This window comes from Thamnophis elegans, chromosome 5 (genome assembly GCF_009769535.1).
Source record: "Thamnophis elegans isolate rThaEle1 chromosome 5, rThaEle1.pri, whole genome shotgun sequence".
NCBI classification, from domain to species: domain Eukaryota; kingdom Metazoa; phylum Chordata; class Lepidosauria; order Squamata; family Colubridae; genus Thamnophis; species Thamnophis elegans.
Genome location: NC_045545.1, coordinates 63,186,312 through 63,470,633, shown reverse-complemented (window position 1 = coordinate 63,470,633; position 284,322 = coordinate 63,186,312). Strand labels below are relative to the sequence as shown.

The 284,322-nt window shown below is 39.0% G+C and overlaps 1 protein-coding gene across 1 annotated transcript; it reads left to right on the top strand.

The window, feature by feature from the left end:
• Positions 1-60,303: 60,303 nt before the first annotated feature.
• Positions 60,304-277,033, top strand: NAV1 (neuron navigator 1). The gene is given in 35 exon segments (XM_032218374.1): positions 60,304-61,154; positions 62,268-62,374; positions 160,279-160,381; positions 169,470-169,835; positions 224,205-224,343; positions 225,980-226,052; positions 226,055-226,102; positions 226,105-226,221; positions 226,224-226,274; positions 228,178-228,522; positions 228,525-228,668; positions 228,671-228,866; positions 231,059-231,514; positions 233,830-233,871; positions 235,100-235,248; positions 236,673-236,843; positions 237,968-238,020; positions 238,796-238,819; positions 238,935-239,012; positions 241,235-241,318; positions 248,675-248,786; positions 249,157-249,278; positions 254,767-254,963; positions 255,138-255,297; positions 256,801-256,963; positions 259,132-259,229; positions 259,382-259,477; positions 260,353-260,512; positions 261,103-261,338; positions 261,992-262,143; positions 263,128-263,199; positions 263,436-263,632; positions 264,275-264,393; positions 264,688-264,885; positions 266,724-277,033. Coding segments are annotated over 35 exon segments (5,754 nt in total). The 5' UTR covers positions 60,304-60,321; the 3' UTR covers positions 266,817-277,033.
• The last annotated feature ends 7,289 nt before the right edge of the window (positions 277,034-284,322 follow it).

Sequence of the window (284,322 nt, the reverse complement as noted above, 5' to 3'; positions counted from 1 at the left end):
ATGCCACCCAGTCACACCATCACAGCTGCAGGGCAAGGTGTCCTTGACTCTCTGAGAAAAGAATGTTACTTTGACTATATAGATCATTCATACTCCAGCTAACCCCCCCTCCCATTTTCCCACAGTAGAAAATGTGGCAGGCCTGAAGGCCCAATGTAAAAAGATGGCTTCCAGGTCTGGCAAGTCTTATGTTTGAACAGAAATGTAAGGCCGTCTTATTGGGTGGGATCCGATCATGTGGCCTTTCAGGCATTCTTAAACTAAATCCCTTGACCTTTAGCAATTATGCCTGGAATTGATGAACAATGCAGTTCAACCACTTTCGAAGACAACTGCATTCCTGTTTCTGATTTATGAAGTTGCTTCCCACTGGCTTTATTTCCTCATACAATTAACTACAAAACAGGGACCCAATGCCTTTCCCCTTGGTCAGGCAGGCCACAATCATCTAATGACCGTAGGATATTTTTGTAGCCCTGATTTATACCCCTGTCAACCCAGCTAAGCAAACCCCTCAAACTCCGCCTTTCCCAGTGCCTTACTTCCTTCCCTTTCAAATTTGTGATTGTTGCAATGAACATAAATTGCCACTAGGTGTCAGTGTACCTGAGCACTTTGCTCAGAGATGGTGCAATAGAGAAATGTCCAGCTACTTCTAGTGTTTCATTTTGGAAGAGGCTGAACCATCATGATGAATGACACGCATCTGGTTTAGATATCCTAACTGCCTCCTACCCACCACCCATACACACAGTGTTTGTGCACATTCCTATTTTTTCTTCATCTTTATTATTAAATTTATTTGGCAAAGGCAAGAAAATGTGTGTTTTTTTTCCTTTCCGCATTTTAATGTTATTGTAACCTTTAAAATCAGTATTATGGCTTCTTGACGATGACAATTCTAAGGACAATGAGCTATTCTGGATGGAAAAGGGGCAACATTTTAATTATTTTATTTATTCACTGATATCAGATTCCATTCAGGGAAAGGGCGCTCAGCATTTTCATTTTTTTTAGAATTATAATAATAATTATATTTATTTATATCATTCACATAATAAATGTGTATCTCACATCTTTGGTCAATGCACATCCCTTAGAAGTGGGGAACAGGCTGGTGTTAGTCCAAAAATTCCAATGAAGCCCAGTGAGAACAGAGATAAGTAAATAATTATTGTATTATTTATTTATATATTTTTATACAGCCATCTCACATGAAGCTGGGCAGCTGAAAACAACATGTTTGAAAAGCAGGAAACTTAAAAGACCAGCCTAGTAATATCCTAACTTCCTATTTGCAGACACAGATCATTAAAAAAGCATAAGACTCTTGGGATTCCCCTTAGTCAGTCCACTTACTATAAAATCCAACTTCTACAGTACTGAGGTGGTTGCCTTAGATGAGGGCCCTCTGAGTCTCTTTTTTCTGGCATAGATACAGGATCCTGCAATGCAGCAGGGAGCATTTCTACTAGATCACTGTGGAATAAAGGAAGTGTGAGCTGCTTATCACTAAGTGGGTGAAAGTTATTACTGAATTCTGATTTAATAGTGAGTACAGAATTTCCTTGAGAGCAATTAAAACTGCTAATGGATAGTGGGTCACACAAGGGCAGGAAAACATAAAAAGAAAATGCTGCCTTGTTTTTTTTTTTCATCCTCACGTCAAAGATTAAATTTATTAATAAATGCCATGCAGTGACTTGATGCTGATGTCTTTTTTTTCATAGCTATCCAGTGAGGTAAGAAAAGTAGTCAGCTTTCTCATGGACCAACAGAAATGCTGGATAACAGAATATACAGGATACCAGGACAAAGGGATCTCCAAAGATGCTTGATCTCGCTTCAATCTTTTCTTGCAAATACATGGTTTCCAAATTGCTAGGATTCTGCTGGCTTGAACTTGTAAGAAAAGTATGCAATTGAGCAGACTTAAAAAACACCAGATGAGGAAGACCGTTTGTTTCATGAAGTGTATGAAGAGGAGTTTTGAAGCAGAATATGGATTCTAAATTATCAACGTACAAGGCAACAATGATGGGTTCTCAGCAGAGGTGCGTTTCTACCGGTTTGCACCGGTTCAGGCGAACCGGTAGTGGTAATTTGGCCTTGGTCGCAGAACTGGCAGCGACCCAGGCTTGTTGAACAAAAGGGTTTTTTCCCCTTCTTTTTCATTTCTAAATTTATTTTACTTTATACTATTTGACTGTCCAAAACTCCTAAAAGTTGCAATATATAATGCCAACATTGACGTTTCATCTTTATGACAATACACTACAGTGTTTATGATCCAATCTCTATCTCACAACCTCAGATATTAAAAACTCTCAGAGATAGTTCTGTTTTTACTGTCCTATTAGAAGGGAGGGCATAATAGGTAGACTATTCAGGAGGGCTGGTTCATTAGTGAGGAGCACTGGCTTCTGATTACTCCCCTCCCAAACTCCCCTTGCAGGGGAGAACCTTCCCTATCCTTACTTGGAATGCATAGACCAGATGGGTGGTTTGAAACAGATGCTCCTGCAGCTATTTGGGTGCCAAACCATGTAGAGCCTTATAAGGCAAAACCAGCACTTTGAACTGAATATCCAGCCTATTGGTACTTAATGCAAAGCCCAGAGCAATAGTGTTACATGAAAAAAGTGACTCTCCACATACTCCCAAGAGATCTACTGCATTTTGCACCAACTGCAGCTTCCAAGTAGTTTTTAAACAGCATTGCAAATTTGTATGCAAGAGGTGACAAGAACATTAATGTTGCCAGAGCCTCTTTTTACTGGAAAGGCTGCAACTGGCATTTTCTCTGAGTATTTAAAATGAGGAAAATTGGGGGTCGGGGAAAAAAGAGTATTGAATTTTGTCTGAAAGGATTACTGGCCAAAAATTGGGATTACCCAATTGGGTACCCAGTTACCCAACATACTGAAACCATCTTCTTAATTTTCATAAACACAAGCCTTCACTCAGCCACTCCTTTCACATGAAATACTAATAAAAATCAGAGTGATATCCTGAAGTTGCTCATTTTGGTTTTTTTTTTAAAAAAATGGGTCCTTTTTGGTGAACGCAGTTGATTCTTCTAATAACATTGTCATCTTCAAAAATGGACTGGTGGCATGTCAATTCTGATGATGCTGGAGTCTGCCTAGTCAATTTAGCTTCAGTCCTGCTCTCAAGTGCCTTTTGATTCCCCTCTTCCTATATCATCTTTGACTACCGTATATACTCGAGTATAGGCCGACCCGAATATAAGCCGAGGCACCTAATTTTACCACAAAAACTGGAAAAGTTATTGACTCGAGTATAAGCCTAGGGTGGGAAATGCAGCAGCTACCGGTAAATTTCAAAAATAAAAATAGATACCAATAATGTTTTTGAATATTTATTTCAAAGAAAAACAGTAAACTAGCGGTGTATTCAATGAAATACTTCACTCACCTCATGATGCTGATGTCCCGCTGTGATGATGATGTCCCGTGCAGCCGCGGGAGCGATGTCCCGCCTCCTATGACACACGGCACAGTGATTCCTATCATTGGATCACTGTACCAGAGGAGGTGGGACATCGCTATGTGGCTGCTTGCCATAACAAGGAGGAGGTGGACATCGTTGCAGAGCGGCAGGAGGGGGAGGAAGGGGAATCGTAAGACAGCCCTGCATTACATTAGAACGTGAGGAGGGGGGATGGTGCGGTGCGCGCTGCGGGGCAAACTGACACAGAGGGAGGGGAAACTCACAGGGGCACTGGGCCATTCACGAGTGTCACCCAGCGGCATGGCCCCGCCCCTTTTTCTCCTCCATTTCGGGCAAATTTTTCACTGACTCGAGTATAAGCCGAGGCGGCTTTTTTCAGCCCAAAAAGTGGGCTGAAAAACTAGGCTTATACTCGAGTATATACAGTAATTTGGTATAGGTAATAACTCCACCACAATTTGTCTTTGGTCACTGAATTATGGCTACCCTTAATTCAAAAGCACACCAATTCAAGAGCTGACATATTACATTCCTTTAAAAATGGCCTATGGTATAAATCAAACGCTGGTAGCTTTGTTGGCAAAATAAGAGCTATATTACTGAGGCATGACATAGACAATCTACCAAGCTCTTTTTTATTATTTGCTTTATGCTCCTTATCTCTGTTATTTACAACTGCTCTTATTAGGGACATTTCTCTGACTGAAATCCTACCCGCTGAACAAGGATTTAGCTGGATGTAATCTTGTCCTGTTGTTTTCATCACCTATTGTTTTACTTTGGTCAAGAAAATCATCAAATTAGGATTTTAACTGTGAATGGTGTGCAGATTTGTATTGTGGGACTGAATTACAGTTTGTATTTAATCTCGAGAAATAAGTACATTGCAATTGCACCTTGTCTTGATTTCCAGACATGGATGGGATGATCAGTATGGAGATAAATGTGATTTAAACTTCTTGTACGAAAACCAAGAAGCAAGTATATTAGGAGCCATTGTGATGAAGTGGTTAGAACATAGTATTGCAGGCTAACTCTGCCCACTGCCAGGAGTTCAATCCTTCCAAGGTCAGTAAAATAAGGACCCAGATTGTTAGGGGCAATATGCTGACTCTGTAAACCACTTGGAGAAGGCTGTAAAGCATTATGAAGTGGTATATACCGTATCTTTAAATGCTATTGCTATACTCGGAGAAAATAAAAGCATTTCATACTGTAGGCAGCTTTCTTTCTTCAATCATTTGCCTCTAGTCAGATCTATTTTATACCTCCTTGGTCCACTTGATCTCAAGCCATTTTGTCCCTTCCAGATGTTCTGGACAATGTCTCTTTCCATCATTTTCTTGGGCTTAGCAGCAACTAAACAGAACAAATACCTGAGTCTGAATCCTTCTACATTAAAAATAATCCTATGATAAGGAAAGAGTAGTCTCCAAACAATATTGTTTCCATTTAAGTGTTGGGTGAGAGCCAGTTTGGTGTAGTGCTTAAGGCGGGGTTGTCGAACTCGCAGCCTGCGGGCTGGATGTGTCATGCACTGGCCATGCCCACGCCTGGTTTAGCAAAGGGGAAAAATCACGATACGTCACATGGACGACGTTTGACATCCTTGGCTTAAGGCATCAGGCTACAAACCAGGACACCATAAGTTTGAGTCCTGACTTAGGACCAAGCTGGCTTTGTGATCTTGGGCCGGTCATTTTGTCTCAGCCCTAGGAAGGAGGCAATGGCAAATTATTTCTGAAAAAAACATCTAAAGGAAATTAGGTTATAGGTTTAGGTTTATTACATTTATATGCCTCCCTATTCCCCGGAGGGACTCAGGGCGGCTAACAAACCCAAGGCAGGGAGTAATACAAAACAAAAAGCAACCAAGAAACAAGATACAGAGAGGGTTTAAAAACGATCAACAGTCACCCAATTTGAGCGGGGAAGGGAACTCGTCAACCCCAGGCCTGTCGGAACAGCCAGGTTTTAACGGCTTTATGGAAAGCCTGGAGGGTGGTGAGGGTCCGGATCTCCGCGGGGAGCTCATTCCAAAGGGCTGGAGCAGCCACAGAGAAGGCCCTCCTCCGGGTGGTCGACAACTGGCATTGGCCGGCAGATGGAATTCGGAGGCCAAGTCTGTGGGATCTGATAGGTCTTTGGGAGGTGATTGGCAGCAGGCGGTCTCTCAAGTACCCAGGTCCAATACCATGAAGGGCTTTATAAGTGACGACTAGCACCTTGAAGCGTATCCGGAGACCGATAGGCAGCCAGTGCAGCTCGCGGAGGATAGGTGTAACGTGGGTGTATCGGGGTGCACCCACAATCGCTCGCACGGCTGCGTTCTGGACAAGCTGAAGTCTCCGAATGCTCTTCAAGGGCTGCCCCATGTAGAGTGCATTGCAGTAGTCCAGTCTTGAGGTCACAAGGGCGTGAGTACTGTTGCGAGAGCCTCCCGGTTCAGGTAGGGACGCAATTGGTGCACCAGGCGAACCTGGGCAAATGCCCCCCTGGTCACAGCTGACAGATGATGTTCTAAAGTCAGCTGTGGGTCCAGGAGGACTCCCAAATTGCGAACCCTGTCTGAGGGGCGTAAAATTTCACCCCCCAGCCTGAGAGATGGAATACACAGCCAATTTTTGGGAGGGAAACACACCAGCCACTTGGTCTTGTCATGATTGAGTGCAAGCTTGTTTACCCCCATCCAGATCCTAACAGCCTCCAGGCACTGAAACATCACGTCAACCACTTCACTGAGTTGGCACGGGGCGGACAGATACAACTGTGTATCATCTGCATACTGATGGTATTTTATCCCGTGCCGCCGAATGATCTCACCCAACGGCTTCATGTAGATGTTAAACAGGAGGGGGGACAGGACCGAGCCCTGCGGTACCCCGTACTTAAGGGGCCTAGGGGTCGACCTCTGCCCTCCAACCAACACTGACTGCGACCTGTCCGAGAGGTAGGAGAACCACCGAAGAACGGTGCCTCCCACCCCCACCTCCCGCAACCGTCGCAGGAGGATACCATGGTCGATAGTATCGAAGGCCGCTGAGAGGTCAAGAAGCACTAGGACGGAGGCGTTGCAGGGACCTGTCTAGGCAGTATCTGACAATCAGCCGTATTGAATGGAATTTTTTAAAAAAGGTATGTTTTATCCTTCCACAGATGAATTTACATTAAATTAAAATGTTTTACCTGCATTAGATAAAGTGATTTGGGATAAATGAAGGAAAAATTTGAGACACCCGTTATATGAAATTGCCAGATGGCAAGCTAAAGTAAACTTGCTTTGCTTCAAAAGTTAGCACAATCCTTTACTATTATCATTGCAAAGAAAGAACTGAATTTTATTTATTTATTAGTTTGTCAAACATGTACAAGATAGCAGGTATAAGTATGAACATGGACATGAACGAAGGAAATGAATACAAATAAATGGGGACAGTAGGACAGGGACGGTAGGCACGCATGCAGGTAATTGACAGGTAATGTCTCTTGTAGAGAATGTGGCTTCAAAGAATAAAATTCTTTGAGGAGAAGGAGGAGCCTATGAATCGGGTCTGACAGTTTTACCTGTCAATTATTAATCCGACAGTCCAGCAAGTCCATCGTTCAGCGACGCTGGGGCGTTTTTGGAAGACCCAGACTCGCCTTTGTGAATTTTAGCTGGGAGTCGAGATCAGTTAAGCCCAGTTTCTTCAAAAATATATGCAGTCTTTTCTTTAAAAAGGCTTCTGAAAACCCAAGAAATTCCTTTCAGACCAGAAAACGAAGATAAGGGGAAGAGGTTCAACACTTCCCACGCTGGAGTTGAATTTGGAGGGTGTGTGTGTGGGGTGTGTGTGGCTAAGACCAGCTCCACAGCTGGACCTTTGAAACAAAGCTGCCCCTCCCCTCCCCCCTTTTCTCCGTCTCCTTCACTGAAATTTCCCAGAGCGATCTGGTTGTCCGGCTCCGTGCGCCGAGACACGCGGTTCTCCTCAAAGCAGGGAATCGCGCCGCAGCTTTTCCGTGCGCCACGCCCGTCTCTCTCTCTCTCTCTCTCTCTCTCTCTCTGGCGGAAGATTGGCATTGTTGCCCCCGAACTGGAAACAACCGAAAGCTTGGAGGAGAGGTGGCCCTGGCGGGCACGAGCGCACGCGCGGGCACACGCGCAAACGCTGGGTCGGTAGCCTCTGTTCCCAAAGATTCTGGATCGGCGCTTTCTGAACCCGGCTCTCCGACACGGTCGTGGGAAGGAAGGGGTTGGCCCCCGGCTTCTCTCCGCCCTCCCCTTCCACCCACCCACCCCCGGGAAAATCTGACACAAAGATAAACAGATTGCCTCTCTCCCGCCCGCCCGCCAGCCACAATTTGTGAGACTTTCTGGAGAAAGGGTGTGTGTGTGTGAGAGAGAGGGTGTGTGTGTTTGTGTATGTATGTGCGTTTGGGGGGAGCGGAGAAAGAAATCTGGAGAAGGGAGGAAGGGGGAAACCGTCCGCCAACGTTTGAGCGGCTGGGTGGGTGTCGCGTCACACTAGCCTGGCGTTCTCCCACCCACAACAGCGTCCAAGCCCGGCGTGTGCCGGCGGGGCCAATATGTCCACGTAACCGCCCTTCCCAGCCGGCACCCCGAGACCTGCACCTCGTGCAAGGAGGCGGCCACTTGGTGTCCCGGGGTGAACCGCGGAGCCGCACTTGCCAGCTTGCCAAGAACGGGAGAGGGAGGAGGAGGGAGGGAGGGAGCCCGCCTGCTTGCCTGCCCGTCGGACAAGGAAGAAGCCTGGCGGCGTCAGCAACTACTCCTCTCCAGCCCAGACCAGCCTTCGTGGGCAGCGCGGATTACCCCGCCAGGGAGAACTTCGGGGCAGAGGGCGACCGCGGCGCGGGCTACGGGACGCCCCTTCGAGACCGGCAGCAACGACGCGCAGAACCGCGGAAGAAGGGATGGCGGGCTGCGCGCAGACCGCCTAGCCGGGTGAGTGGCTGGGGGCTGCCCTGAGGGCCTGGGCGGGGGCTTCAGCGAGAGATGCTGCTCTCCACGCGGCGGCCCGGAGGGTGCGGCGGGAGGGGCAGCCATATGGTCCTTTCCGCCTGCCAAGCGGCGAAGGTTCAAGCGGGGCGCCCGGCCGGCGGCTTGCCGCCAAAGGCGAGTGTGACTCAGACGAAGGTCGGGGCGGCGGTGCTGGGAAGAGGCGGCCGGCCGAGAAGGCTCCCCTGCCCAGCCGGGCTGGCGGAGGCCGAGGCAAGCCGGCCTGCCCGGCCGCCCCTGCAGATAGAAAGCGCTGCTGAGGAAGAACCCAACTCGCTTCTTCGCTTCCGCCCGGCGCTCCCCGCCTGGATTCTCACCCCAAAGAGGAGTTGTGACCCCCGCGCCCATGGTGCTCAGCCAGTATGGCAAACTGGGCAATACCTAACGGAGTGTCTTTATCTGCCTCCTTTATACTTCAGGGCTGCAGAGAAGCATGCAGGGCTCTAGCAAGAGGGCTCCTCCTCCCCCCAGGCGTTTTTCTTATTGCCCTCCGCAGTTTTTCCCTTGGATTGCTGAGTGTGAGTCCGACTTTTCCCAGGGTGACCTACCCAGCCCAGAGAAAGTACGGGCCGATTCTTCTTCACGGCATATACTTATACACGCCCCTCATCTCAGGCAGTGTGGGAGAGTCAAAAGCTCCCCTTAGAGCAGCCTTGAGTCTCCTCATTACAAGCTTTCCCCTACAGTGCACAAAAGGAGAGTGGGTGGTTTCAATCAGCCAGTCTAGGGAAGAAAGATGCTGTTCTTGTGGCTGCTTCATATCTAGAATTGTGGCAGTCAGAAGTGTCACCAAGATCCAGTTATTCGGGAGCTGAATTGTTAGTCAGGCCAGCATTGTGCCCTTCTCTACCAATGTAATTCCTTTCTCCATTGTTGCTGTTGCCCATTGAAGACTCTGGCTGAGCAAAGAGGAGGAGGAGGAAGAGCATTGTAACTCCCAGGAAATGGCATTTGAAATTATCCCTTTCTTTTCCTGAAACAAAAAATATTGATTTAAGAGTTATAAATACTAAATCATAATTTGGTTGAGAGCACATAATGTCTTGGGTCCTTTCCCGGAAAAAGCCAAGCCGAATCATCCTTTCCTTAGAAATGAGGGTGTTTGTCTTCTGCAGCTGATTTCATTGTATGCCAAACATCTCTGGAGGTTTATATGTCTCAGGGAGCAGCGGTGCAGCCCCCTGGCCCAAAAGACAAGGGCAGGGAGAAGGGCTTAGCATGCAGGCTCCTTTTTCTCAATATCCAAACTTAAGTCTTCGCCAGTGCACTTGGAAGTCTTCTGAGAGCTTCTGAGCATGACACAAGGGTTAAGTCATTTCTGGTCATAGTGTGCCAGGAAATAGATCAAACTGATTCACAAGAACTAAAAGGATGGTTGGGGGGAAGGGAAGAAGGTATGTGATCATCAAAAGGCTTTCCAGTCTTTGAGGAAGCCGATAAATCCTAAGGAACATGCTTAGTGAACAATGAGCAGAATTCATCTGTTTGGAAAATCAAATGCCCTTTTGTTTTTCTTTTGCTGCCGTGTGTGCATCCAGGGCACTTTATTGCTAGTTCTGAACTCTGTTGCTTTACCAAACGTATTTGGTGTTTGTTGTTACGTACATAACAGACACATGCCAGGCTTATGATAAAAGACGCTTTGCCAACAGACTGAACAAGAGGCAGCCCAGACGCATAGCAGGCGCAGACAAAGAGAAGTAAAACAGCAGGGAGAAGAAAACAATGTGTGTCAAAGGACCACCCATAGAAATGGATAAAGAGTGGGTTTGAGAGGAAGTTGGCATACATTTTGATAACCCCACCTGCCAGACCAAAGACCAGATGCTCCATCTTTTATGATCCTTACAAACTGCTAGAGGACTTTGATTTGTGATGATTGAAAAGTCTCTTCTAATGTTTTTTACAAGACAGCTAGCATTTGTTCCTTAGACTCAGTTTGTGAACACTCCAAGGTGACTAATTTTTTGTAAGGGATCCCATGAATCTGGGAGAAGGTACAGTATCATTTTCTGGGATATGGGAAGAGGGGGGGGGGCGAAATCTGTCAGGATGAAACTCTGAAAAGTACATAGTACACAATAGCCTTGTTTAGGGAGGAGGAAGCCAAAAGTGACCACAATTTGGAACATACAAAGGTAGAATGTTTCTCCTTTCTGCTGCTAAGCCTGCTCACTTATTTTGCCACTTTTGTTTGATCCCAATGGATTTCTGTTACAGTTTCATCTCTTTGGTATCCAGGTTGAACATTCCAGGTGCCTTCCCTTAAGATAGAGAAGGAACTTGGGAAATCCTGTGAGCAGACGGGTTGAAGAAAGCTGTCTCAGATTACAATACAGGCAAAGGCAAGGAAGGTCAATATACTTCCATGTGATGCTCAGCCATGTCCCAAGATTGAAAGTCCATTTACACAGCCGTATTACCTATGAAGCGCTGGAGAAACTGATTGGAACAGCAGCTGGCCTTGTGCTGAAGCAGCTTCCCCACATTCCCAGCACATGACTTTGCTCACATCTGGTAATATTGCTGCTCCTGTGTGATTTGTGGAAGCTTTAGGATGGCAAAAGGTTTAAGTAAGTGCATCTGAAAGACACCAGACTGGGAAAGCTGAAACAGACTTTTAAATAGCAGGGCAAGGTTTTTGGATAAGGCTGTACAATCACCACGTCTTGGTTCCTGGAATTTTATAGATGTTCCAGATGACATCATCTTTCATTTGAAATCCTCTCTTGTTTTCTGTTTGCCTCCTCCTCCTTTTTCTTTTTTGCCTTAGTGGACACAAGGTTTGTTAAGGAGGAAAGTCCCCTCCCCATAAGCCCAGTTTATGATAATACTTGTCCTTCTGAAGGTGCCCCTTCAAAAAGATGAAGCAGTAAGAGCCTGTTGGATATTCCTGGGAGAAAGACCACTGTAATAAAGGCTCTCCCTGAACACTATTTTGACACAGGGTGTCAAAATCAAGGCCCGTGGGCCAGATCTGGCCCACGGGGTGCTTAGATCTGGCTCACAGGGCCACCCTGGAAACAGTGGACTGGGCTGCGGTGCCTCTGCCAGCGAAAACTGAGCTTGGGAGGGCTGCTCATGCTCCTCCTGAGCTCTGTGACGGCCTCCTGTAGCACTTTGCCAGCAAAAAATGGAGTGCAGTCCAGCCACACCCACCTGTGTCCCCCCCCAGGTCAAACACAACCCTAATGTGGCCTTTAGTGAAATCACGTTTGATACCCCTGACCTAGAATAAAAGTTCCTAGAAGTTAATGACATCTGTTAGCATTTTATCAGCATGATACGCCTTCTAGTCAATGTTGACTCCTAATGACTGCCTGCATTGGTCCCTGCACTTTCCTTGGTAACGTTTTTGGAAGTAGCTTGCCATGCCTTCTTCCTAAGGCCGAGAGACAATGATTGACCCAAGCTAATTTCCTGCTTAAGACAAGACTACAACTCAGTTTCCTGGTTTCTAGCCTAGTGCCTTAACTACCGCACTTCACAACACATTTTTTTCTTTAGCTTAGACCAAAGAAGATTAGAGAGAAATATGTAGAAATTGTCATGTATAAGATAGGATGCTCCTGTTATTTCTTGCTAGAGAAAGCGGGATTAGATTCAATGGCACTTAATTGCAAGAAAAAAAAATCTAAATGTTATGAGAACCCTTCTTGTGATTGGAGCTATGCTGATGCACTTTTATTCACTGAATTCTGTAAGCAGAATTTGGATGGACATGAGTCTGAGGGGCTGTGGGTCAGAGGTGGTATTCTGCCAGTTCGCACCAGTTCGGGCAAACCGGTAGTAGTGGTGGTGTGAAGGTCCGCCCACCCACCCAGATGTCATCACTTCTGCTCATGCACGGATGCTCCCGCTACTGAACCAGTAGTGAAGAAAAGAGGATACCATTACTGCTGTGGGTGTATCCTTCGTTACAAGTTTGAGCAAAAGGTAGATTATATTACATCCAAGGAAGCTTTATTCTAAAAGTCCCATGACAACAGCAGCAGGCCGGGACCCTCCCTTCAATTCCAAAATGCAGATCCTGATCAAAGGATACAGACAGGTAGGCTGGCCATCACTGCAACTGCCAGGGTTGAAGGATAGATAAGCAAAATATCTATTTGGGGAACTTGAACTTCTGGAGTGTTCCTCCTCCCAGCTCACATTTTCCTTTTCAATATGCTCTTCCTTTTCTCTTTCTCTCTCATCACAGCACACTGTTCTTGCATCCTCTGCCTCTTCTCTCTTACTCATTAGCAACCATTACTAACTGATACTGTAGAGGAGTATGAGAATAATATTGGGAGACAAGAAATGCCATAGCCGTAGATAAAGGAAACCTGAGTCCAAAGGTGGGATGCATTGGGTGGATATCTTTTCTTTCTCTCTTGCCTTTAATTTTCAAAAGAGATTGCTTGCTTCTCTGGTGAAGTCTGTGAAGGAGGGAAGGAGGGAGGAAGTAGTATCCTCTCTGCCATATGTCCTTTCAGGAAGGAAAAAAAGAGATGTCTATGGTTACTAATGCAAGAGTCCTCCAGGGTGCAGGGACTTGGAGCTTTGTCAAATAATCTGGCCAAAGAAATACTATCTAAATTAACCCACTCCAACTCTGTCTCCTCTACACTCATCTGGGTTCAATTTTTTTTTGTTTGCTTATTTTGCCATTCTTGTCATCATTTATTCTTCATTTTTATCTTTTATTGTATACTTATTTTGATGTTTTGATTTGTGAACTGCTTAGAATTGTTGAGAGTTGGGTGGCATATAAATTTAAGTAAGTAGGTTTTCCTTATTTCATCCTCAGCTCTATTAATGTTAATTATTTACGGGCTATGCAAATGTAAAAAACAGTTCCCCTCCCCTTTCTCACTGCCAAGTAGCAGCTTAAATGCATGTAAAATCTGCCACTCTTTGCTTTGGGAACAAAATCAGGAGACCTGTAGGGAGTGCAATTTGACACAATTTTGGAAGGTGTGGTACTGTCCCTTCTGGTGGTAACTAACATTAATCAAAGCCATTTTTTCTCCCGGCCTTTGTGCTTTTCATTAAGACACTGTTTCATGACTTCCTTTCATCCAACTTTCTTCTCCAGTTTCTGTTTTGACACCAACGTCTCTCTCCATTTCTTCAAACATAGAGGAGAAAGCAGAACTCTGCAACTTTATTTGGGCAAAAATTTTGCTGATTCATTTGTTTTGAAATGCCAGTTGAATGACCAGTGAATAATAAGGAATGCCAAAGCTGGCTTTTGCTCCTTACTTGCCACTTTTCTTGTATTTGTCACTTCCAATTGCTTCCCTTCTCATTCTCCTTGAAGACTGGTTGACCATCAGCTAGTCAGATTCAGTCCTCCCATTCTAGAGCACCTATCAGAAGGTCTACTTCTCTCCTCTTCAGAGCTATTTCTGCCATGGTATCTTCCCATATTTCTTTATTTCGTGGTGTTTCATCATGAGAGATGCCCAAAAGGTTGAGAAGAATTTGCAAATGAGCCAGACTAGAAAAGATAACCAGAAATCTAGAGGAGACCAACCTCATCTCTGCTGCAGTGCAATAGATATTCTCTTGCCTAGCTGATGATATGCTGAAAAGGGATATAAAGCAAAATCAGAAGATACAATCAATCACCATCTCTGTAATGGATTGGCATACTTACAAGTCAACACAACATCTTTTGGCAGCAATTCAAAACTGATCTAATAGAAGCAACATAGAGACTGAGTCACTTTAAGTGATTCTAGGATAGGTGGAGGACATAGATTCAATAGTAGAGAAAGTCCCCTTCCCTATGGATTGCGTCGTGCTTCATGGTATGCAATCCATGGGGCACAATTAGATGTATATTTTCACAAAATATTAAAGATGCTCCTTTGGGGTTTCTGTGCATGTGTATGGTAAATGTGATGTGGAACCATGCCAGGAAAAGAGTAGCTTCATATAGAAAAAACATTTCATAGATCCCCTCAATTAATTCACATGCTTCTTACTATCCCACCCATCCATTCATACACAATGCTTGCCATCCCATAGTCTATTGTGAACAGCAGGGCAAGAGAACAGAATTTTTATAGACGTTAGAAAAATAGAGAGCAGGGTGAGATAATTATAACCTGAAAGCCAAGTACATTTAAATGTGTGTGAGGAAATGCCCTTATACAAATCACTGCTCAAAGAGAACTCCCAGCAGTGCTCTTAAATGGAATGAAAAGTTCTACTCTTTGGCAAGATCATTTTCAGGCAAGACATTGATGGCATCTGTACAATCCTTGTGGGAACTTTCTCCATGGTCCTAAAGCCCTGTTTAGAAAACAGCTGAGCCTTGTGTACCTCTAGTTAAGTTTACATAGTATGCTCTAATGCAGGGGTGTCAAACTCAATTTCATTGAGGGTCACATCAGGGTGGTGTTTGTCCTCAGGGGGCCAGGGTGGGCGTGGCCAGCTTGACATCACTCATGTCAGGGGCGCCTGTGGTCACCTGAGCCCTCTGCCAGCAAAAATTTGCTCCTGAGCTCCATTTCCAGCTGCAAGGCCTCATGCAACCCTCTGCCAGCAAAAATGGAGCTTGTGAAGGCCATTTGTGGCCCTCGTGAGCTCTGTTTGGTTGCGACAGCCTCCTGCAACCCTCTGCCAGTGAAAACAAAGCTTGCGAGGGCTGCACACGGCATCAGAGGCATCACAGGCTAGTTCTTTGCTGTTTCCAGGGTGGATGGAAACAGGCCAGATCTAAGCAGATCTGTGGACCAGATTTAGCCCGCAGGCCTTGAGTTTGACACCCTGCTCTAATGTCTTGGGGGAGGGAGATTGTGAGACCCCTAATCTCTGGAAAAATTGTTGCTCTGCGGGCTGCTTTTCCTATGATAGGTTTAATAATGGAACTGGCTTGCATAAAGTGGGACGTGTTATGGAACTCCCAGTTGCAATGACTCTGATGAAGTCCTGGCTGGCATAGATGCTACAGGAGCTTTTTCCAGTCAAAAGGAGGGAGATGCAGGTAGCGGGACAAAACTTGCCAATTCAGCTCAAAGAAGAGAGTAGCTCTTTGCAGCACACTTGCATCTAACTATCGATTATGCAGGATGGCAGGGAAGTTCAGAAGCTAAGCAAGGCAATTTGGCCTGGCCTGCACATCATGGAAAAAGGTTTCTCTCTCTTTCGACTTGGCAAGAGTAAGGAATAGATTCCTGGAAGAGGATCCTGGAAAAAAAAACTACAGTTCCACAGATGATGGTTATTATTGGACTAGATCAGCACAAAAAGCCCTTTTAGCTTTCAGTTTTACTTAGACATCAGTTCTTAAGTGGTGGGTCAGAGTTCATTGAAAGACTTCTAGAAGGGCAAGGGAATTGTCAGCCAGGTCTGCCTTGAAGGGAAGGAAATGGACTTAAAAGAAATAAAGAATAAGTCTTGTTGGGGGAAATGTTTAACTGATGGTCCTTAACTGAGGCACAACAATATAAATGCATTTTCTCATCTAACCATCTTGTCTTATTCAGTGTATGTGTGTTTGTGTTTTGGAGAGGGAGAGAGAGCGCATGCATGCTCCGCATAAAATAACTTTCCACTTCAACTTTTCTCACTGTTTTCATATTTTGTTTCCACACAAAATGTATTTAGGAATTCATAACAATATTATTTGGCACAACATTTTTGATTAGCGGTAGCTGAAGCTCTTTTTCTGGAAGGACTCGAGATTAGGTTTTAAGGGAACATGCATATACAAAGTGAAGGATTTGAATATCTCAGATAATCTTTATAATGTTTTGCCTTCTGCTACCACATTCTATAACCAAACTGAATGCAGGTCTTTGTATTACTGGTAGGGGTGTGGTGGGCAAAAGAGGCAAGTGACAAAACTCTGCCTCTTACAAAAGGGTGGCATTTGTGTTGTGCTATGCAAACTACAAGATACTGAGACCTCGGTGCTTATTAGTGAATGCCTGTGTTTGGGATTAAGTTACATTAAAGGTTATTTTCTCCAGGATAAACCAAAGCACTTCTTTAGAACAATACTGCTTATCTAAAGATATTGAAACTTGCCAGGTAGATCTGATGGTTTCAAAAAGAGGGTTTCAAAGGATTTCGGTTTTGTCTTTTTGACAAGTAAATTTTGCAATCTGTATGACCGAGAGTGATGAGGCTTTAATAATCCTTGGGAGGATCTCTTAAATTCCTCGGGGGTGTGTGTGTGTCAAATTTAAGGCCCGTGGGCTGGATCCGGCCTGTGAGGCTGCCCAAGAAAGAGCAAAGGGCTGGCCCACAATGCCTCTCCCAGTGAAAATGAAGCTGGGGGGGGGACGACATACACCCCCTGAGCTCTGTTTTCGCTGGCAAAGGGCTAGCTAAAGAAACTAAAAACAAAATAAAAGGAGAAATGTTTCCTTTTTTGCCTTTGGGCATGCAAGAAGAGACGGTAAAGGAGAAAGGGAAAGAGGAAAAACAAAGAAAAAGAAAGGAAGATGGGAAGAAAGCAAGGAAGGAACAATAAGGAAAGAGGGGGAGGCAGAAGAAATGAGAATGAAGAGAGAAGGAAAAAGCAGAGAAGGAAGGAAGGTAGGGAGGAAGGAGATGAGAGTGTGGGAGGATCTGAGGGAAGTCCTGCCTTAGCACTTGGCCACCACAGGTGCCCCCCCACCCACCCCAAGTGAAGTTGAGCTTGCCACACCCTCTGGCCTCCCCCTTCCCCAAGGTCAAACATAACCCTGATGCAGCCCTCAATGAAATCCAGTTTGACACCCCTGCTTTAATCCATCAGTGGGTGGTAAGGTAAGCAGGAGACTTCTCAGTGGCTGATTGTAAGCTTTGGCCCTCCAATCAAGAGAGATCAAGGAATCCCTTTCTCTTCTGCTCTTTCACCAATAGGCAAACACATTTAAAAAAACAACAGATAGGCTGTTGGAAAATATCCTAGGGTACAGGATGGATACTCTTTGATTTAATTTTAATGATACTTTTGTTGCACTTTTAATAGTGCTTTTTAAAATGTGCCTTTTAAAAACATGTATTACTGATAGCTGATTTGCACTCCATTTGATGTTGTAATCAGCCAATAAATAATTTAAACTTTGAACTCTGAATAGTCCCTTGAATTGTGTTCAGGGCTCCATGTCTAGTTACACCAGGTCCAGTTTGGTTGGTCCTTTTGCAATGAATTCATGGGTGTGGGAGTGGAAACCTTTTAGTCTCTGCACAGCTTTCTTCGGGAACCTCTTCAATCAATCTCATCCAGAAAATCCCAGGGCAAAAACGTCACCTGGCTGCCCAAATGTTATCTGGCTCTTTCCCACTGTCGGAAAAGCCGAGCCCCGATGCAGGAGACAAATTTATAAATAGGCTGTTAGGATTCAGAATTTTTCCTGTTGAAAAAGCAACTGTTCCTGCTGTGGTGGACAGAACAGGAAAAAGGTGTTTCCTCTTGCTGAGGTCTGTGGCATGGCAGATGGGATGTCCTTTGGGACAAGACAAGTGAAGCAGTGGAGATGAGGTTTCAGCAGTGAAGTTAGTCCCATCTGCTTTGGGCTTAACCGCATGCTGCTCAGCCCTGAGGGAACAGGCAAAGCTTTTTATGCCCACAAGAAGTGATCATTCAGATGGGTCCTCTTCTGTCATCCCTTGGGCCAAACAAGACTTTTCTATCCCAGAAAGCTTCAGGAAGATTCTTGATGCTCATGTATCCTATTAGCCTAGTGCAGTGGTGGGATTCAAATTTTACTACCGGTTCAGTGGACATGGCTTTGTAGATATGGCTTTGTGGGCGTGGCAGGGGAAGGATCCTGCAAAATCCCCATTCCCACCCCACTCCTGGGGGAAGGTTACTGCAAAATCCCCATTCCGTCCCCACCCCATTAACCTGCTTTCCAGCTCCTTTCTCCTGTTCAGGATAACCAAAAAAGATCAGCTGGGAGGCAGCAAGGGCGGGGCCAGCCTATTTGCCGGTTCTCTGAACTACTCAAAATTTCCACTACCGCTTCTCCAGAAACTGTCAGAACTGGCTGAATACCACCTCTGGCCTAGTGGCTGCAGAGGAAAAAGAGCATGAACCTTGAGTCCTGCCAAGACGTTGTGAAGTCTCATAGATATTTCCCCTGCCTCCTCCTTGAATAGTCATCAGCTCAAAGAAGTTGGCTGTTTGATTTATAGATTAGACAAAGTTGACCGATTTCCTTATCGTGGTTTTTTAAGTATATATCTCCTATTTGGAGATATTGGAAAATTGGAGTAGAGCTGCTCAGAAAACATGGCGGAGAGTAGACAGAATAGACAACGTAAGTTGTGTAGAGGAAATGAATAGATTTCTCTCCAAACACCTGGAGCCAAGTCCTCCCTTGAAACTGAATGGTGAAAAGATTCAAGAAAGATAAAAGCAAGAGTTTTCTCCCCTCCATCTAGAAGGGTTCATACTTTTGGACGCCTTTACCCAAACATTGCAGCTGAAAGAATGAGGCTACCAAGATTGTTTCTTCTGTTTTCTCAGTTTGCCATCTGTGTTACCTACACATCATGGGTGTTTTTCTTGTGTTAACGTTTTGTCATGTTGTCTGAGTTAGGTAGCCATGTAAATAAATAAATAAATAAATAAATAAATAAATAAATAAATAAATAAATAAATAAATAAATAAATAAATAAATAAATAAATAAATAATAATAAAGGCGTGAATGTGCAAGATTTTATAAACCTGTTGAAATGGAAGTTCTGCTTTTCTCACATTTACAGAATACTGAAACTAAATGCCAATGTGTGGATTTATTAACAGCTATATTTTATGGCAGCCTTTTTTTTCTTTTGTAAAAACGTATCTTGTTTGGAGTGCGGAAAGCTTGCATGTTATTTTGACTTTGAATTGCATTTTGTTTGATATTCTTTTTTCTTGGTATGGAGACATAGTGCAATGGATAATTCAATGGGAAAGGCATTTAGTCAAGCTTAAAAACTGCTTACTCATTAAGTGTTGCCTGTCTGAAGTGAGTGAAAATACTTGCAAATGAGAAGCTTTAGGACTGAGCTGTTCTCTCTTTCCATCCATGTTCTTCTGTTTCTAATTTGTTACAGTTGTCAGAATTCCTGGAAACACATTTATTAGCTTATTTAAGTCGTTATAATCCAATAGTAATGTTTTGATTAGATTCACTATCTGGATCTTTCAGCAATCTATTCAATCTGCTATGCTAGATTTCTTTTGAGGATTAATTTGCATTTAACAGGATTATGCTGTAATGCTTTACTTAGCTACCTGGAAGTAAGCCCAATTAACTTAATGGACCTCTGAGAAGACAGGTTTAAGTGAAGATTGTTAGAGGGGATTATACATATCACACTTCCTGCCCCCCCCCCCCCCCAGTGTCTGGAAACCAACTTTACTAAACAGCTGTTTTTCTTACCTTACTTTGAATTGCATTTTGTTTGATTTTTTTTTTCTTGGTATGGAGACATAGTGCAATGGATAATTCAATGGGAATTATTACTTGTTGGACAATATTCAGGGGTGGGCTGCTGGGGGTTTTCAGGGGGTTGAGTCCTAACTAAGTCCTAGCTAAGATTCTGTGCAGTTCAGAGAACCCCCAAATCCCACTCCTGGCTGGCCCCGCCCACCCCTCCCCTCCCAGGAGTCCCCATGTGGCCTGTTTTGGATGCAGATAAGTGCAGGGTATGCACAGCGGCTCGAGGAGGGCAAAAAACGGGCCTACCGGAAGTTCGGAAAGGCTGGAAACAGGCCTGTTTCTGACCTCCAGAGCCTGGGGAAGCCGTTTTTGCCCTCCTGGAGGCTCGAGGAAAGCCTCCGGAGTGCAGGGAGGGCAAAACATCCCTGCCCCCCGTGGTGCAGGAGGCTGGCTAGGCCATGCCCACCCAGCAACTGGGCAGAGAACCCCTTGTTTAACTTTTTGAAGCCCACCCTGATATTTCTCAATATGAAACCTCCAGATTAGCAAGAATAGATATGCAGCCCTCCTACTTTAGCACCCGCATAGCCTGTTCTCATCTAGCACCGCATCTAGAAGGGAGCAATAAGGCCTGTATCAGTGGTGGGTTCCGGATTCCATTCCAACCGGTACGGTAGGAACGGCCCCGGCGTCACTCACATGGATGCGGATGCGCACACACGCACAGTGCGCGCATTTGTCGTACTTGCCTGTGATGCTTCCGCAAGCCTCCGTGACTCTCCAGCTGCTTGGTGGAGCATTGCGCAGGTGCCGTATGTGCCATGCAACTGCATGGAAGCGCCAAACGCTTAAAGCACAGGTAAGGAGCTCGGGCAGGCGGGTGGGCTCTCTGGAACACCGTACCAGAATGGTATCCTGTGCTCCGGGCAGGCTCCGGTACCCCCGTACCGGGCCATACTGCCTGCAACCCACCACTGCCCTGTATCCATCTTTAAGTTAAAATGCTGCATTGGGTTGAAACGGGAATCTAAGCCAAACAAATGAAGGACTTGATCAGAGCCGCTGCTTCCACTACCAACAAAAGAGGTCAGTGAATAAAGAAGGAACACACTGAGTTTCCAGTTGGACTACAAAATGAACTACAACTCCCAGCAGCTCCATTGATTATAGCAAACCGGGAAGGATTATGGGAATTTTGTAGAGCTCCAAAGAGCCGCCTTTTTCCATCATGTTGTTCTTCACAGGTCCATCTCCCATTTCCATTAACTCCAAGGTACATGCCGCATTATGTGGGGTTTATGGGAGTTGCAGTTCAACATATTTTGCACATTTGGCTGGAGAAATCTGGACTTTGATGTATCTTTGAACAGAAATGCTTGAAAAGGAAAGGCAGCAACCATCTCTTTGTATTTTTCCCCCGGGGTTCCCATGAATTGCCAGGAGAGGGAGCAAATGCCTCACAGTATTTCCTTCAAGCACAGCCTTCTTTTTTCTTTTCCCCTGATGAGTTAATTACAAGTCAGTTTAAAATCCTTTTTAGCCACTACTGTTAAATCAGCCTCTACCCTCAGCAGCCAGTAAATTAAATGAAATCAGATAATGGGGGAGGGGGGGTCTTCAAGTGATGGAGAACCCCTGAGACTCAGCAAATTAGGTGGATCAATAGATGCCACTGCAGAACCTGCATAATCACCCACACATACTATGTTGAAAAACAACACACATTCTTTAGGCCACGGGTGTCAAACTCACCGCATCACACTATCGTTTCGTGACTTTCCCCTTCATGGAGCTGGGGTGGGCGTGGCCTGCGCGTGACATATCTGACCCAGGGGCTGCCAGTTTGACCACCCTTGCTTTAGGTCAAACAGGCAAAATATTTAGGTAGTGTATAGTACTTAGGGAATTCTGGTGGTACAGTGGTTAGAATGCAATATTGTAGGCACATCATACCCACAGCCAGGAGTTCAATCCTGACCAGCTCAGGATTGATTCAGCCTTCCATCCTTCCAAGATTGGTAAAATGAGGACCCAGATTGTTGGAGGCAATATGTTGATTTTTAAACTGCTCAAAGCGTGCTAAAACACCCTGCCAAATGGTATATAAGTCTTAAGTGCTATTGCTATTAATACTCCTGGATTGTTCCTTAAGTTCCTAGATAGAACAAGGTTTAAAAATAAATGTGCTATAATATATATTAAAGTATTTGCTCAAACTTAGTTTTGTAAGACTTGCAGCTACTAAAGGAAATCAGTCACTAAATCTTATGGATGGGAGAGATCAACATTCTGCCATGATCCATATTTCACATCTTATGCTACGCGGGATGAAAACTTACCCAAGATCAAATTGCTTACTTCCTCTAAAATGTTAATCTAGCACTTGTTTAGTTATGGCTGGGTTCATGCTATGACAAATATGATTTGAAAATTAGAATACTAATCCAGCCAGAGTGATTAAATTTATGACCAATCTGTTGAATATATCCTGGTCAATGGATAATTGATAAATCATGGTTAACATGTGCAATTACATATTGGTGTATTGATTAAAGACACTGGGTTAGAAAGGAGAAGACCAAATTCCAAGTCTGTTAGCTGAGTAACTTTGAACTGCCCACTTTCTCTCAGCCCCAGGAAGAAAGTACAGTAATATTTCCAAAAATGTTGCCAAGAAAACTGAAGGGATTTGTCTAGGCAATTGCCAATAATCAAGATTCAAAGGCACCTAAAAAGGAAAAAGCAAAGGAGAACCAAAACTCTTCATTAAAATGAATTCATTTAAAGTTACATACTCAACTGGGACTTAGTTCTTTTTGAGTCATATAAGAGTGCAATAAATGTTTGGACCATATGTAGCTTATCCACCCAAAAGAATATATCAGACCTAGGGGAATCTACAATACAAGATATCTTACAGAGAGTTAGCAAATTAAATGAAGTATATGTCCTCTATATCACATACACTTAGCTATTCTGCCTTTCCTCAAAGAAATGCAAGGCAGTTATGTGGAAATATTTGACACCTGTGATAATAAAGCCCAGCTGTCTGGTTTATTTCACTGTATCTAAAACAAATGTCCCCACTGCATTTTAGAATGACAATAGCCCTTGATGTAATAACCATCACTGGAGGGCTTTATCTTAGGGTTGCTTGGAATCCAGATCCAAGCATAGTTTAATTTTTTAAAAAAACCCAGCTGGCACACAGGAAATTGGCAGTGAAGTCTGTCTACCCAATGTGACCCATGCTGGTTTAATCTTAAAATAGACTCTGCTTAAAAGATTGCAAGACAAATTTGTGTTCATCACAAGCCTTGGATTTGCACTGTACCCTTAGCTACGTCAAATAATGTCTGGAGATTCTCAGTCATCCAGGTCATAGTTGTTCCAAAGATACTTTTTCAAGAGGCAACTGAACTTTCTTGTTTTTCTTTGAAGACGTTTTGCTTCTCATCCAAGAAGCTTTTTCAGCTTGAATAGCTTCTTGGATGAGAAGTGAAACATCTTCAAAGAAACACAAGAAAGTTCAATTGTCACTTGAAAAAGCCTCTTTGGGAGTACACCAAATAAGTGCTTAATTGCTGAACTCAGATGTGAACATAAGCATGAGTAGTTCTAAATATGGTTAGTTGTCATTTACAGGCATAAACCAGCCTGCTTGGTTAGTTATGAGGAAATGTCATGAATTCTTTTTATGCATACCATGTGTACTGCAAAACATAAGACAGCCAACATAACAAACCAGTGCCTAGGCAACAGTCACAAGCACTCACAGGCTAGTACTGACTGCTCACTTCTCTTTTTCCTTACTCCTACTATATCTGCTACTACTCCTTGCAAATCATACTGCTGGAGAACAGTACCTTTATCTATTTTAGGTTGCTTTATTTCCCCCAATAACCATGCCCAGTGCCCCCTGTTGCCTCTCCACTCAGCTTTTATAACCAACAGTTGCTATGCTGCTTAGGGAGAGCCTTAAAGGGATGATGCAACAGCAGCACAGATGCTGGCCATTTTGTACACAGCCTATCCTCTCACAGAATACAAACCCAGAGAATGGGTTTACCGTATTTTTTGCAGTATGAAACGCTCCAAAGTATAATATGCATCTAGCTTTTGGGGTGGGAAACAAGAAAAAAAAATCTGCTTCTGCCTCCAAGCAATTTGCCTCCTTGCAGCAAGCAGCCCATTTCAGTTTCAGCACAGCCTGATTAGCACAAGCAGCTGATTGTCAGTTGGATTGGCCTGTTTCAAGCTGCAGGGATTGCCATAGCCTATTGCTGCCTCCAAGCACCCCATTTTTGGCCTCCACATCCCGTTTTTGGCTTCCATTTGCCCCATTTTTTGCTGTTCTGAGTGGCAGGGATCAGAATGGGTGGAAAATGGCGCACACAGAGGCTAAAAACTGGGCACACACAGGCCAAATGCAGATGCTGAAAACGGGCATGCAGAGGTGGCAATCCCTGCAGTCTTAAACAGCTGATGGTCAGGAGGCCAATCCAACCGACAATCAGCTGCTTGTGCTAATCAGGCTGTGCTGAAGCTGAAACCAAAACAGGGTGTTTGCTTTTTGCTGCAAGGAGGCAAATTGCTGGGAGGCAGAGGCCAAAGGGTGGGGGCAGCTGGGAGGCAGAGGCCAAAGGGTGGGGGCGGCAGGTGGGCAGAGCTACATTCAGTGTATAAGACGCACCCAAATTTTCATCCTCTTTTAGGAGGGAAAAAAGTGCGTCTTATATCCGAAAAATATGGTATATATTTTATTCAATTTAGCACCACCTAACTCCTGACCAATTTTGGGTGGTTCAGAGTACAGTAAGCAGAGAAAAGCAATGCCATTTTCAGTGTTTGTACATCTTTGCAAATGTATAAAAAGTAAATGAGGTTAGAGGGGAAAGGAGAGAATTAAGGCTTACGTCTCTGCACAGAATGCTAGGTAGTATCTTCAGTTGACTTTGGTCAAAAAGCTAAATAGAGTCAGGTCTGATCAGTACTTGTATAGGAAATTGGCAGGAAACCTCAAGACTGTAGGCTAGACAGGGAAGTAAACAAATTTGAAGAAGACAAACCACTTTCATATTATTGCTGAGAGTACATTACTATTTGACTGTCAATATTAAACCCAGACATTGGAACTGAATGAGATGGAAGTGCATTGAAGTACTTTTTTATAATTTTAATGCTTATGAATAAATTCATCCTTAAAGAATTTTTAAGTAGACTCATCTGTGGTTACTGTACAGTATCAGTAAAATCAATTGTTGGTTTTCTTTGTTTGCTTTCCTCCTTTGAATCATTAGTGCCCCAGTAGGTGGCAGCATCATTTTAGAACAAATCCTTCTTAGGACAATAGGTGCCTAAATGGTTCTGAACATTTTAAAGAAGCCTTGTATCCTTGTATCTGTTGACTGTTTAGGTTCTTTTGAGTCATATAATTTCATGCCTCGAGAACATGTTTTTGCAATATATGGATGTTATTTTGCTGTCAACATTGCAGGTATAAATTGGACTTTTTAAAGTTGTATATCATTTATGTTAAGTAAGTGACTGGGACAATATTTCTGGAAGTACAGTATGAGTTCTCAGAGCACAGTATGAGAGATTCTGAAGTTCTCCCAAAGGGTTTCTGTTCTGCTTGGTATATTAAAAAAGTTTTTAAGTTACACTGCCGCTCTAGATGAAGTCAGATGGGCCCTGCCCCTTCATAAACTATGTGTGGCTATCTAAGTGACAAAAAGTGTCACATTAGTTGGTAGACAATAAGTTTAGGTTTGATCTCATCCTTTCATACCTTACTTTACTGATGAAATCTGCAGTATATTTTTCCCTGGTCCATGATCTGGGCTATTGTACATTCAATTTTTTTAAGGCAATCTCTTAACTTGATTCCCTCCAGGTGAGTTGTATAACACTTCCCATGTTTGGTGGGAGGGTATAGACCAACATGATTTGAAGGGTGTCAGGTTCCATAAAGCTGACTTAAGAAAGGAGTGTCATGCTGTGTGGTTCGCTCTGATTGCACATAAATCATTGAACAAATTTTGACAAATGCCATCTTCATAAAATAGACTAAACCAGGTCATTTTAATGTTACAAAAAGCTCTCTAGCAGTGAGAATAGGATGACAGTGGGTCAATTACCAAGGAAGATACTGAGTTTACCTTTGCTAGATAAGTTGGGGACATTTTAATTAGAATTCCTGCCCTTAAACAGGGGGCTGGATCAATGACCCCAACGGCCAGTTATTTCACAGTTCTATGAGTGAAATACCATTTTATTTGTATCTTATTGGTGCAAATTGTGTTTAAGGTTCGGCGCTTCTAATCAAATGTGTACCGTAGATATTTGTTAGTTTCTTAGGTTGTCTGTGCTTTTTGTATTATTCAAGCTCAGAAAAGAAACTGAAGTTAATCCACTCACTCTGCTGACCTCCAAATACTGAGAGCAGAGACTACAGCAGTGCAAAAATGGAACTGTTTCAGCTACTCTGTTCTCTTTTTTCTTCTCCCTGTGGTTTACAGATTATAATGCCTGGTTTCAGATATACTAACCCAAAAGGGAACTTCCAACAGCTAATGAAATGTAGTAACCTGCTTTTCCTACTGATCGTGTCCATTATATCTACCTCAACATGTAGACAGTACATCAATATAATCTTTGGCCTTGAATAGTTCAAGAGACATTTCTAAATTACTAATAATACTGCTGGATAGATACAAAGAGTGCAACAGTGCTCAAGGCACAGGCTCCTCTGAGGTATGTACAGTATCACTTTAAGTTCTAGCAAATTCCTAGGTGGGTAATTTTGATGTTTATATGAATATTTCTGATGTTACGATCCCCATTATTTCTTGCTTAGAACATCCTTAAAAGTTTAAAACTCAATGAAGTATTAGGGGAAAAAAGCTAAGATAATTTAAATGGCCTTATTGACTTTAAAATTTTGTCTTTTCTTCTGAAACCAATCTGCAAGATTCCCATTGAGCCACCTTTTAGTTTCTGATCCTGTAAAATAAACAGGCATTTGTGATATGTTAAGAGTTTCCAAACAGAAATTGTTTTTATAGTTTTTCTTATGGTACAGAATCCACTACATTCCCAAACTATATTCCAGAACTAACTAATGTATTCACCAGTAGATGAGAAAGAAGCTGTTATCCTTCTCATTTCAAAAAAGAAATTTGTAAATGTAGATGGACTCCCGGAATTAAAGTTCTGTTGGTTGGGAATTGTGGGAGATTCATGATTGGAGAGGAATAAATTGGATAAGGCTAAAGACTTAGCTAGAAGGATTAAGATGTTATTGGTTATACTTCCATCTTCTCTCCTTGAACTTTCTATCACTTTTAAGAAAAGCTCAGATATAACATTAAGAGCATCCTAGTTAACATCAATATGATTCTGACGGGTCTTCATTAACCTTATTTTTCCTCATCAGCTACACTGCTCACAGCTAATTTGTAATGCAAGATTCCAAAGTGTCTATGGAAATTTGCAGTCATCCAGTCATGGTTGTCCCAAAGGTGCTTTTTGAAGAGGGAACTGGACTTTCTTGGGACTTTGTAGAAGACATTCTGTTTGTTATCCAAGACGCTTCTAAGACGTTTTGCTTCTTATCTAAGATGCTTCTTCAGCTCTGACTGCATGATGATTCCAGAGGGAGTGAAGGAATATAGAGATGTTTTTGGTGAAGCTATGGATGAGCTGTTAAGGAAGGAGAAATAGCAACTCAATCCTGAGAAAATAGAAAGGGTAAAAAGAAACTCAAAATAACTCCAACCTGATTTTATTTGGTGTAAGATGGGGCAGAGAGAAGCACAGATGAGCTTTTGATATTCTTTGGTTATACCTTACAACAATAAAGCAGCATTGCTGAAATGCTTGCAGTCTGTTTCCTTATTTGGCTTTCTTCAAATGGCTGACACTGTAGCATTAGCTCTGTTATATATCCTTAACTTCAAACAATTCCTGAAGATCTTGCACTTACCAGTAAGTTTCAGGGAAAAAGAGAGCACACAGATCTGCTTGTTAGATACATCTTCAGACCTGAAAACCCCTTGGTATGCTGTCATTCATTAAAGAAAGGTGTTTTGTGTATACCTCTTATTTCACAGAAGTTAATCCCAATTTCTTTGTCTCTATGTATTTATGCTTTGGGGTAATACACTCTTTTCCCAAAGTCCTTTCTTTTTCTACCTTCTTCCTTTATATTTTCACTGCAAATGAAATAAGGCTTATAATAGCCTATTGGGTTTGTTTTAGGTAAGGCTAGTTACTGATATTATTCAGTAAGTTCTAATATCTCTTTCCATCTCTTCAGAAGTGATGTGTTGCCTGCTCCCTGTGTCCCCATTAGGTTTTGTTTTCATTGCTCATTTCTGCTTGACAGCAATGTCATGCACTCTGCTACATTAGAAGTTGACCTGACATTTCTCTATCGTTTGCATTCAACAAAACCTTTATAATACAAGGTTCTTGAGGATATGTAGCTAAAATGAGAGTTAATCATTTAAGACAGGCAGAGATAGTATGAGTGTGCCTGGCTTGCCTTAAAAAAGATGCACATTGTTTGTCCTCTTACAGGCTGTGAAAAACTGACACTGCAGGTCTTCGCCCTTGATCCAATTAAGACTAAAGAAATGCCAACAGTAATTGTATTATAGTTAGAGTGGGAGTCTGTTTTGCTGCTTATTTATAGACTTGCATGTGGAATCCAGTGCTTATTCAAAATAAAATCTATTGTACTCAGTAGTCAAGCTTACACACACACATATATATGTAGAGAGAACATCCTTCCAGATTTGTCAGTTCTGGGACTTTGATCTGGACGATGTTTGGACTGGAGAAGGATTGCATGGGGATGAACTTCTTTAGTTAGGTGTTGTTCTAAAAGAGACTATTAAAATTAACTGATAAATATGAGCACTTCCCTGTTGTGGGGGAGTCAAGGCAGGGGGAATAATGTTTTTTTTTTTTTTTTGGTAGAACTCAATATAAGTAATAGCCTGATTTAACTACTATACTGATTAGTTTGGAATGCCTGTAGGAAGGATACATTCTCTTTGAGAACTGAATGCATTGCATTAGACTGATCCTTGAGATTTTGAAAAACAGATAAAAAAGCATTTGTGGTGCAGTTCATCCACTCAGCTTTGCAAAAACAGACGTTTAGCATTCAGTCACTGAATTCTGATTCATCTTTCCCTTTGTTCCTCTTTATCCATTCATTTCTTTGGGTTTTTGCAGAGGTTGACTTTGATTTTGTACAAACCATTTGTTGACCATAACATATGATGAAAGCAGAGGAACAATTCATTAATTCAGCCTTGGTTGGGGGTGATAAGAGTTGAAGTCTAATATATCTGGGGAACAACTTGTGGGTGAGGAGTGAACTGCTATTACTGAAAGCTGAAAAGCTAAATGGCAGAGACTCTAATCCAGCAAATCTGATTTCTGTTTGGTAAGGGTCATATATCTGAACCTGTTCTGTTCACAGGAAAACAGAATATGGATCACAAACATGGAATTCAGTTCAGAAATATTTATTCCAGTCCTACTCTCTCTGAAAAAAATAAAAATAAACTATGACATGTTTCCTGGGTGGCCTCTAGAGAAACAACTGGTGTCCTCCTTTTGTGATGTGCTTTGTCATATGGTATATGTAATCATAGGATTAAATAAGGAGAAACAATTCTGGTTGCTTAACTCACTATAATCACACAGCTCACATAGTTGGTTTGCCCTATAAATAATATGTTTTATAAAATTGAATTAATATGTAGACATTGTGTCAGACATGTTGCTGTCCCTCCCACATTAGCTGGTATGAGGGTCTTGATCTCTCTCTCTCTCTCTCTCTCTCTCTCTCTCTCTCTCTCACACACACACACACACACACACACACGGTGGGTTGCAAAAATTTTTACTATCAGTTCAGGTGCATGCATGTGCGATGCTTCTGCGCATGCAGAAGGTGGGCAGAACATTTCACCACCGCTACTACTGGTTCGCCCGATTTGGACCAAACTGGGAGAAACCCAACACACACACACACACACACACACACACACACACACACACACACGTAATATTGGGGAAAATGCAATTGATTAAGTTTTAAATGCAGTTTCTGCCTAATTGATGCCCACTAGATTTTTTTCTTTATATATAGTATTATTAATGTGTATCAAATTTCAAAACTTTCCTTACTGAGATGTTTTCCAGATGTACTGGGGCAAAACTTGCAGATTTCTTGGATCTTGGATAAAAATGATGGAAGACGCAATTCATCACTGCTGATTGAATTTGATTTCAAAAGCTTGCTTTCCAAGGGATGCCGTTAGAAATTAAATTTTAAAAATTAATGCAAGGTAAAATAACAAAAACAAACAGACATAGGATAAAATGGGCCATCAATATGTCTTTGGAAATGTCTTTGAACTCCGTTTTGTGCTGTAAATCTTACTTACAGAATAAGAAATGTTGAGATGTGGGATAGAAGGGGTATTAAAGAGATAGGGAAAGTAATAGCATGTTATATTCTAGGCAACATTTCCAATTATATAAAGTACAAAGAAAGGAAGACCAAAACGACTTGAAAAATGATGTAGGTAAACTAATAATTCATTTCTAACATGCTGATAACATCCTTCTAAGAGTTGGAACTATGCAGAAATTTTTGTGACATAACTGAGATGTTTTTAAACACATACAGTATTTTGATATTAATATGGCATGGTTTTTAAGTGAGTTTCAATTAGGAAACAGTCCTGTTGTACAAACTTGCAGAAAAATAAGATTAGATAAAAAAGTGAAAGAGCTTAATATATACAGGTATGGCCACAAACACATGATTGATGGAATAATATAATATAGCTACAATGCATCATCTTATCTGTGGTACAGTGGTGAGTTTCAAATTTTTTTAGAACCTCTTCTGTAGGTGTGGCCTGCTTTGTGGGAGTGGCATGCTGGCCATGTGACCGAGTGGGAGTGGCTTGCTGGCCATGTGATTGGGTGGGCATAGCCAACTTGTAAAATGTGGTGAAACTCACTTAACAATGCTCTCGCTTAGCAACCAAAATATTGGCTCAGAAACTCTGGCATTTGAAGCACGCAAGTCTTAAAGCTGTCAAGTTACAAGACGCTTGCATCCCTAACTCTTTAGAAAAAAAAACCCAGGGTGTTCAAACTTGACAGCTTTAAGACTTGTGGACTTCAACCCCCAGAATTCCTCCTTCAGTCATGTTGGCTCAGGAACTCTGGCATTGAAGTGTGCAAGTCTTAAAGCTGTCAAGTTACAAGACCCTTGCACCCCTAACCCTTTAGAAAAAAACCCCCAGGGGTGTTCAAACTTGACAGCTTTAAGACTTGTGGACTTCAATTCCCAGAATTCCTCCTCTCACACTTCATCTTGATGATGTGCGGGGGGAGGGAGCTGGAACCAATTCTAAACAACACTGTAGATTTGTGGAACCTCTTCTATAGAAGAGGTTAGAACTGGCAGGAACCCACCCCTGCTGTGGTATCATGTAAGGAAGTATATATGTATACATGTAAGCATGCAAGCAAACACTATGGATTAATGGCTTAAACAACTTTTTTTTCTTGTCAAGGCTTCAGAATAGAATAGCAGAGTTGGAAGGGACTTTGGAGGTCTTCTAGTCCAACCTCTGCTTAGGCATGAAACCCTACACCACTTCAGACAAATGGTTATCCAACATCTTTAAAACTTCCAGTGTTGGGGCATTCACAGCTTCTAGAGACAAGCTGTTCCACTAATTAATTGTTCTAACTGCCAGGAGATTCTCCTTAGTTTTAAGTTGCTTCTCTCCTTGATTAGTTTTCACCCATTGCTTCTTGTTCTACCCTCAGGTGCTTTGCAGAATAATTTGACTCCCTCTTCTTTGTGGCAACCCCTGAGATATTGGAACACTGCTATCATGTCTGTCCTAGTCCTTCTTTTCATTAAACTAGACATACCCAGTTCCTGCAACCGTTCTTCATATGTTTTAGCCTCCAGTCCTCTAATCATCATTGTTGCTCTTCTCTGGATTCTTTCTAAAGTCTCCACATCTTTTTTACATCGTGGTGACCAAAACTGGATGCAGTATTCCAAGTGTGGCTTTACCAAGGCATTATAAAGTGGTATTAACACTTCACGTGATCTTGATTCTCTCCCTCTATTTATGCAGCCTAGAATTGCGTTGGCTTTTTTGGCAGCTGCAGCACACAGCTGGCTCATATTTAAATGGTTGTGCACTAGGATTCCTAGATCCATTTCACAGTTACTACAATTGAGCAAGGTATCACAAATACTGTACCTGTGCATTTTGTTTTTCTTTCCTAAATGTAGAACCTTACTTTTTTCACCGTTGAATTTCATTTCACCCAATGTTCAAGTCTGTCAAGATCCTTCTGTATCTTTAGTCTATCATCTGGAGTGTTGGCTATTCCTGCCAGCTTGGTGTCATCTGCAAATTTGATGAATTCACCATCTATCCCACCATCCAAGTCATTTGATCAAGATGTTGAAGAGTATTTGACCTAAAATAAAGCCTTGGGGTACTCCACTGCATACCTCCCTCCATGTAGATGCAGTTCCATTGAGGACTACACATTGAGTTTTGTTGGTCAGCCAGTTACGAATCCATCTGGTGGTGAAGCTGTCTAATCTGATAGTAGGTCATGGTCTACTTTATCATGGTTTACTTTATGAAGTCCAAGTAAATTATATCGACAGTATTCATCTGGTCCACTGATTTTGTCACTATGTCAAAGAATGCAATAAGATTAGTCTGGCATGATGTGTTTTTGACAAACCGATGCTGAATTAGTTCATCATGTTGCATCTTGTTTGAGAGGACTGACAACAATCTGCAAGTTACAGTACTCCTATATTCTACAATCCATACATACTGTTTGCATTGTGTCATACCTTAGCTATCTTTCATGGACTCTAGAACATGAAAACTATTTCTCTACATAATAATACATTCAACATTTTGCAGTAAGAAATAAATATTTCCTGCATAAAATGAAATATATTAAATATTTCTGCAAAACTCAAGGAACATTTAGGATCAATGATTGCAAATGAGAAAATATATGGCATATATTTTTTGGTCTATTGGTTTTCAAGTTGAGTGAGATTTTGATGAGTACTTTGATGATATGTGTTTCAAATTTTGGAGGACTGTATAATGTGCTTGCCTGCACATTTGAATTAGTTTTGGTAGTTATTTGGCAGAAAAATAATTTAAGTTTAATTAATTAAATAACATGGTTGATTTAATGGCTAATGTTGAAAAATATGCCTTGCATTAATCTAACTTTGTGCTTGATAAAATATGAGGTTACTTCACATATCTCATTACAACATAATGACTGATTTTGAACTGGCAGAGATAGCATGTTGATAAGTTAGAAACTCATGCCCCCTTCTTTCAAAGAAGATCATTATTAAAAGACTCTTGATTCTACAAACATGGATTGAAATATTTCTTTATAATCACAAGTCTTTTCAATACACTAGATATTACTGCCCTGTACAAGTTTTAGTCTGCAGATCCCACAAATATTTTCCATTTGGCATATAAACTAAGGTTGATAAGTGCTAAAATTCAGAATATCTGAACTGAATTATCCCTGAATTACTCTTATGAGGTGGAGAGACAATAGCAACGATAGAATAATAGCTAAACCCTCCATAATCATGAAATTTAGAATTTTGGTTCCTCAGTCAGAGAGATTGAAGACTTCTGTAGTCCCCCCCCCCCCAATACTGTTTGTACAAATGGGGGTGGGGAAGAGTCATTTAATTGATTGGCTATTTGTTGCATATTGCTTAAGCAGGGATTGTTCCTTAAGATTGTGGTTTAGAGTATATGACATTGCCATTTTCCAGCAATATATCCATTTCTTGGATTTGGGGAATCTAGTCTGATGAAGAGTCTCAAGAAGTAGGAACTTGCACATACCTGGGTAGAATTATGAACAGATGATGATATTGCTCAGTTGTAATTTGTTTTTAAATTCAGACTTAGTATAGGAATAATCATGAATAGGGCTATAAAAACCTGTGAACATCCAGTACTAAACACCACTGAATGCTAAAAGATGATAGCATTTTGAAATCAGTCTTTAGTATCAATGTAAACCTAGTTTCCACCAATGGAAGTATATGAAATTTTGCTGTTTATGTATTTTCATATATGAAACACTATTTATAAAATCCAGTGGAAAAAACATACTTAAATACAGGTCTGCAGACTTCTGTGATCCTGCAAAGCCTTTATGTCGCATAGCAGTGTCTCTAGAGAGCTGTCCAACACCAAAGTCTCCTGAAGAGCAGATCACCTCTTTGGGGAAACAGGTGCTGCCTATTTGCTAGAGGTGGATGTTCTGGAGAAAATGGCATGTCTTGCCTTGCAGTTCCAGCTGATTCAGATTGGTGGCCCCAAGGCTTTGTTGGGCTTTCTTGCACAGCCACTTGAGTGGGGGAAGATTTCACTGTCACTTCTGGCAGTCATGAAGCTGAGTCTCTGCATCCCAGCTGAGGCTCAACTAAAATGCAGCAGAGCTTCAGTCACATCCCTTCCTGTGATCCTTCAAACTCTTAATAGGCAATTTGGATTCTAATGCCATTGCTGTTTAGAGATCTAACTTAGACTTCTTCCTCTACTCCTAATACGATGGACACCACCTTGGCTCTGCTTTTAATCCGTGATTTACATGTGTTTAATATCGTTCATCCTTTTGCTGGTTTATATCTTGCATTTCTGTTCCAAAGAAGGAAATGGAAGCTGTTGCTGAATAACTTGGGACTTCAGATAAGGAATTAAAACAGCCTCACCCAACTAATGCAGGCAGGTTGTTTGGGATAATCAACACCCAGAACAGAATGATCACATTGGCTAGGAATAATGAGAGTTGTATCCTAACACATCTGGAAAATAGCAGGTTGGAGACACCAAACTATTTTAATGCGATGCAATTAAAAATAAAGAAATGAAAACTTTAGAAAACCGGTTTTCCTGCTGATATTACACATACACTGATTGTTTACAGGGACTCTGATGCAACCTGGGATTTAAGAGGCATGTTCTCTTTGGAACATGATTATGCATGTACTGAGACTCTTGCTTTTGAAAAGGTCTTTGGACTCCACACTTTGAATTTCTGAAGAAACAGTGTTAACCGGAAGGGGAGGGGAGAACAGTCAACGTCTATTGGACTGAATGTCGTTTGACAAGGTTTAAGGAGTGCTTCAGCCTCATTCAGATGTTCCCAAGGGTCAACGTCCATAAACAGCCACCAAAGGCCGTCTCGGTGTTGCTGTGAGACACCAACAGCAGCTGTGTTTCCCTGCTAGCTGGTCCTAGCTTCCAGACATTCCCTGGGGAACGTCGACTTTGGACAGCAGTCGAGGCCAGTGTGTGAGTGAAGGAACCCACTGACTCGCAAATCCTCACACCACACCATACCCTGAGCGAGAGTGTGAGCTGGGGCAAGGGAAAAGGGAGAGGGGCGCCACTGTGGCTTGGCACACGAGAAGCGGGAAGGTAATCTTGGGGCGTCGTTCCCTTGGCCTTGATCCAGCGGGGGTAGTTGAAAGGGATCAGGGGTCGGATGGGGCTTGCTGCCTAGCTTTTCTCACCTGGGGGCCTTCCCTCCTCCAGATATAAAGTGGACTTCGGCTCCCCTAATCCACAGCCAGTAGGTGCTGGAAAGAGCCCACCAAAATGAGTTGCCTAAGAGTGGATGCAGATGCGATGTTTTCTGTGCTGAAATTAGACAGCCAAAAGTGCAAGACGAGCCAGGTCTGTGCTGTTCCAAATGAAAGTTTATGATGCCCCAGTTCAGTTGAGGGATTCCCTGGAGTATCACTAACATTGATTCTCCAAAATCTTTCCAACTGCTTTTGTCCAAATGTTTGTGTCTCTGTATTCACAGCTCCTAGAATTTCACCGCTTTCATGATCCTACATTTGTTTCTTGATATAGAACAGAACATGCTCTTCCAGCAGGGTTTTCTATTATTTATAGCATGCGTAAACTGTTATACAGTAGCAGAAGGTATATGAAAAGTTTCTAAGCAAGTCGTCACTATTTTCAATTAAACAACTTTAAAATGCGTATTGAGTTTATTTGCTGTGGAAAGTGATGGTTTGTTGCACCATCTAGACTAATTCTGGTTTTGCACAACAGGCTCAGCTGTAAACTACCCCAATGGTTATAAACTTAGTAACAAAGTTAGTTACTTAGTAACAAAGTTTATATTCTGGGTTCACACAACAGGCTCCATGTAGACTAAGTCATGTTTTGCTTACAAGCACAGAGTTAGATCTGTGCTTGTAAGCAAAACATCAGATCACCATTCTAGATTTAGTAATAGTTAATTTGCAAAGCCGAGTGAAATGGAGAAAACGATCCTAAAGTCAGTGTTTAGAGACAAATAAATTCAAGGATAACTTAATCTAGATATTGCTGAAAGATACTAATCCAGACTTTCCTGATCTGGTGTTCTTCAGATATATAGGAATACTTTTACTGAGTATATCTGAAGAACATCTGACTGATAAAATATTCTGAGATAAACTATTTCCTGTGCAAATTTAGTCTTGCCCCAGATACCACCTCTAGAAATTGTACTATTCTAATACCCTCCTAAATTATGCTGTCATTTTCAATCTCCTGAATGATTAGTGCAGTTAACCAGGACAGACATGTTAAGTGGGCCAATTTGGCTTATTTCTAAAACTTTACCAAACTCCATCTTCTGTTCAGTTTCTGGCTTGTTGAAAGTCTTCAACATTTCATATTTTTATTAAAAGATTTAATCATAATAGTAAAAGAACAGTGCAAGAAAAAAATAAAAAAACCATAAGAAAGCGACCTTCCATTGTCAAGAAAAATATAAACAATATCACTATCTTTATATCTCCTTTTAATTAACAAATATAAAACTCTTCATCTCATAATTTAACCATATGCAAATCCAATGAGTAATGTCTTCCCCAATCCAACTATCCACAAAAAGTCCAAAGAGAGTCCTAAAATAATATTAAAATTATAGAATTCATCAATCCAGATCTCAACTCTGAACCATAAGCAAATCCATTTAGAAAGCATAGTATAGTTTCAGTATCCATGTATCAAAAGGCTGAAATTTAACATGACAAAGATGGATATTATCTCCTTTTAGGAGAGCAAGCTCAGAGATATTCCTTACTTTAAATAGAAAGACAATTAGATATTAAGTCAATTTAGATGCTGTCACATTAAAATATATAAAGTAACTGTAAAGATTTAAACACTATATTACAGTAACTGTAAGCAAATCCAATACCACATCATTCCAGTGCAGATGTCAGCAAATACAAAATGAATCATACAAAGTAACAAATACCATTTAACACTGATCAAATAAACCAACTTTGTATTCCTTCTTCTTTAAAAAAATCTTGCTTTTTAATTTATTTAGATTATTATTAATTCTTGTCTCAAATTACTTCAAAACTTTAAGAAGCCTCTTTTGTAAGTCCAGCAAGAATAAATTATTCCAATTACTCTCTGGAAATGGCATTCTTATTTCCTTTTTAATTTTTAGAACCTCATCCAATTTGTTTTTGCATGTCAACTGATTAATTCTTATTCACATTCTCGAATTTTGTATGAGAGTGCAATTCCTCAGAGATGTCTCTGAATGCCATTATAAAGTTGCATATCTTGTTATTTCTTATTTTGTCTGTAATAGCAGAAATAATTTTTCTTTCCCACCAAAATAATTTATTATTTAGAATCAATTTAAAAATTGTAATATTCAAAATAAAATATTTCAACATTTTTAGAGGCCTTAATCTGTTTAAAAATTTATATAGCCAATACCTTGCTTGGTTTTTTGCTGTGTATTTTAAATTAGTAGAGCTATTTCAAATATATTAAGAATAGAAGACACTGACCTGGTGTTTCCAGCCTTGTCATTTTGAAGGCATATTGAAGTAGTTAATAGGTAATTTCTGAAAAGCAATTAGTAAGGGAAGTGTGAACTTAATGTTCTTTGAAGGCTCCAATTACAGCTGGAGCAAGCATGGCATATCATCTTGGCTCTTGGTTCTCCCACCCTTCAGAAACTGCTGCTTTGCAGTCTCCTCCTGAGAAGTGACCATATGGAGCACAGCTTGAGTGATCTCACAACCTCTCTTTGTCTAGAGAGAGTGTCAAAGGAGCTAATCTACTCATCCTTCCTTGTTCTTAGCCTCAATTGTTGGCTCTACAGCTTCAATCTGCATTTTTCCCTGGGAATCAAAAATTTTCAGTGATTAGTGATTGATCCAAAGGCTTTCTTCCTGCTGGTTCAAATATCACCATACCAGGGTTTGATTCTTTAATATAGTTGATTCTTGGTGGAAGAATCCACTTAGTTAAGTACTAGATTGTTTTGCCTTGGCTTCTGCTACGATTCTGACAAGTTATTGCTAATCTTTTTATGTAAATTGATTGCTTCAGGAGCCACCAAAGGATCTTCATTCCTTCCATATTTGACTATTATCTTTTAACTTCAATTTTAAATATCAGGATCACATTTCTTTTAGTCTAGCAGGCACTTGCATAGGCTACAATGCTAGTTAATGTTCTGGGCCCAATTCTTTCTCTGTTCAAGATAGGGTCAATTGATCTTGTAAAACTGGTTGATTTTGTGTTTCATGTCCACCTTTGGGAGTCATGCACAGCCTCCAGACATTATTAAACTGCCTTCCCATCACTCCCGAAAAAAGATTTGCTGCCTGAATCTGAAAAACAAACAAATTTTGGTGGGCCAATCAAGTGCTGAGTAGATTGTTATAAGTAGAAGATGACAAGTAGGTTTACTGAATATATAGCGAAAATATACTGCAACTTTAATATTTATTAAGTCTAAAACTGGGTTGAACTAGTAGTGATATTTCCTGAAACTCATCAGAAATGTAATACCTGCGGATTGATTTGCAAACTTTGAACTGGCTTTTTTTTAAACATAAGGTAACAGTATCCCAGTGGTGGGTTTCAAATCCCATTCCAACCAGTACGCATAGTGCATGCATGCATCTTAGTGCCTCCGTGATGCTCCGTGATGCTCCAGCTGCTCCGTGGAGTGTCGCGCAGGCGCTGTATGCACCTTGCATGTGTGCAGCAGCGCAGAAGCTTTAAAACACAGGTAAGGAGCTCAGGCAGGCGGGTGGGCCCTCCGGAGCACCGTACTGGAACGGTATCCAGTTCTCTGGGCTGGCTCCGGTATCCCGGAGTGTACCGGGGTGTACCGCCTGCAACCCACCACTGCAATATCCCCATGAAAGAACTGTTAAGAAAATCATTCACAGCATTTGTGTGGATTGTTAGTAAACAATCTTGGTACTAGGGAACATCCTTTTAAGACCAAGAGGGCAGCATGGGTTTTGTGGTTTATAAAACTGAATATCAGTGTTGTTGCCTAGGCAAGGACTGAATTAGAAGTTTGTTCTCCTTCAAAAGCTGCTTTCTCCCTTCATCACATCTGTGTTTATGAAATAAATTATGCCAGTTGCACAACAACAGTTTTTTCTTGAGTAATTTATATTTCCTGTTGTGAACAGGCTGGTGTGACAGAAGTCAAGGGAGTGAAAAGCCACTCTGTGCACATGGTTCAGTATCTGGAAGTCCAGATTAAGCCAAATTCTGATTTTGTTACTCAAAGGAAATTGCATCAGGATTTGAGTCCTTACTTCACCATCTAAGTCCCCTTCGGGGAAAAAGGCGGCATATAAATGTAATAAATCCAATCTTAATGCTTTGTCCCAGTTTGAAATCAGAACTGGTTTGGATCAACTGTGCAACAAATATTAACGTGCCAGGAGATAAAATGGAAAGTTGGGCTTTGATATATCATTTGTCTGCTGTATCTATGTGGTTTTTAGGAATGCTATTTGTTTGCTCCTAATCCCTGAGTGTGTATTTTAAAATGCTTTTTTTACAGGAAGGAAAATATTTTTAAGGTTTGTCTGGAAGTATACTTACTCCAAGGCTGCTTTTCCATCCTTCTCTTAGAAAAGATATTAACAGTAGATTTCCTGCCTTTCTGCTTCATGACAAGAACTTGAGGCAAATGGTTCATTTCCAAGCCCATAAAGAGGACTGAAGTTTGGATGTGAAGAGAGCCAGGTGCAAAGACAGGTTCATCATGAAGTCCCACTGACCAAATCACTCCTAGCCTAAGTAGATTCCTAGGAATACTATGAGAAGTTCAGGATACAGTGTGTAACTCATACACCAGTGTGGGTTGCAGGCAATACGCCCCCGTATGGGTGTACTGGTGCTTACCGGGAGCACCGGGAACCGTTCCGGTATGGTGCTCTGGACGGCCCACTCACCCGCCCGAGCTCCCTACCTGTATTTGAGCTCTTCGGTGCTTCTGTGCATGCACACAGAGTGTACGGCACCTGCGCAATGCTCCGCTGAGCAGCTGGAGCATCACAGAGGCTTCGCAGAGACATCGTGGAGGTAAGGATGCATGCACATACTGCACACATGCACATGCGTGCTGCACATGTGTATGCGTGTGCATGCTGCGCGTGTGCATGTGGGGGACGCCGGGCCCCGTTGCACCATACTGGTTGCAACGGGATCCGAAACCCACCACTGTCATACACCCAATAAAGTAAATGTCTGTGGTTACCCTAATTTGAACTTGGAACAGATCTTCCTTTGCTGGGAGCATTCTTCATTTCGAGCTGTCTCATTCACCTTCCTGTCCTCTGTTTGTCATAATTGTTTTACAGCTTTCAGAAAAAGGATATATAAATTAGGAGAAAATGGACTCTATGGGCTCCTCACTACAAAATCAAGAGAGTATATTATGTGGCTTCAGTCAGAGGATTACAATGGATTACTTGTGAGCAGATGGGCCTGTGGTGAATTTTGAGGGATGATGATTGGAACAATCCTTTCTATGCCCAGCATTTCACATTGTTGGTATTAATTGTATATGTATGTATGAAATGCTTTAAGCCACTGCTCATGAACCTAGCAACTTGGTTCCAGTTTTGGTGTTTGTGTGGCAGTAAGGGGGAAGGGATGATCCAACGTGGCCAAATGACAGAGGGTAGCGGAAGGCTGTTGTAAGTTCTCTCTGTTGACATTGAACTAAGATTGAGCATTGGTATAAATCCTTTCCATAGTTCAACTGTAGATAACCTTTCTGATCTGTATTTTATTAATGTTTCTCAAGATTTGAAAAAGCAATAGTAGCCATGTGGGCCGTGAGAAAAATATATATCTACATTCCATAAGAGGCAATCCCTTTATTAGGCCAAGTGAAGTTTTACAGAAGCGAGAGAGAGAGAGAGAGGAAGAGTGCTTTGGGTTTCCAAAGAACTGTTATCCTAGCAAGATAAGATTCTGTACAAAAGCCAGAATTTGGGCCAAGGGTGAAAAGATGTTGATTTTTGAGCCATGCTTTTATAGTTTGCATTTTTAGCTAAAGTGAGGGAGTGTCTCCAGACATACAAGCTAACCGAAAAACTACATAGTAGAAGTATATTGTGCTGCAGAAAAGGTCGAAAATCTTTCTGGTTCAAGGATCAACGTTTTTGGAAAGGACCTTGGATTCTATGAGTGGGATGACAATATTTACTGAATGGAGTCATGAGAGAGGTGGTTAAGATTTTCTGTATTTTCTTAGGGCTTGGAGGGTTTGCACTCACACATTTGTATTTTTTTAACTATTTAAACAATTTTACAACATACAGTACACAATACTTTGTGTGTGTCTTCTACTTTAAAGTAATGGAAAACTAGGCCACCAGTTTTCAATAGTTATATTCCAAGAGGGCTCTATGAGAAAATGTTTCAGGGGTGCCCAAGGCTCTGGGCTTTCAGTATTGATCTCTGAACAGTAGAAGGTCTAAATGTCTAAATCGCCTATGTTTATAAAATGAAAATGAATATTATGAGATAGAGACATCCACTGGCTTAAAATCCAACTAGACATACAGTTCGAGATATTTTAATCTGTGTATGAAAGTCTGGCCTCTTTCCTTTGCCATGATCTCTGCAAGCACCATCCTTCTGCTCTATCATACCCTTTCTGGGTTTCCTCGGTTGTCCTTTGTTCCAGATGCCTATGACATTCTCTGATTTATAGCTAGCTGCAAAAGGATATGGGTCCTAGCTCCATTCATAGAATTAGTGGTTGCTGTGGTGATAGCAGTCTCCCTTGGGAAAATAGCTGAAGCTCCTTGGCACTTGCCCATTTGGCTAGGCCAGTAAACAGACCAGTTCCTAATTGGCACTGTAGCTAAGTGGGCCAAAGCAGCACACCCAGTGCTGCCCACAACGGAAGAGATGGAGAAAGAAGATTGCTGACTTAGCAGCCTGCAGATTGTTCTGATCATGGCACAGCCACAAAAAGCAGCAAAGAAACCACTTCCTTTCGACTTTACAGCATTGTCTTAGGATTCAGAGGACAGAAAACATCGTATAACACGCCCCAAAAAGGAAATAAAATTTGACCTTGGCAAATATCAGAAAGTTAAAAAAAAAAGCTTTGATTAGTATCTAGATGTTTACTATCTGGAAATTATAGAGATGTTGGTTAAACTAGAAAATAGGATGGAGGATCCTGAAAAAAAAAGCACAAACCATTTGTAGAATTGCATTAAATATATATATATATATATATATATATATATATATATATATATATATATATATATATATATATATATATATATATATATATATATATATATCTCAGACTCCAGGAAAAGTTCAGTTTGACGTTCCAAATTTCATGTCCTCTTTTTGCTGGTGATGCTTCTACCAGCTGAGATTTGATTAAAGGCTACAAATCATCTTTGATATTAAAGCATCTCTTCTTGTGTGTGTCCAATAGCACTAGGAGAGCGATTTCTACTATTGAAGCATAGTAAAGCTGTTGGAAGAACCAATGTTACACGTTGGTCTTGGGAATAGGTAAGAAAGCAAGTTTCAGTTGGTATGACTGTATTTTACTGCAATTATTGCAATACAGACATCTTCCCTTATTGCATAGCATTGGTCCTTATTTACACTGGAGCTTTCCCCCCCAAAAGTCTGGTTTCTGAAGCTTAACCATTTATCTGTTATCTAAACCAGGAAAGTATACTTGCAGAATCTGAAAACTAATACTCATTGAAAGGAAAACTCTACTTCTCAAGAAATCAAGTAGACATGTAAGAATTAAGTTCATTATAAAGCATGCTAAACAGAGGGTTCATAGCATGAAAATAAATTTAATATAAAACTCATTAGGAAAACTATTTTTTTTAAAAATACAGATAAACCAATGGTGCAATTCAACCAGTTCTTTCCGGTTCAGGTGAACTGGTAGCGGTGGTAGCAGGAGGCCCCTCCCACCCACCCAGACATCATCACATCTCATTTTTGATGCTCTGCGCATGCACATGCTCGCATTTGCGATCCGGTAGTGAAGGTAAATTGATTTCATCCCTGAGATAAATCCATAAGTGGTCTCAACCTCAGAAACCTAACAACCAATCCTCAGAATGCTAACAACTAGATGACTGCAAAGAATATAAATTCTTCCATTTACCACCAGTCAATTAGAACTGAAAAAGCTTTCTTGGATGAGAAGTGTAAAAAACAAGAAAGTCCAGATGCCTTTTGGAAAAAGCACCTTTGGAACAACAGAACTGAAGGGTTTTTTGAATGTTGTGTGCAAGTTGTATAATAAATACATAAGAGGAAACATCTAAAGTTGTCAGGTAATAACTCCAGAGCAATATTACAAGTGCTAAAGCTTCATTAAGAAAATGAAGAGCAGCTGGCAGCAAAGAGGGCTGCCTTGTTGGAATTTCACAAATACCACAAATAGGCAAAAGTTAGCTTTTACAAATGAAGCATTTCTTTGAACCTATGTGCTCCTCTTTCTTCAGTTTGAGTTAAAGTTACTGGAAACTTCCCCCCCTTTTTAATTGTTTGTTATCCTGTCTTAACAAATCATGGTCTATGTTCATCACTATTGTTTATATGGAGCTTCTGCAAAATAAAATTCGAATATTGTGCTTATTTAAGTTATCTTTCTAACGCTAGAGAAAATTAAGTTCCATTATATGAAGATTATAGGCACATGGTGGCTTAGTGGTAGAAAGGTTGGCAGTTCGGCGGTTCGAATCCCTAGTACCACACAACAGAATGAGCTCCCGTTACTTGTCCCAGCTTCTGCCAACCTAGCAGTTCAAAAGCATGTAAAAATGCAAGTAGAAAAATAGGAACCACCTTTGGTGGGAAGGTAACAGCGTTCCGTGTGCCTTTGGCATTTAGTCATGCCGGCCACATGACCACGGAGACATCTTCAGACAGCGCTGGCTCTTCGGCTTTGAAACAGAGATGAGCACCACCCCCTAGAGTCGGGAACGACTAGCACATATGTGCAAGGGGAACCTTTACCTTTATGTGAAGATTGTACCTCGTACCCTCCAGTTTTAGCAAGAAATTTAAATCAAAATATTTTTAAATTTGTTGAAAACAAAATGTTGCATAAAAATACTGAAAAAAATTGTATTGTGGATTTGCTCTTATTCACCATGAACTGTCTATCAGCAATGTAGGCCATGCAATTAGTGAATGACATTTTCAACAGAACAGCAAAGCAAAGACTTGCTGTGCAAGAGTCCCTATTAGTGCTGGGCCGCACTTTTCTAGGAGAATGAAATCTAATTTGCTAAGCCTCCCCCAATACAGACTTGACCTAGATAATTGGCTCCATGCTTTGATTTTACTTGGTCCCATTCCAATTAACTAAAAGAGAAAGCAATTGCACAGTGTTAATGAAAATAAATAGATCACAGCTGTCCCACAAACCAAGGGCTGGAGGTGAAGATATGAAACGATGGATATGCCAAGTTTAGTCCAAAATGCTGGAAACTCGCACAGCACACTGACATATTAAGTGTGATCAAACTCACTGAGATTGTTGAGTTATCTTACTTACAGACCGAGCTTGGTGAGAATAGGAATATCTGAGAAATATGACTCACTTTTTGCTCACCTGATGTTGAGCCACAATTGCAATAATTCCCAACCAGATGACAGGAAATTACAGGACTGCATTTCAACACATCCACGAAGTCATGAACAGCTGCTATTGGGTTTGCCAAGATTGCACTTTCTCATTTGGAGCTTACTAATGCAGCTATAAGGAAAAATTAAGTGACTGGATTGTGTGAACGAGTAGCTTCATTCTGCTTCCAAATCATTAAACCCCAGAAAATGTGAACATGAGGAATCATCTCATCCCCATCTCTTAAAAATCCTAGATAAGATGTAAAATTATTTTTGTCCCATATATCCTTGCTTTCCAAACTAACCCCTTTATCAAAAGAAGCTTCTAAGGCAGAAATGCAGCTGACACACAGTCCTGACATATTCTGACCTGTAAAGATGACCATTATGCTGAAATTAGGATTTCCTGTTGTTTTAATGGTTATTTAATATTTTAAAATCTGCTTTAAACATTAGGTAATGGTTAGTATACTCTGAGTAACTTTTTTTAAAAAAATGGAACATCATTAAAATAAGTTATGCAATATGAATCTATTTATTGTGGTTGTGACAGCTGCCCCACCAAAGTGTGAACCAAATCAAGGAAAGATTGATTGCTCACTTCTGCCTTAAAGGATGGGATGGGCCATGCTGGAGATATTTGTAGTGGTGCTCTCGTTGGCCCTATTCAGTTAATCTCAACTAGTGTTAGTTAGTGAACCCGTCAGCTCTATCTGTACTTCCGGCATCATTCAGTCATATTCTATAACATTTTCTATTTGGGAAATAGAGAAGCTTCATCCATTTTGTCCTGGAAATATCTAATATGGCATATGTATTTCATGATATGGTAGCTATCTCCCAATTGGCCAAGTAAGCATCAGTAAGTATACTTTGCTCACTCAATAAGTTAATATTCTGGTTTGTGCTCTTAAAGAAAATGTTTTTTAAGTCACTCTATTTCTTCAACTTTTTTTTTCGCTTTGATGAGTAGGGTAGGATTAGCTGTACAGGTTTTTGTTTTTCCAACTCTGATGACATGTTTGGAGTTAAATACCTGTCCCAATTAGTTGCCTAAGTCAACTAACCTTTTTCTGATGTTCCCACAACCCTTAATTAGGTTAGCCCAATTAAGAATATTATGGGAACAGGACTATCGTTTGACTAGTTGCAAGAACTGAATAGATAAAACACAGTGAAAAAACAAAGGCAGATAAATGCAGAATATAGTTACTTTAGTTCTTTCCTTCCTGAACAAATTCAGAGGCCCAAAAGTGCATTTCTAGATGTTATATACATTTAGTATAAAGTTGCCTTGGGTGTTTTACTGCTTCTATGTGAGTCCTGCCCAGATCCCTGAAGTAGCCTTTTGCTCAAGGCCCATACTAAATATATTATATTAATTTGAAGTTGATTGAGCTGTGTTCTGTGATGCACAATGATATATATATTGTACATCATAGAACACAGCTCAATCAACTTCAAATTAATATAAATATAAAATATACAATTGTTGCAGCAGCTTCTGCAAAGCAGTCTGTCTCATTGCTTTATATAGTCTAACTTACAGCCATGTTGGATGTAAAAACACCTTTTTATAAAATCAGTATGTTACAGCAACATATATTTCTGTGCTGACACTTTTAACGCAAAGAAGAGCTGACACAAATAGCAAAAACAATTCTTCTTTCTCTTCCCATCCTTGGATTAATGAGCAGAATGAGCCAAACTGATTGTCTTAAAATGATGGTCATAAATGTATTTCATCTGCATTTGCTTCATCTGAAGAAATAGTCTGCAATTAAAAAACATACATGCAGTATACTTATAAAGAAAAAGACTGGAATCACTAGAATCAAATGTGGATCTGAGATCTTGATAGTTTGGTCTCTAAATGTCTTTATGGCACTTTTTCTTACTTCATAAAGATATATTCTTCTGCAAATGAGTTACCTGACTTCTATGATGCTGCAGCTACTAACATGTGATCAACACACTAGAAATCAAATAATGGTTGTCAGCACCTTTCCAAAGCACGATTTCTTCATCCTTATAATATAATATATTTCTGCTGCCTGCAGTTTGGCAGTATTTGGCAGTTCAAATCTTACCAGGCTCAAAGTTGACTCAACCTCCCATCCTTCCAAGGTGGGTAAAATGAGGACCCAGATTGTTGAGGGCAAGATGCTGACTTTGTAAACCACTTAGAGATGGCTGTAAAGCACTGCAAAGCAGTATGTAAGTCTAAGTGCTATAGCTATTGCTATTATGATATGCATATTACAGCTATTTTTTAAAAATAAAATCTTGATTTTTTTTCCATAGCTATTTAAATCACTTTAGAGTTTTCATGAGCAAGGAAATAATGGTCATAAAATGCAAAGCAAATGAAAAATATCTATATTCTTGCTTTAATTACATGAGTTGCTGCCTGATAAGCTATAGTGTAATCTGAGTCTCTTTTCCTGATCACTGTCTTAAGCTGTGATTTCATAGAGTAAGATCTAGAGTTAATGATTATTGGACTAGCTCCATCCAAATCAGTAGATTTACGTTTATGGCTACCTGCCGTCAATTCATTGGGTTTATTGTAAGCATGACTAAGACTGGATCCAACCTATTGCTTTTAGTTCTACAACTCCTAACATTAGAAAGACAATGTACAGAATATACAGCCAGATTATTCTATATATTTAAATTTTCTGTATATAATAAGATAGTGAATCATCTGAAGTAATACTGATTTCAGCATCATTTATTAAATTTTTATGGTTACCCATCTCACAAATGTGGCTTTGGGTGGTATCCAATAAAACGGAATAATAATAAAAAAACACCTACTGGTAAAAGCAAAACATAAATATAATAAATATAATTAAAAGCACTGAAGAGTGCATTCAAGATCTTACTAAAGATAAAGCATATATTATGGGCTGCTCACTTTCATGGGGATCTCCAAGCCTTCTGATAAAACTATGTCTCAAGGGATTTCTGGAAAATCATTAGGGTTAGAGCCAGTCTCATTTGGAGTGGACGATATTCCACAGGGCAGGTGTCACCACAGAGAAAGCTTAACTCTTGGATACTATCAGATGAAGCTGCTTAGTAGACAAAAGTGTAATATATCTGGCCTCCTGCCAGACTTGATTGGTCAAAGAGATGTAACTGGGAGGGGGAATGATCCCTCCAATAACCCAGCTTTGTTCCAGGTATGGTTAAAGGTCAAAACCACACCTTGAATTGAACATGAAAGCAAACTGGCAATCATTATAGCTTGCAGAACAAACATGTGCAGTTGTAGGAGCAGACACAATTGTCCATGCCAACACATTTTGAAGCATCTGAAGCTTCTGGATACTCTTCAAGGGCAGTTCCATGTACAGCACATTGTAGTTGTCTATTGGGTGAGTGACCAGTGCAAGGGTAATTGAGAGTAGTACTTCCCAACCCAGGTATGGGTGCAAGTGCCACCTCCTCTCAATAGGAGTAATATTCCAAAAGAATCCCCAGATTGCACACAGATCTATTTGGAGCAATGCAACTCCATCCAGCAGCAATCATGGTCAATTCCCAGATCCAGAAGGCCCTAAACTCCAAACCAAACAGCCCTGCCAGGTTTCAGCTAAAGTCTCAGTTCCCCATCCAGATCCCAACAGCTTCCAAGCATTGTTTTGATATTATAGTTGCCTTAATGCCTGTAATTAAAAATGGGGAAAGAGTAACATCATTTGAAAAATATATCATCAAACAAATCTTCAGAAAATACAGATATTTAGTAAAACTATTAGAAACCTTGCCATAATAATGGAGAGATTCTTTGTACAGAAGGCATTTGCATTCATTTTAATATACATAAATCAATTTTTATGAACCTGTGATTGTGGTCACAGTAATGACAAACAATCTGTGAGGGCAGCAAATGCTGCAGCTGTCATATATTTAAAAGCTACTCATATGCCATATGTCTAGGTTTTTTTTTACAAAGTTTATTCAGTGGCTCATGAGTCGGTCCCAGTCCATTCTCTTTTGCTGCTTAGATTCATTATTGAAATTATTATGATAAAAGAAAGCTTTTAAAATTATATTTCAGTTTTGCTTTTTTCCTTTGGCTAAACAGATTCTGAGTAACTCATTACAAGGAATAAAAAAAAGGTTCAAATCTACAAAATATAAGGTTGAAAAATATCAACAGGTATTTCATACAGCAAATTGCTTGGAATTTTTTTTTTAAAAAAACCCTTTAACTGTTGGAATGAAGTCTTTAAAATACCCCATAGGAGCTGTTCTTTCAGCACTACCAATATAGGTGACTGAAAACTCAGGGCTCTTGGAAATGAAAAGCTCACCATTTTTTTTGAACTTTCTGACAACTGAATGTTTATTAGAATTTAGCCTATGCATGCCCACTTCCCTCTGTTTCTTTTTTCAGATGAGAAGAAAATAGAGTGTTGATTACTGTTATTTGTGATTCTTTGGAAATGATGCAATGTTGACTGCAGGCAGCATATGTATCCACAGTTCCTTGTTTGTTTGCTGCCTTTTCTTTCAGTATTTTAACAGCTGTATGTCAACCTTTAAAATATTCAAAATATCTCCACATTTGCATCCTACGCATTGTCAATTTAAGTCTCATTTCACACGTTTTGTCTGTGGACAAATCATAGTAATTCTTAACTATTTGTGCTCCAAAGAGATCAAAATGGTTGGATTTTTTTAAAAAAGCATTTGTCTAGTCTGCACAGAACCTGTTTGTTATATACTTATTTAAAATAATGTCACTTTGATAGACAAGATTACTTTCAATGTTTGTAAACTCCAGCACAGAGCATTCAGTGATACACAGAAGGGGAGGCAATAGGGTTAATGTAACGAGCAAATAAATTAGTCATCACCTCTTTTCACAACACCTTTATATAAATAGTTGCACTATAAAAAGTACCTATTCATGTCTCTTGCTGGCTCCTTTTCAGTAGATCGATGGGGGAAGGTACTTAACAAGCTTAGGCTTGCTGTTGCTTTGGACAGAACGTTACCCAATGTCATTTGTTATTAGCATCAATGTTGCTCTAGAGATTTGCTCTCCCTTAATGTTGTGAGACTGTTTCTTTCAAGATTAAGACATCTGGATAGGGAGTGGGGTAAAAAATAAGCATCAAGGCTGTAGAGCTTGAAACCCCTTCACAGCCAACCATCATAATAACAATTGGTATGTTCTACTTGTAATAAGAAGACCAAGACATGTGTGGATTGTAGCATGGTATAGATTCATTAGCTGTTGTTGTTTTTAAATGAACATAGCAAAATACTAAAAACTATGTAAAAGCTTTGTTTTTGTTTCTTTAAAATTAACTTTGTTACTCACTTGGAGCATTCAAGAGAACTTATGCCTATAAAGGCATGTTTGTAAGAGAAAATATACATCATCCAATATAAGAAGATTTTTGCCATTTCTTTTGACTGGGCGCTAACAAGAATATCTGGAAGTGTGTGGATTCTTTTGGCTGAAATTTAGAAATGTAAAAATTCTATTATCTCTTTGGAAAATGTCACACAGATTTACCGTAATGGTGTAAATGAAGTATAAAGTCTGATATTTAACCATGTTTTGGAACAAGGCAACTTTCTTTTATCAGGTCCTGCTCATTTATAGATTTTTCTCAAAAATGTTCTACAGGCACAATTGCTCCATTGTCATACAAAGCTTCTATATATATATGGAGATAAAGAGAAAAATTGAATATTAAACAGCAGGAAGAGATCTCAAAAATTAGGGTGCAGAGGAGGTCCATTTCAGGGAAAGAGTGATAAGTGAGGCCATTTTGCATTTCTTTAGGAGAAAGGGTAAAATGAGGGCAGTCTTAGACTCTTAGAAGAGATTCTTCTATGTGTTTTATATTCTTCTCAAGTCATACTACGCTGCCTTATTGTGGCTGGGGTCTTCCTGAGTGGCATGAGCAAGGAATGTACTGGCAGTACCAAGAGTATATGTTTCCAGCCAGTACACCCAATGTTTGAAGGTCATCTCAACTGCCCAATTAAAACACACAGGACCCTCTTTTGAGCATCAGTGATATAGGAAGATGCTGGAGTTGGATTATTACTTTTGTGACCACAGAAAAAGCATCCTTTCATACTATGTGAGAGAAAGGTAACATTAAAAACATCCTGCATTTTATCAAGAAAACCCACATGGTTAGACAAGAAAAACATTTGAATATATCATGCCAGATAATGGACTCATCACATGGGATGATACCCAATATGCTATTGAGAACTCAGTATAAAGTTTGGAGCATAAAATGGTGTTCATTACATGGCTAGATTAAACAAACAAATCAGTTGAAGTCTGTAATTTTGCTACTACAATAAACGTTTCATAGAGTATTAAGTAACACATTAATGTTATTTCTTGATGTTGACTGAATAAGCACAAATCAAACAAAATCTGCTGAAGAAACTTTTCCATGAGTCTGAAAATGGCATCAATCCTTTGGAACATGCTCTATCAGGATCAAATCAGTGCTGGGGCCCTGCTGGCATTATACAAGGATTTAAAGATGTGGCTCTGTTATCTCTGTTATCGGGCTTGCTCTATTATCGGGCTTGCTTGGGGATCTGGATGTATGGCAAAGCTGGTTCAGTGTTTATGTTGAATTTGTTGTTAAGAGAATATTAGAGAATATATGTAGTTCAGGATTGAACTGTGGAGTCCTTTGTGTTCTCTGAACTTGATTGTTTTTCTACAGACATTTCATTACCCAACTAGGTAAAATTTTCAGGGCTAACCTGAGTCATGGATTTGAGGTGGGTCACCATATAAATTGAAATAATAAATACATTACCCTGAACCATCTAGACACAACAATTTTAAGGCCTATCAGAATGACTACTTTATATCTAGGGTAGGCAGAGCTACATTCATCCACTTTAACTAGAATTACCTTTCTGTGGTGATTACCGTATTTTTTGGAGTATAAGATAACAACTTTTTCTCTCAAAAAAAAGGCTGAAAATCTGGGTGCATCTTATATATTGAATACAGCATTTTTAGATCCCGAAACCCTGCCCCCTTCACCAAAATGGCTGCACACAGCCTGAAGAAGGCTTTCAGAGAGCTCCTGGGGGCTGGGGAATGCAGAAATGAGTGAAAATGCGCTGTTTTTGCTCAATTTTGCCTCCCAGGCCCCAGGAGTACTCTATAAGCTTCCTAAAGGCTATGCATGCAATTTTTTCTTGACAAAAAGCGGACCCATTTTCATGAAAAATTGGCCATTTTTTGCTCATTTGGGGAGGGGCACCCCACCAGGAGTATTCTGCAAGCCCCCTAAAGGCTATTTATGCCTTTTTTTAAAAAATAAATGGGCACATTTTCACGAAAAACAGGTCATTTTGGGGAGGTTTGCAGAGTGCAAAACCTTTTTTTTTATTTGCCTCTTCAAAACCTTGGTGCGTCTTATACTCTGAAAAATCTGGTATATCTTTTCTGTGCTGGCTTCTTCCTTGTGCCGCATTTATCCTATGAACTACAGTAGGTACAATCTTTTTTCTACTGAGGGTAGAAACGTGGTACAATCTTTTTTTCTATGCTCTTCCTGAGTGCCTACTGTCCCTACCTACCATTTTGAGAGAATAGGAAAGACACCTTCAACCATTTCTCTCTGTTAGAAGAGAGAAATATGTTTGGTTGACTTGGTTTACATTTCCAAAACTAATATTTGGGTTCGGAGGACAATACTGTCCTGTTATTGGTATTAAAATAAGTTTTAAATACTGTCCTGTTATTGGTATTAAAATAAGTTTTAAACTCTTTTTCTTTAATATTAGGGACGATGCAACTTGTTCTTGGTGTAGATGGCAAGGTATCTTAGGCTAACTATGAGGGAAATATGTTATTCTCTGTAATATAATATATTCTCTATAATGTAATATAATATAATGTATTATTTATAATAAATAATATAATATAATACAATATAATATATTAGTACAATAATACTATTGTACTAATGTATTATTATAGAGATTATATAATCTCTATAATAATACATTGTTCCCTATATTCAAGACCAATGAATGTAGAGAAAATTCTGATATTTAGTTCTGAAAAGTATAAATCCTCTTTGTTAATTAAGTAAGTGATATAAAAGGTACTTCTATCATCAATATCTGTGAGAGATTTCACTGAATCCAGATGGTTCACATGAACTGGATCTGTAGTTGGGAATAAGGTCAGACATAAATCATGTGTCTTAATCTTCTATATCTTTTATCTTTTCTTTATGATGATGATGGTGATATATGTGTGTGTGTATGTGTGTATGTGTGTGTGTGTGCGTGTGTGCGTGCATGCATGTATGTATGTATGTATTTATGTATATTCCAGCATAATTGTGGAGTGCTTGAGCAATTTCAACCAAACTTGGTACACAGATGACTTACTCTCTGGAGAAAAATACTGTAGGAGTAAGACACCCCTAACACCCCTCGGGGTGTTTGTGCCATAAAATGGCTTCTACTGTACAGCTCAGTGGAGTTGCCCTGGTTCACAGTACTCCTCAATGCGGCTCTCTTTGGTAAGGGGAGAAATACAACATTAGAAATTACGTTTGGCCTGGACATTTTCCCCCTATAAATAATACCCAGACAATGCTGGGCTATTGGCTAGTATAGATAAAAATGGCTGTGTGTGTGTATGTTCCAGCATAAATCTGAGACACCTCGAGCAATTTCAACCAAACTTGGTAACAGATGACCTACTCTCTGGAAACAAATTCTGTGGGGGTAAGACACCCCTAACATCCCTCAGTGTAAGTGTTCTGGTAAGCCTCTTGTGCCTTAAAATAGCTTCTACCATACTGCCGTAAAATGGATTCTACTGTACAGCACAGTGGAGGTGCCATGGTAAAGGCTTCACAGTACTCCACAAGGGGGCTCCCTCTGTTAAGAGGGAAAATCCAACATTAGAAATACCCAGGCAACACCGAGTTATCAGCTAGTGTAGAATATTATCACCTAAAGTCTTCAGCTTTCATGTGATTATGCCATGGGAATAGTTACAGAAATAAGTGACTGGGACATAATGTGGCCAGTTAACATTTGGAAAATCAAATTTCTGTAATATGTATCTTGTCCAGAATTGTACTTCCAAGGTGGTGGCAGCTTCCCACGGAAATGAGCTACTGAGAATAGTGTCCTTGAAGTATCATGGGAAAAAAACATTAAAATAAAATCCAGAGCAAACTTCCTCTGAGGAATTAACTCTCTTTCCTGCCCTTCCAGATGGAGCCAGCTGAGAGCCAAGATAGCAGCTGGAGGAATAGTCTGAAATAGTGATAAGGGGAAATTTAAAATCAATATAGAAAATGCTTCTTTTCTTTTTCTTTTATTTTCTCAGTATAGTTTGGTTCTTAGGGAGCCATTGATAAATTCCTTACACTCTGAGAAGTTTAATAGGGTGGGGAAGGTTTAATTACCAGAAATGTTTAAATGCTTAGTGACATAAATAAGCATAGTTTTGGTGAGCCTGCCTTCCAGCTCTGGAGTAACAGTTTGGCAGGCAATACAGGATCTTGTGTATGAAAGAAGGATGTTTTAGTCAGCAAACATCTGGTGAGAAATACAACTTGAATTTTGAATTCCTGCACGTACAGAATTGCAACCTATGAGGTGTGTATAGAGTTAAGGATGAGGTGTGTCTATTGTTTCCCAAGTCATTTCCTCTATTTTACATTCATGCTGGGTTGAAATATGGAAAGTTTTTATTGGAATGAGTGGCAGGACAGATATTTCAGAGGACAGTCATGTTGACACAACACAACATAAAACAATACAACACAACAAAATAAAAACTAGTGTCTAGTGGCAGTTTAAATTCTCCGATTCAAGTAAAGCAAGATATCTGGCTGCACTGAAAATATGATGCTTCTGCTGACAATTATTTTTTGAATATGAGTTTGGATTTCAGGAGAATTAATACTTTTTGTTGTGCTTAACATAAAATCTAATCCACCATCCATTTGAAAAAAAATCTAGTTTTTTTCTAGATTTCTAGTCAGTTCGGCGGAGACCCTCGTCGCTGCCTGGCACTCGGCAGCTTCGGAGTCTCTAGACCGGATTGCGCCGCTACGGCCCCTCCGGGTCAGCGGCCCCCGGAGGCCTCCTTGGTTCACTGAGGAGCTCCGGGAGGTAAAGCGCCGGAGGAGACGCCTAGAGCACTCGTGGAGGTCCGATAGGTCCGAGTCAAAACGGGCACTTTTAACAGCATGCACCAAGGAGTATATTCGGACTTTAAGAACAGCAAAAAGAACATATATTGCCTCCTTGGTAGCGTCCGCCGAGTCCCGCCCAGCCGCCCTGTTTAGGATAACCCGCTCCCTCCTAAATAGGAGGGAGACGGGGGACTCCCTACAGGGTAAGGCTGAGGAGTATGTCCAGTTCTTGGCGGACAAAGTTGCCCAGTTTCGAGCGGACCTGGACTCCACCCCAGTAGATCCAGCCGGGACACAAGGAGAAGACTTGGCAAACCATCTCTGGGTTGAGTTTCAGGAAGTTGCCTCTGGGGATGTGGACAAGGCTATGCGAGCTGTGAGTGCCTCCACCTGCATACTGGACCCGTGTCCCTCCTGGCTGGTTGCCAACAGCAGTGAGGTGACACGAGGCTGGATCCAGGCGGTTGTTACCGCCTCTCTTCGGGAGGGGTACTTCCCCACCGTGCTTAAGACAGCGGTGGTAAGACCCCTCCTGAAGAAACCGTCCTTGGATCCAGCTGTTCTTAATAACTATCGTCTAGTCTCCAACCTCCCCTTTGTAGGGAAGGTTGTTGAGAAGGTGGTGGCTCTCCAGCTTCAGCGTATCTTGGAGGAAGCTAACTATCTTGACCCCTTCCAGTCTGGCTTCAGACCCGGTTACAGCACAGAAACCGCTTTGGTCCCATTGACTGATGATCTCTGGAGAGCTAGGGATGGAGGCCATGCTTCCATCCTAGTTCTCCTGGACCTCTCAGCGGCTTTCGATACCATCGACCATGGTATCCTTCTGCGACGACTGCGGGAGATAGGGGTGGGCGGCACTGTTTTGCAGTGGTTCTCCTCATATCTCTCGGACAGGTCACAGTCGGTGTTGGTGGGGGGGCAGAGATCGTCCCTGAGGCCCCTAACTTATGGGGTGCCGCAGGGGTCGGTCCTATCCCCCCTACTATTTAACATTTACATGAAACCGCTGGGCGAGATCATCCGAAGGCACGGGATAAAATATCACCAATATGCGGACGATACACAGTTGTATCTGTCCGCCCCGTGCCAACTCAATGAAGCGGTAGACGTGATGAACCGGGGTCTCGAGGCCGTTAAAGACTGGATGAGAGCAAACAAGCTGATACTCAACCCAGACAAGACCGAGTGGCTGTTGTGTTTTCCTCCCAAAAATTTGACCAACATACCATCACTCAGGCTGGGGGGACAAAACTTACATCCCTCAGAAAGGGCCCGCAACTTGGGAGTCCTTCTGGACCCACAGCTGACTTTTGACCACCATCTCTCAGCTGTGACCAGGGGGGCATTTGCCCAGGTTCGCCTGGTGCGCCAGTTGCGGCCCTACCTGAATCGGGAGGCCCTCACAACAGTCACTCGAGCCCTTGTGGTCTCCAGGCTGGAATACTGTAATGTGCTCTACATGGGGCTGCCCTTGAAGAGCATCCGGAGATTTCAGCTAGTCCAGAATGCGGCCGCGCGAGTGATCGTGGGCGCACCACGGTTCGCCTACATAACACCGATCCTCCGTGAGCTGCACTGGCTACCTGTCGATCTCCGGGTGCACTTCAAGGTCCTACTCACCACCTATAAAGCGCTCCATGGTAGTGGATCTGGCTATTTGAGAGACCGCCTTCTGCCAATTACCTCCCTTCGTCCCATCAGATCGCATAGAGTTGGCCTCCTCCGTATTCCATCCGCCAGTCAGTGCCGACTGGCGACTACCCGGAGGAGAGCCTTCTCTGTTGCGGCTCCGACACTATGGAACAATCTCCCCGTGGAGATTCGTACCCTCACCACCGTCCAGGCCTTCCGCACAGCCCTCAAGAACTGGCTAGCCCGTCAGGCCTGGGGATAAGTCTATTTTCGCCCCTCCCGAATGTTGAGTGAATGTTGAGTTTTATTGTTTAATTTACTTTTGTTCACATTTCTTTTTGTACTGTCCTACACTCCCTTTCCTTTGTGATTGTAAGCCGCCCTGAGTCCCCTCAGGGAAAAGGGCGGCCTATAAATGTCCAATAAATCCAAATCCAAATCCAAATCTTCTATTGTCATAGGCAGATTATTCTGCTGCTCGCCTGCTTTACTCTCTGAAATTCTATCTAATATTCATCCTGAATTATCTTTTAATGTTGACCTCTTGCTCCTTGTCCTGATTGCAGTTTTAATGGAGAATGAGATTACGCTGCCCTGTACTGTTATATCTTTTCTCACATTTCTCTTTTGCAAATTAGGTGTAACCACTCTTTTAATTGTTCCATATTGGATTTAGGTTTACTGAAAACATATCACTCTGGTAGCTCTTTTTTGAACCTGCTCTTTGTCCCTTGTAAAAATATGATTTTCAAAATTGGGCACTATGCTCCAGCTGTAAATTGGTTGGAATAAAATGGCATAGGAATGTTAATTATAAAATAATAAATAACATATACATGCTGATATACCTACTGTCATTGGAATAGAGTGCTTCATGCTCTAAAGCATCTAGTTTCCTTTCAAATCATATACTCTAAATTCCATTATTCTGTTAATGCAGACCAAGATTGCATAGTCTTCTTTGTTGCAGTTCTATATTGTTGTTCATATTCAAGTGATAGTCTACTAAGAGTTCTAGATGTTTTGTGCATATTCTGCTGTAACACTATATTATAATTATATTACATTACATTATAAAATGTGTCCAATGGAACCTTGAACAGAACTTTGATCCTGTAAGGTCAAGGAGATTCAATTTCACTTTGGGAGGCTCTGGGTGATTTGGGGCACTCTCTCTCTTTCTCTCTCAGCCCAACCATCCTCATATGGTTTTTATGAAAGAGAAAATGGGAAAAGAAATCATTGTGTATTTTCTTTTAAGCCCATAGAGAAAAAGTGGTATATAAAACAAATAGTTATAATATATTTGTTTTTCATAACATTCAGAACATCTCATTAGTAGTGATGCCACTCAGAAACACAGTTTATTTCCCCCCTCCCATAAGTGTTCCCAAAACATGTTATAAATAACACTATTTCCTTCCTTTAGTTTGAAAGTAGTTCCTTCCTGTATGTAGAATGTAAAAGTCTCACATTCTGAGATATGTTTGCCAAATTCTTTTGTATCTTAAGACTAAATTCTTTATTTTATACTTCTGTTGTTTGGGGACAACTTATTTTCTTTCTCTGTTGCAAGTTGGAAAGCAGTATATTTGCAGTTATTTTTCTTTTAAAGAATGATTAGACTTTTATGATCCTTTGCTAATTCAAAAACAGCTGGGAAACAAATCAAGTTATGTGCAGATTTGAGTCTCTTAATCTCTGCTGGCCACCCATTTACGCTGAGCAGCAGCAACAGAGCCACTCTAGTTCTTTCTTTTAGGCAATGAAAGAAAAAAGAAGCTGTAAAAACGTACAACTATTATAAAATAATAAAATGTGTAGTAATATTGTATTATATAATTAAATTTTAAATAGTGGAATCAGCTTGTAGAACAAAAAGAAAAATGGGAAATTAAACATAAGCGATTGTGTGTTGTCCAAATTTATAAGTGGTTCTCCAGTCAGGACTTCCACTGGTAAATTGTTGGTTGAAATATTTTCGAATATAGAAAGAGATAAAAGCAAATTTCAGGCCATTGCATAATTAATGGAGAATAGGCATCCTTCAAACTTTGTAGCAGAATCTTTTGTGTCCTATCATAAAAGTATACAGTATTCATTTCCTTTGCCAACTCTTAATTTTTAAGATACCTGTACTTATGTACAATATCTTCTGCCTGGATGAGATCTGTCACAGTGCATGACTACAAAGTATGAATTAGTCCTGCATATTGATTATAATAATTACTCAACCTATTCCGATTCTGTAACAGATTGAAAAGAAGAAAAAGTGGATAAATGATGTGGGAACAAAAGGAAATAGAATAGGAGAATAGGAGAAGGTCACAAGTATCAAGATCTGAAAACTGAAGCTGATAGATGAGGGCATAAATTCACCACAGTTGTCCCAGTGGTTATCAGCACAGTGGGTGCCATACCAAAATAATCCTGTACGGCACCTATAAAATCTGCACATTGACACATTTTCTATCTGCCATTGCACAGGCCACACTGCTTGGATCTGCACATATATAATACCAATATATGACAACATTCTAGGTTTTTGGGAAGAACGTGGTGTGAATGAAGGTCAACACCAGCTAAAGACTTGGCAGTTGTGATCTCACATTGTTGTGAACAGATTCCTTAATAATTCATAGGTCCTTGGTTAGGACTTGAATTATTAAGTTGCAACACATGTTAGACTATGAAACTAATTGTAAATGATCTATAATAGTAATAGTCTATTTTCAAATATTGATTCCCCATGTTAATTTAGTGTGATAATAAAGAAACCAGATTTAGTATGTTGTTACCTAAATGGAATATTATTTCTTTACATAATGATAGAAGGAAGATATAAGAAACTAATACTTCTCTATGCAACTATTGGTAAACTGATTCAGTTTATAAACCACTGAATCAGTTTACCAATAGTTGCATCTTCCTTCTATCATGCTAAATTACATAGTGACTAGGTTTGATTTGTTTTTCAGTAAACTGAATAGGAGTAAACCTATTGTATTAATTTGATTAACTATATAAATGTCAGGAAAAGGTTGATATGTTTATAAAATTGAAGAATAGTGGAACTGACAGTTTGAGAGAAATCAATAAGCCATATTTGATTTGATTTAAATGACCTTTGTTTTGTGAAATACTTCAAAAGCAAATATTTATTAGCAATTCATCTTTTACTGAAAAAGCTTAATTTTAAAAAAAGCTATGTTTAAACTCTTTTTATAGTTGTAAATCATACTTTCCCCTTAATGTTGTTTAAATGATAAATAAAAGCACCAAGAACTAAATTTAGCATACTTCAAAAAATATTTTTATTGTCTAAGATAGTGAGCTTGATGTCAATATTATGTAGGCAGAAAACAGCAATTTCAGGGTTACACAGCTAATAATCTCTTGTCTTATTGGTAAGTAATATGAAAAAGTAAAGGTAAAACTAAATTTTAAAAGGTTGGAAAGATTTTTACTGGCAGATGTACACAATCCTTGTGCTGAACAGGTTTGGCTTTGAAGCTCCAGACTTAATATGCTTTGATTTGTGTTTTCTCAGATTGATCTTCCTCCATCCAAGTTTTGCTGATGATGAATGGAGCAGCCAATGTGAATGCAGCTGGACGCAGCCATTATGCCTCCTCTATACCTATTCCTAGAGCTGCATCTCATAGCAAGATACATACTCTGGCAGCATCTCCTAAGCTGCCCCCTAAACAGAACTGTGCGGGAGCATATTCCTCACCAAGGATATCATCTCCCAGGATAGGGAAGGCACAGGGAAGCTCAACCTGTGGAGCTCCTAAAGGATCGAAGCAGAAGCTTGTGGTTAAGGTTGCAGCAGCTGCAACTCCTAGACCAGAGAAAGCAGACATATCTGGGAGCCATGATGAGACAGAGGAGATGGACTCTGGCCTTAGTTCAGGGTTGGTGTCTGGCTACAGCAGTCCCTGGGGCTTACCAAAGGCCAATTCCAGACCTACCAAGATAGTGAAGAAAGCTGTTATTCAGACACCTGAGAAAGTAAAGAACACCTCTAAACAAGGTGAAAGTAATAGCAGCCTCGTTGCTGTGAAGGTCCTTGGAAAGCCCAGCACAATTGCTGACCCGGCAAAGACCACTCATCTGCCAGGGAAGAGCCCTTCCTATCTCAACCTGTATAATGAGACTCAAATGTCAAAGACTTCAGAGGGATCTACCACAAAGAGGCCTCAGAGCTGTCCAGCAAAAGGTCAATCAGCCTCAGAAGTCAACTGGAAGGAAAGTGGAACATCCAAGCAAGAAGATAATCCTCAGACAATCTCACTGGATACAAGCAACCTTAATAAGGGACCTGTGTTGCATACAGCACCCATCAGTTTCTCTTCTGTGCCACAGCATAACCATCCCATTATGGCCACGGTTGCCCCTTTTCATTATCGGTAAGTGTCACAGAGTATGTATTCCTAAATATATCTTTCTTCTTACTTATTTATTAGATTTCTATCCTGCCTTTATTATTTGAATAAAGTAAAGGTGAATAGAAAAAAAAAATTCTAGCTCTGCTTTCCATTATCCTAATATTACTAAATAAGATGTATTGTAGGAAATATATCATCCTTTTAGCCCTAGTTTTCTTGAGAAAGTTTAGCATTTGCATGCTACAAATAATTTATGAGCCAAGGTGGGAGAAGCAAACTCCATTTTTAGACTCTAGCACTAAAAACAAGCTATCACTTAGGGCCAAATTCATTAACACAGTGAGACTTGTTAAGAATTTCATTTGAATAGATCTGCATAGACAAATGCTTGTAGCAAAATTGTTTTATTGCTTCCCCAGGTTCTCGGATAGCATTATTGCCTGACCACTGTAGATAGCTTGCTGTGGCATCCGGATTATATGTTCATGGAGAAGATGTATATGTATCATAACAATTTCAGAATTGCTCTGACATATGCCAACAGCTGTCATATGCCAGTGCTAGTTCATTCAGCTAAAATATTTATTGTACTCATTACATGTGATATGTGAGTTTGGTTCGTGTGACTTGGCACCTTAGGTCAAAGAAATTGGTTCCTCCTAGAAGAACCTGGTCTTTGCTTTATTAAGGTGTCAGGCAAGAGACAGAATTATGGCTTAATAATTATAACCTTTTTGTGCATTATATTAAGATCGTTGGAGATATATAATAGGCCTATGCAAATTGGGTCCACTCCCTTTTGAATTGTTGATTTAGGTTGGCAAGTTGATCTGACTGAAATTAACAATTTGATTTGGAAAATTCAATTTGGATGTCCAAATCAAATAATCAGAATCATAATAATTTGATTTGAACCCATGTGCGCATATATAAAAAGGGCTTGAATTGGTCTGAATTGAATTGATTAAGAGGTGTCTCTTTTGATTTGAAATAAATCATTACTTCAGTTTAAGAATTTGATTTGATGACTCAGTGAATTGACTCCAGACTGTTTACAAATTAAATATGTGCACAGCCCTGATATATTATGAATACGAAGAGAAATTGATTGGTTGTGCTTTTTCTGCCTACCAGGTGGCAGGGTGAGAAAGAGAAGAGCAGCCTTCCTCAGAAGGAAGAGTCATGTGATGTGCAGCAGACCAGCTCTCCCGAAGGGCCTGAGCTCAACCTGAGAGGCATGAGTAAGTAAAAAGATGGGATCATTCTCTTTAGTGGGACAAGGGGCTCAGAACCCCTGACACATGGATGTGAAAGAAAGTGGATCTGCTTTGGAGTGCTGCATGTAGGATGCAGCTACCTGTCTTAAAGCAGTAACCAATGCATGATTCTTCTTGGACATTGACATCTGTGGACTGATTAGTGGGGGAGAATTTCTAATGCTCATTTTCCATTGTCCCATACTGTTGTTCCTTCAGCTTTGAATTGGGGCTTTGAATGCAAAGCAAGAGACCATAGACCTGCCGAGTATTGATTACACAGTATATTCTGAAGTCCAGTATAATGGTAGTCTATTATAACCATCAATGTAGCTGATTGATTAGTCTTGATCAGGTTAGGAGAATGACACTGGAGCTTCCTGAACTGAGCTTAAAATACTTGATTTAACCAGAATAGGTTATTCATTTTGTATGACATATTCATGCTGCTTTTTCTTGCTGGAAGATCCTTGTGAGGTCCAGCAGCCAGAATGTGTAAATTATTTAGTTGTGACAAAGTCATGTTGCCTGGGATGCATCACGAGGAAGCTAGTCTACCTACAGAATAGGTTCCACAGAGTGAAAGAAGAGAGATCAGTGTTTTCAGAAACAGAATTCACAGTTTGGGATTCTCTGCATAGTGCCTGAATGCATATACAGACAGTCCTCACCTAGTGATCACAACTGGGGACCAGCAACTCCATCATCAACTACAGCAGTCACTAAGCAGAAATCACATGACTGCAAGAGGCTTATGACCTCACTCCCATTTGGTCATTAAGCAAGTCATGGCAATTGTTAAGGAAAACATCACATGACTGCAACTTGTGATTTTACTTCTACCTTGTCTACTTAACTCCGCTTGCTGCAAGCAAGTTGCAAAGCACACAAATAGCAATCACATCACCATGGGTACAATGCAGTAGTCATAAATGCAAGGGTTGGTCATAAAGCTATTTTTTTCTTTTGCACCATTGTAATTTTGAATGGTCACTAAACAGAGTTGATAAGCAAAAACTACCTATAAATATTTTGCCCATTGCAATTTTTCAGTTTTAAGTAAGACTAGTATTCAAATACATCAAACATCTATCTCATAATGTATCAACTGTTACAGATACTACTGTATTATAATTTCTCTTTGAAATCTTTATAAAAATGTAAAAGGATTATGATTATTGCCTCTTGTTTTAAGTAGTTTGCTATATAAAGAGTAGGTCATGCATTTTGGAAGTAGTTAAAGTGTAATTAGGAATTAGATTTCAGAAGATCAGATGAGAGAAAAGAATCTGAGATTGCAAATCTACATTTTTGGGAGATGGGTGAGAAACAACTGTTAAATCCAGCCCCTGGGAGGGGGGGGGGGGTTAACTTCTGCATAGCTGGAAATGTAATAACTTATTTGACAAATACGCTTTTTTTGACTCTGCTTGGCACTCTTACAGAAAAGTATTATCTCTGGTGTTTAAGATCAGATTCTGAAAATATGATCAGAATTCTAAGAAAGCATTTTAATAATCAAATGAAGGCTTAACTACACATAAATGCTGCAATATATATTCTCTTCTTCTGAAGAGAATTTTATTTTTAAAGCTGAAAGCAGCTATGAGTTTGCATTCTTGCAGAGAACTGGTGGGAAGAAAGATTCTTTAACACCTGATGGCTCAAAATATTCCTTTCCCATCTCACAAACTCTTGCCAATTTTATTGGTAAATTGAGAAATGTATTTTAAAGAGACAATGTTCTGATCACATTGCAAATTAACTTCCATTTTTTTAAAATTATGTGGAATGAATGGCATTCTGTTCCATTTAGGCTATTCAGCAGAAAAAAGTGTGACTTGTTTAATATATGGAACTGAAATATATTTTCCTTTTCATAGTAATTGTAGTTGCAATGTAGTTGAAATAATCCTGTAAGAATTGATTCTAAACATCTACCAAGGAGCATATTTCTTAGAGGAGGAGTCATTCTTAAATCCAAGATTATTCAGGTAACTTTATATTATAGGTAGTCCTCAATTTACAACAGTTCATTTGGTAGTGACTGTTACAAAGGCACTGAAAAAATGATTTATGACCGTTTTTCACACTTATGACTGTTGCAGAATCCCCATGATCACGAGATCAAAATTCAGATGCTTGACAACTGGCACCTGGGGTCATGTGATCACCTTTGGCGACCTTCTGACAAGCAAATCAATGGGAGGCCAAATTTAACAACTGTATTACTTAGTTAACAACTACAATGATTCACTTAACAACTGTGGCAAGAGAGTTTGTAAAATAGGGCAAAGATCACTTAACAACTGTCTTGCTTAGCAACATAAATTTTGGTCTCGATTTAAGTTGTAAGTCAAGGAGTACCTGTATTAGATTCACATGTTGACTGCCTTTTAAAAAGTCACGTATGTTGGAGGAAGACATTACCTATGATAGGGGAATATAAAGTGTATTCAGGAATGGATTTTTTGAGTGCTAATATAGTTACCTAAGCCTTTGAAGCAGACTAACAAACCTGGTTGTGTGGAATCCTTAATGGTCTCTGACTTCATAATTCAATCCTGGCTACAAATATTCTCTTCTATTGAAACCTGGTTTTGAACAACACTTATATTTATGGGTATGAAATATACCCTATGTATGTAATCACTAATAATGATTAATAATAATGTAAAGTACTGTATCATATCAGAAAAAAATGCATAGGGTAGTCACTGATGCACCAGTTTCCTGGCATCTCCTGTCAACTTCTACATGCCGTACAGCTATATTTTTCAAGAAATATATCTTGTTGATATGATGATACAGTTTAAACTGTTAAAAACCTGATCTGTGGGTAGAAATGTTATGGTCTATGGAGGTTGTTAAATTAAAGATGCTCTGAGTCACACTGGGTGCTAGAAATAATCTTAATCAATCAGTGACATCAATACTGTGCATTAAAATGGAATAAGATAGCAGGTTGCTTCAAAATTCCTTTTTATGTTAACAAATAATGCTTTGAATTTCAGGGTCTATTAGTAGAATAGAGGAAAAGAGAGTTATGTTTAACTTTTCTATATAAGACTTGAATTTAAATGAATAAGGCTAATCAATATTTTGCTTTTTAACTCAAATTATAGATTTGGGGAACCATATGCCACTTAGAGGCAGTGTAGTAGTTAAGGCATTGGGCTGGAAACTGTGAGACTGCACTGTAGTCCCACCTTAGGCACAAAGGTGACCTTGTGCTAGTCCAGTGGTTCTCAACCTGTGGGTTGGGACCCCTTTGGGGGTCAGACAACCCTTTCACAGGGGTCGCCTAAGACCATCAGAAAACACATATTTTCGATGGTCTTAGGAACTGAGACATCACTTTTATGGTTGGTGGAACTGTATGAGGAACTGTATTAAAGAGTTGCGGCATTGGGAAGGTTGAGAACCACTGTGCTAGTCAGTCTCCTGGTAAACCGAAAAGTAGATAAATGTCTTTGTCTGCTATGCAAGATCTATATTCATCAATGTGTTTCCCTACTTGGCTTATTTCATCTGGTGTTTCTATACCAAAATATTAAGGTGCAGATATATAGGTAGAAGAATGGGTATTTTAAATGTACTACTGCAAATAAAAAGAGTCAATGTGATATATTAGCTAAACCAGAGGTATCAAATTAGATTTCATTGAGGGCCACATCAAGGTTGTGTTTGGTGGACGTAGCCAGGATGGGGATGGCCAGCTCAACGTCCCTTATGTCGGAGGCACCTGTGGTGGCCCAAGTGCTCTGCCAGAGAAAACAGGCTCCCGAGTTCTGTTTTTGGCTGTGATGGCCTCCTGCAACCCTCTATGGCACCATGGGCCAGTCCTTTGCTGTTTCCAGGATGGCCTCATGGGCCAGTTCTAAGTACCCCATGGGCCGGATTTGGCCCCTGGCCCTTGAATTTGACATCCCTGAGTTAAGGCATTAGGCTAGAAACTGGGAGACTGTGCATTCTAGTCCTGGCTTAACCACAAAATCAGCTGGGTGACTTCGGACCAGTCATCTCTCTCAACCCTAGGAAGCAGGTAATAGCAAATCACTCCTGAAAAATCTTGTTAAGAAAACTGTCTGGACTTTTCCAGGCAGTCTCTGAGAATTGAACACAATGGAGCAGAAGGGAAAAAAGGGCATTCAGAATGAGTGTGATTAGAGTGGTACACGGGCCTTATACATAAAAATAAAATGTTCTTATTTGTTTTCCAAATGTTCTGCAGGATTAGTAAGCGATGTGATTTTTGTTTCTTTCGCCCATCCATGTTTCACTTTTGTTTCAGTCTTTGTACACGCCCTTTTATGTTTTATAATACAAATTCCAATTCTGTTCAATTACAGCTGAAGGCTCTTATTTTCATGACATCTTAGCCTCAATCAGTGGTTAAGTTCATTGACTTTTAAGCCATAGAATGGATTATCCAAAGGAAAACTTGTTCTAATCATTTGGTTAACATTATAGCTTAATATTCCATGTATACAAGTGTCTTAATAAATAAATAAATCATCTGAACTAATTAGCTAGTGGAGCTAATCATGAATAGATCTTTCATACCTGATGAAAGTTCTCTGGAAATTCCTGAGAAGCCGATTCAGATAGATCATTCCTTAAAATAAAAAGAGATAAGTAGTATGGACCCATCCTAACTTCTTTGTGGACATTCCCCAAAGTAGCAATTAATAGCATTTTGATTTATATACCTCTTCATAGTGCTTTTCTAAGCAGTTTACAAAGTCAACATATTGCCCCCAACAATCTGAATCCTCATTTTACCTACCTTGGAAAGATGGACGCTTGAGTCAATCTTGAGCCAGTCAGAATCGAACTTCAGACTGTGGGGGTGAGTTAGTCTGCAATGCTGCATTCAAACCACTGCACCACCATGGCTCCTGTGCCATGAAAGGAAGTTACTCTTGTATTCACATAATCACCAAACTGCATCTAATTCACTTTGTGACCTTTCTTGTAATCTTCAGGGCTTCTTATATTGCCATTAATAAAAATAACTCCAATATTTACTTTACTGCCATTCTGAAGCAGGAAATACATGAAATTTCTCCCTTAGGGTGGAAGCATCAGGTGGTATTAAAATCTCCAGGGAATATCAGGACTGTAAACAATGTAGAGAAGTTGAAGAATATTCCAGAAGAAGGGAATTTCTGTTGCTGTAAATTTCATGGATGCATCCAAAAAGAAGTCAAGTTCACCTTAAAAGAGAGCTTACATTTTATACTTTAAAAGAGCATCACAAAATTGGAAATAAATATTCTAGTTTGGGATTTCCAGTTGGGAAGTCCCCAAATCCAGTCTAGTTTATATTAATACAAAGATCTTCAATAAGGTAAAGGTTCCCCTCGTATATATGTGCTAGCATGACTAAATGCCGAAAGCATACTATTACCTTCCCATCAAGGGTGGGTCATATTTTTCTACTTGCATTTTTACATGCTTTCGAACTGCTAGGTTGGCAGATGCTGGGACAAGTAACAGGAGCTCACTCCATTACACGGTGCTAGGGATTTGAACCGCCTAACTGCCGACCTTTCTGATCGACAAGCTCAGTACATCTGCTTCATTTGCTTCAATACATCTGATGAAAAAGAGCCAAACCTCTCTTTGGGTAATCACTCCCACTGCCAGAGGGTTCTAATTATTAAGTTTAACACAATTTAATAATGAATAATCCTTCAACACCCCAAACCTTATGATAAAAATTAAAATGTGTCATAGTTATGTTTATGTTTTCACTAATTGATTTCTGCCTCCTCCCCTCCCAACCCAAATCTGCAGCCACTGGATCTAAATTGAAGATGCTGGGAACCAAAAATTCTGAAGAATAGGACTTTCTTGTAAGATCTCACCAAATCATTTTGTTTGGAATAAAGAGGAAACAGTTTTCTATTAAATTTTGGATTGCTTTGCAGAAAAGGTCATTGGGCGGGAAGGTCATTCAGATCACCCTAAATCTATAAAAATCTAAACTTGGCAAGAGGTTGTTCTAACTGCAAATCAGCCTCTCTCAACCAAACTGAAAATAGCTAAAATAAAGGGGTAGGGATATAGGTAGTTTGATTAAACTTAATTAAAATAAACATTTCACTTCTACTTATTTTTAATTGGCATACTTTTGTAGGTTTAATTTTTTGTGGTGTAATCTAAAGTTTGAAATCAGGCTATTTGGATGTAATATAGTTCACTCTATTGAGCAAATCTTTAAAATGGGTTAATTCCGCAATGATTAATGTGTTATGTGAAGAGGGCCAATTAACCCCCTACAGTTCAAACAACAGACTAAGAATCAATAGAATGTATTCATTTTGAATAAGTGTATTATATGAGCCCAGCCTGTAGAATTTATAAGCTACAATGTACTAGAGAAATAAGCAATGTGCAGATCTCCAATTATTGCTGTATTATGATATAGCATTCTTTACTATTGAACATGTTTTCTAAAGTTCTAAAGTGTTTTTAAAGTCCTCAACTTTTCCAAAGTTTTCCCTTCTATAGGAGTTGTATTTCAGCAACATCTGGAGTAGTCCACTTTTTCTATGTCTAGTTGATGGCTTAGTGTGTAGTGTGAAAACAACCAATGCTGTTCTGAAATCTGCTTGGCATTTTCTCAAGTTTTCATCACCTGTGAAAGAAATTTCTGTTTTTCTGAATTTTTTTCATTTTTTCCCCTCTAGTTTTTAAATTGAAGGTGGCAGATTGGTGCTGTTGTTTTCTGTTATACCATCTCCCTGATAGCTGTGCAGATTTCTTAATCTGAAAATTCTCACTAAGAGGACTTCTGTCATAAGTTGCTGCCTTAGAGTAAACTAGAATGAGAAAGTCCTTAGAGGTTATATAGATTGATGGAGAGATGACTGTTGAGTAAAAATCAGGACATGATTTTCAGGGAGATAATTATATAACCAAAGATGACCTTCATCTTGGTCATTCTTTACTAGTTACATACAAGAACACCACGTTTCACCCATGAGTGTTTCATCAAAGTTCCCTTGTATTGTGATAACATTTTAATCCCATCAAATTGATTAAGAACTACTAAAAATGTAGAAGAAACTTTCTGCCCAGAAAATGCTTTATCTGTTGATAATTAACAGTATTTCAAAGTTTCTTCCTTACTTGTGATAGCTGCAATGATGTAAATGGAGGAGGACAAAGTGGAAAAGGAAACAGACTGGATACATCAAGAAGTTAAGAAAGAAACAGGATCAGCATATGCAACTGCCTTTATTTCAACGGACTTAGTGATTTATTGGAATAGTATTCATTACTAGATAAGTCCTTTGTGGCTTGACAGCAGTGGTGTGCAAGCTTTATGTCCTGAAGCACATTTTTAATTTTTTAAACATGCATTTGACCTCTACAAGTCCCCCTGGGAATATTGTCAGTGAAACAGAGATGTCACTGTTCTGAAAAAGTCCTGGCTGTTCATTTAGGGTTGAAGAACACAAAATAAATGTGTTAAATCTTAATGCATGAATTTTGCAATGTGAGCAAATCACAGAGCCGAAAATTGGTAATTTCAGTGGCATGGCTTGGGAATGCGCTGAATGCCTCCAAAATAGGATGTGGGAGAGGTTGTTGTTCATAGGTTGTGAGAGTCTGTGATAGGACAGAAAGAAAATACATTTCCAGGACCAAACTGTCTTTCTCCAGCCATTGTTGGCTCCATGAAGAAGGACGGTGCATGTTCAAATTCACAGAGACAGATGGATTATCAGCCGTTTATCTAGTGTTACTTGTAACCTGACTGCTTTGACAGATGGGAGGTCCATAGTCAATTCTGAGATGATGGTTCATATCATGAAGATGGGGGAGGAGGCAGAGAGAGCACAATCATTATTGAGGAGGAGGTGGGGACTGCAATATGCCTAATAGCATGAAATGGGATGGAGGTGAACAAAAGGGCAGGCAGTGGCTTCCATGAGTGATGACTTATGTGCACTGTACGAGAAAAAAATTGCTCAAAATCTCCTGACCTTTTGGGAAGGTGGTTTGGTTACATTTCATAATTTCTTGTCTATTGTTCTCTGCTGCTTTTCTACATAGGCTTCCAGGTGGGAAAAAAAACAAGCGATAGCAATCTTCACAATTTGAGGGGGGGGGGTCTTTCTTGATTTCCTGGTTTGTGGATTGATTTCTGGTTGCGAGGTGCCTTTAATATTTTATAGCAAAACCAGGGATAAATGGCAGAGAAGCATACCATTTTCTCTTTCTTCCTGATAGCAGAGAATCATGCCTTGTAACAGAAGAACAAATGCAATGTAATGAGAATTTATGAAGGTGTATATGGCTCAGCAACTCTTCCTTGAAAATAAAACATGCTTTAAAAATAATCAGAAAGAAAGAATGCTGCATAAGCAATATCAGTTCCAGCAGACCTTGACAGGCTGAGACTGGCTGTTGCCATGACACCTACTACTTGCACAGGAGGGTCATTGGACTTCAGCTTCAAATACATTAACTGCTGGGGATTATCATGATATATTTCTCATTGCTAAATACATTTCATTGCTGTCTAAACCAACCTCAATCCTGGCTAACTTATGCTGCCACCTGTACTCATCTTCCTGGACGATTATTGCTAGATGTTATCACTATCATTGATGACTACATACCCCACTGCTTCTATGTGGCTGAGAGTAAAACAGCCTTTTAGACTATGCTAAACTGAGGGTTTGTGGTTCAATAGTTAGTTGGTTTTGTGCCTTCAAGTCAGTGTTGAATTCTGGGGACTGCCTGGACAAGTCCCTTCGGTTTTCCTTGCAGAAGCAGTTGGTCATCGTCGCTTTTCTGGGCTGAGAGAGAGAGAGAGACTGGCTCAAAGTCACTCTGTTGGCTTCATGCCTAAGGTAGGACTACCGTCTCTTGGTGTTTACCTTGAACCTTAGCCACTACACCAAACTGAAGGTCAATATTCACCTTTTATCTTAGTATCAGAAAACCAGGTTTAGGGTGAAGCATGTTATAGAAGGTAAGCTATTGGATCATGTTCAGAGGTGTTATTCAGCCAATTCAGACCGGTTTGCCAGAACCAGTAGTGGAAATTGCAGGTGGGCCCATGAAGTGAACGGATGTGCGCAGGGCGAACCAGTGGTAAAATGTGAAACTCACTGCTGATCATCATATGGATGTCCCTGGGCCAGTATGCATATCTATTCCATTGAGGATTATTCCTTTTTTGCTCATTGCTATCAGACCTAAGTATCCTCATATAACACCATTAAAAGGTTTTTTTGGGGAAACTTTTAGTTAGTGCCCATGGGGATTTTTTCAAAAAACATTCTTTATATACACTATTTGGGCAATTTTAGTTTGATCATTCCGGTAAAAAAAGAAAGAAGTTTACCTTTTCCAAAGCTTCTCAAGGATTGTGTGCCTGAACAAGGTACAACCTGTGCTCCATCCCTCAAGCAGCCAATGCACAGTTGAAAAGCTGTGTAGAAACATGACACATGAAAATGAATCAGAAAAATAGAAATTGAGTAGAGAATAGATTGTGAAACAATGGGAAGCAATGAAGTTGATTACAGAACCAAATGGGCCAAGAGAGGCTATGGATAATCATAAAGAAAAACGGGCACATTTTTTGGATACGTATTTTCTAGGCCACAGTCTGCCATTTTATTGTTCCACATAAATTAAGTCCTAGAATATAAATTTATTCTAGACAGTTTTGTCAGTTGTGTGAGAGGATGAATTTCTGATCAAATAGCATGTAAAATGCAGAGGCCGGTGATTGGATTAATGCACTATTTTGCAGATCCTAAGCATTGAAGATTCTTAGCAGTTACATGTTGTCCTTGACTTATACCCATTGATAAATAAGTTATAGTATGGGGCTGAAAAAAGTGACTTATGCCTGGCATTTGCACTTATGATGGTTGCAGCATCTCCATGGTCACATGATCAAAAATTGGGTGCTTAGCAACCAGCATGTATTTGCAGAGTTGAAAAAGGCAGAAAGGGGAATCTTCCATACCGTTCCCATTGTGTCTCTGCCACTAGCTTCCATAAGGTGGAGGAGGGAAGAACCCTTTTGAGGGAAGAACCTATGCATAGACTCTCCATGTGATTTAGAATGCTGTACTTCATGTCTATCCACTTAAATGCAAAGAAGATGTGACCAACACACGTGATCCAAGTATTTCTAGTAACATGATTATAATTGTGGTAGAAGGTTTTGCTGAATATACCTATTCAGAAATAGGACATTCACTTGTTTTAGTTTCAATATTTTGTTTGTTATTAATTTTGGGGGGGAAATGGTTGATTGTCTTTCCATCTACTTTCTGAATTCCTGCCAGGCTTTGGCAACAAAGCAATCTATCATTGGCTGTAGTTGAAGTTGAATAGATAAATTTGTCTTGGAAGGGAGGGAAGGATGAGATTTCCTAAGGCAAAGGTAATGATGTTTTGGACAAGAGTTATCTGGTAAGAGGATTGAAAATCAATTCCCCTTTAATAGAGAATGAGTTATCCCAGTAACACCGCTCTCCCTGTTGCCCCATGCAAAATAGGCTATTCCTAACATATTGAGAAATTTGACCTATTCAGACATCAATTCTATCATAATTTTCTTGCATTTGGCCTTCAAGCAATAAGTTCCCTACGGTTCTTAAAAATAAGAGACTGCCCTGGAAGGGAAAGAATCCAAATCTTCCCTATTGCAAGACAATCTGATCAATGTGGGAGTATTGCATTGTGTCAAATTTGTTTTTTCCCCACTCTCATGAGGACATACGATCCCTATGAGCCTAGGCTCAGCTGGGAACAGCTGTTCTGGACTGTAACCTTCCTGGGAGAATAGAAATCTGGGGTTCAGTGCCACGTCTCTACTGCAGCCTTTATTATAGATTCCTGCTGTTTAATTTACTATGGCTGGAAATTGTAGCACTTGGTTATGCAATAGTCTCTGCTTGGCCCTGTGAGTGAAATATTATCTAGCATGACCAAGCTGGAAGGATGGGTGAATACTGATTTGGTATGGGAACTAGTTCCCAGTCCTCATTGCTTCAGCTGCTGGAGGGAGAAGTATGAAATATGTGCCTCTCCCTTCCCATTTAGGAACTTGGCAAGGACTGGAGCAGCTGATTCCTTGTCCAATGGTGGTAATGTAGTTCCATTCCCAAGCATTTAAAATTGACTGTGTTGTTTGCAAATAATATGGATTTCTGCATGGCTCTTTGTTTTCCATCTAGACTCTATAACCCAAACATACATAATAACGGGGGATACTTTTAGAGACAGCTTTTAGATTCTCAAAAGTGTTTAGACATTGCTAACTTCTTCACATTACAAGGTTTCAAGGAGGAGGGGAGACTCAGAAATTGACAAGAAAACAAGATTCACACAACTCCAATACTTTGCCTATAATTGAATTACTTTGGGCATCAAAGACTTTGGCACCTTAAAGCAGTGTTTCTCATCAATGGCAAGTTTAAAATAGGTGGACTTCAACTCTAGAATTCTTAGAGGCTTAAGGTTCTAAGAATATATGAATCAAATATAAGTATCATGTTGTATCAAGTGTGGTCTTCTGTTTATCTTTAGTTTTGTGAATGATGAATCATAAATAAAATCATATGAGAATATATGTTATATATAATCATATGATTAAATATTATACACACACACACATACAATGAGCATATATTTAATCCCTTAGTAGATATCTCTTTGGGAAAATGTGATGTATGGAAAGAACCAGCAACTGTTGCAGATGTTTTGCTGTTTAAAATCAGCATCACAGCATAACCATGTATCTCTGTGTGCCCCAATATGTAATAGATATTACATACCTATATGTAATAATTCTGAATGTTTCTCTGAATAGGTTCTAGATATTAGTATGGGTTTCTTATTTTATTGAAATATATAATTTACATGAAAAAGAATATCTTAAATAAGTCCACGTTGTGTAGTAACTATTTTTCTTTTTAAAAAAATTGTGTGTGTGTGTGTGTGTGTGTGAAAATAATTTATTCCTCTCTAAAAACCATAATGGAAAATCTATTCTGTGGGCTACTTACACCTCTGAACATATAAGATCCTTGCATATGATGTCTTAAACTTTTTTGTGTAGTTACATTTATAATTATGCAGAACTATGCAGGTATTTTGGGCTTCTTTTCGGTTGGAAGACTTGATACTAAGGTAGGACTGAGCAACTGTTTTGAATCCAAGCAACGATAGAGTATAGTTTGCCAGGCGTTACACTTGGAAGAAAGGCTCGGTGGGTGGAAGTAAAGAGGATGGGATCAGCCAAGCCATAGGATTGCTGGGGGATGCAATAAAGGAAAATCCATGTTTATTTTGCTCCTTAGAATAAAAGCAGGAAATAATGGTAAGTAAATAAAAGGGAAGTTATTGAGGTCAGGGCAAAGCAAAAGGGTGGAGTTTCTTCCTGGAAGTATTTTTAGCATATAAAGATTTATTTATTTATCAATCATGTTTATATAGCTGCCACTCTCACCAAAGGTAGGCAGCAAACAAGAATCAATAAGATCAGGTTATCCATTGCCCATCCTTGTGGTAAAGGAAAGGGTTGCGACTATTGTTTTACCTACAAGGCCAGGCATGTTTGCTGGTTCAATTGGTCAAGCAGTCCTCCTGCTGGTTACAGCAGTCTTACAATTGTGTGGCATAGCTGTGCTTGGATGAGATGCTTAATCAGGTGAATTTAAAAAAAAAACCAACCAATGGCTACATACAACATGTAAAATCTGGAAAATTGGATGGAAATTAACCAAGCAGAGAACCAACCTAGAACTAAGGAGAAATTTCCAGACAGAATAATTAATCAGTGGAAGAACTTGCCTCTAGAGGTTGTGGGTGCTCCAACAGTGGAGGTTTTTAAGAAGAGAATAGACAACCATTTGTCAGAAATGATTGAGCAAGGGGTTGGACTAGAAGACACTCAAGGTTCCTTCCAAATTGGTGATTCTGTTATTATGGCTGTTGTTATTGTTTTAGTGGCAAAAAAGTTTGTATGAACATCAGTCCAAGTTTTATATTTAAGGCAATTTATGTTTACTCAGTAACCAAGTTAAGCATATTGCACAAATACAGTCATTGGTTTTAAAGGGGCCTTGAGACCATCCCATTTAAGCCATTCACCAAGTCCCATTGCTACAATATTTGACTGGAGTTCAGAGTGAGATTTTTGCTTACACTATAACTATTTTCTTTCTGTAAACATACATGCTCATTTTGTAGGAATATTTCCCATGAAATGTTGCCCAAATGAAATAGGGGAAACAGATTTCACTGATTTCTTGAGAGAAGGCCAGGTCCTCTCCTCAAGTTGTGTCTCATCAGGAAATTGGGACTGAAAGTAAGCCTCAACTCCAAATGGCAAGAATATAGCAGTGTGGTTTGTCCTCTAATTGTTTAACTTTCAATTATCTTTACTCATAGACTGCATAACTCTGCTTTCTTTTGCCACCATCCCTTTGAAGTCCATTTTAAGGAATGTTTTTTTTAAAAAAAATGCGAATGAGCCTGGGATTTGTAATAAAAGTGAAACATATTAGTTGAGCTCAGTGGCAGATGCACCATGACACAAAGATAATCGAAAAATAAAACCCTGTTCTTCCTAGAAGCTGATGTCTGATGTTCCCCATCTACACAGATATTTTACTCTGCCCCTATCAGGCTAATGGCTGAATCCATATTTATACTCTTAAAGACATTTTTTAAATAAACAGAAGAAATTCACAAGCATTTCATCCATCTCAGATGTGTTTGTAGGCTACATGTCACTTATCTCAACCATTGATATAGGGATGAGTGTTAAGGGACAAAAGTAGGAAAGGAGAAAATTGAGTTGCCTTATTCTTTATCACAATAATTAAGTAACAGAAATAAATCCCCTTGTGTAATTTTGTTTTGTAAATTCATCCAACTTCTGTTTTTCTTATTCTTTGTTTCTGTTTCAAATTGATGGCTGGCTGTTGGGATGGCTGTTGCCAAGGTAGCAAAGGAGCTGGCTCTGAAGAAAAGATAGAGGGATGTGAAAAGAATATAAAATCAGTGAGCATGTATGACAGAGAATAAAAAGAGATGATTATGGATAATTTTCACTTTATAGCATCCATTAGCTGTTTTTGAGTGCTATTTTAATTTTATGACTTAGGTTAGCATGTATAAACATATAAATGTTTATAGGAAGTCCTAAATTTACTTTCAGCTGGTATGATTTGGGGCAGCATTTTATTCTATTATATATTGTCATGTATTCTATAGTATATGTACAATGATGAGAAAGGAAATTTCTAAATAAAAAGATAAGTGTGTTGCTGTTTTTGCTATTTAACTGCATGCTTGCAAGTGGAATACTTATATATCTACCCCATTTCCCTGAAAATAAGACCTCCCTGGATAATAAGCCCAATTGGGCTTTTGAGTGCATGTGCTAAAATAAGCCGTCCCCCGAAAATAAGCACTTCCTGAAAATATTGCAACACAGAAGCAGCCATGAGGTGACCACCCTTGCCGCCTCCTGCACCTCAAAAATAATAAGACCTCCCAGGAAATAAGGCCAAGTGCTTATTTGGAGGGTTAATTTCCCTCTTATTTTCGGGAAAACATGGTACATAATTTTTGTGTGCGCAATTACTGTACCTTTTTACAGAAGTTTCTTAATTTGTGATGGTTATATGAGGAAGGGCATATTCATTACAAATATGATAGGGAGTTCTGATTTTAGTTCTGCTTCCTTATAGGTTGGAAATGAATGACAAATCCCACAACAATCTGCAAGAAAGATTGTTGCTCTAAACTAATTCCATTTTCATGGCTGGCAAATATGTTCACTCTGGTTTAAAAGCCCTGCAAGAATTCCTTGATTATGGGTTATAGCAACAAAAAAATATGAAAACTATTCTGCATTCTCTTTTAAGAATTTCGCTTTCCTCCATCTTTAAACTTCAATCGATATGTAGAGTGTTCAGTGAAGCTATAGCTATATCTTTTCATTCAATCAAGACTTGAAGCAAATTAGATCTTTTTGGTTGTATTGGCGATTCATGCCTATTGTGTTACGTATAAGAGTTTTTATTTTTATTTTTTAAAATCTTTTTTACTTAAAATCAAAGGTGAGGCTTTGGATGTTCAAAATTGTCTAGGCTATCATAAATTTCCCCAATATAAACCCCATAAACTCTGTGACCTGGTCATAACCTCCAGGAATTTGAATGGGGGAAAGAGACATCATATGTTTAATGGTAAACAACTGAATGATTAATTGTGTACTGTCAAATCAGTGCTTGTTTTATCAGCCACGTGGCTAGGCCAGTGTGATCTCTCTGCAGTATAGTTCTTCAGATTCTCCAATGGTATACCATTGGAGAATGGTATAGTAATCAGATGCATCCATCTTGCTGCTCCTTTGATCCTTTTCTCTTTCATTCTACCTTTCCCAGTATTACAGATTTTTCAAGGGAGCTTATCTTTGCATAATGTATGCAAAATGTGGTAATTTCAACCTGGCCAATTGTATTTTGAATGAAAACTCTGTATTGATTTGTTTATGATTCATTTGTTTGTTTTCTTGGCTACTCATAGTATTGTTAGGTGTTTTATCCAACTCAAAGCTCAAAACCATCAATACTCTTTTGATCCTGTTTCTTCAGAGTCTAATTTTCACTTCCCTATAATGTCACAGGAAAATCACTACTTCCACATTTCTGGTTTTTTGGCAGTATAGACGGGTGATGGCTAACTTTTTCCGGTCCGAGTGCCTAAAGCATGTGCACATGCCCCAACCCCCAAAGTGCATGCCCCCTGCCCCCATGCATGCACGCGTGAACCCCCACATAGTTCCCTAGCCATATCCCCGGTGCATGTGCACGCGACCCTCCCTGCACATGCCCTGACACATGCATGCAAGAATGACCCCCTGCACGCCCCTGTGCATTTACATTCAACCCCTCACATGTGCCCCATCCCCCATGCATCCATGGCAGAGACCCGAGAACCAACTGGCTGGTGGGAGGTGCATGCACATGCACATGTGCGGCGGAGCTGAACTGGGGTGACAGCTTGTGTGCCTTCAGAGAGGACGCTGCATGCCACCTCTGGCACACATGCCACAGGTTCGCCATCATGGGTATAGACAGGTAACAGCATTCAAATATCTTTTCCAGAGCCATCATTATTGTCTTACAAATCCATAGTTATATTTCTTGGCTGCTGGTTTCTTTAATGCTGGTGATTGATCCTAAAAGTATATTCATTGTCAATTCGGAGATTAATTGCTTTACCTGTTATCATTGTTTTGGTTTTCTCTGCATTTAAAATTTTTCACTGTGGTTTTTGATTTTCATAGCTGGATTTTCCTGACCCTTTCTATTTTCCACTATTATAATAGGTTCATTAATATAATGAAGAATATTGATGTTTCTTCTTCCAATTTAAAACTACTCTCATCGCCTTTCAATCTACCTCCCCTCAATATACTTCATATTCAGCAAATGGGTTAAATTCTCTAGGAATTGTTTTCATTCCTTTGCTAAACTGGAGCCAGTCTATTTCACCATGTTCCATCCAGACGATAGGTTCTGTATGGATTTCTCAAGAGTGCAATGAAATGCTCAGGGATTCACATTTTCCTAAGGACATTCACACTTTGACATGAGTGATACAATCAAAGCTCTTTACACAATGCATGATGCATATTGGCTTTTTACGCATTCTTTGGTTTTCTCAATTATCCATAATAGCAGTAATGATTCTTGTTCCTTGATCTTTACTAAAACCATCTGGTGTCTACCTTTCTATCTGGATGTCTAATCTTTGCTTGGATGATCCTAATCATTATTTTGCAAAATTAATTTTGCAATATATGCAAAATTAATGATATATAGGTAGTCCTTGACTTACAACCATTTCTTTAGTGACCATTCAAAGTTAGAATGGCACTGAAAAAAAATTGACTTATAACCGTTTTCACACTTACCACTGTTGATGCATTCCCATGGTAATGTCAATAAAATTCAGATGCTTGGCAACTGGCATGTATTTATGACAGTTGCAGTGTCCCAGGGTCATGTGATCACCTTTTTTGACCTACTTCCATACTTTTTGCAATATCGCACATACATATGCAAGGAGGGATATTTGCACAATAATATTGCAATACATTTTCATCAATGCCCCAATTCCCCAAGAAGCTATTTTTTTCCCAATATACTGCTAGAGCTGTTTGCATTTGCCATGGATAATAATGTGAAATGTTTCTCGTGGCTTGTTGCTTAATTTGGCAATTTAATTGCATAACATACCCTTGCAAAACCTGGGGTCTCTCTGATGAGGTCAACAGCTAATGAAGAACTTCCACTTGCAGATTTAAGTCATTTAAAAATTAAGATATATGTCAGTGATTCAATTATATATAATTAAAATGCCTCATCTAAATTGATTGTCTTTATTCTCACTCCTGGTTGGTAGGTTGGTGTTTTAGACTGACCAAGAACAGTGTTTAAGCCAACCTTACCAGGCACATGCTCTTTAGATCAGCTAAAGTGGAAATTCTCATAGTCTCCAGCTGCAAGGACAATTCACAATATATGTATTTGGAAGTTATATGTAATACGTTATAAAACATTGGCAGCCTACTTATTTATTCTTTCCCAAATTCTTTGTAGTGTTATATGAGAATCTTATCATATTCTCCAGATGTGTTGGACTGTGATTCTTGTTACCCCCCAATGAAGTGTCCAGCTGGGAATTATGATAGTGGTTGTCTAAAACATCTGGGGTACATTTAGTTATGGAATACTGTCCTGTTGGCTCTGCTGTGATTGGAAAAAGCGGATGCTTGAATTCTCTGCCTAAAGCAATTTTCTGCCTGTTCTTTTCCATCACCCCTCTTTTTCTTCTCCATTCTACATGGTAATGCTCTCTAATGTGATATATCCTGTCCGTTGCCATGGCATCCTTTGTGAGGTCACCAGATAAAGCTAATTGCCCCCTCCCACAGGAAGAATAATTAGTGAAGAGAGAGAGGGGGGGACTGTAATCAAAGCCCACTTCCCTTAGTTTGATTTAGATAAAGGAAAAGCATACAGATAGGTTCCTGTCCTTTAACTGGGAAAGGGGCAGAGAAGGCTGGTTCAGGCAGTTAGCCTCAGGTGGGTGGTGTGCCATTTATCCATCGCTTATTGGCTTCAATCCAGGAGTAGCAATGGACAGATTTCTTAAAATTATCTCGTAACTGAGCAGAATGTTTACTGAATTCAGTCCTGATTACACTCAAATAAATGTTTTGAGAATCTTCACGTAAAGAACAATGCTTTTGGAAAAGTGGAAGATGACAGGGAGGCTCCTGCAGCTGCTTAAAAAGGAGAGGGGCTCATATACTATCCATGGGCTATAGCTATAAGTAATTGTTTTGAAGCTGGACAGCAAGTGGCCCCATCCACTTTTTAGGCAGCTGGAAGAGATCCCAAGGTCATGCTGTACTTTATCACTGAAAATCATAAAATATATATTTATTAACAACATTTATATATCAGTAAAATGTATCTACCCTAAACATTCTATCAGTGCACCATCTAGTGGTGTTATTTTGTGACCATCCTTTCTCCTGCAGTCCCTGCTTTAGGAAACCCCTTAACTTCCATCCATAGCTGGGTCCCTATATTATGTCACCAGGGATTAGATGCGCTCTCCTAAGAGCAGCAGCAGCTGCAACAGACCCTGACACTTCCTAGATCAGGAGTATCAAACTCAGGTCATCACGGCAGCATCACGTGACTTATCGAGACTTTCCCTCCCCTTCAGTAAACTGGGCATGGGCATGGCCAGCATGTGATGCATCCGGCCCATGGGCCAGGAGTGTAACAGTCCTATCCTAGATCTTCCATTGACAACCTGGTTTCTCCATATGGATTAATCTACAGATCCCATTATAATAATAGAAGAGAATAGATCAGGGTTGCTCCCTGACTTTGAATAGCATTAAGGATTCCACCGATCCCTTTATCTGCAGCAACTGCCCTCATTGATCACCTCCAACTAACACAAACTTTGCTGCCTGAGAATGATGGCATGTATAGTCTAAAACTTTTAGAGGGTATAAGGTTGGAAGAAGGTGATAGCAACACTATCGGGTCAATTAGAAACAAAACCAAAAGCACCGTCTTATATTGTAGGAAATTCTCAGTGACCAAGTGTCAGGGAATGTCTGTCAGCAGGGTGATCTACAGTGAACTTTCAGTTCCTGCAGATTACTGACCATTAGACCTCTGTGTCACCCCAGTGACTCATAAATGCATTCATCATTCTCAGGTGCCTAGACAAAAAGTTGAGCAGGAATTTTGAGGCTGCTTGAGAAAAACATATTTAGCTGAGTTTTCTTGTTTGTTTTGTGACTCATTGAATCTGAATCTGTGTCTGCCTCATACTACGTTAGACCAGGTCTGTTAACCAAAACAGCTAAAACAGCTGCATAAGTTTACTTTCTGCAGCCATGTCATTTAAATCAATTTTCTTGCCATTTGGATCAAGGTCACTAATCAATATTAGACCTGATATTGCTTGTGAAGTTTTAAGCAGCCTAAGTGCAAAAGTTACAAAATAGAAAATCATTAAGATACTTTTTGTGCAAAAGAATTTCTGTTCAAAATATTGCATGGAATTGTGACATACTAATTAACACATAAACAGCTTCTTCCTTCAATCCTTACCTGCCAGCCTGCCTATCTGTTTCCTTGCTTGCAAAGTCAATCTTGTTTCAAAACAGCATTAAAGCAGCTTTCCTATTTCACATTTCTCTAAGTATTACATATGGTTTATCCTTCCATGACATTGCATTACATGTATCCCTGCCTCCAACATTGTATAATTGGATGCTAATAGTGGACGTATGGAAGTGTTTAATATACAGACATCTCAATAAAATAAAGATTGAATCCACATTTCAGAGGGAGTAGGGGAACCCAAGGTGGGACTACCAACAATTTCCATGCTGTGTACTGTCATACTTATTGGACAAGAAAATAAAGTGTAGAAAAGTTTATTTTTACAGTATATATCTCTGTTCTAAATACTATTCCCTGCCATCTAATGAATGATAGTCCTTTACTCTGTCTTCGAAATCTTCAGTGTTTGCCAAGAAAATTGTAGCATCTGCAAATAGTGATTATTCCATTGTTCGATCTGTATATTATAACCAAAGATTTTAGCATTTTACCACAATTATCCATGTCACCCAAATCTCAGGTTGTATCTTTCTAACTCCAAGAGCCTTCTATTTCTTAGAAGCAACCATTCCTACGTCCAAACCAAACAACATGCTGCAAAATAGAATTTCAAATCAGATAGACGCACCGTACTCTTTACTTTGCATTTTCTAACACATTATATTTAATTCATGTTTTCTCCCCTGCCACACAACTTTAGATCTATTCTTTTACAACTGTTTAAATGGTGCATCTGTTATCAAAACAGGTGTTGTCTAAAATAAAAAAACATAACTATTCCAGTCATCTTGTATAGCGGCGGTTCTCAACCTGTGGGTTGGGACCCCTTTGGGGGTCGAATGACCCTTTCACAGGGATTGCCTAAGACCATTGGAAAACACATATTTTTGATGATCTTAGGAACTGAGACACCAATTTGATGGTTGGGGGGGTCACCACAACATGAGGAACTGTATCACAGGGTCGCGGCATTCGGAAGGATGAGAACCACTGTTGTATAGGATATGGGTGCAGTGGTGGGTACCGGTGGCAGCTGGGAGTAGTGGCTACCATACTGGAATGGTGTTTTGGAGGGCCCACCCACCTGCCCACATTCCTTACCTTATTTAAGTCAACTGGGCCATTTGCGCACATGCATGCAGCGTACGGCGTCTGCACAACTTCCGCTGAGCAGCTGGAGCATGTCAGGGTGGTGGATGCGCATGCGTGTGCAATTATGTGCCCAAGGTGGATGCCCAGCCCTGTCCCGTACCGGTTGTGATGGGACCCAGAACCCACCACTGCATGGGTGGTATAAAAATAAATATAAAAATATAAATATAAAATAAAATAAGAATAAAGTAGAATACAATAGAAATAGAATAGAATAGTGATAGCAATAGCAATAGGAATAACACTTAGATTTATATACCTCTTCACAGTGCTTTTTACAACCCTCTCTAAGTGATTTACAGAGTCAGCACATTTCCCCGAACAATCTGGGTCCTCATTTTACCAACCTCAGAAGGCTGGAAGGCTGAGTCAACTGGCAGACAGCAGAAGTAGCCTGCAGTACTGCATTCTAACCACTGAGCCACCATGGCTAGAATAGAACAGAACAGAATCGAACAGAAGTCCAAGGCAAGATGTCCATATTTAGCACAGGAATTCTCCCCAGCAATGGCAGTTGTAGTTTCCTTCATCTTAACATGTCTTTTAAAACACATTCCATGTCTTAGCATACTTATTTTGAAATGACATACAGTTCATGATTATACCATATTCTCTATCTTAAAATCTGTTTTATTCATCAACTCTATTTGATATAACATTTTCATTTTTTTTGGTTAAAATCTTCACCTTCTGTTTATTAAACTTGAAAGCTGCGAATACTATCAAATTCTTTCAGTTGCCTATAGTTTCAATTCTCTTTAAAGGATCTTTCAAAGCTAATACCAGATCATCTCAAGAGCCCTTACTTTGATACAGTTGTCCTTGACTTACAACAAGTCACTGAGCGTATCTTCAGTTACAAAAGGTCCTGAAAAAGACCACTCGGCCTCTGCTTCCTTGTCACCTATGGCCATGTGGCTGCATTTTGGGTGCTCAGCATTTGTGCACATTTGTTACATCTTGCAGACTGCAAATTAGGGCATTTAGGACATTTTGCCAGAAACTAGTTTCCAGCAAAAAAAAACAAAAAAACAACAACCACCCCATGGCGAACAATAGGTTCACTTAATGACCTCATTGTTTCCTTAATGACTGCAGTGTTCACTTAATGACCACTCTTAACTACCTTGGTAAAAAAGATCATAAAATTGGATGTAGTCAAGTGGTGACGTGTTTAATGACTGTCATGGCTTACAATTGAAATTGTGGGCTCAATTATAGTCATGAGGACTACCAGTTATCTTTTAAATCTTTATTCCCACAATTGTTTCATCTTATCTCTTACCTCATTGCAATATTTCAAAGGCTAAAATAAACAAGAGAGGGGAGAGTGGGCACATCTGTCTTTTTCTTTTCGTATCTCATGGGGTTTTGTTAGATCTCTATTAACAATTATTTGTGCTTTCTGTGAACTGTGTAATTTCTTTCCAAAATTCACATTTACCAAAAGCTTGAATAAGAAAGCCCAGTTCAAGTTGCCAGAGGCCTTCTCTATAAGATAACCAATACAGCTTCTTTTATATTATGTTGCCCCCAATATTCTAAAATGTCCAACAATTGTAGTCTTCAGTGATCATGCAAATTTATGAAGCATTTTTGTTTTGCATTGTGTATGTAAGAGTGCCTTTATGGATTTATTGACCTAAAATTATTTTCACTCCTGGATAAAGGATGTTCTCCACTTCCATTGTTGGGTTGTGTATTTGTGTGTTAATGGAGCCAAAGCCTTACACTTTGCTGTGTGAACTTTTGGAGAAAGGAATAATCCACTATCTGTTTCTTACATTATAGCTTGCATGAAATCTACTGGATTTAAACAGGTGTGGGAAGAAGTGAAACACACTTTGGGGGATTTAAAAGCAAAATCATCTCTTTTTCTCTCTCTCCCCCAGCCTGTATTCTTTTTCTGAACACTTAAAATTTTGTCCCTGGCCTTTATTGTCACTTTATTGGAGTGACTTCAAAAAGGAAACTGAAAACCTTCTAATCTATAGGACAAGCAGAGCATTCTGTTCTGATTTGCCAAGTAAAAAAGTTCGGTGTTAAGTGCTTCTGAAGGACTCTTAAAAAGAAAAGCTAAATTGCACGTATCTTGTTACTATATTTCACAGTTCAGAAAAAGCTGGCATCAAATACCTTCACACACACAGACAAGTATTAATCGAGAACAGACATTTTATGCCCTGCTCTGCCCTAGAGATAGTATTTGAGATCAAGATGAGACATTGCATTTAGAGTTGCTGAGTGTCAGGCAGCATATAAATTTAATAAATTAAATTAAATTGCTTCAGGCATGAAAAAAATCCAATAAAAGATTCTTTTTTAGGACTTGGGGTAAAAGAAAAGTAGACATGAGGACACCTTTACAGGCTTCCTAAATTATTTCTAGAATTTCTCTAGGCAGGAATGTTGCTCATTCTTCCTTATTGAATTAAAGTGCTACCTATATATATCCTACAGTTGGCACAAAGCAACATTGCCAAAAATATTGCTATCCTTTGTGCAGGTCTTACTTTGTATCCTTTGTCCCTCTTCTGAAGGTCTCGCAACTAATTGTGTCACAAGCATGCCCTGGCAACATTTTTTTTCTGTGATGGCACTTATGATATTTTCATCTCGTTCCCAGGCCATGAGTGAAACTGGTTGGTGTTAACAAGTTGTACCTAGTCAGTGGTGGGATTCAAATAATTTAACAACCGGTTTTCTGCCCTAATGACCAGCTGGGCAGGCGTGGCTCGGTGGTCATGTGACTGGGTGGGTGTGACCAACTCAACGTCATTCACGTCAATGGGTGCTTCGCATCAACTGTTACAATGTAATAAGGGTTAACCGGAGGCAGTTTCTGTAAGCAGGGCAATAAAGATTAGGCTAGAAACAACACCAGAATGTTTCTTTCCTGCCTTCCTTTACAGGGATCAGCCCTGTAAAATGGAAAAAAACAAAAGGAGATGTCTTCCATCAACCGGTTCTCCGAACTGCTTAGAAAGTTAACAACCGGTTCTCCCGAATAGGTGCGAACTGGCTGAATCCCACCACTGTACTTAATGTTAAAGTATTATTTCCTCTCTTGTTTAAAAATCACCCAAGGTCACCAGCAAGGTGTGCAAAAAAAAACAACCTTGCAGGCAATTCAGGTAGGTGGCAGTGACTGGAAACAAAGGCAGGAATGACAAATTTCATGCTGATGTAGTTTTTTTTTTTGCTGATTCAAAGACAGTGGTGAAACTCCATAATGGAGAAAGAACCTGAATCACTATCTAACTAATATGAGGAGAGTCATATTTCTCAGCTAGTTACTTCTCTCTACCAATCCTCCAACTCCATTCCAAGGTAAAATAATACAAAAATAAAGAGGGATAGGGAAATACTCTTAGATACAAATGCCTCAGAGAACAGAGAAGCTGACACTGTCTTTATTGTGCAACTAGCTTGGTCCTGTAGAAAAAGAGAAGCGAAACTGATTAGCTGCTGCATAGCCATTCTTTTACTATAAGGGAAAGGAAGTGATTGAAAGGGACAAATGCAGAAAAATGTAGTAAATACACAACAGAAGGTCAGTTCAACATTTCTCTCATGAGTTTACTGGGATTTTACTGGAGTTTACTGTATTTAAAAACAAAGTTATTTTAGCGACTGATATAATTTCAAAATACTTTTAAAACATAATCTGAAACATTATGTTTTTTATTTTTATTTGTAATGTTCCCTCTTCTGGAGTATATTTTGTCAAAAGGTCACCCCAGGACACTGAAATCATCATAAATACAAATCTGTTGCCAAACAAAATTTTGATCACGTGACCATGAGGATGCTGCAATGGTCACTAAGTGTGAAAAATGGTCGCAAGGGTCGCTCAGTGTGAAAAATGGTCATCAGTCACTTTTTTCAATGCCATTGTAACTTTGGTCACTAAATGTTTTCCCCCTCCTCAACACACCTCACTTCTTCCTTCATTCCTCTTGCTTATCTACCTTCACCTTATCCGTTTTCTACTCTTTCCCTCTCTTCCTTCCTTTCTCCTTCCATCTTCTCTTCTTTCCTCACTCACTCTCTTCCTCCTTTTCTCTTCCTTCCTCCTTCCATTCTTTCAGCTTCATTTCTTTTGCCTATCTACCTTCTCTGTCTTTCTGCTCTTTCCATTCCTCTCTTCCTCTTCGCTTCTGTTCCTTCCTCCTTCCATCCTTTTCACCTTCCCTCCTTCCTATTTCTTCCTTCTTCCTTCCACCTATCTACCTTCACCTTCTCTGTCTTTCTGCTCTTTCCCTGTCTTCCCCTTTCCTCCCTCCCTCCCTTCTTTCCTTTCTAGTTCCATCTTTTCTTCTTTCCTCTCTCCCTCCCTTTTTCTTTCTTTCTTCCTTCCTCCTTCCTCTTGCCTATCAACTTCATCAACTTCATCCTCTTTGTCTTTCTGCTCTTTCCCTCTCTTCCCCTTTTCTTCCTACCTTCTTCCCTCTTTTCTCCCTCCCTTCTTCTTTTTCTTCCTTTCTTCCATCTTCCTCCTTCTCCTTCCTCCTTCTATTCTTTCTTCTTCCTTCCATCTTTTCTCCTTCCACCTTTCCCCCCCCCCTTCCCTTCTTCTTTTCCTTCCCCCCTCCCTCCTTCCTTCCTCTCCTTCCCATTCCTTGAAACTGCAATCGGAACTGCAGACAGGGAAAGAAAGAAAGAAAGATCCTTGTAGCACAAAACCCACCTTTGCAAGCAGCCACAAAAAAAAAAGCACAGCGTCCCTCCGCCCTCTGAATGGGACTCAGCGTGACTCCGATTTGAATACAAGGAGCCGGGCGGGGAGATAAACACCTTCATTTGCATTCTCTGCGACCATGATGCTTTGCAAGGAACATTTGCAAGGAACATTTTGCAGATTTTTCCTTTCGTGCTTAAAAAAAAAGAATGGGACTTTTTTAAAATGCCATAGAATGAGCTGTCCTCCTCCTCCATCACTAACAGCTGGGGGCTCAGAAATTGGAGCGAAAAGCCAGTCCTCCATCTCTTCCCTCTTCCTGGATTCACTCCGAAGTTTTAAATCTCCCTTCTGTGCATAAACACTCCCTCCCTCTCCCTCCCTCCCTCCCTCTCTCTCTCTCTCTCTCTCTCTGTGTATCTGTTTGTCTCTCACTCTCTGTGTGACTCTTTGCCTCTATCTCCCTCCCTCCCTCTGCCTCTCTCTCTGTCATTCTCTGTGTGTGTCTGTCTCTCTCTGTCTCTCTCTCTGTCTCTCCTCCCTCCCTCTGTGTGTGTGTGTGTGTGTGTGCACGCGTGGATCCCTGCCCCCACAGATGGGCTCCGGACTAGCGGAGCCTCCTCTTCCTCCTTTTTAACCAGGCGATCTTTGGATGTTGCACAATCCCAAGGGCACGCACTGCCCGGTTTGCTGAATCTGGCGTGGCTTCAGAGAAAGAAGGCGTGCGAGAAAGCCCCCCATCCCCGCTGCCTGAACGTTTGAATGAAGGAGGCTGCAGGCTCCTTTGTCCTTGGCTATGCAATTTTCTTTCGTTCTCTGCTGCCCGAAAGAGTGAATGAGGCAGAGGGAGAATGAAAGGAGATTGCGTCCCTTCTGTCTTCCGGTTGCTCAGAAAAGCAACTCCGGGAAGGTCCTTTGGTGGCGGCAGGCGTCCTAGAACCTGCCTGCTAGCAAAGGACCTTCCCAGAGTTGCTTTTCTGAGCAACGGGGAGACAGAAGGGACAAAATACCGGCCGGCTGGGACGGGTATACAGGGCTGGGGGCGGGGCAGGCTTACTTCCGGGTCCGGTCACAAAAATCAGGACTTTTTAAGAACGCCCCAGGACAAGGGACAAATTGTGCGAAAGCGTGATTGTCCCGCGAGAATCAGGACGTCTGGTCACCTTACCTATAACTGTGAAGGAAAGGCAAATGTACGTGTCCCAGGATAATATTGCAAGATCCAATCTGAGTCAGTCACCTGGATTAGAAATTTACTCTTCGAAGCTTTCAGACTCGTGCAGGGCCATCCTGAGAATGGATCCAGCACAAGTCCGAAAGCTTTTAAAAATAAAACTTCTGGTTCTAGTGACCGCCTCAGATTGGATCCTGCAACATCTGCAATTATAACATCCTAAAACTACTTACCATCCTAAATTTGCTATTAAGATAACATACAGCCTTGCAACTATTCTCAGAATCTGCTCAAAATGAATATTTTTTTCCTAAATAAAATGATGGAATTCTAATCATTTCAGAATACTTTTGAGGGAAAATTGACTAATTCACCATCTTACTCCATCCCACATAAAACGGTAGAGATTTCCTCTCACCATGCTTCCCTACTTCAGACTTGCAAGGTTCTATTAATGCAGCCTCATAATAACGTAGGTTTAGCTCATTTAGTCATGCTTCCCATCTAGTTTACTTGGAAAAGTTGATATCAATCTTGCAAGTCTGAAGGTATAAGCTTCCCACTGCTATTTTTAATCATCTGATCAACTTTCTCTGACCATTAAATTCTTGGGGGCTCCTCTATCTCTTGTCTGATTGTTTTTTAGGAAGCATCTCTTTCTCTTGTTCCCCAAGGTCATCCAAACATTTCAGGTGGAGATTATCCTGGGGACAGAAAATGCTTCTAAATATTGCCAAAATACACCTCTGATCCTTATCTCCAAGATCAGGGGAAACAAGAACCAGAGATTTTACACTGTTTTTAAAATCTATGAGAACTCAAGATTACTCATATTGACACTTACGATATCTGAAATGAAAATGTATGAATGAACATTCACTGAGGTTGTGTTACTGTAATCTATCAGGGAAAATAACTTTGCTGCACTACATTATCCGCTCATAGGATGGGCACAAGTGTGGACAGCATGGTAGATCTAAGGGAGAAGATTGGTAGATTCACAGTGTGGCTGTGGTAACTTGCACTGTAAGTGTGGATGGGGCACATATTTTAGAAGTTGAATTAATAAACAAAACAGTAAACATTTGTATCATGATACAGGAACAGACAGCCTAAACGATTTTAAAACAGTCTATCAAAGATGCTTTAATAGCTCATTGGTCTTTCAAGTCCATAAAACACATTATTTTAGAACATTTCTTTTAGTCCAAGTTATTGTGGAATCCACTGTTTCCAAAGCTAAAGTGAATAAATCTTCATTTATTCATAGTGAAACTATGATTCTTTTAGATAATGTTCTTATACAGTGCCTGAACAATGGCAGCTATAAGAATAATTTTGAAATATTTTCTTTTTTTCTATAGGACTAGTACCACTGTAACAGCCTTCTCCTGCCAGGTGTCTCTATCATCTTCCTGTGTGGTCATTGGGGAAAATGGAATTGCAGTCTAATTTTTCTAGAGGACATTTAGTGGGAAAGGCTGTAAACTAACCAATTGCCCTCATATTATAGCTATATCCTTGATATCCCTAAAAGGTAGGGAAGTTATGCAGAACATGAATCCTGGAGCTCTTCCCAACACTTAATAATAGCTGTGCTGTGATTCAATTGACCCCTGGTGGAAGAGAAAGTGGGTTTACAGTAGAGGACTTAGTAAGATTTTTATCCAATCTTTCATAGGGAAGCTTTAGCCTGGATTTTTTTTCTTTGATTAGATATGACACATTTTTTGTATTCAAACTCTCTCTTCTCAGCTTTTATGCCCCCTCATTCTGTTTGGGTTTTGGAAAGTTATGTTTTGGATAGAGTTCTGATTTATTTATTACATATTTTCTGTCCAACTTTCTTTTTGCTTATGATATATTATATGTGCTAGGGTTATGGTGAGCTTAGGTGGTGCAGTGATTAGACTGCAGTACTGCAGGCTACTTCAGCTGACTGCTAGCTGCAGTTCAGCAGTTCAAATCCCACCAGACTCAAGGTTGACACAGCCTTCCATCCTTCTGAGGTCAGTAAAATGGGGATAGATATTGTGGGGGTGATGTGCTGACTCTGTAAACTGTTTAGAGAGGGCTGTAAAAGCACTATGAAATGGTGTATAAATCTAAGTGCTATTGCTATTGCTCTGATGGTGATATGAATCCTGGAGCTCTTCCCAACACTTAATAATAGTTGTGCTATAGAATCAGTAAGGAAACAACAGAAATATTCTGTTAAACCTTCACTTGTAGTCTTAGTCCTAGGAGCACATTCAATCTATAGAAATGTACATATAGCCAATATTTACTTACATTTGATTTTTTAACCCCATTTTCTCATATATAACAGAACTCATGTTAACACATATACTGTTAACATACAATATATCCAAATGTAAAATACAAAGTTATCTAGTGTAATCTAAGTCTTGTTTTTATTCCCGTACTTATTGCTTCTGATCTGTTGTATTTGTTCCTCCTGCTATGGTATTCTCTAGACACATCTCTTTGAAATGTGAATTTTTGTTTATCTCTCTAGTTAGTTCAGATCAGCTCTCTACAGAACCATATTCAGAAGCCCATCTGTAATGATTCTGCACTTTCCCCCATGTACAGCAGACCAATATCAGTTTTGTCTTGCAGATTATTTCATCGGATAAGGAGACACTGGTTAAACCACCAATTAGTGAGTTGGGATAAATTAATGAAAACGGGAATATTAGGAGATAAGGTGTATCTGTAAAATTAACTTCATACTATAGCTCCCTAACAGTTTACACAGATTGTACAAAGTGGCTGTTCAGGATTCCTACTCAGACTGATAAGGAACGCATGTCCCAAATGCAAAATATTCTGAACAGTGAGAGCAGAAATGAAACCCAGAAGAGCCTATGAGTAACATGGATGAGACATTAAAAGCCCCAAGTCACTGTCTATCCATGCAGAGATAAGAAGCCTACCTCATGTTACGTTAGTTGTTTTGGGCAGGCTTTGGTTGACCAATACCGCAGCAGTGACTCAGGGCTGAGCAATCACTTCCTTTCCTAGTTTTTGTTTGTTTGATAGATATCTAAGTTGATCTGTTGAGTCTTGCCTGGGTTTATGTCATCAGATTGAGCTGTTTACTTAATAGCAGAATTCCTGAGGGAATTCCTTTCTTAAAATGGATAGCTATCTTTGAGTATTTCTTTTTCTGCCAATCCAAGAGAGTTAATGGTTGAAAATACAGGAATTATCTTGAAAACCAATAGAACTACTGTATGTGTTTTTTGTAATTTTGCAGCTTTTGCAATTGTTCTTTCCTTAGGTCAGTACTGCTGGAAGAGTTGTGTGTACTAAAATTGCAAACTTGTGAATATATTGATTTACAAAGGTGCTTCATTGAAATCAATGACTTTACCAAAGAAATATTTTTAAAGCAGTATTCTACCATAAACACTGAGAGATAAAATTTTATCATATTTCTTCATTTTTATTGTTAAAATAATACTGCTATGATCACTTTTAAAGTGATCTCACATTAACTACTTATAATACTTGGCAGTTATTTAGGCCTTTGGAGCAGTCAAAATATTTCACATGGATTATCTCACAAAAAATCTAGAAGGGAGACCAATATCTTTATCTATCTTTGGAGAAGGTTCTTTGCCCAAGTGACTTTTTGTGTTCTCTGACAGAGCAAGATTTGAACTGTAGACTTCATATTTCAGTTTCTTTGTCACTAGGACACCTGCAGTTCTTACTATATGTGGAATATTTGTTGGACAATTACTGGTAGTGACTTCTATTTTTATTATCAGTAACCAATGGCCTATTTTCAACTGAAAGTCCTGCTTATTACCGGTTAACATCTAGCAGTATGGAACCAAGTTGTTTCATGAATCTTCTCCTTCTGCAGGAATCTGCCAACCACTGAGCTCAACAGGAGAGTCTTTTCTGAATATTGTTGTTCTGAGTGGAATATGGACTTTATGACCACTGAGAAGTATCTTCTGGCCCTTTCTTAAACGATTTAATTGATTTTCTGTGATTGGTTTTGTTCTGCTTGGCATTTACTTATCTTTTGAATCATTTTCTTTGTTGATTCTGAATTTATTTAAGCATCACTGCATTTAAATCGCCTTTTTAAATAAAATGTTTAACAGTAGCTGCTTCGAGACAGTATAAAGCAACATATAAATTATTAAATGAATGAATGAATGAGCCACCTGATTCAGCACACACAATATCTGCAAACCACTGTTCATAGGCTTACTGATAATTTCCATATAGCTGACGAGAAGGGGAACTGTGGATTAGTGCAGACTGTACATTGCTCCTTGCTCCTCCTACTTTCCCCATAACAACAACCCTGTGAGGTGGGTTGGGGTGACAGAGAGTGACAGGCCCAAAGTTACCTAGTTGGCTTTGGTGGCTATAAGACGGAACTTGAATTCACCATCTCCTGCTTTCTAGCCTGGTGCCTTAATCACTAAACCAGATGTCAGCAACCTTAACCACTCAAAGAGCCACAAAGGTCCTAACCGGAAACCCCCACCCCACTCCCCTCATTTAATTCTGGAGCCAACCGGAAGTCCGGTTCCCCCACCATAGAGTCTCTTCCAAGCATGTCATCCTTTTTCCTCTACCTGTCCTAACTGAAAGCCCTATCAATTGTGGAGCCCAGTTGCAGCAGAGTGATGAAAAAGCCACACATGGCTCCAGACCTGACCCCTGCACTAAACCAAACCGACTCCATCATTGAGCCTTTCATACATAGCTGTAAGGCATTGGTAGGCATGTAAAACATTATTCGAATTTGCATCAAGATAAATGCATCAAGATTAGATCAGATCCATCCGATCTAAGAAATATAAGAAGGAACCATAACACACTATATATGGAAAGGTATTGGTTTCCAGTAAAGCGAATGGATATTCTGAAGGTGGCCTAAGTTACATTAAACAGAGCTTACTTGTTTCCAAGATTCTTTATTGGAAAGGGCCCTTTGCTACTGGAAGGGGTGGAAGATAACACAGAGGAGGCCCTAAATGCCCTCAGGGCACAAGCCTGTTTTGCAGGGCTTGCTTCTCCGACGACATCCCGTTCACCGCGTACGCCCGATGAACATTCGCCGAGCCCCCTCCTCTTGCAGCTAAGCCTTTCTACCGCAGGCAGCTAGCTCTGGTTAGTGCGCGCGCACGCGTACTTATTCCTATGTGGACACACACGCGCACACCCCCTCACGCACAATTACCCACGCCTCCTTTTCGCAGAACCAAAAATAGCCTCGCGCGCGTATTGCGCCCCCCACCCCACTCCATTCTCTTTCTCTTGCGAGCCAGTCAGGAGCATCTTGCGGGCGGGCAGGAAAGGCCTTTTGTGTGTGTGTCTGTGTGTGTGTCTGTGTGTGTGTGTGTGTGCGCGCGCGCGTGTGTGCCTTAGTCCCCTTCCTTCTCTCCGGCGGCGCTGGAAGAGAGAGAGGAGAGGGAGAGAAAGGAGGAGCCGTGCGCTCTTGCGCCTCTGTGAGCGCGCTGGGGCGGGGAAGGTGGCACCGGCTGCTTTGATAGCGTGTCTCTTTTTCTGTTTTATCCTACCACCACCTCTTCCTCCTCCCGTCTTTCCTCTCTTTCGCCTTCCTCCCCACCCGTTTTCTTCCTCCTTCCCGTTCCTCCCCTTCTTTCATTCTTTCTTCTCCCTCCGTGCTTCAGAAGCTGGGCTTTTAAATGGTTTCCTCGCGGCAGGCGGGAAGAAGATGCTCGGTAGCAGCGGCGGAGGAGGCAACCACCACGTCAGGAGTCTGCAGCAGGACGCGGAGCTGAACGGCGAGGAAGGGCCAGAGGAACTGAAGGGCTTCAAGAAGGCGGCGTCCGAGGGGAGCAAGGCCATGATGCAGAAGCGCGCCAACCCCAAAGGCCCGGCCGGGATGGCGCCCAAGACGGCTGAGCTGAAGGTCTTCAAGTCGGACAGCTTGGAGGCTCGCCTGCCGGTGGCCTCGAACCTGCGCAAGCAGAAGTCCCTCACCAACTTGTCCTTCCTGACCGACAGCGAGAAGAAGATGCAGCTCTACGAGCCCAAGTGGAGCGACGACATGGCCAAGGCGGCCAAAGGGTTCGGGGGCCGCAGCCTCAAAGGCAGCAAGCCCGCGCCCTCGCTCATGTCCAAGAACCTCTCCCGGTCCGAGCACTCGCTCTTTCAGGCGAAGTTGGCCCCTGCCACCAGCAACAAACCGCCGCTGGCGCCGCTGCCCTCCAACCTGGGCAAGCCCAGCCGCATCCCGCGGGGACCTTATGCCGAAGTCAAACCGCTCAGCAAAGCCCCCGAGGCTGGCAGTGTCGACGACCCCAAGTCGGACGACGAGATCCTCTCCAATAAGGGCAAGACGGCGCAGCAGAAGCAGCCCCAGCAGCCGCCACAGACGGCCACTCAGCCGGCCGGAAAAGGGGCACCGGAGGAGAAGGCTTTCCTGAAGGTGGATCCCGAACTGGTAGTCACCGTGCTGGGCGACCTGGAGCAGCTGCTCTTCAGCCAGATGCTCGGTGAGTCAGCCCGTCCCCTTCCTTCCTGTGGGAATCTGCCTTGCTGGTGAAGGTTATGGGGTTTTTTGAGCAAGGGAGTCATCGCTCCTTTGGAAGGCAGGCTGTATGGGGGAGCCTGCGAGGCTTCGGATGTGAACTCCCCATTGATTTCGTCCCATTGGTACACACCCGAAGCTATTTAGTGCCTGGGGGCATTGAGCCTTTCAGGGAGCAGGGGAGGTTGAAGCTTAGAAAGAGCAAGTAACACTCCAAAGAAAGGTATATCCTGAGTATGCCATTTCAGTTTGGTCATTTTCCAGCTGTCAGCACTCTTGCCGGGTTTCCTGCCATCTTCATTATGCATTCATTCTTGTTTTGTTCCTCGAGAGTGGATGCTTCCTCTTTTTTCCAGGGGAAAGTAGAATCATTTCTAACCTGACCTCATTAGCATGTTTGGGCTAAAATGTTTTTGATTTTCAGGCAAAAAATGTAAAACAGGTAACTGAAATGGCTGTAAAGAATAAGAATTATTTTGACACCCCCCCCTCCCTTAGACAAGTCAAGGGAAGGATAAGGGACAGAAACTGTGTTTCCTCTTTCAGGCAATTAAGCAGAGCAAAGAAAAATGGTAAAAAATGGAGCAAATCTAGACCCAGAGTTTAGCAGAATGGGGTGTACTTGTCTAGAGAGGGATTAGTCTGAAGGGGCATGGCAGAGCCCATGCTAAAATGGATGGCTCCCCATTTGTTCAGCTGGGGAATGATAGTAGAAAGGGCCCTTCTCTGTGTTTGCAATTATGTCATGGTAGCATTCTAATCGCTCTGCAGGCAGTTTATGGGTATGGTCTATGGGAAGGAGAGAGAGAGGTACAGCTACTGTGACTGCTGTATGAGCAGCCATTCACAACGCTGGAAAAGCACAAATGGTGAGATGCAGCAGGCTTTTTTTTGTAATTTCCTATAGACAAATGTGCCCCCACGGTTTAGCAGATGTGCTTGGACATTCTGTAAGTCATTACTGCTCTCTGATTGAGGCTGGTGGCAGAGGGGAGTGGTCACTAGCATCTCTTCACCAGCTGCAGTTGAAAGTGGGGGCACACGGCTGGAGGGAGGGAGGGATGGGCTGATGCATCCTTGAACAGACTGAGAAGAATGGACTCTTGTTTGGTTACTAAGGTGATCTGCAAAGGAACAGTACTGCTGCCATTGCTACTTTCTCCACCTGGAATTTCTCTGAGACATCCGCCCAAGAATGGCTGCTTTGCAAATGCTGTACGCTTAGCATAGAGAGAATAAATAGCAGTACTGCCTAAGTACCAACAGTTTGGTTTCTATGCAACGGCTTGGCTCATAATGATCCATCACTAAGGAATACAAAATTCTCTTCTCCCCACCCCATAAATACTGTTGTCTAACTGATCTGTATGCAGAAGGGAGAGAATACAAACAGGGACATCTACATTTAGGAGCAGGAGGTTTGGGTGGATGTCTAAAATACTGGGATTGGTGCTCTTAAACTGCAATCCTGCATACTTAGTTTCCTATAAGCATATGGAATCCTGCTGTAAGAAATTTAGGATTATCTGTCTGCATTCTCCTGGGTCATGTGCTGTCTGTATCTTTAAAAACTACCACACCCTTTGGATGTAGCAACTGTTGCTACTATTTGAACTATTCAAAGAACACGATTTGTGGTATCAATAGCATCAGAATTTTGGGTAATAGACCAGGACCAGGAGTATGAGGCAAAAAGACTGCAGTAGTCCAACTTGAAATATCTATATGAGAAAGGAGTCTGGAATTATAAGCAAGCTATGAAAGTTGAGAAGTCTATTGCTGGAATAACTGAAAAACACAGATTTAGGATTCTTATGTTACGGTATGTTAAAATGTGAAAAGGATATGTCTGGGACATTAGCATTTTGGCAGAGACTGTTTCTGAAAACAGAATAATAAAAGATGAAATAAAATAAGTGTTATTAGGTAAGCACTGCATAGAAAGAGTCCTAATTTGGGGGCCTAGCACATATGTTGCATGGAAAAAGTCCTGAGGTAAGTCTTTCAAATCCATTAAGATTAGGACAAATCTACTGGAAACTCTGGAGTGCTGCTGCCTCAGTATCAGTGGTGGGTTCCTACCGGTTTGAACTGGTTTGGCTGAAGCGGTAGTGGTTTGGTGGCCTGCATTGCTAGAACCAGCAGCAACCCGGGCCTGCCATGCCCCCAAACTGGTTCTCCTGGCAGCGCCATAGGCAGCACCATCTTGTTTTTCGCTTCTGCGCATGCGGAGAACAATTTTTATTGCACTGTGCATGAGCGTGCGCTGCACTCCCACGAGCAAACTGGCAGCACAGGCTGTCAGAACCCATCCCTGCTCAGTATAGGTAGTTCAGATCTTGGTAGTCAAGATCCATTCTCCCTCATTCCAGAGTAAGGGGAGACTGAGTGAGGAATGTAAGGTATAGTGCTCAAGGAAACTGTGAGTCGTTCCCTCTCAGCCTAACCCACCTCATACTGTTGTGGGAAAAAAAGGGAGGATTATTACATATGTTTGCTATCTTGGATTACTTATAAGAAATAAAGGTGGGATAAAAGTAAAAAAATAAAAAAATGGAATAATGGATTTAAGATACTGGAAGGCCACTTCTAACTGAATGTTCGAAAAAATGCCTACCAGTTTGGCTACTTTAATGAAGGAGTCAATTATGTAGAGTGATAGAGATATATTTGTCTTTACTGGATGTGTTAAGCAGATGATCACAGTGTTCTATCAGGTATGCTTTAAGATGAATTATTATATTGAGAAGGCCTAAGTGGCACCTTCTAGTCTTGCATTTCTCTGGGTATGGAAGGGATGGCTGATTTTTCAATTTGCTGCTATGTGATGTGGCTATCAGTTTGGTTGGCTTAAAAAAAAGGGTTGACCAATTCATGGAAGTCATGGGAATCTGTGGCTATTAGCCCTATGATTGCCTCTGAAGGCCATCTGTTGAGAAACTGTTGGATTTCCTTGTACAGCTTGTTGGCTACTGTGAGAATAGACTGCAGGATTAGATGGACCAGGAGTTTGATCTAGCAGAGCACAGCTTATGTTGTTCTAAACAAAGATCTTTATGTAGAAAAACAATGAGTACATTGAATATATTCTCTTATGTTTGAAGATGATATGAACTCAATAATGGCAATTCAAGTGCTTCTGAATCATTGTATTTATGTTGAAAAAACAGTGTATAAAATAACTTTGAATATTCAAGGCCGAAGGATTCTGACCACAATTATTGGGCACTGGCAGAACTGAGACAAAATATAGCATATCTGACTGTGAGATGAAAATAAGATTCATGTCAGAAGATGAACTCATTGACAGAGCCAATGAACAAATAAGAGAAATAACTTATTTGAAAATTATAAGTCTACAGAATCTGGACGATAGAGATAGATTAAACTTTTGCATAGTGCCTCTTTTCTGTTGCCTGTAGGAATGCCTAAGTTCTCTAGCTTGCAGATTGTTATATGGGGGGGGGGGGGGGAATCCTTCCAAAATGTGAAAAAAGTGGACAATTTGTTATAATATCTATTAGCCTCTATTAGAGTCTGGATAAAGCAAATTGCCCATGAGTTTATTTTGTATTTTGAAATTAAATTCTTGTTTTCCGCTTTCCTCAAGCACTTTCCTGATAGGACATTTCCCTTTGCATCTTTGGTATTCCTTCTTCCATGCCAAGGAATAAGTACATTCTGTGGTAATAAATATATATCATTTGTCAACATGTAGAATGAACCACAAGGAAGGAAAAACAAAGCAGAAAACCTGATTGCTGCTTTTCCTGAACTGTAGTCTCCTAATTCTTTGTGATTTTCCAAATATCCTAACCTAGAAGATAGATAGATACTTATCATAGAATCACAGTGCTGGAGATGACATTTAACTCATCAAGGTCAATACTATGTTTTATGCAGGAATCCAAAAGAAAGGATCAGAAATAGATCAGCTTCTATTTATATGTCTAGGATAGGAGAATTCACTATGTTCCAAAATGACTTGTTAGGAATGACAGTTTAAACAGATCATTATTCCACGCCTTTATTCTAGGATAATATACAACAGGTCACGTTTTTCTTCAGGGTGATTCCATTTCAGGTATATGGAGAGATTCTTGTTGCATTAACAATTGTCTTTTCTTCTCAAGGATATATGTGCTATTTACACAAGCTCTTTTTGTAGACACATTTCTAATCCCCTTTCATCTTTGTAACTCCTCTTTATATCAGTTCTGAGTTCTCCAATTTAACATGTGGTATCTTGAGCTGGGGTGTGACCAGTGCAGAAAAGTGGAAGCATTACTTTCTATGATTTGAAAATTATACTTCTACTGATGCACCCTGAAATTGTGTTTGTCTTTTTGGCAAGCTCATCACAACTTGTGATTAAATATAAGTCCAGGTTTTCTTTCATACTTGTTATTGCCAGGCCATGTATCTATAAGTGTATAGTTGTAGAACTGTACATTTTGTAAATGCATATTTACATTCTTTTCTTTAGATGGAGAACTTTGCATTTGTTTCTGTCGGACTTCATTCTGCCACTTTGAGTCTGTCTCTACAATTTATCAAACTAAATTGAATTTCTTGTGAACGTGATTTTGTTTATTCTGCTCACTTTTTATATGTTTCCCAAGTAGTCTTTGTACATGTATGTGTGCATGCATACCCACACATATATGATATTTTCTGTTATTTTGTGTATACATTTGAACCAACAGGATATTGTGCATGTTTGTCACAGGACATTATCTGGAATGGCTTAATTAACGTAGTACATGGAGTAATGAGGAGCAATTATAAGAGAATAATCAGTTTCTTCCAGTTGACTTTGGTTTGCAGCCTTCAGACCTTGACTCAAGAGACACACTTAATTTGAATCATCCAGTCTTTCTTCAATTTTTTTTTTGCAATGTTGAATTTAGTTATGCTTCACTGGAGAAGTTAGACAAGTGTCTCAAGCTTGATTTTTGCCTAGCTTCTCATGTTTTTAATATTATCAATCTATATTATTTCCACAGAAGATATATTTCATTTTTTAAAAAAAAACATACAGAAATATATATGCATATGTTTTCTCTAGTGTATACTTTGTGCATATTACAGCTTGGATGCTTTTATTAATGTTTCCCAAATATACATGATTCTGAATGCAATGTCACCTGTTATACATGCTTTTATGTACATGCTTTGTAAATTGCATAGCAAAGTGTGATAAAATGTAATTTTAGATATATAAATTGCATATCAGTTTGTCTATAAGATAGAATATGTGTATGGTAAATATTTGTAACCCAAACAAATTTCTTCTCTATCACTGTTTTTATTGAGAAGTAAATCTGTACCTGATCTGCTTATTAGAACAATAGAAAATCTCTTAATTTCTATTTCAATTGCCTTGCATATTTATTGATTCCTTCTCAGGAATCTTTTCTCTGGGTTGGAGGTCTGATATGAATTTTTCTTTTTCTTTTTTTAAAAAGCATTACATTTCTGTGCACTTTTGTTTCTCTTATTGTTTTCCCCAATGTTTACATGTATTTATGACACCCACTAGATAATATTGTACTCCTTTAAAAACAGTCATTCTATTCTGCTTTGTATCTATCTATTACCTAGAATCTGGTAGCCATCCTTGGTGGTTTGGTGAGCAATTAAACGCTATGCTGAGGTATTTATCTTAATTTATGTCACTTGGCACATCTAGCTAAGTATTCTTTTTATCATTTTATTGTTCATTCCTGTAAAGCCACAAGAGTTTTTGAAGACTTTACAATATGCTTCTTATTCAAATACTTTACATTATTTGACATCATCTGCAAATTTGTCCACACCTTTTCTCAGGTTGTTAATTATTCTATTAACAAGAACAATTTCTATACACATCATAGGAGGCAACTTACTGTGCACATATTTTACTGTACTGATACAACAGTACATAAATTTCCTTTCTCTCATTCTTGTATGATTAATATAATTGTAATTTATTCTAGTCTGTTACTATTTATTTCTATGGGGATGTCACTATCACTTTCTTGAAATATAATAAACCAACATGGAGTAAACTAATATATTTTAAAATATGGCCTCAATTTGTAGTTGTTTATGCCAGAAGCTATAAATATGCATATGAAAATAAGCCATCCAATACATGATATGGACATTTCAATTTACAGAAGTAAAAATAGATATGAAAGTATAATATTAAATCTTTTAATACACCTCACATTGTTATACTACTTTGTTTCAGTATTGTGTGGTGCTTACATATTATAACCAGTAGTTCCCTTTTCGATAAAATATGCTAGCCATAGCATCCTAATTTGGATAGGTTGTGGATAGGTTTATTTTTGGTAGAAGTGAGCAAGGGTATGAAGCTGATTATTTAATTGTATAGTAAATCTTTAATTTAATTTTGGACAACACCCTAAATATGGTTACTGTAAAATTAAAGTGGAAAATTTTGATATCCTTACAATCATACCAGAGAGAAGAGAAAAGAGGGAATGTAGAACCTAGGAACATATTATTGTAACATTAAACCGTGATTTAGGTTTTGACTGAACATAGATATACTCCTTTGGGATGTATCAAAGCTCAAACTATGGAAATATCCAATACCCTTTTTTTGTAAAAGAAAGGGAATTTCAGGATTGATTGATTGATTGATTGATTGATTGATTGATTGATTCATTCATTCATTTATCTGTCTGTCTGCCTGCCTGCCTATAGGCCATATCAACGTACAGGTTCAAACACACATTACCAATAAAATTCTAAACAAACAATTTTAAATGAGAGAGGGATAAAATACAATAGTTATAGGATAAAATACAATAATTTAATACATAACTATGTAAAATAGAATAAAATAACATACAAATATATTTCTGCATCACCTCTTCAATCTTCCCCAATCAGGCCCATATATGCCGATCTTAGTTGGGCCATTTTAGTCAGAAATTGTGCTGTATTAAACGTCGTTTTCAGATTCTGGTCATTCATGTTTTAATATGGGCCTCCCACTGGGCCATAAGTTTAATATGTGGATCAAGGAGTTATCTTGTAAATTATTCCATAAACGATATACAATGTCAAGCTAGTAGAAGAAGTTGGAGTACAGATGTCCTGTGATATTTACTTAAACTAAACCTGGAGTGATGTATAAAGTAAATATCTATTCAGTAAAGTTATATCTTTGCTAAGAAACCTAGAAATGGCTAACAAATCAGTGAGAGACAAAGTACAAATTGCATCATCTGAATGGAGGCACATCCTGGACTAAATATAGATTGTGCAGATGTATCCTTGGCATTAATGAGCCAGTGTGTTATGTAGCATAGATCAAGAATGAAGTTGCTGTACGTTTGTCTTGGAAAGTGTCAGAATATGTGATTGGTTATATGGCAATATGAATAGTACCAGGAACTGTTTAATTATATCAGTGGATTGCCTCAATTCTTGATCTGACTTTTTTACTGGTTCCTCAGCATCTAAATTACATAATTAGGGTACATGCTAAGCTTACCATCTCAGTAGGTTTCAAATCTGTTAACAAGAAACTGCCAGAACTAAAATACCTCTCTTAATTCACAGGGACTGCAAAAAACTATGTGGGAAGATTCTAAAGCAGAACATAAAACTCTTGTCTGTAGTAAACTTGAAATCAGTACAGTGATTACTTTAAGCCAGCACTTAAGAGTTGTCAAAGGTTAACTTTGTTATTTTGATTTTGGTGAGAAAGTGGATATAATGTATCTCATTCTCAGCAAAACATTTGATAAAATACACCATGCAGTTTGATCTTGGGCCCAGAATTCTTTAACATTTTTATTAATGACTTGGATAAGAAGAAGGAAGAAAAACTCATTAAATTAGTATATGACACAAAATTGAATGAAAGAGTTAAAATGAGCATGTTTTGGAAATAAGAGTTGAAAACCATAGTTTTCCTGTTTGGGTGTAATAAGAAACTTTATTCAGTTCATACAGGATCTTCGGTGTCACAGCAATAAGAATGGAGTATGGAAACATTGCTGGGAAAATGAGCAGAAAGCTAATGAAAAACTCACCTAAATACGGTGATGTCTAAATGGGAGAACTAGAAAATACAGTGGATGCCAAGATGAATTTGATTTGAGACCTCACCTATTACTGTACATCTCATCCTCCATGAATCTGATGAAGATTAAAAATAAAATAATCCTTAATCTTGTTCTAGGAAGGGGTGGATTTTATGCTAAAGAAGCACATATATACCCAGAGGTGATAGATGTAGCTTGAGTTATATTTCTATATTGACTTTTAGACTTCTCTTTTCCATAGTGAGAAATCTACAGCAGTAGAACTCTGCTGTTTTGGAAAATCCTACAGTCACCTATGATTAATATCCTCTTGACACATGGCGAGTTGAATGGCATACACAATCTAAAGAGAGTATAGCATGAACCAAAAGCAATATCATAATAGCTTATTTTGAAACTTGTTATGTCTCTCGACCAAAATGCCCCAAGAGGAAAAGTGAAGAGGGAAGCGAGCTAAAAATTCATGTTAGTAAGTCAGAAGAATGGAATTCACCACTAATGGTTTGAATTAACTCTGGTAGCTGATGTCCCATACGGTAGATCCCTTGTTAAAGCAGCCTGAACATTGCTGACACTCCAGTTCCCCTTTCCAGGTTCTGTTTCTGCTTTGAACTAAGTTCATTAGTTCATTTCTCAGGCTGAGTCATATGACAGAGGAATTGTTTAAATTTATGTGTATAAACATTAGGCTTGGCATTTGTATATATTGGAACATGTATTATTTTAAACATGACCTATATCTAAAAATGCATTTTTAGTCTGTGCCTTGATTGTCTCAGGGTGATTATATATCTTCCTTTGTTTTTTTGGCCTTGCTTCATCTAGCCACAAATAGTGTTCTGAAGTAGTCCCTAAATTCTGGAAGACTGCCAATTTCTGTGGTTTGTATGATAATGTAAAAAAAAATAGATATCAGTGTAGAAATTCTGCATTAAATTGCATGAGCATGCAAAGGTGGGTGTGAGCAAGGGAGAGAGCTTAGTTATAGAGGAACAACTGATTAATTTATGGTGGATCATATAGGAACTGAAAATTGTTGGATTTCTTGCAAAATGCCAAAGAAGATGGATTGCAGTCAAGGACTAATACAATAAACTTTGTTTGTGGTTAAGTGTGCATACAAAGTGTTTCTTAAAGAGATTAACATATTTATTGGAGAGGAATGGTTTTGAATTAACCATTATATGCTCACTTTTGCAAAGCAGAAGGGAAAAATAAGTAAGACAAACCTTCAATATAAGCAATGTCTGGGCATAGGGAATTTCTATTCAATCCGAATGTCTGTTAAATCTGAACATAATCCATTTGTATGATCTGCATCACTTTATGACATTTGCATTTTTTATTTATTGACACTAGCCAAAACCCCTTGGAGTCTAGGTGGTTTATGGATTTTAAAAGAACAAGAATAAGAAGTGCATTATAATAGGGTATTAGAGGTAAAGATCAATATTAATATGTAACAAATAAATAACTGTACAGTTTCTTCTGGTTTACAGCGGGACCCCAAAGGCTTTCTGGAAAAGCTTTGGCTATAATGATGAGGCCATTCTTACTATAGGGAGAAGCCTGTTCAATAGGAGAGGAATACCCACCATCTCCTCTTGTAATTCCTAGTATCTGTTCTCTGGGTACCTGGATCACATAAGCAGATTCTATCTGGGAAAGGAAGTCTCTTAGACACTGAGGCCCTGATCCTTATAAAACTTTATAGGTAGTGACTAGCATTTTAAACCCACTGTAGCTCTCACAGTAGCAGTGTAACATGGCAGTACAGTAATGTGACTGGCCATAAGCCCATGGGCCACACATTCAGAACTAATTGAAGTTTCTTGATGTTACATATAGACTAAATTAGAATAATCTAATTGGGAGATGGGCATGAGTGACCAACCCAATCTTCCAGGTAAGATCGCATATGGCATACTAACCTCTCTCCGGAGGGGCCCAACTCTAAAAAGGATAAAAGGTGATACAATCTTGAAGTCAGAAGACTGATGAAATAATCATTCTGTTTTCCATTTTCCCTGTTCAGAACCTGGCAGTCTCAGGCTCCAAGTTAGAAATTCTGATTCTCCCATTGGGTCTGGGAAGGTGATGTGCAACTTGGTATTGTTAGCATATTGTTATCATATTTCAGAAGCATAATAGAAGTAAATGAGTAACATTAACATTAATTTTTGAGACATATTATCCCAGGTATTTTGTTTTGTTATTTTTCTTTTCTTTTCCGGGGCTCAGTGGTGGTACCTTTAATTTTTTCAGTCTTTTTTATAACATGACACCACTTTTTTGATGTTCTTCTAACCAGATTCTCAGTTTATTTAATCAGAAGTCATTTTAATAGAGTTTATAACTTTGCAAGGTATATTTACCAACAGTAACTTGTTTGTGGCTGTACAAAGGATACAGGTTTAGCACATTTATCTTAATATAACCTGAAAGGTATTTCCTAGCTATTTGAAAAGAATTTATACTATATAATGGAGCCATGGCTGTGTAATAAAAATGCTGCAGTTTTGTTAAAAGATAGCCTTCCATGCTGAAATGTACTTAATAGCTACTTGGGTACCGAGACTTTTCACTGGTACCAAGAGTATCCATGGAGGGAAGTATGTGTCAAAAAAGTCAAGATGGCAATTGGAATCACATGACAGATGCCTTGGTCTTTTGGGATGTATGTCAATGCCACGGCCCTGTTTAAAGGGGCAGGGCTTAATGTTGAAATACTGTATAAAGTGAACTTATTACTTTAAGAGCAAAGAAATTTCAACAAGAGGCAAAGACCAAATAAAGACAATTGGGAATTGTAACTGTGTATATTATTGAGGTTTGGTTGGAGAGGTTCTGCATTTTCTCTTCCAAATATATTAATCATCTTGAGACAGGAAGAAGGGGGTATTTCAGCCAATAAAGTATCTATGTTAAAGGATTATTAATATTTCCAAACCATATAAAAGAGTTTGCAAATAATATGCACAGAGTTTGGAACAGGAAAGTATGCATTGGGAGGGAATTGAACAGAATATTGCAGCAGAAACAACTACTTTTATAATGGCTATTTTCATTGTACAAATTATACATTTTTTGTAAATTAAAGGCTAAGGTTAGTTATGAAAGCTTGTGGGTTGTGGCTTTGGTTGTTATATGGACAACAGACTATTTAAGAAAAGCCAATAATACAAGGGAACTAAACATAAAAACAAAAATCCTATTCATGTAACTTTCAGCAGGTCCACAAATATGTGTTCATTTTTATTGGCAAAATGGATTGAAAACGTGAGAACAATAATAATACAGTTTTACTAAAATTGCAATAACCAATTAGCAGAAAATCCCAAGGTGGCCATGTAACTGTATTTCACAATGAGAACAAAATCTTGTCTCTATGTTTAGAGTGTGTGTGTGTGTGTATATGTATGTATGATTGAATGAATATAAAGTTGTTTAGGTCTATAGATTGGCCATACATTAAACTTTGTAGCCTTCTGGAAGTATGAAATCACTAGCAGAAAAATTAATGACTTAAGGGTGCTTGGGAGGGGAGCAAAGCAACAAATAATAACATGAACAAACTTGCGTTAGACATTATGACACAAGTATGCCATAACCAACAAGTCATTAGTGTAATGTCATTATGGCTTATTATAGATGCTATTCTCATACCTGATGGTTTGTTTGTCTGGATATAATTTCTGTGTTATTTCAATATTGGGGATTGACCTTGATAGAAACTCAAGTCATGGTTTAAATGGTTTGTTAATTTCAGTCGCACAATTGCTGTATATAAATTAAATCAATGTGGCTGGATACTCAGCATTCACATAAACCTAGACTTCAGAACAGCCTTCCTGTCCAAAATTATTCTTGCCAGATTTGTTGGTTTTAAGTACTCCCACCAGGTATGGGCCATGCTAATGAGACCATATTTAATACATGTGGTGGACCACAAGTTAGAGGAGGGAGTTCTAAAGTTTCACAAATTCAGTTAATATTATTCTTTCTTCATTTCTTACAATGCAAAAACCAAAGTGAAACAAAATGATTGGCGATTTAGAACCAACAAAAGGGAATATTTTTTTTGTACAAATCTGTATAACTTTAAAAGGGGCTTAATAAATTCATGGAGAATTATTGATACTATTGATAATCATAATACTGTATTAGATCTTTGGAAGTTACAATATGTAGGCTAAGTTTGTGTATAAATACAGTATTGTATTTATTTTTTGTTTGTGTTTTACATTGCTACTTAGTCTGATCTTTGTTTTGTGCACTATGCATTGTGTGCATTGATGATATTACCTAGTTGGGGTAATGAAATGTCTGCAAGAAAACAACTAAGCTCTGAAAGCACCAAGGACTCCTCATATGTTTCAAGTGAATATTACATTCTTATAGAATTTCTCTTATTGCAACATTTCCCATTTTTTCCCCATAATAAAATTTCCTCCATTTTTACCTCCACAGTCATGAAATGATCAGGATTGACTAAGAGAACCTAGTCAACTGAATGATTTAGGTGGGGTCTTTAAACTATTTATTTTGTGTGTAACTCAGTTTTCAACCATTACACCACCCTGATTCTCTCCCCCTCCATCAGGTCTAGGACAAGGACTTTATTCAATCGTTTCCTTCCCTGCTATTTTCATGTGAAGTGATTTGAAATGAATATTTATCTCAGATTTCATTATTGATACCTATAGAAGCATCGGAGTGGAGCTGAGAGTCTTATTATTTTGGCAGATTTATTCCAGGTCACTGCAGCTTCCTCTTTTGAGATGCAGTTGTTTGATTGGAGATGTCATTTCACCCTTAAAGATGATTAACCTCCTGTTATACTTGCCACTAATATTTTCAGTTTTGTCTCCCCGTTTTTTTGTGATGTTTCCAGCTTCTTATTCCCCATAATATTTCCAAATGTGGGTATTTCTTTCCCTTTTTTAAAAAAAAGTCAAAGTATATTTTATAGTATAATTCCTCTGATAGCTTTATTTACATATACATCTACCATGAGCCTCTACATACATGTGGAATTAAGAATTGGCTACACAACAATTTCTTCATGTTACAAACTTATTGTATGCATCCCATCTCATGGGGGTGTTAGTGGAAAAAGGAGGCGGACGGAGCATTATGTATACAGAGTTAAATGATCATGAAAAAAGAGATAAGTAAATATAGTGTGTATTGTATTTTATCATAGCATTTTTGTTTATATATAAATCAATATAAACCTATTAAGTTAAAGTTAGTAAATAACTCCAAAGGGTAATTAACACTGTAGGAGCAAGTGAGAATAAAATACAACTTTGGAAAGGACAGTATCTGATTTGTACTATGCAGCTTCAGTCCTGTTACTATCTATTTCTGCTTGGTACAAGTTGTAGAATAAAAGCATCATCAAATATTCCAGGCAAAAGCTCAGGATATAAGCATCGTTTTCTTGGCAAGCTGGGATACGTTTGGGTGGACAAGTTGGGGGTGTGATTTAAAATATGTCCATCTGGGGTTTGGCCACCCAGAAAGTGCAGCTGGTATAGAATGTGGTCACATGTATGCTGACATGAATGTCCAGATAGTCCTTGTGCTAACACATAATGCCTTACTGTGGGAGCTGCTTTGGTTACCAATTTGTTTTGAGATGCAATTCAGGGTGATGATAATACACCATTAAAATCTGCATGGTTTAAGATTATGGTTAAGGAGGAAGGTGGAACTTGTCAAGGAGAAGGGATGAGCTTTGCTGTCCTCTCCTGCTGGGCAAAGAATGAGAAAGCCAGCAAAGAAAGGAAGGAAGGAAGGATTCTTTCAAACAAGAAGAGAGATGAGGATGAAAACTGAAAGAGAAAAAGAAAGAACCAGGTCAACTGATTTTTGATCCATTAATTGTGATAGGATGCAAAGTTACCCAGCAGGCTTTTATGCCTAAAATTGGACTAGAACTCACAGTTTTCGGGTTTCTAACCAGAACACCAAATAGGTTCTCTGTTTGTACTCCTGTACATGTATCAGAATATAAAAGTTATAAGTCTTTAGGCATGAAGTATAGAAGTTGTGTCTTTCATATTTATTTATTTATTTATTTACTTACAATTATTTGTATGCTGCCAACTCTATATTGCTGAACTATATCTACAGCATTTTTCACCTTCAGTTCAGCAATATATGAAAGATATTAGTTCCTCATCTTTCCCTTAGGCTTTTATTTAAACAATTCATTTTAAAATGCAATGCTGAAATGTAGAGGAAGGGTTAACAATGTTATTGACTCCACAAAAGAAAAAGAAATTAGTAGGAAGGAACCTGAGAAGGCACCAAGTTTGTATCAAGCTGTCTTGGTGTATATTTGTGGCTTTTGGTTTTCCTCCTTTCATTTCTTTCCAGGGAGAATCATTACTGTTGGCAGCTTCATTTGGGGATTCAAGAGATGAAAGTGCCTGTGTTTAGTAGCTGGATAATGCCTGTAAAGTGATGTTTTAAGAAAATACATAGTTTTGTTATGCATCTGTGGTGACCCAAGAAGTCAGAAACCATTGGATGATAGTTACACACTTCATCTATGTTTATTCAATCCAATTATATATCTTTGGAAAATAGATTGTGTGATAATTTTCATAATCAGATTTGCTATTATGAATTATAAGTGCAGACAAATATATTATTTTCAAAGCAATAAAATCAAGAAAGTATTTTGTCTCCAAAGTAAATTCAGCTGTAAAAAGAAGTAAGGTAAATTGATTATACCACTGTAAACTTGGATTGTACATTTTCACATGATGGTTTAGGAAGAACAGCAATAACTCCAAATGTTGCAGTGCAAAATATCAGCAAAATCCTGTGGGAGATAATTCGAATCTTGTGAGATTTTGGCAGGATACCATGGGATCTTCTTACACAAGATCTTGTGAGACATCTGTGTTTTTACATGAGATATTATGGAAGACATTCTGAATTCTGAGTTGTCCAGAATAATTTGTTAAGATGGGAAGTCATATAACTTTATTCAATTAAATAAATATCATTAAGATCTCATAGATATATAGATGATAGATAGATAAATAAAAAAGAAAGTAAGAATGAATTAATTCTTTATGGCCAAGGAATTTGTCTTTCATGCATATGCTCTCAGTGTACATAAAAAGACAAGATACATTCATAAAGAATCGTAAGGCACAACACTTAATGATAGTCATAGGGTACAAATAAGCAATCTGGAAACAATCAATATCAATATAAATCGTAAGGATACAAGCAACAAAGTTACAGTGATATTAGCTTCCACTATTCATTATTTCATAATCAGTGTTTTGTAATTTAATTCACTATTTCATAAAATTTCAGGTGGTTTTTTTTTTTCTGGGTCTGGCAAATGACAATCCAACAGGCACACAATGGCTGATTCCCTTTTTCATTAGGCAAGTGAGGTGAGTCTAATGACGTAAGAACAAGACTAAATGAAAAATAAAGTTTTAACAAGCAAAATGCAATATTGCTGGCAGAGCTTTTTGCCATTTTTATCAGGTTATAATTATGTGATACATTGTAAATACTGGAAGATAAATCTTCCAGTAGGAGCAAAGTAGGAAAAATCTTGGACACGTGCTCTGAAAGGCTTCAAAAGGTTTTGTGAATGTGGAAATAACGACTGAAGCAATGAGGATTCCAAGAAGAGTTTTCTCAAGTATTGGTGCTTAAATTCATTCCATTTAAGTGAACTTAATTATATTTTAATGCTCTTAAGATTCCCTGAGTCTTGGAGACGCAATGCTCTTATAAGATGTTGCCTCCCTTTAGGAATGAAGGGAGGGACAATAGTTTGTTATAGAATCTTTGGCACATGGCAGATAGTCATACCATTTAACTTTAGAGTAATTTAGGAGTCATCTGATGTTCTGCTCCCCCAGTTAATGAGCCCTGGGGCTATGCAACCACTGGTCCACTCAATGCAATACAGCAGCTCTTTGAAAACACTGTGAATACATGTATGATTATCCATTAGGCGATCATGTGGTTGAAAATAGTTTGCTAATTTTCTACAAAGCTCTATTCTAATAAGATTTGTGTGGCCTAGTTGGAATGTTTGTGAGCTGCTCCATGGCTGAAAAAGTTCTCTAGCTATAAATAACAGCAAGAATGGCTACTATCTATTCACTGTATGCTGTTTGAATTAAGAACAGAATTCACCAACTTAATGGCAGTCTTCATTCGTGTGTCCAACAAAGGACATTTAATGTATATGCATAGTTCCAGCTAGCAATTTCCTTGCAGCTGAAATAAGTATTGTAAATATGGAAGATTCAAGACTTCGTGGGTTTCGGTTCAATTTTTAATTCATTTTTACATACTTTCTAATTCAGTTTCAATTGAAAACTACAAAATATTCACAGAGAGTTTCCTATTTATGATTGGCTCAATTCCATATTCAGAAACCAGTCTCAGAAGCTGGTTCACATTTCCAGATCTGCTCTGTTTTCTGAGTCACTTCCCCTCTTTGTATTTGCCTTTCCATTTCTGTATTGCGAAGGAGATAATGACTCTGCTTAGCTGTAGAGATTTCACAATAGAAACCCCAGGCCAGTCTTAAGTAGGTTGACCAGCATCCCATTTTCTTTAATATTTTCATTAAGCAAAATATATGATGAAATCAAGATAATCTAGAATATAAATAAGAGACGCACGGAACTGCTTATTGCATTAAGTTTACATTTTTAAAATATTGTGTTGGATTAAGTCAAGGTTCTGTGTATTTCAGTTTCCTATAATAATCACCTTGACTCTTTAAAGTAATCAGCAGTTAAAACATTGATGTGGTAGAATTTCTGTACTGCAACATCCAGGTTATTAGAATATACCATATTTTTCTGAGTATAAGATGCACTCCCCCCCGAAAGAGGGTGAAAATTTGGGCGCATCTTATGCACTGAATGTAGCCCCCCACCCTCCACCAGAGGCCAGAATGTGAGGCAAGTTCCACCAAAGGCAGCAATAGTCTGTGGCAAATCCTGCAGCCTGGAACAGCTGATTGGGGGTATTCCAGCATCCGATCCACCCGCCAATCAGCTGTGCTGAATTAGATTGCAATAAGTGCTGAAGCTGACCTGACTGGTCAGAGTTTGCAGCAGCAATCACATTCAGAAAGCACGCAATTAGTTACTGATTCAGCAGGATTCAAAATAATAATAATAATATACAATACAATACCAAAAGCAGATTTTCCAAGGTAGCAGTAAATACAACCAAAACACAAGCTGTCTCCTTGTTGCTCACATAGCAAATTTCAGAGTCCAAATAGCCCACATTGGCTGACTTAGTTGCTATGCCTATTAATTGGCTTACCTTGTTACCATGTGTTCCAAGTCATGACCTCTCACACACTGATAGGAAGCTAGCCAGCTGAATACCGTGGATGCTGGTAGGCAGAGGCAGAATGTTTTTTTCTCATTTTCCTCTCCAAATACTAAGGTGCATCTTATACTCTGAAAAATATGTGTACTTGCCCTCTATCTCTTGATACCGAAGTTTTATTTAGCTTTTGTATCTAATTACTTGCTAGTTCTAACTTTATCTTGTTCAACCTGGTACCTTTCAGTAATGCTATTTATTTTTGTATTCTGTATTACTTATATACATCTTAGTTGATTTTGCTTTTTGCTTGGGTGAGCATTTTTAATGGTACAAGTATAAAATAATGGCAATGTTATGACGCTGGAAATTGAAAAAGGTTGAGAATATTTTTCTTTAAAATATTTAATATTTGGAATATTCAGCCTATTTTGTCCTTTACATTGGCTAATCAATGAAAAAAGTGCCACCAAAGTTTAGTGTTTTTCTATGATATTCTGTGATACAAACGCAGGGACTGGAGACTGTAAGCAATCTACTCCTACTTTTCTCCAAGAATGGGGGACCACAGGTACAGTATATGAGTGAAATATGATTTACATTTTCTTTCTCCCTTCTAATTGGTAGGAATAATATTAGCAGAAAAGCATCCAAAATAACCTATGGCATCTATGCTTGATTTAGAGTGATGCAGTGCCTAGAGGTAGAGTACTTGCCTCACAATCAGGAGGCTGTGAGTTCAATCCTAAGTAGCAGCAGATATTTCTCTCTCTGGGCACAATGTGAAGATATCTGCTGCAAACTCTGCATTGGCGACAGGAAGAGCATCCAGCCAGTAAATACTGAGCTCCATTCAGTTGCCCCAACTCCACTCCGATGTAACAGATTATGAGATCATTAAAAGACAAAAAAATATTATCTATGCTTAATTTAGTTAATTTTTTTTAATTTACTTTATTTGTATGCCGCCCTTTTCCCTGAAAGGGACTCAGGGCGGCTCACAATTCAAGGGAGGGGAAAAACAGACAAGTTACAAAACATGAAGACCATACACAATTAAAAAAGCACAACAATCATACCATTCGAGTGGGGCTACAAGTCTTTAGCCCCAGGCCTGTTGGAACAGCCAGGTTTTAAGGGCTATGTGGAAGGCCTGGAGGGTGGTGAGGGTACGAATCTCCACGGGGAGTTCATTCCAGAGGGTCGGAGCAGCCACAGAGAAGGCCCTCCTCCGGGTAGTCGCCAGTCGACACTGGCCGGCTGATGGAATTCGGAGGAGGCCTAGTCTATGGGATCTTATTGGTCTAGTGGAGGTAATTGGCAGTAGGCGGTCTCTCAAGTACCCAGATCCAATACCATGAAGGGCTTTGTAGGTGACAACTAGCACTTTGAAGCGCACCCGGAAATCAACAGGCAGCCAGTGCAGCTCGCGGAGGATAGGTGTTACGTGGGTGAATCGAGGCGCACCCATGATCGCTCGCGCGGCTGCATTCTGGACAAGCTGAAGTCGCCGAATGCTCTTCAAGGGCAGCCCCATGTAGAGCACATTGCAGTACTCCAGCCTAGAGGTCACAAGGACACGAGTGACTGTTGTGAGAGCCTCCCGGTTCAGGTAGGGACGCAACTGGTGCACCAGGCGAACCTGGGCAAATGTTCTCTGTGTGAATCCAGACACTGCTATTCTATTTTTTGCTTTCCTACTAAATTCTTATGGTTATATAATATTAGCAAAACCAAACGGCAACTAGAAAATACAATTAATGCCATAAAGCAATTCATTGAAGAACAGCAATATATAGTAGATGCCATACTGTGAAAAAAAAAGTCTTTTTCAAGGTCTTTTCATAACACCTGAGAGAATCCTGATAGGTAATACAATTCTGTACCCTGAGATTAAGGTGACCAGACGTCCCGCTTTTGGCGGTACAGTCACACTTTTTCACAATTTGTCCCGCGATGTTTTTAAAAAGTCCCGATTTTCATGGGTGAGTGGATGAAAGGGCAGTGCAGCCAGGACCCGCTGTGCGAGGGCGAGGGAAGAGCAGGGCGGGGCCTGAGGGAAGCCGGAGGGAGGGGTCTCAGAGGGAGGGGGGAGCCAAGGTGGCGGTGGCTGAGAGGGAGGAGGTCTTGCAGCTGCCACCGCCGCCGCCACCGCCGCCGCCAAGGAATTGCAGGATGATAGTGGCTGTGCGCCGGGAGGATGGCCTGCGGGGCTGGAGGCTGCATGGCGCTGCCGAGCACTAACAGGAGTCGCGGGGCAGGCTGGCCGAGCAGCCTCACGTACGCAGCTCACCTCGCTGCCTGATGGAGGCTGCCCTGCTGCTGGTGTTGCTGCGCCTCTGCTCCGCAGCAAAGATGCCACCCCCACCCCCACCGGCTCTTCCTGCCTGGACACTCACCGCCCAGGAACTGCCCGAAACCTTCCTGCCCACCACCAGCTGCACCGCAGCCGATTCGCCCCAGGCGGGCTGGAAGGCTTTGGTTTGGTTTGGTTTGGTTTATTTAGCTTGTATGCCGCCCTACTCCCGAGAGACTCAGGGCGACTAACAATAAGAAAGGGAAGGGGGTACAAAAATAAAATCAACAATTAAAAATTCAGCAACAGTCATAACATCGAATGGGGCTGGATAATTCAACAGCCCCAGGCCTGCCGGAACAGCCAGGTCTTAGTTGCTTTGTGGAAGGCCAGAAGGGTAGTAAGGGTCCGGATCTCAATGGGGAGATTGTTCCATAGGGCCGGAGCAGCCACAGAGAAGGCCCTCCCCCAGGGAGTCGCCAGCCGACATTGGCCGGCAGATAGAATCCGGAGGAGGCCTAGTCTGTGGGATCTAATAGGTCTTTGGGAGGTGACTGGCAAGAGGTGGTCTCTCAGGTAACCAGGCCCGATACCATGTAGGGCTTTAAAAGTAACGACTAGCACCTTGAAGCGTGTCCGGAGACCAGTGGGAAGCCAGTGCAGCTCGCGGAGGATAGGTGTAACGTGGGTGTACCGAGGTGTACCCACAATCGCTCACGCGGCTGCATTCTGGACTAGCAGAAGTCTTCGAACACTCTTCAAGGGCAGCCCCATGTAGAGCGCGTTACAGTAATCCAGTCTTGAGGTGACAAGGGTGTGAGTGACTATCCGAAGGGCCTTCCGGCCCAGATAGGGTTACAATTGGTGCACCAGGCAAACCTGAGAGATGGAATAGCTGGACCATCCTTGGGAGGCAGCATCAATAGCCACTCGGTCTTGTCGGGATTGAGCGCAAGCTTGTTCATTTCCATCCAGATCCTGACAGCCTCCAGGCACTGGCACATCACTTCTACCACTTCACTAAGTTGGTACGGGGCGGACAGATACAGCTGTGTATTGTCCGCATATTGATGATATTTAATCCCGTGCCGGCGTATGATCTCACCCAGCGGCTTCATGTAGATGTTAAATAGGAGGAGGGACAGGACCGAAGCATGCGGCACCCCATAATTGAGGGGCCTAGGGGTCGATCTCTGCCCTCCGACCAACACCGACTGCGACCTGTCCGAGAAGTAGGAGGAGAACCACCAAAAAACGGTGCTTCCCACTCCCACCTCCCGCGCCGTCTGAAATCCTATAGGGCCCATCAGGCATCTGGGGTGGAAGCCATGAACTCCTGCGCCCCATCAGAGCGTTCACCGAGCGAAGGCAGGTTGAAATCCCCCAGCACCATAAGCCTGGGGAACTCTACCGCCAGCTCGGCTACTGACTCGAGCGAGGGGAGGGCTGTTGCAACGCTGTTGGGAGGAAGGTACGTTAACAACAAGCCCACTTGACCCTCAAGGTCTAACTTCACCAACAAGGACTCACACCTGACAAGCTCCGGACCAGGGATCCTATGAGGAACTAATGACCCTCGGATGATGACAGCCACTCCCCCACCCCTTCCCTGGGGTCGCGGCTGATGAAGCACCTGAAACCCTTCTGGGCACATTTCAATGAGGGGGACTCCTCCCTCCGGGCCCAGCCAGGTTTCAGTAATACATGCCAGGTCTGCCCCCTCGTCTAATATTAGGTCCCGGACGAGGGGAGCCTTGTCTGGCCGGGAAGAGCCGCGAGCAGATGGCAGTGGAATCGCTGCCCGGGAGCTGCCAGAAGCCGTCCTACCCACCACCAGCTGCACCGCAGCTGACTCGCCCCGGGTGGGCTGGAAGGCTTTGGGTGTCCAGGCGGGAAGAGCCGGTGAGCGGATGGCGGTGGGATCACCGCCCGGGAGCCGCCAGAAGCCTTCCTGCCCACAACCAGCTGCACCGTAGCTGACTCGCCCCAGGCGGGCTGGAAGGCTTTGGGCATCCGGGCGGGAAGAGCTGCGAGCGGATGGCGATGGGATTGCCGCACGGGAGCTGCCAGAAGCCTTCCTGCCCAACACCTACTCTCCCCAGACTTGTTTTGATGAGTGCGGGGCGACTGACGGTAGTTTGCGCCTGCTGCGCCCGCTCAAACTATCGTCAGTTGCCCCGTGTTATAATCTGGACACCTTAAGCTTCACCCCACTGATTAAAGTAATTTCTTTCTCCTGCCCGAGCTCTGATGCGGGGAAAATAAAAGTGCTTTCTCCCCCTCCCCAGTTCTGATGCGGGTGAAAGAAAAGTGCTTTCTTTCGCCTGCATCAGAGCTCGGGCGAAAGAAAGAGCTTCGCCCCACTGATTAAAGTAATTTCTTTCACCCGCAGGCCCCAACAACGCTGTCAAGATTAAGATCTCTTGAATTAGATTCTGGCTGATGCGGCGGGCGGCGCGGATTGCAGCAGGGAGGGCCGCCGATTGCAGCCCGATTGCGCCAGGGGCTGCGCTGGCGGGGACGGGCATGGGGGATGGGACTTGGAGTCCTACAATCTTGGAGAGTGGGGATTCCTGTGATGGGATTTGGAGTCCTAAGACACTGGCCATTGGGGGCTGCAATGGGATTTGGAGTCCGATGCCCCTGGCCATTGGGGGTTCCTGCAAGGAGATGCGGGAATAGGGGGGAGGGGTCTGCACAAGCCCCCGACCCCCTTCTTTAGAAGAGCCAGAAGCATTAGGGGAGGGGGCTTTGCACATCCCCCCTCCCCCAGAAGCCCAGCGCCTACTTACAGCAGCCCCTGATCGGCAGTGGCATCAGATTCCAGCTCCCATCCCAGCCCTCTGCACATGCTCAGAGGCCAGGGTGACGCTTGCAAAGGAGAGATGCGAGAGGCTCTGGGATTGGTTAGAATCGGATGAAGCTTGGGTTTGGAAAGTTTTGGGGGGGACAAACGAAAGTGAAAGCCCCAGAGAGTGACGCAACCAAGAAGAGTTTTGCAGTGTTCCACGGCCTTCCCCCCTCGGGAAAGGAGGGTTGGGATCACAGGCACCTGACTCTATTCGCTTTGGGTGTGCATCATAATGTTGTAAGCCGCCCGGAGTTACCTGTGTGTGAGATGGGCTGCCCTATACATTTGTGTGTGTGTGCTGGAGAGAAAGTGAAAAAGAGAGGGAGAAATAATTATATTAATTGGATAGGTCAGTGTTTCTCCACCTTGGAAACTTGAAAGTGTGTGGACTTCAACTCCCAGAATTCTGGGAGTTGAAGTCCACATACTTTCAAGTCTTCAAGGTGGAGAAACACTGAGATAGATGATAATGAGATGAGGGAGGGAGGGAGGGAGGGAGGGAGGGAGAGAGAGAGAGAGAGAGAGAGAGAGAGACCATAACTAGATAGACAGATAGGCAGGCAGATAGACGGATGGAGAGAGGGGGGGAAAGACGGAGAGGGTTACCATAACTAGATAGACAGATAGGCAGGCAGATAGACAGACAGATGGATGGATGGATAGAGAGAGAGAGAGGATATGTATAATTAAGGTGACCAGACGTCCCTAGCGAGGCCGCGGGCTGGCAGTAACCGCCACGGCCTAGCTCCCTCCCCCCCGGTCAAGGGTGTCCCTCTTTACCAATCTGAAAATCTGGTCACCTTACCTGAGATGCATGTGTAAAAGAAAATGTGAACGTATATATCTTTTCCATGGAATATCCTGTTAGATGAAATAAGGTTGATTGAAACAGCAGTTCACATTTGCCTCATCATTTTTAAAATTATCATTTAGAAAAATAAATTGCAATATTGTATCCTGGGAGTAATTGTTCATAGCACTAGACTTTGGAAGTGCAAACCATTCACCAGCTTAATTGAGGAATTTTAATGATTTGTTTAAAAATGGTCTATAAGCCATTACTCTTGCAGAGGATTTCTGGAGTGTGATAATCTTGCAGATTCTAGGGATTTTAGTGTTTGTCTCTTTCACAAAATAAATGCAGATTATTCAGTGAGGATCAGTTCAATAATACTATAGCAAAGTACAGGCCAAACTCTGTGCATTTGTATATATCCTCTTATGTAAATATTCCACAATTTTCAATTAGGAAATATTTAGGAGTAATATCATAATGACAGAAGATGTATATCATATATTATCTCCATGCTTAACTGGAAAAATGATCTTTTCTGAAAACCTGGACAACTGCTGCTTGTTCATATAATCTAGATAGTCCAATAGCCTCAGTCATACAATCAGCAAATCCCTATATTATGGTCCTGCTTTCAATTGTGATAAAATGTGTAATTTTCACATTTTCTTGTGTGCATATTTTTCCACATTATTTTTATGAAGAAATAAAGAAAAATATATAATTTTTTTCCTTGCTTGGAAATCCAGTCATACACTTTAGCAGCATATATTTACTAGGGACACTAGATATAATTGGACTGCTATATTATGCTTTAAGTGGGGCTTTACTTTAAGATGATTCAGAAGTTTCCATGACTGGTCTATTAACAAAGAGTAACAGATTTAGCAGAGCTACCTGGTTCAGCAGGACATGGCATTGGTTCCTAGGTTCCAACCAGTGGTGGGATTTAGCCAATTTGCACCACTTCGGGAGAACTGGTTGTTAAGTTTTCTGAGCAGTTTGGTGAACTGGTTGTTGGAAGAAATCATTAGGGCAGAGAACTGGTTGTTAAATTATTTGAATCCCACCACTGGTTCCATCTCAAAATGCTGGTTATCACTTTTAAGGGCATGAATGGCTTGGCATCCAGCTACCTAAAGATACCTATACCTCTTCCCCATCCAGGTTTGGTTCCATGTGTGATCTCTGGGAGAAGGAATGCTAAGCTGATGAATTGGATAACTTAATGTTTTCTCAATAGTTGAGTTGAGTTTATTATATTTCTATGCCGCCCTATTCCCCAGAGGGACTCAGGGCGGCTCACAACCAAGTCGGGGGGGAGGGTTTACAAATAAGAAAAAAGAACACGAACAAAACAATACCACAATTTAAAACACTCAACAACCATACCATTCGAGGGGGGACAAAAACTCATTAGCCCCAGGTCTGTCGGAACAGCCAGGTTTTAAGGGCTTTGCGGAAGACCTGGAGGGTGGTGAGGGTCCAAATCTCCACGGGGAGCTCGTTCCAAAGGGCCAGAGCAGCCACAGAGAAGGCCCTCCTCCAGGTGGTCGCCAGTCGGCATTGGCCAGTGGATGGAATTCAGAGGAGGCCTAATCTGTGGGATCTAATCGGTCTATTGGAGGTAATTGGCAGTAGGCGGTCCTGAGCTACTGATGAATACTTTAAAATGAGGAATGCCTCCAAACTCTTGGATTTCAAGGTATTCTTAACACTATTTTATTCCATCAACAATACAGATGGTGATATTAAATTTCCTTAATTAGATTAGATCAGTGGTCCCCAACCTTTTTATCGCCGCGGACCAGTCAGCCTTTGATAATTTTACCGTGGCCCGCTGAGCGCGCGCAGGGGTGGGGGGCGTTGTTCGCGACGACACATTGCGTACCTGCACGGGGCTCTCTTCCCTGGAGCTTTTGCGCACGGCCCAGGAGCCTTTGCGCTGCAGCGATCATGTCCCCTGGCCCGGTGCCAGGTACTCCACGGCCCGGCACCGGTCCGCGGACCGGGGGTTGGGGACCACTGGATTAGATGATCTGATTGATTTTTTATTAATTGTAAACCATCTTGAATCCTTTTTGGAAGTGGGCTGCTATACATTGTAGAACTACATTCATTTTAAATTGAGACTATTCTGTCCTGATTTATCTCTTAGTATTGTTTTCCTCGCCATCAAAGCTGACACCAGACACACCATAGCACAACTTAAAGAAATAGTGCAAGGTCAGAAAATGTGGAAAGACCTACCTGGCCCTTCGAATCACTAAGAGTCAGACATGACTGAATGAATATCATCATTATTTTCTTCCTAATTAAACAAGATAAAAATCATTGTAAACGGAAAAAAAAATTTCCTTCAGAAATTAAATCTTAAAACTACACAGCTGAGGAGTTGGAGTTGGCTTTGGAAGTATATAACAGTACTGCAGATGGTTATGATGGGAGCACAGGATGTGTTGGATGGAAGAATGTTTTTCCTATGATAAAACAAAGTGTTCACATGAATATAAGTCATGTTTTGTGACTTACTGGGTAAAAGTGTGGAGTTCTATGACATTTATATGCTGCTGTTCCTGCAACAGGTTTGTGGCCGTTGGGACAAACAGTTCTCACAGGGACTGGTATCAAAGGAATTAGATAAATATGTGGAATATTTGGCTAAATCAGTGGTCCTCTATGATGATGGCATCAGATAGCTTTTTTCCCCCAACATAAATTTAGAAAATCAGACTATTTATAAGTTAGGATTAGAATCCAGACCAAAATACCACCCTCACATCTGGGGATTAAAAGACATTTATAGTTTTTGCAAAAGTGGGATATTTTGCCTTATTTTGATAACTACACTGTTAATTCTGAAAATGGAAATTGAGGGAAAGAGAGATTCATTGCTTAATGATTTTGAAGGATTATGTTTCTTTGACATTACAATGATACCCTCAGAGATGGAAAGGATAAGAATGGAAACTGTTCAGAATCTGATCTTCTACCCTTTACCGATTTCTCACCTTCTGTTTAACAGATCAGAATACACATTAAATTGCATCGATTCCTGAAATGGCTCATTGTGACCTGACTGTCAGTACATAACTTTGTATGGCATTGTGCTTGTGTGTTAATTATAGTTCTGAATCTGAGGCCATATTTTTGAGTTTCTTTATAGACTGCTCCTGAATGCACCTGTTTAGATGTATAGTATATGTAGAAAAAAGTATAACAATTTGTTTTTAAGAGCGATTTTATTGCTTGAAACATTTCTTCCTTGTGTCCTTTCCATGTGGCATAAAATAGAGAAGAAATGAAGAAGTTGTTAATTAAACAATAGTGGATTTCAGTACTGTACTACAGGATTCTTGCAAATGAATAAAATCATGTCAATATATCAGTTCCTTTCACTTCTTTAAGTAAACACTGTAGGAAAAAGAGATTATGGAATTGTTTAAAAAACTTGAGAGGAAAGCAGCAACCAGCTCTACGTTATTTGATTAATACTGTATTTCAGAGTCAATTTTAGAGAAACACAAAATATGCACATATGATATCAAGTTGCATTAACTACACACACACACACATACATACATACATACATACATACATACATACATACACATACATACATCTAGAATAAGTAAAATACTATTTTCCATATAACTGAGACTTTATGTAAGGATTAATTAATGATTAGTGGGCCATCTAAATAAAATATTCTTGGCAATGATTATATTTATTGTAATCAATAGAAAACAATAGAAAAACAGCAATCTGATGTTTCTATATATCATAGTTATTTAGGCTATAGAAAGTCACTTTTAGTTGGAGGTGAAGGCTTCAGTTTTTTCTCAACCTTTAAAAGAAATTGTTATATTTATATAAGACAAAGTCAAATGCCTACTACAGTTTCATTTGTAGTCATTTCAACATCCTGAAACAAGAATTTATTTTATTCTTTTTATCTACTTTAAGAATATGTATTGATAAAGAGATGTATAAAATGAATTGTTAATGAAGAGCACTTGTTCTATGGAGGCCAATTCTTTTGTTATTTTACCAGCTGCTAACAAAACCTGAATAGTAATAATTTCCATTAACCTGAGACTCTTACAATGTGAGCCACATGCAGATTTTGCTATATGTGTCAAAACACCTTCCCTCAATTCTCAATTCCCTGAATTAGACAGAATCATCAATGCAATAACAACCTGTCATCACCTAACTTTGCTGCACCAAGAAGTAGCAATGTTCATGCTGCCTTGGATAAAGGAAATTTCCAAATATGAAAAATGCTATATTACTTTGTTTTAATGAGAACAATGGCAATGCCATTAAATATAAACAAATGTAAATATATTACATTGATGTTCCTAATAGATATTATAACTGCCCACTAAATTCAAAATATTTATTTTTGGATGGTAATTTCCCCATGTTTGACCTACAAGGAACACCCTTCTGAATTACACGTCTGCTGTATTCATAAATCCAATAATAATAAGAATGTATAACTAGAATGTATTTAATTATTTTCTTAGTATTTAGACATTAATCTCTAGACAGAGAGTGCTTCTTGACTGAAAAGGGACAAACTTTGCAAAAACACAAATGAATAGCCTACTTTGAGGACAGATTATTTGGTGTAATTTTGAAAAGTAGCAGAATTTCCATCACCAAAGTACTATAATTGAAAGCACAGGAATAAGGCCACTGAATAAGAACACTTCTGTAAATGAGGGCTCATAAGAACTCATAAATCAGTGTTATTTATTTTAGCGTGAAAAAGTTATCTTGGTGCCAATATTCTGCTTTACACAGAATTTGAAAATTACTATTTTAGAATGACAATGCACAATTCTGGAAAACTATCCAGTACACAATTCTGAAGTATTAGTCCTGTGTGAGTAATTGAAACTCTGATACATAATTCCTTATTAAGGAGAATGAGAAGAAGGAGGAGAGGGAGAAGGAGGAGGGAAATGAAAAGGGGTGTGGGAGGAAAACATTATTATATTCAGATATCACTCTTTGGAGGATTGACGGCATTAAAGGCTACGATGTGTTCCAGTTGGAAACAGATTGTTATTTCTATTTAAGAAATATGTCTGATGAGAATAAATTTACAATTTTGATGTGAAGAAGTAATCTGGTGTCAGGTATTGCTCACCAATACTGAAAGAAATGACCTGTTTGCCTTTCATCCCAGCAGGGACACAAATATTGGGCTAAAAGTAATGTGTGAGCTCCGAAGCCAGCTCTTAATTGCAATTCTAAAGTAAACCACACAAATAAACTAATCTTTTTAATATAATTTTGCGGGGTCTGTCCTTAGCCTGGCAGCACAAGAGTAGCAAAGCTGAATGCAAAATTTTCAGGAACAGTTCTAGTGAACAATGACAACTAATGACACTGTAGATTTTTGCCTCTCCAAATTAGCTTCCTTGTGATTCAGGGGACAGCTCATTTTGGACTCTTGTCTTCTTTTGTTACAATGTTAGCCTAGAACTCAATGCTATATCCAAAGTTGCCCACAAAGTGAAAGAATAGTGCTCATTTTCTAAATAAAATCCAACATTCATTTATTTCCAACTTTGCACTGTTTTGATTGATCATGTACCATTAAGTCATTCTTAACTTTTACAACTATATAGAAAGATTTTCTCCATGATGATCTACCTCTAACCTGGATAGATTTTCTAAACATTGCTACAGTAACTTAGTCTACACACCCTGCTGGTGGTCATTCTCTTCTTCTTTTTCCTTCTATCTTTCCCAGCATTATAGCCTTTACTTCAGAGCGAAGTCTTCACATAATGCGATTGAAGTAGTCATTCATGCATCAAGTGAGAACTTTGGGTTAATTTGTTCAATGATCCATCAGTTTATTTTGTTCGCTGTCCATCATATTCTCTTCAACACAGAAGTTCAAAAAGGTTAAAAACTCTTCCTATTCTGCTTCTTCAAAGTCCAAGTTTCACTTCCATAGAATGTCATGGAGAATACCATGATTTGCACAATTTTAGGTTTAGGTTTATTAGATTTATATGCCGCCCTTCTCCCAAGGACTCAGGGCAGCGTACAACATTAAAAGAAACACATAATACAAAAGTTAAAAAAAATTAAATATAATATCCCGAACCCAATTAAAATTGACAATGACATTTTTTTAAAAAAATTCGAATTAAAATTAACAGTGATCAATAATTTGTTTTGTTTTGTTCAGGCCAGGCTGGCTTGCTGGAAAAGCCAACTTTTTAGGGCACGTCGGAAGGACCGGAGGTCGGGGATTATACGAAGCTCCGGGGGCAGCTCATTCCAGAGGGAAGGCGCTCCCACAGAGAAGGCTCTCCCCCTGGAGGTCACTAGCCGACACTGTCTGGCCAACGGCACCCTGAGGAAGCCAACTCTGTGGAATCGCACTGGATGATGGGAGGCTACCGGTGGCAGTAGGTGGTCTCGCAGGTACCCTGGGCCTAAGCCATGGAGTGCTTTAAAGGTGATAATTAGTACCTTGAATCGCACCCGGAAGACAACCGGCAACCAGTGCAGGCTGCCTAAAAGGGATGTAACATGGGAGCACCTGATCTTTGCAAATATAAACATGTTACAGCATAAACATGTTACAGCATTTGAAAATATTATCTAAGTATTTCTGCTCTACCAAGTACTGGTCTGTAGTGTATTTCAACCTTTACTCTTGACAATTGATGCTAAAGGGAAGAAGCTACCCACCACTTTAATATCCTCATTGTCAATTCTGAGGCTGGTTTATTCTAGTTGTTGTCATTTGTTTGGTTTTCTTTATATTTTATTTTAGTTCCATTTTTTCTCTGTGTTCCTTGACTTTTATCATTAGAATTCATTCATTCATTCATTCATTTATTCATTCATTCAATTTCTATAGCCAAGTGACTGTTTTGCATTTTGGCTATTGGAGTAGTGCTATTAGCATAAGACAGGTTATTTCTTCTTCTAATTTTAAAACTGCACTTATTTTATCCTATCCAGCTTCCTTTAATATACAGTATGTTCAGCATGTATATTGAATAAATATGGGAAGAGTACACAACGCTGTAAACAGTGAGTTTCCTCATGTTCTGCCCATACTGTAGCTTCCTAACCTGTATATAAGCTTCTAATAAAGACAATGAGATGTTACGACACTATATTGTCCATCATTTTATAATTTCTAACAATATGGTTTTCTTGGTAAAATATAGCAATGGTTTATCACTGCCTTCTCCTGCGCAGTATGCCTTTAGCTAAATAGCTAGGATGGCTGTCACATCTTGGATGATCCTGCTAGGAATATGTATACTTGGAATACACTCCTGACATTCTTCCTCATCCCTGCCAGGTTGAGCACACTGTGCCATGATGAGGTGGCACAACAGGACTTGGAGGAAATGGCTTCTTTATCCACAATTAAATAATGTTTAAATTGCTAAGTGATGTATTTAGTCAAGAAGTAGTTTTATATTCAGGATTCTCTTCACACCATGTTCCAATGTTATTATTTGATGAAAGGTTTTCTATGAACAGGAAAGAATGATGACTGGCACTATTTGCTGGTTATGGGGAAATATTGCTTCTTGGTTCCTGTGATGGAACCAAGTGCATTTTTCAGAAAAATGCACATTTTTCAGAAAAATGCACAGTGAGTCTTTTATTTATTTAGTTCCACATATATTTAATTCCAACAGTCAGAAAGGACATCTCGCTTGCTTGTCACATTGAATAAAATGCACTCCTGGTTGTCGTTATTCTATTCTGCAGAACAGAGTTTGGCTCTAGTAATGCAGAACATCCATAGCTTGAGCTGCTAAAACCTTCCTGTAAAAATCAAAACATGAATGCCAAAGCGGCTGGATAGCTGTGTCTGTGTTCTCTGGTGCTCAAAGAGAGATTGTGAATATCTAGAACATATTTGCTTGCACGTACTTAGAGCAGCTTTTTAAAATATTTCTCCAATCTTTTCCAATAGTTTTGCTTCCCATGAGCATAATACATTTTGATGATTATGCAGATTGATATCTTTCTTTTTTTCTTACTGAAGATCAGTAGGATATTTAAAAAATGTGGTAGACTGAGGCAACTACTGTGTCAGTACGCTGTGAATACTCCTTTGAGACAAATTTACTTGACATTTATTTTTGCATTTGAGTTCCCAAATCTCCTGTAATGTCTCTTCTTCCTTGCAGGTATGGTCCTGAGTGGGTTCAGTGGATAAAGTTTGTTACCAAAATAATAGATCTTGATTTTAGCAAAACATTTGACAAAGTACCCTATTACATTCTAGTTAATTAGTAAATGTGAACTAAATGTTATGATTATTATATAGCTTCAGAGAAGATTCCTAAAAGGAAAGTTTGTTTTCTGGAACAATTTTTTTCAGCAAAGGATGAAGTTGAAAAAATTCTAACAACTGAATTAGTTCCTGTTTAGAATCAGTACATCCCTATCCATATAAGGCAAGATTTTCTTATGGCCTTTCTGGCAAATCTTTTCATTGATACCGAGAAGCTTGCAACTGGCTGCTTACATATGTCTCTTGTAGGTTTATGAATCTGAGAGTTAACTATTATACCTGTCTAGAAAACTGTATTTAAAAACTTATTAATTGTTCCTCAATAAAGGCCAGCAATGCCATAATCAGTAATCAGCTGTAATGGCTAGCAATGCCATAATCCGTTTTAAAAACTCTTCAACTTCCCATTAAAAATGTGAGTAAGAAGATGGAGGTAATGCTTATGTATTGTTTCTCCTTCTTTTGCTCAGGGCACTCAAACCTAAATCCCATAAAGATGATACTAAGGAACTGATTACATATAGCCTTGAAAAAACAAACAAACTGAAGGGGATAAAGATAGTGCTATTTAAGTATCTTGTCACATAGAAAACAAAACAAAATAAGATCTAGTCTCTATCATCACAGAGGGCAGATCAGGGTTTAATATATTTAAGCTATAGAAAGACCAATACCAGGTGTATGTTAGAGCAGTTTGACAATGAAACCAATTATGTAGAATTGTAGTGGAGTCTCATTCACGCAATAAGGTTAGGCAGAGGCTAGACTATTTTAATTTGACTGCATAAAGATGGAGTTAACTCAAATGTGCCGTTCTACTTCTGTAATTCTGTGATTCTCATTGATGTTCACTGAGCCCGTTCCAAAACTTTTTAACAGTGTAAATTATACACGGTGGTTTGTGGGATGTAGCTACTTCCAAAGGTCCAATAATCATGTGCATCTCAAGGTGGGAAATATATGGACATTATAGCCTTTTGTGTTATAGCAACTTTAGTCTTTGTAAAGAATGTCAAATTTAGTTAAGAAGTGTGGGAGGGCACTGAATCCAGCTAATCTGTTAACTTCTGATTGTGTATCTGAAGCACTATTTTGGAGGAAGGGTTGTAGGCAAAATTGAAGCTGTCAGGGTAGATTTCCAACTACTGCTACATTTGATTCCTTCTCCACCTCCAAGCAATCTTTGGAAATTTAAAGCAAAAGGAGTTTTCTGCTGGTTAGTGAATATATATAGAAAACCCTTAATATGAACATGGCCATAATTACCACTTCCCTTCCATTTCTAAGCAAGGCTGTTAAGTGAATCATGCCTGATTTTATGATTTCTCCCCCTTACAGTTGTTTAGTGAATTATCAGTCGTTAAGAGAAGTTCCCCATTGATCTTGCTTGTTAGAAAGCAGATGGGAAAGTCATAAATGAGGGTCACATCACCCTGGGACTCTGCAACCATCATACATACATGTCAATTGCACAGTACCTGAATTTTGGTCACATGGGGATGCTGCAAAACTCATAAATGTGACAACCAGCTGTAAGTCACTTTTTTCAGTGCCATTGTAACTTCGAACAGTTGCTAAACCATTGTAAGTTGAGGGCCATTGTAAGTTGAGGGCCGCCATTAAAGGTCATCATTGTTCTAGGCACACTGTTTGATGTTTAATAACTATCAACATTAACAAAATTAAACTTCCTTTCTATGATTTAGATACAATGTACCTCCAGACTCCTAAGACATTTTAGCTATGGCATCACACCACATATTCATGTTGAAATGTTAGTACACTATGATCTAATAGGAGAAATCATGATTCAAAACATCTTAATACATTTAAGCACCAGGACAAATCCAATGGGGTAATGTTCAACAGTAAGAAGGGTTAAATCATGTGAGTTGCAAAAAGGACAGGATTAGAGAGACTCTTCTGGGCACATATCCTTCTCACATACACTGTGGCCAGAAGAGTTTCTCTAATCCTGTCCCTTTCTCAACTCACATGACTTAACCCTTCTTTCTCTTGAACATTTTTCCTATTAGCCAATTCTCTTTTGGTTGGTTTCATCTGTAAATTTGATAAGTAAATTAGCCTCTAGATAATAAAGATACCGAATAACACCGGACAGAGTAAGAAAGCATGTGGGACTCTATCCAATATTTCTTTCTAAGTTAATGCAAAACCATTTGGAAACATTCTTTGAATGTGGTTGTGGAATCAGAGGCCGGACGGGAGATCTGCTATAACACTTACAGTCCAGCCAGATGCTGCTTTGTCTTCTAAGTGAATTGATGCTGGATTGTGATAAGCAGGAGCCACATTGGTGATGTCTTTAGAAATCTTATTGTACAACGGTAAAATACTGCAGTATAGGCAAAACTCCCACATTGCAGCTCTTTTCATTCTGTAGAGTTTAGCATTAAAAATAGCTCTTTATCTTGCAACACAATATATTGCAATCTTGTTGGGAAAAATGCAACAATATAGGTTAAAATAAAAGCTTTATCTGAAGAAACAATAAATTGTTAGTTAGATATGAAAACAGATATGCCAGAAATGGGTCTCAAAAGATATCCATTCCTAAGCAAGGCGATTGGATATCATGTGCTGATACTTGTTATAAGGAACATGCAAGATGGTGCAGCTGAGAATCAATTTAATTCCTTTTCTAGACATAAACCTATACCCTATCATCAGTGGTAGGACTCATTTTTTTTTACTATCGGTTCTGTGGGCGTGGCTTGGTGGGCGTGGTGTGGCTTGGTGGGGGTGGCAGGGGAAGGATACTGTGAAATTTCCAATCCCTCCCATTCCAGGGCAAGGATACTGGGAGTTGGGACTCAAGAGGCAGAGAACAGATGGGGGCCGGGCCAGTCAGAGGTGGTATTTACCAGTTCTCTGAACTACTCAAAATTTCCGCTACCGATTCTCTAGAACTGGTCAGAACCTGCTGAATCCCACCTCTGCCTATCATGAAATAAGAACTCTCTCCATCCACTTCTTTACAAGTGTAACACAACAAATTGTTGTCACAGCAGCATACTTGTAGCAGAGTCTAAATAGGATCATCCACTTGCAATGCTCTTTTGTGCCTTTTTGTTTTTTAGTTTGCAAACATTTGTTCTCTACATCACTGTCCATCCCTGGATTAGCCTTAGGGACTGAATAGTACATGCCTGTGCCAGATAATGTGTAGAGAAACGAGAAAGCCATTTGGGGCAAGTCATTTCTTTGGAATCTTCATTGCTCTGACTTGATCAATCTCACACAGAGCTGCTATTGTATGTACAGTTTTGTTTCCTTCTCACATGGCATGCAATCAGGATTTCAGTAAAAAGAGATTCCACCCTCCCTGGGAATAAAATTCCTGTTGAAGATCAGCCATAAACAGCCTGTGTGGCAAGAAATAGCCAGTGACAAGGAATTCATTAACCTCAGCGGGCGAAAGGAGCCAGAGGTACAAGTATACCAAGTGGAAGGCAACAGAAAACTAGAGTCAGCATTGTTAACGATTGGCATTGTAGACACAAAAAACCTCAACAACCCTTGATTAGTGCAAATGAAAGCATTCATTTTAGTTCATAATGATTCCTTGTAGCGTGTTAATCATTATTACTTGTGCGTACTTGGGCAGCTGACTGAAGGAAACATTTGTAGATTCTGACAACTCTGGAAGTCTTGGCATCAGCAATTTGTTCCTCGTAGAAAAATCCAGTACATTATCTGCAATTGTATTGGTACGTGTAAACTGTTGCAAAGATTTCCTATTTGGATTTGTTCCGCCTGTTCCATAATTGTGAGCTATTTCTGTCTCTCATGATTATCTCTTGGTCTATTAATTGAACCCCATTATGTCATCATTGTATTTAAATGGGAAAACTAGGAGTAAAATAATTCATATAAAATCTAGTAAATATTACGTTTTCCAAAGTTGTTGTTTTTAAACAATATAATAAGATGTTTAGCAATCAGTTTACATATATAATTTCACTTCTGCTCTTCTTCTCTTAGGGGGCATTAGGAACTTTTTGTTTTAAAGGTTCAGTATTACATATTTTAGAAACAGGATCCCCTGGGATTAAAACAAATCTGACACTATTACCGTATACGCCACTTAAAACAAAAGCAAATGAACTGGATAAATATTTGTCTTTTGGAAGCTGTAATTAGGTTAGATGGCAGGTTGGGGAATACTTCATCTTTTGCTAACTAAACTCATGATTTTGACTGCAGCAAGGTAACCAAACTGGTCTTTTAGCATTCATAGAAAGCATCCGATTGAGTAAGCCAGAGAATGAAGGCCCTGGAGAGTCTCACTGGCTCCTTGTGAATTATTCACTTCCAGCTTGGCAGCTGCTAATCAATGTGCTTCACCTATTTCCCTTTTCACAATGGGATACTCAATTTTTATGTTTCTTTACTCAGTTGTGCTTTGTTTTAGGACCACAGAGCACCATGTAAGAACAGGGGCCCGTCAGGAGAGCTTGGCTAATTTAAACCCACATGAATCTGTCTGTCCTCCCTCCCTCCCTCTCTCTCTCTCTCTCTCTCTCTCTCTCTCTCTCTCTCCCTCCCTCCCTCCCTCCCCCCCCTCTCTCTCTCTCTCTCTCACACACACACACACACACTTGGCATATGTACATATTATAGCTTAGACCACAGTTAGTGAAACTAAGCTCAAATGGACCTTTGAATATATTTTGCATTGATTTCTAATTTTGTTTCCTGCTGTGGAGAAACTCTTCAATCAGGCTGCATATCTCAAAGTGTTCTGCTTAAGCCTGATTATGCATATAAATAAGACAAAAGTAAATTAAGATATGCTTACCTTGTAAATTGCTCATTCAAGGAGCTTGGCAAACTGAAAAGTAGTAGCTTGGATAAATGGCTTTGTAATTAGCTAATGGATTTATGTAAGATCTAAATTCATCAATGCATTTCCATATTTGGTTTATTTTATTTGGTTTTTCAATACCATGACATGAAGCTGCAGATATACAAAAGGAGGAATTGCAATTTTAAATGCATTATTGTACAGTAAATAAAGAGAGCCAGACTGATGTAATAGTTAAGACATTGAACGGATAGAAGTGAACTCAGAGATCATGAGTTCTAGTCCTATTTTAGGCATGAAGCCAGCTGGGTGATGTTGGGCCAGTCATTTATTCTCAGTCCTAGGAAGAAGGCAATTGCAAATCACTTCTGAAATTCTTGTCAGGAAAATGCAGGGACTAGTTAACACATTTGAAGGGTTCTCCCCCCTCCCCACGCATTAAAAATGATAGGAAACTATTTTGAAGAGAACTTATTTATTTATTACATGTAACAAAGTCATCCCAAATACTTATAAAACCTAAAGATTATTGATAAAAGAGGAAAATTCTCGCAGTAAAGTAGCTGCCAATCTGTTCTATTTACAGTCAATTACTCATACATGTATGGCATGTAGTTGGATCTTTGGACCTTTGATTTCCTGAATTGAATTGTTTGGGACCTTATATCTCCTCAAAAAATCTGCACAAATTAAGTGTGATTGTATGAAGTAATTTTCTGCATCAATAGAGACATGGTTTTGACTATACTTTTGTTTTGATTTTTTCTGCACTAACTATACAATTCCATCCAATTTGCCCAAAATGGTGTTTTTTAGGTGAGATGACAAACAGACATTCATTCTTAACCTAACCTCCACTATCTATCTAGCTCCTATCTGCTTCTTAGTTTTATTGTACCTTGGAAGGATACTTTAAACAATGCACTTTAGTTTAGGATTTAAGAATTGCTTTCTTTTCATCTGCATTCCTTTCATTTCCTTCCAAAAGGAAGACCTGCAATATTTGTTACAAGAAACTTGGGGCCATTAAATTAACTTTTCACTGGACTAAAAAGTTTGCTATGGCAAACTGAAGACATTCTACAAAAGTAAAGCCAAAGACCATGGCAAAGATTGAGGGAACTGGTGAGTGGACTAGTTCTTTGGATCTTCTGGATAAGGAGAGGATGGGAGATCACTTACATATGCTCCAGATGGTTGTTCCTCAAGAAGAGACCACAGAACAGTGATCTTCCAGGAATTTGAGTGTTAGGAGGCAAAGGGATTAGCCATGTTGTTCGTAACTATGGAGGAAGCCTTATAAAGGGCACTCAGTCTTGTTATATGGATTTGCATATAGATAAGGAATAGGATTTTTCATGAGAGAGATCTGCTTGAAACTTTATAGTGGGTGAAGGGTTACTAAATTTGTCTATGCTTGTTGTAATGAAGATTGGAAGTAACTTCTTTATATATTTCTATTCTTTTTCTTTTTGCTTGCACTTGTTCTTTCTTATTTTTCTTTTTCCTTTCTAAGTTTACTTTGTTAGCTGTTATTATTATAATTTTCCTTTTTGGAAATTTGGGGACCTATGTCACAAGGATTGACTATATATTCCTTTTTCCTCTTTAAACCTGAATGACAAAGTTTTAAAAATATTCTAATTTCATATTTATTTTAAAAAGTGATATCAATTATATAACTAAATAACCATATTATGGTTATATAAAATTATGGCAATAGCATCTAGACTTACATACCACTCCCAATGCTTTACAGCAAGCTCTGAGCAGTTTATAAATGTCAGCATATTGCTCCCAACAAACGTTCCTCATTTTACCAACCTTGAATGGATGGAAGGCTGAGTCAACCTTAAGCCAGACAGGATCGAACTCCAGTCTATGGGCAGAGTAATCCTGCACTATTTAATCACTGTACCACGGTGCCACTGATACATGCACAGACACACACACCACATATGGTTAAAAAAAACTGCCCATAACAAATTACTTAAGAATGGAAGAGGGAGAAAAACAAGCTACTTGCAGGAAAGGTCCGTTCCAATATACTTTATTTTCAGATAACTAGTAATGAGCACTAATTTTAGGGCAAAGGTAGAGAGGTTACAACCTTGTAATCCCTGTTATCATGGCCACAAAACTTGTTTTAGTGATTGCCAGTGGGTTGGACTGCACTGCCAAATTTTGTTGATTCTACTGCTGTTAAATCTCATTCAAGTTGAGCTTTAACTCTCATGACTTTATCGATTCATCCATATAGAAACAACTAGCCATCCTTGGCTAATTTCTGACAAGGTCAGTAGGTTTTCAACATGGATGACAAACTTCCAGGAAAGACACTAGACTGCTCAGTTGAAGGCACCTTTGAGAAGAACAAAAGAGCCAACGAAACCTGCTACACAGAGTCTTTAGTTTTACCTTTGTGGTGTCAATTAGCAACACTATTTCCTACTGTTTTTAGGTGGCATATATTTAAATCATTTAAAAATGAGAGCCCAAAAGAAAGTAAAAGAGAAAGGACACATAGGAAATCATATGCAATGTTACCTGCCAAACATCATCATCATTCTACTATTGTTAGTCTCCCATTCATTGCAACATTTGTCCTTTGAATAAAACATTAAATGCAGCACTACCCAAAGCTTGCCCTCTTCTGCTTTGGTGCCTCTCATATTACTTAATCTGAGTGAAATTAAAATAATTGATTGAGAAATCAAATTGTTAGCTGAGTCCTTTCTTTTGGATCTTAATCAATTGCATTTCTCATGTTCCCCCAGGATTTTAATCTATAAAGCGAGGAACTCTATGGCAGCGAAGGGAGTTGCCTTGCTTTATCTCCCAATATGCTGCTCAACCAGAATCAGGTGAAATTGCTATGGCAACTAGCAGATGACATTGAGTCTTGTTGCCTTGGAAACAAGGACAAAAGTCCAAGAAAAGGCCCATCTGTAATTTTATATTTCCATATGCATGTTTAAACTACTTTATTTTATTTTTACAAGAGAGACAGGTGATACGTACTTGTTGTTTAATGTGGCCCCATCTGTGTTAAGAAATTGTTAGTGACATTTTAGTAAAGCTGAGTGTTCAACTTCTTCTCTTTGCTTTGTTCCTTTTTTAAAAATAAAAACAGTATTTTTTTTAATAAAAGTTAGATATGTGTGGAGGCCTGTGTGGATTTAGATTTCTATCTTGTATTTGTAAATACTAGATAATTTGTTTTAATCATTTGGTCTTCTTACATATTTTTATCTGTGCTGTTTTATTGGGTTCTACTTGGCTTAGCATGTGACTTAGCTACAGTATTATGTGTTATTTTGCAGTTGGTTCCAAGGGGAATCTTGGTAGCAATTATCTGGGCAAAGTGACTTAGCATAGTGATAAAGAAGATGAGAAACCAACATTGAAAAGTGAGGCTAGAATCCCTGTAGTCCACAGCTGCAGTCCACAATTATTAAGAACAGAATACTGGTACTTACATTAGAGGTCTACTGCACAGGTTAAATCATGTATTTGTGATTGTGTATGATAATAGAGCATTTTATGCCAGTTGAGAATTAGAGCTGTTCCCAACATCTCCAATGTGCTTTTGCTCTACTGCAGGGCTATCAAACTTGTGGCCTGAGGGACGATATGTCACACACTGGCCATGCCTACACCCAGTTTAGTGAAGTGAGAAAAGTTGCAATATGTCATGCGATGCCGCCATGATGACACAAGTTTGACATCCCTGTTTTACTGCATTGAGACTTTTGGGTCTTACTCAGCCCATTTCCTCCTCTTTTCATTGTAGGCTGGTTCTTCCCCTCTTTTTTTTTTTAAGTTCTGATTTTTTTTACAATACAGATTGAATCTACTGGTTGCTGGGAACATGCAGTAAATGTCCCATTTATCTACTAAATGGCTTTGGGGGAGGACTGTTTTTACATTTGTAGTCCACACAAGAGCTGATAGACTTAAGGAGGTTCTGGTTGCAGACAGAAGAGCTGACAGGCTGTATCCCAGTACAGTCTGGTAAATGGAGAACTTACTTTAGATTCTGCAGATGTGTGAAAACCTAATTAATTAGATTTATAGACTTTCTTCCCTGAGAAACTTTGAATCCCTTTAAAAAGTCTGGCTTGCTTAAGCCTGGTGGTGTTCACGTTTCAGGTTTCTTAACTCCTTTCCATTTATTAAGAGAGATTCACATGGATTAGCAGAAGCTAGCCTGGAAATGCTGATCTGGCTGAAATGAAAACTCTTCTGTCCACTGGTAATTGGTGAAGATTCCCTTCTGTGCTGTCTTGCAGTCACTTGAATGATAGGTTAAACCTTCCATGTCAGCACAATGTTCTGAATAAGTATGAAAAAGTAATGCGAACTGGGAACCACTCGGTAGCCATTGGATTATGTTTAGAATTTTTAAGTGGGAATGGTGATTTCATCTTCACAAGCCCTATGTTTATAGCTTATATATTTTCTTTTTTTTTATTTTTTAAGCCAAGGAAAAATCATGCATTTCAACAATATGAACTGAAGCCAGGGTTAGATATTTAAAAGAAAGCCAATGGAACTTTTAAAGGGCCAAGTCTTTTATTTAACTTCTAGTTTTTAGAGGGATTGAAAGGAAATATAAAATACTTTCAGAATTGATTTGCAAAGAATCATCCATATATGATGAGCAAGTAACATGTCTGAGTGACCAAGAAAAGGCAATTGAATTGTAATTGGGAAACTGCTGAATTTACCATTTTAGGTGGTAAGTGGCAGAGAAGATATTAAAAAGCATTGTGGATTATTAATGGATGGATTTGTTTCCAGAATGGCTTTAGTTCTCCATTATCTTAATTTCTCAGAAATGAGGCCTGATCTCTCTTTTAAGTATATACCCATGGGAAATGCTATCTCCCGCATTTAACAGTTCCAATTGTGTGCCCTCTTTTAACTGGAAAGGCTGTTAGATCCTTCTCAAGTTACCAGCTTCAAGAAAATTATACAGCATAGGAACCGCGTCAGTGCAAAAAACTCTGAAAAAACTCTGTGAACATCTAATAGTGTTATATTTTAAACACATTATTAAGGTTGTACTACTAAATTGTTCCAAATGAGCAAAATATACTATATCTTACATTAATTATGTAAGATAAACCAATTTCGTTGTATTTAAGTACAATGACAATAAAAATTATACTTAATTATGAAAAATTCAAATAGGAAGCAGTTGCTCTATACTGTGTTTTTTTCTGCATACATTTAAAATAAAACAAGGTAAATTGAGCTCAGTCATAGCCGTTTGCTTTTGGGGGGCTGCATAAGTTTCAACCTAAACAAACATTTAGACTTAAGAATCCATAATTAAATCTTTACTCTCTTCAGTACAACTTTTTGGCCTTTTCTTAATGTACATTTATTATGGAACCTTTGATTTTCTCCAGCCAGATTTAGAGAAAATACCACAAGAGAAAGTTTTGCTGTAATGGGCCTAATTAATTCATAGTTATCAAGCCACTCATTCAATTGCATGATAATCTGAAATATAAACCGACTGCTGAGGCTTAACCCATAATCTGCACATCCCACAAGTGCAACAATTTAGTGTTAGGTTTTATATTCTAGTTAAAAAAATGGAATCTGTTGTTGATTTGCTTTTAATTTGCATGCCCTCTATTCCCAGCTTTATCAGGTATATACAAATGATTTTGAGTTTTATTTTTGAATAATAATTCTTGAGGTGCCTGTCTGTCAATATGGTACCTGGCTTAATTATTTATCTAAAACAGATGGTGTCTTTTGTGCACAGCCAACCCAATTATCATTTTTAAGATTCCCATTGGGCCTAACATCTTTCTTTTCCTGATCTTCATCCATCTGGAGAGAAAAAAAATAGCCTTTTACCACAGACAGCGTGGTAAAGAGCGTGGGGAAGAACATTGACTGAAGTAAGGAAAGATGGTGCTGCAAATCATAGCAGTCTTGATAGGAAAACCTGATAGGTTTGGATAAAGCAGGAGCTATACAGGCATAAGAAATTCATCTTTTGAGAAAATCAGATTACTTTGAGAACAGCTAAAGTTGTTTTCCATCACGAAAAGAAGGTAGAGATGTATTAAGGACAAACAGATCTTTGGATCTGAAGCCAAAACTGGTGCTTTCATCTGAATGCACTCATTTTCAGTTTAATGTCAACATCCCAGGGAGAGGTGGAGTTCTGTGGGAATATAGATATACCACTTATCTAGGTGCCAGCAGTAAATGCAGGAATATCTACCTAACATTTCAGTTGACATAGCCTTGTGGCGAACCTGGTAAGTTGGTACCATCCAAGAAGGAGCTACAGTACATCTGGGTCAATAACCAAACAAGGATAAGGAATGCTATTCCTGTTTAAAAACTCCCAAGCTTTGAAATAAATTGTAGTACTCAGAAGGCTGATCCTTATCAAGTTGAAAAAATTAAGAGCATTATTGTAGGACTCCTGAAGTTGGTTCCATGGATTTATTTCTCCTGAAAGTTACTATAGTGTCTTTCTCTCAAATGTATGGATCAGATCAGCAACTTTCTTTATGTATAATGGTACCATACAAGAAAATTCCATCCCTGCATTGGCAGCTACATGGTTCCATTATAAGTTGTAATTGTTGATCAACAGTGGAAGTAGAGAACAGTATGACTGACTTGAAAACATTCTCAACTAGATGAGTAGATTCCATAGACTGGTATGAGCAGACAAGATTCTAATAGAAACCTAATGAAAAAACTGAGGTGGACACAGGTCAAAGGGCTTTTAAAGAAAATTCACAGGTTCAGTGATACGGTTGGAGAAACTTCTATTAATCGAAAACACAGAGGTGACTGCTGACTTCTATGGCAAGCTACTTAAGGAACTATATCCAAAGATTTCAATGTCATGGATGCATCGCTGTCAGCCTCTTTACAAAAGTAAACAAAAGTTATTAGTTAAAGTGCTTCTGATAATAGAACAAGATTGATAGCCAATTTGGACCTTGGTTATTACTATTACAATCTTGTCAGGAATACCGAAGTGCTTCCAACTTGAAAGGATTAGCCAGTGACATCACTGATGCCCAGGGCATGCTCAGATGGGGGCTACTTTCATGTTCCCATTAAGTTGCCTACTGAAGTGGTACCCATATACCGACACTCAGCCACCTACTTTTGAACTGCTGGGGTCGGCAGGAACTGGAGCGAGTGACAGGAGCTCATCCATCAAGTGGCAGTACCTAGGTCAGTGATGGCGAACCTTTTTTGGGGGGAGCACAGGGGAGTCCTGTGCAGGCATGCCGCACCCATATTGCAATGTGTGACACCCCCCCCAGTGCACATGCACGCACTACAGCCCCCCCCATTTTTTGCATGCTTTTTCGCCCTCCCCAGGCTCCAGAGGCTTTATAGGACCCTGGGGAGGGTAAAAACAGTCTCCCACCCGGAAGCCCTCCGGAGGCTTCAGGGACCTTCAGGAGGCTTCCCTGAAGCCTTCAGAACAGTCAAAACGACCCTTTGAGAAAACTGGAAGTCACTTCCGGTTTGCTCGGAGGGTCGTTTTGAGCACTCCGGAGGCTTCAGGGATCTTCAAGAGGCTTCCCTGAAGCCTCCAGAGCAGTCAAAACGGCCCTCCGAGGAAACCAGAAGTCCGTTCCCGAACTTCCGGTGTGTCCGTAGGGCTGGTTTTTTCTGCTCCGGAGGCTTCAGGGAAGCTCATGAAGCCTCCGGAGGGCCTGGGGGGGTGGGGGGGGTGGAGAAGGCTTTTTTCGCCCTCCCCAGGCTCCTATAAAGCCTTTGGAGCCTGGGGAGGGCGAAAAATGGCTTTAAAAAAGGGTGAACTCAGCTGGCCAGAACTTTGAGCTCTGGGGAAACAGATTCATCAATGTACGGTACTTGAGATAGTTTAAAGAGTGGCAAAAAAGACTTTTGGCATAGTAATTACTGGACTTCCTGAAAATAAGGCTGCAGTGGTAGCAACACTGAACATACTGCATACATAGGCAGCCTTTAGACCCATTTCTGCTAGATAAGCAAGGATCACTGCTTTCAGAGTATTCCTTAGGGTACATTCCTTTTCTTGCCCCCAATGATTTTTTTTTTCCCTATGGATCTTTTGTGACTCAAAGTTTTAGTAACTATCCTGTTTCTTAGATAGATTCCTATTAATATTTCTATCTGAAGGACAGCTTTCTTAGTAGTTCTGAAAATGACTTGGAAGGTTAGGCAGATAGAAGCACTTTCAATTATCTCCCAAGTGTAGAGTTTCCTGGGCATTGCTGCATTCTATCCACTGAGGAATGGAGGGATTAACTCTTTATATCATAAACCCTGAGAGTTACATCTCTGCATAAATTGCATAAATTATGCATGAGTTCACTGCATTAAAATGTGGCTAGAAGTTTTATTAATTTTTTCAGTAATTGATGAACCAAAAATAGCTCAATCGTCATTCTTAGTTGATAATTTATTCCTTTGTAATAACAGTAATAACTGTCGAGGTTGGAGTGTAGAAGTGAATTAATTTAACAGGAGATATCAGCAAGTTGCCTTTTGCCTCTAGGACCAGTCGTGCAGAAAAATAGTTCAGATACAGAGTTTGTGTTATTGATTCCGAACCATTTAGATGAGTTTGTGAAGGCACTGCAAAAGTTAAATCACTACTAATCGGTATATAGAGGATGACAATGTATAAATTTAGAAAACCATGAAAGCTTTTTATTTCCTCTCTGTCGCTTACATTGTAGTAGTAGATTCAAGAATTTTATACTTTCAACATTAAAGTAGGACATGATAACTCTTCCCCTTCCTTTCAAGTCTAATAGCCAACTAACATAATTTTTATATCCATTATTATAGCATTTGGCAAATCTCCTTTCTGCTGCTGTGTACCAAATAATATTAACATATTCAGTTGACAAGGCATTGTCTTTGTAGGCAGGCATTTAATCAGTTTAGTGTCCTTCAAGTTGGATTGATTGATTATGTGCAATCAAGTTGTTTTTGGCTCCTGGTGACTACATAACTTCTTTGAGACACAGTTTAGAATTACAGAGCTTATGATCTACAATCAGCTACCAAAATCAGGATTCTGTAAAACAAGCTTCCATAACTTAGTGACTTTCTGATATGTTGGATCAGAACTGCCATAACTCCCAATCAGCTAGATTATTCGGGAATTGTGGAAGTTGTGGTCCACACATTTCAGAGGATACAAAGAAAGGGTATTCTGCTATAGGAAGAAGAGGTTTCTAAATGAAATTCTATCCAAATCCTAGTTTTTGAACTTTTTGAAGGAATTGGGAAATATGAGATTGATTTAGCATCTGCAGCCATAGTATATAAACAGCGCTGAAGTACAGCACTCAGATTTATTTCTTGAATTATCAAACCTCCTTTGAATAAATGTAACTCTCAACACATCTTAAAATCAAGGGCTTTGTTGTGTTATAGGGATTTAGTATAAATGTCATCATTTTATCACAGTATCTCTTTAGCTGTTTATAGGACTATCATATTAGAACTATTTGCTTCTAGTAGCAATACTAGAAGTTACTTACATCTCTAAAAAGACTAAGTAACCAGGAATCTGGAATGTCTACAAAATCTAGCCAGACAGATATGAATGATCACCAACACCTTCCTGCCATCTAATGATCATCTTGATATTTATACCTAACAATAAGGATGGAAAAGAAATACGTTTGGAATTAGTTTTATAAACCAGCAGGCGCCCCTGAAATATATATGCAAATCAGAACACATGTACATGTTAAGTGCTGAAATGTGAGCTTTTCAGAATTAGGAAATGCATTTTGCAATTCCAAAAACGCATGCAAAAAAATCTATACATTAAGGATATATAGACAAAACAACACATATTGTACTAGTAAAGCTATTTTAAATTAAGGGAAAACCATAAAACACTTTGTATTAGAGGAAAACTGTTTTCATATGAATTTTATATGGGTTTTTTTTGTCCAGTTTGCTTACTCATGCAAAAATGAAAATAAAATAACTGAATAAACTGGTTGGCCAATTCAGCCATCTGGTCTGATAATATACTGTCGCAAGAGAGAAAACCCTGTACAGACAATTAAATAAAAGCAACCCAAATGCCTTTAATAAACATTTGTGTATCAAATTCCATTCTGGCCTATTGATGCTGCTTGGCAGTTCCCTTCCTTTGATGTGAGCCTGCTGGTGGGAAGCAGAATCCATCTCTCTTTCATCCCTTTGCAGACAACTGGTCCCAGTTTAGCTTATATACTGGTTAGGGGGCTCCTTCTTTGCTCAATGTTCAGATATATTTTTATGATGTACAGTGACAACTCTCTGAAACTTTTATGATCTCTGTTTAGTATATGCGCTGCTGCTATTCCCATAGCAACCAGGGAGTTCAGGAATAAGGGCATCAGCTGGCCATATTGTTGTAATTGTGGAAAGCACCTAAGGGTTTCATAAGGCAAAGAATTGATTTCTAAGGGGTGAAAATGTGAGACTTGATGAAAGTAATTCATTTGCTTGATAGGACATAAAGCCAAGAGAAATAGAATTTTAAAGACCTTGTGTAAGATGTTAATACCAATATCCATTTGCTCTTATGAGAGACTTCATTTTTGCAATGCAGAGAAGAACGTCCTCAAAGGTGTAACCTACCCAATTACTAGAAAATAAATGTATTTATATTTTTTCTTCTAAAGTAGGAGGCTTGATATGCTGCTTCAAATATGTTCACACATAGTCAGATACCACATGATAAGCTGAAACATCAGACTGGTTTCTATTCCAGCGAATTCAGTAATCTTGTGGTATCTGTGTAGTTAGAGTTGTACATACATCCCAAGGCACATCAATGTCTCTTAGTAAAGAGCTTGTCACAAGTCGTTACCACACATGTTTAAATGAAATCAGAACATTTCCAAGTTGTCTTCATCTTTTTCAGATCTGTGCTGACATCTGTCCTATTATTATCGTCATGCCCATAATTTTGTGCATCTAATATTAGGGGATGCAAATTAGCCAGAATTTGCTTTTGCTGCATCCAGTCCATTCAACAGCTGAGTGTTCTTTGTACCCAGCTGTCTATTTCACCACCCCTTGCCTGTACGTAGAAAACAATAGCAATAGCAGCAATAGCAATAGCAGTAGACATATACCGCTTCATAGGCCTTCAGGCCTCTCTAAGCGGTTTACAGAGAGTCAGCATATTGCCCCCAACAATCTGGGTCCTCATTTTACCCACCTCGGAAGGATGGAAGGCTGAGTCAACCCTGAGCCGGTGAGATTTGAACCGCTGAACTGCTGATCTAGCAGTAGCCTGCAGTGCTGCATTTAACCACTGCGCCACCTCCTCAAAGTGGGAGAGTGTTTGATGAAAAGGCCCTCCCATGAAACAAATTGCCCTCTTGGGCTGCAAACGTGTGAGTGGGGTTCCTGGTGTTAAAATAGGGATGTTAATTTTCAGATGTAAAGGGTTGGGGGTGGGGGAGATTCTCTTTGTTAGGGAAAGTGATAGGGGGAAAATAATGTATTAGGTTGTTAGGTACATTAGATATGGCAGTCTTAAAGCTTTCAGTGGATAGTGCATTGAGTCTGAACTAAAAAAAGTCTCTAAGACAACTGTGGGATTTGTTGGGAGAATTATTTTATGCATAATAGAGATTTGGCTATGAAGGGCACAGTTCTGCAAAATTCTGTTGTTCTTCCATAGGCTCAGTCTCTAGAAACAGCAGGAAGAATAAAATAAATAGTTGAATGGGTTGTATTACTTTATGCTGCCTGTAGAAAGTGCCATTTCTGGATGACTTAAACAGAGGATGGGTTTAAAACCATAATGTGGCCTGTTCAGCTTCATTTTATTTATTATATTTGTTGGTTTGATTTATGTGCCATCTTTCTTTTCAAAAGGTTTTGGCTGAGTATGTTCTGTGAACTGAGCCAATATAACCTGTAAATCATAGTTTGTAGTTCAGCACAATATGTCAATCTGGTCATAAATGTCCCTGAAAATAGGAAATTGAGATTTGAAGGACAAAGGGTCCTTCCCTACCTTTTGCTGTGCTCGTTTTCTTTTGCCACACAGCTTAAATAAGGCAGAGGTCACTTATATCTAAACATCAGAAATGACACAGCCTGATCTCCATGTATTGAACTAAAAAAAAACACATTTCCAATAATAAGAGTCTTTCAGTTTGGATACCTATCAGATCACCTTCGCAAAAGATTCATAGAGCCTCTAAGCCAATGATGGCAAACCTTTTAGATACTGAGTGCCCAAACTGTGCGTGCACGCATGCCCAAATTGAAAGGTGCACGTGGACATGCATGAATGTACGCATGCCTGGACATGCACACATCCACAGCAGAGACCCTAAGACCAGCTTGTGGGTGGGAGGTGGGGCATCCCAACAGCGTGGCAAGGGCTAAGATCTTTTTCTTTTGTGAGCTTCTGTTTTGTCATTTGCAGGGAAACAGAAGCTTACAAAAGAAATGCCACGGAGATCTGACCTGGGGCAATGGCGCGCATGCCAGCAGAGAGGCCTCTGCATGACACCTCTGGCACGCATGCCATAGGTTCACCATCATAGCTCTAAGCCTTATTCTCTTTTTCCTTCTGGTATTGTTTCCAGGGTGCTATTGCTAAATAACCCACTGGGAGAATCTTGCCCAACCTGCAACCCAGAAATATTTATTACAATTTTTAGACTACAAGCCCTCTTAACAAATAAAATAACCAGGGTGAAATCTAAGAAAGCTACTTCCCTTTACAAAGTTTCCAAGTTAATTAAGACCTTTGAAGTCTCTCGGATGAAAAGAAAAAAGTTCATGGACCAGACCAACAAAAATAGACTCTCTCATCAGTTAGGAGGAAGGAGATGAAACTCGTGCATTTCATGAGCCATGATGACTACATAATGTCAACAGGAAATGCTAGTAATTATTTGGCACCACAACCAGGAAATCATAGGGCTTTGGACAAGCTTGAAAAGTAAATGAGAAAATTCTTGAAAGAAGACTGCCATATTACTGCCAAGAGGGCAACCTTGGCATATCCTTGTAGTACCCAGACTCAAATCAAAGTAGCAATAGCAATAGCAGTTAGACTTGTATACCGCTTCATAGGGCTTTCAGCCGTCTCTAAGCAGTTTACAGAGTCAGCATATTGCCCCCACAGTCTGGGTCCTCATTTTACCCACCTCGGAAGGATGGAAGGCTGAGTCAGCCTTGAGCCGGTGAGATTTGAACCGCTGAACTGCTGGTAACAGTCAGCTGAAGTGGCTGCAGTACTGCACTCTAACCACTGCGCCACCTTGGCTCTAGTACATTTTATGTTTCTGACTGGTACTATAAAATCTGGTCATCATTTTCCATGCAGGTACCTGATTTGGAAGCTTCAAGACAGGTATAATCTACGATGGACCACATTGTTACAGTATCTATTGGTTGCCTTAAATAGCTCAAGGTGCTTACAGTCATCTAGAGCCCTGATGGCGCAGTGATTAGAATGCAGCATTTCAGGCTAATTTTTCTGATTGCTAAGAGTTCAGTTCTGACTGGTTTGTTGACTCAGTTGCCCATCCTTCCAAGGTCAGTAAAATGAGGACCCAGATTGTTGGGGGCAATATGCTGACTCATTAAACTACTTAGAGAGGGCTGTAAAGCACTATAAACTGATATATAAGTCTAAGTGCTACTTCTATCTCTGTCTGTGAAGTCTATTATGGTTTGGGGCTGGGTTACTGACGGCACCATCTCTCCCCAATTATTTCTATCTGCCCCATCTCGTCCAGTAGGAAGGGCATGTTCCAGGGCCTGACTGTTAGAGAGTGTCAGTGGTGGGGCGCAGGAGAAGAGACATGTGCCTGCCATCTGAAATATCATCTTTCCAGAGATCAGATTGGCCCCAACCCTGCTCACCTTTCATAAAGCCTCAAAGATTTGGTTCTGTACTCAAGTCTGAGGGCCTGGTTGTGAGATGGAACCTGTTTCCTGGTTGTGTTCACTGATGTTTTGTAATTGTTTTCAGCTGTTTTTGTGTGTAAATGTTTTCATTATTTTTAATATTGTTAGCCACTCAGAGACATGCAGCCATGTAAATAAAATAAATAAATAAAATGATTACAAATATTATAAAATATAGTATAAAATGTGTGCACGTGTGTGTGTTTGCCCATAACTAATGTGAGAATTGTGACTTAAAATTTGTGCTTTTCCATAAATTTTTATATTAGCATTGCTACCAAATTCAGCATTCAAATACTGATCCAGTGACCTCAATTCTTTATCCTAAGAGGAGCAAGAACTGATACTCACTGCATCATCCTTTCACAACAAGAATCTGACACAAGTTAGATTTTGGTGCGGTACTAAACTGTAATGTGTTTTGAGATCTAGTGTTATAGATAAATCTGAATATTATGTTTAATACTTGGAGCAATGTGTGAATCCAACAGATACTGCAGTACTAAACTTAGACTGAAGTCTCTTTTCCTTAGGCCACAGATATGAAACTCGATTTCATTGAGGGTCGCATCAGGGTTGTGTTTGACCTCGTGGGGCCGTGGTGGGCATGGCCAACTCAATGTCACTTGTATTCGGGGTGCCTGTGGTGGCCTGAGCAATAATGGACTCCGGAGCTCTGTTTTCGGCTGTGACGGCCTCCTGCAACCCTCTGCCAGTGAAAACGGAACTTGGGAGGGCTGTGCATGGGCCTCACAAGCTCCATTTTCACTGACAGAGGCCCTGTGGGGTAGTCCTTTGCTGTTTCCAGTCAGCTCCACAGGTCAGATCTAAGCACCCCACAGACCTTGAGTTTGACACCTCTGCCTTAGCCTTCCTATGACATAGGCAAGTGTATAGCAAAGTGTGTCCTGAATTTGGCATTTATATTAAAATAAATACAATTACAGGGAAAGAGAAATCTGAATAAATAGGCTGGTCCCTGGTGAAACTTGCAGATGTGCTGATTGTTGGGACACATGTGCATATGATATTTACAAATATGTCTATACAATACATGATGTTGTAGAGCAGGAGGCAGAACTCTAAAAGAACTAAGCAGCATAATTTATCACATGAATATTCTCTAAGGATTTTTTTTTCTGAAGGCAGTAAAATGAAATGAAAGAAACATATATATATGATTCACTTTGGCCCTGACAGCTATTGTCTGGGTCTGGAAGAGTGAACTCTCAGAAGGAAAAAGCTACGTAAATGAGGAAAGGCATAATAGAATAAATAGCCTCAGGCAGCTGTCAGAATTGATATTTTGGGGGCTTTCATATCATTTCAAAAATGAAAATTTAGCCTGGGCCAAAAATAAACATAGGTATAAAACTGAATCTCCCAAAGGAAATAGGCATTATAAATTTTGGAATGTACAGAATTGGTGATAATTAGGGAACAAAAAACAGCAGAGCTGTATTACCATAGTCACTGGTGGCTCAAAGTCCACCTTTTTCTTTTTCAACTAATGAATTTTGTTAAAAGGCATAAGCTTTGGAGCTTCTGGAATGAGTCACAACTGACTGAAGATGTTCCTGAGAATGAGACAGATGATGACCATTGTGAAGAATGAAACACAAGTATGTAGACTGATCCTTTAATTCTCTCCTGAGAAGGAGAGATAGGAATATTGTATACAAGTAGTCTGAAAGGGAGTTTTTCATGAAGAGACCATAAAACAGTGGTCTCCTGAAGGTTTGAGTGCCAGGAGCTGAAGGAGGCTCAGCAGTAACAGAGCCTTTCATAAGTAAAGCCAGCCAAACTCACCTTCTAATCACATTCCGTTAGAAAGTTCAATTCAATAACTTTATGGATATTAGAGACCTTCAAAACTGTGAGCTTAATTCACACCTGGTGAGTTTTACCATTTTCAAATTTAAGAAATTTTAAATAGAGCCTTAACAATTTAAAATAATATGCAATTGGGAAAAATAAAAAAGGATTTTGATTTAAGAAAGTTTTAAACAGATTAGGAGACCAGAAACATTTGGAATATTGGTTATTTTTTCATAATATATGTCATTTCCCACAAGTATATAATTGTATAATATACGTACTTGTGCAAAATGATATATTGGGAACCGAGGCTTGATTAAGATTGCAAATGGACACTGGGGGTGGGGGGAACTAAAGGACCATGTAGAAGAGCTAAAGCCAGCTAAGCTGGCTTTAACATTTTCTTACCTCAACAAGTTTTTTTTTAAACAGAGCAGAAAATTAATAACTAATACCTCAGAAAGGATACACATTTCAATGGATAAACTTTTAAAAGCAAAGAAAAACTTTAATAAACCTCTACCTGAAATAAAGATTATAGAGTTTGAAAGCAAGAAAGACAACAAATCTGAGATTACCAAAATTGGAATACAAAAGACAAAAAATCTGGACATGGAAAATTTGTGATAAGAAATTGTGGCTGATGTCCCTCTATGGGATTTACAAAGTAGGCCAATGAAAGCTTAGAAAACTCCTTTTAAAGACCAAAAATAGTGGTAAAAAATAAAATCCTGTGATGGAATGATTTAAAAGTCGAGATTCTACATAGCAAAAAGAAGGACTATAAAGTTGGACTCTTTGACCAGGGATGAACTATTTGTTTCATATTTCTGGTAACCTCTAAAGGAATTTTCTAAAAGATTATGATTTCTGAATTGCATATAGATTAAAGATTAGGCTATGAGGAGATGAGGTCTTTTATTTATGAAAAATTAGCATATAAACTTATGTTTGATGTGATTTATTCTTTATTGTTTTGTTTCTTGCTTTTTTCTTTTTTCTAAACTTTTCTTTTTCTTTTTTTCCTAGTATGGTTTGTTTTAGTTTGTATTATGTTTATCAAAAACTTCAATAAAATTATTAATAACAGACATAAGCTTTTGTGAATTGTAATTTCATCATAGAGTGTAGACTATGTAGGGTTTTATTGAAGTGAGGCACTGGTAGATTGGGAACAGAAGACAGATTACATAGACACAGATTACATGTTAAACATAATACAAATTCCTTATCTATCTATCTATCTATCTATCTATACATACATACATACATACATACATACATACATACATACATACATACATACATAATTTTTATATAATAAAAGACAAATCAAAACAAAAAGAAAAAATGAAAGTGCAGGAAAAGAAAAAGAAAACCAAAGTTAAGGAATGACTTCTGACCTTCTTTTCAATGAATAATTACAATCTTATTGTTCTTCCTCTCTCTTTGCACATCCCCTCATCATCTCATTGAATCTTCATCTTTTTAAATCTTCAAATACATACATCATTAATTAATTTTTGCTCTTTCAACAAAAAGTCCACATTAGGTTTCCAGCCTTTCAATACAAGTACATCATCAATGTGGGACACGGTGGCTCAGTGACTAAGATACTGAGCTTGTCGACTAGAAGGTCGGCAGTTCAGCAGTTTGAATCCCTAGTGCCACATAAGGGAGTGAACTCCCGTTACTTGTCCCAGCTTCTGCCAACCTAGCAGTTCAAAACCATGTAAAATGCAAGTAGAAAAATAGAGACCACCTTTGGTGGAAGGTAACAGCGTTCTGTGTGCCTTTGGCATTTAGTCATGCCGGCCACATGATCACGGAGATGTCTTGGGACAGTGCTGGCTCTTTGGCTTTGAAACGGAGATGAGTACCGCCCCCTACAGTCGGGAATGACTAGCACATATGTGTGAGGGGAATCTTTACCTTTACATCATCAATAAACAATTGTAATATGTTAAAACCAATTGTGATTGTTATGATTGTCTGAGATTGAAATGTTTGATGTGTGGAGGTTTAGCAATTTCCTGGTCAATGGTGCTGTTAAAGTCCTTTCTTTCTAAAACAATCACTTAAAGGCCTGCCATAAAATGTCCTGGGAGATGAAAATGGTTTGAATTCATTTTGTTCTAGTTTTAAAGCCTGATGTAGAACTTGTTTCTATTCTTTTTAGATAAAGTTTGTTCTGCTTGTCTCAAATGGAATTCATTGAAAGCACAGCAGTGCAATTATTCAAGAGTTCCAGCATGGACACATATGACCTTCTGGTCTCATGCACACAGGATGGGTCATAGTGATATATTTACAAGTTGGCTCAACAGAGTTGGCTTTTAGGAGATGAGTTTTTAGCAAAAATATATTCAGACTAAAAGTTTCAGCTAAAGACAATTTAGCTAGAATTAGCCTACTTTGACTTGGATCAAGTCAGAGGTTTCCTGTTTTGATTTAAGCTCCAGACTAAGAGAAACTTCATGCCTTCTATTGATCAACATGAATAAAAGTCAAACAATGGTAACATTTTGTGTGAATTTCAACCAAATGAGATGATATTGGATGGAAATGGGTGGTGGCATCTGTGGCATCCCTGTGCAAAATTTCAGAGAGATTTAAGGGTTTCTTTCCCTTTTTATGGGACACGGTAACTCAGTGGCTAAGACGCTGAGCTTGTGGATCAGAAAAGTTGGCAATTCAGCGGTTCGAATCCCTAGTGCTCCATAATGGAGTGGGCTCCCATTACTTGTCCCAGCTTCTGCCAACCTAGCAGTTCGAAAGCATGTAAAAATGCAAATAGAAAAATAGGGACTACCTTTGGTGGGAAGGTAACAGCATTCCGTGCACCTTCAGTGTTTAGTCATGCCAGCCATATGACCACAGAGATGTCTTTGGACAGCGCTGGTTCTTTGGCTTAGAAATAGAAATGAACACCACCCCCTGGAGTCGGGATGACTAGCATATATGTGCGAGGGGAACCTTTACTTTTACTTTACCTTCCCTCTACAATATAAACTCTTTCCCAATGATTTTATTTGAGTAGAACTGGAAGACTTTGAGAAACTCTGATGAAAATGCATCACTTACTTGGCTAGTATTCCTCTTTCTGCTCTTTCTTACCATCCTGGTGTTTTACATATGATTGGAATATAAAGATCTTTGGCTTTTTACCAATTCAAGACCTCATTTCAGAAGTGCTCCAGAATACTGAATGATTCATGAATCTTAAATTCAGGTTGATTGCAAGATAGAGATCCTAATTTAACTTTGTATATTCAGTCTGAAGCTGTTCTATTCCAGTTTCTGCCAGAACTGATTTATAATTTTTAGCCAAGAATTCTCTCTAAAGTGTTATATTTAAATGAGGGAAGATATTTTTATGTGGAAATACTGATATATATGTGTTAATAATGAGTTTTGAGATGTGAGTTTCCTTCAGTATTTGAATAGGTTTGAATGTGAACTCAAGCATAGCCTTTAAAAAACATAGCCTTGTTCCATGGGATCAAATTTTATCTCTTTGGCTTTAGCTTTATAAACATTACTTGACATGTGACAGAATTCCTAGTTATAAGAAAAGACATTTCCTATCGATCGTTCACCCCTGTAGATCCTTGAGCTTTGGGAACAGATCCAAATATTATTGAATAATGTGTTCCAGAAGATATTCTCAGATTATGGATTGCTGCCTACAGGCAGACAAATTGGAAGGCTATGAAGGATATATTTTCCCATGCTAAATTCTGTCTCCTTCTAAACTATTTTCTTTTATCTTAAGCCTGTTACTGCCATCTTGTGGTTATATATAGGACATACCAGAGTGGTTAATAATAGCGGCAGAAAAGCATTGAAATAGGAAGCTGAAATTGCAGTTTGTATTTAAAGTGCAAATTCAGTTCTATCACATTCTTTATTGTTTTATCATCTACCAATTTGTCAGAGAAAGATTTACTCATTCTTTATAAATGCTTTCTCTGTGAGTCCTTGCAGTAGAAACGTCATATTATTATACTACTTTTTGTATTTTATTATAACCCTTTTACTGTAGCAAGGCTATATATATATAAGCCATCAGAGTGCTGGCATATTGGAGTTGAAAATAAGTTTATTTATATTTATATTTATTTATCATATTTAAGAAAAGTCTATTTTCCCCAAGGAAAAAGGAACTCCGGGCGGTGCCCAATAAAAGTTGCAATAAGATAATAAATAACTCTTGCAAAATATTCCTCAAGTCTCTGAAATGTTAGTGACGTTGATAAATGTTGAATAAAGTCTGCCTTAGTGGTTACTCTGAATCTTCCACATCATTATTAATTTATCAGAATGATTTTCTTTCCAAAATATGTAATGCTTTCTCAAAGTTGCCAAATGAATACCTTAAAATACATTTATTCCATATATTTTTTATCTCATTTTCCTCCAGGGAGCCAAGAATGTGGATTCCAAGTTGAATCATTTACCCAGTCTTACAAGTGACAAATATTATAAGACTTGCTTTATCTTGATATGTATTGTCACATATCATGCCAGCGTTTTCTTCCATTATTTTGTTCTCATACACTCTCCTTCAAACTATAGCAATTTTGTATCTCTCCTAGTAAGCAGAACGCTGGAGAATCTCATTAGAAGCTCTTACAAAAGGCTCTAGTTAGAGTTTGTAGGAGAAGGAGGCAGAACCTGGGGGTGGAGTTAAACTAGTGATCAGTCTAGAATCCATATGTAACCACAAGCATATTAAATCTGACTTCCCTTGAATTCCATTAACCCTCATTTAAGCCCAAACAGGTGTTAACTGTTAATTGAGAAGATTTTTTTTTGCATAGGCATGATAAGCAATAAATCGGTTTATTTGGACCTTTAGTGTGGACCTGATCCTTTGTGCCTGACAGAGTTGAAGCATGGTCTAGCCAAGGAAAAATATTGAAGTGTTTTAATTTCAACTCTAATTTATTCTTAAAATTAGACAATTCACCTCTGGACCAGCCCAACCTGTGGTAAATGATCCTCTTGACAAGAATGGAAACTAATCAAGGAGTGCTCAGTTGTATCAATTTTTTTTATAAAACCTATAAATGTAAATAATAACAGTTTTAAATAGCTTTAACCATACAGTCCCATAGATGATAAAGTATCTGTAGAGACATCTTACCTGTTAACAAATTATTATGTTATGCTGTAAAGCACACACGAAAGTGAAATTGAACAGGCAAACGATGAAGTATTTTTTTCTGATTTATCTGATGTCTCTATGTGTCTCAGGAGTTCATATCACCAATACTAGTGATACAAATTGGTGAAGCTTTCCTTTGCAGCATACTAGTTTGCCATTCATTATTTATTTATTTTTAAAAAAATGCATTAGTATACATGTGAGTGTATGAAAATGAAAATAAAAAATTGTGGATAAAGCAGCCTAAAAAAATAAATGCTTTAGGTTAGGATGGAACTTCTGGGATGTGCTAAAGAAGATTTCAGCAAGAGTGTGTTGCCCATTGGATACAATCAACCGGGATGTAATCCATCCAGAGCACAATGCACTGATGCCCACCTTTTCAAAGTTGTACATTTGAGTTACTTCTAAGCAGCATGTATCATTTATCTGTCTGCTACCAGAAATGTCCATTTATCCACGTATAGACCATCGAGTGCTGCCTTTTAAGGCCTAGATAATAAGAGATTGCATACATGGATCCTTACCCTGTAAAGCAGTCTTTGCAGACCTTGAGTCATCTAAGTAGGGTCTTTCTGAATCCTAGCTAATGGCATAATAAACACAGCAACACATAGATATATACACAAACAATGATAAATACACCCACTCACCCTCCTAATAAGCCAGTACAGGATAAGTAAACAGAGACTTTGTTTAATTCTGATTTCCTGAAACAGTGAGCTATTTTGTATTAACTACCCACAGTAATCTTTACAGGAAAACTACTGTTTTGGATGCTGCCTACCTTCTGTTCATTTTCTTTAGCTCCACATACAGACAAGCATTGTCTACCAACAAGCCATGCCATAGTCTCAGTAGTGTTGAAGCATGCACTTCTTCATCATGAGGACCAAAGACCTCCTTAAAACCAGTAGATCCATGTTTAACATAGATATATAGAGTGAGAACAATTCTGGTTTGGAGAGAATTATGTCTCTACATTTTAAACCCAACTTCAGGCTACTTATTGGTATTGAATTCTAGCATGAGGATAAAATAATTTCTTAAAACTACGGTTTTCTAGCTATTTGCTAAAAATTGCTATGAAAAGGGCTTCAGTTTTTGATTGAAGCAGCTCCTAGTTTTGCAGGAATTTTTAGTTTTGCTGGCCTATCCTGATGATTCTTGGGAGAATCCGGCTGTTTCTTACTTTGAAACACTGACTTCACTTTCATGTAAATGTCATTTTGCAATTAGGTCTCAGTTATGGACATCCAGTTAATTGCAAAATTGTAATGAATGCAACCCAGCTGGAACTCGGGGTCTCCAAAAATTTGATAACCTGGAATTGAGACAAATATTGATAGTGAAAATTTCTGAAGTATCTATGTATAGTACCATAAGAAGTCTATAAGGTGCTGGTTTTCAGTATCCTTTCTATATTCAATAATGCAAATCAATATCTTTAGAAGGAAGGCAGCAGCCTTTGCATTAAGCTACACATCATTACAGCTATGCCTGTTTAAGAAAGGAGGAAAATAAAAGAAATGTGCAGACATTAAGTGAGGCTTTAGATAAATTAAATTCTGATTTTCTTTTACAAAATTAGAACAAACTGCTCAGCCTTCTCTGATGGTATCCTGCTTTTTTGAAGATGAAAGGAAATCCAGTTTTAGCATTATCTGAACTGTTTATCGGCTTGGACACTTTTTTTTGTCGTATGATCTGGCTCTTTTTAGAACAAAATAAGATATCAGATTGTGAATAATTGTGAAACTTTAATGTTCTGCTTGATTTTCCTTGCAACTATCCTCAATAAAGAGAATATTTATAATCTGTCCACAACCAAATAATAGGCAAAAGAGCAAAGATTGGGGAGTTTTTGTACAATAACCAATTAAAGTCCAAAAGTGCTTAAATGCTCTTTACATTGAAAGAAAAGAAAATGCATGTTGATTTAATTTACGAGGCCCAGTATACTACTTTTCTTCATGGCCGAGTTAAGATGCATTCCTCCTTGAATTGAAGGGGGGGGGAGTATCAGTATAATTTGCTCTGCCCAGACCATCAAGCTTTCATCTACTCCAATAATGGTTGTGAATTATTTGGTGCTTTCAGCTTTACTTGGGAGGATTTAACAGCACAGCAATTGTGGTTGTCTCTGACCTTTGTCTCCCTCCGATTCATGGTTACCAGCTGTTGGGGGAGGGAACCACGAATTGCATTCATTAAGGCAAGGTAGAGTAGGTTTGGGTGAAGGTAAGCAAGTGCACCACCTTGCAAGTTGCTTTGTCACCAGTGTGGAGATGCTCCGTGCTGGTACTTTTCACTGTATGTTTTTGAACATGTGCCTAAAAACAGAAAACCCCTGTCCAAAAATAGCCAAGCAGACAGATTGGTAAAGTGGGTGGAAGATGAACAGGATGAAATGAGGGGTGCCTTACTGGGCTGGAAGGGAAAACTGTAACTTTGTAAATATAGGACCAATATGAAAAATTTCACTCCAGCTCCCCAATATCCAAAATCATTAAGTGCTGAAAAAGAATGCTAGTGTTGGCAGTGATTAGCTAGTCTGATGGGAAAATGTTGGAAATCTCATATGCATTTCTACAGGGTGTTTATTTATTGCAGGCTGCAAAAAAAATTAACAGTTTTTTTTTACAATTACATTTTTCATATTGCTAATTTGATACATTATTCCAACAAAATGAAACATTTCATGCTGCAATCCTGAAGCTCCCTTAGATCTTCTTCCAGGAGAATAGATAGAAAAGTCCAGTCATAAGAGGTCCTGGTTTGGATTTACATTCCAAAGCAAAAACACCTACAATTATACTCTAGTGCTAGAATTTTAACGTCAACTTTTTCAGATCAGAGAGGAAGGATAGGAGTTATTCCAATAGTACTCACTTCATCAAAAGATAAAAGCTTCCTTTGTCCCATCCCATCCCATAGGAAAATAGCAGGATATGGAAAGAGATCGGCAAAAGATAACAGAGAAGCTGTTGCACCACGAAGCATTTATTTAAAAAATCAAGGGGAGGACAGAAAGCAGCATGTTTTATGCTTCTTAAAAGTGGAAGCAATTTTTTTTCCAACAGTTTTCTCTTGGACCCACCACGTAGCAGCTATGGTGCTCCCAGATTTCCCTCTACACTCTTCAGTATTTTTTCTTGCGTATGCCAAGATGCAATCATTGTGTTTATTGATACTTCCATGTACTTTGTTATAATCTACTCACAAACACAGCTGTCTTATCCTAATGACATAATCCATCTGGGCAGAAGAGTATTTATTTCTATTACAATATATACATACATATAATGCACACACAAACATATTGCTCACTAGCAGTATATCAGTACGTCCTGCAAAGCCAAATTTTAGCCTCTGTCAAATTATCTGAAGTGTTATTTATTCATTGCCTGCTTTTGTATTTTACACACACACAGACACACACAGACACACACACACATACACACACTTCTACCCTTTTTAATTTGTTACAAGATTTGTCAATCAATTCCTATTATAAAGAGTGTTTCATAAGGTTGGATATGTATGTTGACATATTCACTTTCATTTAAGTCCCAAGATAGATTTGAAGAAACATCCACTTAAATGACCATGAACAAGCCAATAGAGAAAGAAAAACTGGTGATCAGTTGGAATAGAACGGGGTAAGAAAAAGGCTAATTTTAGGTTAACATATCCACTTGTTGCTCTCTTTGCACTGCTCAAACTAAGCATTCATTGGGAACATATTTTGTGAAATTTGGTAGCCTCATCTTAAACCATAACGAGATCTTGAGCATAAACACCAAAGTCTCGCAATGTGTTACTGCTTTTGAATGTGAAAGATTTCCATGTTCTCACATGAGTCTTCAGAAATCACTAGAGGCTTGCTATTTAAAATAAATAGAGATTTGGAATAGCTTTTGTGGGACTGCAAGCATGGTTTAAGGAAGGAATAGATATTTTGACATCCCAAAGCTACAGATTGTTAAGTGAATGAGCAGTAATTCGAAAGAAATCCAATTCCAATGGTATGCGTGAAGACAAGAAGTAAAATTATTGGAAGCCAGAAATCCAGTCTTGTCCCCTCCCATTGTCCATCTCCTAAAATGTAAAATTTATTGCTTATATATGGAAATGCTAAACTAAGCTGATTAAAGATTCTCTAGAGCATTTCTACTTGTAGATTGCAGTCATATCTTCGGTATATCTTCTTTGCCCAATTCTGGGTCAAAGGATGCCTATCTGTATTCTGGGTTTTGCATAAATGTAGCTGTGCAGTAAACCAGCCATTTTTACTATTTTCCAGAACTATCATCTAAGCCTTCCTTACCCCAATCCAACATTACTTAATTTTTTCCTCATATTTATATATTTGGATTGTACTGTTGTCTCTAAATAAACAAGAAGATATTCTTCATCGGGGCATTTGAGAAATTCTTTTTTCTTCCTGGATCCTTTGATTCCATAACTATATAGATGGGCTGCTCTGCTCTGCTTCTCTGGGCAGCAAAATGTCACATTCCTGCATGCAAAGTCAGATTGAAATTCTTCACAGCAATTCATACCCCAAATAAGGAGTTTACCTGATGCTGAGAAAACCAGCTTCAGCCACTCATTCCATCTGAAGTCAGTTGGCTTCCCCCACCCCACAGTTCCCACTATGACTCCTGTTTTATTACTGGTTTTTTTTTAATTCTCACTCTTCTTTATTGCTTCTTTTCTTCCACAGTTACAATTTAAGATTTTCTGATCAGGTTGAGCATTGCTTTTAAAAACCTTTTGAAAGTGGCATACCCCTATCCACACAGTTTACAAGCAAATATGTGTTGGTTGTGTGTTGGGTTTTAAATTTGATGCCAGGACGATTGTCTCAGGCCATATAAAACAGTGCAGAGTTGAATTGGAGTGAAGGGATTATTAGTATTAGTTATGTGGTATTAAGACTTGAAAATGATTTGATGGCACACAATCAAGTTATAGAAAGGAAAAGTGCAACTCTCTAGCAGTGTTTGACTCTTATTCTCCTATTGCAAAATATGTAAAATACTATAATATTTAGATTATTAAATCAAAAGATTACTAATTTTCATTAAGTAATAGTCAAATCCATTTTATAGATGCCTTTCTATGTATCAGCCTATTCTTTAAGCTAACGTAGTGACTGCCTATCACCGAGCAGAAGTATGGTGCTCTTACCAGAATCAAACCTGGATAGGAAAGAAGATCAGTATTACAGCTGGCAAAGGCTTGGACTATATCCTTCAATTTCCCTGTCTGTCTAGTTCTGAATGTGTGTGGTCTATATGTCAAGTAGGAATCTTGGTGTGTGCTGGAATGGGAACTAATTCAGGGGTGATTCATAGAATGTTTTATGAGTTGGTTTCATAACCTGCTGTGATGTGCAGTCCACTTTAAAATTTTGTGTATGTTCATAGATATATTTTTATATCAAATCTTGAATGTATTGCAAAGACATTGAGCTCAGGGGGATATGTTCTAATTTAAGGAAAAGGGGTGAAATCCCTATAAAGGGTTATTTATACCATTGAGTCGAAATACTGGTATGTGGACATCCAAACCAGTGCACCTCAGGTAAATGTCTGTTGAGCTTCCAATTAAACATAACCAAGCTCACTATCCTTTGGCTAACTTCAAATTGCTATTTTGTTAGGAAGATTTTTCTAATATGAAGTCTGACTTTGTCTCTACGCAACTTAAACCTGGAATGAGAGAGAGCAGACCTTAAGCTTTTCTGTCTGACATCCCTTCAGATGTTTGAAGTGTTGGCATGTCTCCTCTCAGGCATCTTTCAGAGCCAAACATATTACCCCACAGTAGCTGAATTTACACCACACACTTCATTGTCTTTTTGAGTTGATCCATTTTGGGGATTGCAGAATATCTGAAAATAGGAAACAACTAATTTAATCCATATTTACATAAAACACTAAAGTATCAACAAAATTCAAGTTAATTTAGCTTAGCATGTTGTGCAAATGCAAGCATGGTTTAATTAAGCATATTGTGCAAACCTATGCCCTCAATTCCTTGACAACTGTCTTCACTCAACTGTGTTTCATTACTGGAAAGGAGCTGAGCTGGGAGAAAACAATCCTGGAATGAGTGACAAAGTAGAAGAAAGGGTAGAAATTAAGGAAATTCCTGTAGTTGCTTGTCATGTGCTTCTTTGTTAATAGACTCCACTATCTGGTTTCTATGTGACGTGTGCATTTGGGCCACTGCCTCTGTATTTAGTTTGGCTTTTGCAGAAGAGTTTTGAGCTTGTTTCTGATTTCCTCAATTATATTTTCTCAAGTAATTTTATTTTGTAAGATATGTTGACATCAGTCATGCCATGATCGTTTCTATGGAATGTAGCATAGTTCCATCAGCTGGATTGCAGGACAAACTTCAGGGTTTTACAGAAGATCTGCTTCTGATGCCTCGATAGGCGGCTAGTAGTGATGCATAAGTTAGTTGTTTTAAGAAATGATTTTGTTTGCAATTAAGTTAATTCAAAGGCAGATATTTCAAGCCCATACATATAATGCTTTAGAGGAGACTATAATATAGTATTCATGAATGCTTGATCTAGATCAGGGGTCTAGCCCATGGGCTGGATGTGTGATACACTGGCCATGCCTATGCCTGGTTTAGCGAAGGGGAAAAAGTTGTGATTCATCATGTGACACCATACTGATGTGAGTTTGACACCCCAATCTAGATTAAGCCTGTAGAACAGATTTTTTTAAAAAATATATATATCAGAAAATATATATTTCTTTTCATTGTCTATCTATTTACCTATCATCTGTATCTATCAAAACAGGAATATTTTTTACTAAACAGGAGTTAGTTGTCTGGATAGACTTTGTATGGACAGTTACACTTGGACTTGCAAATTTTTGTATTGAATCTGAAACTTGATCAAACTTAGCTTGGTGAAAGGATACAAATACACACATGCCATCATCTGAAATGGAATATGAACAAGTAAAATAGGTAAATACTATATTTGTGAAAAGCTGGGCATAAGTATGGTTGTAGCAAATGATAAGTAGTCCATGAAGCGAGAGAGGAAAGCCATGGATATGTGGAAAAGTTGCAGTTGCAGTTACCATTCACCGTCTGAGAGATATGGCTGATGAAAGATGTCCTTTCAACATATTATCAACCTTGAACATATTATCCATTTTCCCAACAGACCCTGAATCCCAGAGAAAGAGGACAGTACAAAATGTGCTCGATCTGCGGCAGAACCTTGAAGAGACCATGTCCAGTTTACGGGGCTCCCAAGTAACTCACAGGTGAGATCTCTGCTCTTGGTTCCCTTTGCTTTTGGCTAAAGCACTAAAGTGACATTTTGGCGGATTAATATAAATCAGTTGGCCAATTTCTGTTTGACCTTTTATTAAATCAAAGGGCAAAAGCGCTTAGCATGGCTCATCTAGTAAAAATCAAAAAGCACCTCTATCCTAAAGGATTAGGATTTTGAAAAGCTGGCATTAGAAAGGCGGGTGTCCTATTTTCCATATACGCTGCTCTTTTCTGCAGACCCTACTAACATAAGATGCTGATTTTATAAAATTATTCAGTTCTTTTAATTAAGTTAATCCTGTTCTTTAATCTTGGGCCTCCTCTTTTCTGCATGCTGTGATCTGTGTTAATGGTATTAGGATGTATTTTGATGTTGACAGCAGTGCAATTAGCCTGTGTTTTGATTCAGAAAGTCAAGGCACATTTATTCAAAAACACCAAATACTGTATACGTGTTTCTAAATTTAGAAGATTGCTTCACACCAAACTCTACCCCTAACGTGTTAGGCTTGTTTTGATTTAACCTAATGTTTGAACCCACCTGTTACAACTTAGCCTTACATGTGAAGCAACTGCTATGGCTTAATCAACAAACCATGGTTAAAATATTTGGTTTCATCAATAATCTCTATAGCAGTGTTTCTCAACCTTGGCGACTTTAAGTCCCGTGGACTTTAACTCCCAGAATTCCCCCAGCCAGCAGAGCTGGCTGGGGGATTCTGGGAGTTGAAGTCCACAGGACTTAAAGTCGCCAAGGTTGAGAAACACTGCTCTATAGTCTTAAGGGTGATGGAATTGTGAAGTTATCAGACAAAGCTGGAACTGTAGTGCTCCCATTCCTCAGACCTGAGCTTTGGCAGCAGCCTCTGGGTAGTAAAACTTTCCCTTGGCTCCCTATTGTCCAAATGAGCTAATGCAGTGACAGCAGCTCTTCGGACCTCCAGTGAGCTAACCACAGCTATGTATCAATGTAATTTGGTGGAAAAAAGGGGAGGAATTGGCTGGCAAGGTGATCATTCTCCAAGCACATGGAAATGGTGATCAGATTATTTTTACCATTTTAGGGAATGGTTACCATCGGCTCACTTTTGTCCTCAGTTCTATAGTTTAACCCTCTGGCATCCAGAATTACATTCTGAGCTTTGCACCAGAGTGTGGCTACTGACTTTAATAATACACCACCACAAAAGGAGATGCTTGACCATAAAGCTTTATTGTCTGACAGTGTGAATTTAGCTTCTTTCCCAAGGAGCTCGGTAGCTCCAGGTTGAGTTTGAAATTACTAAAAGACAGCCGGAATCATTTGAATATACTTTTCACATAAATCCAGAGATTATTGCAAGTCACAGATTGTGTATGCAGGTCACAGATTTTGTGTCTCCATGCATGTATTTGAGTGAACTGACTGTTTCTCTGAATGCAGTGCTCCCCTTAGTGTTGCTCAGTTGGTGTCTTGGTTTCTGTCCTGTTTTTATATCCCACACCACCTAAAGGGATTCTGGCTCACAATGCAAAATAGAAGTCTCATACTGACTGCCTCACTCCATGTAGGGTGGGAGCTGGCAGATGAACTCCACCCAGATGAGTCACTGCAGCATGGGATCCAGCAAGGGAGGACTACTGGGCTGCTTCCAATTGATTTGTTTAGCTAAGTGCGCTGGAGGTTGGATCAAGGGAGATTGCTTTATGGAAGAAATCCAAGGCTTTTGTTACTTCTATAGAAGGCTAGTTTTGAGAGAGCTCGGATAAGCTAGAGGAGAAGTGTATGGATCTTGAGAGATGAGATGAGAAGACATCAATATAATAATCTCTGTGCATATCATTGGCTGCACATGTGCTTTCTGCAAGATAGATTCAAGGCAATCAGTTTCTTTAAGGATGTTTAACAGCTGCATTTATGCTTATGCCCACCAGGAAGCCAATCATTCATCCATTCATTGCTTGTGATGTATGCAAGAACTAGGAAGAAGCTAAAGAGTAGCTATTTTAGTCTCTTAAAGTTGAACCAAGACCTTTTTGGTCTAACAACATAGGTATTTATAGACTGTAATCTCTTCTTCAGATGCAAGGCAGGGATAGTCACTGGCTGTGAAAAAAAAAGCATTTTAAAGACAAACCATTATCTTTAGAATAAAAAGATATGCGCAGACAGCACTATCTGTGCATAATCCTGTGACTTGAGAAGCATGTCATACCTTTGATGAAATGACTTGCAGTCCACAAATTGTAAATTAGTCTTTAACGCCACCAATGTTTTTCTTTTTGTTGTTTCAGAAGGAAAGATTAAAGCAAACTTAAGTCCAATGTTATAGCCAGTAAACTCAATGATTAAAGTGGTAAAAGATATTGTCTTGAATTCAGATTATAACTTATATTCTTTCACAGTGGATCTCATTGTTCTAAATTCATTTGGCTATAATCACATAGCGGTTTCTGTGTATTTGTTCTGTGTGTCAACTAGTCTTTAGATGACAGGTCAATAAATAGTGGTGTCTGTTGCTTTCTTTTCTGTTTTCATTGTAGGTATTAAGAGTTCTTAGATCTAAAATCAATGTGCTACATCCTAAACAATCATTTTTCAGTAAAATCTTCTCTCTTTGGATGTGTTAGGAAATAGCATCTTGACATTCAATTAGTCACAAGAAATAATAGTTAAAATTGAGTACAGTGAATCTTTCTCCCAGAATAATGAGTAAATAGTCAAAATTATTCATTTAGAAATGCTCATATATTGAATATTAAAAAGATGTCAACACTAAACAGCATGCATGTTGAGGTTCCTATTCTAGTTTTTCTTTGCATTGGAACTCTCAAAGCTTTTCTTGAATAAAGTGTAAAGCAGAGGTGCCAAACCTGTGGCCTAAGGGCCAGATGTGTCACATGCTGGCCACGCCCACACCTGGTTTAGTGAAGGGGGAAAAGTCGCAATATGTCACATGATGACACTGTGATGATGCGAGTTTGACAACCATGGTATAAAGCAGTGGTGGGTTCCTACTAGTTCGGAACGGTTCGGTCGAACTGGTAGTAGCTTGGCAGTGTGGGTCGCTGGAACCGGCAGCGACCCAGGCCTGCCACGCCCCTAAACCTGTTCTCCCGGCTCTTGTTTTTGGCTTCTGTGCATGCACGGAACAATTTTCATTGTGCTGTGCATGCACGTGCAGTGCACATCAAGCATGTGCATGTTCGCGGCGTGTCCCTGAGCAAACTGGCAGTCGCAGCTGCCGGAATCCACTACTGGTATAAAGTATCTACTTGGCTTTCACAAGCACAGCAGGAGTATGGTAAAAACTCTCTTTGAACTTTATTTCTTCTCTGCTTACACCAGTATGCTTCCATATATAAAGAAAATGTATTAGAGGGGAATACCCATTGATAAATGCATTTTCTTTGTATAGGCATTTTGTTTATTTGAAAAGTGTTGTGTGAAGTACACAAATTTATCATGTTCTCTCCAAAAATATGTGTAATAAGTAGGGAAGAGATGCAGTAGCCTTTGCTATCTGGTAAGCTGGAGATACTATTAGATTGGAGACATTGTTTGAATGAACAGTAATTTCTTTGCCAATTTAAATTAGTTACTTGAGAAATTAGTGCAGTTGAAGCATTAGAATAATAAATTCATCTTTAAAATGTTCTAATAAATTTTTGTCAAGGCTGATGTGCTTGTCTAGAAAAGCCTCATGGTTAACCTAAGCTAACATTAAGCTTAGGGATATAACATTTCATTATATGTAGCCAGGAAATATTGAGGAAGTTCTTTTGGAGAAAAAATGAATATCGGGGTGTGTGAACATCAATATATTGTACAAAATAATATATTGCTTTGAGCCATGAGTTGGCACACCCATACTTTTGTTGTAGGATTAAAACATTTAATAGAAGAATATATGTAGCCAATGATCAAAATAATAATGTGCCAAAAAGTAGGCAAAGATTGGTGGGTTCTAAAGAACAGGGATTATATTTAGTAATATAACACTCATATTATTCCAATTTCCCCCTTTATTTCAAGTTTTAATTTGTCTGCAAAATTAAGCCATTAATTAAGTCATTAAAGAAAAATAATTGAATCCTGAATTAAGCCCACACACTCAACCACAATAGATGATAAGATGCTCCTTAATTGTACACAATTTAGGGTGCCTGAGACTAAATCATATTTTGAATGTGCCCTTATGCAAAATATTCCCTTCAGATAAAATATTTGCCTATTCTATCATAGTGTCAGGTGGAAAGACTTGGACCACATGTAAAGTTTTCATTCCTATGTTCAGGAATTTACTGAACTAAACAGTTAGACTATTTTTGCGCTATGGTTAACAGAACTGAAGAGGGGTTGAAGTTAGTCCATTTGTGGCTTAATAGAGACTCTAAGCTGATTCCTAGTTTGACTTCATCCCAGGTTTGCCATTCCTTCTTACATTTATCTAAAATTATATAACAGATGTAGTTCTCCGAGATACTCCTTAATGCCTTTAGTTCCTTCCCTGTTTAATGCTACTGAAAATTGTAATCGACTCCCTAAATAGGTTTTACAGGGATTTAAAAAAAAGAAAAGAAAAAAAACCAGACTTCCTTTAACACTTGGGAAAAAGTTAAATTCCAGACTGTGACTACATGATAGAATCTTCCCTGTTTCGCATTACTGCTCACTGTCTTTGATTCTTCACTCATAAGGCAAATATTAAACTGGTCCACTCCTGTCAGGACTGCTTCTTGTGTCCCAAATAAAACTTTTATAAAGTAGCCTAATTATTCCCCTCCACCTCATATATATCCAGAGTCACTTTGCATGAGATGGGTGGCCATATAAATGAATAAATAAATATAATAATTGTTATTAATTTATGCTAAAGTAGCTTTTGGTCATCGAAGGAACACATACAGTAAATAGATTTTGAAAATGGTGATTAATATGGCGCAGTGGTTAGGGTGCAGTACTGCAGGCCACTTCAGCTGACTGTTATCTGCAGTTCAGTGGTTCTAATCTCACTGGCTCAAGGTTGACTCAGCCTTCCATCCTTCCGAGGTGGGTAAAATGAGGACCCAGACTGTGGGGGCGATATGCTGACTCTGTAAACTGCTTAGAGAGGGCTGAAAGCCCTATGAAGCGGTATATAAGTCTAACTGCTATTGCTATTGCTATTGGTTAAAAACATGTTCTGTATGAAATCTAGATATGCTAGTTTTATTTTCCTGCTATTAAAATTGTTCCACGAAGTTTCTGCCATTTGAAGGCAAGTAATCAACCAGATAGAAGAACCAATTTAATGCACAACATGATGCTTCAAAGGCTTATGATATCCTAGTGGTGCTGCGTTGCTAAAATCAGAAGACATATGGAAAATGAAACAATTCTTCTATTGAGAATTTGGAATGTGTGAATTTTACTGGCCATGAGACTGAGCTAAAATGTAGGTTTTTAGAATGAAAACCAGAGGTAGAATAGGCAGTGGATACTCGTAGTGTGAATTTTTGCCGGCAGGAGGCTCCCCTTTAAAGCTGGAAGTGTATTAAAACAATTTATAATACCTCTAAGATGTGATTTTAGGTTGCTGTAGGAGCTGTTCTCCTTTCTGGAAAATTATAATAGTTTTAATATTTGGTGGTGGTGGGGAAATAAAGAAACAATTATTTAGATCTAAGCTCAGAAGATGTGGAGAGACCTAGCTCATAGAATCATCAAGAGTCAGATCTGACTGAATGGATAACATCATCATTTAGATATGTCTTCAGGTTTAATAAGAGTACATGCATTTACAGACCCCTCGCATCCTGGACATAAATTGTTTCAACTCCTACCCTCAAAATGACGCTATAGAGCAACTAGACACAAGACCATTTTTCCCCCGAACGCCATCAATCTGCTAAACAAATAATTCCCTCACCACTGTCAAACTAGTCACAAAGGCTGCATTACTATTACTATTAGTTTTCTCATTGTTCCTATCACTTCTCTCTCCTCCCACTTATGACTGCGTGACTGTAACTTTGTTGCTTGTATCCTCACAATTTATATTTATATTGATTGTTTCCTGATTGCTTATTTGTACCCTGTGACTATCATTAAGTGTTGTACCTTACGATTCTTGACGAATGTATCTTGTCTTTTTATGTACACTGAAAGTATATGCACCAAAGACAAATTCCTTGTGAGTCCAATCACACTGGCCAAAAAAGAATTCATATTCTATTCTATTCTATTCTATTCACCACCTGAGGAGCATGGATAGAAATTTATTTTTTAAATGTGATATATTTTTATTAGCATTTAATTTCAGTAGAGTCATCTAGCTCTGTTATTAATGTAATTACTGAAACTGTACATGCAGGCTTTGTGGGCTACCTCCATCCCTCCCCGTGTTGTGAATCCATTCCAGATACAGTTTCAGTTATCAGTTTGTATTTGATGTCTGGTGATGGGTTTATTGAATCTAAATGAAATGCATGCCTGGGAGCTAGAATATCAGCAGGGGCCATTAACTCTAATGTTTGCCTTTATTTGTAATGGAAACATAAATGCTATCAGCTGGCTTGATCAGTCTTTCCTACATTTTACACACCAGTTCTAAGGCCTAGTTTTTATATCACTGTCCATGGTATTCCATGAATTAAGAGGAGTACTTAAATTGTAAGTTGTTATTCATGTGAATTTGTGCCATAGCTATTTAAAGCCTGTGATTAATAGTTCTTGAAGTCCTCACTAAGAGATAATGATCTGCACTGGTTCTATTCAGAAGGCATAATGGTTTTACAGAAAGTGTGGGTGAAAGAATAGCTTAGCTTCTTCCTTTGTAAAAGAATAATATCAATGTGAAAATGCATTTCAGTATTAGGGAAAAGGAGTACTCATACTTCATTCCAATAATATAAAAGCAAAAGGTTCAAGAAAGGCAACAAAGGGGCAACTGTGTGAGTCACTAGGTGTGAGTATGGTGGCTATATAAATTTGTTTGATAAATAAAACAGAAACAAATCTGTACTTATTATTCTTCACAAAAATCATAGATCCATATATAGAGGATTCTTCAGTTGAACGAGAGTTACCTTATCAGTGAGATATGTGGCATATAAGTTTAATAAATAAATCAAAGGTGGGCTGACAACTGCTTAGTATGGGAAAGTTGCACTCTTGTATTTAAATTGGGATGAAAAGTTTTGCTTCCTTCTGATGAATCACTGGTTTATTTGGCCAATTAACAGGTTGGACAGCTGAATTGTAGTGTCCAACAAATTGCTCAACCCTGTATATGTAAAGGAATTATCAGCAAAATACAACATCACAAAGGAGTGCATAAACAGTGGCAGTAATATTTGATGCATTTGAGAAGTTCATTTCTCTAGATATAAACTATAAAAATGTATAACAGCAGACATGTATTTTCACATTCATAACTCTAATATGATCATATCATCATCAGCAGAGGTTACATTTATAAGCCCAAGAAAGCCTGTGTCTGCTTTAAAGAAAGGCACTGTGTTCATGTCCCCATTCTTTCTAAAGCACCAAATACTTTATAGTGCTGTCCAAAGCCCTAGAAAATGGATCTATTTCCCTAATTAGACACAAAAATATGAACAGTTTGCAAGTCTGTTTATTTTGCTGATAAATATAGAAAAGAGGGGAAATTAGCAAATTATTGTAAAGTTGAGCTCCACTGAGCAGTTGAACATTTGAAGCTGAAGATAAAAGATTTAAGAAAAGCTAGCTTTACTAAATTAGACCAATTGTCTATCTAATACATTGTCCTGCTTTCCTCAGTAGCAAACCAGACAACTTATGAGGAAGTCAGAGTTTTATCAGGATAATACTCCAACAATTAAGCTCTGCAGATTGGAAATGCTGGGAATTTTAGTCCCAATAAATATGGATATACAAGTATGGCGAATGCTATTGTGCAGGAGAGATTCTTAGGATTATTACGTGATATAATAACATTGCAGTTCTTGTTGTAGTCCTAAAATGTCTGTGAAATTCTCAACTGACATTATCTTCCTTCCTTCCTCCCTCCCTCCCTCCCTCCCTCCCTCCCTCCCTCCCTCCCTCTGAATTTAAGTACTGTCTGATTAGGGTTGCTACATTGGGACCGTGGACTGAAATCCAGGCAATCACTAGAGGGCAGTAAAGCGTTATCCTGTTGCCATCAACAGTAGTGGACATCTGGATTTTTGGAGTTAAAATCTGATACCTTTCAGCCTGCAAATACAATGCTATGATTTTGTGCACACATAGTTCTTGGTTGGCGATGTAAATGCAATCAAATTACTAACTTAAAAATCTTTAGGCACAGGTAGCCCACACCAGACTTTCAGTAATAAAAAGAAATCAAATCTGGTTGTGGCCTGCTACAGGGCTTAGTACTACCTATGTGACAAAGAGGGCACCCTGGATAAAATGAAATAGTAGAGAGAAGCAGACTATGGGTTAGTGCTGAATAGGTAGTAACTCTGGCAGACACGTGACCATACCGGTTCTATCCTCAGCGGCGCCATCTTAATTTTCTTTAATCTTCATTGAAAAAAAATGTAATTTTTATTCCTTTTTAAAAGTTGTGCGCATGCGCAGATTGTTTTAAGTGCAAATGCACAGGCGCGCAGAACGTGCATCTGGTGTGAACAAAGCAAGAGCAAAAAATGTTTTGGGCACCGAACCGGTAGTAATTGCGGCCGGAACCCACCCCTGGTCTGTACACCTTAAATCCCATGAAAGGGCTTTGAGTTGCTACTGTTGTCCTTCTCTTGAACAGTGGCTTTGAAATAAAATCTTGGGCATGAGAGTGGGACTGCTCCTTTCAAGTAACCCCTAACTCTTTAACCCAGTATTTCTCAACTTTGACATGGTTAAGTGGGGAATTCTGGACATTGAAATCACATGTCCTAACCATATGAAACCACATGTGATCAAGATTGAGAAACACAGTTTCAACCAAAAACTAAGCTCCTGAAAAAGCCCCATCTGAGAAGTTTGCCTTGCAACTCAGATAAGTCTACTCTGGATTTTGAGAAATGTCTTGCTGAATCTCATCCCTCCTTGGCCTAATTTTCCATCTTTTTTTTTCTTCTCTCTTCCTGCAGCTCGCTGGAGATGACGTGCTATGATAGCGATGAAGCCAATCCCCACAGTGTATCTAGCCTGTCCAACCGTTCCTCCCCTCTCTCGTGGCGGTATGGTCAGTCCAGCCCACGCCTGCAAGCCGGAGATGCTCCTTCGGTCGGTGGGGGGTGTCGCTCAGAAGGCACTCCTAGCTGGTACATGCATGGGGAACGAGCTCATTATTCCCACACCATGCCCATGCGCAGTCCCAGCAAGCTCAGCCACATTTCCCGCTTGGAGCTGGTGGAATCCCTTGATGCTGATGATGTAGATCTTAAATCTGGGTACATGAGTGACAGTGACTTAATGGGCAAGACAATGACTGAAGAGGATGATATCACCACAGGGTGAGTACCTTAGCCCTCTAGAAACATCAGCTGACTATTTAAAATTAGGCTTGATGTTCTGTACATAGCAATATCCAAGGCAGATTGCAGCCGTGTGAATAGGTTATATTTCTGTATTTTTTTCTTCCCTTTCCTATGCAACTATTTCCCTGGCAGGTTAGTGATAAATACCCAAGACATGCAATAGAGCCGGATACATTTGTTGAAAATGTTTTTTTGGTAGACAGGGATTTAGATAAGGACATTTATTGGATTATTACTTCCAAAGAAACAAAAGGAGCTTGTCCAGTGTGATACTGTTAGAGCTGATTCATCCAGATGGATAAAACCCAGTGATCATATGGAACACATGTTTCTAGTCAAATGTTTCACTGACAATGGTATTTTCAAGCCTAAGTACTTTACTTGAAGTGAAGAAGAAATATCTATGCCATATTTTAGGACCAGTTTTTTAGCAGCTAACCATCCTGGTAAACACAGTTTTAGTAAGTGAGCATTTTTAAAAGTATGAACAACACATGATCTGTCTTGCACCATGTGGTAACCATACTGTGGCTTATTAAACTGTGACGGGGTTAACTCAACATATGATCCATAAACAATAAGAAGCTAAGCTAAAAAAAAGAAACCATATTATGTAGGTTAGTGTGATGTACGAACCAAGATGTGTAAATATTTTATAACTGAAATGCTACCTTTTCTGTCAGAAATTTACTTGCATTGTTTTATCATTTCTTTTCTCCAAGCTCCATACTTCTTACCTTTAAAGAATGACAATGGATGAAGGAATTTGGGTAAAATGGGAAGACTCAATATTTACACATTTTAAATTTTTTAAACTTTTAATCTCATGATCTCTAGGGTTGTCTCCTGGGTACAGTATGTGTTATAAAAATACTGTATATACATGCTATATATAAACCAGCATATAGTCAGACATAAAGATTTAACTCGTTGCATCATACCATTTTTAGCATCTAGTGTTTCGAAAAACATATCCTAAATCATAATCTGAAATAAAAAAAACTTTAAAGGGGGTACTAATAGTATTTTGAATTTTGTATAAATTTTATTTTGCTCGTTGCATCTCTTGATTTTATGATATTTGGTAACATTTGTTAATACACTGTTGAGTGCAATAAAAACTATGTGTTGATTTTAATATTGTGCTCAGTGTTGGGTTGCTTAGAAATGAAGAGTCTTGTTTTTCTTTGGCTGATTCCTCCAGCCAGAGAGGTCAGAGAGAGATGGATACTAGCATAGTGAGATATTATGTCATACACTTTCTATTTTAAAAGTTCCAGAGCTCCATCAAGGGAAGGGATGTAGACATGGTCTTATAGGAAATTGTGCGGAAGAATCCTTGTTGATCACAGAACTTTGGTCTACAGATGTGATTGTGACAAATTTTGAATCCAGTTATGAACCCTATTCACATTGCTATTATCAGAGTATAGTACAGTGGTTTCCAAACATTTTCAATCCACTGCCCCCTTAGTGCTACAAACTGATCCTCAGTGTCCCCTTCCCCCCCAGTGGTGAAATTCAATTTTTTTTACTACCGGTTCTGTGGGCGTGGCTTGGTGGGCATGGCTGGGGGGTCATGTGACTGGGTGGTTTGCATGACGGAAGGAAGATAGTAACAGTAAAATTCAAAACTGTAACAATTAATTGCACATTTATTCAAAATCCAATTTAAAAACCTTTTTAGTTAATGTTAATTCAACAAAATTGTTAAACATGATCCAGTGATACCAGGTTTTCAAAGTCTGATAAATAGTCATTTATCAAGAACCTTAGTAACTAGTAACTTAGTAAACTCAGTAAAATTTAGTAACTACTTCACTGTTCCTAGTAGATGATAATTCCCATGTAGATATTGAAAGAAGTAATCTCAGTAAGGTATTATCACAAAGCACAAAACTGCAACAGATATCATTAAGATATCACAAAATTACACAAAAAGATGTTCTTGTAAGAAACCCAAAATGGATAATAAATACTTTTGTCTTTTATCTAAATTTTTTCATCTTTAGATCAATGACCTTAATTATTCTTTCTCTCCCTCACAAACATACACATATACCAGTGGTGGGTTTCAAATTTTTTTAGAACCTATTCTGTACGTGTGACCTATTTTGTGGGCATGGCTTGGCAGTCATGTGACCGGTGGGAATGGCCAACTTGTAAAATGTGGTGAAACTCATTTAATAATGCTCTTGCTTAGCAACCAAAATTTTGGCCTCAATTGTGATCATAAGTTCTCTTTCTTTTTCTTTCTTTCTTCCTTCCTTCCTTTTTTTTTCTTATATCTCTCTTTCCCTCTTTCATTCTTTCCTTTCTTTTTATTCCTTCTGTCCATTCTTTCTTTCTTGTGTGTCCCTCTCTCTTTCTTTCTTTTCTTCCTTTCTCTTCCTTCCTTCCTTTGTTCCTTATTTCTTTCTTATCTCTGTCTACCCCATTTACTTTCTCTTTCCTTCTTTCTCTTTCCTTCTTTCTCTTTCTTTCTTTCTCTCTCTTTCTCTCTTTGTCTCTTTCTTCTCTCTCTCTCCCTCTTCCTTCCTTTTATTTCTCTCTCTTTCTCTCTTTGTCTCTTTCTTCTCTCTCTCTCCCTCTTCCTTCCTTTTATTCTCTCTTACTCTTTCTCTTTCTCTCTCTCTCTTTCTTTCACCCCCACTCTCTCTCACACACACACATACATTCCAGTTGGCGAAAAATTCTGTTTTGCCAGCTGGGAAGCTGGCAAAGAAGACTCCTTTTCCCTGCCACCTGCAGCTCTTGGAGGAAGGATGAAGGGAAGCGAGCCCCGGGCCTCATCTCTGCCTCCTTTCTCGAGAGCTGACTTCGGGGACGGCCAGCTTCTCCTGTCACTGCACCCTTCATTCACTTGCCTTTCACCCAGAGGATCTGCTAGTGGGGTGCCTGCCATTTCATCTTTCGAGAGAAGCTCGGGAGACACATGTAAACGGCTGCAACCCGAGGCTTCTGAGGAGGATGCTGGACACCGGGGTGGCAGTGGCGCCCACTGCTGCTCTTCTGCTGCTTCCAGTAATGCAGGCTTCTTGGAGAGCATTAAGTTACAGGCGCACCAATTCCAGCAGCTGCGTTTTCCCTTGAAATTTGCTGTCCCAGCAACCCGTAGGGGACAATCTCCCAGCGGCATCTCAGGCACTCCCACCCTTAGCCGCGAGGGAGTGAGGACGGCTAGGTGCAGTTTGGCACCTTCCACCCTCAGATCATTGAGGGGCCTCGCACGCCTGTTCACTCACATGGCCTGCGTGCTTCCAGCAGAAATGGGAAGCGCAGGGATCTTAATGTAGTAGGGTGGGGGAGGCTGGAGCAAGAGGTTAAATAAACAAGAGAGAAAGTTGCCTGAGATGCTCCTGGGTGAATGCCCTTTCGGGTTGTCCCCTTACCATCCCCCTGCCACCCCCGTTGCCTCTTAGCGCCCTCCTTCCGCCTCCCTTTACCTCTTAGCACCCTCTTGCCGCCCCCCTTACCTCTTAGCACCCCCCTTAGTCATCCCACTGCACCCCAGTACCGACCACTTTGGGAACCACTGATATAGAATAAACAAACTAATCACTAATACAGATCACACAGAAATAGGCACTATGTGGCTGAAGTGTGATTTCCCTATTGGAACATCAAGAGTTCTTATGAAGGGATGTGTAGCTTTGAGTTGCCAACATATCTTTCTCTTGATCTTTGCTTGGTAAGTTTTTCCTCTTACCATGCCATGTCTTAATTTTGGGGGGAAAGTGATAGATAACATAGTTTTAATCTAAACATTCTTGCTAGAAAAAAGATAATCAGTGTTTTTGGAATCAGACTATGATATCATCAATGCATGGTACTGATTATTACATTTAAAGTCCTGAATGGATGGTTCCTGTTTATCTCTGGGAGTACCTCTTTTTGAGGATATTTGTCCAGCTCACCAGCTTGAACAAGATGAGTATACATTAGGTTCCTTTCCTTAAAAGTTGTCACCGGGTGAGACTTTGGAGATATGCCTCCCTTGTAGGTGTGGGTCCCAGTCCTCTTGAGATCTGGAAAGTGTCTACCCTTTTAGTCTTCTGGAAGACTGTGAAGCTGTGACTGTTCCCCCAAGTAGTTGATAAGTGTTATGGCCCTGCGATGGGAAATGTGCTTCTTTGTGCAGGAGTGATGTGATTGGTTTATTGTTTTTATTGGTTTTGTTATGAGCCAACTGGCACTATTACATATAAGATAAACAGCCATGTAAGTTTTAAAATCAATAAATTACTCTTTTATTGTATTATAAAGTACCATATATATAGATTATATAGACTATATGTATGTATAATATTCTTTTTATAATAATTGCTTTTATCTTCTTTTGCTTTTGTCCTCTTTTCTCTTTTTTGTTTTTTTTAAAACAAAAGAATAAAATAAAATGAGCAATGTTTAAATTTTTTTAAAAACAGCTGCAACTTTTTAAATTAACAATCATAGAAATGTGGATTTGAAGTAATTGCTGCTGTATTCTTCTGTGTTCTAAATTAAGGGACATTCTCTTCAAATAAAAGACAGATGCCTACATGTCTATTGAAACCTAATTATTTACTTACTTGCAGAGGAGATGTCACATTGAACATGGGATAGTAGGTCAGGACAGAAAATTTCTGTGATTTCACCATTGATAGGAAACAGGAGATTGTCTGATCAATATGCTGATGATGTACAACTATACATCTCAACCCCAGGCTGCACAGGTGAAGCTGTCAGTGTAACCCAGAGTCTAAGAGCTATTTTGGTATGGATGGGCAGGAAGAGATCAATATGCTATTGTATGGGATGGAGGACAAAAATCGTCCCCACCCCACAAGATTGAATGGCTTGGCTGTTTGGGTTTCCTGAGTTATTCCTGAGAATATTTTCAGGATTAGTCATGTATTTTGAGACTGGTAGGCTCTTCTAGACAGGCAGCAATTCCTCAAGAGTTAGGCACTAGCTTTGGCCAGGAGAGCCTTTGCAGAGATTCATCTGGAGGCTGTTTTGGTTTGAATGGGGTGGAACAGACTTTGGCTCAATACTAACAAGACGGAGTGGCTGTGGCTATGGCTGTTTGGACCCCAATGTCAGGGATATTACCATTGAGTCATGGTGGCGCAGTGATTAGAATGCAGTACTGCAGGCTACTTCTGCTGCTTGCAGTTTGACAGTTCGATTCTCACTAGCTTATGGTTGACTCAGCCTTCCATCCTTCTGAGGTGGGTAAAATGAGGACCCAGATTGTTGGGGGCAATATGTTGACTCTGTAAATTGCTTAAAGAGGGCTTTAAAGGCTTTTAAAGTTTAATTGCTATTGCATTTCTCCATTCAAGACTGGTACACAACTTGGGGGTCTTCCTGCTTCATTTACAGCTGTGGGCAGGAACATCTTTGCACAGGTTCATCCTGTATGCAGTTATACCTTTTCCCAAAGGCCCTTCAGACTGTTGCATATGCTCTGGTCACATTATGAATAAGGATTATTGCAATGTGATCTACCTGGGGTGCACTTACAGGTGACCTGCAAGATACAGCTTGTTAAAAATGCAACCACATGAGCAATAATGGACACTTCTTGGTGTATCATGTTATCATTGCTACAATGCATTGTCATTTTATAGGACCAAGGAAATATGCCTTTCTGTTGTGTCCACCACCCTGTACAACAGCATCTTCCCTGAGACAGAGACAGGTTTGTAGAAAATTTGAAGTAGTGACTCTGGCAACTGCCTGAACACTGTCTTGAGGTTTTCTTGGCTATGGCTTGCCATGGCTTTCTTCCTACGACTGAGAGAGAATGATCCAGGGTCACCCAGCTGTCTTTGTGCCCAAGGCAAGATTAGAAGAATCTCTGGGTTTCTAGCTTGGTTTCTTAACCACTACATCAAAATTCCACTCAGTCCCTATAATTTTCTTGACAAGATATCGGAAGTGGTTTATCGTTGCCTTTTCCTGGGACTGAGGATTCATATTTTAATATCTACTGAGAATTGAAATGCACGCATCTTAAAGTTGCCAGTTTTGAGAAACCCTGATCTAGAGGGGCAGTTCTCAATTCACTTTATTTTTTCTTCCTGTTTAATATACTGCAGCTGCCTCTAAGGGCACCTGCAGCACCAAAGACATCTTTCTCAGTCAGAGACTTAGGTCATTTTTAAATAACTAAAACTTTGACAATTACCCAACTCTTTTCATTGCACAGTTAAAAGGCAACCAAGATTGAGAGGACTGTTCAGCCTAACTCAGTATATTAAAAACACAACTCAAATGGGCCAATTTATTTGTTTGGAAGTCTACAAGGCTTGCAGAAAACTGGCAGGCATTCAGGACTTGTTGTTCCCGCCAACAATAAATGTTTCAGTCTAAGCTTGTCTGCGTGCCAGTAAGAAGTGTTTATCCTGCCCTCTCAGTTTTGAGATAAAAAAATTCTCCTATCCTGTCAAAAATGAAAAAAGCCCACACATTTGATAGGCTCGCATTAACGGAAGGCATTGAGCCACTGAGGTAACTATATCTGAATCCATTTGCACAGACCCAATATACAGTTCAGTTTTGAACTTCTCCCCCAAAATGTCATAGTTCCCTTGTTGTACCTTTTATTCTTGATATAATAAACAAAGAAAAAATTGCTTTTAACCAGAACAAAAATAATTATGTCTTTACAATTTTTAAAAATGATTCATTGGAAGAAACAGAAGCCAAGCTATAAGCCCTATGAAAAGCTAAAAACCTGAAAAGCTAAAAGTTGTGGTTTGAAAAGGGAAAACTTGAGAATGTATCCATCCAGAACACAAGGCTTAGAAATATCTCTTTACTGCAAAGAGCAAGGCTGTACTGTTGGCAGTAATATTGATTTAACAATTATTAGTGTAATTAAATTTGTCTTTCATTTCTCCCCAAGTATTAGGAATTACTAATCAGAGTTATATATAAAACAAAACTGCATATGTATCATCAATATTTATTTTATTTATCAAACTTATTTGCCAGCCATCTCTTAGTTCCAGCAACTCTGAGCAAAGTCACTTGGCAAATGAATGAGAGACCATTGAATCGTTTCCCATTTTGTTTTTCTTTTCATACTTTTAAAAAACAAAATCCTTTCAAAGCTTTTATTCATACAACAATGTCATGAAGTGGGTTAAGGTAAAAAAAGTGAGTTTCATGGTCAGTGAATCTAGGTCTTCTCATTACTATTGTGTCTTCTATTTAATATTAACTATATGGTTGTTTTTATTTTATTCTCTGTAGTTTTATTTTTTATGTTTATTTATTTATTTATTTATTTAGCAAATGGTGAGAATATGACAGAGGAAAAGTAAACATTTTTCCTGTTAGTGATGCTTTTAATGCTTTTATCCTCACTTATATGCTGAAAGTAAGGCTAGAGTATCCAAAAAGCAGTTAGTATGTTCTCTGTTACAATAAATGATGCTTTATAGTTGGCCAAAGATCATTATAGTTTGGAGCCAATACTTTATTTGCATTTGGTTTTGTTTAAGTAGTAGGGCTCTTGTTGGTGAATATGCACAGAGGCTCAGATCTTAATAACTGAAGAATTTGATATTATTCTACTCTATTCTATCTGCTCTTTGTGATTCTTTGGCAACGGAGAAAATAAGAAGGTAGCTGCAGGAGGCAAGATGGTGACCAGCAGAACTTCTGAAGAATTGTCTGTTTTGGTGTGAACCTGCTTGGCCACTTCTTAAAGTGAGGTTCTCTTAAACCAGGGTGCCCGAACTTTAAGACTTGTGAACTTCAACTCCTGAATTCTGGGAGTTGAAGTCCACAAGTCTTAAAGATCCCAAGTTTGGACACCCCTGTCTTAAAGGTTTCTCTAGTACTACTTGTCTGTTGGGAATGTAGGAAACAGCCTTACTGCGTACAGTTCTCAAATTTAATGATACATATATTTTAACTGATGTTTAACTCTATTGTTGTTTATTTTGCTGCTACTACTATAAATGTCATAATCACCTTTAGGAATCTGGCAGAGTTTGTCTCACCTAAAGTTCAACCATAGTTTTGAACTTAGGGAATTTTACAAAGAGTTATCATTTATACTTAAATTCATAGAACATACTTAAATTCATAGAATAGCTTTTATGGAACCTGGTAGACCAAGGCTCTTTGCTAAAAAAAAAAATTCTCCTTTTCATTGTGCACGTGGTTTCTGACTTGTTTGCAACCTACTACTTACTTTGGGAGTGCCCAAAATATGTCAAACAGCAGGACAAGTTCAAAAAAGTGCTCAGTGGCTTTTTCCCTCAACCTTTTGAAAAGAGTCCAGCTCTCCTGTATTTTTTTTTTAAGAATGCAATCATAGTTTTACCCAAGGTTTAAATTGAGGATGGTTCATAGTAACAGAACTAATTATATTGTGCTTAATATTTAAAGTGCATTATATACCAAGACAAAATTTACATCTGCCAGAGATATGACACACTGAAAATAATTAAGGTGAAGTAGTACAGTACTTTAAATCTGTGCAAGTACAATATGTATGCATTTATTTTTAAAAACTCACACATTATTTTTCCGCAGATTACCCTGTAAGTTATTAAAGTAGATGCACCTTTTAAAATAGCTAATGGTAGTAAGAAATTTATGAAAGTGTAAAAAAAAAAAAAGACTGCTTCAATGAATAGGAGGGTTGTTCAGCATTTGCATCAGGTTCAGCTAAAGATATAATTATTATTTGTTTCTTTCTATCTGCACCTGAAGACCTTGAGATCAGTGTCAACCTTCTGATGAGTGAACTTTAACTCCCAGAATTCCTGCTGACTGGGGAATTCTGGAAGTTGAAGTCTACACATCATAAAGCATAAACCAATAGTTCAATACCCTACACCAGGGGTCAGCAACCTGTGACTCTGGAGCTGCATATGGCTCTTTCATCCCTCTGCTGCAGCTCCCTGTCGCTAGTCAGTTCCACAATTGATAGGGCTTTTGGTTAGGATAGGTAGAGTAAAAAGAATACTGCGCTAGGAGGAGACTCTATGGTGGGGGAACCAGACTTCCGATCAGCAGAGGAAAAAGAACACTGCACTAGGAGGAGACTCTATGGTGGGGGAACTGGACTTCCAGTCGGTCCCAGAATTGAGGTTCCATTTAGGACCTTTGTGGCTCTTTGATTGTTTAAGGTTGTCAACCCCTGCACTAAATAAATACCCTTCTCTAGTATGATTAGAATGAAACACAAAAGTGATGAAATGAAATTTGAAGTTAAATTAGAACAAAGGAATTACTAAACATATTTTCTATACAGAGGAAAATACAGCAAGTTTGGACATAAAATGAAAGAGGTATCACTTGTTTCATGTTCCCAAGAAAGCTTTTGGCAGAATGTTGATTGAAAGGTATGGAAGAATAAGTAAACTCTGGGAATTTCAGTCTGCAGAATGTACTATTTTTTTGCAGTTCAACAGGTCATGGAAAATATATGAGTGTGAAAAATAAAGCTTACTATGCATTTGTTGATTTAAGAATGTGAACGGTAACATTGAATAGGCTGGAATTAAGGAATATTTGTGAATATAGTGTTGAAAATTGCTTTTCATTACTTTGACTTACCATTTCTTGCCTCCTTTCTGCGTAGTGTTATTTGCCCCCAAAATAATTGGCATGGAAATGCATGTGCTGTATATAGAACTGCATGTAAAGATAATACTATTAAGTCAATGTTTTGTACTGGCTCTTTTGCTATATTAGTAGGGATTTCCAATGAGTTCCAAACTTATTCTCACCAGAGAAAAGGTTGTGTGTGAAGATGTTTGTCTCCCTTGGTCACTCTTTTTTTTTTCTGCTAGAGGACTCTTGTTACATAACTATTGGTTACTGGGGAGAAACTGCTAAGCATTATATTTCATTGTCTAGCTCTCCAAAGATGAGAAAGTCAGCTAATTCAATGTGTAAGCCAGGATTCCCTAAAATTTATAGGAATACAAGTCCAACATATTTAGTGAGCTGCAGTCTGAGTTAAGCTCTTTAAATAGCCACCTGCACTCGTTCAACTGCTTCTGCCTTTAATTTGTCCTTCCTGCATTGCATGTTGTGGTTTTAAATGCTGACCTAGCAACGAACTGAAGACTTTCTGGTTTTGATTTGCTGATTTTGGAGATGCTAAGGGAGTGATGATAATATAGAAATGGATTATGAGTTTTACATTCAGATTTAAGAAGTGATCTATGGCTGTATTTCATAGGGACAGAATATATTCCTTCATTTGCGGTGACTCACAAAACTGAATGTTCTTCTTTGAATCTAAGGGGAATTGATCCTGTTGTGCTCAGCAGCTGTTGCTTTTGGAGTTCCCGTTGAACACAGTGCCTTTTTCTTCTACAAAAATAAAAACAAATTTACAAACAACTCCATTAAGCAGAATAAGGGGGGGATGTCTATGTCTAACTTCGACTTCCAAAATAAAAACATTTTTGTGCTCTGAATATAACATTATGGTTATATATATACTAAATAACTTGAAGACAGAAGTGCTCATTGTAACTTCACATTTCTTCTATAGATAAGCTGGGGAAAAAACTATATCAGAATCAGAAAATTGACATTGTGTCCAAGATGGTATTCATGATATCACCAACAGAAGATCTGGTTGGAAGTTTATGCTGGCTCTTAATCAGGGAGAAGCTGTGGATGGGAGAAGTGTGTAATGTTGAGTTCTTCATGCTTTCTGAGTTGATCATTGGGAATATATGTGTAATATGGGGAAGATATTTTTCTATCTTGGCTCTGATCCTACAGAAGGTCTATTTCTTCCTTAATGCCATGTTGACTTACTAGATAAAAAAAACCTTTGCTTCTCCTCTTCACTGTTACCATTATTCATTTCCTAGTGGCTAGAAAAAGAGGACAAGTGAGGCCATGGGAGTTTTCAATGCTATTTAGGAAGTGGGCCTTATCAGGTGCCAAACATGCCAACCCGTGACACCAGTTTGATAAGGCTAAGATTGTTCAGCTAAAAGGATATGCTATTCTGGAGTATCTGATGACTGTTGTGGCATCACATTTAAACAAAGGATTATAAAGTAGTTCTTAATTGCCATATAAACTGTAGCTATTAGACTAAAAAAAAGGAAGATCCTAGTTTGATATCATGTCAACTTCAGGATCAGTAGACTTAGTACCATTTTATTTTATATATTCAACTGAAATCTAGTATTGTTGGTCTTTACTTTCTTTTCTGAGACAGGAAAATCAGATTACCATCAATAAATAGAGGACGTATGTTCATGCTAAGGAAGTATTAATCTTAAGCAATTTCTAACTTTAAAATGTGTGTGTGTGTATGCATGTATATATACACACACACATACAAGCTATTTTTTAAAACTGCTACTAGAGTTATATTTCTTACTTTGGATGGTATCCAATCATGTATGTGGATTCTACAGAAGTATTTCATTTCTCTCTGAAAAAGGAAACAGTCTTTTTTATTCCCTCACATGGATGATGCTACCCAATTGAATAATGAAACATCTACAAGGAAACAATCAAACTCAGAGAGCACCAACAACTTCACAGTTCAACCCTGAGCTAAATATGTTCTCTTCTATGAGTTATTTTAAGATGTATTTCAAGGGATAGTGGTCCCCAAATCAATCTACTGAGATTTAGTCTCATTTTGGTCCAATATGTAGTTTAAACCATAAAGTTGAGGAAGACAGGCAAAAGCTGAATTCCTGATTTGGTTGTAAAATTGTTCATCTCTCTGCTATTTCCACTCTCCTAGCTTTAATTGCTTTATCTACCTGCATTATTTACCTATATTTTTCTACCTGTCAGATGGTAGGGAACAATCTTGGTAGTGAATATAAGTGCTTGGATTTTTACTATAGCCTCCTTTTATATTCCTTACCCATAAGCAGGAAGTAATTTCTTCATCCTTATTGCAGGTTTCCCTTGCTTTATAGGTACATGTTGCTACCTGAATTTAGACAGTCACAACAAATGTGCACATCTTTTTGGGATGACAAGTCTCGTATTTGCCAACTCCTATATCAGTGTTCAAAGTAGAGGATAATTTGTGACTACAAATCCATCCAACTTCTTAGTATTTAAATCTTATTTTAATATTAAAATAGAGCCTGGCACTCTTCTTTCTAGATTCTGCTCATGTAGTTCCCCCACAGATAGCTGTCACATCTTTGAAATGTCAGTGGACATGGCATATACTGACTCTGGGATTAGAAACTCCCATGGTTCATTTTAAAATGTATAGTTGCAACGCAGACAGTTGGAAAACTGGGAGTTAACTCCACATCAGTTTCCCAACTGAAATTGTTTCCCTTTTGAGGTTATTTGCCTTATAAAAATATATATGAAACCGTAACTTTTAAAGCAAAGGAAATAACAGGCTCAAAAGGGAATTTTACTTGGATAACAATAGGGTAGAGAAATATTAATTTATGTCCTTGCCTAAGTCCATACTCCTGTCTCTGACATACAATACATGCATGCACACACTCACTCTCCTAGATACAAACCCACACACAGAATCCTGATCACAGAATTTTTCTCCATCTTGATCGTAAAGTAGCATTGTATTTTATTTTGTGACTTTTTGTTTAATGTTCAAGTTTTAAATGCTAGCTTCCAGATCATTTTATGCATTTTGACCCACTAGTGGTGATAGTCATGCTATCAGGATCCTGATAGCTGCTTGTCTTAAGTATCTTTTTGTTGGATATTATGATGTATTACTTTTATACGCTTTATTTTGTAAGTTTGCTGCTGGGTGTAACTGTTTCCAAGCTCTGTTTGAGACTTAGCTGTTGCCATTTATGAACTAGATCTCTTATCTAAAGATTTACTTCCTCTCTTTTTTCCTGTAGGACAGATGTTCAGTGGGAAAATTATCACCAAACTAGACCAGGTAGCTCTTGGTAAAATATATATTTCATACCCTTCTTTTATCTATCTTTCTGTATTCTGAAGCTGTTCCTTTAATGCATGGATAGTTTTCTTTACCTTCCCAGCACTCTCTTGTATAAGATTTTTAGTTTTTTAATATTGCTTACAGACCAGTGGTGGGATTCAAAAAAATGTACCACTGGTTTTGTGGGTGTGGCTTGGTGGGTTGGCAGGAGAAGGATACTGTAAAATCTCCATTCCCACCCCACTCCAAGGGATGGATACTGTAAAATCTCCAATTTCTTCCCAGTCAGCTAGGACTCGGGAGGCAGAGAATAGATGGGGGCAGGGCCAGTCAAAGATGATATTTACCGGTTCTCGGAACTACTCAAAATTTCTGCTACCTGTTCTTCAGAACTGGTCAGAACCTGCTGAATATCACCTCTGTTGGTGATATTCAGCAAATATCACCAAATTTCACTTAGCAGAAATTTGCTACTTTGTGTCTAAGGAGTGAGTGCAGATACTAAAGGAATTGGAAATGTCCAATTCTGTTCAGATGTGAGACATCCGTCCCAGCATTAACTTAACATTCCATGCTTTTTGTCAAATGTGCATTGTGTGATATAAAGTTAAACTATTCCATTTAACACTTCCTAGTCTCGGAAAAGTCAATAGATGCATTTATTTTTGTGGGTGCTCTATGGATGTTTTTTTATAACTGAACTACACATTATATATCAATTAAATCATTGTTAATATAATTCTTCCAGGCAGACTTGTAAATTGGCTTGTCTTGCCCCAAATATCACCCTGAGTTGCTCCAAATTTGGAGTTCCCTTTCTCTCTTGGATTAAAAGCAGCTTGTCCTGTCCCCATAGCTATCTTTCCTTTACTGTGCATGGGTCATGTTTGCTTAAAGAATGATTCATTCTGGCATGCATTGATCCTATGTTACATAGATTTCTCTGACTTCCCCATCTTGGCTTTGAATCTTTAACACATAGAGCCAAACTAACAGAACTTTTCCTGCTCTCCGCCAGCCATATTCCCTCTAGTGGTTTGCCCCTTGCCTTGGGGTTGTCTGATTAGTTAAACTCTTATGCAAACTGCGGAATGAAGCTAGTCAAGCTAGGGAATTGCCTTTTAAGCAGAACCTTGCAAAATTGCAGTTAGAGCAAGGGAAAAAAAGGCTATCTTTTCAAGACATTAGCATTAACTGATCTATGTACAGTTATTGCTCCTTTTCTTTCTTTTTGTTGTCTCACAGCATTTTAGTAATGTAGTAATGTTCCAAGCTAAACTGGGCGGTGTCTACAAATATGATTGAACAACGCCATTACCCTTCTTAATCCATTCAAAAGCATAACTCAAAACATAAAAACAAGTGTTCCTTAGGGGCTGAATGCCTGTTGAAACAAAATATTTGTCTTCCAAAACATTAAAGGGAAAGGAGCCATGTTTACTTGGGGAGCAGCATGTTCCACCACATGGGGGCCACACATGTAAACTCAGGATCTGACCTATGATTGAAATTTGTATTTGTTGCAGGTGAAAACTACGCTTTCATTCTGTGAATCTCCCAAGTGGGGTAACAAAAATAACTGTTTAAATCTGATATGTGACTCTGAAAAGTAACTTAATCATTAGCAGCAGTTGAAGTAAAGCAGAGGTCCTCAACCCTGGGCCGCGGCCCGCTACCAGGCCTTGAGCCATTCTGAATTGGGGCGTTGAAGTAGTAAACACATGCATGCATATGCATGCATCATCACTTGCGTGAGCAGCACATAAACAGCAGGTGAGTGCATGTGTATGGGTTCCATTTATGTAAGCGGTGAGTAGACATGCCCGCCACTCACACAAATGGAGCTTCCCACATGCATGTACTTGCATACTGCTCACACAGAATCATCCCTCCCTTTCAATTGGTCCACAAAGGCAGAAAGGTTGGAGAACTCTGAAGTAAAGAACAATGTGTGCTGAGAATACAATTTTTTTTAATCTCAAACATTGAAGGGTAAATAGGAACCCATCTGAATGAGGGCATAAATCTAGGCTTCAAGTGACAAAAAGAATCAGAAGGAGATATAATATAACCAATATGATCAGTTGCATTTTGTAGCCCAAAGTATTATTTAAATAAACATAAGTGCAATTTCATATGTTTATTTTTTAAAAAAGAGTTGGAATTTTTCCTACTGTGTGTACCTTGCACATTAATAGCTGGAGTAAAGAAATTGGTTTCTTAAGGGGATCATTATAGTGGGTCCTGAATGACCCAGAAGTGGTAATGATTTATACATGCTCTCTTTTTCTTCCTCTAATTTTCTCTCACACACTCTCATAGTGGAGGGAGAGAGCTTTGTCATTGATAGTCATTGCAGGGAACTTCAAAGAATTTTCTTCCATATCTCTTCTAAGACAGGAGTAACATTGTAGAATGCCTGGGGGTTGGGGGGGGGGGTTGGGAGACAGTTGTAAGTGCCTGTTTAGCCAGATGCTCCAGAACAGCTTATGTCTCTGGCCAATAAAACCCTTGAGATAAAAACATACTAAGCCTTCAGCATGTTGGCAGTCCGCTAACAGTCAGTGAGATGGGGATTTGGATGCAGCTGTATTTTCTGGACACAAACATAACTTCTGGGATGTCTTCTGGCCTGTTTATGAGGCAATACTTCCTTATTCTCACTGATTAACCTCATCTGACTGGCTTTATCCTATTGTTTCGAAGGGGTTGTTACTGGATGTGTACAAGCATGCAACGAGACAAAGGATTGGTGGCCTGTGTTAAACTGTTTTGGGCCTCTTGGATCAGAACTTCAAATTTGCAGTGGGCATGTGGAAATGAATTTATACGTAAGCATATGTAGCACCTATAAATAAGCAATGCACTGATTTCTATTCTTTTGGGAGAAGAGGATCACAGTTATAGGTGTCAGAGATCTGGGGAAGTTAAGCATAAAGTAGCTTTCCAGATAGAAGGAAATAGTTTTGCAGTTTGAGTTAAATAAGAGAAAGGGGAAGAAGTTTGAGGTTTGTTATTGCTGTGGAAATGCATCCTCAGGGATTTGGAAATTGTAGGCTGTTACTTTAGAGAGTCTAGACTGGTGTTGTATTAGCAATCTGTCATTATGGCCTGCTTGCTCCTCCTTTATGACCTACTTTACATTAATTTGCGATAGTTAGATGTTGCAAAACTATCTCCAGTCACTTTAGAGTGAAATACTCTTTAGCTACCATTAAATTTCTTACTGCTTGAAAAGTCAGGAATGTGCAACTCAAGACTTACAATTCTTACAAATGAAATACATGCTATTTTACATAAAACAGTACTCTAGATTACAATTCATTGTTCATCAGTAAAGTTTGTTCAACATTTTTAGCTATTTTGAGAAGATCTGTTTTTAAGAAGGAGGAAGTGTGCATTTGTGTGTTGCAGCAAAGATAGCAATCCTTCAGCTCCTGAGCCAAATCTCTTTTAGTAGAACATGTAATCCATCAATCTTTCTTTCAACTGGTTTATTATTCCCAATAGTCTCTCTTTTGCCTAATATTGACTAGAGACAAAAGCAGCTGTTTGGCTACGTTCTATAGATTGAAGGAGTTTGGGAAAGCTTCTTTGTCATTTCCCAGCATTGCACATAACAAACCAGAAAACCTTCCAGCAGCACCTTTTTGTTGGTCCAATATTTTATTCCTAGCACCAGACAAGAAACTCTCTAAAATGATTTGTATCTTGGCAATAGAAAAGAGTTTCAAGAAAGCTATTGAATATCAGGAGAATACTATTAGAAGTATTCATGAGGTCATTATCATGTCGAACTATTTACATTGGTGCCATGAACCAATCATACACAAGCTCCTGAGATTTGGTTTATTTCCTTCATACGCTTGGATGTTCTATAATCATTTCCTGAATCTTAATATCTAGCTGGAATCACCCACCTCTCTATAAATCTTGGTTTCTTGTTGAATGTTAAATATCATAATATATATGCCCCTGTATCTGACACTCCTTGTCAAGTACAGGAAGCGGTGCTAAGGAATGTTGAATGTTGATTTTATTTATATGCTGCCCTTTTCCCCCCGAAGGGACTCAGGGTGGCTCACAACTCAACCAGGGAAGGGGGATACAAACAGAAAATTAAAACGACCACAGAAACAATACATAATTTTAAAATACACAACAGTCTACCAATTCTGAGACGGTGGCAATAGTTCTTAGAGGAAGAGCACCAAGCAGAGAATATAATATCTTGCTCTTTCTATGAATGGGACAACTAGCCACCTCCCTTGGAACAATTTGCTGCGGAACAATTCAATGTGGATAACTCAAGAAAGGGGAAAGTGAATTGTAGCAGGCCTTGTCTTGCTTTAGGTTTGAACCTTCTCAAGTTAGAAGCTTTCAGGCTGGGGTAGCCAGACCATGGAGTTCCAATGGCCAAGACATGCACTCCCATCATCCAAGCTGTGGAGCAAACATGGCACACCTGGATAAACCCTGCATGGATTTCTGCCAAGGCCATCATGCATCTGTGAGAAGAGGCCTGCCGCTGCTACTGTTTCTTCTGAGCATGCCAGGAAATTAAGGTTTGCTTGCACAGAAAGGGAAAAGGCAGATTTGGAGCTGAGACCATGAAAGGGGAGCATAGGGGAGAGAAAAAGCAGAGGCACTGGGGAAGACCAAAAAGAAAAGAAAAGAAAGAAAAAGCTCAACCATATACCATGCTCCTATAACCATATCAATTTGGGAACCATCTTCACTGATTTTTAAGCAAATTTATCTTTCATCTGAGACCTAGACTTACAAACCCACAACCCTTCAAATCTCCCTAGCTTATTCATGACTGTTTTAACCATTTCTTAATTTTGTTTGCATGGTGGAGCTAAGCAGAGCAAAATTGGATATGTTGCTTGGTTTGGAAAAGTCTCAGTTTGGACAATGTATCACAGATGAATGATCGATTTGCAACAAATTTGCAAGGGTTCATTCTAGCTCTGGTGGTCTCTTTTTAAGACAAAAATGACAATTTTCAGGAATGGCAGATATGGCAGATGCTTGCCTCGAAGACTGCTGCTGTCAACTATTTTTTTCTGTATTTAGCTTCTTGGGAGCAAATGGGCAGTCCCAGAAACCCCCAAGGAATCCTTCATTGACCAGGTAGGACAATGGCCACTGTACCGATTAGGAATTCTTTCTGGCTGAATAAATTGCCTGGAGAAATATGTGTAAAATGAAGCTACCAAAGACTTCGAACCCACAGATTCTCCTTCCAGCCCTGTGCATTTGGCGGGGCTGGAGGTGCAGGACCAATACCTGCCTGTCAGTAGAGCAGCTGGCCCTTGCAGCAGGTGCACTAGGAAGAAGTGGCGGTGGACACACTGCATCTTCAGTTTGAATCCATGCAGAGATCACCCATGTGCTACACTTGCTCCCTGGCTTGGCTGATGGAGTACACACTTTGATTGATGGGCCACTGGGTCTCCATGCTCTGGCTCATCCCTGCCTCAAGGACTTCTAACTTAAGAAGGTTCAAACCTAAAGCAAGACAAGGCCCTGCATTCACTTGCTCCTCTCTAGAGTTATTTCCACATTGATTGTCCCACAGCAAGTTGTCTTGCAACAAGTTGGCCATGGTAAATTATCACATAGCGAGTTGGCTGTGATGAATCGGCCAGGATGAGATAACTGGGCAACTTCAGCCATACATGAATTGTCCTATATCCACATTTCCACGTCAAAATACTGGAATGTCCTAATGGACATGCTTTGCGAATTTAATGGCTTTATGATAAGATACATAGCACATTGTGCTGCTTTTCATCACAAACAGGGTGTTAAGATTATATATTTTTAAAAGTTGGAATAAAAGCTGAATACATTGAGTTTACAGAACACAGGCAACATTAGACTAATAAACTAAATCTGCCAAGCAGCTAAAAAAAAAAAGTGCTGGCTTTGACCTATTAAACCCTATATGGCCTTGCTCTGGTATAGCTTCAGGAAAACCTTCTCCATAGAGATATATGAATTGGAACTCATCTCAGAATAATTAATCAGGGGATGATATTCATTTTGAGAGTTCACCTTTCCCCATATTTTATCCTACTTTTCCATTATTCAAATGAACTAGACAGAGATGTCTACTTTATCCTTAAAAACCCTTGGCTTCTGTGATTAGACAACATAATCTAATATAGTCATATAGTAGTAGTATAACTAAGTTGAACACAAAATGGTTTTATTCGCATATAACATTCTTTTATTTCTAAACCTCAATACTATTTCAGTGTTGATGCAAAGATAGCTGTTTTTAGCAAAATATTAGGATATTTTATTAACAGGTCCAATTCAGAATTGATGTCAGTAGAAAGTTGGGTTACTTTTTCATTAAAGAAATATCAATTCCTCATTTGTATTGAGTCCATTAAATATTTAGGGATGTATATATCAAAGTTATAACTCACTAACATATAATATAAATAAAATACACAGCGAGGTATCTTCAGATATCTATAAGATAGGAGTCATTAAACCTTACCCTTTGGTTTCTGGTTTCAAAGTTGTTTTAACTGTGGGAAAGTTCCATATGTCTATAGAGATTACAGAGGTGTATGCATTTAATAAATAATAGGGCAAACGGAATGAATATAGATTTAAAGCCATTACTGATTTGATTGTTCATGGGTCAAGGATTGAGATAATTACTGAAGATAATTGATGAGGCTTCAGAATAGGGTAGAACATATGGCTGTGCCAAGAACTTGGGGGGGAAATTTACATGGAAGAAAAGGAAAAGTGTAAAAGAAACTGGAAAGAAAGTAGAATGACTAGGGATGAGAAAATATATATTCTGCACACAACATTGATCAGCACAATGAATGAAAAGAAGACATAAGGAAAGTGAGTGGGTAAAAAGAAATGTATTATGTGTCTGTCATAGAAGTGTGTGTAACTTTATGAATTAGTATTATGTAAAAAGGTTGCATTGCAGGATGCTGAAATGAGAAAGGTTTTGGATGAGAAAAAGGATGTAAAAATCATTTTTTCAAATGCAGATCATGTAACCCTGAATCCAGTTTTACCTACCCAGACATGTTCTTACTATTAGTGCCAGATTGAAATGCCTTCATTTGTTAGTGAAACAAAAGACTTCTCTCAAATACCTTGTAAATTGTATTTTCTATGCTTCTGCATATATAGGTGAAATTTAATCTAGATTTATTATGGTAGGTTCCTCCACTTGGTGCAGCTCAACCTAAATGAAAGAAGTTATATAGGAGTGATGTCTAGGTTCCGTAAATACAGTTTGTCGAAGGGAAATAACATGTCTATTCTTGTGGAATGGTGTAATATCTAATGCAGAGTTACAGGGAATGTTTAGCAGGGTAGGGAGATTTGTAAATATAGATGCAGAAAATTTATTTCTATGTACAATTGGGACGTCTGTAACTACCAAGCTAACATACAGAGTAATACAATAATACACTAGCAGAGTTGGAAGGGACTTGGAGGTCTTCAAGTCCAACCCCTGCCTAGGCAGAAACCCTATACCATTTCAGACAAATGGTTATCCAACAGCTCTTAAAAACTTGCAGTATTGTGGTAAGCTGAGGCAAGCTGTTCCACTTATTAATTGTTCTAACTGTCAGGAAATTATCCTCAGTTCTAAGTTGCTTCTCTCCTTCAGTTAGTTTCCAACCCATTGCTTCTTGTTCTACCCTCAGTCCCTTGGAGAATAGTTTGACTCCCTCTTCTTTGTGGCAACCCCTGAGATATTGGAACACTGCTATCATGTCTCCTCTAGCCCTTCTTTCTCTTAAACTAGACATACCCAGTTCTTGCAACCATTCTTCATGTGTTTTAGTCTCCAGTTTCCCTAATCATCTTTGTTGCTCTTCTCTGCACTCTTTCCAGAGTCTCCACATGTTTTCTACATTGTGGCAACCAGAACTGAATGCAGTATTCCAAGTGTGGCCTTACCAAGGCATTATAAAGTGGTATTAACACTTCATGTGATCTTGATTCTATCCCTCTATTTATGCAGCCTAGAACTGTGTTGGCTTTTTGGCAGGCTGCAGCATACTGCTGGCTCATATTTAAATGTCCACTAGGATTCCAAGATCCCTTTACAGTTACTACTATTGAGCAAAGCACCACCTATACTGTACCTGTGCATTTCATTTTTGTTGCCTAAATGTAGAACCTTACTCTATTTCACCATTGAATTTCATTTTATTAGATCTGCCCAAGTGTTCAAGTTGTCAAGATCCTACTGTATCTTGAGCCTATCTTTTGGAGTGTTGGCTGAGTCCTGCCAGCTTGGTGTCATCTGCAAATTTGATGAGTTCCCCATTTATTCCACATCCAAAATCATTGATAAAATGTTGAAGAGTACTGGCCTAAAACAGAGCCTTGGTGTACTCCACTGCATCTTCCCTTCATGTAGATGCAGTGGCCATGACGACTACACGTTGAGTGTGGTTGGTCAGCCAATTAACGATCCATCTGATGGTGATGCTGTCTAACCCACATTCTTCTACTTTATCTATTAGTAGTTATGGTCTACCTTATCAAATGCCTTACTGAGTCCAAGTAAACTATATCAACGCATTCTTCTGGCCGGCATTCCTAGTGTCTGTTTTAATACAAATTGTATCAATGTGGAAAAGAAATGTGATGCTTTCAGCTTATTTATTTATTCCACTTTATATCACAAAATCAATTACAGGCTCAGATAGCAGTTGAAGAATTAATCAGAAGTAAAACAATAATAAAATAAGTTAAAATATCCATGAATAAAAATAAAAATAACACACTAATCAAAAATTTGAAATGCAGAAATAATAATAATAAATAGAATAGAACTATGACACTAACAAAAAGGAAAAGGAAACATGGCAAACTAAAGATGACAACAACCAGTACTCTTTAGAAAAATTCTGTCATAGGTAATTTCTGGAAAGTTAGAAGATATGGAGCAAAGCAGTGACTGGAAAACCATCCCTCCAGGCCTCCATTCTCTTTATTTCACAAAAGCAGGGTGTAAGTGGGGCATCTTACATATGGGAAGAACATAGTGGATAAGCCTGTTCACATAATGGAAGGTTGACCTACAAGTTCCAGCCAGAAACATACTGGTGACTAATGTAGCCCCCATCCATGTAATGTGCTGATAGCATATCATGATTACTATGCTATGGTATTGAAGGATGGTGATGTAGAAGGAGGTATGCATTGCATTTTTAGCGCTTAGGAACAGATAGCTTTGAGCAGAATGTGTGTGCATCTGCAAAATGCTATGTCATTTCATTCCTTTTGTTTGTTACATTTCAGTGCAATTCCCTTCTGAATCTCCAGGTTTTTTTCCACTGAAATGAGATCACTAACAAAGCCATTTGGCTGGCAAGTGCTTTATGTATCAGTGTCTAATTTCCTGTTTCACAGGCCAACTTTGCTGGAGAGAAATCAAGACTAAATGGCAAGCTGGGTGTTGCAGGCTTACTATAGTTGGCACTTAATATGCATGGAAAGGAAAAGGAATGTTCTTTACTCTGCCTTTTTGATAGGTTCAGCTGGATCAGCTAGAAATAGTATTAAGCTTAAATGAAAGGCAAATGAAGTTACTGAATTGTCACCTACAAATTCTATATGTAAAGTTAGAACATGGTTATTGAATTATCTATTACTTTTCCTTTCCATGCATATCATTCTTCACATTCAGTGCAGTTTAGGGGGGGCTGCTTTAAGCTAATCCTTGTTTTATGGTGTTCAAATTAAACTTTTATTCTGTGTTTTACTGTGACTACAGAATATATAGAATAACAGAATTGGAAGGGACCTTGGAGGTCTTCCCCACAAACCTTCCTCCCCTGCTGAAGCAGGAGACCCTATATCATTCCAGATAAATGGCTGCCCATCTCTTTGTAAAAACCTCCAGTGATGGAGTAGCTACAACTTCTGGAGCAACCCGTTCTCTTGGTTAATTCTTCCCACTGTAGGAAATTTATTCTTAATTTTAGGTTGGATCTTGTTAAGCTTCCATTCATTATTCTTGTCTTGGCCTTAAGTCCTTTGGAGAGTAGATTGAACCCCTATTTTCTGTGACAGACCCTCAAATATTGGAAAACTTCTATCTGCTACCCCTAATCCTTTCTTCATTACACTAGACATTCCCAGTTCCCACAACTTTTTATCGTATGTTTTCTCCTCCAATTCTCTAATCATTTGTGTAGCTCTTCTCTGCCCTCTTTCTAGTGTCTCAACTTTTTTTGTATCCTGTTGACCAAAACTAGATGCAGTATTCCAAGTGTGGTCTTATCAGTGTAGTATAAAGCAGTACTAACACTTCATGTGGTCTTGATATTATTCTTCTGTTGATGTAACTATAGCTCACTACTCACTCATACCACTCTAGATCCCTTATTGCTGTTGAACCAAGTACTACCTATTATATACTGTGCATTTCTTGCATAAGTGTAAAACCTTAGTTTTCTCGCCACTGAATTGCACTTCATTGGATAGAGCCCAGTGTTCAAGTCTATCAATATCCTTCTAGATCTTGAGCCTTCCAAAGTATTGGCTATTGGGGTTGTATGTAAATTTGATGAGTAGCCCTTCTATCCCTTCCTCTAAATCATTTATGAATATGTTGAAGTATACTGTACCTAAGACAAAACTCTGGGGTACCCACTGCATGCTTCCCTCCAGGTAAATGTAGTTCCATTGAGGATTACACATCAAATACATTTTGTCAGTGACCTAGAAATCCATCTGGTGGTGATGCAGTCTATTCCACATTTTTCTATCTTACCAAGACGTAGGATGTGGTTTACTTTGTCAAAAGTGCCTTACTGAAGTCGAACTATGTCCACAGCATGTCACTGGATCTAAATTACGTCCACTAATTCAGTTACTATGTCAAAGAATGCAATATGTTTTGATTGGCATCTGTTTTTGGCAAACCATGTTGGCTTCTAGTAATAGCTTTGCTTGTTTCTAGGTGTTCGCAAATCCATTGCTTGATTATATTTTCCAGGTTTTGAGGTCATGATTTGGTATATAGTTTCTTGTGTCCATTTTTTTTGAAGATTGGAACCACATCAGCTCATTTCCAATCCTCTGGTAGTTCCCCAGTACCCCTGCAGTTTTAAAAAGTATGGTTAAGTAGTTCCGAGATCATGTCTGCTAGCTCCTTCAGAACCCTGGAATGTAATCCATCTAGTCCTGGAGATTTAAATTCGTCTAGTGTGGATAGATGTTGTCTTAACATTTTCTTACCTATTTTGATGTGTATTTCTAGTTTGTCTTTTTAATATAACACACTGGTTTGATTTTATTCTATCTGCATTATGTTGATTTTCAATCTGACATGGTCTGTTTCCCACAAAGTCCTGCAACTTTAATTCCTTATATCATTTCATTGTTTTATTAACAGTGAGGAGTGTCTTATATTTCAGACTTGGTTGTTGTTGTTTGATGGAACCTTTTGGGAGAATCTGGTCTGGTTGGCTCGGACACTCAAAATCTTAACAGGAATGAGTAAACCAAAGCCAGAGATCTTTGATGCTCCTATGAATTATACCAGCCTAAAGACTCCACCTAACACAGATCTTCTCAGAGTCACAGGAACTGGTCCCAGATATTCACCCATGCTTTAGGCCAGGGGTGTCAAACCCGCATCATCATGTGATGTATTGCAACTTTTACCCCTTTGCTAAACCAGACATGGGCATGGATGGCACATGACACATCTGGCCCACGGGCTGCGAATTCTAACCCCTGCTTTAGGTTCTTACCCAGCTGGAAAATCCTGCAATAGGCAAGATTTTTTTTTAAAAAAAATAGTTAATAGTAGTATGCTGGTATGTTTCAAAGGTTTCTAGGTTCATGCCCAGAATATTAGTTATGGGTTCTTTATGCCTGAGTGCAGTAAGCATCCTTACCATCCACAAAGGTTTTGCTCTATGGACAGTGAACGCAAGGTTTAATTTAGATGCATTTAGAACCAGAACACATGGTTGTGATTTAATATTCACGTCATTTGTGCAACTAAATAGATTGCTTGAAGTAACCATTTTGGGATTGCTTGCACCTCCCCTTGTTTGCTTGAATGCTTTGCCAGGAAACTAGAGCCCACTATTATCAGACTCCTTGGTAAAGTAATGATTATCCTGGACATTGTATGTTTGTGGCCACGGATGAACTCCAGCTGCTCAGCACAAAAAGAAAAAAGAAAAAGGGTAATGTCAGTCCCAGTCAGGAAAGATTAGATGATTGACAGCACCTCCTGCATCAGGAATGCTTTTGGAAAAGCTATCTATCTAGGATGAGAGCTGAATTGTCCTTTGATTCTTTGAATCTGGTGCTGCCAGTTATGACAGAATGAGAGATCAACATAATTCTGGTGGTTATTATGATAATGATTATTATTCTCATTTAAATATTTCCATCTTCATCCTGGTCCACATAATAACTGATGACTTAGCTATTCCAATTGTACATTAGAATTTGAGAAACATTTATTTTTATATGTTTATAATGCAACATGGAATTGAAAAATTTATACCAAAGTTTCACATCTTATTTTCAACGTCAAATCTCTACTGAGACATTGTTGTTTCAGCTTTATCAATATCAATGAAATAAAAAAAGCAGGATGCACTATGGGGCTCTTAAGCTTCTTCCAATGATAACAGAAAATGACCTTTTTATTTTCCCCAATATCTTTACTGGTGCTATATTAGCACAATAGAGTTGTTGAGGCAAGGAGTCTTGACAAAGAGCTTTCTTTTAAAATCAGTTTTATCAAAATGGGTTAAAGGCCTGTAACCATACAGACATGCTCACACAAACTAAAATAATATTGGTTTTAATGCAGCAGATTTTGGCTTAATGTACTGTTTGAACTTATCCATTAGGTTTCTAAATAATATTAGGCATAGGGTCATGTGAGCCTCATCAATGATGATTATTCAACAAGCTACAGTATATTTAAACAGGTGATTGAATCAGTTATTGGTTCATGTTGCCTAGTGGTGAGAAATAGTACTCTTCCTGGCTTACAAATAGGACGTTTTCCAATCATCTACTACATTATAGTTTCAAAGGAGATGCTAATATAGAGCTCTGGTCCCTATAATATCCTACTCAGCAACAGGCTGAACAAAAGTGGCTTTTTGTTTCCGTGCCAAGAATGTAACAGTGTGCTATCGTCACCTGCTTGATGTTGGTAAGGGTATAATTTTTAATCAGTTAAATGCTGACAGATTCCCAATGACTATTGTTGGCTGCCTGAGCACCAGTAGAGAATTGCTGGCCCAAATTTAGACATGGGCATTTTTCCTGCACTCAGAGTAGTTTAAGAGGAAAACAAATGCAGAGCTTTAGCATATCAGGTCCTCAGAATGGCTTCTGAGATTAAAATTTTGACAGAAGGATGATAGTATTAGCCAATATCTCTTTTTCTAACATTTGCCATTTCAACAGAAAAATATTGGCTAATAGAGATAGTTATGTTTTATCTAATTAGAAGGGTTGGATAAAAGGTTAGATTCACCGTGATCCTTCTCAAAGTCAGTGATTTCTGGAGTTAAATGCATGAGTCATAGCCTTGCTTTATTTGGTTCTCCAGCAGCTGCAATGTTGACCTGCATAGTTTGGTATAGAATCTAAAGGGGAGGGATGTCTTTTCATCAAGGCTACATTCTAGAAGCTTCAATTTTATCAAGCCCTGGATAGTGGTGCTGTGTAGGAACCCCAAAGAGAGCAGGTGTTTGCTTAAAGCCTACCACATTTTCCTAGCAGCTGTTGCCTCCCTTCCCTGGCAGCATCAGAGCTGCATAAGTCAGCCCTGCCTTCCTCCTGCATATATATTATCTCCATGCCAATTTTTGTGAGAGAAAAGTAGCTTTCCAAGACCGTTTCTTCATTCTGCTAAAATTAATCCCATCTTTTACCCTTTCAATTATAGCAATTTAATTGGGAGGTCTTCACCATCGGCCAGTCTAATAGGCCCACGCAATGGCATGAGCTCCCGTTACTTGTCCCAGCTTCTGCCAACCTAGCAGTTCGAAAGCAAAAATGTAAAAATGCAGAAAAATAGGAACCACCTTTGGTGGGAAGGTAACAGCATTCCATGTGCCTTTGGTGTTTAGTCATGCCAGCCACATAATCACAGAGACATCTTTGGACAGCGCTGACTCTTTGACTTTGAAACAGAGATGGGCACTGCCCCCTAGAAGGGAACGACTAGCACATATGTGTGAGTGGAACCTTTAACAGTGAGAAATACAGACACTTTAGCCTACACCGTACAGTTTTCTACAGTAGCTTCAATCGAAGTCCTGCCCTGTAATGAATGTTGTTAGCTTAACTATGTACACATAGTATTATTCCTGTTTAGATTCCATTGGAACTCTGGTCTCATCTAAGATGCTAAGTTGCTATAAATGAGCTGACTTTCCCAGTTAAAAAAACTGCAACCATGCCCTGTCCTCATAAAAGGAGGAAAAAGGGAGAACTAGAGGAATGGTAGTTCCAAAAGTCTAGAGAAGGTCAGTCCTCTCACATAATTATAAAGCCTTTTTTTAACAACTTTGCCAAATACTGGTTAGAGAGCTGAAGGAAAGGTAGAATCTTTTAAATTTAAATTGGCTGGCTTAAACAAAAGGCAGAGGAGTAAGGGAGGTGGTGGGGAAGATCAGCTTCTTCTAGTTTACTGATTTATAAGGCAGGCAGTTGACTCAGGGGAGTACTAGAACTGAGCAGCACACAAGGAGGCTAAATAATAGATAGCTCTTTTAATCACTATAGCGCAGTGAGAGATGACCTGCATTTCTACGTGGTACTTTATGTGTGGTTCCTCTGATCAGTTTTCATTTTCCCCTTAATTATTTGTTTAATATAACCCTTATTAGTGTTTCTTAGCCATTTTCAATGGATCGAACTGTGGGTCCAAGGTACCAAATCATATTACAAGGGATCCTTTTCATTCCCATATTGAGGAATTCTGTACTCTCCATGAAGTACAGCATTCATTAAAGCTATTTTCTATCCTTCAAGTGAAAACCCAACTTTTCTCCAAAAAAAGTTGGTGGTGTGAACTAGTGATTTTCGTATGATTCTGATTCTTTAAACTGGTGCTTTAAATTCTGACTTAGTATTTCTGATATTTTCTGTGAGTTCTTTATTTCTTTTTGGTACCAAATGGGATAGAAAATGTTTACATAAAGTCAAAAAATTATATAATATTTAATCAGCTATATCAGGGGTATCAAACTCATATTGTCACAGCGGTATCACGTGACATACTGGGACTTCCCCCCCTTTTCACTAAGCCGGGTGTGGGCATGTGATGCATCTGGCCGCAGGTCGTGAGATTGATAGCCCTGAGCTATATCATAGCTTAGCAATACAACTTAGCAACACTAGCAAGTTTTTACTCACACGTTGTCAGGGTTCCAAATAGCATCCAAAAGTAAAAGAGTTCAAGGCAAAGTATTGCTCAAAGTTCCAATTTATTAGAGAGCCATGTTGGCATATCTGGGAAAACCCGAATCTGAAAGCTTCCCAGTTTTTCTCACCTAATTGAAAGTTCAAGATCTTGCCCCACACAGGTCCATCACAGGTCCAATCTCCAACTGCCATGCTGGCAGTTCCACCCATCCAGTTCTGGTCATGTGCAGAAGTGCAGAGACAAAGGATGACCTTGGCTTTCTAGAAAGAATTTTGTTGTGGCTGCATAGTATGTGACTTCTTCCAATCCCCCCTCCCATTTTCCCACAATAGAAAATGCATAGCAGAATAATAGAAAGTGTGGCAGTAATCAGTAATACAAAACTGTTGGGAAAAGTCAGAGCAGAAAAGATTTGCACACTGGAGCTAGAAATCTTTCAGCTTTATTAAATTGCTCTAAGACATAGATCTTTCAGTGGGAGTGGGATTACTTCTTTTTGTAATTAGCGAGAGCTAAAAATATATGAGAGGATGCAAAGCAAGCAAAAAGCTAATGTATTAAAGTAACTTCCACTAGTACATAGATATTCATTGTATATGCGTAGACATGTAATATAAATGATTTAGCTTGCCCGATACATTTAAGCAGATAATTATGATCAAGTAATACTGCACTTTAATGAAATGGATCTATCCCCAAGATTATATATAATAGTAATGCAAATCCTGTGCATATTATACTTTTTAAACTTAGTAACTGGTTAATAGGATTTTTTTAAAAAAACATTTCAGTATCAGCTAAGCTCTTTGGAATTCTTCATACTGCCCATTGTCCTTGGGGTAGGACAGCCAATAAATTAAATAATAAATAGTCATAAGTAAAGAAAATACACATGCATTGATGTACGTAAGTGAAATAATGTTTTTTTAAAAAAAACTATGGTGAATGTTGGTGCTGATCCTACTGCTCTTTTGGGTTAGAAGTGCCTGGTCTGGGCAGTGCAAGTATCTTGACAACTACCGGATGAAAGCAGAAAGTTGGAGAACAATCTTGTGCTTTGGTGCTTTGGACTTTTGTAGCAGCACTTTGAACAAACTCATTTCTAAAATGATCTGATGAAAGTTTTAAGTTGTTTTCTTTGGAATATAGAAATGGATTTTTTACTGGGATTTTTTTACTGAATTGACAAGCTATCCCCCTGTTTCTATTTCTTGTAGTCTCCATCAAAATGCTAACTGGCTCTTTCTCCGGTTTCTTTTTGATTTTTTGTTTTCTTTTCTTTCTTTTTCTTTTTTGGAGATCAGTCAAGGTCGGTTAGATTTGGTCAATTATTTGAACTATAAAGATTTTTTTAAAAAAATAACAGAAATTACAATCTGGATTACTGCAAGGAGCTACAATCTTAAACATGATGGATACAACACACTGCTTTTGCTAGATTAAATTATTTTAAGAACTCCACACAATATATTAGTAGTTTTTATTTATCATTATCTCAATTTTCTGCATTGAAAAAGAAGCCCAATTTGGCTTGTGTAAAATTGACAAGAAGCATGTGTATAATTTGATAGGGCTGAATGTTAATGCTTCTATTGTCGAGCTATTAAGAGAAATTTGAAATTAAATGCCTTGAAGAAAAGCTAGAAGCGTTTGTCTTTTCTATTGCATCTTGACATTAGAGAAAACAATTTGACTAAGTCTGTTTGCTGTCCTTGAGAAGGTGACATTTGAAAAAATCACAATGTCTATCTTCATCAATATTTAAGACATTGACTAGCATTAGGGAAGAGTCATGAACTTAAAGTGTGGTGATCTTATAAACCTGAATATGGCTCATTGCTCTCAGATACTTTTAGTATGGCAGAAGCTTCTGTGCATCTTTTTCTTCTTTCCTTGATTGTTCTTAAGCATGTCTTGGCTTGAAATTCCCTCCCTGTCACCTTAAATGTTCCTGGGTTAGATGACCTGGTGATGTAACACAGGTGTGACTGACTCAGAGGTTGAAGCTCCAAACAAAGTTCAGTGTCAGCAAGAAATGGTCAGGCTGTTGCCATTCTCAGAGGGACCTTAGCAGTGCTGCAGGGACCTGCATGTTAGGGGCCTTGCAGGTTTATATAAGTCTGACGACTATGAAGTGCTAAGAGTATGGGGTTTACAGGCAGACATCCTTATCCTTACCTTCTGCATTTCTAACAACAAGCTGAAAATATTTACAGACCTCTCACATCCTGGACATAAATTGTTTTAACTCCTACCCTCAAAACGATGCTATAGAGCACTGCCCACCAAGACAACTAGACACAAGGACAGTTATTTCCCCAAACACCATCACTCTGCTAAACAACTAATTCCCTCAACCTGTCAAACTATTTACTACGTCTGCATTACTATTACTATTAATCTTCTCATCATTCCTATCACCCATCTCCTCCCACTTATGACTATAACTTTGTTGCTTGCATCCTTACGATTTATATTGTTTCCTAGTAAGATTTGATTCCTTATTTGTACCCTCTGACTATCATTAAGTTTGTATCTTATGATTCCATGATGAATGTATCTTTTCTTGAGATAGAGCATATGCACCAAAGACAAATTCCTTGTGTGTCCAATCAAACTTGGCCAATAAAGAATTCTATTCTATTCTTTTCTATTCTATTCTAACACAATAAAACACACAAACACACAAACACACACACACACACACACACACACCAAAGGTGGGTTGCTGCTAGTTGAGCCCAGATTGGGCAAACTGGTAGTAGTAGCAGTGGAAGGCTCAATCCACCCATCCTGCATGCGCAGAAGCATCGCATGCACCCGAACCAGTAGTAACAAATGGGCAACCCACCACTGACACACACGCGCAAAAATCAAGCAGAGGCAAATTGGCATAGGAAAGCAAGTATATTTTGTGGAAAATTAAAACAAAGACAAACTTTACAGATATAAGATGATGTTAGGCTGCTTTAAATTTAGTTGTCATTTTCTTTTTTAAATATTTGATTTGATTTGATTTGATTTTATTAACATTTGTAGGCCGCCCTTTTCCCTGAGGGGACTCAGGGCGGCTCACATAAAATCAGGGAGGGGAAGTACAAACAGTGACATAGACACATATAATAAAAGTAATAAGCAACATACATTCATCATTCGGGAGGGGCAACTATCCTTGTCCCCAGGCCTGACGGGCTAGCCAGTTCTTGAGGGCTGTGCGGAAGGCCTGGACGGTGGTGAGGGTACGAATCTCCACGGGGAGTTCGTTCCAAAGGTTCGGGGCTACTACTGAGAAGGCCCTCCTCCTTGTAGTTGCCAGCCGGCACTGGCTGGCCGATGGAATACGGAGGAGGCCCAATCTGTGTGATCTAATTGGTCGCAGCAGGGAGGTGATTGGCAGGAGGCGGTCTCTCAAGTATCCAGATCCACTACCATGCAGGGCTTTATGAGTGACTAATAGCACCTTGAAGCGCACCCGGAGATCGACAGGTAGCCAGCGCAGCTCGCGGAGGATAGGTGTTATGTGGGTGAACCGCGGTGCACCCACAATCACTCGCACGGCCGCGTTCTGTACCAGCTGAAGTCGCCGGATGCTCTTCAAGGGCAGCCCCATGTAGAGCACATTGCAGTATTCCAGCCTAGAGGTCACAAGGGCCCGAGTGACTGTTGTGAGTGCCTCCCGATTCAGGTAGGGTCGCAACTGGCGCACCAGGCGAACCTGGGCGAATGCCCCCCTAGTCACAGCCGTCAGGTGGTGATCAAACGATAGCTGTGGATCCAGGAGGACTCCCAAGTTGTGAACCCTCTCTGAGGGGCATAAAATTTGACCCCCCAGCCTGAGTGATGGAATATTGGTCGAATCTTTGGGAGGGAAACACAACAGCCACTCGGTCTTTTCTGGGTTGAGCACAAGCTTGTTAACCCTCATCCAGTCCATAACAGCCTCAAGGCCTCGGTTCATCACATCTGCCGCTTCATTGAGTTGGCACGGGGCGGACAGATACAACTGGGTATCGTCCGCATATTGATGGTATCTGATCCCGTGCCTACGGATGATCTCTCCCAGCGGTTTCATGTAGATGTTGAATAGTAGGGGGGATAAGACCGAGCCCTGAGGCACCCCATATGTTAGGGGCCTAGGGGACGATCTCTGCCCCCCCACTAACACCGACTGCGACCTGTCCGAGAGGTAGGAAGAGAACCACCGCAACACGGTGCCTCCCACTCCCACCTCCCGCAGTCGTCGCAGAAGGATACCATGGTCGATGGTATCGAAAGCCGCTGAGAGGTCAAGGAGGACCAGGATGGAGGAATGTCCTCCATCTCTGGCTCTCCAGAGATCATCGGTCAATGCGACCAAAGCGGTTTCTGTGCTGTAACCGGGTCTGAAGCCTGACTGGAAGGGGTCAAGATAGTTTGCTTCATCCAAGGACCGTTGGAGCTGAAAGGCCAACGGTCCTTGGATGAAATATTGCACTTTACATCAGCTCCTCCTCTCAGCAAATTGAGGTGCAAAGCACAACTTTCCTCAGCACATTTTTAAAAGTGACAGAAACTGACAAATCTGCCCCAACATTTCACATAAATAACACTTTCCCATCATCCCTAACTGTCATAGCTATTGAGTTGATAGAAACTGTAGCCCAACACACTTTCATACCAGGTTGACATGTGATGGATTGTAGCCCATGAAAGCTTGTGCTCTAATAAATGTATTATTCTGTAATGTGTGGCAAAGTTTTTATTGTCTTGCTACAACAGACCACCAAGGTGAAATTAAAGATTCAGAAGTTAACCCTTTAAAAATAATAGCTTACTTTGGGTTACCCAACTCAGGATTTACTAGATTTGTACATTGTGTTAAATGTAATATTATTTGAATTTGGCTTTGCTTGTTGCTTGAACTCAAACATTGTAGTTTATTACTTTGCATCTTCAGCTCTACCAATAAAATTCAATATTCAATAAAATGCAAATCATAGGTTATTTTAGTGTATAAACCCAACGGTAACATTTTGCCTTTCTCGTTGACAATCTAATGCCAGCTTTTATATGTGACTTTTAGTATTCTCACACAGTAACCTTCTAAAATCTAAAACTAGGGTTTTTTGTGTGTGATAAATATTACTAGCTATCAAATTGAGTACACGCAAACTTTTCCTTTAGGATTTAATATTAAATAAGTAGGTATCCTCAGTGTTACTGTCAGGTGAATTAGAGCATTTTCCTACTAAGCTCTATTTGTCAAAGGGGAATGAAGACACCTATTGCTACATCAGACTGGTCCATCAATAGCTGATACCTGAAAGTAGAACTGATTTGCTGATTTAGTATCAATTTGGATCAGAATGGAAGAGGTTGATGGTGTTTCAAAGGAAGGGGTATTTGCTGAATTTAAACGCAGAAAATATGCCTTTATCTTTTCCCCTAAACTGTTCCCATTTTGAGTAGCAAAGTGTAAAGCTGACTGCATGCTTACAGATAGCTGAAGAACAATCCAATGCAGCATCCGGCAGCTAGAGAAGAATGAGTGTGCTGTAGAACAAAGACATCTTGCCTGTTGCCAAAATGAAGGTTTTGCTTAGAATGTGTGTGTGCGGGGTGGTGGTGGTGGTGGGTGGTAAAAAAGGGTTATCGGTGTCCCAGGGAAGTTAATGGAATTAAGGTACTGCAGGATACCGTGCACTGCTAGGGAACTGCTTTTATTTTCTCAGGGGGCTTGCAATTTCGTGCTGCAGCTTGTGCTAAAAGGAGAAGCCCAAACAGCCCTTTGTCTGTTATACCTGCAGTGGGTGTTAAAGAGGCAGCCTTGCATAGCAGAGGGGACAAGAGGCAGCAACATAGGGAAATAGTGCACTATAGCTTTAAGAGTAGCTGTCAGGAGCCATCAGAGGGAAAGCAAGGGAATGAGGGGATGGCGAAGGAGGTACCAAGGGAAGGGTCTAATTTCTTCTCCGCCTTCCTTGCTTCATGTGGCTGCTTTCTGAGAGGTTGCGCCAGCACTGGGGAGCTTGTATGGAACATTTGTGCAGGAGTATAGGGAGAACTTGAGAAAATGCTCCATGCCCCGTTGCAGAGGACAGGGAGGACACTCCGCTCAGTACACTTTTCCAGACCCAGCAGGTAAGGATGGGGTGCAAGTGGGTTTTAGTTGCTTTTCTGTGGGAAGGTCCAAGCTCCTTGTAAAAGGAACAGACTCAGTGTGCGTCCACTGGTGTCTTCCCCAGTGCCAGTTGTGCGCTGCTCTGATGGTGAAGTACAGGGTGCTAGAAATCCTCATCCATCTCACCGGCTGCTGTAATCTGGAATGAGGAGGGCTTTGCCTGAATCCTGTGTTTAAGAAGGAACAATGGCATGGTTTGTGCCTTGGGTGGGGGCTTGTGAATCACTCAAATGCGTAAAAACCATTTGGAAGCATTAGCTCATTGGGCGTGTTACATGCTACAAACTTAAATTTCAAGCATGTAACTCCAAATCCTTTCCATCTCTCTCTCAAAGTGGAATGAAAAATCTACAAAGGGAGTGATTTCCTCCTTAAAACCGATTCAAAGAAAGCTATTTCTCTCTTAGTAATTCCATAAAGACTAAAGAAGAATACTCTAAACATTGTCTAAAATGTTCAGCCAAAACTGTAGCGAAAGAAAATGCTATTGTTAAAATGACTGTGGGCTTTTTTCTTTTTCTTTTTAAAAAATCTGTTAGTTGCAGCATGCCATGTGCTGCTATTGACTGTGGTCTGGGAAGTGACACCAGCATGCACACAGATGGGGAAGGGGCAGCTGGGGAGGCTTAGGGCATTAGATTGGCAGGGAACCATGCAAGAGATGGATTCTTGCATTCTTCTGCTAACTGCAGCCAATTCACACAACCCTGTTTCCCTCCATTGTATTCTCTCCCAGTCCTTGCAGTGTTAATGGACCGTTAGGGAACCTGCAGTCTCTCTCTCTCCTTTAGACCACCTGCTTTACTTCCTCCCTTTCTTTTTGTGTGTGTTATGATTTGAATTGTACCCGCCTGGTGACTCCCTGCAGCCCATCCTCTGTGAAATGTGATCTTGCAGGAAGGAGAATGAAGGAAGGGGCGGAGGCCATGAGGGAAGAAATAGGTGGGAGTTGGACAGTTTGAATTTGTGGGGAGCAGCCTCTGGAGCACGTGCTTGTGTGGGACTGACTTGCTTGCCAGGGCTCACGAGCAGCAGAGCAGACATGAGCCAAGCAGCATTCATGGATGGGCAGCCTGAGAGCCTTTTTGTGAGAAGAAAGGCAATATCCTGTCTCAAATAGGTTACAGATGGAATTGCATCTTGGTTCAAAGGTGCCTTTCCAGAGGTTTTACTATCTGGGCATGTAAAGTTTCCTCCAATTACATGGAAAAGAAAACAATAAGCTTGGCAAGAAGGGACATTAGCATCCTTGCTTTATGGGATATTAATTCCTTAAAGATTCTGCTGCAAGTCTGGAATGTGATTGGATTGCTTACCTAGAACTGATTCTTTGAAAACAAAAAGATTCTTCACCTCAGTTGAATTTTAAAATTTTCTATTTAATCTTGTAACTTGCATCCCAGAGTGCACTATAATATCATCCAGATACAGGAGAATCATCTATAAAAGGAGGAATGTTGTATATTGGGCTCCAATTTTTAAATTGGTGTGCTTTTCCTCTGTCACAGTATAACTTATTTTAAAAGTAACTCATATCTGTTTTGACAATGGCTGCAAACTAACACATTTCTGTCTTGAAATACTTACTGGTCACTGTGTAAATCTTAAAGCCAGATGTCCATGTTCTTTCAGATTGACTGTGTAGTTGTATTTCATTCTGAAAGACAAGGAAACTACTCTGATTATAGTCTTTCTTGGCTTGCTAAATAGCTACAATTTTTTTTCTTTCCACAAGGAAATGAGAATCTACAAGAGGAAGTGGAAAATGGATACAAACTGGAATTCTTTGACCTAGATTTCCTTTTAAGAAAGAGAGCTGAAGGTCCTCTGGGACCATCTCATTAATTTTTGATTCTGTTTTTTATTATTATTCACAGAAATTGAACGTGTTTGAGTAATTAGAACTAAATTATTTTCTTCTACTTTCCCTCATCTCTCTCTCTCTTGCCATAGTCTGTTAGGGAAAAGGAAGATGTAATAACCACATAATGTTTTATGGGTTGATAATTTTGAGTCTTCTGTCAGGAAATAGTCTTGGGCCACCTTTTAGCACATAACATAGCTGAAATAAATTTGGTTGAAAGAGCGTAATTTCTATAGTTAGGATGTGCTTATTAACACTTAATTCTTCATAACACTGGAGAGGCTGTGCATGCAGATATATAGCTTGGTCTTTAGCTTTCACAGTGACAAAATTTGGGACTGAAAAAAAAGAGTTGAGCTGCGTTAAAAAGAATGATTCTTGGAATGATGCTTTGTGGCTTAATTTTTGTCCTAAACAGCATTATGCTTTATATCCCAATTAGCTTTAAGCATGGCCATTGCCAAGAGATTTGCTGAAACAGCAGAAATTGTGCCTTCAGTATTTCTGAGTGAATAAGAACATAAGCATTTCCATACTGAATCAATCTACCTCAACAGTGATGCATAATAATCTTCAACACAGCAAGGCTAACCCTTTCTTTTGTTTTTTGTATCTGATCGTCACAGATATACTAGTTTTGCAGATTGGATTTTTGCAGTTGAAGACTCTGCCTTCATTGGCATCCAATGCTATAATTAGAAAAGCAGAGGAGCAGCTTATTTGGGGGCAAAATGATGAAGGTTTTTGCCTTATTTTTTTTTAACCCCTGTCACGAACAGGAATCAAACTGTTGTTTCACACTGTAATGGGAGCAAAAGAGTTACTTGATTTATGAAATTAATAAAATAATTAGAAAAAAGTTACAGCTTTATCAAACAACAGCTGTATGATCCCTGTGAATCCCTAACTCCTGTCAAAGTTTTTATCTCCAGCTTCACTTTAAATGTTTTAATTCCAGAGACCCGAGGGATAAGGTGGGGCTGGAGAAGCCAATTGACTTATTGAAAAAGCAGTTGGAAAGACTGAGGGAAATAAGAAGTCATTTCCTCTGCAGAATGTGAGCATTTCGGTCATAATGCATACTGCCTGCCAGTGTTTTGACTGCCCTCTGGAGTGAATTTATTTTATTTATGTATTCAGTTTCTATAGCCACCCAACTCAACAAGTGTCTCTGGGTGGCTTACAATTCTTAAATTATAAAACAATAAAACATCCAGAAAATAAATAATTGCTTTGAAATGGTCTATCATGTAGAAACTGTGACCTGAATCTGCAGAATTTTTTTTTTAGATTTTCCATATTTCTCTAATCTCTGATAAATAATTATAGGTTTCTAACACAGCTTAGAAAATTAGTAACTAATCATACTTATCCTGAACTGCATTGAAATCAAAAGAGATTATTTTAAATTGATGTATGGAAGATCAAAGCAGGAGAAGATAGGAATAAATGGATTGCTGAGTATCAGAAAAACAGCAGCTGGTATTTTTAGGCAGAGTTGAGAAAAATGAAAAGTTAAAAATATTGTATAATGGGCCTCAGAAGTTCAGGGAGTCCTCATATAGAGACTGCCTCATTTGCAGTCATGACAGTTATAAAAAAGTAACTTTACTAACCATCTCACATTTATGACAGTAGGATCATAAGCACAGTTGAAGTTTCCAATTGCTGGTTCCAATTGAGGTTCTCAAATGAGGACTATCTACCGGTATATTATGCCTGTAGGAGAAGGAGAAAAAGGAGAAGGTAGGAATAACCATTGAGTAACCCAAAGGCCATGGTTGTATACACTCTCTCATTGAGGCTAGATTATTCTATTGTCCTGGCTGCATATCTTTTATCCCTGGAATTTGCTTTCTTTTTCACTTATATTCATTCAGGCTTCATTGGTCAGGTTCTGTGCAGGCATGGCTTGCTTATTGATTAATAGTGCCCATTACTGTTGGATTGAAAGCCCCTTGTCCTTTACAAAGCCTTTGGCGAGCTTATTCCAGCTATTTCAGTTAAAAGGCCTTCTAGCCATAAACAGTATAGAGTTCTCAGATCTTTACTTTCTCTGTTTCTCAGGAAGTACTGCTTTCCTGAAACAGCACCGACTATAGTGGCTTCTGCCACCATAAATGAACAATTATACTGAAGAACAAAAGAGTGGTAAGCTTAGATCAGTGACCTCCAACCTTTTGGGACTGGTTCTGTGGTACTGCATCCTGGATGGATGTTGTTTTGTGTGCTGCCTGCATCCCACGGATGGGACTTCGCTTGTTTGTGGGGCCTGGTTTCTGGCATGCCCCGGTCCGGTGCCAGTCCATGAACCAGGGTTTGGGGACCCCTGGCTTAGATGTTCCTTTTCCTCACCAAGTCCAATTTATGTCTGAGTCTCATTCTTTAATTTAGCATCCCACCAATTATTTTCTATTACCGCAGCCATGAGTAGTAAAAGCCAGACAATTTGAACTCATGCTATTTCTGCCATCTTCCTCTTGTGCCTGCCAATATAATGTGACTTCTGATTTTACTTTATAGGCTGTAATTTTCCACAGTTGACTAAGAAGGTAATGGGCAGAGCATTTGAAATTTCAAACCTGACACTGGAAGGGTCCTCTAAGCCAGTCAAGTGCCCTACCTTTCCCCCTTCTAATTAGGGCATTATAGAAAGCACCCCAGCAAAATTAATCTGGAACAGCATCCCACAGAGATCCATATAATGTTCAAAAACCCCTAGAAAACATGTTAGTGGCTAGGATCCTCATGCTGCTTTCTTTATTTCTTAGATTTATACCCACCTTTTGCTCAAGGACTAAAGGTTGCATATAAAACACTACATTGTCTCATTTTTCCCCATGGCAACAATCTTGAGAGATAGGGTGAGCTGAGAGAATGTGTCTCATTGAATTGCTATGGATCACCACAGAGTCACTGTCGATTGTTGTTGGACTTGAACCTGTGTCCAATGCATTTTTGTTTTGTTTTAATTTAAAACAAAACCTGGGCTCCAAAGATTTTCTCAATTTCCAGGTGCTTGCCTCACTCTTGATAAAAATGAATGAAAGGAAAATATAATACTGACCTTCCCCTCATTTAGAATCAATTCAAAAATCACTTGTCTCCCAGCAGGACTTCCTTTTTTGGTCTTGTTGAACAGATTTTCTCTGTGCAAAAGAGGGAAGACTGTATCTAGGTTCGCCTTTGCATGGAACTTCCAATAATTCTCCCTACTTCAAAAACCATGCAGAAGTTACTTTGGAAGTACTGGTATGGAAATGGAGACCCTATTTGAATAACAGGATTTTTATTGTGAATGTTTCCTAACAATAATCTTTCCTCTCTAACAAGAATAGGATGGTGATAATAAAAATTATGGGAAGAATAGGCAGGGCACCTTTCCATGTGGAAAATCCTTCTGGCTTCATTGGAAACTGCAGACAATTATTGGAAAAATTTCCAGTTTTTTTTTTATTTTGAGAATATTTCTTGGAAATATCAAACCATTGCAAAGCATGTCCAAGAACTTTACTCAACACTAATTTTCAATTCAATTTCTAAACAATTTCCATTTTAATGCCAAGACAAGCTGAAGCCAGTACTTAAACATTCCTGGTTATTCCAGCTCAGTGTTTCTCAACCACAGCAACTTTAAGATGATAGGTAGACTTTCAACTCCCAGAATTTCCTAGCCAATTTCTTAAACCTAAAACCTGTGGTTCCAGTCCAAATCGTAACTTAGTCTGGCAGGGGTATGCAACTTTCTTCCTCATTTACATACTATCTCTGGGCTATAAGCTAGCATGTGTCACACAAAAATAAGGGTCACACTTTTGACAGCTATCATAAAATGGATGCTGACAGGTAGCCTGAGTTGTATTTTGGCACCAGCTATATGTTTCACACAGCTTTAACATTCTAAATAGGAAAAGTGCCTTCTGCTTTAACATTCTAAATAGGAAAAGTGCCTTCCCTTTAGCCCAAAGTAATGTTCTCTCTTCAGCACTTCTGACTGGAAGATAGAAAAAGATACCATATCTATTATGGGTATGTCCCTGTGACTCAAGAAGGTGAGAACTTTTGAACTTGTTCTTCTGTATTGCCAGTTTTATACAGAACATCAAAATTCTCATTACACCACTCCACTAATATAATATGATTCAGCATCATGAATCAACATCACAAGCAATTTCTATTTTTTAACATCAACCCAAAATAATACATAATAATACAGCCAGGCAGTAGTGTAGATTCACTCCTATTGTTTTAAATTAAAAAGGAGAGGAAAAATATCTGGGACTTTGTAGCAATAGTTGTAAATGGATTTCTTATTTCAGCCTCTCCTGTGCATGCATGCCTACCTCTCCTATGCATCTGGTTTGATGATTTGAAGGAAAAACTAGACTCTTCCTGACACTATGTGAGGCTTCACTTCATAATGACTGAACCACAAAAGCACTGCAACTTGAGTTGCTGCCTTCCTGTTGCTCAAGTTTGTAATTGACAATAATATATCCAAATGTCTATGTACACATGAGTGAAGAAGGATTTCCTTTTTGTCTACAACCATCTGCAGAAGTACTTTACTATTGGCCTTACACAATTATACTTACTATGCTAACCTCCTGCTTGTTAGTCTAGTGGCCATGGCATGAACCTCTCATACCACCACCACAAGCTCACCATTTGGTTTCAGTTCACAGTTCCACAGTTACCATGTATGGTCAGCCCTGAGTCAGACAGGTTGATAGTTCTTGTTCCACATTCCATGAAGAAAAGCCAATTGACTGGCAGTTGAATTTATTTTAACATGGAAATGGAATCCCAAAGGCGCTTTTTCAAGAGGCAACTGGACTTCCTGATATTTCTTTGAAGATGTTTTGCTTCTCATCTAAGAAGCTTCTTCAGCTTCTTTTTCTTCTAGAGCTGAAGAAGCTTTTTTGATGAGAAGCAAAAGGTCTTTAAAAAAAAGAGAAAGTCTCTTTAATTTCTCTATAAAAATAGGACAAGTTGAGTACATTGACATATAGTGGAAATACACCAAGGGGAGGAGGAGTGGGATAGAAGAAAGATGGGTAGAGAGGGCAGGAGAGGGGATGGGAGGGAGGGTGAGAAGGAAGGGAGGGAGTGGATCGGGAGAGAGGAGTGGTAGAGGGGGAGGGGAAGTAGGGTAGAGGGGAATGAAGGAGGGAAGATAGAAAGTTGGAGGGGGGCGGAAGAAAGAGGTGTATGGAGAGTGGGAAGAGGTATATTGGGTTTCTATTTTGGGGGGTATTGTTGACAAGAGGAATTGCTGTGATTATTGTTTAATGTTGTATGGCCCCGGCTATGCACAGTATATATGTGAGTGTATGAAAATGAAAAAATGGAAAATAAAAACCTTTTCAATGAAAAAAAAGAGAAAGTCCAGTTGCCTCTTGAAAAAGCACCTTTGGGACAACCATGACCTGGATGACTGAGAATCTGTATAGACATGGAAATGGAATAGTGGCCTTCATCTTATGTGAAGTTTAACAGACAGTTGTACAGGGATCCAAGTCAAATGAGTATGGTATATGCCAGTCTGTCTTGTAACAGATAAGAAGTGCAGGGAATTCTGTCCTCGACATCCCAGTAATTGCTCTATTTTAATTAGTAGTAAGAATGGTGCTATAGTGACCCAATTTTGTTACTTTATTGAAGATATTAGATAAAGTATTTTTATGCATGACATGCACATATAATGTATAATTATTCCATGTAACAATTTGTTTATGGAATCAGATTTCACATCCAGCAAATGTTTGTGTCACGTTTATTTAGGAAGCGTGGAAGGAGGTGGATGGTGGCACAGTGGTTAGAATGCAATATTGCAGGCTAACTCTGCCTACTGTCAGGAGTTCGAGCCTGACCAATTCAAGGTGATTCAACCTTCCATCCTTCCTAGGTCAGTAAAATGAGATCCACTATATTGACATTTGTAAATCGCTCAGAAGGTGCTGTAAAGCACTATGGAGCAGTATATAAGTCCAAGTGCTATTCCTATTGCTAAAAGGAGGCCTCTGCTCTTCAGTATACCCAATGATGTTGTAACGATGCTGAGTTTTGTAAAGTGAAAGAAAAATAGAAGATCCTTTCACTTCCTTGTAGAACTTGAATAAGTGCAATCTCCACCATGAGAGTTTTGCAGAAAAGTATTTCACTTGAGACACTTCATCTTTCATATTTTTATATTCAGCAAATCTCTGGAGCTTGCTCTTTTTTCTTTGTTCTTGATGGTTGGGGTTCTTTTTCTAGCCATTTAAAACAGATTTTCAATTTATTTTCTGTTGTTATTTTTACTGCACAGTATCTGCTTTTACAATACGTTTTAAGTTGACGTTTTGGTTCTTTTTTCAGTTTATTGTTATTACTTGTTAGCTGTCCATGGAGTAGAAATATTGAGGGTAGGATATATTTTTAAGATAAATTAAATTAAAAACAGATTTGATCCATTCTAGACTTACATGGACTGTGTAATGCTGTCCTTTTTTGGGGAGGTGGGGTTAAGCTGCTATGAGAATTATATTTAGGATTAACATAAGGAAAGATACAGGGCCACATATCAAGTCTTGGCTTTTTCTAATTCCTTAGCCATCTGGATTCACTCAGCACAGGAAAAAGAAATCCTTACGGTCATATTAAATGTGATGCCCCTGAGTCTGCATTTCCCATCCACAGGACCTGATAACTAAGAAGACAAGAATAATACACAAGTACACTAGATGGTCAAATTGATAAAATGCCCCCAGCCTTCTAGAAAATCTTATTTCCGTGTATACATGCAATATTTAGCATTTTCTCCTTTGTGTGAAAGAGCTTTGGGATTTTGTTGTTTTGCTTTGCTTTGTTTTTGTTAAATGAAAACTGTACTGTATCAAATCCTGCATGTTTATGCAAATTGTAGAAAGCTTTAGGGAGTTAAGATCTGGAGAGGTTTTGCCAAAGAGCTAACAATTCACCATGTCTAAACATAGATTCCTCACAGCAATGGAGGTTAATCTTTGGAGTTCTTGCCACTCAGGAAATTAGTTCTCACATCCCCCTTTGCTTGCTCTCACCCATAAACTCTTTTTTCATGAGCTTCCTCTCTCTTTGCAGCCATGGGATTTGTTGGCTAGATTAGCTTGGCTTATTCAGAACTGCTTCAAACCACAGACATGTAATGAGCAGACGGCTGACTCCCCTCATTAGAGTGATTGTGAGGTCAAGGGAAGGATGCAAATAAGAAAGAAGAGGAGTTTTGTACTCCATGATGAGTTGCCAAAATAACTTGAGTGCTTGTTAAGAGCCACATCTTGTCTTTAGAATCCTAGTTAGTACCTCTGGCTTTCAACCTGCCAAACCTTTTGATCCTTCTCAATTCACTGCCTTGTATGCAACCCTCCAGAATTTGATGTGGTGCTTAAAACAAATTTTCTCAATGTTGTTATGTTCAGGAGCATCAATGAGTCAATTTAAATAGAGTTTAAGCACAAACCACAGTTATGTATGGCTTAAGGCCAGGCATAACTACTGCAAATTCTAATGAATTTCAGCCCTTTACAGAGATGAGATGTCATCTTAGTCTGAATGCTTTCAGCTGTTGGAGATGATACATAGATTTCCTTTAGTGCAGACCACAGCAAAGTGAAAAAATAGGAGCCTTCATTTTTGAAGTCATCTGTAGGGAACAGAAATTAGAGAACCATTGTACAGCCTTCTAAATAAATAACTGCCAATCCCTTGTTTTACCACCCATGGTTAACCTAATCTTTTATCTCCTCTCCAATTTTCCTTTCCAATTTCAGTTTGGTCTCTAAGAGAAAAGGACTTGAATTTTGCTCCTTGGATCAGTTTTGGACACTGAGAGATAGCCAAATCAAACCTTTGCTTTCTTAATCTTCTTAACTTTCTGAACAGAGTCAGTGTCTGAAAGCATAATATATATTTTCAGTCGAGTCCATTTTTTATCTTGTTTAGGCTAATATTCTCAGTGTAATTCCATATTCAATAAGATTGTGGATAATATTTCTTCAGTTTTTCCCATGTTATATTGTAGTTCATGCATAAGTAAGAATTATATATCCCTTTCCATCTAAAAATGTTTATTTTTAAAAAAAGCATAAATAGTGGAGGGGAACTATTTTGTATCAGTGTGTTCTGTGATAATTCCATTTTGATGATGATGATGTACAATGACTAGAGTGCATGTGTGAAAGCAGCATGGGAATTGCTGGTGTCAGCAGACACCTGAAACTACCTTACCAAATTCTGGCCCTGAAGGAGCTCAATGTAGTTAAGAAAATTTCAGAGTCCTCAGAAGAAGAAAAAGCAAATAGAAATAGAAATGATTTCTTTCCTATCCTTTTGTGGCAGTCGGTTGCACCACTACCATGAGGCATCCCTATTATTCCTGAATGCTTTTTAAATATATTTAAATATAGGGACACGGTGTCTCAGTGGCTAAGTTGCTGAGCTTGTCAATCAGAAAGGTTGGCAGTTCGAATCCCTAACGCCGTGTAACAGTGAGCTCCCGTTCCAGCTTCTGCCAACCTAGCAGTTCGAAAATATATAAAAATGCAAGTAGAAAAAATAGGAACCAACTGGTGGGAAGGTAACAGCATTCATTGTGCTTTCGGCGTTTAGTCATGCTGGCCACGTGACCACAGAGACGTCTTCAAACAGCCCTGGCTCTTTGGCTTTGAAACGGAGATGAGCACTGTCCCTGGAGTCTGGAATGACTGGCACATATGTGCGAGGGGAACCTTTACCTTTAAATAGCATTACATAGCATAAATAGTGACTCTACTAATATCTATAGAGTCAATATATAACAGTATTTTTCAGCTGGCTGAGAAATTCTAAACTTGGAGTCCACACATCTTAAAGTTGCCTACTTTGAAAAATACTGACATATAAGACCTATAATTCTCAAAATGAGTGTAAATTATATGTTAGAATTAATTGCAAACATGGGCTGCATTTAGTTGTATTGACTAATCTCCACTTTTGTGGACGTCACTAGAAATCTAACACCTAACAAATCTGGTCCCAAGACATGCAAAGCTAATTCCTGTTTTAAGCAATAGCTAAGCTGGTCTTTTGAACCACAAAGGCATATTTTTGTTCTGTCCTTTTCACCCCGTTTTATAACCTCTACCGCCACTTTCTTTCTTTGCTCCAAACAGGCTGAGTTTGAAAACAAGAACCTTCACAAACTGGAAGACTTGTTAGTGTTGGTGATTTTCCCAGTGGAGAGAGGGTCATCCCCTCCATATGTTTGTGCAGTTGTTGGTTCAGATACAAACAGTATACTGTTCAACAGACTATCCAAGCTGGCTGCCTGACAACCCCGCTTTTTATCTGGCTTTGGTGAGGGAGAGTGCACAACAACACACATCATAAAATGATATGATTCCTCTCTCTCTGGAACCAGCACATACTGCATCACAGCCAAATGGAGGATGAAATTATCTTAATATATTTTGGGCTATTTTATTTGTTGTTTAATTTAAAGGAATGGATTTTATATAGTCAGACTTGCTTCTCCTGATATTTCTTTCATCAATAGAATAGAGTTTTTTCAGCTGTCCTACATACCTTGTTGTTAGTTGTGAAATTGTGTCCAACCCATTGCGACCCTCTAGAGGATGATAGAGGACTCTTGTCCTCTATCATCCTCTAGAGTCCATTTAAGCTCACACCTACTGCTTCTGTGACTTCATCCAGCCACCTCATTCTCTGTAGTCCCCTTCTTCTTTTGCCATCAATTTTTCCCAGCATTAGGCTCTTCTCCAGTGAGTCCTTCCTTCTCATTAGATGACCAAAGTATTTGAGTTTCATCTTCAGGATCTGGCTTTCTAAGGAGCAGTCAGGGTTGATCCCTTTAGGACTGACTGTTTTGTTCTCCTTGCAGTCCAAGGGACTCGCAGGAGTCTTCTCTAGCACCATAGTTCAAATGCCCTAATTCTTAATGCCTTTCTTATGGTCCAACTTTGACAGCCATACATTGCAGCTGGGGAAACCATAGCCTTGACTCTACACACTTTTGTTGGCATGGTGATGTCTCTGCATTTTAATAGGCTGTCTAGATTTGCCATAGCTTTCTACCTATGTACCTATTAGGTACTAAACAATCCAACAAGAGATTTAAACATTTGGAAATATGATGTTACCTAGTAGTAAATTTAGCACCTTTTTGTTTATTTTTTATTCTAGGAAAATATTATTCTGCTTATACTGAAAGAATGTGTGTGTTCCTCAATTATTCATAGGAATATTCAGAGAAAATTATAGCCATATCAGACGTGTACAATATAGGAATATACTATAAATGGAAATTACTGTTTAGGAATGGTAGTTCAGAAAAAAAATCAAGATTATATTAGTTCTACAGTACATTTGCTCATTGTTGAGTATTAACCCTGGAGCTTCAATGTTTTTTCCAGTTAAGAATTAAAGTTTCTTTTGAGTTGAACTTGACTTCATGGACAAAAACACAGGATGACTTGTCCTCTTTTGTGCTTTTTCCCTCCTCACACTCTATCTTGGTCTTTTTTATTAGTGTCCTATCCAAGTCCCTGTGACATCCAGTGTTGCTTAACCAGGGTTGCTAGGTGTGTCATCTATTTTACTTTAGTGGCTGCATCTATTTTTGGCAATCAGAAGCTGTGGTTTGGCATTCCCTTCTTTATCTATCTTCCTAAATTGGCCTGCAGCCATGGGATTTCTCATTGCATTGTTTGACATTGTTCCTCACATTAAAATACTAAAGAGGAGGTAATAATTTGTAGTTTATGATCTTGTTTTCCTTATCCTTTATTATTCAGGACAATTGTGCTCAAATCTCACTATCATTATTATGCCCAATACCTCTTCTAGACTTGTTAAAATGTTTTCCGGGCTATTATTGACTTAGTGAAGCAGTGACCTGAAAACAGGCACTGCTTATTCTGTTGGAAGGAGTTTATTCCATGGGTTGCTGTGAAGATGGACTTTGGGCATAAGTGGTAGCTGCCATTCTAGCCTAGAGCTTTAGATCAATGCAGGACTGAGCAACATTCTTTACTTGAGGTGACTTGATTGACAGATTAAAAGATGGGCTTTTACACATGGTCTGCTAGGGTATTATCAGCAAGATTCTCTTCCATTAATTACATTACAGAAGCTGGAGTATGAGAAAACCACAGAGCCAATTTGACAAAAGTTCCTAGATCAAGTTTTGTTGAAAGTCATTCCTGCCACTATATATTATGTATTAAGAGTTTCTTTATAACCATGTGTTCATCTGTTTTAGGACTGACACTTGGTTTTATTAAGAGATTATAGGCTGGGTTATACAACCCAGTGTAATACAAAACAGAATATATAATGAAAGTGTGAGGAAGGGCTCAAATCTCTTATTTATTAGGTTTTCTTTTTAAAAAACTATTTGTTTATTGATTGATTCCTGAACTCCTGAATACTTAGCTAGGGGAATATGTATGTATGTATGTACAGTATATCTATGTATGTATGTATGTAATATTCAGAACAAGACTAAAACAAAACAAGAACAAAAGGGAGCTCCACAATCACCCTGCCATGAGTTCCAAGAGAACAACCAGGTGTAAAGTAGTCTTCTGAATGTCCTAAGGCTAGGCCATACCAATTACTTGGAAGAAGAGGACAGGAATTTCAGGAGAGCAGAAATGCTTGTTACATCCTGCAAGATGGCATTGTTTAATTAATGGGCAGATGAACCCCAGAGTGCATGGACTCACCCAGCTGAATAAAACTCAAATAATCAAAAACAATTTTTGCAAAAACATATTTATAGATAAGTCACTTCATTCACACCCTGGTCAGTGTCTCATTGCACTTCTACCATCGGGCAGAAGACATCAAAGTATAGCCAGTCGAACAAATAAGTTTAAAGGTAGTTTCTATCCTTGGGGTGTCAGACTTTTAAATACAACTACAATGAGTCCATGCACACGCTAGTGTTTTTTCTCTTTCTTTTTTTTGTTTCTGCTATAATTTTGCACCAGTGAGGTTAAAACCAATTTTGTTGTACTTAAGTACAATGACAATAAAGATTATACTTATATACTTATACTTCATAAATGCAAAAAAGTTAAAACTCTTGATATACAATATTAAATCATTTTTATGGTAGGGTCTATAACTCTGAGAACAAATCTTTAAAATTTGGGATAGAGTAAATTTGCCCAGCTATGTGATTTAGCAGCGATGCCTGTTATAGCAGCAGTCCCCAACTTTTCTGACTGCATGGATCAGCAGCAGCAGCAGTGGCGGCAGGGAGTAGGGATAATTTTGTATGTGCAACCTAGATCAGTGTTTTTCAACCACTGTGCCGCGGCACACTAGTGTGCCGTGACATAGTGTAAGGTGTGCCGTGGGAAAAACACCCACCGGGTGTTTTTGCCTCGGGACATCTCTGTATCCCGAAAGTTGCTTTCGGGACACAGGGATGCCTCTATTAAGTCCCTGCGGCCCCGCGTTTACTTTAAAAACGCGGGGACCGGGGAGGTAGCGCACACAGGGACGTCACTGACGTCCCATGCATGCGCCCATAGCGGTGGGTCTAACTGGCTGGCCCCGAAAGCTCCTTCCTGTCTTCTCGCCCCGCTGGCTCTCTCCTCCACGCCGGCCAACTACCGTGTGGCTCGGGCGGGGCGTGCGGTGCGCCTGGGATGCTGCTCTGCCCCGCGAGCGCCTCTGGGGCTGGAGACCCCCCCACCCGCCATCACCGCCCACCTGCTCGCTCCCGCTGCCGCGCTGTACGTGAGCCCGCGCTGGGTCCGACCGGCCGCCCTCCTGGACAGCCGGAGCTGCGGGGGAGACATTTCGTGCGGCGCATTCCGTTCGGGGCCGGTGGCAGGTTTCGAGCGCCACCTCGCCGCAAGCCTCGACAGAACAGTATGCCCCGAATTGGAGCAAAAGGGGCGGCGCGCGACCTGATGTCCCGCTTGACGGGCAGCGACCCTGGAGCCGCGCCAACTGAGGCAAACTGATGTGGGGACCAGGAGCCCACAGCCCGCCTGCCCTCCGCTGGGGCACAGGGGCCCTCTCGCTGGCTTCAAGCCGAAGATGCCCAGCCCGGCCGACGGCTCCAGGGAATAAACGAAGGACCACTACCAGGGCCAAAGCGCCCCTCTTGTCCTCAAACGTCCAAGGGGACTGCAGTCCCGCGGGGCCAGGGTCCGCCAGGAGCCCTGCGCGGCTGAGAAAGGAGTCTCGTCCGCCGCCTGGCTCAGCCCAACCCGCCCCTTCCAACGGCCCGACCCAAAGAAAGGGAGGGAAGCGGGCTGGGGGGGGGTAGAGGCTGACCACTGGCAGTGTGGGTAGCGGAAGAGAGATCCCCGTTTGGACAAAGGAGGTCCTCACCTTCGCTCTCCAAGACTGCCCCGGGCAGCCACCTGCCCGTCACCAATGCTCCCTTCCCTGGAGGAGGGGAACCCAGAGGCAGCCCGGGCTGCCAGGGGCTTTCTCAGGATGGGACAAAGGTGCCGCTCCCTGTCCCTGATTGGAGTGATCAGCTTCGTGGATGTTACTTTGGCCCTTCCTGCAGCCCCTTCAACCTTCACTGGGCAGGGAAAGATCCTTCCAAGCTGACCGGGCAGGGGACCCTCCCCTCCCCCCCCACTGCTTGGGTCCTCCTTTCTGTCTTCTAGGGCCTTGAATTACTTTATATATAGTCAATATAGGCACAGAGTTAATTTTTTTTAACATTTTCTAATGGTGGTGTGCCTCGTGATTTTTTCATGAAAAAAGTGTGCCTTTGCACAAAAAAGGTTGAAAAACACTGACCTAGATCCTGCAAATGAAGTTTTGCGAGCTCGCCAGCCACTTGTGCGGACTGGTTCCCAATGGGTCACCGCCTGGTATCATTCTCTGACCAGAGGTTGAGGACTACTGGGTTAGAAAGCTACAAAACATTTATGTCACACTTTATTTTGGTTAGGGATGATATCCATAGGAGTTTTGTTCTTGAGAATCTGGATTAAAGAAGGCCTACAGATTGTTTAATTTTCAGAATGTACCCCTTATTTTCTACACTGAGTATTTATTAGAATATTGGTTTCTTAGGCTATAAACATGAAAGAACTTAAAGAGCAAGTAAATTAAATTATTGCTACCACTTCAGTCCTAGTCCCTACTGCTCAGCTGTTTTAACATGCATATTCATGAACAAGACTTATTTGTTGCCTGAGGAAGAGAGTCAAAGTGGCATCTAGGGATGAGTCCTTGCAAATAAGCATGAATAGTTCAAGCTACAATTGGACAGCTTAGTCAAAGTTTAAAAGGTGAAACTTTATTCAGGTTCCGGTTGTCATCTTTTCCAATGTGAATGAACATTATTTCACGGATGTTTATAACAGTCTCTAATCTATGATCAATTCAATGATTTTTAAAAAAATCTACACCAGTTTATATTTAAGCATGACCTAAACAGCTAGTACTATACTCTCAATTATTTAGACATAATTTATATAGACAGTTTTATTCACAGTTTGATAACATTTTTGCACAGGAAGCTTCAGGGAAGTGTGAAATCTTCCCAGATAATAATATGCATGTTAATCCAGGTGGTCCAGTTTGCATCAGATGTTGAAAGATTGGATTGTGCCAACTTCCCTGGCTGAAACCCCATTCCAGAACAAGGTCAGACAAAGGCAGCAAACAGAAGCAGGAATGATCTGATAACTACAAGAGAACCAGCGAAAGATTTATGGAACAATAATCTTTATTATTACTTTTTCTGTATAAAAGTACCATGTTAAGGAGATGTTATTCAAGCTAGTCCTCTCACCATCACATGTTATGTTTATGGAGGACAAATTCTGTAGCAAAATATTTATAGACAGTTGCCCAATTGTCCTTGGACTATTTATTTATTTATTATTTATTTAAATCCTTGGGGAAAAAACTTAGAAAACAAAATAGGTTTGTAGAGTTGGGATCTGTGAGTGAAGGAAAGGTTGAATTCTTAACCAAATTGTTTTGTATTGTTGTCTGTTTCTGTTGCCTTCCCTTTTGTATTGTTCCCCCCCACCCCTTGATTTTGTTAGCTGCCCTGAGTCCCTTGGAAATAGGGCGGCATACAAGTTGAATAAAACCTAAACCTAAACCTAAATGGGTTTGTTTGATATTTTATTCTGAACTATCCATGAATTGTTAAAAGTTATTTCGACTATCTCCCGCCCACCCCTATGTTAGCTATGGTTGCATATGTCTGTTTAAATTTCGAAACACAATGTTTATAGCAATAGCTAAGTGAACTACAAATTACTGGTACAGCTTTCCCCAGGGCATAAATGCAGTCAGTTATGGGCAATTCTTTATCTACTGAATTTCTGTCTGACCTAGAGCCCCTAAGTAGCGTTGTGTGATGCAGCTGAACCAGTTGCCTATTATCTGAGAGAAATTGCTCTATGCACTTTGAGCACACAGATGCCCTAGTCAATCAGGAATGACCATCTTTGATGGCTTCCAAGCTGCCATATGTTTGATAAACTATCACTTCCTGTTCCTTTTAAACTGTTAAAGCAAAACAATATGTTATCAATGTTGCCCTTGCCTAATCAGTGTTGGCATTTCTATCAATAGAATTAGAGGCTTACTCACTCCTCATCCTCCGTCTCCCAACTTCTACCCACTATGTGATTAGAGAGAGGGAAATAAAATTAATCTAGAATGACCCCCATTTTTACAGGGATATTTACAGACTTCATCTTTATGCCAACAGTTGGACAAAAGAGTTAAACCTCCATTAATTTTTAACCTTATTGGAATAATACAGCTCAACAGAAGAATCCCCATTAATACACCCAAGACATTTTTTGTGATGATTCTGTATAATTCAAATTTGATTCACTAATAATAATCAATGTACATAGAGCATATATTTAACTGAACTATTTAAGACTGAATCTTGGTGAGAAATGGTAGTTATTAGTTTCTAAGAGTGGGATACGCACCAATTTGAGAAGCTACCTCTATTTTCATGCAGTCCCCAAATCAAAAGTTGGCTTCATATTACAGCCAAACTGGTGGCCCATGGGCCAGATGCATCATACATAGGCCATGCCCACCCCAGTTATGTCAAGGCAAAAACATTATGATACATCACATGACATCAACATGACATGGCAAATTTGACATCCATGATATAGTACATTAAAGCTAAGTCTGTTTAACCATGTTTTGTTGAATAAGCTTTAATGGCTATTTCCTACAAAATACTTAGCAAAAAACTTTAGCTTATCACTACAACTATGTTAACAGATTACATTAAGCTATAGTTTTAGTCCATAACTAGAAGTTAAACTAAGCAAAACTAATTACAGTTTAGATCTATCCTGTCATCATGCAACTGGCATAATCTACATTATTTGCATCAAGGTGTACTTTTTGCATTGTAGAGGAAATAGACACATGGTATAAAATGATGCAAATGCAATCAGAATCTCATCTATTTCATTCAAAGTCCATTGTATTAAGGTCTGCTAAGTCAAGATTTCACTGTAAAATAAAATTGAATCAGTAAATTTTATTTCCGGTAAAGAAGATAAATTAGTGGACTTTATTGAGCATGTTATATCAGTACATTTCAAAAACATCTGGAACAACATTTTACCACATTTGTTCTTTGTAAATGGTGGGATTATTTCCCTTTTGTTCTGTTTATAAATTGTTTGCTATTTTTTTAAAAAAAATAAAAACAAATCATTACACTGACTCCTGATTTAGAAATATCCTCCCACCCTCAAGAATTCACCATCTGTTGAATGGTTGAACAGAGAGCTGAACATAATGATTGAGAAGTGCAATTCAAACTTGTAGGTTTGGACCCGTGATAGTTTCATTCATACATAAAAAGTGTGCTGTCTAATGTGATCAGATTGTTTTTTCTCTCTCAATATTGTATGTTAAATAGAGACCCATATAACCAAGTAATTAAACCCTTTGATAATTAGCCCTTTTCATACAGGACACATGGGCATGTTTGGAAAGCTTGCCTTTTTAAAGAGAAGCTCAGACATGGGTAGTTATTTGAATGCATCTGGGCTAATCATCTTGGAGTTTAATGTGTAAAACCCAGAAGAGATGAATGAAGCCTTTTAGTGGGATAAACAAACAGACACATTGCTTTTCCTTCCCCCAAGCACCTGCTCCTGTCAGCCTCTCCGAGCTGGAAAGAAGCTTCTTCCTGTTCAGGGTGTTCATGAATTCCTTGTCCCATGTGGAAAGGTTGGCAATAGTTCCTCATCATCTTTCTCCCCTTGCCATTTCTCATTTTTAGATAGAATTTCTCTATATTTTCTGTCTGCATTAGTGATTAAAGTACAATGATAATTATTGCAATATAATCAAACCAGATTAAATTTGGCTTATTAGTTTTGTGTGTGTGTGTTGGCATTTTGAATAATCTTTGCTCCTCCTAGATGATCAGTGGAAATAATGGAAACTAGCTATCCACTTAGCATTGTTTGCCCTACCTTAGTTAGCTAAGTTAGTAAAGGAGTGCTAAGGTCCAATGAATCTATAAATAAAATAGTCTGTAATGGCCTTCCTTAGTGTCATGTCTTCCAGATGTGTTGGACTAACTCCTATAATCCCAACTCATTATAATTTGGCAGCTGGGAATTATTGCAACTGAAATCCAATATTTGTGGAAGAAACACACTGATCCAGAGCACGAGCTCTTTGGCCTGGAACATTCAATGTCTTTGGGAACTTATTCTTTGGACTAATTACTAAGATTTGGCTCATACTGGGTGATTTTAATTAAACTAAGCAGTCATAGTCCAATCTTACCACTTTATCTTTGCTTTTGTTTAGGAAGTAGGATGGAACATCCTGTTTATAGATCAATTTATTATTTTGCAATTGTTAGTTGATAACTCCTTGGTTTTTCTTCCAGTACGTTATTGAGTGGGGAAGATGCATTTGATTATATAGCAGTACTTTTGTGCTAAATGTTGCTAATCATTTATCTTTTCTCTGACTTCCAGTTGGGATGAAAGTAGTTCCATCAGCAGTGGCCTCAGTGATGCCTCAGACAATCTCAGTTCAGAAGAATTCAATGCTAGTTCTTCACTCAATTCCCTGCCTTCCACCCCCACGGCTTCCCGTAGGAACTCTGCCATAGCGGTAGGTAGAACAAAAATTATGGTGCTGCCTGCCTGCCCCGCCCGCCTTTCTTCTTTCTTTCTTTCTTTCTTTCTTTCTTTTCTTTCTTTCTTCTTTTCTTTCTTTCTTTTTTTTTCTTTTTTCTTTTCTTTCTTTTCTTTCTTTCTTTCTTTCTTTCTTTCTAGTCTCTTTCTTTCTTCTCTTCTTCTTACCAACAGTCTGCCTCACAGAGGGGCTTTTGAAACTACTTTTGAAAAGCAACATTGTTGTTGTTCCAAGTGTTCCAAATATCCAATGTTTTCTAATAATTATCCCCTAGCTGTCTTTTAGGTAAAAAACCATATTCCATGAATAAAGTCCTATAAAACCTTTTCATCTTTCAGCTAAAATCATTGTAAATACCTTAAAATCATCATTCAATTATGATATCAGGTAATAATTTTGATGAAGTCAATCTTGAGCTTCTTTAAGTATTAATGCTGTATTGGCCTACATCCAACTATGTGGTATGTTTCCAGTTTGCAAAATATAATTCATTGTATTTTGCAATAATTGTAATGATTCATATTCAAAATGTTATAATAAGAAGCTGGTAAACTGCCTGGTCTTTCCCAATTTGCCCTTTTAATAGCTTCACAAAATTCCTTTTATAGCAATAGCAGTAGACTTATATACCGCTTCATAGGGCTTTCAGCCCTCTCTAAGTGGTTTACAGAGAGTCAGCATATTGCCCCCAACAATCCGGGTCGTCATTATTCCTTATAATAAGGAATTATTATTAATTGTTTCTGTTTTTCCAGTATCTTTGGTAAACTTTGTTTTTTCAAATGTACACCAATCTTTGCCAGCAGAATTTATTCTCCTTTATATAATTGAAGTAGTATTAATTAGCACTAGTGCAAGTTTTGATTATCTGTTGTTCTTACAGTATTTCCATTTCGTAACTTATTATCATTTCTCCTTTTTTATTCTTTTCCTCAGATTATACATTTCCTGGCTTATTTGCAAATTCACTTTTGTTTTACAGAATTCATTGCTCTTTAATTTCTGTTACTGTTAACGTAATGAGCTGCCATTGAAAAAGTTTAATTTGTTGTGAAACAATTTTGGGGGGATTTTTTAAAATTCTTTTGTCATCTGTGCATCTTTTCTTAAAACTTGATTGTATCTAAATCTAACTACAGTTACAGTAGTTGCATTAGAATCATTAAGATTAAGATTAACCATGCATGATGTAGGCCACACTCTGTCTATTCATCTAATTTGTTGTGTTGCCTATTGTGATGGATAAGAATGTAAATCTGGCAAATACTAAATGCTTGCTCTGAATTCTGTCTCTCAATGCACGAGGGGCCTATAGATGCCTTTCAAAACAAGACCTCTGCAGTCCTCTCTTCTTCAAATCAGTGCTTTCAAAGGCTTTAGAGGCTTTGATGGTATAAAGGCTGCAGCTGAGCAGGAAATATGTGCTTCAAATGCAGGCAATCCCCTGGCATGCCCACTGTGAAGAGGATTATTCGGAAATAGGAGCGAGGGCCTATGACTTGTTGCTACCAAGTCGCAAATTTCTGAACCAGACAGATGAGTGTGTAATCTTGGAGAGTATTACAGAAGGAAAGACTGACGTGTCCATTTGACACTGTTTTCCGTCCTTCAGCTACGCACAGATTCTGAGAAACGGTCATTGGCAGAGAGTGGGCTGAATTGGTATGGTGAACCAGAGGAGAAGACCAGAAGAAGATGGATTATGACAGCGGGAGCCTGAAAATGGAGCACAGTTCCTCAAGTGGCGACGGGAACGTTCTGAAAGCTGTGACGAAGCTCCTGCCAAAGGTGGGGAGCTGAAGAAGCCTGTTAGTTTGGGCCCACCAGGATCCTTGAAGAAGGGCAAGACCCCACCGTGGCAGTGACCTCCCCCATTACTCACACAGCCCAGACTCTTAAAGTGGCAGGTGAGATTGTCATTGAAATTATATTGTTAACACTTTTTTTGCTTCCATTTGTCTGCAGAGTCCAAGCAGGAGTGCATGACTATTTCTAGGGCGTTAATAAGGCCAGAAATATTTATTGAATCTACTATTGTTCCTCAGTAACTATCCAGTTATGTCATTTTATTATTATGAGGAACTTTTAAACCAGCTACTTCCAATTTGATGCTCTTCAGATGTTTCAGACTGAGTCAAGCCTCAAATCATCCTCTTTCTCACACACTCCTTTCCGGGGAATCCACCTTCTTACTACATTCTGTAACCCTATCCCTTATTATCTTTTAGGCAGCATGACAACTGAGCATTATGGTCAAAGGATTAGAGCAGTGGAAATCCAAGGGCACCAGAATGAAAAAAGCTATTCTGAGCAAAAACATTACAAATGCAACAATTACTACATCTTAGTATTTTTTTTTCTCATTCAAATGTGTCCAGTTCTCGGAGACTGCCAGTACAATCCTTGCAGTTTTTCATAAGTGATTGCACTGTGTTCTTCCTAAGAAAAGAAAATGGTGACTAGCTGCAGGCCACCCGGCTGGCTTTCTGCCTATGGCAGGACTAAAACTCACAATTTCTCAGTTTCTAGCCTGATGTTTTAACCACTTCACCAACTAAATCAAGTAAATCAAACAAGTAATTGATACTTGTAGACAAACATGGCAACACCTTTCCTTTCTATTACATATGCTCATATCTGAATACACTATATGTTTATAGTATAGACCATGTATGGTTTTTGTAGGAGATAAAAGAGGTAAATTATCAACAAGAATGGTTCATTGGAAAAATCTTACACTCTACCTTTTCTATCTGAGTGCTTTCAAGCTCATATATGATACCCAGAACTCCAAAATGTCAATTTGAGTACATTTATTTATCTTCCATCCAAAGGAAAGGAGCTTAGCAATTAGACTGGACTAGTGTGGCAAACATCTCTATTTTCTTTCTTTTGAGGTAAAAAAAATTACAAATTAATCTAGTCTTTGTTTCTGGTTGAATATTAAGGCTATTATAACCTCATCTCTTCTTTTGTGCCTTGTAGTTAGTAGACCACACGCACAAATAAGAACACACAGCATTTCAAGGCAACAAGTTTCCAATGAGGCAACTAGAGTATATCAGGTTTTTTGATAGGAGCAGCTGGAGCATCGCACAGGCGCTAGTACGCATGCGTGCACTGCACGCGTGCACGAGGACACCGCCGGCCCCGTTCCAACCGAACGGTTGGAACGGGGCGAGAAACCCACCCTGATATTATAGTGTGTGTGTGTATACACATACACACACAAATGTTGTATGTATGTACGTACGTACGTATGTATGTATGTACGTACCTACGTACGTACGTACGTACGTACGTATATGTACTATAAGATGCACCAAAGTATGAGACACACTTAGATTTCCAAGAGGAAAAAAGAAAAAAATAGGTTTTGGCATCCACGCATCCAGTTTCTGCCCTCCCCAACCTCCAGGAGCACTTCGTAGACCTACCAAACCCTCTGTGCGTCCCGTTTTTCCAAAAACGGACCTGTTTTTGGCCTTCCGAACCCCCCCCCCCATATATCCCATTTTTGGCATCCCCACCCCCAGGAACACTCTGCAGGCTTCCCAACCCTTAAAGTATCCCTTTTGCCAAAAACAGGACTGTATTCAGGCTATAAGACACATAGACATTTCCACCCCTTTTTTGGGGGGGGGATTGTGTCTTATAGTCCGAAAAATACAATACGTAATATGTAATAATAAGATTTTTAATAAAATAGAAATAACTTCTTTTTATTATCTAAAGATCTGTGTAAAGGCAGACCTTTTTCGGTATCTCTATTCCAAATATTGTTTCCTGATCATTCCTTCCATCTCTCAGGTAAGCCTGAAGTAAAAGCAACAGACAAAAACAAACTCTTTGTGAAAAATGCTGGCCTGCAGCGCTCATCTTCTGATGCTGGCCGAGATCGGCTTTCAGATGCCAAGAAGCCTCCTCTGGGCTTACACGAACCACCACGGCTGGCTCCTTTGGTTACAACAAAACCCCCTCCTGCGACGGGTACTGCTACAGTGATGCAAGCTGGTGGCTCAGCTACACTTGGCAAGATCCAGAAGAACTCCAGCATCCCTGTGAAACCCGTCAATGGCAGGAAAACCAGTTTAGATGTCTCCAACGCAGGGGAGCCTGGGTTTATGGCGCCAGGAGCCCGTACCAACATCCAGTACGGAGCCTGCCACGCCCTGCCAAATCTAGCTCCATGAGTGTCACTGGTGGACGAAGTGGCCCACGTCCTGTCAGCAGCAACATTGACCCCAGCCTCCTCAGTGCCAAGGGGGGTATTTCTGTTTCACGCCTCAAGGAACCCTCTAAATAGGGGCAAGTCGGAGCTCCACAGGGCCTGTGAATCAGACTGACAGAGAGAAGGAGAAGGCCAAAGCCAAAGCAGTGGCACTAGACTCTGACTCTGTCTCACTCAAGAGCATGGGCTCCCCTGAAAGCACCCCAAAGGCTCCAAGTGGCCACCAGATCCCTGGAAAAGACGCTGAGCTGCCGCCAACACCCCTCAGGTAGGAACAGCGGTTTTGAAAAAAATAAGATGCTTCAGTTCACAATTATTTATGTAAGGGCAATTACATAATTGCAATTAATTATAGCTGTGCAAGCATAATTATACTTGTAAAGGGGATTTCAAATATGAAGACAAGTGAATAATTACTTCCGTTCTTGGATAGACTCTGTAGTTCTGCCAGTTACAATAACTCTTTCCTGTCCCTATTGGAGACAAGGTGAGCTTACTTTTGTTATTTAGTTACTAGGGAGGGGGGGGAGATGTCATTTTGATCAGTGCTTTATTTTGTGTGTGTTTTTTCTAATTCAAGAATACTGTGGGAATAAAATGGTAGAATCTGGAGTGTCATGACTAGAACAAAGTGCCATGACTCAGACAAAATACATATGATAAATACACATAATAAATATGGGCTAGGTGTCATGTCTGTTAGGTGGATCCATAGATTCGGTGATCAATCATTCTAAAGATTGCAAGATCGAATCTGGGTCAGTTTCTAAATTCGAAATATTTCTCATTAGTTATTTTCATGAAATGAGATTAAGGCGTGAAGTGAAATTTAATGGAATGTGGTTGTTTTAATACTTACATAAATGATTTGTATTATGAGTTTGAGGAACTTTGCAGAGTTCCTCAAACTCTGAGGAACTCACAAAACTGAGAAACTATATTTTAATATTCTTGATCAAAACAAAAATTATCAGCAAACTCAATCAGAATCACCATAGGACTAAAAATAATACAATGAGATATAATGATTTTTTCATTTACTAAAATAATTAAATGCATTTATATAGAGAGATAAAAAGAATTTTGGAATTCTGATTACAGTAATATGAGCATTATGGAATACTAAAAAAGTTTTTTTTTTTTTAAGTATAAAATTTAATAATTTATATATCACCAAAAAAGAAACAAGATAAAGTTTTCCTATATCGCATAACAATCTGATATTTTGAACCATTTTGAGAGGTCTAATAATAGCAATAGCAATTATATACTGCTTCACCGTGCTTTACTGCCCTCACTAAGCAGTTTGCAGAGTCAGCATATTTTCCCCAACAATCTGGGTCCTCATTTTACTGACCTCAGAAGGATGGAAGGCTGAGTCAACCTTGAGCCTCATGAGATTCGAACTGCCAAATTGCAGGCAAGCAGCAGGCAGCAGGCAGCAGAGGTAACCTGCAGTACTGCATTCTAACCACTGTGCCACCACAGATCTAATTTCATGCTCTAATAAGCATGAAATACCATTTTCTTATGAATCTCAATTATACATCATAAGTATATATCACATTTTAAGTCCACTGAGTCTCCCTAATAGATTATTCTATTTTTTCATTCCATATAGTTCAAGTACACAACAAATTCTTTCATTTCACTTGTTAGTACCTTGCAAAACAGAATTGTTGCTTTCTGTTCAGGCACTGCATCTCTTAAATTGCAGATTTGACTATTAGAATATCTGGCATACTATTACTTAGTGCATGTTTCAGTTTTATATTGCTAAGCAAATATTGTAGGCAATTAAACTCAAGATGTAATCTCTCAGAATCTTTAAGAGTAGAATACATTTCTGCCTGAAATTCTGGCAAGCTTTTGCCAATTAATGTTAATAGTATTAAGTTAGATGAATCAAAGGCCTGACTGAAAAAGCAGGTTTTCCTGTAATTATATGTTCAGAATTTCTCTAGAGCAGGGATGTCAAACTCACATTATCATGGCAGCATCACGTGACATATTAGGACTTTTTCCCCACTTTGCTAAACCGGGTGTGGGTGTGACACATCTAGCCCATGTGCCATGCACATCTACAACCCTGCTGTAGAGACTAATAGTTTGAATTCTTCTTTGCAAACTCTTTTTAAGTGTTACTCAGTGTCTGATTTGAGTCCTGATTGTATTGGGATGACTTGAGGTAATTGGAATATCTCCTGAAAGAAAACATTCTTCAGTTACTGAAATATGCTAGGATCCTGATATTCCCAAATCAACAGGATAGTGAATTCAATGCACTTGACTCTTACGCAAGTGTCAATGTAGCTTAAATTGTTGTTCTCTGTAACATATGCAAATGTTTAATGTGCTTGTGCTAGATATAATGATTTCACAATAAAATGAAGTGATCATGGCATGCAATGTCAGACACTGTACCAAACTTTATCTTAATACTGTTCTCCTCTTTTGCAGGTCAGCTGCCAAAAGCTATGTAAAAGCCCCTTCTTTGGCAAACTTAGACAAGGTGAACTCTAACAGTCTAGATCTCCCTTCCTCTAATGATCTCCATCAGATACATAGTGGTAAACTGCAAGAGTCACACCCAGCGACTGTAAATGTGGGCACCCATCTCACGTCATGCTTCACCCCAAGCCCTGCTCCAGTTCTTAACATTAACTCTGCTAGCTTCTCCCAGGGCCTGGAGCTCATGGGGGGCTACAGCATCCCCAAGGAAACTCGCATGTACTCCAAGCTTTCAGGATTGCACAGGAGCATGGAATCCTTACAGATGCCTATGAACCTGCACAATGCCTTCTCTGTAGGCAGCACTGCTGCACCTACCACTGCCTCTACGCCTCCTGTTGCTGCTGAGGAAGAATCCAGTGAGATGGCCTGGACTGGCAGCCCAAGAATTACACATCTGGAAAGGTAAAGGGAGAGAAATGGGTTACCTTTGCTGTGGGGAGAATATTTTCATGATAGTGTTCCATAAGAACTTTTACAAAGAGTCTTTTCACCTTAGACATGAAAGTCAGCTGGGTGACTTTTGGCCAGTCACTCTCAGCCAACTCACTTGTTGTGGGTAAATTGGACATGGAAGGTGTGTTGGATGTGTTCACTACCTTGAAGTTATTTATAAAATAATAAAGGCTGGATACAAATAAAAATATAAGTTCATAAGTAGGTGGCACCACTTACTCAATCTTAATTAATCTGGTAAAAGTGAAGCAAGATCAGGCCTGGATAGTTCTTGGATGAGAGGCTACCGGTAGTCCTCAATTTATGACTACAGTTGGGGCCTGGAATCTCAGTCATAGAATAAAGTGATTGTTAAGAAAGAATCCATGTGACTGCTTTGCTCAGTAACTTCAATTTTAGCTCTCCCAGTTGCAATCATTGAGCGACTGTATAGGTCATTAATTGGACAGAATAAAAGAGGTGCTTCCAAAGGAGGGCGGGCAGCTTTTTTCCTTGCATGGAAGGGACATCATGCACTGGAATGGAGAAGAAGCAGAGATCACAAAGATCCCATCTCCATCTCTTCAGCACTCTGCAGGAATTCCTTCCCTCCCTGTGTGGAAAGGAACTCAAACTGAAATTCTGAAGATTCAAACTTCATTTCAGGATAGTCCAGATTCTCCATCTATTAGCCTGGGGGGTGAAAGTCTACACCCCTCAGAGAGGGCCCGCAACTTGGGTGTCCTCCTGGATCCGCAGCTGACATTAGAACACCATTTGTCGGCTGTGACCAGAGGGGCTTTTGCCCAGGTTCGCCTGGTGCACCAGTTGCGGCCCTATCTGGACCGGGAGGCACTTCGAATGGTCACTCATGCCCTCGTCACCTCAAGGCTCGATTACTGCAATGCACTCTACATGGGGCTGCCCTTGAAGAGTGTTCGGAGACTGCAGTTGGTCCAGAATGCAGCCGCGCGAGCAATATCGGGGGTGCCTCGGTACACCCATGTTACACCTATCCTCCGCGAGCTGCACTGGCTTCCTATTGGTCTCCAGACACGCTACAAAGTGCTGTGATTACCTTTAAAGCCCTACATGGCCTGGGACCTGGATATCTGAGAGACCGCCTCCTGCTGCATACCTCCCAACGGCCGATAAGAACACATAGGCTAGACCTCCTCCGGGTGCCGTCGACCGGACAATGCCGGCTGGCGACCATTTGGGGGAGAGCCTTCTCTGTTGCTGTTCCGGCTCTGTGGAACGATCTGCCCGCGAGATCCGGACCCTTCCCACTCTCACGGCCTTCCAAAAAGCCATCAAAACCTGGCTGTTCCGGCAGGCCTGGGACTGTTGATCTATAAATCAGGTCCAACCTCCAGCCGAGCCAAATGTATGTTGTGTTTTTTAAACTGTTTTCGTTTCTCTCCCCTATTTTGTTATTTTTATTTTATCTCGTATTTGTAAGCCGCCCAGAGTCCTCCAGGATTGGGCGGCATATAAGCTCATTAAATTACGAATTGCGAATTATTTCTGCAGCCGAACAAAGAATTTATCACTTCACCCACTCTGCACATGGAAAGGGAGGGGAAACCTTTGGTAGGTGGAAGTAGCTTGCAACCTGCCAGCTTTCCCAATGACTTTCTGGAGAAGCCGGCAGAGAATATTGCAAATGGTGATTATTGATTGCAGGGCACTTTGCAAAAAGTATCCTACAAATAGGTTGCTAAGCCCCCAGATTATGATCATGTGACTGAAGCTGGAGTGATGCAATATTTTATGATGGCCAGAAGAATTTTACAGAGTGTAAAGCATTCTTTCCAAGCCATAATATCTTCAAACTGTCATTAAACAACCAGTTATAAATTGAAGAATACCAAGGCTTTAAGCTAGACATGAAAGTAAAAAAAAAAAGTCAGGTAAGAAGTTGTGCCAGTGCAAATCACTTCCATAGAGCCAAACAAATCACAAGGTATGATGTACACTTTCACCAGGTTCAAATCATGGCAGTTTTTACCTTTAGTTCAGAAGTGAGATGAAAAGATGAAAAAGGATTATAGCATTCCAATGCAGGAACAAAAGCCACCCTAATTTTTAATTTGTGATTCTTTTGTTTATATACATGGCAAAGTTGCAGTTGCCCAGCTGGTGCAAATACAGACTCTGGGCTTATGTGAAGCCTGATTGGGTCTATTCCCCAAAATTCACTATCAGTTTATTGCTTATCAGGCACCACAGCTGGATTCAAGCAAATAATGAACAAGCACTACTGCTCATTTTTTTTCCTGCAGCTCTAACCGTGACCGGAATACATTACCCAAGAAGGGGCTGAGGTAATTGTTATTTGTGTTACCTATTATTTATTATCAGTAAAATGGTAAAAAAATGTCTAGCTTCCTGTACTTATGAGAAAAGATCAAAGAAAATGTGAATTTACCTCATGCCACTACTGTATAACTATGAGCCAGTTGCATAGTCAGACTTAAGCAGCAAACAAGAGATTCTACAGCACTGGAAAGTCAGAAGGCCATAGCAAATCAATTCACTAAGGTAATTTATAATTATAGTCCACTCTTTTTCAGTTCAAATTATAAAATATTGGAGGTCTGGTTACAGCCTTGACTTCTTGACTCTGCTCTTGATCATATCTGATATAGCAATTCCAATTGTAATTCCAATATAGATTACATCAAGTTTCATTGAAATCAATTTAGACATAATTAGCAACTCTCGTGGATTTCAGTGGATCGATTCTGATTATTTCTCTGACCATATGTCTTTTTCTGAAAGCTGCAATTGAAATGTAATTGTATTATTGAAAAAGTTTTTTATTTTTTTTAAAAGTGAATGAGCAAGACTTTATTTTAAGCTAAAACTTCAGTTTACAAGTTCATAGTGATATAAAATACTTCTTTCTGTTGTTGAGTTCAAATATATACTAGAATAATTACATGCACTGTGACCTAGTCCTTTGATGGCTTACTTCAGAATCATTGTATTGATAAGAATTGAAACTCTAGTCTTGATTTATCTCTTTTTATTTATTTCCTTTGAGAATGATGTCTTGGTAATGATGATGACATATCCAGCATTCATAAGAAAATACCCAGCTTATTATCCTCCTGTGAGCCATGCCTCCTTAACATAATTTTAGAATTAGGACTTATTAGATTCTCCCTGAGCAATTGTAGTCAATTTACATTTTATAATTTTAGATTCCACTCTACTCTTTTAAACTGATTTATTTGAATATAAAAATTACACCATTAGATTTCAATAATGCCCCATATAGAGTCATGATTTTAATTTAATGTTTAATTAATGTTTAATTTTTAAAATCTTTTTATTGTAAACCACCCTGAGTCACTTAAATGAGACATGGTATAGAAATGCGATAAATAAATAAATTTCCAAGAAGAGAATGGTAAAAAAAATCCTGCCTAATGCAATAGGAACTGGCTAAATTAATTAGTACATCATTGTAGCACTTTTCAAATTACTTCCTTCAAAATGCTTCCAATCTCTGTCATTAATCCCGTCTCCATCTCTTGGTTTTGGTAGGTATCAAATCCAACCCCAGGAAGAGACCAAGGAAAGGCGACACTCACATACAATGGGAGGAATGCAAGAATCGGATGATGCCTCTGAACTACCCTCTCCTCCTGCTATCTCCATGCCACTGGTTGGGAAAACTCCACTCACAAATATTGGTTAGTCACCTTTCATTTTGCTTTTTTTAGAAGAGGAAACCTTAGATATCAATGGTTCTAAATCAATATTTAGAAACCAACAGAAGCTATGCCATTTTTCAAATTCTATTCCCTAATTTTCTTTTTTGTAGCATCTTTCTAGCCTACCCATAATGCAAAATAGGTTCATATCAGAAAAAACATGTTGCAAGAAATTTTAGAGATAGTTTGAATAGCCTATAGAAATTGGATAAGACAATGATTAAGGTGAAACTTCATATGAAAGCTTTTGGAAGCTTCCCCGTGTGACTAAACTAAATTTAAACCAAACATTTTTTTACCTGACTTTTCAACTTATTGCATCAACACAACAGTTTTTGGGACTCGTAGTCAAATTACAGATTGTGGTTTTTTTTAGTTATGACTACTGAATTGCTAAGAGCTCACAAGCTAAGAATATAGAATAATGTTGTACGCCACCCAAAGTCACAGTGTATAAGTTGAGCAGCCATATATAAATGTGTTTAATAACAAGATTATTGTGTGGAAAATTGGAGGAGTATTAGATATGTTCACCACCTTGAGTTATTCATTTAAAAAATAGGGGCGGAATATAATGTATCTAAATACAAAAGGCTTGATTTCAGGTTTGCTTAGTCAGTATGGGGAGCTTTTCCTAGCTTCCTCCAGGAGCCCAGAATCTTACAAATGTAGAATTCTTTGCTTCACATGTAGAATTCTTTGGTATTGTTTTAAGCATCTGTTTTTCAGAGTTCTGCCTCACCGTCTTGGGAATGGGGAAGGGTGGGGGTGGGGGTTGAAGAAAAGAAAAGAAAATGAACAAAACTGAAAAGTATGGGTATTTTTTCATTAGAGATAAATATGAAAAATAAATAGACAGTTATGGTACAAGTCTATTTTGCTTTTTATGTGCACTGAAAAGCAATGAGCTCCCTGAGAAATTTGAGCAAATTCAGTTCTCCAAGTAGGAATAAAGGTAATAAGATTTAAAGAATGATAATGAAAGATTGTACCTAAGAGGCTTAGGTTCCTTTGTACACGTATTATTTATTGTTGCTTCTTCTTTGCCTCTCCAGTTTAATACAAAAATAGAGTTTACTTTTTACTTTCGCAATTTTATTGTTGATGCAATGAATTTATCATCTGTCAATGGGCTTTAGTCAATGAAAATTATTTAAATAGGCCTGAGAGTCAAATATTTTCCCAAATCACCATAACAACCCAAGTCAAACTAGTAAAACTGACTATACAGGTGCAGATAAAAGATCTTATGCAAGGTGTGATGCACATTTAACTTGTCCTTATCTTTTCCCACCTCGATCCTGGCTGCTAGCCCCCTATATAGTGCTCCTTGCTTCCTAGACCCCATCCCTAGCTTTGAGCTGCTCTGACTCCGCTCTTCTCCCTGCCCCCTTCTCCTGCAGTGAGTCCCACGGCAGCCAACACCCCAAGGATCACCCGTTCTAACAGCATTCCTACTCATGACTCCACCTTCGAGCTCTACAACGCCTCCCCCATGGGCAGCACCCTCTCCTTGGCAGACCGACCCAAGGGCATGATCCGCTCGGGCTCCTTCCGTGACCCTGTGGATGATGGTGAGAGTCCTGCACCCAGCTAGGAGGATAAGAGTCTTCTCCATAATAATACATTAATTCTGCATATCAGAACTTCTCAAGAATACAAGCTGTGCTGGCAGGTGGCAGTGCAGGGAGTGGCTATTATTATTGTTATTTTTTTTTATGGGGCAGCAAAATAGAGTAAAGGATTAAAATAATCTGATCATCTGATTTCTTAGTTATGCATGCATGTCCAGTATCATCATTAGGATTTGGTAGTCAGGAATCACAGTTATATCAGTCTTGCATGAGCCATAGTTGGTTTCTAGCTTTATTATGGGTTCTTCTCCCTTTTTAAGACATATTTTTAAATGGGATTATGGTAACATTTCCAAATTGTCCAGAACACTTTACTATAAAGTAGCAGTCCTGAACATTTGCAACTTGGTAGCCTGGCTGGGGGGAGGGATGAGTACCAGTCTCATGAGTAGTGGGCTAAGGTATATGCACATGTGTGCAATGCTTGACTTTTTGCAAGTCACAAGTGTGCATGTGCACCAGCGTGCTGTTCATGCAGCTTGTTTCTGAATAGTAGTGGACCATGGCCTGGAGGTTGGGAACCCCTGCTACAAAGGAGACCGCACTGCCACCAAATGGTGATAAAGTACCAGTTTACAAGTAGATATGGGGATGAGGTTGCAATGAGGGATTGCCTACTACCATCTGGCCCTCCAGCGTGGTTTTGTATCTCTGGTTCTGTAGTTGCATGAAAAACATAACTTCTACTTTGGGAACTATACTTTGGCTTTTCTATCTTAATTTAAGTGAAAACTCCTACTCTAAGAAAAAGCATGAAACACAAAAACTTAAGATTTTCATCAGGATTTTTGTTTGCTCCAGGAAATCTTGTAACCAAGCATTCAGAAGTAAAATAATAATATTGCTGCCTCTGAAGTCTTCTGATCAGATTTCCCACCTTAGCCATCATGCAAAGTGTTGTTCACCCTCCTTTCTAGACATAGGACTTTCCTCCTCCCCGAACTGCCATCTTACCTTCCACCCATCCATGCTACTCCTGGATCACTTGGTGACCAATCATAATCCATCTGAAGGGCAGTTGAAGAACTTTGTGACAAGTCTCTCTCTTTCTCTCTTTATTACAGTTCATGGATCTGTGCTGTCCCTGGCTTCCAGCGCTTCGTCAACTTATTCTTCAGTAAGCTGTGCTCCCTTCATCTTTTACTCTATGCCCTTGATGGTGAACTTAAGGCATGCGTGCCACAGGTGGCACACAGAGCCCTTTCTGTGGGCATGCAAGCCATCAGCCGAGCTCAGCTCCACCGCGCATGTTGATTTTTGGGTCTCTGCTGCATATGTGCGGGGGGCAGGGCAGATGTGGGAGATGTGCGTACATGCATGGGGGGCACATGTGGGGGTGCAGCAGACAACACCGTGTCCCAGGAGGCTGCAGGGACGCATACTAGGTCCAAAATGGGACATGGAGGGGGTCGTGCGTGCATGTGGGAGGAGGAGCACGGGGCATCACACATGTGCAGGTGTGTGTGTGCTTGTGCTGCATGTGCATTGCATTATGGGTACAGGCACGTGCGTTTTCGGCACACGACGACAAAGAGGTTAGCCATATTTCACTTTCTCTGTGTTTCCCCGCTTCCCTAAAGTGATCTCTAGTCTTTCCAAGAGAAATGTACATAAAGTTGATAGAGGGTTTGGCATTTGTCACCATTGGGAACAGTAGCACTGTATAGCACTATACTTTGCAGTATTGCCATAAATTATAAGGTATAATGAGAAGAGGAGGCAGAGGAATGACATAACAGCAAAACAGAAAAATGTCTGCGCATATGCTGGGTTCTTTGCATGGCTGGTCACTTGTGTTGCCTGATCACTTGCATTGCCTGGGAATGCCTCTATTACTTTCACCCTAACTGCCTGCCTCTCTGTCTCTCCTCTACCCCATTATGTGCTGCCAGGCTGAGGAGAGGATGCAGTCAGAGGTACAGTAAGACCCTAACTTTACCTTCCCGTTGCTATTCTGCTCTTAACCTTGGTGGAGAGCCAGCAATCTTCCTGTTTTCTGACTTCCCCGCCTTTTTTCTCTTTCTCCTATAGCAAATCCGCAAACTGCGCCGTGAATTGGAGTCATCCCAAGAGAAAGTAGCCACACTGACAACCCAGCTCTCAGCCAATGTGAGTAGCCAAATTGGTACAGTAGTATAATGTTTACATGGAGTCTAAATGATTTTTTTTTTAAATTTCAGGAGTAAACCGATTATATACCTACCTACTATTATATTCACAAATAATTTTAGGCAAAGTAAAGAAATACAATGGAAGTTCAATTCTCAGTAGAGTTACTGGGCATCCCAGCAAAGCTTAGCTGTTCTAAACAAACGATCCATGTACTCCAGAGTTTTAACAGGATTGTATGCTGCGCAACAGCAATAAATATCACTGAACATTAGAGAGGATATTAAGCTTTTGTGTTTATCATGTTGCAACAGCACCCTCTCTTGGCCTTCTATTCTTCTACTAGTGCAGCACCTTTGAAACTTTTGGAACGTTGGATTATATTCATTCCACCACCTTCTGGAAGCTGATCCTGGAAATATTCTTTGATCTATGGTCTTCTGGAATGCTTTAAATTTTCAACAAAATTATTTTTCTCTCAGTTTAAGTAATCCCAGGTTATATCCAAATCTTTCTCCTACTCCTAAAACTTCTGCCTTACTTTCCACAATTTCCATTTTATCATTAATTTATTTTACATCTCCAATCAATTGTTCTACAGATTCTCAATCTTGTAAATGTCCTCTTTCACATTCCTTTTTATCTCTGCAAATCTTTCTTCCATTTCCTTTTTAAAGGCATCCAAACTATTGGTAACTGTTTCAGTCATTCTCTTGCCAAATGTTCTGCCATAAATCTGGCCTTATCTGTAATGAATCCCTGCTTTTTGTTCCTTTTTTGCTTCTTTTCCTATGGTTGCCAATTGTAATATTTATGGCCAGAAAGTAAAAGTATGTCAATTACTACGCTGAAAGTAATCTTCCTTGTTCTCTGTCTTTAACACTTTAGTCCCATTAGCTGTTTGTAAACTACAGTCATACTCCTATTACCCCTATTTCATTTCATAAATCTACTAAGTACCTACTTTCCTTAATACTAAACAATCAACATTCCCAAGAAGGTCAAGTCTGATTGTCTAGTTAATTTTACAATTTTTCAAAGACACTTTTTATCAAAGAAAAAAAATTCTTGTTTTCTAAAATTGCTCTCCTCTTTATTTGTTCCAAACATTCTTAACCACAATCTTGTTAAGCTTTTTGTTTTAAGTCAAAATCCTTTAAGATGGTTTAACAGAATAACAGAATTGGAAGATACCTGGAGGTCTTCTAGTCCAACCCCTGCTCAGACAGGAAACCCTATACATTTCAGGCTAATAGTTGTCCAATGTATTTTAAAAATCTGCAGTGTTATTTCTGGAGACAATCATTCCACTGATTAATTGTTCTAACTGTGGGAAATTTCTCCTTAGTTCTAGGTTGGTTCTCTCCTTGATCAGTTTCTATCTATTGCTTCTTATCCTGCCTTCAGGTGCTTTGGAAATAGGTTGCTCCCTTCCCCCTTATGGCAGGCCTTCAAATTTTGGAACACTGCATTATGTCACCCCCAATCCTTCTTTTCAATAGATTCGAATACGTAATTCCTGCAAATGTCTTCATATGTTTTAGTTCTAGTTCCCACTAATCATCTTTGTTGCTCTTCTTTGCACTGTTCCAGTGTCTGGATAGCTATTTTATATCATGGTGACCGAAACTGGATGCAGTATTTCAAAAAACTAGGCATACTCATGGTTGTCTTTATTCTTTGGTTCTGGTCAGAAGATCTCTCTCTCTCTCTCAAGTTGCAACATTAATATAAGGCTTTTGTAGATCAAATGTCCATAGAGGCTGCATAGTGGTTTTGAGCAGAGTAGCTATCCCAGAACACACGTGGATCATCTCTGAGCTCGTCTTTCCCCAGAGAAAATTTGCTACCTGCTGACCACTCTTTGTCACACTGTTGTCCCAACTCAAACAGATGCTTGTAGGGAACTAACCTGTCTAGATTCAACCTGGAGCCAGTGTCTGAAGTATCTTTGAAGCAAGCCAATATTCATGTCTGTATACTATCTGCAGCTCAGAACTAGCTATGGGAAGTGAATAATATAGAGTGAGATCAAATCCTACTGTTTAGTAGAGCTTTTAATTTGTGAAGCTCATTTTCACTCCTCTTAGTTACAGGTTCAGAGGTTTGGGACTAATTTTCATTCTCCTGCTGATAAAAAGTTTGTCAAACCATGATCTTAGTGTTATTTTATGTACTTTGATTGGGCTATGACTAAAATTGGCTCTTATTTTTCTTTCTAGGCTAACTTAGTAGCAGCATTCGAACAAAGTCTGGTAAACATGACATCCCGTCTGCGGAATTTAGCAGAGACTGCAGAAGAAAAGGTGAGTCATTAGATCAGAGAAGGGGAGAAGCAAAAAGTCACTTTAGTTTTCCTGTTGAAGAACAGTTTTTTAAAAAAAATTCTCAGGGCTGTAGATGGTGAAAGAAGAAGAAGAAAATTATAATTATAATTTAGTTCTCTTAGACAATTGATATTAGGCAATATGACTCAAGCTCAGCTAAAAGCAAAAATGTCCAGTATGGGGGGGGGGGGAGGAAACAATTCTGCTTCTGTGTCTACAGACTTGGATCATAAAACTTTCAGTTTTGTTTATATAATAATTTATTCTCCAGTATTGGGTATTTGTTAAAATATTAGTTTATACTTCTTCAATGAGGTGAATTACTATATAGAAAGGTAAAGTCTAATCTGTAGCCATGGTATTTCCCAGGGTCTCGTCTCAGGTGTGTCTCTACATAGCTTTTTCAAGATTAACCAAATTCATCCAGCTATTGCCACTTGATGACACAATTTACAATTCGGGGATCAAGGTACAGACTTCAAATACTTCCAGATCAATTAACATAAAACAAAAGAAAATTAATCAGTGTTGCTTATTTAATACTAGACACTTTTCAGTTTTTCCCATTTCTTAGAATAGGTTTTAGGCAGTCTACAGGTTAGGTTTTGATGGGTTTTTGCCCCAGTCATGTTATTGTTATTTATGTCTCTTTAAAAGACACAAAAATAAGTACAATAGGCATGGTAATCTTGGACTTCTGTGGTGACATCACTTCCATGAGGGCAAAGGAATGATAGCTCTACTAGCTTTGCTCAAGTTTCTGTGGTGAAGATCCTGAAAAAGGATGAGTAGAACCTGGAGGGATCAACAGAGAGAGGGGGAGCCCGAGTGCGAAGGAGTAAGCAAGCAAGCAACTTTCCTATCGGAAGAGGGAAAACCCCTTGAAATCACCAGAGAAGGAATCGGTGTCCATGGCCGATTTTGGGTGGTGACTGCCGCATATGAGGGAGAGAAAATAGCAACACAGCAGCATTGGTGAGAATATTTAAACAGCTAAAACGGCATAAATTCTATTAAAGACTCGTTGAGCTAGAATTCAAAGCTTTGAAGCCATCTGGATACAGCTCAATATCGTCAGTTACAAGGAGGGAAGAAAGCAAGCGATTCATGTAGCAATAGAAGGTTTGGAGTGACTTGAGAATGGAATGTAATAAGGATTGGAGGAGAGGACTGTTGGAGCGATCTGGACAATAAACAGAAATTGGAGCCAGACAAATCAGTGACAATAGCAAAAAAGGGGAGAGAACTATTTTGGAATACTCAAAAGAAAGTGGGGTGGTAGAAAAGCAAACATCGGACTTTGAAGAGGAAAACAAAAAGCCTATACAAAAGAAGAGTAACAGCGCCATCTAGTTGAGCAAGAAATAAGAACCAAATAACAACATACAGGACAAATCCTGCTGATGCAATCTGAGAATATTTTTTCGTGATCTCTGAATCGGATTTTAAAAATTGAAGGAGAACATTGAAAGAAGAAATATAAATGTAAAACTGAACTGTGGTGAGATAAAATATTGTTTGAATTGTATTGAACCATATTATATTTGGAAGAGAGAGTGTAGAGGATATATGAACTATTGGTGATACTTTGAAATTATCAACGTATAGATAACATAATATTATATAAGAACTAAATTAAGGATTTATTAATCTAAACATATGTATACCTTGAGAATATTTAAAGAATAGTGTTATAGTGTTGAAGTGGGGGTGATAGTTTGTAGTTATTAAAGAGACGATATAAGATTGTATACTGAATCAAATCAAGAATATATTGAATATGCATGAATATTGTGTGGATTGACTTGCATACAAACCTGAATATATAGAAATTAAGTTTTAGATTGTAGGAATGAATGATATTGAATTGAATTGAAATGTGCATGGAAGAGTGGAAAGTTCAAAGATTGAATGGACTGGTATAAGAGAGTGGAAACAAGTAGTGGGGCAGAGAGAGAAGTATATGTTATTGGGGGGGAAATTGTAAGGAAATTAAAATCAAAAATGACAAGTACAACAACAACAATTAGTAAAATGAATAGGAAGGCAGCATCCAATCCAGCATCAGCACATCTTCACCCTCAAACCAGCACACAACTGAGAGCACACTGAGTCTAAGGAAAGCGAACTCAACAATGAACATTTAGTGTATGTAAGATGCATTAGCAATGATACAAGAAACAATGCTGAAAAACACAAGAAACAATTACAAAAAAATCATGAAGGAACTAGGAGAAACCATGAAGAAATTAAACTAGAAATGGGAGAAATGAAGAGGGAGATTAGAAGAATAGATGATAGAATAGGGAAAATACAAAGTGAAATAACAAAAAATGAACAAAAAAATTCAAAAAGTAGAAAAAAAAGGCAAGAAAAAAATGGAGAAGAGAATAGAGATGGTAGATGAGAAGCTGACTACACTAAACAGACAATTAGGGGGAAAATAGTATTTTTGGAATTAGAAAAAGCTGGCTTCTTTCTGCGCTTTCAAATATAGTAGAAGAAAAAGGAGGAGGATTTAGGGGAAACAATTGCAGAGATTGTTGTGAATATATTGCAAAAAAAAAAAAAACAAGAAACAAGAAGGGACATAGGCGACGTGTATCGAATCCACACAAATTATGCCAGGAGACACAGGCTCCCAAAAGAAATCCATGTACGCTTTACTAGAAAATCGGTAAGAGATGAAGTATATAAGAAAGTGAGAGAAGAACAAATAACATATAAAGGAAGAGAGATACAAATTCTGAGACAAATCCCAAAAATAGTGAGAGACCAGAGAAGGCAATATCAGTTTTTTACACAACAATTAATAAGGTGCAATGTAATGTTCAGATGGCTTACACCAGAGGGAGTGATGATTACCTGGCAAGATAAAAGATATAAAATAGACACAGTCGATAAAGCGCATGAGTTTTTGAACATCACTTCACCATTGAGGAAGAACAAGAAAGTAGAGAGGAACCAAGAAGTAGAAGCCAAGAAGAACAGACAGTTGAAAACAGGGAGGGAGAAAGAGAAGAAAGAAGAAGACAAGAAAGAGAACAAATAGAACAGGAAGGTAGTAGAATAGGAATAGAGGCAAGAAATACAAGGAAACTAAGGGCGGCACACAAATAATACAATGGAACAAGAAATTAAGTTATTCTCACTAACTATAAATGGATTAAATTCATCGGAAAAGAGAAGGCAAACTTTGACTAGATTACAAAAAATAAATATGGACATAGTATGCCTTCAAGAGGTACATATCAAAAGCCAATATAACAAGCTACTAGAATATCCAAAGTTAGGAAAATTATTTACAAGACTAGCACAACAACAAAAAGAGGAATTGCAATATACATTAAAGAATGGGTGAACGCAAAAAAATATATGCAGATGAAGAGGGGAGGATTTTAATGATATAAATAAAAACAGAACAAAGAAAATTCTCACAGCAATATAAACCCCAAAATAAAAACCAAAAAGAAGTTTACAACAAAGTACACCAAAAAATAACAGAAATAGAATATGGTTTTTTTAATGGTTTTATTAAACACTTATAGGCCGCCCTTTTCCCTGAGGGGACTCAGGGCGGCTTACAATAATGAGGAAGGGGAGTGCAAGACAAGACATAAAAGAAAATGTGAGTAAAAATAAATAACAATAAAAGCACAACATTCACTCGGCATTTGGGCAGGGAGAGAGTAAGGTCCTATCCCCAGGCCTGACGGGATAGCCAGATCTTAAGGGCCGTGCGGAAGGCCTGGACGGTGGTGAGGGTGCGGATCTCCACGGGGAGATTGTTCCATAGCGTCGGAGCTGCAACTGAGAAGGCTCTCCTCCGCGTAGTCGCCAGTCGGCACTGACTGGCGGATGGAATTCGGAGGAGGCCTACCCTGTGCGACCTGATGGGACGCAGGGAGGTAATTGGCAGAAGGCGGTCTCTCAAATAGTCAGACCCACTACCATGGAGCGCTTTGTGGATGGTAAGTAGGACCTTGAAGTGCACCCGGAGATCAACAGGTAGCCAGCGCAGCTCACGGAGGATCGGTGTTATGTGGGCGAACCACAGTGCGCCCACGATCACTCGCGCAGCTGCATTCTGGACTAGCTGAAGTCGCCGGATGCTCTTCAAGGGCAGCCCCATGTAGAGCACATTGCATATATTAGGATATATGTCTAATTGGCGACTTCAATGCTATAACAGATATCAATGATGACTACAAGAGTAACAAAAGAAATAAGAAAAAAAGAATGCTACCATTTACCTTTTTCGAAATGGTGCAGGAACAAGCCTGAAAGATGTATGGAGAGAAAAGAACATAGGAAACAAACAATTTACATATTATTCAAATCCCCACAAATCATGGTCAAGGATAGATATGATTTGGTCAACCCAAGAATTGAGAAGAGATACAGAAGAGATTGAAATAATGATAAAACACCTGGGCAGATCACAACCCAATAAAAATAACATGGAAAGGACCAAAAAAGAAAAAGAGATGGACAATGAATCATAGAATATTGAAAGATAAAGAATATATAAAAATGATAGAAAGGGAATTGAAACTTTTCTACAAAATAAATAAGAAAGAAGAAACATCATTACAAAACCTAAGGGACACCACAAAAGCTTTTACAAAAGGGTTGACAATAGCATATTTGGCAAGAAAAACAAGGAAAAGAGACAAAAACAAGAAACATTAGAGAAAGAACTTAAAAAATTGGAAATGGACCTGCAAAAAAATCTACAAGAAGCAAAAATAAAGGAGAAAAAAAACTAATAAAATACAAATTAAATTTGATGACACAAGGAGAGATGGCCCAAAAAATTAAATTTGCAAAACAGAACTATTTTGAAAATGCGAATAAACAAGGAAGATGGTTAGCACACAAATTGAAAAAAGAAAAAGAAAAAAGAATAATACATCACTTACAAGATGAAAGGGGAAACATACAATACCAGAAAGAGGAAAAAAATATAGTACAGAAATTTTTTGAGAAACTGTACAGTAAAGAAAATATATTATCACCTCTATTATTTATACTAACACTGGAAGTTCTATTAATAGAAATTAGAAACAATCAAGAAATAAAGGGATTAAAAATTTAAAAAGAGGAATGTAAAACATAGGCATTTGTGGATGATGTGGTATTCATATTAGAGGATCTATTAAAATCGGGAACTAAATTAATTTAAAAAATAGAGGAATTTGGTAAGATAGCGGGACTTAAAATTAATAAGAACAAAACAAAGATCATTACGAAGAATTTCACCAAGAAACAAGAGCAAGAATTAGAGGAAAACATGGGAATGCAAATAGTAAAAAAAGTAAAATATTTAGGAATTTGGCTGACAGGGAAATGCTCAACAATTAAGGAAAATAATTATGTTAAAATGATTCAAAAAATTAAGAAAGATCTGGAAAATTGGAGGAAACTACAAATATCATTAAGGGGAAGAATTGCCATCGTTAAAATGTATATACTACCAAAAAATTTATTTTTATTTCAGGTGGTACCGATTAGCCTAGGGAAAAACTTTTCATAGATTAAAACAAATTAATTGCACATTTATTTGGTCGGGGGAAAAAAACCCACGAATTAAATTAAAATTGTTACAGGACAGAAGAGAAAAAGGAGGATTTGGACTTCCCAATTGGGAGCTTTATTATCAAACAGCGGCTCTCACCTGGCTAAGGGACTGGATTAATCTAAAAAACAGAAGATTACTAACAATAGAAGGTTATAATTTGGAACTGGGTTGGCACGCCTTCATCTGGGATAGGAAAGACTAAATTCATAGCTATTTCCAAAAACATTTAATTAGAAAAGCTCTACTACAAATATGGTTAAAAATCAAAACAAAACACTACAACAAAATCCCAATCTGGCTATCCACCATGGAAGCTCTGATATACCCGAATGTATTGGACATAAACAAAATAATAAGATATAAAGACATATTAGACAACCAAGAAAGACTAAAAACAAGGCAAGAATTGAAAGACGAGGGAATAGATGGCTGTGGCCCGATCTACAAATAGGCAAGGTATAAAAAAGACAGGGAAAGGGATGGATTTTACAAGAAGCCGCAAGAGCTGGATAAAATTCTACAGGGAACTGAAGAAAAATTGATTAAAAAATATATCACTATTTATTAAAATTCAAAATGGAAGAAGAAACTGTGAAAGAAACAATGATAACATGGGCAATAAATTTGGGGTATAGTATAGAATTGGTGGAATGGGAAAAAAATTGGGAAATAAACTACAAATTAACGATAGCAATATAGAGAGAACATGTACAAGATATTCTACAGATGGCACCTTCCACCAGCGAGAATTGCGAAAATATTCCAGAGTGTTCACTTATCTGTTGAAAATGCAACCAACAACATGGAACATACTACCATATGTTGTGGAAGTGCACTCTGTGAAAAAGTATTGGGGGGAAAAAATAAAAGATTGGCTAGAGGAGATTACTAGACACCACTAAAACTGGAATTATTTCTGTTAGGAATTATAAAAGGAAATTATGAAAAAAATAGATACTTAATTCTATACATAATTACGGCAGCGAGAATTACATTCGTACAAAACTGGAAAAATAATTATACACCAACAGAAGAAAATGTAATAAAAAAATATTGGAATGTGCAGAGATGGATAGGCTCATGAAAGAACTAAAAGAGAAAGAAGAATCTGAATACTACTCCGTATGGGATTTATTGTACAATTGGCTAGAAGAAAAGGTGGAGGAAGCAGGAAAGCAAAAAAGAAAGGAAGAAAGATCAACAAATCAATAGACAACTACAAAACCGGAAAATGATTAAAAGATAGCAATATGAGATAGACTATACCAAATAAATATTATACAAAATGACAAATGTAGCAAAAGCTGTTATACATAAAATATATAGAATACTATATATAGAATGAAAAAGTATGAAATAATGTAAATATTATTATATAAAGTTATAGTTATAAAAGATTTATTTGCATAGATAAAAGAATCACAACAGATATGTAAAAAATATAATGTGTTGCAAAGATGTGGTTTGTACAAATAAAATAAAATAAAATATTTAAAAAGTAATCTTTTTCTCATGCTTAATTAGCTGTTTTACTGAAAGAAAAACTAGGACACTATACGCAGAAAATTAAACCATTCTTCCCTGAAAGAAACATTAGGATGGTATTGTTTTAAGAAATTAAAATCCTGATTAGATGCAGCTTCTTTGTACTGTTTGGAATATAAGAAAAATGGCTTTTCCCTAATATTACTCAGAAGAATTCTTAGTGAAAGAATAAAACCCAAGGCATTAATACATTATGCAATGTCTTCTAGGACACTGAGTTGTTGGATTTGCGGGAAACTATTGATTTCTTGAAGAAGAAGAATTCAGAAGCCCAGGCTGTTATCCAAGGGGCCTTGAATGGAACTGATATTACACCCAAAGGTGAGGACAGCGGTTGATGCTCAGGATCCTTGAGGATATTTTTATCAGCATCTTCCCTATGATAGATTTGGTGTACATTTGTGTGTGTCAACATCAGTCAATATCCGAATCTATTAGGCAGCAGGGAAAACAATATTCATCTTCCTCTAAATATAGGCAACCAATTCCTGGTTTTAAATGCGTATTGCACTTATACATCTCTTTCCCTAGTATTCTCCACTTCCCTATTTTGAATCTTGAGTTGGTATCTTTTAGAAAAATATGCTGATTGCTTTTCACGCAGAATCCTAACCTTTCTGAGATAATATTAAATTAATGGAAAGAAGCACATACATTCTGAATGGTTTTTTTTCTTTTCCTTGTTGTCCAGAACTACGAATCAAGAGGCAAAACTCATCAGATAGTATATCCAGCCTGAATAGCATCACCAGCCATTCTAGCATTGGTAGTAGCAAAGATGCAGATGCCAAGAAGAAGAAGAAGAAAAGCTGGGTAGGTCAAAAGAGAAGTGAAGCCAAGGACAATTAAGTTTACTTCTACAGTTTATGAATATGAAATCCTGCAGTGTTTTGTCAGAATAGGTAATAGAATGATAATCATGGTTATTCCAGAATTCTTTTCTATAGCAGTAGCTACACCTGCTTGGAGAAAATATTTCTGACAGAATTTTAGTTTGCAATATTTTGCTCTTGAATTCAAATATAAAGTTGCTTGCTGCAGGTGGAATTCATCCACTGCTAAACTATAGCCTATGAAGTATACACCAATCATATTTAATTATGATGATCAGGGGAAGTGACGTCTATATCATGGATTTTTATTAAAAACAAACACATGCACTTAAAAAGTACCCAATATGCATTTTTTTCCTGCCCATTCAATCCCATCTCGAACTTTTAACTATTTGATGTTTTTCTGTTCTCATTCCAACAGTTTGTTTTGAGCCAGCATATAGAACAGAAAAGTCTCAGTTATTTGGCTTCTCTTTAAACAGAAAAAAAGAAAAGTAATTGAAGTGAAACATTTTGAGCTAGAGAATAATGTACAATTATTCTTAATTCTTCACAACTTTTTTTTTTGCATGACAAGTCACTATTTGTGCTTCTAAAGTGAGTCCTTATTTTTTTCTGTATGTTATCCTTACAGCTCTGGTATTTCCCCACTGTTCCAAGGAGAGCTATACCCCCAGCTCTCTGCCCAGTATGTGTGTCTTCCCTTTAGGAAGACTGGATAGGAGTCTGTTCTGCCTCTGTATGCTGAACATCCCTGCTTCTTCTGGGCAGGGAGCTCTGAGCTGAATGCATGATTAAGTCTTGCTCTACTGTTTTTTCCCTTTTCTTCCTTCAATGCTGATCTACAACACTCTTTTATTTTCAGGTATATGAGGTAAGCTTGGAACTTCCCTTCCACCTTCTTCCCAGACCTTTCCTTATGTTTTACTCCTGATTGGTCACTCCATTGTACATGGGACAACTCAACACTTGTGAAACTAACCGTCCCATTTGCTCATATACTTGCACTGCCAAGTCATACTGTAAGAGGCACTGCACTGGGATTGGGGGAAAGTTTCATATCTGTTGATAATATTATCTTGAATCTGCCCTAATTCACTCTGAAAAACATTGTTCTTTTCACAAATCAGTATTTGTTAATCACTTCCCATTTGTAGTTTGTTTTTAAAGACTGCTTTCCAGTCTTATCGTATATAGAAGCATATTATAGTTGTCATAAGACAGGGGTGTCAAATTCAAGGCCCGGGGGCCAAATCCAGCCCACCGGATACTTAGAATTGGCCCATGGGGCCTCCTTGGAAACAGTGAAGGACTGACCTGCAGTGCCTCTATCAGCAAAAACAGAGATTGGGAGGGCTGCGTACAACCCTCATGAGCACTGTTTTTGCTGGCAGAGGGTTGCAGGAGGCTGTTGCAGTCAAAAACAGAGCTCGGGAGCCCGTTTTTGCTGGCAGAGTGCTTAGGTCCACCTCAGCCTCCCCCCCCCCCCCGACATGAGTAATGTTGAGCTGGCCATGCTCACCCTAGACACACACACACACGCACACACACCAAGATCAAACACAACCCTAATGCAGCCCTCAATGAAATTGAGTTTGACACCCATGTCATAAGAGAAGGAAGTATATTTAAATGAATAGATTTAAGTATCTATCTTTTTCATCATTAAATATAGTTCTACAGGTAGCTGAAGAGCGAGAAAGTGCACAAGTTAAACAATTCTTCTCATGTTAAGGAAAAGTTCCCAATGTAGAAATGATTGCATTAACTAGAGGTGTAATATCAATAGTGAATTTTTTGATAAGTGGCTAAAATTTTTTTGTTGAGGGATATAGTAAAGCGATTTAAATAAATAATAACAAAGTCACCCCAGTAATTTGATGATGCTTCTCATATTCAATATTAGTTCTGTTTGGGTCTCTTGATACTTAGGCGTATTTAGTTTCAATGACCCAAAAACAAGATTCCAAAACCTATGACAGTTCTTTTATTTCTTTGTGGGCAGATCTTATTAGGAATGTTTCTGCCAGGCAAGACCTACATCCTTAAGTGGAAACAGATCCATTGCTCTTACTAGTGAGGTCAGGTATTGTTCGTGGAATATCCAGGCAGGATTCCAAGCATTCACAGCTTGCAGCAGGCTGAAATGAACCAAATGCAAGTTCTAGAGCAGTGTTTCTCAACCTTGGCCAACTTGAAGTCCACAGGACTTCAAGTTGGCCAAGGTTGAGAAACACTGTTCTAGAGGGTCTAAGACAAGTCCCCATGGCCAACTTGCCATGGCCAACTTACCGTGGGACAGGTTGCTGTGGCCAATTCATCACAGGACAATTTGCTGTAGAACAAGAGTTACACTAATATTGAAGAAATGGTGGAATATAATCATTAAAGAAAGGATTCCCAAGGAGGGACAGAATGAAATGTGCATGACAAAAATTAAAATATTTTTTTAATTATTTTAAATAATTAAGTTAAATTGTTGAATTGTTCCATGGTGAGTTGTCCTGCGGTGAGCTGGCCATGGCAAATTGGTGGTGGTGAGTTGGCCATGGCAAGTTAACTGTGGTCATTTGGCTGTGGTGAATTCCCATTCCGAGTCCTAGATACTAGTAACTGCCATTTGAAGCTAAACACACAAATCCCTGAGTTAGTTTTCTTCCCCTTTTGCTTCAGAGACTGGAAGGGAGAAAAAAAGCATTTCTGTGATGTGCCCCAAGAATTGGGTTAATGGGCAAATTAGAAGTATGATAATTAGAATAAACCCTATTTTCCATTACAGTGCTATCTTCACCCATTACAGTGGCTGTTTCTCCTGCTACTGTCTTAATACACATGTGAATTGATGCTTGTTTTGTGTCTGTGTGAGTGTGTGTGTGCATGTTGCATGCTCTGCCTGAGCATGATTAAAGTCATGCATTACTTAGTCCTTCCACGAGCGAAGCATACAACTATTTTCTTATTTTAAAAATTTTTTTTTTACAATATGCTTTGGGAAAAAAAGTCTGCTTCTTTTGTCTTTTAATAGCAAGACTTTGGAGTGCAAGATGAATATACTCATCTCTGATGGATATCTTTCCATTAAAACTCGAAAGAGCTTATAGTGTCTAAGGGCAAAGGAAGCCACCTAGCCTTATTTGTAAATGTGATAAATCAGTATCAGATTTCAAGAAAGATAGGCATGGAGAATTGACTGTCAGAGCATATTTAAATTCCAAATGTATAATGTCAGGAGGATAGTGCTTTATAACTGGATGAATTTATAAGCATCAGAAGGGTCTATTAACACCCAGTAAGCTTAGAAAATGTGACTGTTTGATGTTGTGGCATTTTACAAATATTGCAGGTAATCCTTGACATGATCAGCAATACTGCAAAATCATGTTATTATTCCTTCCTGTTCCTTCTCTGACTAAGACAGGAATAAAATGGTGCTCTTAACAGAATGATTTAATGATAGAACTAATGTCTGAATAGAAGGGACGTGGTGGCTCAGTGGCTAAGACGCTGAGCTTGTCAATCAGAAAGGTCGGCAGTTCGAATCCCTAGTGCCACATAATGGAGTGAGCTCCCGTTACTTGTCCCAGTTTCTGCCAACCTAGCAGTTCAAAAGCATGTAAAAATTCAAGTAAAAAAAATAGGAGCCACCTTTGGTGGGAAGCTAACAGTGTTCCATGCGCTTTCGGCATTTAGTCATGCCCTCCACTCTTTAGCTTTGAAACGGAGATGAGCACCGCCCCCTAGAGTCTGGAACCACTAGCACATATGGGTGAGGGGAACATTTACTTTTAATATCTGAATGTGTAACAAATAGAGTGCATGTTATCAATACAATGACTTCTTTCCTGTCATGGTGACAAGAAGAAATGCATGAATTCTGTTTCCCTTTCCTTTAATTTCCTTTAATTTTTTTAAAAAATATTATAATTCCTCAGATAAAGATTTTAAATTTATATTTATATCTCTTTTTTTGGCTATGATAGACCTATAGACATACAAAAAGTTCCCAAGCAATGACTAGATCCACCGAGATGTGGTTACTACCACTAGAACCTTTTGCATGCTCAGATTTTCCTCAGCATCTTTTTTCCTCTGCTTTGAAAAAAGCAACCATGTGATCCAAGGAATCAATTATGGCATGTTTATAATAAACTTGTAACTGAACCATGTTCCTAAATAGCCACAGGGAAGCATAGGCTCTTCTGAGACAAGTCTTGTCTACTCCTAAGAATCCCAGTTTCCATAAAGAGATAGTGGTAGTGCATTATAATTAGATTATAAACCTGTTGTCCAAGTGTCATTCTCTTCATCTTTTAAGATTTTTGTGAAAAGATAAAACCCTACCCTCACTTGTTTCCCACGAGAAGCAACAGTTCTTGTTGCTAAAATTCCAGAACACTTTGAACTAATCTCCTTCTGATACATTAGACATACATGACAATGGCAGCAATTCTATATAAGATTTCAGTTGATCTGTGTCATTGTTGTTGCTGATTATTGACTCTAGTGCATGTTCAGACATGTCCAGGTTTCAGTCTTGGACATGTCTGAATATGGTTTACTTTATTAGTGTGCAGAATAAGGTCATTTATTTATGTTCCTAAAGTAGCTGGTTGGGGGTGTGGAGAGAAGGACCCACCACATATCTGCATTTTCCCTAACCTGCAAGAGATACATTATTGCTTTGGAATCTCAAGACATGCTGGGCTGTGTTTCTTTCAAGCAAACTTTCTTTCAAACAAGCAAGGTTTATATATTTAGCTTCCCGCAAGGACTCAGATTTATGGTTTCCAATCATGCAAGTCGTCTGGTTCTTTTCATGGCAAGAGATAATAATAGTGACATTTAGAATAATTTCACTTCCTTGCCAGCAGCTGACTCAGCTTGAGGCATTTCACATGCCATGAGTCGAAGGGGAGCAAGCCTACTTTTGTCAAAGGGGCTTTCACGGCCCCACACCCTGGCCCAACTTATTTACATTGGCTTGCTTGAAACCAACCAGCATTGCTGCTGAATCCTCTTAGGTCTGCTGGCTGGTAGCTTGGGGAGCCTAATTAAGATGCACTGAACACAAATCATAGATACTTCTTAACCTTTCAATCACCTTTTATATGCTTGCATTCCTATTCTTGAAAGATGTTTGGAAAAATGGGTTTCCCACCCCCCCCACCCCACTCAGTGCATGTTTATGGGTGGAATGCGTATTAATCTGTATCTTAAATAGTAATTAATTAAATGTAGCAATCTGTATTTGAAAGAATATAAATTCTCTTAAAACAGCTGTTGGCTTACTTAATGTTAGAAACATTCTGTCTGGAGTATGATATATGCGATTATATTTTAAAAAACAATCGAGGATACTGAGTGTCTTTGAAAAGTATTCAAAATGATTAGAGAGGAATTTCCTTGTTTTAATGAAGACTCTGGGTGGGCTTTCCTAACCTTTTCTCTATCTGTATTTTCCTCTTCAGTTAAGGAGTTCTTTCAACAAAGCTTTCAGCATCAAAAAGGGTCCAAAATCCGCCTCCTCCTATTCTGATATAGAGGAAATCGCCACCCCTGATTCTTCAGCACCATCATCACCAAAACTGCAGCACGGATCCATGGAAACAGCCTCTCCTTCCATCATATCTTCCAACTCCTCTTCTGTAGGCATGGATACCACTGAGTAAGTCCAGCCTCCAGCTGGAATGGAGGCAGAAGAGGAAGGCTTGTGTGGGGCAGTTTGGTATTTGGGAAGATTAGAATGGGCAGATTAGATTAAGTTTGACATAACATTAATTCTGTACATGGTACTTGTCTTTTATTCTCTGCTTTAATGGTTTTTCGTTCTCTACGCAAGACTTTTCCAGACCAATGAAGAAGAACCCGAGAAAAAGGAGGTTTCCGAATTACGCTCAGAACTATGGGAAAAAGAAATGAAACTGACTGACATTCGGTTGGAAGCCCTAAACTCTGCCCATCAGCTGGATCAGCTGCGTGAAACTATGCATAATATGCAGGTAGGACTGGTGCTCTGTGGAGTTGGCATTATGGCTCAGATTGCAGTTTGTACATTGCTATGGGGACCAATTTCTGAGTGCCTTAGGTGTGTTTTCATTAAACAATAAAACAATTGTATGCCCCACATTACACACAGCTGATACTGCTGATTTAATTTTTAGCAGGGGAAGTACACTTTTTGAACAGTTGTGCATGGGTTATGATCCTTAAATGTTTTGATTAATTTCCAAATACCTTTCCCTGATGTAAGGTTTTTTTTTTTAAAAAAAAAAAAAAGCCCAAGAGCCTCTTTAGTGCCAGTGGAGGCTCTTTTCTATTTTAAAACTCATCATGGTCACAGTGTGACTCACTGCCCCACATATTTCTTGAGATTAAAAAACTAAATAAGGTCAGGTACACACCTTAAGGCTAACAAAATGTGTCCTTTGATCCATTTCTTGTCCTGATAATATTCCAAACACATGCATGGTTTCAGAACAAGTAAAAATAAAAATAAATGTTGTTAGAGAAAGGCAGTGAGACAGAGAGAGAGTAGCACAAGCAAGAACTAATGTAGTTTTGGAGCTCAAAGCAATTTTTCTTTTGCTTAGGAGTCTGTAAAGCTCTACTGTCCTCTTTATTGCTTAACTTTCACTACTGCAGGTTTGACATCAATGTTAATGAACAAAATAAAGTGCTACCAAGCACCTGCTCTCTGGTGGAAAAGAAATACAAAAACTACATCTGGTTTTAAAGACCTCTTTTTCCAATGGTTCAAGCTTAGAACTTACTGCTGTGTCTTTAGTCTCTGGGATCCATTATGTTGGTTGCCAGCTGCAATTCAATGTGCATGATATAGGACCTGGATGTCTTCAGGACTACCTTCCCCAAATTGCTTTTGCTTATCTTATAAGATCCAACTTTAGTTTGGTTCAATTGCCATCTTCAGACGTTGGGTTTTGGAGTGGGCCCTTTCAAGTGTCCCTTTCTTCCAAACACTTATCCCCTGAGACAGTGGTGGAATTCAAATAATTTTAACAACTGGTTCTCTGCCCTGATAATTTCTTCCAACAACCAGTTTACCAAGCTGCTCAGAAAGTTAACAACTGGTTCTCCCAAAGTGGTGCGAACTGGCTGAATCCACCCCCTGAGATCAGGATTGTCCTTATCCTCCTGGAAAAGCTGCCAATGCTGTTTTTTTTCCAATAGGACTGTTACAAGCTGCTTCTTCCTGTAATTAAGATATGATCATAAGACTAATCAATCAATAAATTATTGCCATTACAGTTTCTTTAATCAAAGTGCAATGAATGTAGTTTTATTTATTATGGTGCTGGTTTTTGTTGTCTTGGTTTTAATGCTGTAATTTTTAACCACATTTACATAAATTAGATATGTAAACTGCTCAGATAAGTTTGGATGGGAGTGGCATATAAGCCCATTAAATAAATGAATGGTGTGAATGAGTGGTATTCTTATTAGGTATATTATCCCAGCTTTTACTCTTTCTTCATTTCCTTTAGCTGGAGGTAGATCTATTGAAAGCTGAAAATGACCGGCTAAAGGTAGCACCTGGGCCATCATCTATCCCCAGCCATCTTTTGAGCTCATCTGTTGCATCTTCCCCAAGGCGTTCCCTAGGATTACAGCTGAGTCACTCTTTCAGTCCCAATTTAACTGATACAGGTAAGCAAAGAAAAGCGGAAAATAGGATCAACAAGCTATAGATAGCAACTTACTTTTTGCCTCTCAATCATAATCTTCTCATGTTGTTTAATGATCTATGCTTAAAAGATGGAATCAAAATTGGTTCATAGGGGAAAGAGAGGGTAATGATATATGCTATGTGAAGTCCTGTTTATATCAGGGAGAATGTGACATGTAGTAATTAGGGGAGTGCACAAAATGGGACTTTTCTATTGAACCCATAACAGTTGGAAACCAGCTATTCTGTGTAAGGAATGGCTTGTGTAGAAATTGCTTGGTAATATACACAGACCGCTGATAATGCCACTTGTTTTATTAACAGAACTTTCTCTCAAATGGAGAATCTACAAGGGAAGGGGAAAGTAGAACCAGGGCAAAGAAAAAGAAATGCAATTAGATCTAAAATAAAGGGGATTCTGTGTTAGAATCCATGAATCTAAATTGTGGGGAGGGGAGAGAAGAGGCATAAGATTAGACCCAAAGACTAATTTTACAGTGTACACACTTACATGCATGTATCTGTCTAATCTAATCTAATCATCTCATACATAAAATTGAATCAGAGGTTCTGAAGGAAAATCTGATATTTCAGAAAACAACAACCCATAAACAAAGTTCTAAAAATAGTAATTAATTAATTAATTAATTAAAACAATTCCAAAACATACACCAGAGAAATAAAAATCACGTTAAATTGATAGTATTCATAGAATTATTAATCAGAAATTATTATCAGCATGATATAGCCAGTATTTTTGAAAGTTTCATCAGAAAATTACATGTTACATTTCTAGCTTTTGAATGGGTAGGGGGGTGCATACACGTGTGTACACACACACATACACACACACACACTATATATATATATATATATATATATATATATATATATATATATATATATATATATATATATATATATATATACATACATACATACATACATACATACATACATACATACATACATATATATATATATATATATATGTGTGTGTTTTTTTATTTGTGCTGATAAATAAATAAAGGGAGACTAGTATAGATCTATTTCAAGCTATTTAGCTCTCATCAGCTAGCCATACCCTTACTGGGATTTGAACCTGGGCTATATTGCATACTAGGCATACTAGGCAAATCCCAGTAAGGGTATGGCTAGCTGATGAGAGCTAAATAGCTTGAAATAGATCTATACTAGTCTCCCTTTATTTATTTATCAGCACAAATAAAAAAACACAAATATAACAAAGGCAACAGTAAAAATATTGGGTTTCTGTCGTGATGGACTCTTGTGACGAGCCGAATGACAGATGATGGAAGCAGTTAGCTTCCTCCCATAATTGGGGCTTACCAAGGGTTGTAAAAATCTTATATATATATATATATATATATATATATATATATATATATATATATATATATATATATATATATATATATATATATATATATATATAGTATATATATATATAGTTAGTTATAGTTATAGTTATAGTTATAGTTATAGTTATAGTTATAGTTATAGTTATAGTTATAGTTACATATATAGTTTTATATATATATATATGTGTGTGTGTGTGTGTATAGTGTGTGTGTGTAGTGTGTGTGTGTGTGTGTGTACACGTGTACGCACCCCCCTACTCATTCAAAAGCTAGAAATGTTCAAGCTATTTAGCTCTCATCAGCTAGCCACGGATGGGAGCTAATTAACTTGAAATAGATCTATACTAGTCTCCCTTTATTTATTTAGCACAAATGTAACACATACATACATACATACATACATACATACATACATACATACATACATACAATTTGAAGTAGAGTGAAAAAGGAACTATTGTCAATGGAACTGCAAAATTTATCTTTTCCCCTCAAATCATAAGGGCTTTCTCTGAGAGTTACTAAATTCAAATAAAGCAAAGCAGAGTGTCCCATCAGGTTTTGGAAATAATTTTAAAAATTAATTTTAAAAATAATTTTAAAGGGGAATTTTTTTTTTTTACTTTCTGGACTTGATGGAGGGGGAATAATGGATAGAATTTTTTAGTTGGCAAATACGGTGCAACTAACTCAATTTCAATAGGCAGGATTCTCAGTGATGAAAATGAGGGTGACAAATACAACATTCTTGAATTTTGCTTTTCTAGAACTGTCACCAATGGATGGCATCAGTGCTGGTACCCAGAAGGATGAAATGGTACTGCGAATAGTAGTGCGCATGCCACCTCAGCACATCATCAAAGGAGTAAGTACCATCACAAGGAGGGAGAGGTCACTGTTTGGGACAGTATGTCTCATATGCAACATATTTGGGGGAGGGGATATAACTTTAATGAGATGATCCAGTTGCCATTGTAAACATCCCCACCCATATTGTACCTCTGGTTTGGCTTCCAGGACTTGAAGCAGCAGGAGTTTTATTTGGGCAGTAGTAAAGTGAATGGGAAATTGGACTGGAAAATGCTGGATGAAGCTGTCTGTCAGGTTTTCAAGGTAAGCTGCTAATTAACGACAACTTTTTTTGGTACACTTTCATCTTCAAAAACTTTATTTCGGATATCTAGAGGTCTAAATTTTGGATTCAAAATTTGGATTCATTCATAGTTCAGACTTATATTATTTGCTCCTCCTGGGCTTTAAGGACAGAACTTTAAATGCTACCTTTCCTGCTAGCCATATTTCATACTAAGTTAAAAAGAATCTCAGAATAGCAGAGGAATGAGGCAGAGAGAAATGGCAGAGAGAAAAAGATAAAATGGACCCAATAAAGATAAGCAATATACCCTCAAACCTCCCCCCTCTCTCTCTAAACACACACACACACACACACACACACACACACTTGACCATTATATGGCCAGACTTGCATAAGAAAGTTAATTAACGTTTGATATTTCCATATATAATATGAATAATACAGTGTATACATGCAAATAGTGGAGGGGTTTTTTTTAGCTATGCACCTTTAATCACATCAGTCTAAGGATGGAAGTTCACCTCTGTTATTAATCTTTACCATTGCAATTGAAGTTATTGCACATACTGTATTCATGGAATATTTATCCATATGACAAATTTAGATAAATACTTAAATTTAATGTGGATTTAAAAAGTCAACTACAAAAGGAAGATATCAGTTATAGAAAATGCAAAAACAAAAGAAATGAAAGGAGGAGAGAAGAGAAGAACAGCAACATGTATTCTTAAAATAACCCAGTATAAGCTGAGCATGCTCAGTGGCCACAGAATGTTGAGTGTCTGACAGGGAGAACTGAAAAACCAAGGAGAGGGTACAGTGGATCAACAAATAAGTGTAGCATTAAATTTGAGAGCCTCACTAATTGGAAAACTTTCTATCCTTCATTTAGGATTATGTCACCAAGATGGATCCTGCTCTGACTCTGGGACTCAGCATTGAGTCTGTCTATGGCTACAGCATCAACCATGTTAAAAGAATCTTGGATATGGAACCACCAGAACTACCTCCTTCCCGCCGGGGTGTGACCAGCATTGCTGTGACTTTGAAAGGTCCTGCTTTTTTCCCATTGGTTCTTAACTGTTTATTTACAAATGACTGGTAGAAAGGAAAAAAGCTCTGGAAAGCACCTCTAAGTCCAGAATTAGGTGATGAGGATGACTGTAACACTGTAGCACCATGCTGTACTAATTATATGCAAAGAATTGTACTTGTTTATGTATAGCATTAGTTAGTATAGCATTCTTGTTGCTATTAGATGAAAATAAATCTTGGCTTCAAGATCCCTTCAGATTATTATTTAATCTGACATTTCTCAAATTGGGGGAGTCTGAATAATTAATACTAGGTTATCTTGAATGCCTTTCTCATAAGTCCTTTTCAGACAGACTTGTCAATTTGATGCAAAAATGTGTTTATTAAGTGCCTTTTAAAGTAGGAGTAATGATATCTGATAAGCATGAGGCTTTTACAATATGCATATTTCTGACTAACTGCGAAGAAATTAGGAAGAAATTCTAAACAATTGAGACTTGCTACAAAAAAGAAGGAAACCGATCTGGCACATGAAAAACCATTGTAATGCAAAACTGAGGCTACTGTGTGATGTTATGAAGGTTTCTTGTAATATTCTTGGGCGTAGGTTTGAAAGAAAAATGTGTGGACAGCCTGGTTTTTGAGACTCTTATCCCCAAACCAATGATGCAGCACTACATAAGCCTTCTACTCAAGCACCGGCGCCTTATTCTCTCTGGACCAAGTGGAACTGGCAAGACCTATCTGACCAATCGCCTGGCTGAATACCTGGTGGAACGTTCTGGCCGCGAGGTTACTGAAGGCATCGTTAATACTTTCAACATGCACCAGCAATCATGCAAGGCAGGAAACTTTTTAATTGTTTCATTTCTGAATAGTCACAAGGACAGTATCTCTGGATCTTAACTCAAATCTTTACATGATCTTAGTCATAGGCTCTTCTGTTAGTTTAGTTGGGACAATTTATCCCTTATGAAATCATTCATTTTTCACTGTAATTCTAAATTTAATTTCAATGAAACTTTGTAGGTAGATATAATATTGAAGTCCTAATTTTCATGACTCTATTCTTCCAGCCCTCTGTCAGTGTTCTATTAACATAATTAGAATCATTATGCATAATTATGTTAAGTTCTAACTGGTGCCATGATGGTGAACCTCTCTGTGGGCATGCTCATTGTTGCCAGCTGCTCTTCTGGTTTCGCACCGGCTAGCTGGTGCCAGAGTGCTGGAAACCCAAAGGCAAGCTAGCCAGCATGCACATGCGCACCAACCATCTGGTCATGGTTTCCGGTGCTCTGACAGACTGTCATATGCACATTCCGGTGTGGGCACTCGTTGCCGAAAAAGTTTGCCATCACTGAACTAGTGGTTCTCAGCCATAAGCCCACTAGCCAATGAATTTTCCTGATATCCCTGTGTTTCTGTCTTGTGATGTTTCTGAATATTCTCTCTCTATTGATACAATAACACCTTACTTTCATTGTTTGCACCAGGACTTACAACTTTACCTCTCCAATCTAGCCAATCAGATTGATCGGGAAACAGGGATTGATGTTCCATTGGTTATTCTCTTAGATGATCTCAGTGAGCCTGGCTCCATCAGTGAGCTTGTCAATGGAGCACTTACCTGCAAATATCACAAATGGTGAGAAACCAAGATATGTATTGATATTGGAACGAGCTCCCCGTAGAGATTCGTACCCTCTCCACCGTCCAGGCCTTCCGCACAGCCTTGAAGAACTGGCTCGCCCGTCAGGCCTGGGGATAAGGACCATTACCCCGCCCGAATGTTGTATGCATGTTGTGTATCATTTTTATTATGTGTTGTTGTCTTAGTACTGTATTGTATTGTATTCCCCTCTCCCTGGTTTCTGTGAGCCGCCCTGAGTCCCCTCAGGGAAAAGGGCGGCCTACAAATAAAATCAATTCAATTCAATTCAATTCAATTATTGACCTTACAAATACCAGAATAAAGATCCTGCCCTGTAAACTACATATATCACAAGAACTTACAGATTATGCTAAATTGTTTTTTTTTCCTGCCTATCCTGTGCCTAATAATGATAGCGTTTTGTGAAAGACATGGTTGCATCATTATTTCAGTCATAACACATGAATGGCATTAAACAAGAGAACTTTCTTATCCTTAGTTTGAATGACCAACCTGGCATAGGCAGGAAGGGTTATAACTTCCCTCTTCAGGATCATAGAGCAAGTTGTGGTTTGACTGATAGATCATCTAATGTCTCAAACACCTAATACTGTAATCAAAATAACTGTGAGTGTGTTTTATTGTGCCCCAAAGCAGTGCAATAAAATACCATAGTGTGCAACTATCAGAAAAAGGTGGCCACACTATTTTATCTTCAGCATTTCAGTCTCCAGGAGTCCAAATTGACTGGAAGGCACAAAAATAAAAGCAAACAAACAAACAAAAAACCTCCCCTCCCTTCCACAATTCTATTGAAAGTGGTGGAAGGTCAGAACAAAGAAGCTCTGATCATGTTATGAGTCACTTAGAGTCATTATGTCAGATAGGCAGCCATACAAGTCCTGTAAATAAGCAAAATATTTTCCCCATCCAGAATCCAAATACACTATGTGCAATTTTCTTTCTCTTCCCCATCAGCCCTTACATAATTGGAACAACTAACCAGCATGTTAAAATGACTCCAAACCATGGCCTCCATCTCAGTTTCAGGTAATTACTACTGCAATGTCTACCTAGAATGTCTCTTATATATGGTCAAGTTCAAAGATTTATATTTGGGGAGTTTGCACTTTATGCAGATTTTTTTTCTGGGATAAGGAAGATGTAAAGTTCTTTCTTTTAGTCAATGTTTTAGTCTAGAAAAGACAATGGAAGAGGATAATTTGCTTGGGTTGAGTACTTTCATGTTTTTGTCATGACCAACATATCATATTATTATTCTGTAGGATGCTGACTTTCTCCAATAACGTGGAGCCAGCTAATGGCTTCCTGGTGCGCTATTTACGTCGGAAGCTGCTTGAGTCTGACAGTGATGTCAATGCCAACCGGGATGAACTGCTACGTGTGTTGGACTGGGTGCCAAAGCTCTGGTATCACCTCCATACCTTCTTAGAGAAGCATAGCACTTCTGACTTTCTCATTGGTAAGCCTAAACTTATCATCCAGGAAGCTGAAATGAATCTCACCTTCACATTGCATCTTATTTCAGACTAATAAAAGAAAGGTTAAGACACCTCATGGAAGCTTCGGCCTCTCATTGAGTCCCCTGCAGTTAATTCATCGTGAGGGAAAAGCAAAATGCATATGCTTAGAATCACTCTAGTTGTCTAATCTAGTTTTCTAGGTTATTCTGCTTTATTTATTAGAATATTATTTTACATAATCTTTATTTTTCTTAATTAGTCTATTTTTGACAGACACATTCATTATTTTTATTGTCTGTATTATTGTTGAAGATATCTTTGTGGGGTTGGAATTTATCAAGTTTTAGGGAGTAAGCTTGTCCATTTAACTATAGGCTTCTCTGAGATATTCAAGGAGCCCAAATGTCTGTAATTACATCCTAGAACTTAATAGCAAATCCTATAAACCAAATAGCTTCTCACTGTGGATCATAGGAACTCGAAATTAATGTCTGTTTAAAGGAGTAAATATATTCCATATTGATTCCTTTTAGCCATAGCAACTATCATAATGGAATAAGTCTCTTAAGACCAAATGTTAAATAGGGCTGATATTCCCCCATTGGCTATCAGTTTACCTTCTTCCCTTTACTGTTTTCCAGGTCCTTGTTTCTTCCTGTCATGCCCAATTGGTATTGAAGATTTCCGTACCTGGTTCATTGATCTCTGGAACAATTCAATTATTCCCTATCTCCAGGAAGGAGCAAAGGATGGGATCAAGGTAATTTTCCATGAGTCCTCATTTCTTCTAGAAGAACTAGTGATGTGGCTAAAGCCTGCATATAAATATTCACATATGTTCCTCAACTACAGGTTGCTATTTCCTTTTACTCTGAATTATTCATAAAACCCTGCAGAAAAGCTGTTCCTTCCAATCCTGTCCTCTATTTCCTTGAACATGTTCTAAGCTCTACTCTGTTCCCCAGTGAAGGAACTGGAAGACTAAGTGTGTCTGTGTGTATGTCACTTGCCCCTAGCAAGTGTCAGTATTCTTTCTCTCCATTTTGTATTGCAGGTGCATGGGCAGAAAGCTGCTTGGGAGGACCCTGTGGAGTGGGTGAGAGATACGTTGCCTTGGCCATCAGCCCAGCAAGACCAATCAAAATTATACCATCTTCCCCCACCCAGTGTGGGGCCCCATAGCATAGTGTCTCCTCCAGAGGAACGGAGTGGCAAGGATTCTACACCCAATTCTCTGGAGTCAGATCCCTTGGTATGTTTTCAGCTTGCAAATGAGAATAGTTGCTACTGAGAATTAAATTGAAGAGCTCAGAGTCATCCAACCTGGGTCGGTCACCGCAACCAGAAAGAGAAAGAGAGGTTCCATGAAGATGGGCTCCAGCATAAGACCAAAAGCTCAGAAGACAAAACCTCTGATCCCAGTGACCGACCCAGATGGGATAACTGTAACACTATCCTGAAACATGTATATTCCCCTTCATTCACTCAGAATTATGTTCCTGAATGAGTATCCCAGTTCTTGTCACTAATGGAAAGATTTATTATTTTTTTTCAAAAACCATAGCTTATAGGAATAGAAAAAATAATTTCTCCTCATCAATTTTCATTTTGTCAAAAATTGACAGCCCTTGTTAATTTGTTAGCTTAATTGCTCTATGACTGGAGGCAATTGTAATGTTGTCAGAGTGGCTGTTTCTCCATTATGTCTCTCTCTTTTAGAATCCCAGTTTCTCCCTCCCCTCGTGTCTTATATCTGACATTGCAGTAGGGCAAAGGACTGAATGCACAAACTAACATGGAGAAGACAAATCTCTCTTCTCCTCTGCCATGTAATAAAGACTGCATTGTTGACCTCTTCAGAAAGCATAATGACCTTCACAAGAAAGAAAGTCTAACTGATTCTGCTGTGGCATTATCATGATACGGCCACAAGGTGGCAAAGATGTATTAGTCAAAGAAAGAGCACTACATACCAACTGAGGAAACTACATGAACTAGTTATGTACAGTTATGTATAATCATTGATGGGTTATGGGTGATATAGGACAGAAGCACACACTATCACATATATTCCTCTGTTGAGACAAGCAGAAATTGATGCTGGCAAGTGATTGTGGGACAGTGGTCCTGGAAGTAATGGCTCCTGTAAAGAAGAATATAAAATGTAATATCATGATGGAGTAGTACTTGTACAAAAATTATGATGGATGAGTGATACTAGAGGGAGCCTCAAATTAGATTTAGTTTAGTTTATTTGTATGCCGCCCTTCTCTGGGAGGGACTCAGGGCGGCGAACAACTCAAAGGGGGAAAAAGGGAATGTAAAACACAATACACGTGATTAAAATAAACAAGAATCATACAACCATACAAGTCGAGAGGGGAGGGGAACTCATCAACCCCAGGCCTGCCGGCACAGCCAGGTTTTGACGGCTTTCCGGAAGGCCTGGAGAGAGGTGAGGGTCCGAATCTCCGCAAATTCGGGAACTTGGAACAGACAATCTGTTTCTTCTGTTTTAGTTAGCCTGTCTTCACTAACCACATTTGCTCTTATCTTAATCCCATAAAAATATTAATGGAGTTGCAAAGCTGAGTTATCCCCTTCCCACATCCCTTTCAGATTCAGTCTCATAATATGTATTCTTATCTGAATAAAAATAAGATACATAGTATAATTGTAAATAAGGCTGGCAGATCATGAAAGGTAAACTTTCATTATGCAAATACCTGTGTGTAAATTGCCCTTGACTTTCTCTTTGTAGAACTGTACATATTTTCTATTCTCTTAGCTCCCCTCTTATCTAAAGCACAAATGATTTGAAATAATCAGTTATTCCTTAATCTCTCTGTGAGACTCTCTGTACCCTATAGACTCGTTGCAGTAAATAGTTTTCAATATGAAGTACATCTAGTGAGTTATATCTGCACCAACCTGCCTTACTTCTGCTGCTTTCCAGGTGCATTGTAACACTGCCTCCCATAATTCTCAGCCACTGTGGAAAAGAAGGGGAGCCTCAATACATGGGAAGGCATCAAGCTGAGAAAAATTGGTGTATTTAATCATTACTTGTCTCTCATCCTACCTATACAGATGGCAATGTTGCTGAAACTTCAGGAAGCAGCCAACTACATTGAGTCTCCTGACCGAGAAACCTTGGACCCCAATGTGCAGTCTGCACTCTAAAAATAACTGGATTGCGATAGAATGGAGACGAATGAGCCAATCTTGGTTGTCTTCGCTCCTAGGTCTTCTTTCTTTTTTCTCGGGAACCTGCAGTCTGGAATGAACACCACAGAGTGGCAGGCAGGTGCCCATCACTTCCTTTGGGATCTGTGCAGGTGAACAGTGAAACAGGAGACAGTTGGGCCTCCTTTGCAAGACACTGCTCTCCCTCCACCTCCAATAACTCTGGTGGTAAGAGAATGGTGGGTTTTATTCTTGGGCTTTCTGCCTCTGTCATAAACTCCTGGTTTTACAGTATGATTGGGGAGCATCAAGAAATCCCTCACATCCAGTGTTCCCAACAAAAATGTTCTTGTATAAGGCAAGAAACTGGAGATAGCCACACAGAGCTGGCTGCTGTATTTCTGCAGGGCAGTGCTAACAGGCAGGGCAATAGCCAAGTTTGTGGAACCCTAAAATGCGGATCTTTTTATAAAATAATAAAGAAAAGAAAACCCCAGAAAGCATGAGAGTTGGAAGCGTCATTGCTGCTCTTGGAGCCGATTCCTGCAGTTGCTGCCCTTCGACTTTCCTGCCACAACCAACATAGGCAAAGACCTAGTAAGACTGTTAACTCTCGTCTTTGTACCCTCCTTATTTAATCTGCATGAAGGTCTTTTTTTACTTTCAAACTCCCAATAAACACTTTTTTCTCCTCCACTTTATTTTATTTGGTTAATCTGGGCCATTCCATTTGCTCTTTGGTTCTAGGAGTTACGTTCTGTTTAGTCATCTGCCTTTGGTTCCACAGGAAGGAGCCTCCTTAGTTCATAAGGGTTTTTTTCCAGTTTCAGTTTACCTTTTTCTTGTTTTACTTTTCTGTGAATTTCATTCCCACAGTCCCTCCAACTGAAATTGGTGCTGACTGGATGACTTCCAGTAACTTAAATCCACTTCCTGGATCCTTGCAGCTTGCATCAGATGCACAGAGAATTGAATCAGCAGCACAACCTATGCACAATTTGCATGTGGGCTCCCCTTCTTGTGCCATTCCATATCATTTCTTTCTGAAAAGCACAAGAGGTCAGAAAACTGTGATCAAAGGGAGAATGGATCGTTGTAGTGCATCATTTAATGGACAGCAACATCGTCATTTCCCCCCAGTTTTGTACTGCTTATCAACGTGCTTGCAAATCTCTTTTCTTCCATTCATTTTCTCTCACTTTATTTTGGGGACACAGGGTAATAGATCCTTTTTGTAGGAGCTTTCTTGAGTCTGTTGCCATTCAGATGTGCTGGAACTCAACTCCACTAATCTCCAGCAGCACAGTCCTGCTGGCTGAGGATTACAAAACTTGGGGGGAAAATACATCTGGAAAGTTAACAGTTTAACCAAGGCTGAATATAAACATTTAAGCATTTAGCCTTGGATGTCATTTATATGATTTGCCAAACAAATAGCCATCAATACACAAGTATTCCCCTAACTAGATGACTTTGATTGAAATTCCAATCAATCTGGACCATTGATCTCTATCAAGCATTAGGTTTGGGGCAACTGAAGAGCACTCCCATATGAAGTGACCCCCCCCAACCAGGATTATAATATACTTAAAGAGCTATTTAGACTAGCTAAATAAATCATCTGATTACAGAATTTGTCTCAATAAAATGTCAGTATAGTTTCTATTGATATGTGTTTTACATTCAAAATTGAAATTATAGATGTCGGACCAGCCCTCGGCTTCTAATGTTCTGTAAATGTCCTACTGATGTTTTTTGAGGCACGCTTGCCAACTTCTAGTAAAAAAAAATTAGATTATAGGAGGAGTCAGTGCACAGCCATAAGTTTTTGTAACGTTTAGCTTTGATGAAATAAAAGATACAAGTCTGAATTTTAGCTTCTGTGGTAGGATGACATAATGATTAGGTTCTCCATAATGCACATCTCTGCTTTTTTCAGTAGTGCCATGCAGACATATGAAGAGATACCTTACTGAAAGCTTGAGTAAAGCATCCTTCCAATGCAAAACCACAGAATAACACAAATCCCCATCTCTGAACAGCATTATGGCTGTTTTACTGTACTGGGTAGATCTTCTCTGCATGCCAAACTCTTTGACATCAGAGCAAGATGATTTCCTGAGGCAATTCAGCCTCACTTTGATCTTATGGCAGAGTGCCTCATTGATGACATGGATCCCAAACAATCCACAGCAGACTGTTTCTTTTAAAAAGTCTAAGCACTACATCTGTTCAGTTCTTATTCCAGCAGAGCCTGTGAGAGGAGACAACTAAAAAGTGTCACATTTCTTAAAATGTAACCCCAGTTTTTACACATTTTTCCTTCTTCCATGGGCTAATATTTTAATAATAGAACATACTAACCCAGAGGCATCTGCAGCAGTGTTTCTGTCAAAGTGACTAAATGGGCATTGTGTCATTGTGATTGTATCTCTTTTGTTCGTGCATGAGGCCTTGAAACATATTTACAAAACAGACACGATGGTGTGATGCTTGTTTAGTCATCTCCTCCCCCTCCCCACTGCCGACGCCCCTGGGTTTATCGTTCATCCTCTCATGGCTCCTATCGCTGATTCTTTGTTTCCCTTGTGGTGGAACCTATTGGGTTTATATTGGCAAATCATTCACAAGGCCTGTAGATAGATACATTGTGCCAAATACCTTTGGTCTTACATAGTTCTGGGCATTCAGGTAATATTGCCCAGATTTTCAGTATTTTCTCTTTTTAAAAATGTGATTTTAGGAAGTGAGTAAAAATATTTTCCAGCTTCATATGCTACATTTTGCACTTACCTAGTCCCTATATAGAATGTATATAGTGTCTTTTTTGTCCATGACTTTGCCATAAAGGAACCTTGTGAAATGAGTGCTGGCTTATTTTCCTCTTTTGTAAGTGTAATATAACAATTCAGGTTACACTTAAAAGTTGCAGTGGAGAGTTCATTTTTATTTATTGAACCAAATAGCCATCCAAACCATTTTATAGATAGATAATTCATTCTTCACCTTATCCCATTCTTCTGTGGCCATTGAGATGCCTTGTTTTCACTGGGTTACTTTAGAACATGGGTTGTTCCTCTAGTTCCCTCCCCCACATTTCATTTTGAACAATTTGTCCCTTTTTGGGCATGGTTAGGGGCCCAATTTGGAGGGAAAAAAATACTTTATAGGATGTAAGTACAGGTAGTGATCGTTGTGCAGGTTGGTCACATGCCAATAAGAAGGAAGAAGACGACAACCTGCCTATGTATGCATAGCCCACCTCCATTTCTGAAACTGCTTTAACTTTTCCTTAACTTGGCAAACATGTAAGATAGAAAGATTTGCATTTTTGAACTAATGAATGCTTGCCAAGAATACTGACCATCTGGGTAAAATTAGTATCATAATTTTGATAATGCAAGGATAGAATTTTGCACTGCTTTCCCTGAGCCAAGGGTATGAAATGAAATGATCGATATAATGTGTAAGAAGTACAAAATTAATATTTTATTGGCTTCCTGTGCTTTTGTAGAGCCTTTTCATTCACAATTTCTCTATTTTATTATCAATGAAATCTTTTTTTTTTTAACCCTCCATCTATTGAACCAAGGTTTTACCTGTAAACAACATCGGATACAAAGCAATCTTGATCAACAAAGTTAGATAATAGTGCAGACTTTCCACCCTTGTCTCCAAGATTCTTTACAAATTGCCTGACTCGAAAGTTATAATTCATCACATCTGCATGGCACTAGTGGAAGAAGGCTGTAATAAGAAGTTACAATGATTTTCAGGAGACAATAGTTATTCCTCCCACAAATATGACATTGTCTCAGGGTTTTTTTAAGGTCTCCATGCCTCCTATTTCCTTCAAGCAGAATGTATTTTGTAAGATGAAACTGCCTAGAACTATCAACCTTTATGGCAGCAGTGACAGATGAATCCCTCTTTGTGACAGTCTGTTCGCAGTATGAATCTATCACTCTCTTTACCTGAATAAAGTGGGATGGAATAGGTTAGAAACCAAGGAAGTTATCAATTATGAACCAGAACCTATCCCTATGCAGAAAGAGAGTAAAGGGGACTGCTTAGCCACTAGGGAGTGGTATACTATAATGTCAGAAGGGCTGATAGTTCAGATTAATCAGTCTTCTTTATGTGGAAAAGCTCTTGTGCTTTCATATGAAGTTGTGCTGCTTTGAAATTGTGATTATCTGAGCAAAAATGCAACTTCACTGGGCTGTGAAGTTGCTCATGTCCCTGAAACTCTGCCTTAATATTACCATTTCAAGGGAGGAGAATCTAGCCATGGATTAACAGATTTTACTCTTTTCTGACTATTAAAAGAAGGCTGGGGTAATCTTTTAAACACAGGCTAGACCAAATAGTGGAATAGTTTATAGATCAGCACAAAGAGCCCAAGAAGGAAGGAAGGGTAACATCCAATGCCTATTGATTATGTTCCTTGGAACTGCTTAGATGATTGACTGACTAATTAATCTAGCAGCTGCCTTTCCTTCTGAAACACCAAACCTAATGACCCAAATCACACCCCTATCCCTGCATGCTTACTCAACTACCTTATATTGGATAATATAAGTCCTAGCCAAGAACTAGTTCTTCTTCTCAAAGCAAAGCTTTCTGTTAATAAATGGAATTCCTCTGTTGCTTACTCACTCCTTTTGCTGGAATAAGCAATGCCACCCAAAGGAATTTTACTTCATCCCACTGAATTTACTTGTCTGCCAAGAGCAATGTTTACGAACTGAACAGCCTTACCTAACTTCGTGTCCTTGAGATATTTGGACCATAACTTTGGGACATCATATGTCAATGATTTGCCAATGAAAGTTGTGTTCTAGCATATGTAAAGTATATCTGACTGGGGAAAGAAGGCAATAAAGAAATGCAAGCAAATTAAATGTTGACACTTTTGAAGCTAAAGTAAAGAGTATTACTTTAGACCTTTAAGACAAGACAGTAAAAGATAAACATCTTATTCAACTCAGAGCTGGCCCAAAATAGCATAACTAAAAGGTTTGACCTTGCTTTCAAAGGATTAGGAGACATTTGCCTGGGTGGTTTTTCAACAGAGCTGGCCCTCTAAATAGTAACCAAAAAGAAAAAGGAGAAAGGAAACTAAAGTTCTAGATTAAGGACTCAGATCCAGCAGGTTCTCTCCATTGTCTTGGCTGTCCATCCAGATGATCAGCCTGAGATGAATTTGGTGGCTAAGAGCAATTTATAGGAAATGTTTTCAAACATGAATGGAAAACAGTCCCTCTCCCCATGTCATTTCCATTTTGGATGGTAGATACATCTCTTCATTAATATTTTATAATATAAATATTATACAATTCATATAATATTTATATATTTTTTCTGTATTTCCAACATTTCCTTCAGATTCCAGTTTTGCTGAATACAATTAAATACCCGCATGCCAGTACTGCAAGTCTTTAAATGAATTTAAAGATATGAGGCACATGACAAATAAGAAAAAAAAACATTTGTACATGTGGATCTTCATTTAATTAATTGGTAAAATGCAAATCAAGATACAGTGATACTGATTCAAAATAATTGCTGATTCAAATATTCAATTTAATTTTTTTAAACAAACAAGGCTCTCTAACCAATTACAGTTCCAAGCTAGCTATCCTATTGTGAAAATGCTAGTGCTTCCTAACTGACTGATTGCAGATGAAACTACAGAATTTCTCACCACCCAACTATCAGTAACGACAGTAAACTATTTCCTGAAGTAGAACTTTAGGTGATGGTAATTGCCAGTCATGTCAGCTAAATAATTCATAATAATGCTATCTAAAAACTGTATTAAGGAATCCGAAAAATCAAAGAGGCCATTTGGTTGTTAGAAAAGTGTGGTGTAATGTATTTCCCCTAATTTCCATTGGTAGCCAACTGCATAGCAACTCTATTATTCAAATACTTCTGTAATCATTGTTTTTAATGGGTGGGTCACCTAACGTCATAGTTGGAGTTTATGACTGATTATTTCATGCAAATCCAAGGTGCTCATTTATCTTTGTATAACTATACATATGTACATATTTTGTTTTATGTAACAGATGCTTTGGAGATATTAATTTGCTTTGGAACCCAATGGATGACATAGTAGATTTAGGCTATGACAAAAGGTGCACCCAGACTGGTTTAAAGAAAACTGTTGCATAGAAAATGAAAATCTAACTAGACTGAATCTTTAATGTCCTGATTTAATCTTCTACAACAGCATAGGTGCTATATATGTAACATTTTTTGCCAATGATTTTAAACTGCACTGTCCTTCTGTGCAGCTAATGTGAATGTGAGTATTCTATCTCAGAGAAGCCTCCTCACTCAAAATCCATATAACTTGCTGGTGACAGGGTCAAGATATTATGTGTTTGCACATTTTGTCTTCCTTCATTTTCCTTTCCAGCCAAATTTATGCAAATGTTGATTTGTTGATTCTTATGTATGTTGTTGATTTTTATTGGGAAAGACGTAATTACAACTTTCCAAAACCTCCAAACTTGGACACCTTTTTCATGAGAGTGCCTGTAAAATGTAAGACCTGAGGCCCTCCACTCCACTAGGGGGATAATATTTTTATTCCTCTTAAGGACTGTCCAGTGTTTAATTGGCTTTAGGAGCTGAAAATAAAAAACAAGCCTCCAAGAATTCTTAGCTAATGTACAAGAGAAGCAAAACATCTTACACTGTCATCAGTTCAGTCATTTAATAGGCAATGCAAGTTTTTCTAGTGCTTCTGTATTAGTGTAGCATTCTCCAGAACCTCCAAATTCCTACAAAGGCTATGCAGTTTTTCTCCAATCTGATTAGTTGGAAATGGAAGTGTTAGGCAGGTGGATCTTTCTAGACCTCATATTTGTTCAAGTTTCTATTTCAGACCTCTTTCTTCTTTAGCACTTGGGTGATGTCAGTAGTAGCAGAGAATCTCAGCAGTCCCACTAGTAGGGTCATTTAGAATCCTAGTGGTGGTTCTTGTCAGTTATATTTAGAGCTACTTTAAAGCTTGAAGTCCTATTTAATCCCTTTCCCCAAAAAGCAATAACTTAAAAGAATGTCACTGACTTTTTTTTAAAAAAAGGACAACTACCCATGATGCAAATGCTGACTTGTATCACTAGAATTATAATAGGAACTGCCTCTTTCAATTTGTGAGTTCTCTTTTACTAAATCCACTTTTAACTGAAGCAGTACTGCAAAATAAATGTACAGTCACTGTCTTAAAAGTAAAGATGTAGGGGACTAAACCCAAATTCATAAATCACTAATACAAAAATACTTCTAACAATCTGCTTCTCCAGGTAACCACTTGGAGGCTCTTCCTTGCATCCTGATCTTATGCTTACTCAGATGCAAGTTAAACAAGACTTACATTTTCAAGTAAATATGCTTAAGATGCTTTAAGTGATCGACGTAAAATGTATTACCGTAAAACAGCCAGATGGACATATTTTCTAGTCTTCTGTCCTCTTTCCCTTTAGGATATGTTCTGTTTCACATTTGGTGCTTTCTCCTTCTCCCAATTTGTGCCCATGTTCCTTTTTCTCTTCTGTTTGAAAGCGTACTTGCTGAGCACCATTTACCAATCTCAAGCATCTGTTGCATTGGGGCTATTTTGCACAGTGATTTACAAAATATCAAACCTTGTGCTTGGTTTGACATAAAGGTTCCTCATTTGCCTTTTCCCCCCTCTTGTTTCATTTTTGTAGAATAAAAATCTGTTGTAAATAACCTGTAATTGAATGGCCTGAATGAGTCTGAGGAACCAGTCTTGGGAGCTGAGTCTTGTATCTGTGATACACCATACTGAGTTTTTTATTTGTTTGGCTTTTTAAAAAATAATAATATGTGAGTAACTGTGATTCGCTGACTCATTTCTGATTGTACAATATACACCTCCCAGGAACTGCTGTGGTCAGCGGAAGAAATTTGTGGAGCAAAATTTTAAAATGCCTTCTTCCACAGGAACCTGGCCTTTCATATTTCTTGTGCTGCTTTCTCTGCATTAGCTCACTCTTTTCATTAAGTTGGCAGAATCTCCTGGAATAAAGTTAATGAAAACTAGATGAAAAAACTTATCAGTTTCTTCCCAGCTAATCTCTCTGGTCTAGTGCTAATGGGATCCCATGTTAAAGAATAACTTGATTGAGTCCCAGATTAAATGGGATGAAGTGGAAAACTTGATCTTTGCATCAGAACTGATGCATTACCTTGATTCAGGTAAGAGATTCCAGTCTTCTGGGAGAGCACAGAGGAAGACTGGAATCTCTTACTGAATCAGAATAATTCACAATCAAATAAAGATGCCCGTAGTCTTATTAGTCAAGAATTTTCAATTTCCCTATATTCTGTTTCATATGTTTGATGAATTATTCAGTGGAATACTTTGCAGCAGTGCCATTCTGTTTATAAGAATAGTGTGTTATAGTATGCTATTCAGGTAACAACAAGAGAATTAATGCCTCTCTTAGAGAGTTATTGATTTGTATGTTGGACTTATATAAATAGTTGAAACAGCTTATTCACTAGTGTTGAGTTTCATCTTCCCTTTAATAAAGAAAAATAAATCACAGGGCAGTTCAGGCCAGAGTCTGTTCCTTCCAAGTATTTACACCCTTCAGTTCTGCTAATGAACGTGATGCTTATGGACTACTGACAAGGGGTCCACTGAGACCCTTTTCTATGTACTTATGCTTTTTAAGTTATGGCTAAGGATGTGACTCTGAGGATAATTTAATTTACATAGCTGTTTAATAGTATTGATAGTATCATAGTGCAGATCATATCAAGTAATAGTGGACAATACTAGTACATTGAGTACATGTACTGATACATTCAGAAGAGAGAAACCTCAAAGGGAAGTAAAGAGAATATAGGCAGCTATTACGTTTTCTTCTGTGAGTTTTTCCATTGATAAGTGACCTGGCCAACATGCATTAAAAATTTCTGATTATAGTCCCCAAATGCTATTTTTCCCCCAAAAGTAAAAGTAAGCAAGAATAATCTATACTTATTAGAAATTGTAATTTAAATCAGGATAGTAATCACAGTTGATTCAAGTTAAATTCACTGAAAAGACGAACCATTATATGGATCCTTAGATTATCTATTCTAACATTTTTTATGGCAGCAACCTGTCTCCTGGGATATAATAGGAAGATTCTTCCTAGTTGTGTGTTCCTGAGATCCTTTTCAAGCTTTTAATGACTGTGTGAGGATTGGAACTGACATCTTATTCAAACGAAGTAAATGATCTAACTAAGCTACTGAATAGCACTTGTGTAGAGCAGTACAGCAAGGTATCTGTGTTTAGCAATACAGCAAAAATGTGCTTAATTTCTTCTCTGCAGTTTGGTTTTAGCTTATTTAGCCTGAGCAGAAGAGACCCAGCACCAGCCCAGAGAGATCACTGGTTGACAAACATTGGGATCTACACCCAGGACAAAGAGTGGAGCTACATGTCTGTATACTAATTCAAATGCAGTGTTAAAGGAAGGAAAGAGAGGCCAGACTGAATGCTATCCTAACTTCATTTCCATTTATTGCAAATAAATTTAAACAAGGGGATCTGGGAATTTCATCCATTTGATCATGAAACTTCAAAGGGCAAAGCTGGATGGTTCCTAGTGGCTCCTACTTAGGAGCATTGGTGCTAAATAGTTGGGGGCTCAGTCCCAGAGAAAGCTAGGTGGAAGCTGTTGGAATAATGATAATTGCACTAATTCATCACTCCATCAGAAAACGTAGCACCTTTCCCTGCCAAAGACATGTCACTCTTCTGCTCTAGCCAAATCCATGAAGCTCTTGGCTTGAGGTGAAGCTGGGATAGCACCAAAGCTTAGGGTCTCCTTGGCTTACTAGCTACTGTTGACTGGAGGCTCAACTCTTAACAATTTTAGCTTTTTTTTCTAATTAAAATGCATTTTTTTAAAAATTAAAAAAGTGAAAAAAATCCTGTTTAGGAGAGGTGTGTATTGGCAGAGTTAGTGTTTCTTAACTGCATGGTATTCCTTCTAGGGGGTTTTATACCACTTTTTAAATTTCTCAGAAGATTTATGGTCCCAGTTTCTATGCTATCTTATCTCTTGCTTCTTTCTCTTTCTTGCTTTTTGTTTATTATTTGATATGTTCTCTTTCTTTTCTGAAAACTGTTCTTTGTAAACATGCAATTTCTTTTATAACTGATGTAAACAAAATGAAATAAAAAAATTCCAGATGTTGTACATAACTGCAGAAACAATCACAAGGAAACTACTGCCATCTGGACTGTTTCCAACACAGACTGTTTATACTAGCGGTAAAAGAAAGGGGGTAAAAGTCCCCAAAAGAGAAGCTTTTAAAGCAAAATAAAAATAAAATGTCCAAGCAAAGTATGGTACGTTTTACCAAGTCTCTGCTGAGCTGCTGTGCTGAGTTGTGCAGCCCGTTTTTTTCTGGGAATACTGGTCTGTCTTAACACCTTTTGACGTTTAAATAAAGTGAACTCCTGTGTTGCCTGCATGTTGATCCTCTCTGTTCAAAGAAATGTTACAACAATCAGTGTGTAGACCCTGTGATCACCAATACCTCCCATTCTACTCTATGGTTGTATTTATGTAACATATGGAATGTAGTTACTTTTTCTTTAGCCTCAAAATCCAACCTTTCTGATTTTGGCATTATGATTCATTGGCCTATGTCGACCAAGAAATAGGTTAGCTCAGTAATCAAGTTAAACACATTCCTGAATGTAGCCAATTACATTAGTTCTCCATTGTATTGCAATAGTGCCAGATGTGTTTTCTATCGCTATATCAATTAAGAAGATGTGTCTCTCACTTGGAATTCTTTAATGTCTTCCACATATTCAACTTAAGTCAGGCTCGTGATGCAACTGAATTCAGAATACCTTTGTTAATATTACCCTCCCCCAATTGATAGCATGGATTAGAGATCCTCACCTCTGCAGATACCGATATTAGACTGATTCCCCATATTGTCCTCTGATATGTGACCATTTAGTGCCATTTGAGGCACAACTTTCTGAGTAATCAGAGCTACATTTTACATTTTGCAAACGTTGAGAAACGCTGATTGTGCTTCATACCTTCTCAATTCCTTAGCTTAGTTGAATCCAAAATCAAGAGCCAATCTATAAGTCATAGTAGTACAGTTTTTATACTGAACAAGGCATAGCAAGCTCATTTAGACAAGCTAACACTAAATCTTGTGCTGTGGCTGGATTCACATGTCATGGTAATCAAATCTAAACAAATATTACATATTCCAATGCATGAATCCAGCTATAAACCTAGACTAAATTTGTACCCTCATAATGATACAAAATGTGGTTTGCTTAATTTGAACTGCAACTACGACATTTCAGTAATACTTTCTGTGTAGGTCCATTTTGGCCTCACTGAGACTTGCTGGAAATATTACTGAAACTCTGAGTCAGTGTAATTTGTAGAGCCAGGCTCTTTGAGATGGGCATATTGCATTGGCCACCCACAAATTGGAATCTCTTCAATTAGGGACCAAAATGGCATCATTCTGTCCATTAGAGCTCTTCGGGGTGCATAACTACAGTACACCTTTGCAGTTCAGCTATAATGAACAAGCTATAAAATGTGCATTATCATCCATATATTAGAACATATATTATTAAAGCAAGACTGAACAAGACCATCATAGCTGGGTTGCAAAAAATCTGGAAGAAACAGAATACTATTACTCTTGACTGCCCCCTAAGGATATTTCAGCAGCCTGGTTCTGGTGACAACTGAAGGGCTTGGGCCACACATGTCTGACTTAAAAAGCCAATCAATTGCAGTCCAATTTCTGCCACTTCGTGTTCCTAAGGCTGGGCCAATTAGCAAACACCCCACTGCTAGGAGACCCACAAGCATATTTTTGTTTCTGTGCATGTACTCCCCCCACCCCAGTGTTTCTCAGCTTTTTTTTTTTGTAAGTCTCACCAATCACGCTATCGGGGAACCTGGGTCCCACCAAGATAAGACACACACAAAAAGCACTTTTTCCATGAACGATATTATTCAATACATTCAGAATTTTGGATCTTAACAATTCATCCCCTTACAGGCTCTGTGCCATTGGCTCAGCCTTGATGGTACCTCTGTTCCAATTATGTATATCAGTGATTCAGGGTCTCCTGGCCATATGAGTCCTGCCTCAATGCTTTGTTTGTCCATGGAAACAACACAATGTATCAAAATTATGATTGAACATTTGTAAAGTATTTTATTTACTGTCTAGATTTTGAAACCACTAGTGTGAAACTTACGAATCAGGCAAGAGCTCCATATTGGCTAATTCAGCTGTATTTTTCAACTTTTTTTTTTGGCTGGCTGGCACTGTTTTTAATAGAGCACCCTTTTAAAGTCTGCTGCCTTCCAGATGTGTTAGATTACAGTTCCCAGCATAAGATTTATAGGAGTTTTAACCCAACACCTCTTGAAAGCATCAGACAGAAGAAACTTAAAATAGAAGACTCTAGCTTTTTTTCTGAATCAAAGCTATATAACAGACAAGAAATCTGAAAACAATTAACTACGTGTCAACATATTTTTACACCACACAAGTAATTATGACATTGTTATATCTTAAAAAGTATATTTGCTGTGTTATTTTTTAAATGTAAGAATACCCTTCAAGGGCAAATCAAATATCCATCCAGTCTACAACATCTGATACAAGAGTGGCCAGTCTCAAACAATTCATATAATTTGAAACTAGCCAGCAATTATTACTTATCCCAACTATTTGATATGTTGGATCATTTTTGGATGTCATAATTTATCATTATTTATGGACTGTCCTCGTGAACTTGCATATTTTGTTTTTAAAAATCCATCTGCATTAATGAGCCCCTGTACTAATGTAATTTAAAACATTTAAATATCCTTTGAATTTAGTTTGACTCCTGGTGACTTCATGGATATATTCATGTAATGTTCATATGACAATAGGGAAGTACCTATTTCATCTTCTGGAATGATTCAACTTCCCTGTATTCTCACAGCAGTAACATTTTGTTGTGTCTACCAATCAAGTACTTGGTTTTCCTGCTTTATTCTTTTCAATTGGATGGCTCTGAACTTAATGTTTAAAAGTAGGAACAAATTCTTTACTTTGTTCTCATCTCATTCAATTCCAAGTAAAGGTATGGCTAGCTGATGAGATCTAAATAGCTTGAAATAGATCTATACTAGTCTCCCTTTATTTATTTATCAGCACAAATACAACATTATATATATATGTATGTATGTATGTATGTGTGTATGTGTGTGTGTGTGTGTGTGTGTGTGTGTGTGTGTGTGTGTGTATGTATATATATATATATATATATATATATATATATATATATATATATATATATATATATATTTAAAGTCACAACCCCTGGTATGCCCAAATATGGGAGGAAGGTCACACTTCCACTCTCTGTCTTCGGCTCGTCACAAGAGACCATCCAGACAGAAACCCAATATTTTTTACTGTTGCCTTTTTGTTACATTTGTTATATTTATGCTGATAAATAAATAAAGGGAGACTAGTATAGATCTATTTCAAGCTATTTAGCTCTCATCAGCTAGCCACACCCTTGTTGGGAATCGAACCTGTGCTCTATTGCCTCTTAGGCAGATGTGTTAACCATTGAGCTACACAGCTTGACTCCTTATCAGCCAGCCAGGGTGAGAGGTATATATTTAAAGTCACAACCCCTGGTATGCCCAAATATGGGAGGAAGGTCACACTTCCACTCTCTGTCTTCGGCTCGTCACAAGAGACCATCCAGACAGAAACCCAATATTTTTTACTGTTGCCTTTTTGTTACATTTGTTATATTTATGCTGATAAATAAATAAAGGGAGACTAGTATAGATCTATTTCAAGCTATTTAGCTCTCATCAGCTAGCCACACCCTTGTTGGGAATCGAACCTGTGCTCTATTGCCTCTTAGGCAGATGTGTTAACCTCTCACCCTGGCTGGCTGATAAGGAGTCGAGCTGTGTAGCTCAATGGTTAACACATACAAAATATATATATATATATATATATATATATATATATATATATATATATATATATATATATATATATATATATATATATATATATATATATTTGTGCTGATAAATAAAGGGAGACTTGGTTTCTGTCTGGATGGTCTCTTATGACGAGCCGATGGACAGAGAATGGAAGCAGTGAACTTCCTCCCATATTTGGGCATACTAAGGGTTGTGACTATATATATATATATATAGTCACATATATCTCCACCATTAATCAGACCCTTGGAAGCCAACAGCAGAATAGCAATAATCAACTATATTATACATAATATGTTCAAAGCAAATAATTAAACACAAAATATTGATAACTGTCATAATTAAGACACAACGGCATCATTTAATTCCTCATAAGGCTTCCAATATCTTACTATATTTCAGAAATCCAAATATATGGGGGAGCTTTGGAGAAGCCCTTCTACAGTACAGAATACAGCCACTGTAAAATAGCCACTATGAGTCTTATCTCCCTTGATTCACAAAAATGAGGAATCAACAGCAGTTTTTGACGTATGAATCAAATAAGGTGATTGTGGCTGGAGAAAGCAGGCCCTAAACATCTTGGTGTCTACTGTACTGAGCTTTATAGGTTTAAAAAGAACCAGCAATTTGAATTGTACCCAGAAGCCAATAGAAAGCAAGGGCAGGACACAAAGCACCTGAGTGGCAGGCTCATGACAACAACAACAACAACAATCAGAAACTGTGTTGATGCATCCAGAACTAACTGTAACTTCAAACTGATTGATACGTGTTGACTCTTAGCAATCATGCTGATAAATTTTCTCCATAATGATCTTTCCTTAACTTGTTTTTTTCTAAATAACCTTCAAAAGCAGCACTATGTAATTGCCTGTTGATGGTTCTCCTTCTGGTCTCAAGGCTAACGCCATGAGACTGAACAGCAAGATCTTATTCTGAATGTCCCCCCGCTGCTTTATAATCAGTGCTATCAGTGTGAAATGCAGGTTGATGGCTGCATCTCCCTGGGACAAAAACTATTGTGAAGTGCTAATCAGTGAGCAGGGAGAAGCTTGGAACTATGAAATAGCTTTCCTTTGAAAAGGAGGCAAGAGCTGCTGGACAGGAAGCAAAGTGAAGACAGTTATTCTCCTGTCGTGTAACTTAGGACTCTGATCCACATGAAAAAAATTTCCCTTAATAAAACTGACCCTGATCCATGAAAGTCAAATAAAAATTATGTGAAGACTGCATTCTTCATCATAATTAGTATATAGACTCAATGGAATTTATTTAAAATTTTGTTTATTTAGTGTCTAGAGCACATGTTCAGAGTCACGGTACAGATTGCAAATACTATATGCTTTTCTGACCCTGTTGTCCTTCATGTTTCCTTAAAATCTCCCAACATGTCATTCAACTTTGTGAAAAAGTGGTCAGCCTCCAAGTTCTATCAATTCAATTAAGGGGATAAGTAAAGTTAGTTGTGGAAATAGAGTAATAAACAATCTTGTTTGATTTAGCTCTGCCATGCCCTATATAAATCGCACAAACTTTGACTTCCTCTTCACAACTCTTACTACATAGTCAAAAGGACATCATGCCCTACTCAAATGCCTGAAGACTTTTTTTTTTAAAAAAATGATGTTTAACAGTCTAGGAAATGCTACAAAATTATTTGTAAAACTCTTGAACCCCCAATCCACTGTCAGAGATATAAATTGAGATTTGAGACAATAGTGAATCTTCCAGGAATAGCTAACCTGTCAAAATCAGTGTGAGTGCAGTATAAAATCAACTAAGAAGTCCTAAAAAATATCCTAGAACAATAGCTAGTAGTTTATCGTCATCCTTTAAAGACATTTCATTGCCTAAGGACTGAATGACGTTATTACAGTACTATATTGAAGGAAACATTATTATTATTTTTTATCAGATAATTGTACATTCTCAATTGGAATATAGGGCCATTTCTTTGCCAGCTGAAGCTGCAGCAAGACAGTGGTCCCAAACATACCAGTACGTCTACAGGAGAAGAGGTGATATTCAGCAGGTTCTGACCACTTCTGGAGAACCAGTAGCGGAAATTTTGAGTAGTTCGGAGAACCGGTAAATACCACCTCTGACTAGCCCCACTCCCATCTATTCTCTGCCTCCTGAGTCCCAGCTGATCAGGAGGAAATAGGGATTTTGCAGTAACCTCCCCCTGGAGTGGGGAGGGAATGGAGATTTTACAGTATCCTTCCCCTGCCATGCCCACCAAGCCACCCCCACAGAACCAGTAGTAAAAAAAATGAATTCCACCACTGGACCATATTCAATCTAGAATTAAACTTCATAGAGATGTCATGGCAGGACATGGTTATCTACAGTTCAAATAATTAAACCTTCATAAATTACCACATTGAACCAGTTCACCATGGAGAAATGGACAACAATTCCTGTGCAGCAAATGTGAGAATCTGTTCACCAATTATAGGGCAAATTTGGATGTAATTATTTAGCTTTAATAATGGTACAAACAATTTGCTAAATCTAAAATGGTGATTACCACACCTTAGATAACCATGCTTTTGAAATAAATGAAACAAATATCAAACTTAAATGTTATTTTTTCACTCTGAGTTTTTTATACATCATGTGATGCTGTGAATATATACTATGATAAAGATATGTGCAAATTCAAAAAATCTTGGAAGAGGGTGAATTCCCCCCGCAGCTGTCCCTGACAACTGCTTCTGCCTCTCTTGACCTCTTCTACCAAATACCAGAAACTATGATCTTCCTTTGCCTAACGAAAGGGAAACAAGTGCAAAATAAAACAAAAGAAAACTTAATTTATTATATAAATTTCTTGGCTCATTGCAAATTTTCTCATGGAAGTATGTTTGGGCATTTCCATTACCAGAAAGTTAATTTGGGACAGAAGCACCAACTCTTCCATTTAATATTGGTTCTGCCAAAGTGAAGGTCTCCAATCCCAGATGGATTTCACTTCCAAGATTGAGCCAGCTCATTAGAAATTCTGAAAGTGAAGAATTAGTGTGTAGTATACTAATATATAGCATTGTATTGGGAAAGGCTAATATAGACAATCTATTCCTAAAGGCACACATTCGCTCTTGCTGATTTCACTTCATTCCAACTGTCATGGCTGTCATTCCTGAAAGTGTCCTTTTATATTATTGAACATTTTTGCATGCTTAGCTCACAGAGCAGTTGTCAGATACTGATTTGCCCGGTAATCAGAATCAGTCTCTCCTTTCTGTAAGGGGATAGAAGTCGCCACTGGAAGCTGACAGGTGATTGTTGTGAGATCTAGGTTAAACTCATCTCTTGATCTTGAAGTCTTGGTTAATTTCTGTTACTCACAACTTCTGCTATTTTTAAGAGAGCTAATTTAAGAAAGACTTCTAGGATAATAGCCTTGGGCTTAGTTTAATTGAAACCTG